This window comes from Rhineura floridana, chromosome 21 (genome assembly GCF_030035675.1).
Source record: "Rhineura floridana isolate rRhiFlo1 chromosome 21, rRhiFlo1.hap2, whole genome shotgun sequence".
NCBI classification, from domain to species: Eukaryota; Metazoa; Chordata; class Lepidosauria; order Squamata; family Rhineuridae; genus Rhineura; species Rhineura floridana.
Window position 1 is genome coordinate 19,732,319 of NC_084500.1, and position 206,169 is coordinate 19,938,487.

General features: G+C 50.5%; 8 protein-coding genes and 2 long non-coding RNA genes across 14 annotated transcripts; 7 read left to right on the forward strand and 3 right to left on the reverse strand.

The window, feature by feature from the left end:
- Positions 1-2,566: 2,566 nt before the first annotated feature.
- SPAG5 (sperm associated antigen 5) lies at positions 2,567-22,717 on the forward strand. Its single transcript, XM_061605152.1, has 24 exons — positions 2,567-2,956; positions 5,091-5,219; positions 5,767-6,962; positions 7,867-8,059; positions 8,956-9,075; positions 9,497-9,589; positions 9,814-9,906; positions 11,083-11,202; positions 12,870-12,962; positions 13,061-13,162; positions 13,794-13,887; positions 14,600-14,735; positions 15,154-15,235; positions 15,674-15,807; positions 15,934-16,099; positions 16,203-16,314; positions 17,074-17,151; positions 18,224-18,347; positions 18,906-19,017; positions 20,059-20,139; positions 20,587-20,727; positions 21,039-21,113; positions 21,300-21,380; positions 22,594-22,717. Exons 1-24 carry the CDS (start codon positions 2,948-2,950, stop codon positions 22,663-22,665), a joined length of 3,636 nt encoding a protein of 1,211 aa, XP_061461136.1. The 5' UTR covers positions 2,567-2,947; the 3' UTR covers positions 22,666-22,717.
- Positions 22,718-27,485: 4,768 nt separating this feature from the next.
- Positions 27,486-38,388, forward strand: ALDOC (aldolase, fructose-bisphosphate C). Of its 3 annotated transcripts, none has more exons than XM_061605055.1 (9): positions 27,486-27,627; positions 30,295-30,421; positions 31,577-31,788; positions 33,354-33,408; positions 34,687-34,847; positions 35,048-35,131; positions 36,073-36,247; positions 36,573-36,772; positions 37,462-38,388. In XM_061605055.1, the coding sequence occupies exons 2-9, from the start codon at positions 30,310-30,312 to the stop codon at positions 37,555-37,557; spliced, it is 1,095 nt and encodes a 364-aa protein (XP_061461039.1). In that variant the 5' UTR covers positions 27,486-27,627; positions 30,295-30,309; the 3' UTR covers positions 37,558-38,388. The 3 variants fall into 3 exon arrangements, with proteins under 3 accessions (XP_061461039.1, XP_061461037.1, XP_061461038.1); XM_061605053.1 differs by having other exon boundaries at positions 27,490-27,597; XM_061605054.1 differs by having other exon boundaries at positions 27,490-27,597; positions 37,684-38,388.
- Positions 38,389-41,182: 2,794 nt separating this feature from the next.
- On the forward strand, positions 41,183-54,551 carry PIGS (phosphatidylinositol glycan anchor biosynthesis class S). The gene is made up of 12 exons (XM_061605131.1): positions 41,183-41,288; positions 42,981-43,120; positions 43,693-43,804; positions 44,785-44,874; positions 46,525-46,616; positions 47,942-48,152; positions 49,080-49,222; positions 49,415-49,529; positions 50,273-50,418; positions 51,517-51,617; positions 52,865-53,075; positions 53,659-54,551. The coding sequence occupies exons 1-12, from the start codon at positions 41,246-41,248 to the stop codon at positions 53,932-53,934; spliced, it is 1,680 nt and encodes a 559-aa protein (XP_061461115.1). The 5' UTR covers positions 41,183-41,245; the 3' UTR covers positions 53,935-54,551.
- Positions 54,552-57,073: 2,522 nt separating this feature from the next.
- UNC119 (unc-119 lipid binding chaperone) lies at positions 57,074-69,316 on the forward strand. Its single transcript, XM_061605013.1, has 5 exons — positions 57,074-57,369; positions 65,825-65,938; positions 66,297-66,399; positions 67,193-67,365; positions 68,740-69,316. The coding sequence occupies exons 1-5, from the start codon at positions 57,120-57,122 to the stop codon at positions 68,850-68,852; spliced, it is 753 nt and encodes a 250-aa protein (XP_061460997.1). The 5' UTR covers positions 57,074-57,119; the 3' UTR covers positions 68,853-69,316.
- A 6,572-nt stretch (positions 69,317-75,888) lies between these two features.
- On the reverse strand, positions 75,889-132,664 carry FOXN1 (forkhead box N1). 2 transcript variants are annotated; one of them, XM_061605488.1, is made up of 10 exons: positions 131,721-131,781; positions 105,222-105,253; positions 104,188-104,328; positions 102,381-102,887; positions 100,673-100,777; positions 93,870-93,997; positions 91,513-91,609; positions 86,820-87,027; positions 84,386-84,892; positions 75,889-82,766 (listed from the first exon to the last, which is right to left on the reverse strand). In XM_061605488.1, the coding sequence occupies exons 3-10, from the start codon at positions 104,224-104,226 to the stop codon at positions 82,534-82,536; spliced, it is 1,824 nt and encodes a 607-aa protein (XP_061461472.1). In that variant the 5' UTR covers positions 104,227-104,328; positions 105,222-105,253; positions 131,721-131,781; the 3' UTR covers positions 75,889-82,533. The 2 variants fall into 2 exon arrangements, with proteins under 2 accessions (XP_061461472.1, XP_061461471.1); XM_061605487.1 differs by lacking the exons at positions 105,222-105,253; positions 131,721-131,781 and adding an exon at positions 132,378-132,664.
- A 7,291-nt stretch (positions 132,665-139,955) lies between these two features.
- LOC133374470 (uncharacterized) lies at positions 139,956-149,980 on the forward strand. The gene is made up of 3 exons (XR_009759899.1): positions 139,956-140,354; positions 142,748-142,829; positions 148,006-149,980. It is a non-coding gene; the product is annotated as an uncharacterized LOC133374470 (long non-coding RNA).
- An 877-nt stretch (positions 149,981-150,857) lies between these two features.
- Positions 150,858-171,840, reverse strand: SLC13A2 (solute carrier family 13 member 2). Of its 2 annotated transcripts, none has more exons than XM_061605490.1 (12): positions 171,677-171,840; positions 162,523-162,651; positions 160,761-160,897; positions 160,011-160,168; positions 159,021-159,204; positions 157,856-157,978; positions 157,281-157,499; positions 156,589-156,674; positions 155,894-156,015; positions 154,037-154,198; positions 152,392-152,529; positions 150,858-151,613 (listed from the first exon to the last, which is right to left on the reverse strand). In XM_061605490.1, exons 1-12 carry the CDS (start codon positions 171,767-171,769, stop codon positions 151,482-151,484), a joined length of 1,683 nt encoding a protein of 560 aa, XP_061461474.1. In that variant the 5' UTR covers positions 171,770-171,840; the 3' UTR covers positions 150,858-151,481. The 2 variants fall into 2 exon arrangements, with proteins under 2 accessions (XP_061461474.1, XP_061461473.1); XM_061605489.1 differs by having other exon boundaries at positions 159,021-159,178; positions 160,054-160,219.
- An 8,053-nt stretch (positions 171,841-179,893) lies between these two features.
- On the forward strand, positions 179,894-185,638 carry SLC46A1 (solute carrier family 46 member 1). Its single transcript, XM_061605129.1, has 5 exons — positions 179,894-180,222; positions 181,307-182,159; positions 182,826-182,909; positions 183,710-183,866; positions 184,782-185,638. The coding sequence occupies exons 1-5, from the start codon at positions 179,965-179,967 to the stop codon at positions 184,861-184,863; spliced, it is 1,434 nt and encodes a 477-aa protein (XP_061461113.1). The 5' UTR covers positions 179,894-179,964; the 3' UTR covers positions 184,864-185,638.
- Positions 185,639-188,034: 2,396 nt separating this feature from the next.
- Positions 188,035-201,559, reverse strand: SARM1 (sterile alpha and TIR motif containing 1). Its single transcript, XM_061605164.1, has 9 exons — positions 201,123-201,559; positions 195,752-196,370; positions 193,713-193,925; positions 193,127-193,218; positions 192,518-192,753; positions 191,693-191,795; positions 190,600-190,789; positions 189,336-189,457; positions 188,035-188,550 (listed from the first exon to the last, which is right to left on the reverse strand). Exons 1-9 carry the CDS (start codon positions 201,557-201,559, stop codon positions 188,421-188,423), a joined length of 2,142 nt encoding a protein of 713 aa, XP_061461148.1. The 3' UTR covers positions 188,035-188,420.
- LOC133374369 (uncharacterized) lies at positions 199,607-203,921 on the forward strand. The gene is made up of 3 exons (XR_009759873.1): positions 199,607-199,920; positions 202,313-202,554; positions 203,850-203,921. It is a non-coding gene; the product is annotated as an uncharacterized LOC133374369 (long non-coding RNA).
- The last annotated feature ends 2,248 nt before the right edge of the window (positions 203,922-206,169 follow it).

Below are 206,169 nucleotides of genomic sequence, written 5' to 3' on the forward strand. Positions count from 1 at the left end.
ATCTGCCCTGGCCTGACAGAAAAGAATGATACTTTTTTAAAAAATTGCATCTTTCACTATGCAAGACACAGATGGGCTGGCGTCTCCTGTGAGGGGCTTGTCCATTCCTCTTCCAGTGACCCTCTCAGCTGGGCCAGCCCTCTTTCCCCTGTGAACAAAGTCTGGTCCAGTTTATCTTTCTGTGGTAAAAGAAGAGAAATCTCCCTCTCCTCCTCCTGTGTTCTGAACCTCCTTTTTCTCGTGCTTTATGTAAGCAAGCAATAAATCTGTCTTTTCTGGCCTCTGTGGCTGTACAGAGTGTTTGGCCTTTGCACAAGGCTGCATTGTAGTTCTTGAGGTGCAGGAAGGGTTGCAGCAGAGGGGAATAAATCTTGATTCTGGAACGGTCTTGCCCTTTTCTCCAGAGTGGCTGCCAACATCAAAAAGGGCAGGACTCCCTTGCCAGCTCTTCTAGGTGCAGGCCCCCTGCAAGGCTTCTTCTCGCCCTGGCCCTCTACCAATACATATTTTGGGGCTATACTGCATTTATCCATGGAAGGTCCATTTCAGCGCAGCACCTGCTTGACTGACTGAAGACAACTTTTTCAACCTTTTGATTTTGCTGATCCACATTGATTAAAAATGTTTGCTCTTCATTACTGAGATTTCCCCACCCCCTCAATTGTTGATTTTTATTTTTTAAATGGAGCATTGCTGCGTTTTTATGATCTGAACTGCTGGGTACTTCCTTTGGAAATGAAAAGCGGCATGGAAATCTCTTTGATAAATATTTCTCCACCAGTTCTCCCCCACCTCCCTTTCTCTTCTCTGAGGCATTTTAATTCCTGTTAATTCTAAATTATTATATTTTGATTTTAGACTGTACAGTTTTTTGTACAGTTTTGTATTGTGATATACTGTGTTGTGTTATTTTTATTTTTAATGCGCTCTACGTGGGGTTACCCTTGAAAACAGTCCGGAAATTACAACTGGTACAAAACACGGCGGCTCGTTTAATTACGAATAGCCGCCGTTATGATCATATTACCCCAGTGTTATACAATCTCCACTGGCTTCCAGTTATTTTCCGGGCTCAATTCAAGGTGTTGGTATTAACCTTTAAATCCCTATAACCAACAAGATTATAACATTTCTGAAAAGCAATGCCAGCTAAAAACAAAAAGCAGTCATCGTCTTGGTAAAGTCCCCAGAAAATGTCACTAAGAGCAGGGGGCAAAGCAGCAGCACATCTCAGTCTGCAGCTCCTCCTGATAAGGGCCAGGCAGAGGGGTGGGGCAAGGCAGGTGGGAAAGCTTGCCCCTTGATGGTCCCAGCACAGTCTCGCCCCGTTCAATTGGCGATTGAAGCTTGCATGCAAGGCAGATGCTGTACCACTGACCTATGGCCCTTCCCCAAAGGAATGACGTTTGCCACAGAGTGCTGAGTAGACGTGGGGATTGAGGGGAGCCCAGAGAAAAAGTCTGGGGGTAGAGATGACCAGGGCATGACCTGGAACTGGAATGCCATTTTAAAATAATCTAGCAGGACTCAAGAATGCAGTCAAAACCTCATCACTTCCAGACAAGCTGTTGTTTGAGCATTCACCATTATTTGTTTGCACAAAGTTTGTGGAGAGGTTATATAATTCTCGCTGTTTATTGAGCATGCATTGTGATTTGTTTGTATCACGTCTTCTCTTCTTCCAGGCATTTTAGGATGTATTTTTAATTTTTTTTTAAGTGTTTTTAAATGCGTATATTTGTTTTTAATGTTTTTAATTGTTGTAAACCGCCCAGAGAGCTTCGGCTATGGGGCGGTATACAAATGTAATAAATAATAATAATAGTATTTTTAATGTTCACCGCCCAGAGAGCTGTTGCTAGCCGGGCGCTATATAAGCTTAATAAAATAAAATAAAATAAATAAATTGAAACACAAAGCAGTGAAGGACACTTTTGCAGCATCCAGTGCTGGAAACAGGAAGCCCCCCCCCGCCATTGCATGGGGCATAAGAGCTGGCAGCCGAGGCTTCCTTCGCCATTGGCGAGGGGGCAGTGTCCTTGCCCCTGATGGAGAGCAGCAGGGCAGTTATGGGATGCATCCCCCACCCTCCTCGGCTGTCTTGGGTAGCTGTGGGTGGGGCATTCCCTTCTGGGCAACCAGACGCGGCCACATGCCAGTGGCGGGCGGGGCCAGAAGCAAAAGTGGGCAGAGCAATCGTTCTGCATTTTACCTCTGCCGAGCAGGCTAGTTTCTACACACGCTCCTCCAAGCAAGCGGAGGCCCCGTCAGACTTCAAGGGCACAGCTCAGCCAGGCAAAACCTTTGAGGCGTGGAGGGCATTCGGGGAGGGGGCGTGGCCGAGAGAGAGTCCCCAGTGCCAGGCAGAAGGGCTTGGAGGGCCACATTGGACCCTTGGGGCTGGGGTCTCCCTTGCCTAACGGGGGCTGGCCCTGGCCAGTGAACCCTCCTTATGAACAAGAAAAGGGGGCAAAGCAACAGCTTCTTGGAGATGACCCCGAGCAAAGTTGAGGAAGGCTGCAATCCAACGCATGCTTACCGGGGAGTAAGCCCCATTGAGCCCAAGGCGGCTTACTTCTGAGTAGACCTGCATTGGATTGCAGCCTGAGGTGCCCTAGGAAGTTACACTTTTCCTGGATCGCTGCACGGCAGGGGCCTCATGATGCTGCTGGATAAAAACTATTCGCAAGACAGTTTGCGCTCATAATTAATCCACGATTTAAAAAAAGTCCGAGCTCAATAAACAATCAGCAGCGGAAGGGGAGGAGGCGGGGTGGGGCTTCGCACGGAAGTGTGCCCTCCCCTTCTCGCTCGCCCCGCCTCCGGCGCGCTGACGTCACGCGCGCAGCGGCGGTTTCATTCAAACGCGAAGGACCGAGCGCTTTTGTCCCCCTTGCGCTGCGCCCCTCTTCGTGGCCTCGTGGCGGATTCTGGGGGTCAGACCGAGATGGAGCCGGTGAGGGCGCAAGCACAGCTGGATGTGCCTCTGCTTGCACTGTCCAGCTGCCCTGGTTTTTTGGGGGGAGGGAGAACGATTGTGAGGAGTGGAAATTATAAAGAGCCTGGGGGGGGTCGGGAAAAGTGTTTTGTTTACTAATATCCGGCCCCTTCCTGCAAAGAAGCCCCCCCAAGTATGTATGGGGGTGTGATGGGGCTGCCCCTCACCTCGTGCAGAGGAAGGGTCTGCGGAGGAGGCCGGCAAGATTGCTTAGCCCTGTCGGGGGGGGGGCTTGCTGGAAATACGCGTGGAGCTTGGAATGGGTCTGTCCCCTCACTCCCTCGTGTGTGCCATGGGGAATTGCCCTTTTGGGGGGGAGGAGTGGTGGTCGGAGAGGAAGGACCGAGTGGTCTGAAAGCCTCAGGTTGGGGGGGCTATTGGAAATCTCCATGGGGCTTGCAATGGGTCTCCCCCTCCCCATGCTATGAGGGATTCACTAGCTCTCTTTGGGGAGGGGTGTTTCGGGGGATGGCAAACATGGGGGGGATTGGGGGCTGGTTGTTGGGAATATGCATGGGGAAGTGTAGTGGGGCTCCCCCCCCCTTTGGGAAGACGTATGGCGAGTGCAGTGGTGGGTGCATGGAGGTTTGCGCTGCCTTTCTGCGTGTTTCTGTGGGAAGCAAGTGAGGATGAGTCTTGGTGTGGCTTTGGGGCCTGGACAGAAGAAGGTTAACAGGGCCTCCCCCCCCCCACGCCCTTGATGGCCCTGCAATGGTCTCCTTTGTTAAGGAAATGCCCCACAGCTGGAGAGGAGGAACTATTGGGAGGCTGTTCGGGGAGGGGCCAGGGAGTCTTTTGGGACAAGGGCCGTGGTCCAGTTCCCCCCCCCCCCCCCGGCACTCCTGATGGGGATGATGCCATCTAGATCAGAAGTTCCCACACCGTGGTCTGGGAGCTTCATTCAGGAGGCCCACGGCATGGCCACCGTAAATATTCAAATTAAGTTTTGATTGCATTTTTATTGGTGCTTTTATTTCTTATATTGTGTTGTACAATTTGAATTCTCTGGAATTGCAATCTCTCCGGCGCCTGGCAGGGCGCATCACAGTTGCTGCATCAGGCAGAAAAAGTCCTGGAAGGGGTCCGCCAAGGCCCTTGGCCATTTTCAAGTGGTCCGTGCAGGGAAAAGGTTTGGGAGCCGCTGATCTAGTTGGCTTGCCATACACAAAGGGGTGTGTGTGATTGCAATTTGGAGAAAGCGACAGAGAGCCAAATCTGGGACATGTAAAGAAGCACCTTAGGGTGCTGGATGTCTCCCTAGAGATCTGGCATGGGAGCAGGTTGCAGAAATCGAGGTCGGTGATTTGTTTCACCCCACTCCTAGGATCCTCTTGGCTTCTTCTAAAGCAGCCTTTTCTTAACCTGAAGCCCCCACCCCAAATGCTTAGGACGACAACTCCCATCAGCCCCGCCAGCACAGCCATAATAAGTAATATTATGACTACTAATAATTTTCTGTCTGTGAAAAGCCTTCTTTGCCAAGGCAGTTAACAGAGCCAGTCAAAGACTGAAACGGAATCAAAGATGCAATCCAAGATTTGTTTAGGCAACAACATAAATGGTGGAATAATGAAATTGGCCCAAGGAGGGTCACATTTCCTCATTTTCTTCTGGGACAGCATTCTGCCCCTGTGGTGCTGCAACTGGAAAGGCCCCGTATGGTTTATTTTTGTTGCATTTCTGGACTCTCCGTCTCCCCCCAAAAAGCCAGCTTCACAAGAACCCTATGAGGTAGGCTAGGCTGGGAGATGGCAACTGGCCCAGTTTCACTCAGTGTCTGTTTCACCCACTGGCTGGGGGGGATTTGAATCCAGGGCATGTCACTCTAACCGCTATCTCATATTGACTTGTAGCCTGGGAGAGGGCGTTTTCTGTGGCAGCCCCTACGTTGTAGAACTCCCTCCCCACAGAGGTGCGCCTACACAATGTTTACCCTGGCCTTTGTCGCTTGTTTTCAGGACCCCTACCATATTCCTGTGGTTGCGATTTGTTTTAATTGCTTTTCATACTGAATTTTAAACTGCTCTAACCCACCCTGGGTCCTGCTGGTAAAGGCCATGGTGATGATGATATTGCTTTCTTGCTTGCACAGTCTAGAGAGAAACGCTTGCCTCGCAACCTCCGTGAAGACGACTGCCCCAAGGAGGTGGCTGACGTTTGCCTCATGCCAGAAACTCCCAAATGGCCGCTGGACCCCTTCACCCCTCCCCCCCTGCTCCAGGTAAGGCGGGATGCCATACGCATGAGGCATGGTGGGGCTGGAGAAGGAGCTCTTCTGGGTACAGGACTTTAAATATTCCTCCCTCCCACGGCAGGTGCAACCTCTGGGCAAGTGAGGTGGGACTTGCTTGTAAATGGGGACCAAAGAGAAGTTTTCAATCGATGCCTAAAGTGGGCAGGCAGGGCTAGTGTAGCCTCCTGAGGGCTAGCAACTTTGTGGATTTCTTTGCAGGCCTGTTCTGGTGTCCTTCAGGGCTGTCCTTTGTGTGTGGGTGGGTGTACTTACTCAGAAGTAAATCCCTGTTGAGTTAAGCGGTGCTTGCTCCCAAGTAAGCCTGCGTAGGACTGCCCTGTAACTGAAGTCACTTCAGGCTAGCCAGATCAAGTCATGTGCAGTTGTGCAGAGGGGAACTCGGGGCTGACTGTCGCTGGTCTTTACCCCACCAAAATACAACGGCGCTTGTGTCTGGGGAGCAGTTTGTTTGTCTGTTTGTTATGCTGTTCTGATAAAGTTTTTTTAAAACACCCTTTAAAATGTTATGCCACAGAACACAGGTCCTGCTTCCTCCTCCAAGGCTGACGTCAGTGCGGCGTTGGCCCTTGGCTCCATCACCTGGGTGGCCCCGCTGGCTTGGCTGGAAAAGACGCTCATAGATTCTCCTGTTCTGGAGGCTCTCCGGCAAAGTCTCCCAGTCCCTGCACTAAAAAAGGATAAAGGCACCAGCGTCACCCTGGTCTCCATGATGTCTGCAGCGACCTGGATGTCCCCTCCGAGCGTCCCAGAGGCCAGACCAAATGCAGAGGACAAGGATTCTGTTCTGCACCAGGAACTGGATAAGGACGACAGTGCCATGCCGGTCTTTGCAGCGACCTGGATGTCCCCCTTGACCCTCACAGAGGCCGTAGCAAGTACAACCCCAAAGGGCCTGACTTCTTTCTTGGAACAGGAATGGGCTATGGACAATAGCACCACACCAGTCTCTGTGGCATCTGCGGCAGGCTGGATGTCCCCTCCGAGTATCCTGGAGACTGGACCAAATGCATCCCCAAAGGACCTGACTTCTGTCTTGGAACGGGCTACGGACAATAGGACCACACCAGTCTCTGTGGCATCTGCAGCAGGCTGGATGTCCCCCTCGAGCCTCCTGGAGACCAGAGCAGATGCATCCCCAGAGGAAAAGGCTTCCGTTCTGCAACAGGAACTGTGTAAGGACAATAGCGTCACTCCGGTCTCTGTGGCATCTGCAGCAGCCTGGATGTCTCCTATGAGTATCCTGGAGACCGGACCAAATGCATCCCCGGAGATTAAGGCTTCGGTCCTTCAGCAGGAATGGGATAAGGGCAGCAAGACCACTCCAGTCTCCGTGGTGTCTGAAGTGACCCGGATGTCCCCTTTGAATTCCCTGGAGTCTGGACCAAATGCATCCCTGGAGGGCAAGGCTTCTTTTCTACCACAGGGACGGGACATGGATAAGAGCACCACTCCGGTTTCCATGGCACCTGCAGCAATCTGGACGTCATCTCCAGATATCCAGGAGACTGGACCAAACGCATCCCTAGAGGATAAGGCTTCTGCCCTGCGACAGGATCAGGGTAACCATAACACCAGTGCTCCTGTCTCTATGGCGTGTGCAGCAACCTGGATGTCCCCTCTGAACCTTCTGGAGACGGGGGTTAACACCTCCCTGGAGGAGAGGGCTTCGACCAAAGATAGCACAGCGGAGACCGACTCCCTGCTCTGGCAGTAAGTTATACTCCTAAGCTGAGTGCAGCTCCAGGTATTCACTGTGCCCCGTTCAGCTGCTACGTCCTAGTCTAGTAAGGCTTTCTTAATGGGGGGGGGTGATGATGGCTTTGCAGATGGGGCTGAAATAGCAGCTGTGAAGGGGCTCCAGCATCTTTTCTTTACACAAAGAGGCTTAACCCAGATGTAGGATTGGGGACTTGAAGGACAGCTACAGGAGGTGGTGCTTGAAGGACAGCCATTTGAGATGTAAACAGTTCACAATGCCATGCATTGTGTGGCTGGGGGGGGGGTGCAGGGAGGTAAGGATGCTCATTTTTCTTCTCTCAAAACAGTCATGAAGCAAGATGGGGAAGAACACAGATGTTTGGAGGGTTTTTTTTAAGTAATGTTCCTAGTTAAACTTGTGGAACTCACTGCCACAAGATGGTGTGGTGCAACTAGTTAGTACTTTTTTTTTTTTAAGGACAAATTTGGGGCACACAGATCTATTGTAGGCTAATAGCCATGACAGCTAAATATGTATAGCCGGTTTTGAGTATTGAGGTCCCCAATTCCAGGAATGGTGGGGAGTCTGCTGTCTTTGTGCTGTGCTCTGAAAGGCCAGCGGTGGCTAGGCATAATCGGAAATGGGGTGTTCAACCAGGTGGGCCCCAGTTGGCCATACATTGGCAGCTGCCCTGAATACTGGGCCAGACTATCTGTTCATCTAAGCCAATGCGGCCGCCTCTGACTGGCAGCTGCTTTCCAGAGTCTCAAAGAAGGCTCTTCTCCCTATCGCCCTCTACCTGATCCCTTTTTAACTGGAGATCCCTTTTTAACTGAACCTGCATCCTTGTGCATGCCAAGCTGTGGCTCTGCCCTCTGAGCTGTGGTCTCTTTTTTTGTGTCTGTCTGTCCTTAGCTGCTCTCGTGATCAGCTGAGTGGCCTGTCTCGGGCAGAGCTGGAGGGGAGGCTGGAGAGCACCCTTATCATCATGGAGGCCCTCTGTCTGCAGATACGGGCATGCCAGGAACTCCAGCGGCCACCCGCCCACCTAGGACCAGCGGATCAAAGAGACGTGGCCACTCAGACCATCCTCTCTGAGGCCAAAGAGGTAGTCTGGGGAGACATGGGTGGGAATGAGGCAACCTGCCTCAGGGCAGAGGATGCCCTTTAAAAAAGTTCTGTGCAGTCTGGGTTTCTAGTCCTCTGTGACCTGCTTAGATGATGCAAACTCCACAGTTGTGGTAAGGAGTTCTGGACGGCCATCAGATGCCACATCCAGCCATTGAGGGGGCCAGGGGCTCTTTCATCCACCTCACCAGCTCCAGAGATCTCTGCACGTGTGGCCTGCGTGCTTTTTGAGGTTGCTCCATTTTGGAACCTGGAACCTTAGCAGGAGATTTGAAGAGACCCAAAAGCACCCCGGGGCCTCCTCCTCTCTTTCCTTGGGCAGACCTAGTGGGCGCTCAGGAGAGATCCCTTCCTTGCTTGCAAGGGGCGCCGGCATTGTCCAGATCTGACCTTTGGGAAACCGTCTCTCGTGCCCACGAGGTGGGTCCAAGCAGGCAGGCTGTGGCCGGCCCATCCTAGCAACTGGATTCCTTTTGCGGTCAGGCGCGCTCTCTCTGTGCTGGGGTTGCTACAGCCCGTCTTGCGTGGCTGTACGTGACCTGCAGGGGCTGAGCCTGGCTGGCTGCATCTGAGCAACCGTCCCCCTTTGGCCTGTCAGGTGTCCAGATGGTGCTGCATCCGCCTGCAAAACAGAGGGCGGAGAGAGGGGCGGGTGGCAACAGGCCTAGCGTACAACGGTAAATTGCCGCCCCTTTTGCCTCTGGCCCCACCCACCATTGGCCCTCCAAAGGTTGCCAGAAGGGAATGTGGCCCTCAGGCTGAAAATGTTTTATATACGACTTATCTGTACCTGTCAGTCCAAGTGAAGGAGCCCTGCTGAACCTATTCTGGGGGTTTCCTTCCTCTGGAAAGTGCTTTTTGTGTTGATATTTGTAGGAGATGCAGCTGCACCGCGACTTGTGCATGGAGCTCCAAAAGCGCTATCAGTCCCTGCAGAAGACACGCCAAAGCCAGCAGGTGCTGGTGCAGATGCTGGCCACCGCCATTGATGAGATGGTGGGTACGACCTCAGGTTGTGGCTGACCCTGGGATGGCGGTGGGTAGGTTGCTGGCCATGCAGATAGGTCTGAGCTGAGGGTAGGCTCCAGCTTCTACCGTGTCTGGTCATGCTGCCTCCTGGGGCTGATGGGAAATGGGGCTTGTCCAGCAACATCTGGAGGCCACTGATGCTGCCACACACACCCGCCGGCCATTCTTCACTAAACTGTTTCCCTGGATTTAAGTTTCAAGAGGAGAGGGGTTTGAGCGGCGATGACAGCAAAACTTTTCTCCTGGCAGCTGAATCTCTGGGGCTGCTCTGCTGGGGACTCCTCGTTTGAGGAAGTGGGTTTGGCTGCCGATTTTTAGGGGAAAACAACACAGCTGGGGTAGCCTTGGCTGGGTGTTCCCTGACTGGGCTCTTGTTGTACCCCTGCAGAAAGTGTGGTCCTCCGATTCGGTGCTCCGCCAGGAGATGGCAGAAGCCTCCTTCCAGCGCCTTCACGAAGACCGGAGGTCCCTCAACCAGCAGGTGGGAACGGTTGGAGCCCAGAAACCCTCGCGATGGGCTCGTGCTGGAGGTTGCTGCGTGTGGGGTGGTGGAACATTCCAAACGAATCACAATCCCTGAATGAGTTGGGGGTTAGCTCAGATGTACTCTGTGGAAATGATTCTCTTCCTGCTTCTTCTGTCCAAGGGGGAAAAAGCACTTGAGTCTGTTTCTGGTGGGGGTCACTGACCTGGTCTCTTTTGCAGCAAAAGCAAGTGGGGGACTTGATCTCTCGTTGCCTTGGAAGGTGGTGCCAGAAAGAGGAAGCAATGAAGAAGGCCCTAAAAGCCAAGGAGGCGGTGAGTAGGAGGCCAGGGCTCTGCCCCACGGATTATGTCTTCTGTCCCTCCCACCCCGACTCTGAGGTCTAGAGGCCGGCAACTGTGTGTGCAATTACACCCTATAAAAGGATAGGGAACCTGGTGCCCGCTGAGTCAAACCGTTGGTCCATGTACTTCAGTGTTGCCTGCACTGACTGGCAGCAGCTCTTTCGGGCGGGCCAGCCCTACCTGGGGATGCCATTGGGGACTGAACCTTCTGCAGGCAAAGCAGGGCCTCTGCCGCCGAGCAATGCTTAAAGTAAGGTCCCAGTCCTCATGGTTCTCAATAAGCGGCTGATTTAAACAGGAGCGTGGGTCTGCCTAGGTCAGGGTCGCTGCACTTTGACTCTCCAGGGTTTCAGGCCCTCCCTGGGGATGCCGTTGGGAGCTGAGCCTGGGCTCTTCAGTATGCCAAGCAGGTGCCCTTCCCGTAAGCGTGGCGAACTCTTTGTGCTCCTGCTAGAGCGTGTCCTTGGCCTGCGAGACGCCTCTTGCTTGCCCAGGTGGAGAGCGGCGTGTGTGGGAGAGACTTTTGCATGGCTGGAGCGTCATCAGCTGGACAAAGCCGTGGGTAGGCGACCTGTTGCCCTGCCCAGCTGTTGCTGAACTCCCAACCTGCATCAGCCCCAGCTGCCACCATGACCAGTAGCCAGGGATGATGGGAGCTGTAGTGTGACAACATCCGCAGGGCAACCCGGTTGGCTGCTCCTGGTGGAAAGTCAACGGTTGCATCTGTGGCCCCTCCTCCTTCTGGGACTAGCCCCACCCACCGCCTCCCTTTCGCCCAAGAGGGCTAAAGCGAAGCCCCCCACCCCGTAGACAGACCCTCCTCTAAATAAGCCCCATTAAATAGGGTGAGGTTGTGCAGTTAGTCTATCCATGAAAGAAATCAATCTCCCAGCCAGGGATTTTGACATTCCCAGTTGAAGAGTTTTAGTGGACTGGTTCTGTGCGTCTTTTAAAGCTGCTTTTAAAAAAAAAAAGAATCCGCTGTACCTCCTGTGTGTTCGGCTTTGTTGCACTGTTGATTTTTATGAATTATTTTGTAGGGGTTTTCTAAGTGCTGTAAGCCACTCCTAAGATTGCATTCACAGCGTGAGGTATGAATCCTCTGAATGAAAACCTCCTGTGTGGTTTTCTTCTCCCTCCGTGCAGGCGGACCGGGTTCTGGAGCTGTTCCGGAGCCACGCCGGGGACCGGATCCGGCAGCTGGAAAGGGGCTTCAGGGCCCAGCAGCGTCTCCACGGCCTGCTGGAGGAGGCGAGTGAGCTGCAGGTGAGGGGGGAGTAGAGGGGCCTCGGGTTTGGCCAGGCATCGAGGGTCTTTGGCAGAATATAATAAAAGTAGATATGCCGGGGATTGAACCAGTGACCTCCTGCACATAAAGTAGGTGCTCTTTTGTTGAGCACCATCCCTCCTCATTTCTGCATCAGTGGATAGACTTGGGGTAATTGTGCATATTTGGCCACAGGGTCTTTTTGTTTTAAAAAATACATAGGAAGGTGCCTATTGGTCTATCCGGCTCAGTACTGTCTACACTGACTGGCAGCAGCTCTCCAGGGTGTTAGGTGGGGGGCATTCGCAGCCCTTCCTAGAGATGTCCTTGGGGATTGAACCTGGGACTTTCTTCCTGAAAGGCAGGGGCTCTATCACTGAGCTATTGCTGTTTCCCGACAAACATAAAATGTGTGGAAGCCTGTTTGCAAGGCTTACCGAAACCTTACAGGGCAGAACGGGGGATGAGTGAGACTGATCAATGGACCTAAGGCAGGAGTTGCTATCCAAAATATTTGGAGGGCACCAGGTTGGCAAAGGCTGGCATAGACTTTTCAAAGCCTGGTTTGCAAAAAAAAAAGGGGGGGAGGGGTGTCTCCTCAAGTCCCCAAACGAAGTTTCTAAAGTGGATACTTTTGGAGACAAGGAAACGCTGCGGATGATTTCTGTGGTCAGTGGTGCAGATTTGTTCAGTGGACTAATCCTAGTCATTCAAAGCTCCACCTACTCCGGGAATTCTTTGGAGAGATCCACTGGGATGAGGATCAACAGAAAAATGCTATATAATAAAAAATATTTGTTATGCGATGAAAAGTATTGTGATGATCGTGGATACTGTACAGTAGTACCTCAGGAAAGTAGATATGTTCCTGGACGTCACTTCTTTAACAGAAACGTTGGGACCAGAGGTAGGAATCGCATCGGAAGAATAGGGAAAGGTTCCTACACCACGAAAACAAAGAGGATTTCAAAATATTTCAGGAAACTTCTTATTCAAAACTAACAATACGCATGTCTGAAATGAAACAACCAGGTCAGGTCAGCCTTGCATACAGACCCCTTGAAAGCTTCTTCCAGGGATGCCTGCCTTGCCTGTTTTCTTTTATCCTGGAGCATCTTGTTATAGCAATCTAAAGCTCTGAGCACAGTTCTCCTCTCCATACACTCGAGCAGGCCGGCAAGGGGCAGCCGCTACCGACCCCTGTGCTTGGTCTCTCTGCCACCCTCCCCTGCACTCGAGCAGATGCGTCTGCAGTAAACAGTGCCTCCAGGGCACCTGAAGCACTGTTTACTATGGAGGTGTCTGTGCCACCTGGCAAGGAGTGCCATTCCAGCCATGTGTGAGAGAGCTGCCTGCAGCAACCACAATCAAGCAGACAAGGAGCCACATCAGAATGTGCAGCCCCCACACACACACCCAAAAGAGACTTTGTTACAAGGAACTTCTTTATCCTGGAGGATTTGTTAACTGAGGTATTACGGCAGCTAATTTACAATATATACATGTATATTACAAAATACGTACGTCGTTTCTTGTAGTTGCTGTTATTTTTTAAGGAACAGAATATAAATCTTTTGTAAAAACCTGGATGCTTCTGACAATGTGAAACACTCTTTTTCTTCCACCAGCTGACTCTTGTCCCCCTCCCCCATTTTTGTTTTTGCAGGCTGACCTCTCTGTTGGGTACGGCAAGCACTTGGAGCAAGAGAGCTGCCTCGCCACGGCCCTGCAGAGCAACTGGGCCCAGATGTCCCGTGATGTGAGTGCTGCCCCATAGCCTTTGGGCTTCCTGGCTCCCTTTTTCTCCCCCCCCCCACCTTTGCCTAACAGGGTCTTGTGGTCTTTCTCTCTCGACAGTACGAGGCCTGGAGGAACATGACAGGCAGATTCCGGGCCACGATGAGGCGGATGCAGGAGGAGGTGGGGGCTGCCCGGCGCCAGTTCACCCAGCACAGTGAGGCAAGTCCGCTTCCTCTGTAGAACTGGAGCAGGAGGATCACAGAGGGGCACCTGCCTGAATTGCTCTATCCCCAGGCGGGCAAGGGTTGGGGGTAGGTAGGGGTTGCCCTTGTCCCTGGAGAGTGGAGGAGAGAAGTGGAGTTCTGCCATTCCTGCTGATTATAAAAATGGTACTGGGGACTGCAAAGTGCTCCTGTTCAGGGAGCCAGCCAGCCACGCCCTTTTCTAGGATGCCCAACCAGCTGCACCCTCTTCCACGGTGCTCCATTCTGTTCCCCTCCCCACCCTGCCCCCAGTGGGCAACCAAGATTCAATGCCCACTGAGCATGCCTGCAGTTTTCCCACCGCCCACCCCTTTTTAGAGTTTGCATAAATAAATAAATTTCAAAGCACTATTGCAAACCTCAGTGCTCTCCTAAGGTGGCTGATTTCTCCTCCTTGCATCAGGATGGTATTGTTTCCCCACAGTGGCCAACCAGACGCCTCTGGGATAGCGCAAAGACATTTGCCCTCTCTCACTGTCCCCCAGTAACTGGTGCTTGGAGGTAGACTACCCCTGAACCTGGAGGTTCATTGCCATAGTGTCCAGTTGCCATAGGTAGCCTTACCCATTTTCCTTTGTGGTGTGCAGGTCTGTCAGAAGCTAGAAGAATGCACGCTGGAGCTAGTCTTAGCCCTGGGCCGGGTGAATGAGCTGCTCACGGCAAAAACTCACCTGCAGACAGGTAAGAGTGGACCTGTGGCTTTGCTCCAATGGAAAGGCCAATCTGAAAGTTTGTGACCGATGTTAGACGCAGGGTTTTAAGTCAAGGACTTCTGGCGATGTGCTAAACTTTATACAAAGGGTTCTTTTCCCCCAAACCTGTCAGACCTTTCCTTTAGGCCAGTGGCAAGGTAAATAAAAGGGTAAAAAAATATGTCTAGTTAAATTTTAAATGCTGTAAAAACCTTTTTCCCCCCTTCTAGTAGCCAAAAGTAGTAAAACTGTAATATGTGGCCTTGGGGAAGGGAAATTCAGTAAAGTGCAATTAATAGTGTCATTCCAATCTGTCTGAATCCCTGGAGAGCCACTGCCAGTCAGTGTAGACAGCAGTAAGCTAGATGGACCCACTGCTCTGACTCTGTATAAGGCAGCTTCCTCTGTTCCAGGTTCCTTGGAGAGAGCGACAGTCTGAAGTTTGTGTGCTGAGCTAGTGGCTCCCATGTCAGCGGGGCAGTGGAATCCGCTCCGGGTTTTCGTCTGAGCTGGCCAAGGTGCTGAGAACATTGGACAGCTCCTTGGAAGTTCAGATGAAAACCCGGAGCGGATTACACTGCCTCACTGGCATCAGAGCTGCAACTGGTGCCCACTGAACCTTTTTAGATGGTGCAGTTTGGGTCTCCGTGTGTGTTTGGAGAGTGTTGCCAAGTATTGTTGACCCTGCACTCTGTCCGCAGAGCTGGAGGACACACAGGAGAAGGTGACTGTTGCGGAGCGGAAGCAGGAGCAGCTGCGAGAGGAGAAGGAGATCCTGTCCCAGCAGCTCTTAGAAAAGCAGGGGGTCATCCAGAAACTCGAAGTGGAGGCAAAGCGGTGAGCCTTGATGCATGTCCCCCCCTCCGCCAGCTGCTATTCTCCTCTCCCCAGATATGATTTGTGTGTGCTTGCGCTTGCCCCCTTGGTTTTGCTCTCTCACCAGGGGGTGGTACTCTCTGATATGGGGGTGGCGGGCGAAATGCACTCTGCACATCCTCTGGGAGTCACTTCATGGTGCGCCAGCCCTGCATCATGTGCAGCTGCAGCCTATTCATTTATAATTTAAAAGCATTTGCAAACTGCATTAGACTTTTAAAGTCTCTAAGCTACGTGGGCCAGCAGTGTGACTTGCTGTAAGACCCCTTTTCTCACACTGTGGAACTTGAGGGAGGTGTGGGTGCTTGTGTGCACGCTTTCCCCCTTCCCTGAGGGAGTGCAGAAATCCACCTCCCCTAATTAATGCCACATTTTTCAGGCTGTCTCAGGAGAAGGCGAGGGTGGAGCAGGAGCGCGACAGTGTGCAGCGAGACGCTCGCGAAGTATCAGACTGCCGGGAGGTATGAAGACAGGCAGGCATGCGTGGACGGTGGCGAGGGAGCTGGTGCAATGAAGGACACCTGTCACGGGGCTGACCAGGGGGCTTCCTATCAGAACTTTCTGGGTCGCTGCGGGATGGGGTACATGTGAGGCTTGTAGCTCAGTGGTGGACCCCGGCTTTGCATGCAGAAGGTCCCAGGTTCGATCCGTGATGGCTTCTCCAAGTAGGGCTGGAAATATCCCCTAGCTGAAACCCTGGAGAGTCTCTGCCGGTCAGTGTAGAGTGTATTGAACTAGCTGGAGCAATGGTCTGACTCGGTTTTGCTTGTGTGAGGGTGAAAGGGGTGGCGAAAGAGGCAGGAGAGTTTGAGGAGGTGAGATGAGGAGGGAGAGATGAGGAGTTTGGTCATGTCGATGCTGCTTGCTGGGTGACGGACCTCCTCAGCCCCCTCCTTCAGTTTATAGAGCAAGAAAACCAGATTGCCCGCCGTCAGCTCACGGAGACGGAGGAGGAGTTGAAGGCCAGTCTCTCCACTCTGCGGGAGCGCAGCGCCCAGCTTGAGGATCTCAAGGATACCCATGAGAAACTTCAGTAAGCCCCTCTTCTGACCCGGGATTCTGTGGCTCTCTTTCCCAAAGAGAGAGCATGGGTTGGGTCTCCCTGCTCTCCATGGCGCAAGCCAAAACCAACTCTCCTCTCTCTCTGTGTCTCCCCCAGGCAGGAACAGGAGGCTGTTGGCAAGGAGTTGGCCGGCTCCAAAGCTGAGATTCAGAGCACCAGGGCCAGCATGGCAGCATTCTCCAAATCCTTGCTGGAGGTTGAGGAGGCTCAAACACAGTTCCTGGAAATAGCCGGTTTTCTCAGGGCAGCGCTGCGAGGCGAGGTAAAGCCACCTGCGACAACAGCATCCTGCCTTCTCCAGGTCTGCTGGCCCAGGGCCGCCCGGGCCTTCATGGCAGCTCCCCTGATGCGCCGTTGTTTTGCAGGTGGTTGACATGGCCCCGAGGAGCAGAGCTTGCACGCCAGGGCGGTACACCCCACACCGTGGCTTGGGGGCTTCCTTCGTGGACAGCGTTCTGCAGGCTGCAGCAGAGAAAGGTGTGAGGGCCTGTCAGCTCCAGGTCGTTTGTCATTAACGTTACATACCAAAAAAAGTGTATCCTGATTGCTATTGACTATAATTTATATCCTGCCAACATGCTAAACTGGTTTCTTCTATGATGATGATGATGATGTTGCTTAGAGTGACTTTAGTTAAAACTCAGTAAAAAGAAACACTGTCAATACAGCCCTAAAATGCGTCTGTACATTAAAAACCATTTGGAAACGAGCGCAATTGATTCATAAAAACACGTCAAACACAAGTAGAGATGCAGAGGGAGAGGAACTGCTCCTGCCCTGGCAACTGAGTTACTCACTAGTATCAAAACAGTTATAAAATATTCACACATAATTATTTCAACATGCTTAATATACACTCTCTGGACCAATCCTACATTTGCATCCCTCTTTATCAAAACAAGTTAATTCACTCCAACGCGTTAGACCTTCTCTTTGGGGGGCACTTCAGAAGGCACCTCGCTGCCCTCACAGGGCCGGACATGGCAGCTGTTGCGCTCCTCCAGGCTTTGCTGAACTCCAGCTCCCATCATCCACCCGGACGGTTGGCCTTGCTGGGCCTGCTGGGAGCTGGAGTCCAGTGACGCCTGGAGGTCCTGCTGTGAGACCTGGAAAGGATTTGCTTTTAGGGGGCACCCCATTGCAATGCCACCTCCCTCCTCGGGACTTAATTCTGGGCCTGGTGGTTGCAATTCCACTCCCGCTCCTGACTTGTTCCTGCCTTCTGCTCCCTTTCAGATGTGGAGACTCCTGGCATCTGGAGCGATACCACCGCGTTTACCAAAGCCGCCCCAGTGGCTCTGCCAACACCAGCAGGTAACACCAGCTGAGGATTAGAATCCCCTTTGACTCTGGTGCTGCCAGGATTTTGGGGAGGGGAGGGGCAGCTCTCGGTCCCCTCCCTCCCCAGTCCTGGTAAGATATTCTTGCACGCTGGCAGTGTGGCCAGATCACAGGTCACTCAATGACCTGTTTTTATAGCGCAAGAACATATCGATCTGTTGTCGTTACATTTCTACTGGATACTCCCTCCAAGGATCCTCAAGGTGGTAGTGTTCACAGTAGGGGCTCCTCTCTCCCCCTTTATCCTCGCAACAACCCTGCAAGGTAGGTTAGGCCAAGGACAGGGAACCCTTTCCAGCATGACCATAGGTCAAGGATACATTTCTGCTAGGCAAAAACACTCAAGGAGTGTGCAAAGCAGGGCCAGCGGGGCATGCTCTGGAGAGGGTTTCGAGGGCCAGACAGGGAGGCCTTGAGGACCACGTTTGCAGTTCCCCACCCTAGCTTAGGCCAAGAGAGAGTGACTGGCCCAAGGTCACCCAGGGAGTTTTTTCCACCCACAAGGAAGGGTTCAAATCCAGACTGCCTTCCTCCCAAATCAAACACCTGAGCCCCTAGAGCACGCTTTGTGTGTGTGTGTGTGTGTGTGTGTGTGTGTGTCTTACATTGACCAATTTTGTGTTATTTTTCAAATTGGGTTGTAGTTTCCCCCACTTCCCCCTGCCTGCGTATTGCATTAAAATTCTGCTCTTCAATCAAGGGCAGTAACTCGTAACTGCACGCAGCCCCAAGAAAAAGACTCTGGCCTGAAACTCTGCAGAGCTGCTGCCAGTCTGTGCAGTCAGTACTGAGCTAGGTGGACCCATGGGTCTGACCCAGTATGAGGCCGCTTCCTCTGTTCCCATTGTTTTGTTGCAGCGTGATTTGAATTGCTAGACAATGTTGTTTCTGTCCTTGTGTCGCTTGGGGGATATTTATTTCATTCGTTTTGCTGTTAACCTACTTCCTTTTGGAAGGAAAAGGTGTGTGCGTGCGTGCGTGCGTGCGTGCGTGGGTGCACGCGTGCGCGCATCCAAGTGAAGTGGCTTTGGGGTTGTGTCCGCAGAGCTTGAAGCGAGGCTTGCTGCTTGCGCCCAGGACCTGCAAGAAGCCGCGGAGCAGCTCCGCCTCCTGACGTCCCGGCACCAGAGAGCCGCCCAGGAGGAGGGCCAAGGTCTCCGTGCGGAAAAGTGAGTGAGTTTGGGGGGCTGATTTAGCGCTGGAGCCCCGGGAATGTTAGGCGGACTTTGCCACTCCAGACCATCTTTCTCTGCTGGGAGAACAGAGAGAAGCACCAATTTATTCTTCTTCTCTGTCCTGCCCTTCCTCCTGAAGGCAGCAAGTACATCAATAACACAAAACATTTTAGAAAGCATCAGAAGAGCCCTGTGACTGCCGGGTCAGGCCACACACCCCACTGACCCTGCTTCGCACCCGAAGGGTTTGTGGCCTGGCTGGGAATGTGCCTTTGAACCTGTGGCAATGCCTCTTGCTTACCTGGATGGGGGATGGAGAGGGGGAGTGCGGAGAAACTAGCCCGTTGGAGAAAGATAAAGTTGGCAGGAGTTGCTCCACCACTGGCATGCGGCCCCCGGAAGGCTCCCTGGAAGAGTCTGTGGCTCTTGGGTTGCAAAAAGGCTTCCCCGCCCTGTGCTGCCTGATTGCTGGAGACTGAACACGGGGCCCTGCCCTCCGTGCGCCAAGCAGGGGCTCCCTCCCACTCTCCGCTTCCTTTGTCCTTCCTGCAGTGCGCAGTTCAGGGGCCAGTTGGAGAGCCTTGAAAAGCAGCTGGAGGCCGAGACGGATTCCCGGGACGCCAGCATTGCCAAGCTGAGCAAGACTCTGCACACGCAGAGGCAGGTGAGCAGGCGAGGGGGCAGGTTCCGGGTCAGGCTGGGGCCGCAGGGCTTGGAGGATCTGGGGCACGGATCAGCTGGGGACCCACTGCTAGAGCATCGCGGCAATGAGGGAGCTGGCCTCTCTCTCAGTATTGCTGGCCCCATAAACGTGCCTCTCTCTGTAGTTACTTGGAGGTCGTTCTGCAGCCCCAAAGCAGGGTGGAACAGCTGAAGCTGCCTTAATGCTGTAATCAGGCCGTTGGTCCATCTAGCTGAGGATTGCCTGCACTGACTGGCAGCAGCGCTCCAGGGCTCCTTTCCAGCCCTCCTTGAGGATTGAACCCAGGACATTTTGCATGCAAAGCGGGCGCTCTGCCACTGAGCTGTGGCCCTTCCCTGACTCGTGAGGAGCGTAGGAAACTGCCGTATACAGAGTCAGACCCTTGGTCCATCTAGTTCAGTACTGTCTGCACTGACTGGCAAGGGCTCTCCAGGATTTCAGGCAGGGGCTGGGGACTGAAGCTTGGGGCCTTCTGTAGGAAAAGTAGGTGCTGTGCCAAAGAGCTATGGTCCCGCCTTTTAAAAACAAACTGAGATGCTAGTCCTCATGGACCTGAATCAAGAGTTGGAATTGTATTAGGCAGCTTCCTATGTCCCTGAGTCGACTCAGTAGTGCCTGCACTGACCGGCAGGGGCTCTCCATGGTTTCAGGCAGAGGGCCTCTCCAGCCCTACCTGGCACTGAAACTAGGGCCCTCTGCATGAGGGCAGGGACTCTGCCTTTGAGCTGGGGTGGCAGATGCTGGCTGGGTGGGTGTGCCTGTCTTGCCTTGTGGGGTGAGCTTCCTTGCAAGGGGCTGCTTAAACCCCCGGCCTGGACAGCGGCTGCACCAGGGCTGACCACCTTTCACGGAGCTGTCCAGGGTGCTGAAAGTCCAGACTGAAACGCGGAGCGGCTTCCACTGGCTCTCTGACATGGAGCCGCCGCTGCTTGGGAGTGTGCGTGTGTCTTGCGGTGGCGAAGCCACTGTGAGCTCTTCCCTTTCTCTGCTTCTCGCACACAGACCGAAAAGGAGCTTCAGGAAGTTCTCTGGGACCAGGACAGGAGGCTGCAGCTGCTGACTGACCAGAGCGGAGAAGTCATGGTACGGACTGTGGTTTCCTCTTGCTTAGTGTTATCTGCTCTGACTGGCAGCAGCTCTCTGGGGGCTCTGGCAGAGAAGTACCTTTCCTCGCCCTCCCTGGAGATGCCATCGGGGATTGCACCTAGGCCACTCCGGATGGCAGGGAGCTGCTCCAGCACAGAACTCTGGCCCTTCCTTTGGAAAAACCAATAAATAAAGATTCTAGTCCTCATGGTCTGGAATAACAAGGGACATTTAAATAGGAGCCTTCTTCCAAGGCAGGCCCCTGGTGTCCATCTGGCTCAGTAGGGCCTACCCTGACTGGCCTATGCTGCCCCTACAGCAATTTCCTGCCCTTCTCTGGAATAGCCCCCCCCTTTCTCTACAAAAAGGGCCGGATTGCCAATCTGAGGCAGCTGCTGACCCCGTCGTTCCCCCACCCCGGCTCTCTGTCTCTTCTTTCCCCAGAGGCTGCAAGAGGAGGTGGCACAGCTGCAGCTCGCTCTTCAGAAATCCGAAACGACGACCTCGGCGCTGTGGGAACAGCTGAGGGGCCAGAACCCTTCTGGAGCAGATTCGGTCCAGGAGAAAATCTGGCTGCGGCAGGAGGTGCTGGCCCCAAGGGGGGGAGGGGAGGGGTTGGGGGGTTGGGAGACTTAAAAAAAAATCCTGCTGCATTCTTGCTCGTTTTTTATTTATTTAAAACAAAACGAGATAAAGTCTGTTTTTCTTCATGTTTAGGGAGTGGAGAATCAGCAGTGGGGAGGCTAGACCCTTCCCCTACTCCCCTCCCTTTTCCTGCTGTGATGCTCCCCACCCCTCCCGCCTGTTTCTCCGTCTCTGTCCCCTGCTTCAAATCCAGCTGTTTGAAAGGGGTGTGGACTTTTTTTTGTTAAGATGGAGTCTTCTTGTTTCTCCAGGTGGGGAAACTGAGGCAGCTCCTTCTCCAGAAGGACGACGAGAACATCGGCCTGGTGACGAGGAACCAGAGCCAGGTGAGGACCTTGACCAAGGGTGGGGGAACACGTGTGTGCCGGAAAGGACCCTTCTGTGGGGGGGGGGGCGGGAAAGTGGTCGCCCTTGCATGGACGCGGGTGCTTCCGCCAGGGGAAGAGAAACACCTCCCCCCCCCCATTTTGACTGTGGTCTCTTAACTGCCCCCCCCCCGTTTTGACTTCCAGGTGAGGTACCTGGAGGAGCAGGTGTTTCATGCCCAGCAGGGACTGAGGAGGCTCAGGAAGACGGAGGTGGAGATAAAGGAGGTGAGCACCATTTGGGGGGTCTGGGACATCCCAGATTCTCTCTGCCCCCGACTCGGACTTGTTTCCCCTCCCTTTTTTTAACAAAAGCCTTGGGGCTCATTACATTGGGCGGGGGAGCTGTGTGGTTATCAGGACTGCGTTACCCCCCCCCCGCCCATTTAGCTGGGAGAGGGGTGGGGGAAGGAGACCTTGCATCTCCCCCCCCCCGAGGGTTAATTCTGCAGGGTGCTGCGATGCCTCCCCCCTCCCCATCAATGCCTCAGCGGAGCTATCAATGGGGGCAGGCATCGCCGCACCCTGCTGAATGCCCCCCCATCGAACAGCTGATCATCAGAGGGGGGTGAGCATGGGGGGGGATACGCTGCAACCTGCTTTCATAAGGAAAAGTGCCTGGCAACCCCCCCCCCACCCCGATCGCTCCCTGGACTGAACAGCTGATCATCTGATAGCAAGCCTGCGCGGGGCAGGTCTGCAAGGGCCCTCCTGCACGATGGTGCCTTGCAAGCCAGCATAGTGCAGGCAGGCAGGAGAGCTGCGGCTGCCTCTTCCGCCTGCCTGACGCCCCGCAGGTCGCTCTGGGTCACCAAATCCGACCCGCAGCGATCCGTGGCTGTCAGAACCCGACCTGTCCAAGGCCCAAATGGGCACGAATGCGGAGCATAGCCCTGGTGGTCCTGGTCCAGGTGCTGCTGGACTCCAGCAGGACAATCCAGGAGGATTATGGGAGTTGTAGTCCAGCATCATCTGGAGGGGCCACAGGTTCCCTTCCCCCTCCCCCCAGCTTATTATATTTTACTTCATTAAAGTGATAACCTCCCTCCACACCTTCAACGCAAAGCAAAGCAAAACAGAAACAAAACCACTCCCCGTAGCTTGTAAAATCATCCAGAGTCCTTCTCATGTGCTGCCACTATGGCCAAAAACATAAATTAAAGGGGAACAGAAGATGGGAATATCCTGATGATCTCGTGGGAGCTGGGTGGTTATGGCAAATGGGTGGTCCTTCCCAGGACGGGAGGGAGTAGATGCAGCAAGCAGCGTCCTCAGGCTTAAGGGGCTAGTCCTCTTGATCCTGTGGGTCAGGCTGGCAGAGACCACAAGCCGTAGGACAGCCGCTGCCAGCCAGTGGTGGGAGCCCTGGGCTAGATGGTCTGATGCTCTGACTGGCAGCTCCCTCTCTTCCTAACGCCACCCCGCTTCCTCCCTGTTCCAGGCGCTGTCCTCCTTGCCCGCTGACGTTGCCAGCCTCGTTCCGGTGCGCTCCCTTCTCAATCTCCTGGCATGAAGCCGGCCGAGGGTGTGTTGGGGCCTTTCAATAAATGTTGTGTGTTTTTCAAGGATTGTTCTGTCTTCATGCATCGAAAGGCCACGCAGGAGGGGTCTTGCTGAAGACCAATAGCTGTTGCTCCATGCGGTTTGGTCAGACCTCTGGAAAGGTCCTCTTGGGCACACCTGGAGCTGCCGGATGCCCTCTTTCCCCATCTAGACCTCTGCTGCTTCCTCTGACTCCGCCCTTGCCCGCCTGGTGCCCTCCAGATGTTGTGGCCTACAGCTCCCCCCAGCCCAGCCCAGCTGGCTGCCTCCAACCGGAAACCATTCTCAGACAGGGGAAAGGTTTTCCTCCCACCCACCGCCTTTAGGGAAGGGCAGCAGCTCAGTGGTACAGAGCCCCTGCTTGGCATGTAGAAGGTCCTGGTTCAGTCCCCGGCAGCATCTCCACTTAAGTCTGGGAAAGCCTTAAAAAAAAAAAAAAAGTCTGAAAGCTGGGGGAGCTGCTGCCAATCAGTGTAAGCAATACTGAGCTCCATGGAGCCAGGGTCTGACATGGGCATTAGGCAGCTTTGCCTGTGCCCAAGATCCTTTTAACTGGCGAGGCCATTGGGGATTGAACTGGGACCCTTCTGCATGCAAAGCACACACGCATCCGGAGGCCTTCGCTTATGAAGAAAGCCTTCCAGACGATGCCCCGGGCATCTGAGCGGCACAGGCGCGGCTCTTCATGGGCCTCCTGGGACAGCCTGGCTGGATCAGGGCCGGCTTCTCCAAGGGCATTGATGGAAACTTCCCCCTTGTATGGCCACAAGAGCCGGAATTCCCCTTGCGGGGCTTTCTCCCCCCCCTTTCAAGACTGGAGTCAAGGGAGAGTAGAGCTCCACAGTGACAGCTTCTGCCCAGGCCAGCTTGTCCCCCCTCCTCCTCCTCTTCTTTTGTTTCTCAGTTGATTTGTTGTTTTTCCAGGACTTTCCCGCCTTTGCACCTCCCAGTTCTGAGCCACTTCTGTCCTGGTCCTCAGCCTGGTTTATCCCCCTCAAGAAAGAAGGTGCTGGATCCTTCCCATCCCCCTGCCCTGCAGTGCCCTCCGTTATGGATGACCTAGCTTGGATGGGGAAGGGATTACTGGGTCCGACAGCGGCCTAGATCCCTTCAGCTCCACAGCCCAGTTCAGGAGCATTTCTGGGGCTGGAGCCTGAGTTGCAACCTGCTTTCCCTCCACGCACACCCCATTTAATAAAAAAGAGGGTATGCACACATGCCTGGCCCTCCCCACTTGGCCTGGACAGAGGGGTCTGGCTGGTGCAAACTCCAGGTAAAAGCTGGATACTGAAACAGGCCTTTGGGGTCCTGTGGGCTAAAATGCTTAAAGTTCTTAAAGCATTTTAAAAAAAATAATTCTGCATCCTGTAAGCGTGATGCAAATTCGCACCTTTTTAAATTAATTTCTTACATTTATATCTTGATGTTCCTCTGAGGTGGTGTATGTGGTTCTCCTTGCCCCCCACTGCTGTCCCATCCTCACAATGACCCTGTGAGGTAGGCTAGGCTGAGAGGTAATGACTGGTCACTCAGTGTGCTTTGCAGGTAAGTTGGCTGTTTTGAGCCCTGGTCTCCCAGGTCCTGGTCCGGCACTCAAAACCTCTACCCCACACTGCATTTTGCATAACCCTTTTCTGTTGTTGCTGGTTGGGTCACAGTGCTTGAATTGAGGGTGGTGGTAGTGGGCATGGAGGCCTTTAAGGAGGTCCCCTGGCATGCCCTCCCCCATTTTAGCCAAATAATGGTAGTCCTGGCCTAAAAGCTAGCTAAGGGAACCAGTCGCGAAAGAAAGGGGGCAGAGTATAGTTCAATCATTGGTGGCCTAAGGCGCACGCTCCCCTCTTCCCAGGCGACTAAAAATCTTATTCTGTTGCTTCTCGCAAAGGAGACGTGCAACCTTTCAAAATATAACTTTGGAGCTGTAAACTGAAGAAGCTTTTGAAAATTGGGGGGGGGACACTCAGCTTCTCAGGAAAATGGGTTGTGTACCCTTGCTTTGGATTTCAGGGCTTGCAGCCAGCCCTGCCCAGCAAGGCACCTTCTTTTCTTGGCCCTGCTGCTGCTGATCACGGATTAGCCAGGAGGGGCAACAATCTCTGAATAATCCCTCTTGGTTTTCTAATCTGTTCCTGCCTGTGATGGGCAAGGGTGTTCTAGTTGTTTTACATCCAAAGACAATGATCTCTGACACACAGCCAATCAGTAACAGTTTCTCCAGTTGTTTTAACAGCCACAAGGAATGCCCCCCCCTGACCCTCCCCCACTGGTCTTTTCTTAGTTTGGCTGCTGAAATGAAGAAAACTGGCAAGGAAAAACAAGGACTAGATTTTTAAATAAAAGGGCTGGTGTGAGCTCAGTTCCGGAGCTGGAAAGCTGTTGCTGATCTATGCATAATGATAATGTTAATCATAATAATGGTCTAATCCTAAGATTCCAGAGGCAATCTGCTGGGGCCTTGCAGGCTGGAGGAAAAGTGTGGTCTGCTTTATGCCACTGCCAGCCTGGGCCCCCCCGCACAGTTTGGACTCCCAGATCCCATGAATTCCAGCCAGTGTGACCATATGATGCCAGAGCTGATGGGAGTTGTTGTCCAAAACATGTGGAGGGCCCCAGGTTGGCGAAGGCTGCTGTGTTCCCTTCTGCAGGGCTTCCACTAGCCAAGATGGTCTGGCTGTCGCTGAGTAAAAGCCGCCTTGAGTTCCAGTTTGGAAAAAGGGTGGGGTATAAATAAAAATAATAATATGCTGCAGCCGATGCATTTTGTCTTCTGTGGATTTGTGGTTAAATCCAGCCCTGTAAGGCAAAAGCTTGCCGCCTACCATCACTGCATGACCACCTCGCGCCTCTGCTCACGTTGATGTCGCTCTCACATATATTATCATATCGTGTCTGATGCTGAGTCAGTGCCTGGGCTCCATAATGGACTGGAGCAGCCCTCACGGCCCGATGCTCGATCCAGCAAAGACACCGCATATTTCCCAAGGGACAACAGCCATGTTGCTCTTTTGCAGCAAAACGACAGCAGACTCTTATGGCAGCTAAAAGGCTAACTAATGTAGTACAACTTTTTTTAAGTAACTTGTTTGTAATGTTTGTCTTTATTGGTCTTTTAAATCAACATTTTAGGCTATCTGTTGTAAGAGGCTTAGAAGAGGGGTTCCCAAACTGCGGTCCAGGGACCACCCGTGGTCCCTGACTTCATTCAGGTGGGCCATGGCCTGTTTGTGGATTTGTGGTGGAAGACAGGAGACGGCACCTCTCTCGTTTTCAACATTCACCTTGATTTTTAATTGTCACGTTGTTGCTGCTTCGGAGACTCATATTGTACTTGACTGCTTTGCAATTAGAATGGAATGGAAATTGTAATACAATCCAATACAACTGAAGAAACCAAAGAGGCAATATAAAGACAATTGAAAGTCGTACAATGCCTAGGACTGCTACACCAGGCAGAAAAATCATGCAGGGGTCCGCCAAGACCCTTCAGCAATTTTCAGGTGCTCTGCCCAAGAGAAAAAAGTTTGGAACCTGCTGCGTTGAAGGACTGTTGTTGCTACTGCGCCCTATATAAGTTGTGCAAAAGGGTTAGCACTGTGGTGACCTCCAGCGGTTCCTTGGCATCAGTTCTTCCTATCACCCCCGTTGGCCATGCCGAGGGAAGCGGTAGTCCAAAGCATCTGGAGGGTCCCACCTCAGTCCCCTTCTTGGTACCAAAGCGTAGTCTTGGGCCTTCAGAAGGCACTCTCCACACGCTCAGACAGCCACGGCACAGGTACCAAGGAAAGGCAGACACAGGGCTGGGGAATTTACAGCCCTCCAGATATTGTGGGGCTCCAACTCCTGTCAGGCCAGCTGGGGATGATGGGAGTTGGGAGTCCAGCAACATCTGAGGGACTGTTAGCTTTGCCCGTTTCTCTTTCTGTTGCCTCTTGTGGCTTTTAAGTGTGTGCCGCCCTCCGTGCCCTTCAGCTAAAGAGTGGCGTTTAATTGCAGCAAGTCAATAAACAGGTAGAGTGCTGCATGCGCCGGCTTCTTGGCACCGGGGGAGGGGGGTGCTTTACCCATCCAAGAGCAAAGGGCCAGTCAGGCCTCTTCAGAGTCACATAAAGGCTGCAGCAAGAATGATTGGGGCTAAGCAAGGGGGTTTGCCAGAACCATGCCAGGCCCAACCCAGTCGTCTCTCCTACTGCGAGCAGGTGCCCTCCCTTTTGGGGGAGGGGAAGAGTGTCCTTGCAGGTTCCACGGGCCGCCTTTGCGGGAAGCGGGTGCAACTTCTGGAGGGCTCAGCCCACCCCCAAACCATCTTGTTTACAGTGACAAGTCGGGCCCGTGCTGTGGTCCCTCTAAGCATGTGCAGAGTGCTTTTTAAAGCCCCAAGACTTCAAGCTGTGGTACCAAGGAAAGGATGTGCTGTGAGAGGATAGAGAGAGAAAAGCCTATCCTCTCAACTCGGACTGGGCCGCCCATCACCGAGGTGTCGGGCCTGGCTGGCAAAAGAGCCATTTGCTTTCCCCCAGCTGGGTGGGTTTGAAGGGGGGCAGGGAACACAGAGAGAGGTACGTTCAGACCTGGGGTGGGGTGGGCTTGGATGCCCGTGGCCCAGCCGCGGTGGCGAGGGAAAGGGCACTCTGCACGCGTTCAGAGACGCTCCCGTGCTTAGCTCAACCCTTCCGCGCAGCGGAGCCAGGGAGGGTGAAGCTGCCTCCTTGTGTGGCTGCTGGGCGCCGCTCTGGACCCGGCAGGCTGAGTGCGGGATTCCGCCCCCTTCGGCTGGCTCCTCCTCCCGCCTCAGTCACGTAGCTCTGCGGCACCGGCAGCCTCTTTTGCAGCCGAAGCCGCGACGTCCGCACAACCAGTCGCGCCAGCCACGACGCCAGTCGCGCCGGAGGACGGAGGCAGGCCGGTAAGCCAGCCCGGACCGGGGCCTGGGGAGGTGAGGGCGCCCGCGTCTCCTCCCTCCTGGCACTGCCCCCACCCCCAAAGGCGAGCTGCCCCTTTGCTCCACGGGAGGGATGCGCAGTGCCCCCCCGCCAAAGCTCCGCTCCTCGACGGCTCCAGGTTTGAGGGAGCGGACGCGGCGGGGACCCCCCGAATGGCTCACCCCTCTTTCCTCCCCGCGATTCTCTCCCGCCGGCCGGCCTCGGTCGCTGCGGATTCTTCCACGGCGGGAGCGGAATGGCGTGGGGAGACGGTGGGGGCTCCTCGGCCGGAACCCCTCGATGCTGCGTGGCGTCATATGGGAGGCAAGGAAGGTCTTGGGGCGCAAGATTGATCCCCTAAACCGAACATGTTGGAATGGTGGGAGGGAGGAGTGCACTCTGCACGCGCTCAGAGGCACCTAGGCTAGGCGGTAGGGAAAAATATTTTTGAACTAATGTGTGTGATGAGAGTGCCCGACTCTCTCTCTCTGGGTTGTAGCTAAGTAAGCCCTACTCAGAGTAGACCCATTGAAATGAATGGACCTCCGCTAGCTATGTCCATGAAGTTAAATGGGTCTGCTCAGAGGCGCCGGCGGAATTTGGGGCTCCTCTTCTGCCCCGCCGCCCTTTGTAGGCAAAACCTGCTCTGCGCGGGCGTGTTTCGTGCCCCTGGGGTGCCTCCCGGCGTATTTCTCCTGCGGCCCCGAGTCTGGAAAAGCGCCGCTGATGGTTCCTGCCTCTTTCCCAGCCGTTTCTTGGCAGCAGCGGAAGCCTTTCTCGGACGCTGCCAGCATGGCAACCTCGCCTGTTGTTCCTGCCCTGGCTCGAAAGGGCGTCCCTTTGTGCGCCTTGCAGACGGATTGGGGTCAGCTCAATCTCCCCCCCCCCCGGACAGGTGGCGAATGACAGCCTTCCCCCCCTCCCCGCAGCTCTAAAGCCTTTCCTTGCGGCTCAGGTTGCTGGCTTCCTTGAACCCATTAGAAAGCTGGAAGCATCAGGTTTGCCTTGGGGGGGATCAGGCCCCAAAGGGCCCATCCAGCCTAGCACTCTGTTTTCCAGAGTGGCTGTTCTAGGGCTCTGTCTTGGTCCTGAAAATGAGGTCCCAGCAAAGCTCGCCTGAAGCCCCATGCGAGGGCTCCTATCCCTGCCTGGTTTGGGGTCAAAAGGGGGTCATAGTTGCCATGATGGTGTGCCTTAACTCCGACAAATCTTGGTGTCAGGCTCGGGAGGATACTGGGGGGGAGGGCATGAATCCTACTGAGTCACTGGACAGTGGAGCTTGGGGGGGGGGGAGCTAGTGATGCTCCAGAGAACAGAAATACCTTTCCTGGAATGTATCTTGCAGGCTTTGCTTGAGATAGGGAAGGGAAGGGCGAGGGTTAATCCTCATCTGCTGCTGACAATAAGCCCCAAGGGTGGCTATGATGGGGGGGGGAGGGAGTGGCCACCGCACAGGCTGGGGGTGCCAGGAGGCCAGACATGTGTCCGTGGTGTCGCGATGGCTTCCACCGAGACTTTGGCCGCCCAGCTCTGCATTATGCTCTGTCAAATGCTGCCTGGGTTGGCAGGGGTGTGTGTGTGAGGCGCTGTGGTGTCACCCCCACAGAGTGGGTTGAGGTCTGGGATTGATTTGGGCCTCTGGAATTCAGTCCCAGGTGACTGGGAAGGGTGCCCTCAGGCATGTGCAGAGTGTATTCCTCTCACTAATGTGACGCTCCTCAATCTCCTCCTCTTTCCCACATGTATAATTTCTATAGTGAGAGACACCTCTCTCTCTCTCTCTCTCTGTGTGTGTGTGGGGGGGGGGGGGAAGAGACAGGTAAGAGGACAGTTCTTAGGAAGCGTGGGGGAGTGTGGGGGAGTTAGGGGCACTCCTGGTCTCCTCTGCTTCCTTCTGGTGCCTGTTCCCCACAGGACTTAGAAATCTCAAATAGCAATGTTGGGGCTCAGCCCTGGAACGTCTATATTTTTTTAAAAGAGTGCCTCTGGGCTTGGGCAGAGTACCCCCCTCCCTACTATGCAGGTGCATCCATCTGGGACCAGAGGGCAGACTTTTCTCCGTGCATATTATGGGGAAGAGCAGTAGCCCCTGTTTGGCATGCAGAAGGTCCCTGCTTCAGTCCTCGACGGCATCTCCGGGTAGGGCTGGGAATGTGCCCTGCCTGCAGCCCTGAATAGCGGCTGCCAGTCAGTGTAGACAGCACTGAGCTAGATGGGCCAACTGCCTGACTCTGTGCAAGACAGCTTCCTATGAAGGACTAAGATGCACCCTAGCCAGGCAGAGGTAGAAGGTCTACGCACAGGCGCTCGTGCCAGATTTGATGGCGGCCCACATGACGTTGAGATCATGGCAGCAGTGGGTCCCCAGCACCTCTTCAGGTGCCCTGGAAAGTGGGATGACCGTCAGAGAGGGAAGATGCTGCAGCAGGGGAGCACCTTTGCTTCTCCACTGCAGAGAGCACGCAGGCCCAGCACCCTTTCTCCGCTCGCCCCGGGTGTTGATCCTCAGATCACTCAAGGAGTTGGAAGCCTTTCTGGGGGCCCCGGTGCGGTTTGGGCGGCCCACTTGTGGGGGGGGCAGGGCAGGGGGGCTGAGAGCGGCTGCCTCGCGGGTGCAAAGTCAGTCAAGGAGGGAGGGTTCTGTTGACGCATTCCTTGTGCCTGCCTCGGCACCCCTGCAGGAAAAAGCAGCCGAGATGACGCGCCAGTATCCGGCCCTCACCCCGCTGCAGAAGAAGGAGCTCGCAGACATTGCCCAGCAGATCGTGGCCCCGGGCAAGGGCATCCTGGCAGCCGATGAATCCGTGGGTAGGTCTGGCAGGTTTGTCTTTTTGTGAGGGTATCCACAAGAAGGGAGTCGTTTGCCAACCCTGGCGGCAGTTCCCTCTCGAGGGCTTGCTGGCAGAGGAGCAGACTCTTCTCCCAGCAGACACCTGATTTGCATGCAGAAGGTCCCAGGTTCGATCCTCTGCATCTCCAGGTAGGGCTGGGAAAGAGCCGCTGTCAGTCAGCATTGGCAGCACTGCTCCAGATGGACTAGCGGTCTGTATAAGGCAGTCTCCCTGGTTCCTGTTTAAACCAGCCTATTATTCAACATCATGAGGACTAGAATCTTGCTTTATTTTTGTTGGAAGTGGGGCAAGAGCAACTCCTGTTTTGTTCTTTTGTTTATGTTCCAGAAGGGAGACAGAGTTAGGGTCCTCCAGCTGGCTAGGGCTTGACTACCTTTACCTGTGATGCTCTGACTGCCTTCCTTCCCGTTGTTAGACTGATACGTCTTTAGGGAAGCTTATCTGTTCCTCCTCCTTCTGCCCTTTCCCTTCTCTTCTTCAACTGTCAGAGAGAGAGGAGACACCTTTGTCTCTGCTCTCTCTCTCCTGAGCCAGGAGGGCGACTCCCAAGCCTGGGCATTGCGCCTCCAACTTAGTTAGTTAGAACTAGGTATGCCTGTCCTATCTACTGCTACTTATTTCTATAAATAGAGTAGCTTTTCTTATTTTACTAAGTCTTACGTCGCAGTGATCTCAATGCAGGGTAAAAGCCCGCCACTTAGGTAAACGTACACACTGGCACACACACAGCTCAGACCGTTGACAATCTGCTAATACCTACACAAATTTACACAACAATTTTGGGGAAAAGGTCCATAGTGGTAGGACATCTGCTTTGCATGCATTCCCAGCCCTTCCTGGAGATGCCGTTTTGGATTGACTCTGGGACCTTCTGCATGCAAAGCAATGCTCTGCCAGCAAGCTACTACGGCCCTTTCCCCAGATAGCTTTGTGAATCTGTAGCGTTTTCCTAGCCACCGTGCCCCCCCCCGACACACACACTTTGGCAAGTGACGATTGTTCCCATTTTACAGGTGGGAACGGAGGCCAGATGCTGAGCTGTTGTGTCGCTGAACGTTTGCGTGGAAGTCCATTTTGAGCCCTTTCCCTCTCTCCCTTTCTCTTCCGACAGGCAGCATGGCCAAGCGGCTCAACCAGATCGGGGTCGAGAACGCAGAAGAGAACCGGCGCCTCTACCGGCAGATCCTCTTCAGCGCTGACAGCCGGGTGGAGAAGTGCATTGGGGGCGTCATCTTCTTCCACGAGACCATGTACCAGAAGGCGGACGACGGGACGCCCTTCGTCGAGATGGTCAAGGAGAAGGGCATCGTTGTGGGCATCAAGGTGCTCCGGACCGAAGTGGGGCTGTGTGTGTGTGTGGGGAGCCATCAGGGGAAAGAGGAAAGCTCCTTTCCCACCCCCTGCGTCCTGGCAAGATGTTTTCTGGGCAGCTGAGCCTCCCATCCATCATCCTGAGGGCTGCGAAGTGCCTGTGCAGGGCTTTCTCCCAGCCAGAGAAATGTGCTGTTTGAAAAAACCAGCGCCATCCCATGCCTCTAAGACGTGGTGCCCTCCCATTGGCCCCAGCATGGCCACATGATCCTGGGACTGCTGGGCACTGTAGTCCAGCAACATCCAGGGGGCACCAGGTTCCTCGTCCTTCTCCAAAGAAAATTGCCTGATGCAGGCTGGAAGGGAGAGTCGCCTTTCACTGCCTTGGCCTTCCACACCCAGAATCTGCCTATTTTAGGACAAGGTTCCCCACCCTTGGTCTGCGGACCACCAGTGGTGGCGTGAGCTTCATTCACGTCGTCCATGGCGTACTTGTGGGTTTGTGGTCGAAGGCGGAGATGGCACTTCTGCCGCATGAAATATTCTTCTTAATTTTTAATTGGAATGCAATATGAAGAATGGAAAAAGCCATAAATATGCAATTAAAGATCATCCAGCATCTAGTGTAGTGCATTACAATTTGTACAACAGGCAGAATAATTGTTAAGTGGTCCACCAAGACCCTCTGCAATCTTCAAGTGGCCCATGCGGCGTGGGAGAGTTTGGGACCCACTGCTTTAGGACTCACCCTAAAATCTGGCCTGTAATTTGGCTTAACTGCTTTTAATATTATATATTTTAAATTGCTGTAACGCGTCCCAGGACCTTGTGGGGAAGGGCGGGGTAAGAAATCCAATAAATAAATATTAGTAATAAAGAAGAGTAATTGTTATTACAATGACAACAAGCTGGTGTCCTCCCCATCATCCCTTGTAGCCATCAGGGATGATGGGAGATGGAGCCCAGCAACATCCAGAGGGCACCAGGTTGAAGAAGACCGGTCTGTCTCTTGCACCATTCAGTAATATTCACAATCTGTGTCTTTTGTCCCTCTGTTTTCAGGGCAGTTTTGATCCCGTTTGAATTCAGTTTTTCATTGACTGATTGGATCACAACAAGCTGTCCAGAAACACACCTTAAGCACCGTGAAGGCTGGGCCAGTGGGGCACATCCCTGCCAGCCTCAGCCTGCCCCCACTTGCCTTCCTTCCTACGGAACACCTAGTCTAGGGGGTAGCCTTGCCTGCCACCTTCCTCCTCCGCCACCTCAGGGTTGCCCCTTGCAGGACTCAGCAGGGAGAGGATGAGGACCAAACTGGAATGCGTTGTCTCCTCCCATCATTGGCTCTAGCTGCACCCGCTGTTGGGCTCCCTGCCTTCTGTCCCACCAGTCCCAATGGACACCAGCTGCTACTGCTCACGAGTCCTTCCAGGGTGTCCCTGGCCCCCAGCTTCTTGCCCCCGGGGCTGTCTGTGGACTTGTTCTGCAGAGAGCCGTGGTGCTTACAGAGGGGCCGAGGCGCAGAGGGTTGGCCAGGGAGGAAATTGTCAGCAGTGGATACCTTGCTTCTTTCCCAGGTGGACAAGGGTGTTGTGCCGCTGGCCGGGACAGATGGAGAGACCACCACCCAAGGTAGGATCCTCAGGGGACACAAGTCAGTTAAGGAAAGGTTAACTGATCAATCCTTTTCATTTATTTTCATCCTATTAACTTGGGGGTTCCCAAACTGTGGTCTGTGGACCGTCGCCTGTCTGTGGATGTGTGGCTGAAGATGGGAGATGGCACGCCCATTGCGTTCAATGTTCACATTGATTTTTAATTGGATTTTAATTGTTTCTCCTAGTATCTGTTTGTTTGATTTATGAATCGCTTCCCAAAAGGCACCCCAAAGCTGTTTACAATCGAATAACATCGATAAAACAGCTACGTATATAAAAAAACAACTGCATATGTTAAAAGAAACAATTGCAAATATACAAACTTTAGAGCGACGACAGCACATAGAGAAAATAAATTCAAGGCAGATTCAAGGCAATTCAAGGCAATTTAACGCAAGGCAGATACCAGCTGAGATAAAAATGTCCATTTAGAAGGCTTGCTGAAAGAGAAATGTCTTTGGCAGGTGCGGAAAAGACAACAGAGGAGCAGCGGTATAGTGGTAAATTCAGAAGTGCAGGGTCCCTTCATGATAGTTACAGCCACACCTCCTCCTATCCTCCCCCCTTTTTTTGCTGCTGGATTGAGAATTGGATCCTAATTCTTTTCCGACAACAACAGACATCCCTAGGAGCCAAACAGCATGAAAGGGAAGAGTCTTGGCTACTAAGAAGAGTCTTCTCAATGGCTAGCTCACTTCCTTTCACTGATTGGCTCCAATCACCAGGAAAGGACAAGGACACATGTTAGAAGACTCTTCTCAGTGGCTAACACACACCCCTTTCATGACTATTGGCTTGTAGGATGCTGGAGACCTGGGGACTCTGCTGGGACCCTGCTCCCCAAAAAGTAAGGGGTATAAGACCCCCCGCCGAGTCCCTGGACGACTTCACCCTTGCAGAGGAGGCTATTTTATTGTATGACAATTTGAATTCTGTGGAAGGCAATCAAATATAATACATCAGAAGTAAAAGGAGCCATACAAATCCAATTAAAAATCATCTAGCACAGCACTAGAGGGGGAGCGTTCCCAGCCCTTCCTGGAGACTCCGCCATTGGAGACTGAACGTGGGACCTTTTGCATGCCAAGCAGGGGCGCCACCACGGAGTACTGACAGCCCTGTCAAGTACGCCAGCTGAACAGCAGCAAAGGCTTGAGGAAAGAAACCTCTCTGCAGTTTGTGGGCAAGGTGTGGGGTTTGCGCCACCTGCCCCTTTTTGGTGAGGGCTGTGCTTCCTTCCTCCTCCTGCCAGGCCTCGACGGGCTGTCAGAGCGCTGTGCCCAGTACAAGAAGGACGGGGCGGATTTTGCCAAGTGGCGCTGTGTGCTGAAGATCAGTGAGGACACCCCCTCCTCCCTGGCCATCCTGGAGAATGCCAACGTCCTGGCGCGCTACGCCAGCATCTGCCAGCAGGTGAGACACATGTTAGAAGACACATGTTAACCGGCGTCGGCCGGCCTCTGCGGCTTGACTGCCTCGGCCTCATGCCTTGCAGCACGCTCTGAGCGGCAATGGGGCGGATACTCGCCTTACGCAGCCAGCGCGCTGTTGGATTGGGACACCCCAAAGAGGCCTCTCGTGCCTTCACTGCTTGCTTTCGCTCTTTGCTCTAGAATGGCATCGTGCCCATTGTGGAACCAGAGATCTTGCCTGACGGGGACCACGATTTGAAGCGCTGCCAGTATGTGACTGAGAAGGTGAGCGTTGCTGGGATTCAAGTAAGATCAGAGTAGACCCACTGGAATTAACAGGCCTGAGTTACTTGTGTCTGTTCATCTCTCTAGGTCTTCTCTGAGCATGACTAGCATGGGATACAACCCCTGATTTGCGATGGGCGGGCATGTGGGGGTTTATTGGCTGTTGAGCTGCTTCAGGAACTGGAAAGTCTGCTGATGGAGGGTGGGAGGCCTAGAGTGCACACAGGGTGGGAGTGGGGCCACCATCTTGCGTGTCTTTAGTCTCTGGAAAAGGTTTCTATCCTGTGTCCGTTGCAGTTTAGAAACAGACATGGCTTAATCCACACCATGAAGGCCTATTTTGGGATGTGATTTTTTTTAAAAATTCTTAAAGTTTATGGTCTCGTCCAACAAGTTTGGTAAAATGTCAGCAAGGCTGAACTCTGTTGTCATGTAGCAGATAAAACAGTATTAGAAGGACTGGAGTGAAACAAAATGGTTTTGTTAACATTATATGTCTGTGTTCTTTTTTACTGGATATGTTGTAAATAAACAACTTGATCTGCAACGTTAAAGAAACACTTTACAATCGAGTGCTTATGAGTAAGATTAATAAGTGAACATATTTGAACCACAATGGAAAATTGAAAGACACTATTTAAATGTCAAACATTGTAACCATATCATTAAAAAAAAATTACAGAGTCCAAAGCCTGTCCCAGCTGCTCGTAGCCCCTCTACCACATGCCTAGGGCGAGTGCCTGCTTAGAGAATGCAGGGCTTATGTATTGCACTCCAAGGTTATTCTGATTTGGGGAGGAACAATAGTGTTGCTTTAGAGCTGGCTGCATTTTGGGGCTGTGAGTTGGAAGGGGAACTTTTGGACCCTGCCTGGTGCTAACCAAGGAACGGGCAGGATAATGTCTGTGGAAATCTCTGCAGCTGCACCTGTTGGTTTCCAGGTCCTGGCTGCTGTGTACAAGGCACTGAGCGACCACCACATCTATCTGGAAGGGACTCTGCTGAAGCCCAACATGGTGACCCCTGGCCATGCTTGCCCGACCAAGTACAGCCCTGAAGAGATTGCCATGGCCACCGTGACTGCTCTGCGCCGCACGGTGCCACCTGCTGTTCCAGGTACTGCAAGCATGCCCATGCCCACAGCTACTCCGAGAAGCCAGACCTGCTTGCTACAACACAAGATGCCTCTGCCCTAGCTCCCAAGCTCAGTGTGGGAACTCAGGTGGGGATGCCACCAGGTTGTCTTGAAAAACAAAACAGCATGCACGATATTGATGGGTCAGTATATGCTACCTCTGAGTACCAGTTGCAGGGAATCACAAGGGAGAGTTTCTCAGAGTCGGTGTGTGGGGTGTTGCAAGGGGGGTTGAAAACTAGAATCCTGTCCGGCAGTCCTCAGCGCTGATTGCCCAGCCATCACTTTTCCGTCACTTTCTGTCAGGCGTCACTTTCCTGTCTGGCGGGCAGAGCGAGGAGGAGGCCTCCATCAACCTCAACGCCATCAACAACTGCCCGTTGCCCCAGCCGTGGGCTCTGACCTTCTCCTATGGCCGGGCCCTGCAGGCCTCGGCCCTCAACGCCTGGCGGGGCTGGCGGGAGAACGAGGATGCGGCCACGGAGGAGTTTGTGCAGCGTGCCGAGGTAAAAGAGTGTGGGAGGGGGTCTTCCCTCCCCCCACTTCCCCCCAGAGGGTGCTGGGTCGGATGTCCTTTAGAGCAGAGATGGAGAAGCAGATTTCATTGGACTGCCGCTCCCATAACCCCTGACCATTGGCCATGCTAGCTGCTGGGGCTGCTGGGAGTTAAAGTCAAGCAACATCTGGAGGGCCACAGGTTAGCCACCGATGAGCTAAACCTCAGCCCTGATCAGCATGGACAGTGCTTGGGGCTGATGGGAATTGTAGTCCAAAGCATCTGGAGGGCATCAGGTTGGGGAAGGCTGGTATGAACAGTCCTGAGCCATATGGATTGACTTGTTAGAGTTTTTGGTAGACATATATCACTGTGGAGTGCAGAAACATCTGGTCTGTTGAGACTGGAAGTTGAAAGACTAAAGAAACGTCAGGTTTATTACGACAAAGAGGTAAAGTCATAACATGAAGCAGCCATGCGGCCTCCACTCAGGGAGCCATGACTAACTAACTGATAACAAAGACAGGAAGGGGAGGAGCAAAGCCTGCAAAAACAACAAACACTTTAGAGGAGTCAGCAGAGGGAAGAATAGATTGCCTTTTTGACTATTCCCTACCCCTGTTCAGGCCACTTGTAACGTGTTGGGGCTTTACTCCCAACATGGCTCAGGATAAGGCATCCTCCCTCTCTGCTTTCCAGGTCAATGGCCTGGCAGCCCTCGGCAAGTACAAAGGTTCCGGCAACAGTTCTGGTGCAGCTGGGCGGTCTCTGTATGTCGCCAACCATGCCTACTGAGCCCTCCCTGGGCTTGGACCACCCCCACCTGGGCCGGCTTTTAGCCCCCCTGCACTGACAGAAACCTCCCACTCTGCCACCTTCCATACCAGCCATGCCAACTGTACCCAGCTTTTCCTACCGTAGCTGTGACAGGAGCTAAGTAGCCGTGATGGAGTGCCCGGCCCCAGAGGCGACGCATGAGGAGGAAAAAGAGGAGATCGTTCTTGCACAATCCTGCATCTGCGAGGAGTCATCATAACACAGGCCCACCTTGCAGGGTTGTTCTGAGGAATCCTAAGCACATTCAAAAAAACAAGGAAGATTCCAAATAGGATACTTCAGTCTGGGGGGGGGAAGAGAGGGTGTGCGTGGGGGGCAGCCACAGAATGCAGAAGAGGGCTGTGGGGTGAATCCATTGCGTGGGACGGAGAAGGGGAGGGGTCTCCTGTAGGATGTAAAGTTTTGAGGCTGGCAGGAAGTTCCTTGCGAGGGAGAGAACCTTTTGTCATCTCGCCAGCATGCCGCTGCCTGCCCCTGTCTGTCTGCCTGCCCGCCCACCTTTTGCATATTTGGGGTCCCCTTGCCTCTCACCGCACCCCCTCCAATCCACGTGCGGCTCCTGCACTTTGAGGTGATGTCTTGCTTTCCAATGCTGCTCTTGTGGTTGTCCTGCCCCATAGAGTAGCCACCGCAGTGTCGGCATGGGAGGGCCAATTTGCCGATGGGCAGGGAGGCCGTTACCGCACTGTGTGTGTCTGTGCTTGTGCACATGCGTGTGTGTGTTTGAGCGTGTGCCACATGCACCCAAGCAGTCCTTGCAACTAATAAACTGATAGAGGAGTAAAGTGATCTGAGGTGTATTCTGTTTTTCCTCCTTTTGTTGCTTCATCATCTGCAATGCAATTTAAAAAACGTTAACTTCGTGTCATTTTACGTCCCACTTCCACGAAAACCCACTAGGCGTAACAATGACCTCTCTTATTTATTTATTTATTTATTAAATTTATATACCGCCCGACTAGCAATAGCTCTCTGGGCGGTGAACATAAAATACAATAAGATAAAAATACAATAAATAACACAATATAATACAGCATAATACAATCCAAATCAGTGCAGTAACATCTTTATATTTTGATCAATTTAGATTAAAATGCTTCAGAGAATAAGAAGGTTTTAACCTGGCGCCGAAAGGAAAGCAGAGTCGGCGCCAAGTGTACTTCCTCGGGGAGACTATTCCATAGTTCGGGGGCCACCACCTCTCTGGGCCTTCATGCCCTTTTAGTTTTTTTCTTTTTCTTAAGGAAAAAAACCAGCAAACGTGAGAGATGGCATCCCCCAAAGCTTTACGGCCAGGGGGGCGGTGGGGGACCCTTGTCAGCTGAAGGGCCGTATCACCTCCTGGGACATCTCCTGGGGGGCCACATGCAAATGGGGGCAGGGCCAGTCCAAAGTGGGTGGGGCCAGAAGGGAAAAGTGGGTGGAGTGACAGAGGTGCCTCTTGTGTTTGTATATTCCAGCCTGGCAAGACTGAGGAGGGTTGTAGCCAGATGGCGAGCCTTGGAGGGCTGCATTTGGGGCCCAGGCTTGAGGCTCCACACCCTGCTTTATAGGACTGAAAGCTGCGCCCCAAATGTATCCCGAGATTTTTGCCTGGAAAATCCTTCTCCCACAGCCAGAATTCCTACTGATTTGACTAATTGATTATTTATTTTATGTTATTAAATAGGCTAAGGGACAGTGACTGACCCCAGGTCACTCAATAAGCTTCATGGCCCTGCAGGGATTTGAATCCTGGTCTCCCAGGTCTGTCTGACACTAACCACTCCACCGCACAGTGTACACACAATACCATGCATTGTAAGCACCAGTCACTGCACCCTATGACATCCCCTGCCGGAGTCTAAATGCACTACACAGCCAGCCAGCCAGAAAGCGCCTGGCACTGTGGGAAAAATCCAGGGGAGTCCCCTGGAAAGGGTTTGGGTGCCACTGTGGGAGCAGTGACTGCACACTGGTAACGCCTGCACCACTCCCTTAAGTGCTGTCTTTTTTAGGAGGAGGGCAGTGTGATGGGAAACGGGTACCCCGGGTTCGAGTCCCATGCAGTGGAGGTGCACACAAAATATCCACAAGACAAAGCCTGCCTTTGAGGGGATTCTGATGGCAACAATTTTAGGGTGGTGGTGAAACATGAGAAGAGCCCTGCCAGGCCAGGCCAAAGGGGGCCCATCTAGTTCAGCCTGCTGTCCTCACAGTGGCCAACCAGAGGCCCGTTATGGGAAGCTGGCAAGCAGGACCTGAGGGCAGCAGCAACTCTCCCCACCTGTGATGCGCAATGACTGGTACACTGAGGTGCACTGCCTCTGACTGGACAGAGAACAAAGCCACCGTGGCTAGTAGCCATTGATAGCCTACTCCATGAATTTGTCTAGTCCTCTTTTCAAGCCCACCCAAGCTGGTGGCCGTCATTGTCTCTCCTTGGATGTCCCCTCCTTGGGTTCTAGGATTGCTCCCGTTTCTCAATGCACCACGCATGATTTTGAACTGCAAATGTGACCCCTCATCCTGGCATTCAGGAAGAGCTGTTGGATCACTGCTGCCAATTTAATATTTCATTCATTCGTTCTGTTAACGGGGCCGCGTGTCTGTTTGGAAATAAGCCCCATTGAGTCCAGTAGGGTTTACTCTCAAATAGGATTGCATCCCTTAATACTATATATTATTTGACTTTCTGTGTGAGAAACAACGGTTCTTAAGAGACCCACCACGAGATCATTAGTGAAGCAGTAATATACGTTTATTCTACGTTCTTGCAAGAGCGGGGGTCCACAAGGTAGGCACACTCAAGCAACATCGGTACAGTTCGTTTATTCTACCGCCCGTCGCTTCGTTCCCTCCCCTGTTTCCTCATTGGTCGAGTACTCCAGGGTTTACAACCTATCCGTGCCGCCTATTAGTATCCCCGGAAGTCCCGCCTCTGTTTACATCTCCCGCTACTCATATTTTAGCTCCCCCATACTCATATTTATTATTGCCCATATTTTGTATATTTCTCTCTCTTCTTGCCATCTCCCCTCCTATGTCAACAGACAGAGCAGAACTTAACCGCAAACTGTCGGTGTCGCACCTGTTTCCTGTTTTGCATCTATTCTATGTTACCTTCCTTGCCCTACTTAGCTACATCTCTTACTCCCCTTCTAGCAGTTAACTATAATCTACACAAAGTCATATAAAACATTCTGTAAAAGCAACACATTTTGTACATATCACATCTGGACAACATTAATAAATGCATTTTATTTTATTTTATTTTGCCCTGTTAAATCCAAAGGACTCCAAGGCACCTTCGTTCTAGGAAAGGAGAGGGTTAAACAAACCTCATTTCTCCTATCTTGTCCCTTCTCCTTTGCCGTACAGAAGGCGGGTCTCTCAAGCTTTTTCTCCATTGGCTATCTTAGCTGTCGCTCCAGTTGACGGCGGAGTAGGAGAGGCTGATCCGCATTCGGCTCATTGGATAGACGTTCCCTTGCCCTGCGTAGGGACGGTCAGCGGCCTTCAGTCGAGGAGCACCCTAACAGATCGCTGATTGGACATTGTCGCTGTCGCTCAGCTGATCCGCGCGTTCGATTGGGCCAATCGGTGTTGGACGACATCAGCTCCGCCCTACAGCAGTGCTGGCCAGGGGCGGCTTCCGGGAGCGAGGATGGCGGCCGATGCCAGCGCCGTTGCAGCGATTGATGCGGCAGGTGCGGGACTGGGGTGGAGGGAAGGGGACCCAGGAGTCCGAGCCCCTCGGTGCCAGGGGTGGAGGGACCCATCTGTCCAGACAGCATCCGAATTCTGCAGCATAGACCCCAGTCTTCATCCACAGGCCAATCCTGTGCGTGTTTACTCGGGAGTAAGTCCCATTGTGCTCAATGGGATTTACTCTCCTATAAGTAGAGTGAAGAAGGAACTATCTTTTCTGCCTTTCTCATAATTCTTTTTGTGGGGGTGGGGAGGGGTCACCGTATTGAAATTGACTGGGAGTAGATCAATGGAGGGAGGCAAAGGAGAGGCCTCCTCCTCCTCCTCTCTCTCTCTCTCTCACTCACTCACAGAGCAATTAATTTATTATTATTATGAAATGAAATTAATCTGCATTGTTCAGAGCATTGGTGCCCATGCGCTATTTGACAAATCTGAATATCCCGAAATCCAGAAGATTCAGTGTTCTGCCATCTGCCCTCTTGGATGGAAAGTATAGAAAGGAACCCCCATCATGAACAGGTTTGTGAAAATTCGACATTGCTTGGGCTATCCGTACCAACCAAGCTCTTCTCTGGCAGTAGAAAGTGCGATGTTCACAAAACTGCAAGCAGCCTTCAGCCCGAAATGACACACATGCAGCATGAAATTGGCCTCCTCTTCAATTCATCATGGCTGCACCCTGGCTGCTCTGTTCTGTGCATCCACTTCTAACCTGACTGCCATATGTCAGTGTATGGTGTCCAGCAATGACCAGATGAACAGTTTGCCCGTGTGGAATGTGAGAAGGGGAAACTGAGGGTCGCATTTTATTTTATAAACTGTTTATAAACTGTTCTGTTGATAGGGATTTTCATTACTCTTTTATTACTCCCAATTTTACAGCGCATTTCAGATAAACATTGATTTTTACTTGGCACATTTGTTGGCAGACATGAACCCACAGGTTACGGCAAAAATGGCTAGTTTCTGTGCTGCTGTCATTGTATGCCAGAAATCAATGACAAATGATATCATGTAGGAATCCATTAAGGTGTAATCTTGGGGTTTGGTTGGTTAAACGCATAGATTTGTAGCTCTGCATACTGATGGCATTCTTTTATTCAGTGCTGATTTCACATATTTTATATGGTTCTGATTTTTATTCATGCTGTGTATACATTGGTCTGTGACCCAAACAGAATGTTACTTAGTTACTTACTGATTATAAAACTTAAAATGCTTGAGAAAGATAGAAGAACATTAATTGACTCAAAGTGTGGAATGTTGTAATTTGTGGGCCTGGTGAAGGCTGCCTAGCTTAGATGGTTGTAAAAGGTGAGTGAAATGAATGAAAGAGGAGGGATCTGTCAATGACTTTTGGCCCCGATAGCTGAAATAAAGACATCCTGACTTTAATATTGTGCCCCCTTTCTTCTCTCTCCCCCCACCTTCTGGATGGAAGGTCCTACCCTACTGTGGATTTTGGGTTTTTATGCTCCCGTCGCATCCTTTGCCAACCTGATGCCCTCCATATGTTTTGGACTACAGCTCCCATCAGCCCCAGCCAACACAGCTGTTTCACACCAGGGCTTCCCCAGCCTTGCCTGAAGATGCTGGGGGTTGAACCTGGGACCCCTCTGCATGCCAAGTATGTGCTATACCAGCTAACTATGGAGACTCACTTTCCTCCTCCTTCTGTGTCTGTCCAGAGAAAGCGCGAGGGAAATACGCCGCGCTCTCCTTCGCCACCATCGCCATCGTGGTGGGGCTGCCTCTCTGGTGGAAGACGACGGAGACCTACCGAGCTTCGCTGCCTTACTCTGAGATCGCCGAGTTGGACACGCTTCGGGTTAGAATGCAGCCTGCCCCTTCTCTCTGTGCTGCCTCCCCCAGGACCCCTGGCGAGGAAAAAACCACCTCACAGCCAACACTAGCAAGATGATGGCCAGCCTTCGCCACCCTGGCACTCTCCAGTTGTTTTGGACTAGAATGGCCAAGTGGGGGAGAGTGCTCTTGCACTCAAGTCCTGTTTTTGGGCTTCCCACTGGGGCATCTTGGTTGGCCACCGTGGGAACAGGATGCTGGACTAGACGGGCCTTTGCTCTGATCTAGCAGGCCTCTTCTGAGATTCTTAATTTAACGCTAAGGAAATGAGCCTGGGGCTAGTGTACTCCTTCCTCCAGAAAGCAGAAACATCTGTGTTTAAACTAACCAAGGTTTCCCCAGATTTGGATGTAACAGGAAACTAATAACTGAATGCATCCTATCTCCTCTGCCTGCAGGGGGAGCCTGAGGCTCATTTGCATTATGCTGAGCTATAGTTTAGCGTTGCATCTAAACCGAGTTGAAGTTTGTCTGGGCGAGTTGGAAGAGGGCCTGAGGGTACCCTGCTACTGCTAACGCTATGCTTTTCGGATTCAGTTCCAGCTGACAGTGCCCATCTCGGTCGTGTTTGCCAAAGGGTCCCTGCTGGGAGACCAGGAGCGGAAACTCCCATTTAGAAAGACACAGGAGGTGGAGATCCCCTTGCACTGTAAGTTGGTTTAATACTGTTCCAGGGCCTGCCTCTACGTGTGAACATGCATCGCTGTGTGTGAACACTCTCTCTCTCTCTCTCTCTCTCTGTGTGTGTGTGTGTGTGTGTGTGTGTGATAAACCATTGTGGCTGAGGCCAGTCTTCCTTGGGCGCGGTCAGGTTTTCATCTTTTGATGCTGAGCAGCGAAATTGTCTCTGTCGTTACACTTTGATGCGAACTGCCGGGGTCCACCTGTGCGCGCCTGGGCTCCATCTGTAGTTTAGTTTTTGACCAAGAAAAGTTTTCAGGGCAGTTTATGTAGAAAAACAGGGCAACAATTAAATCATTCCCACACCAGCCGTGACAAATATGTTTGGGGGTTGGGGGGGGGAGGAGAAAGAGAGAGAGAGAATCACCCGAGATGTGTGAGAACATTCAAGGGGCCCTGCAGCAGGTGGGTCAGACCAAAGACCCGGCTAGTGACCTGTTCTTGCAGTGGCCAACTAGTCACCCCAATGAACAGCCCACAAGCAGGATGTGAGGAAGCCACTGTGGATTCCCAGCGACTGCTATTCAGAGACACACAATCCTGAGAGCTGCTGCCAGTCAGAGTAGAGCAAAATATTTTTCCTCCCAAGGACCACTTGAAAATTGCTGTTCTCTTGGCAGACGATTTAACTATTTTTCCGCTTGTAGCAACCGTAATGTCCTGTATGATTCTAATTGTGGTCTTACTGATTCTTTTAATTTCTTATATAGCATTTGATTGTATTGCAGTTTGCATTGCGTAGAATTCAAATTTAATTACAATAAAATGCAATCAAAGAAGCAATACACATACAATTAAAACCAATATGAATATTTAATGTGGACATGTCGCAGACCCCCTGAATGAAGCCAGTGGTCTGCCGTTTGGGAACCCCTGGCGTGGATGATGGCCTGACATGGTATAAGGCAGCTTCCTATGACTGTCTCACCCACTGTCTCGTCCCTTCAGCCAAGACCAGCGTGACGTCCCGCTACGAGGTGTCTTACCGCCGTGCCACTTCTCAGGAGGAGAAGGCCTTGTCGCAGGCTTCAGCCCAAGGTAATGATTTTGATAAGTCAGATGAGAGTAGCTGGGTAGAATTCAAGGTGTAGCTGGACATTGTGTATCACTCATTGGGATGGAAAGATCTGCCTGTTTCGGTTCTCTCAGTCTCTCTCCAATGTTAAATTCAGGTCTCTACATTTCTACAGTGATCTGCAATTAAAAGAAAAATCCTCATGAAAATTGTCCACCAGTTTAGTGCAAATTTCTCCAAATAAACACATTCTTGCAAGCCATTTCTCATCATTTCATGCCTTCTTGCATGTTATTGTCACTCATGTGTTCCTTTTTATGCACACTTTCCCCTGATACATGCATTTTTGTAAATGTTGTTTAGTTGGCGAACTGCACCCCAAAATCCTAATAAATGTGAATTCGAAGAATGGCCGTGTTTCGGTTCCCATATTGTTTCGGAAAGCGCAAATTTGAGAAATTCTGCTTGAAATGCTTGATCAAGCTTAGCCGACGCCAAGATCACATTACCTCAGTGTTAGTAGATCTACACTGGCTACCAGTGGTTTACCGGGCCCAATTCAAGGTGTTGGTACTGACCTTTAAAACCCTATACGGTTTCAGCCCAGTTTATCTGAAGGACCGCCTCCAGTATCACCAATCAGGCCGCCTCACAAGATCAGCCACACAGGACCTCCTCTCGGTCCCACCAGTCAAAACAGCTAGGCTGGTGCGGACCCGGGAGAGGGCGTTCTCAGTTGTGGTCCCCACCCTCTGGAACTCTCTCCCTTATGATCTTCGACATGCTTCCTCCCTGATGAGCTTTCGCCGAGCCTTAAAGACCTGGCTATTCAGGCAGGCCTACAAGAACCTTGGGGTGGATTCGCTTTTTGTTGTGTTTAGATGTTTTGATATTGGATGAATTGTATATTGTATTTTAATTCTGGTTGTCAGTCGCCTAGAGTGTCCGTTAAGTCGGACAGATAGGCGACTAACAAATAAAATTTTATTATTATTATTATTATTATAAACTGAATCGAAATTCTCACCCATCCCTAATCACTCAGGCATGGGTAACAAAAGGAAGACTGTGCCGTTTACTTCAGATAGGCTCAAGGTGCGATCCTGTCTAAGAGACATATTGGCTGAGGATTTTTGAATGAGTGCTGTGGGCCTTACCCCCTCGAGTCATTTCTCTCCTTCCATCCTCCTGGACCAGAATCCTCCACAAGAGACAGAAAGAGAAAGCCAGGAATCAGTGGCCTTTGCAAGACCTCTTCAGCCGCCCTGAAATAATCATAATCATAATAATCAGAATTTTCATCTGTGAATCATTTCCTCTCAGGCTACCCCAAACTATTTAACTATAATAATGTAGATAAAACAGTTAAAACAATCACATATATATAACAATTAAAAACAGTTAATATAATTAAAAACAGTCAATCCAGTGTCAAACCACAAGAGCACATAAATAAAATCAATCCAAACCCAAGGCAGAAGGCTTGTTGAAAGCGGAAGGCCTTTAGAAGGCCAGTGCCAGAAAGACGATAGAGAAAGTGTCTGCCTGATGGGAGGCGGTTTCAAAATAGAAATGGGGGGTGGTATTTGTTGGAAGGCGGGCCTGTTGGGGTGGGACATTGCCTGTGGATAGTGGGGGGCTCCTTAGAGCGTCACCCCTTCTTCTTGTTCCAGAGGCGGATGACCAGCTGCTTCCGATGCAAGGGGCCACAGCCGGCTCGCTCACAATATACGTGATCCTAAGGGATTCTTTTCTCCTACCACAGGTAGGCTGCTCCTCTCCCCGTCCTGGGAAAACAAATCCCTCTCTGGAAATGTGGGTGCTTAAATTATGGGATGAAATGTATAGGGTTGGTTGTCTGGCATCACTTTGGGGGGGTGTTAGTAGGTTTTTGAGAGGCTTTGTTTATTCATTTAGCAAGATTTATAGGCTGCGTAAACAAAAATCATCTTGAAGTGGTTTACATAAAATGATGATTAAAAAAATAATTAGAAACAGCACTAAAAAACTGTAGTTTCATACATACACGCCCCCCCTGATCTCTCATGTCATGTCATGGGGATTATGTGCATTATGTAAAGTCACTAGATTGTTTGATCTCTAATCACTGTATTCCACAGACTGGTTTTGATGTGCTCTTTTCATTGGTGGTGTTTTGCATATGTTTAAAATCAATAACATATTGATTCTAAATAAATAAATAAACTTAAAAATGGCAGCTCTTTGGTGCTCAAGGATAAAAGCCAAGCAGAAGAACCATTCTTTCTGAATTATTCACATACACAACAACTGTTTACCCAATGTTGTTTCTGCGGTTCAATAATCCCTTGCCATTGTTCTTAAAGCTAAATCAGTTATTTGTCAGTCACTTAGCAAGATTTCAGTCCTACTTAATCAAAGATTACCTTTAAGTGGTTTGTGTGAAACGATAATTAAAAACAATTCACAATTGCAGTTAACAGACATGAGTGGGTTTTTATGGAAAAGGGCCTAAGAATCAAAGCTGCTTAGGTTTTAAATTACATTCTTTGTCCTGTCAAGCTATGTCTATAAAAAATACCCTGACTCTTTTTTGACAGCAATGATGGGGAACCTGTGTGGCTGTCCAGATGTTGTCGGACTACAACTCCCATCATCCCATTGTCCAGACTGCCTGATGGGACTTGAAGTCCAGCAACTTCCAGAGGGCCACGGGATCCCCACCCTTATTATACAATATTTGACCAGTCATTTGACTAGATCAGGGGTTGCCAAACTGAGGTCCATGGACCCCTGGTGGTCTGTGAGCTTCATTCAGATGGTCTGCGGTGTGTCTGCAAAATTACAATTAAACATCCTACAGCATCGAGTGCATTAAAATTGCTAAACAACAGGCAGAAAAATCATTAAGAGGTCCGCCAAGGCCCTCAACAATTTTCAGGTGGCCCATGAGGGGAAGTGTTTGGGGATCACTGGGCTAGATCCTTCCCTCCCTTTTTTTTGAACTGGCCAAAAGGTTCACATTTTATGCTCATGTCTGTGTGACTCATGTGATTTGGGCCGACTTGGAAGGATTCTGGAGCTCCCGTTGCTCACTGCCTCTCTCTGCAGGAGGTTGCCGTTTACATTGGCAAGCACCGCAGCGCCGTGATGAGGGCCCCTCGGGGCACAGAAGACATGCTGGCGGCTGTGGCCACCCAAGTCCAAGAGGTGGCCCATGCCATGTCCTTCACTCCGGAGTCCATCGCAGAGGCCCTCTCTGACCGCATCCCCATAGGCCAGCCGGGCACCGAATGGAAGCGCCCTTTCAAGTCCAGTTTGGGTAAAGATTGGGGTAGATTGGGGGTGGGAGGAATCTTTTTTCAGCCAGTTTTGGGGGCGGGGCCATAGGCAAAATGTGGGTGGAGCAATGGAGTATGTGTCTTGTAAACATGTATCCAGCTAAGTTTTACTCATTGAAATTAATAGACAGGAGGGGGGGTTAGGTTTTTTTAATTACTTTTGCAATTTCATTAAGAAGATTTTAAAAAAGGAAGAAAAGACAGGCAGAAAAGACCCTGTCAGCTCACATTAACAAAACATTTGAACATCTATGCATCCATTTTTTATTTTTATTATTTATTTATTACATTTATATACCGCCCCATAGCTGAAGCTCTCTGGGCGGTTTACATCGATTAAAAACAATTGTTTAATTGTATAACTTATATACCACTTAATATAACAAAATCTCTTAAGCGGTTCGCACAAATGACAATAACAAGATCACAAGCAAAAAGTAAATACAATATCAAAATGCAGTAAATATCCCATAAAAGAGATGAGGAGCAAATTAAGGGCCATAGAAGGCCTGATGAAGCAGGTAAGCTTTTCGGACAGCCAAGCCCACCATTTTAGTTTTCACGTATGGTTCAATATATGGCATCCAAATGTGTGTCCAGACAAAACTGGTGTTTATAGAAAGTATGCTCAAATGTAGGCAGCGCTTTTAGGTGGTGTCGTGGTTAGAGTGCTGGACTGGGACCTTGAGAGACCCGGGTTCAAATCCCCATTCAGCCATGAAGCTCACTGGGTGACCTTGGGCCAGTCTCTCAGCCTAACCTACTTCACAGGGTTGTTATGAAGATGAAATCAGGAGGGGGAGAACCATGTTTGGATTCCACCTTGAGCTCCTTGGAGGAAATATGGGATATAAATGTCATAAATGTATAAATGTCATCGGTTCCAACCTCCCACCCCGCCACTGCAGGGTACGAGATCACCTTCAGCTTGCTGAACCCTGACCCAAGCGCGCACAGGGTCTCCTGGGACATCGAGGGAGCCATCGAGCGCTACGTGAAGCCCCTGTTGGGGAAACTGAGCATGGTGGCAGAATTCTCTGTGGACTCTCAGGTGAGCATTGGCCGCAAGCGACAGGGATTATTGTTTATTTATTTATTTAGTATCCTGCCCTTCCTCTTAGCAGGAGCCCAGGGCAGCAAACACGGCACTCAAGAGATGGCCACTGGATGGTAGCAGGGAACGCCCTATCCTGCAAGGCGGGCTCACTTCCACTTCTTTTCCTCCCTTCCTCCCCACCCACAGATTCTGTACTATGCCGCGCTGGGGGTCACGCCCCGCTTCGACGCAGGCTCCTCCGGCTACATCCTGAGTGCATACAGCCTCCCACACGTCATTAATCCCGTGGAAGCCAGGCTGGGTGAGTCCCCGTGCGCACCCTCTCTCAGCCCAGGGGTGTATAGTTACTGGTTCTTTCTGGGGGGAGCCACTGGTCGGGATCCCCGAAGCCCTTGCTGCCCTCCCTACAAGCCAGGCCAAGTGCGCCAACAGGGTAACATGCACACACAGGCTGGGGTGCAACTTTGGCCCCTTGGACATTCCCACTGTGTGGAGGAGAGCCTGACGGGTTGCTGCGTCTGGGTCCAGGACGTCCCTCTGCAGCCTTCCCCCAGCGGATCACTTGTTGATTGTGAGGTTCACTCCTCTACCCTTACTTATGCGACTCTTATTATTGCCACTGCATTTATATCCCGCCTTTCCTCCAAGGAGCTCAAGGTGGTGTACAGACATGGTTCTCCCACTCCCTGATTTACCCTCGAACAACCCTGTGAGGTAGGTTAGGCTGGGAGAGTGGCTGGCCTCAAGGTCGCCCAGCGACCTTCCTGGCTGAGTGAGGATTTCAACCCCGGTCTCTAAGGCCCTAGTCCAACCCTGGGGCTTAGTTCGCTGACTCGAGCCATTTGGGCAAGGGCTTTCTTCAGCCATGGCAGGTAGACAAATCCCTCGCCCATAGGCCTAAAACAGCCTTGTCCAACCGGGGGCTCTCCAACGGTTTTGGACTACAACTCCCATCAGCCCCAGCCAGCATGGCTCCTGATGTCTCTCTCTCTCTCTCTCTCTCCCCCCCCCTCTGTCTCTCTCTCTCTCATTGCTTCCTTATAGGATCCAGCGCTGCCTCACTCTACCCCGTACTTAATTTCCTGTTGTACGTGCCGGAGCGCTTGCACTCCCCCCTCTACATCCAGGACAAGGACGGGGCTCCCGTGCCAACCAATGCTTTCCACAGCCCCCGCTGGGGCGGGATCATGGTGAGGAGGGGGCAGGTGGCCACAGGCTCCTCCCACATGTGCGTCCCAGGTCCATAAAAAAAGAAAATGCATCTTGGTGTCTCTTTTTGGAGGGGGAAGGGTGATGCTTTTTTGGGGGGGGGGAGCCCTCAGGCTGACTGGGAAGAGGGCAGACATTAGATTCTTTGCTTTAATGTCGTACACGGCTTAGAGATTTTAAAAATATTAAGTGGTGTATCAGTGCCTTTAACTGAAGAATACAGAGATGGACATACTGTTCCCATTCATGGTATTTTTGCTTGCGTTAACTCGTAAGTCTGTTCCACCTTATTCTTGTATTAATCTGCAATTTAAAAAAAGTTCTGTGCAAAAATAATAAAAATTTCCACTTTTAGGCTGCTGACTATCTAGAGATCTCAAAGGGGTTTACACCCACACACACATTAAGTACAAAAACAATGTGGAACTATTTACGTTAGAAAACAAACCAAAATACATAAACAGCGTCCATATGCACAATTTTAAATACACAATTTAAAAAACTTTTCCCTAAACACATATTGATACTTTTTATTTATAAAGGTTATTATTAACAACTGCCAACTCATTAAAAAAAATCATGGCAGTCTACGATAAATAGAACGATTAAAACATTAAATCGTAAAACACAGAACAAATGCTTTTTATTTTATTTTATTGAGGTGGTGAAATCCAAGAGGATGTTACGTTCTGATCCACGCATCTGGTGGGTCGGGTCAGTTCCTATTGAAATCCCTCAATTGCTGGCTGCAGGCCTGAAGGGAGAGTCCCAGCGGGATGGCTGTCAGGGAGGATGATCACTTTGGGAACACAGGAGGCTGCTTTATCCTGAATGAGACCATTGGTCCTTCTAGCTAGCACTGTCTACCCTGACGGGCAGCATCTCTCCAGGGTCTCAGGCAGTGAATCGTTCTTTCTGGAGATGCTCTCAGGGACTCAACCTGAGACCTTGTGCATACCAGGCAGGTGCACTCCCGCTGCGCTACAGCCCATTCCCACTTGATCTTAGCCAGTGCCTGTGGGGGTTGGTCCCCTTGTGGGTCCTGCAAGGACTCTTGAGATGTGATCTCTTGTTGCCAGGTGTACAACGTCGACCCCGAAGCAGCCAACGAGACCTTGCTCCCAAGGAGGGTGGATGTCGACATGGTGCGGGTGATGGAGGTGTTCCTGGCTCAGCTGCGGTGAGTGCGCCTATAACCCTGGGATGGTTTAGGAACACACAGAAAGAAATGGGATTGTTTTGTTGTGCATGTGAATTATGGATGTTTATGGGAGAAGGGCTGTAACTCAGTGGCAGAATGCCTGTTTGGCTTGTGGAAGGTCCCAGGTTCAGTCCCTGACAGCCTAGGGTCTTCTGCTAAAAAATAGGAATGGCCTGCCTTCGAGTCGATCCCGAATTATGGCGACCCTATGAAGAGGGTGTTCATGGGAAGCGGTATTCAGAGGGGGTTTCCCATGGCCTCCCTCTGAGGCTAGTCCCCAGCTGGCCAGGGCCTGCTCAGCTTGCCACAGCTGCACAAGCCAGCCCCTTCCTTGTCTGCCACTGCCAGCTGGGGGGCAACTGGGCTCCTTGGGACTATGCAGCTTGCCCACGGCTGCACATGTGGCAGGGCACGTCACCCCTGAGCCACTCACTGAGGGGTGATCTTTAGCTGGCCCTTGACACCCAGGAGACACGAGCAGGGATTTGAACTTGCAGCCTCAGGACTCCCAGCCAGGCTGTCCTCCCCACTGTGCCATACCAGCTGTTTCTTCTGCTAACAACACTGAACTAAATGAAAGCTAAAGTCAGCTTTCTGTGTTCCTTTTTAATTCAGCCATTTATTTGGAACTCGGAGGACTAGAACATTGGTTTTAAAAGCAAGGGAAGGACCATAGCTCAGTGGCAGAGCATCTTTGCATGCAGAAGGTCTTGCTTCCATCCCCAGCGGCATTTCCTGGGGATTCCCTCCTGTCTGGAACCCTGGAGAGCTGCTGCCGGTCAGTGCAGCAGATAACGCGCAGTGGGGATGACTTGGTATGGGCAGCTCCTGATGTTCCAAGTCATTGCAGAGTTTGGTGACGTGCTTTTGTTTTTAGCCTTTGTATTTTGCCTAGTTGTACACCACTTTGATGGGCTCAGGCTGTAAAGCAGTTTATAAATTTGTAAAACAACAACAATAAATCCAGCTATTACTGTTGCTGTTAATTTCTTACCCACTTTCACCATAAGGTCCCAGGGCAGGTTACAACAATGTAAAAATGCAATATTAAAATGAGTTAAAGCAATTTACAGCCAGAATAGGGTGGGTGCTAAAAATATACATTTCAGGTGTCAAAGGCCAGGGTAAAGATATTAAGTAATAATAGTGAAAATAGCCTCGGTGCGGCAAATCCTCAAACTCTCGGTATTTTACCCCCCGCTTCCTGGGCCTCCTCCTCTCCTCAGGTTGCTGTTTGGGATCTTGCCTGGGCCGCTGCCAGGTGGGGCCATCCTGGCAAATCCTGGGAACGAGGGTCTCTCCGACTGGGAGCTGGACCGCCTGCTGTGGGCTCGCACGGTGGAAAACGTGGCCACGGTGTCCACCACCCTCACTTCCCTGGCTGAGCTGCTGGACAAGATCAGCAACATTGTCATCAAGGACGACGTGGCTTCTCAGGTATGGGGCTGGCTCCGGAGCGGAGGGGAGGGGGCTGGCAAACCCCCTCTTTCTCCCGGCCGACTTGAGCTTGTGTTAGTTCCTCTGCTGCTCTTCTCCTGCTGCTGACCTGTGGTCCTTTTCCTAAAAAGGAATGCAACATTCTAGACCTCAAGATTCTAATTAAAGGAGTCGTTTAAATGGGAAGCTGCTTTATGTTGAGTCAGACCATTCGTCCATCTAGCTCAGTATTTGCTGCACTGACTGGCAGCAGCTCTCTAGGCTTTTAGACTGGGTTTTTTTTCCCCAGTCCTACCTGGCAGTGCCACTGGGGAGTGACCCTGGGACCTTCAGCATGCGAAGCAGGGGCTCCATCACCGAGTCAGACCCTGGTCCCTTTAGCTCAGTGTTGTCCACACTGATTGGCAGCAGCTCTCCAGGGTTCCAGGCAGGGAGTCTTTCTTTGGCGCTACCTGGAGATGCCTTTGGGGAGGAAATCTTCTGCATGCCAGGCAGATGCTCTGCCACCACCGAGCTGCAGCCCAGCCCACCGAAACAGACGGATGCCTTTGGGTCCCGACAGCTGTGCCCTTTTCACACCTAGGTGTACCATGCCGTGGAGTTTGCCCAGGAGGCCATAGCGGAGCTCAGCCGGGGCCACTTGGACTCTGCCTTCCAGGCCAGCAAGGCTGCCATCACGTCCTCTGAACGGGCCTTTTTCGACCCTTCCCTCCTCCACCTCCTCTACTTCCCCGATGACCAGAAATTTGCCATCTACATTCCCCTCTTCCTCCCCATGGCCGTCCCCATCCTCCTGTCTCTGGTGAAGATCGTCCGGGAGATGAAGCAGAGCAAGAAAGGAACGATAAAAGTGGACTGAGACCCTCCTCTTCCTCCTCGTCCCGGCCGCCGTGGACATCTAGCACAGGCGGTGACGGAGGAGTCCGGAGCGCATGGAGCATGGGTGCATCTCTCTCTTCTGGGGAGGGTTGCTGCAGCCTCATCTTGACCGGTGTGTGTGTGTGTGGGGGGATAGTCTGCAGCTTCTGATCTTCACCAGCCTCTTTACAGGGTCTGCAACAGGATTCAAGGGACGGTAGAGAAGAGTCTGTGATAGGTTGGCGATCGTCTCCCATTTAAAGAAGAATATTAACAGTGTTTTGGGATTTATTTCCCTGCCAGTTTGTGTGTGCGTGCATGTTTTAAAAAACAACCTCAGAATTTCCCTTTTGCAGGAAGAAGCTTAGTGATGGTGCCTTGGGGTGTAACATGCCTTTCCTGTCGTTTCCGCCCCCTCTCCCCTAGCCATTCCAGGGGTGGTGCTTTCCCCCCTCGTGATCTTCGCTGGCAAGGGAGGCACCGGCTGGGCTTTTCATGTGCCATGCAAAGCTTGAGCCCAAAGGCAGTCCTGCCCTTCTCATCGGCCAGGGGTCCCCCACTCTACCTGTGTAAAAAGGACGCATTTGGATGTTCAGTAAAAGTCGGGTTGGATTGAAAGGTGCCTCCTCCTTTGGGTGAGCAGGGCAGGGGCTGTTTGTGGGAGGTTACGGGGGACTGAGTCAGGGTGGAGACCTGGTGGGTGGTCCTGCAGATGTCAAGAACATCCAAAGAGCCTGGCTACTGGATTGGGCCAAAGGGGGCCTCACAGTGGCCGACCAGGTGCCCCTGTGGGAAGCAGGACCCGAGCGCAACAGCAACTCTCCCCACAGGCGATTCCTCCGAGCAGTCGGTGTTCAGAGGCACACTGTCTCCAACAGTGGAGGGAGAGCCATTGTGGCTAGTAGCCATGGATAGCATTAAAGGAAGCTGCCTTCTACCAAGTGAGATCCTTGGTCCGTCTAGCTCAGTATTGTCTACACTGACTGGCAGCAGCTCTCTAGTTGCAGAGCAGAGTCTCTCTCAGCCCTGCCTGGAGATGCCATTGGGATTGAAGTATGCAAGCAGTGGCTGTGCCACCAACGTAGGGCCCGTCCCCCGTTACTTTCCATGAATTTGCTAACCCCCCTTTTAAAGCTATCCAGGCTGGCGTCCGTCGCAACATCCGGTGGCAGCAAGTTCCGCAGTTTAACTCTGTGCTGCGTGAAGAGCCCCTTTTGCCTCTCCCCCAGCCAGCATGGCCAGTGGCCAGCGCTGACCGGAGCTGGGAGTCCCAACAGCACCCAGAGAGCCACAGATGTTCCAGTCCAGGGGTTTGATAGATTGCCATTAGCCTCTTTAAAAAAAAAAAAAAGTTCAAAAGCAGCTGTTTGCTCTAGCGCAGTGCATGATAAAATCATGCACAGTAAACAAAATGGAGCAGAAGGCCTGGTCCTCCCTATTTTAATAAGTATTTTAAATGTTTAATAATATTTTAATAAGAAACACAGAGGGAGAAACTGCAGGTAGCATGCCAAGATTGGAGCTGGACAGGTAGATCACACCTGCCCACGTTTATTCTAAAGGAACCTGCCATTGGAAGCCACGGGGGGGGGCATGGAAGCGTCTTTAATCATATTGTCCTTAACCTGAAAGGAAAACCCAGTTTTGGCCCTTCGTGCTGCAATGTCAGGGAAGGTGCTCGTTGGGAGGATTTTTAATTTTAACACTGTATTGCTACTTTTATATCAAACCTTTCCTCCGAAAGGCTCAAGGTGATGTACATACTCCTTCCCCTCTGCTCGCCATTTTATCATCACAGCAGCCTTGCGAGGTAGGTTATTGGGCCAAGGGATGGTGACTGGCGGCACAAGGGTTGGAGAATAAGCTCTAATGTGGGCAGGGGCAGAGGCTCTGTGCCCCCCCCTGCTGTTCACATGCGTACATGAGCAGAGCCTGGCTGTGAGATCAGGCCGAAGGGGTCACAATCTAGTCTAGGGCCAGCTCTAGGAGAAAGAGTGCCCTGGGCAAGGAGTGTCTTTGTGTGTCAGCTTTGCAGGGCCACCCAGAGGGTTTATGGGGCCTGGTGCAGGTGTGATGTTAGGGCCCCTACAGGGACCCCCAAGCTGGGGCCCACATGCAAGAATTATTGCATGCACGACTACATGTGAGAATTATTGCATGCAGCTCCCCATGCTGAACCAAGCAGAATGGTGCACGTGCTTTGGTTTTTCTTCCTCGGGTAAGGCCTGGCGGCACACACACTTTCCCTGTGGTAACCACCACAATTATTGTCAGGTGGTAACTTGCCAGGAAATATTAGGAAGTGTTCACTCCCTCCCTCCCCTGATTTTTATCATGTACAAATGACATTAAAGTGGAAACTGAGAAAGGAACATACTTCAAAGCTAATTGAAGGAAGGTCAGCTTTGTAGTTAGTACCCAAACAACCTGTAGAACCTTGGAAAAAAGGTTACAGGCACTTGCTTTTTGCCACATTAGCTCACTGCAGCCAATACGTTAAAAGACCACAGCCACTGAGTTCAGCTCGGTGGCCCACCTGTTAAGGCCGGCCCAGACCCAGTCCAGCGCTCTGTGCTGACAGGGCCAGCCAGATGCCCTGACGGGAAGCCCACAAGCAGGCCACGAGTGCTGCAACATCCTCCCCACTGGTGTCCTCCCAGCACACTGCCTCCGTCGCTGCAGGTAGTGCATCGCCATTGCAACTGGTGGCCATGGATAACTTTATCTTCCCAGCAGCCAGTATAACCAGTGGTCAGGGATGATGGGAGTCCATCCACATCTGGAAGGCCACCCCCTGCCCTAGCCCCTCACCCATATAACTGTGCGGGGGAGGGAGGACCACCTCCCTCCTTCACAATCAGTCCCCCTCTCCTTTCCTCCAAGGCCACTCTCCGGGATTTCGGGTAGGGGTACCAGGAGATGCTTCTGGAGACTGAACCTGGGACCTGCAAAAATCTTACTCTTCTCTGCAGTTTACAAAAATAAACATTCACAAGAGCCCTGCGAGGTAGAGTGGTCCTCAGAACTCTAGAGGCCTCCCCTACCCCCCCCCCGCGCTCTGCACGCTCTCGGAGGCGCCCTTTCCGCTCCTCCCCGCTCTCTGGGGCGGAGCTGAGGCCAACAGAGGGGGAGGATTTGCGGTCGCAAAGGCGCTTAGGGCGCGCGGCCGGGCCTGGCCGGGCGGGGATGAGCGAGGCGGCCCCTGCCGCCGCTGCAGGAGCAGCCCCCGCGCGTGCCGCAAACACTCGCTCGGCCGGCGGCCGCGACGGCAGCAGCGCCATGAAGGTGAAGAAGGGCAGCGGCGGCGGAGGCGCGCCTGGGGCTGCCGGCGGCGGCGGCGGAGCCACCGCGGCCGCCCCCTGCACCGAGGAGGAGGTTCTGCGCAAAGCCGTCATCAGCCCGGAGGACGTGCTGGGGCTCCCCAAGATCACCTCTGGTAAGCCAGCCGGCGAGGACAAGGCCGGCCGCCCCCTCCCCGACCTCTCCAAGCGCCGCGCGCCCTGGGCGCACCGCGAAAGCGCCCTCCCCGCGCCACGACGAGGCCCCTTCCAGGCAGACCGGGCTTGCAGCGGCGAGCCTGCCTCCCATGATGGGGGGGGGGGGTCTCTTGTATCTTATACACACACACGCACCACTGTGGGTGGGGCTAGATCGCTGTGGGGTTTTTTCTCTGAGTCTAGTGTGTGTCCGCATGCTCTGGTCTCCCGCGCTGCTTTTCTCCCTGGTGAATTTTCCATGTTGGGAGGGGGGAGCATATGCCCCATCCGCCCCATCCGATGCTCAGTGGGGCTAGGACCGCAGGGTATGTAACGGTGGTTGGGGGCCAGCTCTGGACCACGCTTACGCACATCGCACGTGGGAAGTGGGTACGACACGCGTGTCGGGGCTCCGCCACTGACTTACCACCCTGTCCTTCCAGCTTATGCCATGCAGCAAATTAGGCTGGGAACAGCTGGCTATAGTGCTGATGGGCCCAGATGATGAGAGGCTCCTGTCCCCCCTCTGCCCTCCACCAGCCTGTTGGGACCCCCTCCCCCTACTGCACACCATTTGCCAGGACACACCATTTATGTGCCAGGAAGTTCCCCCACTGAGTTTTCAAAGTTAGCACATGATTAGTTTCGGAGGTGCAGCTGATGACTCCTCAGAGCACTCCTGTTGAAGCAGGTGTTAATATTTTTTCCTAGAAACTGTGGAGCTGTAACTTTTAAGAACTTGGTGCGCGCTTGCTTTCCCCTTCTCCCTTCCCTTCCCTTCCCTTTTTCCTCTTATGTCGTGTCTTTTTTGATTGTGAGCCTGAAGTCAGGGAACTCTCTTGGCACGGATTTGTTCTTTTGGTAAGCCACTCTTAAGAACCTTTTGGGCTGGGGGTAAATGTAAGTCAGTAAGTAAATAAATGTTTACATGCCTCCAACTATGGGATGTAAACTGTCCACTTTCTGGCGTGCAAAAAGGAAATGTGCTCTGTGAAGGCCAGTGTGTTTCTTCCAGCCTTGCTTGGACGTGGGCAGGTGCGCTTTTGAACACATCACAGAGACCATCCTTGTGGCTTTTTTTCACTGGCAAAGCTCTGGTGGGGAGTTGAATAATTGCCCTTTTGGACCCTTTCTGGAGCAGGGCTCTAGAGAGGCCCGGGCATCCAGCCTTTGCAGAAGCTGATTTTGGACCCTGTGCAATCATTGGCAACAGGCAGGCAGATCTAGTGCCACGTTCTGTGTCTGCTGTGTGTGACACAGATGCAGGCCTCCCTGTAGATGTGGTTGTGACCCAAAGACCTCTGACTCTTAATATCCTACACACCAACATCCTGATAAGTCCCACGACGGCCCTTCTGCCTTTTTCGCTCTCTGCAGATCCTGATGTTCTTGATTTAATTCCTGCCTATCTATTGGCAAGGACTACAGTTTAATTTTTCTACATACCTCTTGACCAAACGGCTGTGTGTGTGAATGTGGCCTTTAAAGTTCTCTGCTCCTGTTGAACATCCAGTGGTGTAGTGGCAAATTCAGAAGTGTAGGGTCCCTTTCATGATAGTCACAGACACATACACCCTTTTTCGATGCTGAGCTGAGAATGAGATCCTTGTTAATGCCTTCTCCCACAATAACAGATGTCTCTAGGAGCCAATCAGCATGAAAGGGGGGAGTGTTACCTACTGAGAAGAGTCTTCTCAGTGGCTGACTCATCCTCCTTTCATTCAGATCGGCTCTAATCAGCAGGAAAGGACAAGGAAGGATGTTAGAAGACTCTTCTCAGTGGCTAACACACTCCCCTTTCATGGTGATTGGCTTGTAGGATGCTGGAAACATGCTGGGACCTTGCTTCCAAACAAGTAAGGGGTCTAAGACCCCCTGAGTCCCTGGACAACTACACCACTGTGAGCGTCCCGCAAGCATGCAAGCCTTGCAGATGTAAGAGCACAGAAAGTAGCCCTATCCCAGGTCAGTCTGGGTGTCCATTTGCTTGTGCCTCCTCTGACAGATGGGGCTGTTGTGGCTTAGAGGTGGACAGGACATCCCCCTTACTTCTGGCCAGTGTTGGCCCGTGGCACGGAACAGAGACAGCTGCCTTATGCTAAGCTAAACAGCTGCTCCATCTGGCTCAGTATTGGCTACACTGGCTGGCAGCAGCTCTCCAAGGTTTCAGACAGGGAAGCTTTCCCAGCCCTACCTGGAGGTAGGGCTCCAGGACCCTGGGACCTTCTGCATGCAAAGTGGATGCTCAGCCACTGAGCTACAGCCCCTACCCTAAAAACAAAGCAAGGTTCCAGTCCTCATGGTTCCATGTTTAAGGTTGCTGCCTTGTCCCGAGTCAAACCATTGGCCCCTCTAGCTCAGTACTATCTGCTCTGGCTGGCAGTGGCTCTCCAGGGTTTCAGGCAGGGTGATGCTCCCGGCCCTGACTGGAGATCCCAACTGTGATTGAACTGGGGGCCTTCTGCATGCAGGGCAGGTGCTCTGCCCTAGAGCTATGGCCTCTCTCCTACCAGGACTCTGGGGGCGCGACGGATGGAGGCTGTCCCTTGGCACATGCAGACGGTTTCCCAAATGTTGCTGATGGGCTCTGAGGCTTTCCACGTCGGCTGGCTGACTGCCTGGCTAGGCCGACGAGGGACTTTGCCTTGGCTGTTTTGTTCATTGGTTTATTTGTTTCTTCCGTTCCAATTTGTTTATGCATCACGTCCCACTCAGCATGCCCTGGCGTCATCTGGGTATTTAACAGACAAGGCTACCTTTCCGGACTGCCCTTGATGGGTTTGTGTCTTTTTTGAAGGGGTCTTCTGCAACATGTCACCCAGACCATAATAGTGCATTAGGGGGGTGGATTTATACCATCCGCACAGGGCTCTGCTCTCTCAGTTGTTCCACGATGCTGCCTTGATGTTACTGTCTGATTGCCACCAGGAAGGCCCCCCCGGAGGGGCCCCCCTGTGCTGCAGCGCATGGAAAGCAGAATAAAAAAACCCGACGACCCAGAACATTTGTGGTATCAAAAGTTGTAGGAGGTGAGTTGGCCGCTGAGAAGACTCTTCTCAGTAGCTAACACTCCTCTTTTGCGCTTATTGGCTCCTAGGGACATCTGTCGTTGTGGGAGGAGGCATGAACAAGGATCTCATGCTCAACCCAGTAGCAAAAAAAGAGGGAGGGGCGTGACTGTGACTATCACGAAGGGAGCCTGCACTTCTGAATCTGCCACTGCACTACTGCATGAGCCTAGAAGGATTTGGGGGGGGGGATTCCTGGCTCTGCCCTGGGTTGTGCTTTAGAATTAGTGCATCAGACCCTCCTCTTCGCCCCACCTGCCCATTGTTCCTGTGCAGATCATCTTCTTATTTATAGCTCTCTGTTCCTCCTGTGTGCTTGAGCGGTGGCAACCGCTAAGGAACTTATCTTCACCAAATCCCTCTGAGGTCAGGAATTATCTCCTTGTTGCACAGATGCGGGTGTGTATGTGGGGATTCGCCAGGCTCCCATGCGTCATTCGAGTGAGACTCTTTGGGACTAGCAACTTGCAAAGCGTCCGTCCTTGGTTGTTGCAAGGGGGCCGTGGCAGCGGCTGGCCCTGGCCGAGAGAGCTCAGGGAAGGGATGACGAAATCCTGCGGAGGGGTTGGGGGCGGACAGACATGCAGTTGTCACAGGAGGAACAGGTCTTGGGGGACTGATAGTGCAGGTGAGAAAAGTTCGGCCAGACTGAGAGAGAGAACGGTCTGCAGCAGGCATGGAGGAACCCGTGTGGGCCTGCAAGGGTTGCGGGCTCCTCTCCCATCGTCCGCCCTGACCATTGGCCATGCTGGCTGCTGGGAGGGCCACAGATGGTCCCCAGCTCTGGTCTAAAGCCTGTGTCAGGAGGGGGATGAGGAAGCGCAAGAAGTGATGGGATTCCTCCCAGTGTTTTGTGGACCCTGCAGGGTCTTGCTGAAGACATCAGATGGCCCCTGAGCGGATGGCTCTTGGCTCAAAGGAGGGAACTGTGGCTCAGTGGCAAGAGGCCCTGCATTTCCACACATCTCCAGATACAAAAGCAGCAGGTAGCCAGTGCTGGAGAAAGAGCCATGACCCTGGAGAGCTGCTGCCAGTCAGAGTGGGCTGGAGCACCAGGCTGGATGGAAAAAACATTCTGACCTGCTATAAGGCGGCTTCTTATACTTCTGCAGGAATTCAGCAAAGTGCATTATGGGAGACCTCTGTGTGTGTCTGTAGTTGCATTTTGGAAATCCTACACATAGGATTTGGACCCAAACGATGCATTGGTTTTGCAAATAAAAAAAAAGTATGTGTGTGTGTTTGTTTTTTGGAAGGCCTGCCTGGCCCTCTTTCTGGCTGCTTTTCTAGACTTTTGGGAGGGCAGCGTAGGACCTGGGAGACCTGGGTTCAAATCCCCATCCAGCCAGGAGACTTACTGGATGACCTTAGGCTGAGACACCATGACTGATCCCAACCTACCTCACAGGGTTGTTGTGAGGATAAAGTGGGGAGGAAGAATCGTGCATGCCACATGAAGCTCTTTGGGGAAAAGGTGGGATGTAATAATACTACTACTACTAATAACAATAATAGCCCCTTTTGAAACATCTCTTTTAGGGGAAGGGCTGCAGCTCTGTGGCAGAGCATCTGCCTTGAATGCAGAAGGTTCCAAGTTCAATCCCCAATGGCCTCTCCAGGTAGGGCAGGGAGAGGCTCCCTGCCTGAAACCCTGTAGAGCTGCTGCCAGTCAGTGTGTACAATACTGAGCTAGATGGAGCAGTCGTCTGACTCGGCATGTTTGCTTCCTATGTTTCCATGTTGTATCCATGAGCACTAGAAATGCTTGTTTTAAAATGCAAGTGAAGGTGCTTGGGTGCTGATCCCAAGGGCTGTAACTCGCCTCAGGTGCACGGAGCTTGCGGGCTGGATGCAGCTGGGCAGCTGGGCCTCTCTCCAGGGTGCGGTTTCCTCTTCCTGTCCCAGGCCGTGCTGGCTGCTCAGAGCTAATGCAAGCCTGCCTTCCGGTCCTCCGGCTTGGTGTTGTTCACTTCCTCTGCTGCGCTTCTCTTCTGATAATGCTCTAACCGCCGGCTCCTCAGGTGCCCTGGTCTTGCACTTGGCTTGCATCAAGGCCGCTGGTTTTAAAATAGTCCCTGAGCTTATTTGTTGCCCAATGAAAGCTTGTTAGGCAACAGGCCTGTGGGGCGGGAGGGTGGCTCGCTCGCTCGCTCGCTCTCATCTTCCCCTCCCCCCCACACACTGATTTTTCCCGGGTTACCCGATGGCGCTTTGCCTTGGCGGCCAAATTGGGCAAACGGCACTTAGCGCTAACTAACCAGCTTTTTGCAAACCGGGGTTGTGAAGGCAAGTCCTGCTGTTGACGCTAATGGTCGTTTGCCGGATTTGGATGTTGGGAAAGGGAGGAGAGAATCTGGGCATAAGAGGAAAGGCGAAGCGTTGTAGGCCTGCAGCACCTGCTTGATACTCCAAAGGAGGACTGTCCCCTTATTAAAACATTTTTTCCGGTTTACATGCAATGTTCCTTTATCATGTTGTCTGTTGTTCTGTCTCAGTGATCTTACGCAGGAGTGAAGCCCTAGACTTGAACACCATCTATACAGCCCAGTCCCTTTTCTACCTTATCTCCCTAGCTGGCCGCATTTCCCCCTCACCCTTCATCCCAAGGCCCTTTTAAGTGGACATGCCGGGGTTTGAACCTGGAACCTTCTCCATGCATGGAAGAGGCAGAAGGTCCACCTGGAAATGCTGCTGCTCCTGCCTGGAAAGGTTTCTGGTCGCCTTCTTGGCTTCCTCCCCAGCCCAACCTTTTTGGCTCGTCTGCAGGCTTTGCTTTCGCACACATTGTGCAGAGCTGCATGCCCAGGTGCCCCTTGGAAGCCGCAGCCGGTTCCCAGCTCTGGAAGGCATCAGATGTTGGGTGCATTCTCACATGGTGTTTTCCAGACCCCCGCCTTCTTTTCGTGGCCCTCGGATGTTCCTTGTGGCAACTGTGCAGGGTGCGGTTGTCCTTGTCGTGGGGTGCATATAGGAAGCTGCCTTATCCGAGTCAGGCCAATGTCCCATCTAGCCTAGTCTTGCCTACACTGACTGGCAGCCGCCGCAGCTCTCCAGGATTTCAGACCGGAGCCTCTCCCAGCCCTCCCTGGAGGTGCTGCCGGGGGTTGGACCCTCTGGGACCTTCTGCATGCAAAGGAAGGTCTCTCTGCCACTGAGCCGCCCCCTTCCCCTTGTGGATGAGGCGTGAGTGCAGCCAGGGCTTCGCAGGAAGGGGCAGCGCAGTGGAGCGGGAGGGAGCTCCTCTTGCTTTTGGCCTCAGCCACACAGCAGACTCTCCTCCTGGACAAGCCGCTGACACGGTCTCCATAGCAACCCTGGCTGCCCAAGGAAGGGGAGGGGCCTGTTGCCATGGCCCTGGAAGGGAAGGAATGGCGCCAGAGGAGACCCACGGCTTGCCCAAGGAGGCACCCCCACCGTTGCCCAGGGCGGCCTTCCCCAGCCTGGCGCCCTCCAGGCTTTTCAAAGGAGCAGAGGAGGCTGCTTTAAGCTGGGTCGGGCCATTGTTCCATCTAGCTCAGTATTGTCTGCACTGACTGGCAGCAGCTCCGCAGGGTTTCAGGCAAGGAGTCTCTCCCAGCCCTGCCGGAGGTGCTGTCGAGGGCTGGACCTTGGGCCTTCTGCATGCAAAGCAGGGGTACCATGGAGCTGTGGTATCTTCCCCCTAAAAGTAAAGTACGGTTCTAGTCCACATGATTCTGAGTAAAGCATTGAAATGGGAACATAGGAAACTCCTTTATACAGAGTCCGGCTGTAAGTCCATCTAGCTCAGTATTGTCTGCACTGACTGGCAGCAGCTCTGCAGGGTTTCAGGCAAGGGGCCATTCCCAGCCAGTGCCCCCACAATGAGGGAAGCCGCATGTCATTTTCGGACAGCTCCTCTGAATTGTCACTGCTGGTGCCTGCAAATTCCCCCAAGGAACGTGAGGGATGGTTGAGGAGGATTCCTCAACCCAGCAAATGTTTGTGCCAGACCCCTAATAACAAAGACCTTAAACTGAAACATACTGAACCTGGTAAATCAGGTAGGATTATTGATGCCGAATGGCTCCTTTGTCTTCATCCCATATGTCGGTGTTTGCTTTTATTTAAAAAATGTTTACTCTGCTCCCCAGCCAGAAATGTTTCAATCAAACCAAGACACTCCCTGCTCTTAGGGCACCAGTCTAAAAGACACGACATGAAAGGAAAACAGATTGAGAGGGAAAAGGAAATAAGCAAGCCCCAGGACTGGTTTGCTGGCACCAGTTTTTCTAGTAAGCAGCTGGGATGGAAACAGTTGATGGAGGGAGAAGCCTGACTTCTCCGCAAAGCTGAAGATAGCCTACACCTGGCTAAGCCCCTGTGGCAAGGTTGAGGAAAGGGATGTTGGGTCCACCGCTTCAGGCTCCCCAGGTGCCCCAGGAAAGTGCCACTGTGTCCAGAGAGGAGACACAGAGTCAGTCTTCTCTTTTTAGGTGTAGTTGGCTTAGTGGCCTCAAAGGAGCTTATCGTTTTCGTTCTGTCTGAGAGCAAAGCCTCTTAGAGCTGGAAAGGCCATAATGGCTGGGGGGTGGGGATGGAAGCTGGCAGGCTGGTTCTTTTGTGGGGGGGATTCAGAAGGTGGCTCCTTTTGAAGAGGGAGGCGCTGGCTTGTCCATACATGCATGAGGATAACTAGCAGGGCTGCGTGCATCGTTTGAAACAAAAATCCTGCATTAAAAGAAATTTAGATTTTACGATGGTGTTTACTACTTCAGGGCATTTTTAAAAAAAGTTTAAAATCTGCATAAAATAAATTAGCCAAATTCTGTAACCTACATAGATTAGGTAAATAAGCCCACTTTTACTCTGGGTTTATTTGCATAATTTACTCTGCTTGCACTACTGATGGGAGGGAGGCCCCCCCAGAGCTAAGCAGCCTCTGAAATGCTAGAAACCATATGCAGCGGGCCTCTTTGGTTACAATTGCCAAGTATTCGCTGTACGTTTCCAAGCCTATCTTTGCAGCCATAAGGTCTAGAAACTAGCTTTAAAATAAATATGTCCTGTGCTTCACACCACACATTTTCATGAAGTTGTGGCATAAGTAAAGCCCCAATACAACGGCTGTTTCCACCAACTGATGCAGATTTAGACAGAGTGCAATCACAGGCACGCTACCTCTGTGGGCTCCACTACAGAGCAAGAAGAGAGAGAGGAATCTCTCCATTCTGAACAGCACTGAATTTCTCCCCCACCCCTAAGAGGAGCTGGAGCACCGGGCCCCTCCTTCTCCGTGGCGCTACTGCAAGCAGTAGTACCTTGAAAGGACAGCCTGAAATCCTGAAATGCCTGCCTTTCTAAATGCAGTGAACTTTCTCTCCTGCAGACTACCTTTGCACCCCAGAGGAGAACGTATATAAGATAGATTTCACCCGGTTCAAAATCCGAGACATGGAGTCGGGCACGGTGCTGTTTGAAATCACCAAGCCACCAGCTTCAGGTAAGAATTCTAGTCCTGACGATTCCACGTAAAGGACCGGATGAAGCAGGGACGTAGGGATCTGCCTGAGACTGAGTCAGACCCACTGCTCCATGTAGCCCAGTACTGCCTACGCTGATGGCCAGCGGCTTGCCCAGGTTGCCGGCCAGGGAGTCTTTGGCCCTTCCGGGGAGTCCCAGCACTTTCTCTGTGCGTCTGCCCTCTTCTGGTGCTTACTAGCCGTGCAGGTCAGGGTGTGAGGCGGTCACATCCACAAATAGCCTCTCTGCTGAGAATTGCTGGGCAAACATGCGCTTGAGTGGATGGACATTTGGGACACTCGTTTTGTGTCACTCTTTTTTTCCTTTTTAACTTCCAGAGCGGGAGCACAGCGATAAGAAGGACATCGACCCCAACGCCGGCCGGTTTGTACGCTACCAGTTCACGCCGGCCTTTCTTCGGCTGCATCAGGTCGGAGCCACGTAAGTCACCGGGTGATGGTGCGAGGATTTTGGCTTGCCGAAGAGACTGCCCTGCCTTGTGGTCCTTGTTCCAGAGGAGTTTCAGTAAATGCATCTTACCTGCTGCTGCTGGGGAACCTCAGCCCACGGGGCTAAATGTGGCCCTCCAGACCCTTCTATCTGGCTCTTGGGACTCTCCCCAGCCCCCCCCCCATTTCATTGGCCTTGCATCATGCCTTCCTGAACTGCTTTGGCCTGGTTGGAGAGTGTCCTGACCATCAGGCTTCTTGGCCAGGGCTAACGGGAGTTGTAGTCCAAAACATCTGGAGGATACCAGGTTGGGGGAGGCTGCTGCACACTGGCTGGCCGCAGCTCTCCAAGGTCTCAGGCAGTGAGTCTTTTTGCAGCCCTGCCTGGTAGGTTCAGTCCCTACTGAGGATTGACCCTGGGCCCTTCTGCATGCAAAGCTGTGCCGCTGAGCCACGGCCCTTCCCTTGAAAGAAAACCAAGATTCCAGTCCTCATGGTTCTGACTAAAGGACTGATTTAAATAGGAACATTGGTCCCAGTAACTCAGCATTGCCTGCACTGACTGGCAGTGGCTCTCCAAGGCTTCAGGCAGGAGCCTCTCCCAGCCCTGCCTGGGAAACCCGTCACTGGGGATTGAGCATGTGGCCTTCTGCATGCAAAGCAGGGGCTCTTCCACTGAGTGTCCCCTCCTTGAGAAGAACAACAGAAAGTGGCTCCCAGCTGAGGAATTAACCCCCCACTTTCCCTCTCTTCCTGTTCGGCCCCCACCCCTCTCTCCGCCGCAGGGTAGAGTTCACGGTGGGCGACAAGCCCATCGATAACTTCCGTATGATCGAGAGACATTACTTCCGGAACCAGCTGCTGAAGAGCTTCGATTTTGAATTTGGCTTCTGCATTCCCAGCAGCAAGAACACGTGCGAGCACATCTACGAGTTCCCACAGCTCTCGGAGGACCTCAGTGAGTGGCTGCCGGCCGAGGGGGGGGGCGAGATCCGTGGAGGCGGGGGCTTCCCAGCAGGGCGGCGTCTGCTGTGTGTGCTCAGTGCTCAGGGACGATGACGGGGGTTGGAGGCCAACAACGTCTGGAGGGCACCAGGTTGGGGAAAGGCAGGGGCCCTTTGGAGGAGGAGGAAGACTTGAGGGCTGTGATCCTGATGGAGACATGGGCAGGATCGCTGCCTGGTGTGGCCTTCGGGGAGGGGGGCGGTGGGTAGGAATGTAGGAAGTGGCCTTTTTCAGATTCAGGCCGCTGGTCCATCTAGCTCAGTATTGTCTGCCCTGACTGGCAGCACCTCTCTAGGGCTTCAGGCAGGGACAGTTCCAGGCCTACTTGGAGATGCCTTCGGGCATTGAGACCTGAGACCTTCTACACTGCAAAGCAGGTGTCCTGCCGCCATTAAGCGACAGTCCTTTCCCCATGGAGCCATCACCCCTGACCCCTCCCCACTCTGGCTGCTGGGACTGATAGGTGTTGGAGTCCAGCAACATCTGGTGGGCCACAGATGTCCCCCGAATCCCTGCTATAGTTGCTCCTGGGGTAGTCCTCGTGACCAGCCCGTGATTAAGGGTCTTGGACTGGGACCTGGGAGGCCACGGTTCAAACTCCCACTCAGCCGTGAAGCTCACTGGGTGGTCTTGGGCCAGTCGAGGTCTGTCAGCCTTGTCTACCTCACAGGGTTGTAGTGAGGGAAGAGGAGAGCCACATGTGCCACTTGGAACTCCTTGGAGAAATGTGGTCATAAAATAAATAATAAACTGCCCTGGAAGGAACAGTTGGTAAAAAGTTTGAGAGATAGCTGAGGTGAAATTGTTTTTACTGATTCTGTCAGAAGAGGAGGAGGAGATTTGTTTTTTGTTTTCATGTTGAATAAATGGATTTTTCTTCTTTTTAATGTGGTGGAGCATACATTGCAATTTAATCTCTGGCTAGAATGGTTTCTTTCTCCATATTTCAAATATTATTGCTAGGAGCCTCACACTCGGTGTTGCCTGGGAATTCTAAGAAACCAAAGGTTCAGTCCATACGTTGTAAGCCGCCTTGATGTACTTTTATGAAACGTGCAGCTTATAAATTTAAACTATGATTTAAACAAATAAATAAAAATGGGGTCCGATTATTTCCAAAGAGAGATGAAAACGTGTCCCTCTATCTCAGGAGCCACTGTGCAGAATTTGGTTGCGATATCTGAAGAGGTGCCCACATGCATGGCAAAGAAACAGCTTTCCGAAATAGATTAAAGAGGATAACAATTTGGGAAAGTGCAACTTGGCAAGGGCGGTGCCGGCGAATCGTCTCATTTGCATTTCCCCCTTTTTCTCTCTCTCTTTCCAGTTCAGGAGATGATCCTTCACCCCTACGAGACCCAGTCAGACAGTTTCTACTTTGTGAACAACAAGCTGGTGATGCACAACAAGGCAGATTATTCCTACAGTGGGGGACCGTGAGGCGGTGCTGGGACGCCCTTGACTGATTCCCATGGAAATGGGCCTGGGATTCCACTGGCCGGCATTGGCACGGAGAGCCGGGAACTGAGGACTCTGCAAGGAACTGGAGTTTTTTGACTAAATTAGCGGAAGTCTTTAACTGTTCCTTGCTCTTTCGAGGCAGCCCCCTCCCCATCACCAACAACCCCCCTAACCTTCCAGGGGAGTCTCTTCACACCACTGAGTCACTGTTTAGCTGTCAGTCACTTGAAATAGCTCTGTGTAGTCAACTTTAGCCCAGCCGAGGTCTGCTTTTCACCTCGTCTTAGGTCTGCGGGTTTGTTTGTTGCGGAGAAAACTCCTTTTGCGCTTACCACCAAGAACGTGGTGCTGTCGGTAATACTCTCTTCCTCAGAATCAGCGGAAGACTAACGTGAACTCTGAGAGGGATATTCCCCTCTGTCGGATTACAGCTGTGAATGATCTTTGGGGCAGAGTCTTAGCTTTCCCTTGTCCTTTAGTGGTAGCGTCTGATGTTCATTCTGGGAAGCGACAGCAGAGCTGGGTGAAGACGTTAAGACAAGGGGTCATCTTGAGGGTCTTGCTGGGTGGCTCAGGCAGTTGGCAAGGGCACTGATTGCGCCTGAGGCTGGATGGGAGCCCAAATGCCAAAACACCCCATTCAGTACAATACTGGGCTCTCCTGGAGGCTCCACCCCTTGTTGTATCTCTCAAAGAGTGGGGAACCTTTAAGGCTTGCCACAGGGGCCTGTGGAGTAGGCTCTGGTTCCCCCCACAGGGATGGGGACTGGAGGAGTGCCTGTTTTTCCCATTGTCATTCAGTCTGCTTTCAACCCCACCACCACCCCAAGCTGAGGACACCTGTAGGAGCTGCCCAGTGCAATCCGATGTCCTGTGGCAAGGTAGCAGTAGATATAGCGTGCCCCTGAATGCCCCGGAAGAGGCTAGTCTTTGACCTCCGCCCTCTTCGCTTTGAACAGCAGCAATGCTGGAGAGAAGAGTCTTCAGCTCTTGCACGTCTTTCCTCTCTCCTTTGGGCTGAAGTCAGCCTGCAAAGGCCCTCCCGTGGACTGTTCATGCCTTGAGCTCTCAGCATAGCCCACGCTTAACTTGGAATCCAGTGGCGGCTGGTGACTGCATGTCAGTGGGGCAGTGGAATCCGCTCCGGGTCTTAGTCTGAATTTTCAAGGAGCTGTCCAAAGGAGCCACCGGCCATCACTGCCAGAATCCTCCTAGACCTTCCAGCAGGGGGTGATTTGGAGGAGAGTAGCTTGCCATGTTGACAGGGGTTAGGGAAAGGTGATGTTTCCAGTTCCTTTGCCTGTTTCTCCTTTTAAGCATTTTGTGTGTGTGTGACTTATTTATTTATTAATTTTGGCTTGCTCTCTGTGAACCACCTGGACACGTTTGTTCTTCAGAGACCCCCAAGTTCAAAGCCCTGGGATAGGAAGTGCTGTCGCTGTACGGCCTGTGACCTAGAAGCCGTGGATCCCCAGGGGTTGCTCCTAGGAAGAGCTATTTGAAGCAGTGCTCTCAATGGGCACATCACTCTCTGAAGGCCACAGACATGGGGAAGGGTCTAGGAAGCCTCCTTAGTGGAAGGAAGCCTTTGATTTTGGAAGTTGAGAGCTCAGGAGCTGAAAAATCCAACCTGGGCAAAATAAGGTTGGGTGTTGAGGGTGACACTTCCTCTTCATTTCCAGTGTCTCGTGAACCATCCAGGCCACCGGCGTTGGAAGGGAGCAGCTGTCGTTTTGTAGATAGTTCTTCCAGTACTTAGTGGGAGTTCAATGGAACACCCGTATATCAGCCTTGGGTAAGTGGAATTGTGCCCGATAACAGTTCAGTGTCACTTTTTGTCATGGTTGACGTAGCTCTCTGAAGGCAGCCTCACTAAAGCAAACAGCCCAACTTTGAAAAAGTGGCCAGTTCTGTCACCTTGTAGAGTGGTCTCCCAAAAGCGTCCCAGATATTTCTTGGACAAGGTGGCTTCGGCCGAGTGGGATTTGCCGGTCCAGAGCAGGCGGGGTGATGGTGGGGAAAGCGGGTCTGCATTGGCTCCTGGTTGAGTTGTTTTCCTTCATTTTGACCAGACCAATGAGTTTCCTTTTTCTTGTGTGTTGAGCGGTGCTCAATTTTATTTCCATTTTAAGAGCATAAGAAGGGCCCTTCAGCAGCTGGGTCAGGCCAGCATCCTGTGCTCACCCTGGCCATCCAGTGGCCTGTTTCATTGGCCTAAGCCCTAACAGAAATGTCGACAGTGTGCAAAATGATTGATCCCAGGGCCCACATCTTGCAAGGTTGTTTCAGTGCAGTCATAGAGGAGGTGTCAGCCCAAAGAACTTGCCATTCACAACTATCGTGGTAGCAAATCCCTTCTCCAGATGGACCAGTGGGAAGTGCAGATGACGCGCAAGGCTCTTAAGCTGTGGGCTCGAGTGATCCTTCCTGGCATCTGTCAGTTCCGAAAAATCTCTTTACTGAACGTCTGAGCCAATTGCCTTGTAGCGCAGTAGAGGCAGGCGAAACGGCTGGAATGCAAGCCTCCTTGCTTTGCAAGGGTGGAAGTAGGAGGTGGGGACCTTTGGGGGACTCCTTTGCTTAACCGTAGACGGTGGCTGCGATGGCAGCTCTAATTGACTGCATCAATGGCTGCACGCTATTGCCATGGCTTACAGCGTTACAGTTATGGGTCAGCCAAGTTGCAGATAGCACAATTCACTGCAGGAAAAAAGGCAGTTTACACTGGACACATTTCTGGTTCCTTCCTTTAGGGAAGGGCCACAGCTCAGTGGTAGCTGGCAGGACACCCGCTTTGCATGCAGAAGGCCCCAAGTTCAGTCCCTGGCAGCATCTCCAGCTAGGACTGAGGAAGACCACCTCTCTGAAACCCTGCAGAGCTGCTGCCAGTCAGTGTTGACAATGCTGAGCTAGATGGAACAATAGTCTGATAAGGCAGCTTCCTGCGTTCCTATTTCAGTCTTTTATTCAGAACCGTGAGGACTAGGATCTTACTTTGTTTTTAAGGGACTGCAGAAAGCCTGATTTGCATGTAAAAGGCTCCCGGTTCAATCCCTGGTTAGGGGTAGGATAAGACTCCCTGCCTGAGACCATGGAGAGTTGCTGCCGATCAGTGTGGACTGAACTAGATGGACCAATGGCCTGACTCCATATAAGGCAGCTTTCTGTGTTCCTCCCACTGGGCTGATAAGAGGCTGATGAGGAAGGTAAAAATAGGCTTTCAGCCTGGTTTCCATGATGTCCTGCGAAGGCAAAAGAATCTTTCTTTCAGAAATGGAAGCATTCTCGATTTGCTCCTCACGGTGGCCTTGATGGTTCCTTTCACCCTTCTTGTTTTATCCATTCAGAAATAACAACAACCTCTAGACTGAAGTGAAGAGGTGTTTTGAAGTCATGAGAGGAGAAACTGGGAGAGGAGATAGCAAATCTGAAACGTCTTCCCCTGCCCTTGGAAAGTCGGGCGGGGATCCCAACCTGCCAAAGGAATGAATCAAGAAGGCTTGCCAAGGCAGGGAGAGGCCACTCTTGCCTTTGCTGGCAACTGAAGGCGGAGGAAGATGGGATGGGAGAAATCTTTATAGAGTCAGGGAGCTGCTAGTTTGGGGCAGTCTTGGTAGCCAGCCCAATTTGTGCCCGAGCTTGCTCTGGAGAAGAAAGGGTAGGGGTGTTGCTCATGATCAGACTGTACTTGGGAGACCCAGTGGGACCAGGAAGGGAGAGCGAGGCCTGGGCCGAATCTCAGAGACTCTCGGAAACCCTTGCAAAGTCCAAGGCTTGGTGTGGCGTGAAGGAGAGCTGTGCCACGTTCCCTGCAGTTTCCTATCCCCATGTCAGTTTATTTCTTTAAAAGTTTCATCTGCTTAATATAATAAGCATCCTAAAGTGGTTTACATAAAAACAGTAGAAACACAAGATTCAGTCATTCTCCCCTTAAAATGCAACAGTATATTACAAAGTGGTTCACAAGCAGAACTGTTAAAAAATGCGCTCCCTGCTGGCGAGCCGGCAGGTGGATTCATGGATTCCTGTCCAGGCTATATATGGAGAGAAATTTTCAGGGCCTTTAGACTGGCAGGCCATGGGAGCAGCTGTTTACAGGAGGCTGTGGATTTCTGACCCCAAGTTAGTTATTAAGTTAGCAGTTTGGCTGAAGCCTTTCTCCTGTTGAGGGAGATCTTGGAGCAGAGAGATGGATGTTGAGCACCCACCAGCAGTCCAGTCTCTTGATTCTGAAGGGTTGATGTTTGTCAGGCACAGACGTCCTAGCTGGGCTTTTGAATTGCTCCCAAACATTGCCCATCAGAGAAATGGTGAGTGCAGGGCACCTCACACCTTGGTGCAACTTTACATCCTCTCCGTTTACGTGCATCTCCTGCATCGATGGCTGGTGGACCCAATCCCGGCCACCGGTATTTCCAAATGCCCACTTTGTGCCAACAGACAGGGGAGGCAGTAGACCTGATGTGGTCTGTATAACGGCCTTCCCCAACCTGGTGCTTTCCAGGTGTTTTCGACTGCATCTCTCGTCAGCCCAGCCAGCAGGGGACAAAAAGATGGGGAGATGATAATTTCATACACTTCTATCGTGTCACCTCATGACTCGCCTTTTCTCTGAACTAAACAGCCCCAAATGCTGCAACCTTTGCCTGTCACAGCGTCAAACTACTCTGCTGGCCTAGTTCCCCGCGGAGTTCTGGTCTACCACCTATTGACTGTAGCAGGGTTGTTGGGAGTTGTAGTCTGGAGCAGCCGGAGGGCCCCAGATTGGGGAAAGCTGCCGTACGCCTTGACCAACACAGTGGAAATCCTGTTTCTTGGCATCCTTCAGAAAATTGTCTCCTCCATATCGGAAGCGAACCTGATTAAGACCACTGAAGAACACAGACTGTGCAGGGCTCGTGTGCATTAGTAACAACTCAGTTCAGGACTGCAGGCCCCTGCCCCCCACCCCCTAATCTTGTACTAAGTTGCTAACATGGAGTTAGTTAATGTTAGGCTGTAAACTGGATGATCTTACAGAGGCTGCAGCTCTTCACATCGGGGTGGGAAGCCCCAAGGGCTGCACTTCCTTCTGGGCAGCCTTGTAGAGGCCACATGCCAGGAGAAAGTTTGGACTGAAACCCGGAGTGGATTCCCTGCCCCACTGATGTGGAGCCACCATCTGCCACTGACTTTTCCTGGCCTTGGGCTGAAAAGGGGCAAAGGTGATTGTTTCAAAAGCCATGTTGCATTCCCCCTTCAGCTTACAGATGGCGGGGTGTGGTTTTAACATGCTCATTTTTTCATTGGGGGCGCGCGCAAAAGGGTATTTTTTAAAAAGTAAACTTTTCATGAACAAGTGTTTGTTCTCCGGTGAAGTTGAAGACTGTAAAAAATAATGACAATAACCTATTAATGGCACAAGCTTCCTCTCTAGACACTTGAAAGTAAACAAATGATCCAAAATAAATGAGCTGGTTTTTCTTCTGCTGTATTCAAGAGAATCTCATATCTGAGTTGGGTGTGCCATTTCACCTGCAACTAGTCCTCATGAGATCTCTGCCTTTAACCACAGTTAATCAACAGTCACATCCACACCATACATAAAACACGTCGCGTCCCCCAAACAATCCAGAGAACTGTAGTTTAACCCTCACAGGGCTGCAATTTCCAGCACCCTTAGCAAACTACAGTCCCCAGGATTCTTTGGGGAGAAGCCATGTCCTTTAAATATGTGGTTTGGATGTGACCAACAACCTACTTGTTTTGAGCTGTTGTTCCCCAAGCTGGTGCCCATCCAGAGGTTTTGGACTACAGTTCCCATCAGCCCCAGCATCATACAGTTGTGCTGGCTGGGACAGATGGGAGTTGTAGTCCAAAACCTCTGCAAGGGCACTAGTTTGGGGAATGCTGGTCTTGAGCATCTGACCTGGGTGGGGGAGAAGAGAGACCTCTTGCTTTTTCTGACTGTGCGGGCAGTGTGTGCTCATGTTTTTGGAAAATGCCAATGGCTTTATTTCCCAAAATAGTTTATTTGCGCTGCGAATGGCTTTTGCTGTTCTCTTGCTCGTTAATAGCTAGGCTTCTCTATAAATAGCTGATGTGAGATCCCCAAAGACAGCGCATGAGTTGCAATCTCCCAGCAGTTCCTTCTCGGGTACCTAATGGAGGCATCCAGCCAAGTCATGGAAAATCTGTTCCCTCTACAGCAGGCACGGGGGACCTTTTGCAGTTTGAAGGCCACACTCGGGGGGGGGCACCTGTCAGTGGGGGTGAGGCCTGAGGCAATGGGGAGCAGAAGGAAGGAGGGGCGGCCTTTGCACAGCAGGTGACATTCCAGCCCTTAGAAAGTCAAAAGCGATTTCTACTTGCGTGCATCACACCCATAAGACATGGCGGCAGCTGGTAGCTCCATGTCCATGCATGTGCACCTTGTGCAGCTCCCTGGAAGCTTAGATTAATGTTCCAGCTGTCCATCCAGGCACCATCAGAGTTCCAGGGCACATTACAGCCAGGCAAAAACCCTCAAGGAAGGTGCAAAGCAGGGCCAGGTAGAGAGCTCTGGAGGGCCACAGTTGGCCCCTGGCTTGGGCCTCCCAGCCCTGCCGTCTGCTTTTAGGGGCACAAAAGTGGAGGGGAATCCCCACCCGCCTTGGGTTTCTTTGGCGTCCGAGGGACTTGTAGCACAGCATGGCCAGATGAGTCGCAGAGGTGGGAAGGGTGTGTCTTAAAAGCGGGAGGGAAATGCATTGTGCAACGGGAGGCCTCCAAAAAGAAGCACTTGCCTTTGTATGAGTCAAGCTGTTGGGCAACCGTTTTCCCAGGAGAAGAGCCGGAAGAAAGATGTCACAGCTTTATTTACATGTACGGATCAGGAATTGTTTGCAAATCAGGGCTGAAGGAAATAACAATTCACAAAAGGTTGATACTGTGTTTGCAACATTTTTTGGTGACACACAGTATCTTGGCATATCCATGTTTTTGTTTTGTTAGCACCACTGTTTCTAATAATGAACTCAAGTGGTGAGTGCCGACAGAAATACTATTTATTATCATCATCATCAACAACAACAATATTTATATCCCACCTTTTCTCCAAGGAGCTCGAGATGGCCTACAAACATGGTTCTCCCGATTTTATCCTCACAACAACCCTGTGAGGTAGGTTAGGCTGAGAGACAGTGACTGGCCCCAAGGTCCCCAGCGAGCTTTGTGGCAGAGTGGGGATTTGAGCCCTGGTCTCCTCCCAGGTCCCACTCTGACACTCTGTAACCACAGGACACCACACTGGCGCCCACCCCTTCCTCAGTGGCCCTGCTTTGTAATCCTGGGTGCTGCAGGGCTTTCCATTGCTATCAGGCACGGTAGCTAGGGTTACCAGCCGTACTCTTGTAGGAGTACATGTACTCTTTTTGAGATCGTGCAACAGCGTAGTGCAACTTTTCACTTATCGAAGCCAAATGTACTCTTTTTGAAATGAACCTCCATGACCAGACCAGACTCCCTCTAACAGAGAATACACATACCAGGACTCTGTGCTGCCAGAGGTGAAGGTGGAGCCACCCCCCAAGTCCTCAAGAGCACTGGAGCTGAAAGGGCCAGGCCGCATCGTGTGCAGAGTCATTGTGCAACTCGAGAGTAGAGGTCTCCTCAAGAGCAAGTCATCCCTGAAACCCCTTCACCACTAGCAGCTGTGATTCGGGTGCGGTCCAAGAGGCCAGAGCATCTGAGGCCTCCCTTGGGCAGACTTAGGCCTGCTGGAAGCTGCCCAGGTCTCTGGTCTTCCTTGCTTGCTGGACAGTGCCTGGGTGCCCCTTGGCCATGGCCTGCTCTAGCTACGGTTTCAATCTGGAGTGCTCCTCTGAGCTTGTCTTGTGGCCACTGCTGCACCCTTCTCCCGGGTCTCTTTGGTGAGTGTTTTGGGGAGGAGGTGTAGACCTCTCCAGCCTGGGAAGCTAGTCCCAGAGGGCATCCACTGCAGATGCCTCAACATCTTCGACCAGACCACAGAATGGCTGGGCAGCGCTGTTCCCCAAATCTGCCACTCGATGGAGCTGCCTCACTCTGCCAATGGGACCTTTGTCCCTGTCTGGAGGAGACCAGGTTGGGAACGGGAGGCTGCTGTAGAGAGTCTGCCTTGAGTTAGGACCGTGGAAAGCTGCCTTACGCAGAGTCAGGCCTATCTAGCTCAGTATTGTCTGCACTGACCGGCAGTGTCTCTCAAGGGTTTCAGGCAGGGGACGTTCCATGCCGCTTATTGACCCAGGGGCCTTCTGCAGGCAAACCAACAGCTCTACCACTGAGCTAGGGCCGCTCCCTCTAAATTTCTGTACCAGTTCCCCTTTGAGCAGGAGTGCTAGTTAGCCGGTGCAGCATATTGAGCTGGGGGTGTGTGAAGGTGGAATGAGGCCTCCACAAATTGGGTGTTTCTCTGCATCATTTTGCATGTGCTTTTCATGACTTCAGAGTTGCAGTCTGTGAAAACACCGAGGCAGGCGGAGAGAATCTTTTGACAAAGGAACCCCCACCCCCGGGGTCAGCTTTTGTCAAAGCCTCTATCTCTGAAATGAAATGCAGTGACAAAAATTTGACCTTGAAGCTGGTCACAGCCAAACAGGGGGAGCAGAAGGTCAATTGGGGATACCCAATTTTGCTCGCTGTTGCTCTCTATGAGCGGAGAGTTCATTCCTGCTTCACCAGTGCCTTCCCAATGGGGTGTGAAGCACAGGCTGCAGGGCTGAACCCCACCCTTCAGTGACATCAGCTGACCAACAGGTGGGTGTGGTTTGGGGGGACATGACTGCGCAGGCCGAACTGGTGGGTCAGAGGTCCCTCCCCCTTGCTCTGTACAGAATGAGGGGGAACCAGCTGAATCTGTTGCAAATCTTGCAGGCAGAGTTTGAAGGACGCTGGATCCATCCTTTGGTTTGCTTACAGCCTGTGTGTCATGCAAGCAAAATGGAGGCAACCGCCAAGGTGCGTGACTCTGGCCAAGGTATGTTTGCTATGTATGTCTTTATTTGCCTTTTCTTTGCCTTATGTGCCCTTCAGCAAGTCCTCAGGACAGTCTCCAAAAACGGAGGCGAAAGGAGCCATTGACACACGTGTAAGGTTTGCAGAGTAAGTGGGAATGTTTTAATGTTCAGAGGCTGATTGATGTGGGCAGAGGATGGTGCCCCCTCCTTGCTGGTAGCTTCTTCCACATCTTCAGTTGCAGGAGGGCCTTGCAGATGCTGTTATTGGCCTACAACTCCCATCATCCTGTCAGTCAGTCAGTGGAATCCGCCCTGGGTTTTATTTATTTATTTATTGCATTAGTATACAGCCCCATAGCCGAAGCTTTCTGCACCTTGGACAGCTCCTTGAAAGTTTGGACTAAAACCCAGGAGCGGATCCCACTGCACCACTGACATGGAGCTATCAGCCACCACTGCAGATTGGTTTACAATTAAAAAAAAAAAAAACGTGCTCAGGAAAATTTATCAGCCTTTCAACACACATTTATCCTGATAGGCATGTTTTAGGCATGCAGTTTTGCCCAACATACACATTTTTGCAAGCTGTTTCCTCTTCCCTTCATATAATCCATTTGGCAGAAAGAGGCTGCTGCAGATTTTGGGTTTCGTGAAAGGGCAACAAACGTTTGCTGTTCAGTTGTATTATTGTATTTTTACTGCTGGGATGGCAAGAGATGCTTATGGGCTTTTTAGGGGCCAAACTCACTTGGCTGGCCTCAGTACTCTACCCCTGGATTTGGTGACAGTGGTGGAACATCATTTTCTGCTCAGCAAAACGTATTGAGCCTGTTCTGGGCCAAATGGGTCAAGATCAAGCTGTGGTTTCTGATCCTGTCTTGTTTGGACCAGTTGTAGATTAAACTAACCACACTTCCTGGCTCAGACAAAACTATAAACTGTGGTTAGTTTAAAACAAGGAGGCAGAAGCTTCAGATTTGTGCCTCACAGCTGTGCTGGATGAAGGGGGGATCAGGCTTGTGCAGGTAAAGATGAATGGAGCCACCAGGCGCTTAGTGTTGTGCTTGAACCCGGGCTGCAGTGACAGGATTGTAGTTTCTAGCAGACAAAATACATTGTTTTCCATGCAGCCTCATCACTCCTTATTCTGGGGCTCGCCAGGTGGCAGTCTCACGATGTCTTCAGAGCAGGGTGGGATTGGTAAGCAACCATCTGGTCAATGGAGAAAAAGTCTTTGGGTTGTATGTCCAACGTTAATTAAATTCAAAGTAGATCCTTTGAAATGAATGGATGTGACTCGCTTGGTTCTCTTCCTTTTAGTGGGTCTACTCTTGAGCAGGACACAGCTGGATGTAGTCCTCTAGGGCCCCTTAAGTGCCACAATTCAGAAAATGGGCCGGCGGCTTTTCTGAAGCATGTGGCTTGGCTTCTGCTGAAGGCAACTATCTCGCCTTAGCCAGAGAGGGCGCTATTGCTTTACTCATGCCACTTTCATGACGAAATAAATTGTGCTTGATACTTCAAATTGGGCAGGGAAGGTGTGGGAGAGACTGGCTGCTTATTAATGAATTCATCTTATTATTGGAAGAAGTAGGTGCATGCTCTTGAGCTGACTGTGAGCTGCGCTAGAGCGATTGGTGTTGCCACATCAACCATGTTGTGCAACCCTTCTCGGCATTGCAACAGACTTTAATGCAACAATTTCCCCCCTCTCCTTTTGGCAGTTGATAAAGAAATGCCCTGCCTTTGTATGTTTTTAGAATGGTGAAGGAGAGGAGCATCCTTGTCACCGACAAGCCTTTAAACAGAATTCCTCCCCCTAGCCAGCTTTGAAGTGCATGTTTCAGATAGCTATTTTGCGGGGTGGGGTGAGGTTTCAACAAGATCTGTTTGAGGGATCTTTGGTCTATATCTATGGGTAACCTTAAAGGTTAAATTTGGAAGGGGATGACCAGTTCACTGCAAGCAAGCCCTATCGAAGCCACTAGGGGGAAGCACTTGCAGGGCAAAGAATACAACTTGCTGGCTTGAAAGGAGTTACGCATATGTAGACACAAACTGTTGCTTTCAACACACACACATATATAAGGTTGTGTTTAGGGATGGGTGAATCTGTCCATTTCTGTTTCCAATCTTAAATTTAGTTTTCCACATCAGTTTGCAGTTTTTTTTAAAGTCCTCATGAAAATTCGTGTTTTAACACAAATTTCTCCTAATATATACACATTGTGGCACTGCCATTTCCCCTAAAAGTCTGCATTTTTGCATGCGATTTTCACTAATAATATGCATTTTAATGCACACTTCACCCTAGCAGATGAGTCTTTGTATGCATTACTTGACTAAAGAACAGCACTGCAAAATTTGGAGCAGTGTGAATTTCGAGGGAAATTGTGTTTCGGTTTGTGAAATGTTTCAGAAAGTGCAAATTTGATTGATTCAGCTTTAAATGTGAATTAAATTTCTCCCCCAGCACCAAGCTGTATCTAATGTTTGTTATACTCAGAGTAAACCCATTGAAATGAATGGATGTGACTAACATAGGTCCACTAATTCCAATGAGTCTACTTTGAGAAATAGTTACTTGAATAGAATCATCTCTGTGTGTGTGTGTTAGATTAGTTTGAAAGAAACTGAACTGATATCCTCCGTACTCTACAAGGAAAAGTGCTTTAAAATGCACTGTAACAACAGGTTGATCATTTTATTAAAATGAAAAGGCAGCTGTTGTAGGAGATTTATTGTGCAATCCTGCATGAGTCTATTCAGAAATAAGTCACATTGAGTTCAATGGGACCTAAATTTGAGTAAGTGTATATAAGGCTGCAGACTAGATTATTGCTACAACCCAACAACACCTCCTCCCTCAAGGGACAATATTTAGTTTTGTGGCATTTTACTCCATTAATAGAGCCACTACCAGTCCGTGTTAACAGTACTGAGCTAGATAGACCAATGGTCTGACTCGACAGAAGGCAGCTTCCGGGGTTATTTAAATCAACCCTTTATTCAAAGCCATGAGGACTAGAATCTTAACTTCTTCTTTTAAGGGAAAGGCCATATAGCTCAGTGGCAGAGCATCTGCTTTGCATGCAAAAGGTCCCAGGTTTGATCCTCAGCACCTCCAGGTAGGACTGAGAATGTCTCCTGTCTGAAATCTAGGAGAGCTGCTGCCGGTCAGTGCCAACAGTGCTAAGCTAGATGGAACAAAGGTCTGACTCTGTATAAGGCAGCTTCCTAGGACCCTTGATATGTCTCTTCAGGGTTGGTAACAGTGGTTGCCACATTGGTGACCCCCCTGGCTCAGTGGGATGAAATTGTGAGACGTGTGACTGAATTTGCAAACCATTCCATATTCCCCCATCAGTATGCCCTTTTCTGATTTTAAAAACATTATTTATTTTACCATGTTTACACTTGCTTTTTGACCATAATGTCTTCTCCAGGTGGTTCACAGTAATCAAATGTATAGGCAGCCGAGGCCCTCACTTCTTGAAGCCCTCTGCAGGGGCATTGTTAAAGCCCCAGGACTTTGCAGTGAGGCTCAGATCACCGGCATCTTCCCCCTGTTTTTTTAAAAGTGGAAGAACTCCAATGAAAACGTGTTTTTGAATTAAAAAGAACACCTTTACTCACAGGGCAGTTGGACTCACTGCAAAGTACAGGGCTGGTGAGATGGACCCCCTCCCTCCACGCTACCCAGTCACAATCTTAGTTTGCTCAGAAGTCTAATTTGTATTTATGGTGGCATCCCAAGTTCTGCTCAGAGCAGTCCGGTCGAAAGCAATGAACTTAAGTTAGGCATGTCTATTAACTTCAGTGGGTCTCCTCTGAGTAGGGCTAGCATTGGCTGCATCAGCACATACATTAGCACATACAAATTTTAAACAAAATGTGCGTGATGGGTCTGTGTCGTGCTCCCGTTAAGTCCTCAGCAAGGCCCATGCCTGTTTGCTCTTGAAATACCAAGTGTGCTGTTGATGGTATCAAACTTTGTTGTCTAATTTGCGAACCTCTGGGAGACATGTCACTAACCTCTTTTGAGTCTTTTCTTTTTAAAGAGAGTCTTCATCCATATTTTCCAATCCTGTCACGGTTTCTGTCCATACCTCCTTCACAGCCCTGAGCCCCCAAACCTACTTTTTGAAAGTGTATTGCCAGTGGCACCTCCACATCAGTGGGGCAGTGGAACCTGCTTCAGGTTTTGGTCTGAACTTTCAAGGAGCTGTCCAAGGTGCACCTTGAAAGTTTGGACGGAAACCCGGAGGGGATTCCACTGACTTGGAGTTGCCAGCTGATGTCAGACTGAGGGATATTTGAAAAGTACATTTTTTTGAAGATAAAAATAAAAATTGGCTTTTGCTTCCGTCTGACCCCTTTGCCAGAAAGCCTCTTATTGGCTTTGCTGTGGAAGGGCAGCTTGATTGACTCTGTGGTTTAATGGCTCTGTGGTGAACAGCAGTTTGCCTTTTCAGCAGCCTACAGCAATTTGGGTTTTTAGAATATATGTGTGTGTCATTTCCGTCTGGCACTTGGGTACGCTTCGATCTTCTGCACGCCAGATCTGGAAGAAAGGAGTTTTTGTTTTTTAAGGATAAAGTCCTGGACTGGTCTCTGCGTTTGGCATTCAGCATACATAATAAGCTTGGCTTGGAGGTCAACCCCCGACATTGGCACAGACAGAACTCTCAGTTTGGCTTCGGGTCCTAGACCAGAGCCACAGGTTTGGACCCCGAATTATTCAGGTAGGAAGTCGGTTTTGTATCCAGCTCCATGAAAGCAGAGTAAAGGGTGGTCAGCTGTAGGTCAGGCAAGCTGCTGCTGTTGCCATCCATCTGATGCTGAGCAGAGGAACAGTGGCCAGGGGCCAGGGAGGAGGAGATGAGGACCAGGGGGTCGATTGCCAAGCTGTCGACTTTCAGTTCCTCCCAAAGATTGCCTGCAACAACAAAAACAAGCCCTGCAATGACATCCGCGCCTGTCTTGGAGCCTCCGGGCCTCCAGACAGGACAGCCCAGCTGCAGCTAGATCAGGCCCCATAGGGTTCATCTCGCCCTTTCGCACAGTGGCCAAGTCTCTTCTGGGAAGCTTGCAAGCAACGGCAGCTTTTCCCAGCCTTGCGTCTCCATCCCAGCTGTCGGTATTCAGGGGCAGGTGCTGCCTCCGACAGTGGAAGGCACCGACTCAGCTGTGGGAAGTGTTCCTGCCATTTTGCAGTCCTCGGCCACTTTCCATCGAGTTACCGAGGGCAGACCCTTCTGTTCCCCCAGGCCTTTTCACTATAACAGACATTGCTCAGTGACAGAGCACCTGTTTGGCATGCAGAAGGTCCCTGGTTCAATCTCCAGGTAGAGCTGGGAGAGCCTCCTGTCTGAAATCCCGGAGAGCTGCTGCCAGTCAGTGCAGGCAATACTGAGCTGCATGGACGAATGGTCTGACTCAGTATAAGGCACCTTCCTATGTTGCTGTGACATGCGTATTTAATGCCTTTTACAATTTTGCACCAGTTTCTTTTCCCTGGTCCTGGTTTGATGATGGCTTTAATTTGCTTTTATGCTGTTGTGTCGATGTTGGCTTGTGTGGCTTATAACTGGCTTCATTCTTTAGCCCCGTTTCATCTGCTCTGACTGGCAGCAGCTCTCTTGGGTCTCAGGCAGAGAAGGAAGGGTCTTTCCCCTGAACTGCTGCCTGATTCTTTGAATTGCAGTTGCTGAGGACTGAACCCAGGGCCTTCTGGGGACAAAACAAGGGATGCCTGCTGAATTGCAGGCCGTTCATCCATGCTGGCTGCAAGGCACGATTATGATGATTGTTATTAAAACGTATATCCCCCCCCCTTCCTCAAGAAGGAACCCAGGGTGGCAAACATAACAATTTAACAGTAACAAAAAGAGAAGCATTCGAAAAATCATTAAAAGCATTCTAAAACCCAGTGTACAGCTTAAAACCATCCTTCCACCCAGTGATCTCTGGGGGGTGGTGGTATTCCACAGACAAGGAGTCACCACCAAGAAGGCCCTGTCAGAGTTCAAGGCCAACTGGGCAGCTGCCAGCAGTGGCACCACCGCCAAGGCCTCGTCTGCGATCGTAGAGTCTGAGATGGCTGGGGAAGGCGCTGCTTTGGAGACTTGGGTCCCAAACCCTTTACATTTTTATATGCAACCACTAAGACCTTGATGGGCATTGGAGTCCAACACCATCTGCAGGGCATCAGGCTTGGAAAGGAATAGGCCGGGGTGAGGACGTTCCAGCTGGGAGTTGAATGTCACTCTCAAGCCTGCTCTGCCTTGCTCTTGCAACTGTCCCCAGGCCACCCCTCCCTGGTCTTGCTTCACACCCTTGAACTCTGATCATGCTTTTTGCAGGATGGAGGACAGAGAGCCGTGTGCCAGTGTCGCTTGCTGAAGAAAGGTAGAATCTGCATTAATAGTTCCACCTCCTTTGTCCCTGGCCCTGCCCACCACTGGCATGTGGCCCCCCGAAGGTTGCCCAGATGGACATGTGGCCATCAAGCTGATTCCCTGACCCACAATGGATTGTTGAATGGGAATTTAGTACCTTGGAGATTGAAATCGGTGAGGGAAGGGCTCAGTGCATCCACATCGTTGCTGAGGTCGCCCTCTGGCGCGAGCACATCCTGCAGGGGACGGGCTGCTGCCAGCATCTTCATTTGGCGTCCCAGAGGGAGCTGGGTGGCCACCGGAGAGTCTTGCCCTCTGTGCCCATTCTGGGCATCTGCCGAAGGGAGGAGGGTTTGGGGCCCGTCCGGCTGCCCCTGGTGCATGAAGGCAGGCGAGATTTGAGGGAAGCCTGGAGGGGGAGCACCGTAACAGGAGGTCTGTTGGCCCCCCAGCACGCTGGGTGGCGGGTGGGTGGGCGGCAGAGCGCCTTGTGCATGCGCTGCGTGAGGGGTGCTGGAGGGGATGGGCGGCTCACACAGGGGGTGGTGCTGGAGGGGCATCTGTCGGGAGGGCGTGGGCGGACTCGCCATGCCAGTCGGGTTGCAGGCCAGCGCGGAGGATCTCGGCTTGTCCGTCTGGTGTCCTATCAGTGTGTCAAGTTCTTCTACACACAAGCAAGCAAATGAGCCAGTGAAAATGAGAGAGAGACAAGTGGCATCTTTGACTTTATTTAGGACCAGGCTGTCACTGGGGCTACGAGCCACGATGACGGTGTTCTACCTCGACAATGTTTATCAGATGCATATCCTGCCCCTTCCTCCAGAGAAGCCCAGAATGCCCCTGAAGAGGTCAGCTGCTGGGAACTGCAAGCGGGGAGAATGTGGTTGCACATGGGCCCTGCTTGTGGGGGCCCCTTTGGGGCATCTGTGGAAACAGGGGGCTGGACCCAATGGGCCCCATTTGGCCTGATCCAGCTGCCGCCCCTTCCCCCATTTCTTATGTATTTGGAGCTGAAGGTAGTGATGGCTGAATCAGTCAGTCCCAGTCTGGGTAACCTTTGCGCCTGGTCACTCATAGCAGGCTGCAATTCTAACCGCATCTGCTCAGAAATAGGGATGGGATCTGTGGGCAGTGCAAGTTCATTCTGTCAACTGGCAGGCCGGTATCTGCTTTTATCAGCCCCCTTTTTTTCCCCTGGCAAAAAGGAGAATGATATTAATACTGATATTTTGAAAGGAAATATAAAATTATCATTCTTAATACTGATGTTTTAGAGGTGGGGTTTTTTTAAAATCCATTTTTGGAAATAGCCACAGAAAATATCTCTATAAAAAACCCTTTCCACAATCAGTGGAAAATTTGGTACCAACTTTGATCCCTACTCAGCAGTAAGTCCAACTGACTTTAATGGGGCTTACCCCTATGGAAGTGGGGTTAGGATTGCTGTTGTAGTCTGATTCTCTTTTTTAAAATTGGCCTGCAAGTTTGCATTTAAATACACAATTCAGTATTTATATTCTCCCAAAATACTAATGTCAAATTTATATTCTTTCAAAATGCTTTTTTGGGTGGAGGACTTCTATCAGAGGACTCACATCAGAATCCGCAAAGATCCAATCCTGTCATCATTCCTATTTGTAATTTACCTGTCAGTAGCGCAGCTTAGATGACACTAACAACAAGCCAAAAAAGCCTGTTCTACTTGAAGATTTAGCCAAGGATTGGTTAACCTCTGGCCCTCCAGATGTCACTAGACTCCCATCTCCCCACTGGCAGGTATGACCAATGGTCAGGGAAGATTAGTCCAGCAAGATCTTGAAGGCCACACCATGGTGTACCTCAGACAGCTCCTTGAACATTTGGACTAAAACCCTGAGCGGATTCCACTGCCCCATGGAGCCGCCAGCCATCACTGCAGATTGGTAATCGGACAGTCATGGCCCCCACATCTACCAAAGGGCAGCCCTTTCCACTGGTGGGAAGCAAATACCTTCCTGCTGGGCTGCCTCCAGAATTGCTCCCTCTGTTGATAGGATTTCCCAGCCTGTGTACTCGGGGAAACTACTCCCTTTGGGCAAGGGGGGAGCTTCCCCACCAACTTTTATCTGCCCCAGCCTGCCCCCTCCTGCCTTCCTTCTTACTTAGAAGCAATCCACTGCCTCCTTCATAGTCCATGTGTTACCCTGTGGAAGGCTCAGCAGGGAGGAGGGGGAGGAGGGAGACCAGGCGCAAGGCAGGTCCATGCCATACATTTAAAGCACTTCCAGTGCACATTCAAAGCACATGATTTTCCCCAATGAACTCTGGGAGCTGTGGTTTTCCCCTCACAGACCACCCTTGGCAAACGACCATTCCCACGGTACTTTAAAGTCACGTGCTTTAAATGTATGGTGTGGGCCTGCCCTGCAATTGATTGCACTGCTTCTCATTGGATCCACCTGTCGTCGGTTCTGGTTTTGCCTGCCGTTGGGTGCCCTGCCTTCTGACCTGCCAGTCCCAACGGCCTCCAGTCACCCCCGAGGGCACTGCTTGCAAAACAACCTTCTGTGGACTCTGAGTGTGGCAAGATGCTAGCGCAACATCTGGCCCACCTGGCTTTGCCATACTTTTCCGGACAGCGATTGGGTCTTTTCTCTTCCACTTCTGAAGCTCCTCTTGCATCTTATCGATTTTGGCTGGGTTCAGTGCCCACAAGCACCCTTTCCTGGAGGAGCTGCCAGATTTGTTTTCCACTTTCTCGAAGCATTTGTTCAGGGATAAGTTGTGGCGTACAGAATTCTTCCAACCGTCCGGAGCTGTCTAGAAAACACACACATCCAAATGGAAGTGAATCAGATTAATCCTTTCTAGGTGACCAGCTCTACTGTTCGTCCTTCTCTGGTGGCCAAAGCCTCATTCTGAAGTATGTAACGGCAAGTGCTTTAAGAGTTCTTCCCAAAAGATCATCTTACCCTTGATATATCCAGTCGGTCAGTGCACTCTGCAGGCGAGGGCCTCCTGCAGATACCAGTCTCCCCGAGGAAGTGCGCCTCGCGCCGACTCTGCTCTCCTTCCGGCGCCAGGTCAAAATCTTCCTATTCTCTGAAGCGTTTTAAGTTAAATTGATTTACTTTTTAAAATGTTATTGTACTGGATTTTTGATTGTATTATTTAGTATTATTTTGTTATTTATTGTATTTTTTATGCTATTTTATGTTCACCGCCCAGAGAGCTATTGCTAGTCGGGCGGTATATAAATCTAAGAAATAAATAAATATTATGGAATGATCTCCTTGACAAGGTGCGCCTGGTGCCAACATTGTTACCTTTTCGGCACCAGGTCAAGACTTTCCTCTTCTCCCAGGCATGTGTTTTTAAATTGTTTTAAATTTTTAAATTGTGTTTTAAATTGTTTTTAGAAGATGTGTTTTAAATGTGTATATTTGTTGTTAATGTTTTTAGTTACTGTAAACCGCCCAGAGAGCTTCAGCTATGGGGCGGTATATAAATACAATGAATAAATAAATAGCCTTTGGTAAAGTGCTTTGGAAAAACTTTTTCCGAAAATGACTAATGCTTGGGATGTTTTATCCTGATTCATGTGGTGATTACTGAACAGCATTTGAGAAGGGCTGCAGCTCAGCGGCAGGACACCTGCTTCATATACAGCAGTTCCCAGGTTTGGTCTCCTGTGGCATCCCCAGATAGGGCTGGGCTGTCTGGAGTCCTGGAGATCTACTGCCAGTCAGTGCAGGTAACACTGACCTGCATGGGCCAATGGTCTGACTCGGTATAAGGCAACTTCTTATGTTCCTAAGTGTGGAATAGGAGGAGGATGTTGGATGGGTTTTTACAAACGGCAATGCACCGAGCATAATTGTGGTGCATGGAAATCTTGGATGGAAAGTCATCCAATCAAAATGTATTAGGTCAACAGTATTTTCTAGAAAAGCAACACCCCTTTACAACCTAGTGCTGGTGAGGGGTGTAGTCCAAAAGATCTGGAAGGCACCAGGTTGGCGGAGGCTGTGCTAAATCCTCGCCTGGCGTCCTGGTGCTCACAGGAGGCAGTTCACCATTTTTATTCAGAAGCTTAATTATGCCATGTGGCTTCCTTGCGCAGTTTGACAACTGAATCCCCATTTCTCACATTCAGGTTAAAAGCCAAGGTCAAAACCAGATGGTTATTTTTGCTGGAACAATACATTTTAATTACTTAAAAGAACCTCCTCCTTTTTTAATTTGTGTTCTCTCCGGTTAATGAGATAAACAAACTGCTCTCCTCTCCCTAAAGGCAAGTTCACTATATAATTAATCACACACCTCAGTTAGAACGGGGAAGAAAATCTCCCAAAATAAAACCAAGCAAGGATTGTCAACACTTCACAGGTTTAGGAGCCCAAGTTGTCCATCTGCGTTGGGGCCTTTGGGAAGGGGACATTCAACCCTCGCACTGTGTTCTACTGCAAACCATCCCCCCCAAAAAAAGCTATGACTGTTTATTTAGATATTTAATTATTTTTCAGTGACCGCAATGGAAATGTAAGACAAAGCCCAACCTTCTTCAACAAAGTTTCAGGTGACAAAACCTTTTTGAAATAAGATTAAATTGCTAGCCGGGCTATTGAAACGTGAGATCTGGTTCCCAGGCAAGAGGAATTAAGTTAGTGGCCAGGCATGTGAAGTCTCTTGATTAGGACTGGAGATCATATAAATCTGACTTCCAGAAAGTGTGATTATGCCTGCATTTATGTTCCTGCTACAGCACTGTTTCTTGCTGAACAGCTAATTGCATTTCTAATTAAATTTTGCTCTCCATTCTCTGATTTTTCCTTGGAAGTTTTCTGGTTGTGCAACATACTTCCTTTGTCACCCTAAGTCTGTGTGAGCTGCCATGATGGCACAATGTCAGAAGCGCTGGTGGCCAAAGGGGGCCCATCCTAGCCCATCCTCCTGTCCTCTCAGTGGCTGCCCTGATGCCGCCCCCCCGGGAAGCCCAAAAGCAGGACCTGAGCGCAACAGCAACTCTCCGCACTTGCGATTCCCACCAACTAGTATTCAGGGGCCTACCTTCTCTGAGAGGGGAGGGGGAACAGAGCCATCGTGGCTAGTAGCCACGGACAGCCTTAAACCCCCTGAATTTCTCTAACCCCCTTTTAAAGGCTGTCTAAGTGGGTAGCTGCTTGTCATCACTACATTTTGTGGCAGCGCATTCCATAGTTTAAGTATACATAGCATGAAGAAGTGCTTCCTTTAATATGCCCTGAAAATCCAGACCTTTGGCCTCCTTAGATGGCTCTGGGTTCCAGGATTATTGGGGGAGCACCTTCTTTTTCCACACCAGGAGTTGAGTCCAGCAATGGCCGGAAGGCACCAGATTGCCTTGGAAGTGTGCGTAGGATTGCAGATTTTGAACAAGAGAGTGTCCTGGGAGTTGTATGTAAAACCTGTTCCCATTTGTATTAGAGATGCAAGTGAGTCTCCAGCAGGCAGGCACCAACATATCTTATATCAGGTTTGGAAAGAGAGCAGGAGTTTGGCCTCCACAGCCCCCTCCGCCTGCCTCTGATCCAGCTAAACTTTCAGGTCGGAATGGGCAAGTCTTCCGTTTTGGTTTCTCAGTTCCCCATTTTCCCAATCTTAATTTCAGTTCAGAATTAGACAAATGCATGGAGGGTGATTAGGCTTTCTTTCCGTGGCTATGCTCAGCGTCCACTGTCAGGCAGTGAGCCCCTGAATGCCAGTGGTTGGGGATCCCAAGTGGGAGACAGTTGCTCTTGCGCTCGGGTCCTGCTTGTGGGACTCCCTTTGGGGCTTCTGGCTGGCCACTGTGAGAACAAGATGCTGGACTAGGATGGGCCCCCTCTGGCCTGATCCAGCAGACCTCTTCTGACGTTCTCCACATTTCCATATTGTTTGTGGGTTTTCTCCTAATATGCACATGCTTGCATGTCATTTTGCCTAAAATACACATTTGTGCTCATCAGTTTTTCCTAACTTTTTTCTACTTTGCTTGCAGAAGGTCCCGACTTCAATCCCCGGCCTCTGCAGGTAGAGCTGGGAATGTACCCCTGCCTGTAGAAAGTATATTGGGACTTACTGGGTGATTTGCAATAGATCAGCCAGGTTTCCTGATTCCCAGTTGTTTTGCAATGACAACAGCAACACAATCTTTCCCCACCCTGGTTAGGCTGCTGAAATGAAGGAAGCTAGCCAGGTGTGGACATGATGGGAAAGTTCCATTTTGTTTTGGCCCTGAGAAGGAATTCCTAGGCCCAGAGGAACTTGGCCTTGAATTCTAACCTTGAAAAATGGAAATGGACTGCCTTCGAGTCGATCCTGACTTATGGCGACCCTACGAAGAGGGTTTTCATGGTAAACGGTATTCAGAGGGGGTTTGCCATTGCCTCCCTCTGAGGCTGAGAGGCAGTGACTGGCCCAGGGTCACCTAGTGAGCTTTGTGGCTGTGTGGGGATTCGAACCCTGGTCTCCCAGGTCACAGTCCAGCGTCTTAACCACTACGCCACACTGGCTCTCAATTCTAACCTTACTGTACATCTGTTGCACCGGGCTCTGGCTTGTGGGGTTCAAGTAAAATACAAAGTTGATCTAAGAAGCCTGCGACCTATGCTAGGATGCTCTTAATGCAAAACCCATGAAAGCCCTTTAATTTATTTTAGAGTGAACCAAACCTGGAGAATTGTTTCCAGATAAAAACACTTTTGCCTCCTTTTTTTGGTTGCAGAGCGCTTTTCTGGAGCAACTGTGTCAAATAAATCTAACTAATAATGTTTTTATAGTGTGCCTTATTTCTTTGTTTTCACACATAGTTGCTGGGGGACCTTCAGGTGTCAAGCGAGTGATAAATCTAACAAATCATCATAACAAATAATAGGAACATTGTAAGGATCACGTTTTTTCAGCATGGGCTTAGAATTTCGATTTGGCATCTAGTTTCTAGCCCTCATCATTGCTGTGAGTCTGCGTTATGGGGTCAAGAGCCAGAGGAGAGCCAAACAAGATATAGTTCTTTTAAATTATGGTTTTCGACTCCTTCCTTCCTTCACGCACCATCCGTGATTATCAAGCAAGAAATGCAAGGTAAGCTGATGTTACCCAAAGGGCTCATGGTAGCTCAAGGGTTTGTTGGCCTTTTCACCTACTGTGGTGGGCTAGGATGTACGGCCATCCCCAGATGATTCAAAACTGTGCGCGTGCCACATTGGTGCACCCAGTGGCACCAGGTTGCTCCAGTGGAGCCCCCTGTAAATTTACGAAGAGCTGTTGCTAGCTGTAAGAGCTCACCTTGAAATAAGGGAAGTGTTCAGTCATGAAATTGTAAATCTCGCTGACGGGAAGGCTCCCAGTTTTGCTGCTCCTCAGTGCCATAAATATGAGGATGCTGAGGGAAGAAGAAAAGGCAAGAGACTTGTTACAGTAGGCTCGCTTTAGTCCTCTTGTTTATGGGGTGCGTTCTAAACAGTCCAAGAGAAGACCAGCCCCACCCCAGAAATCTGGGTGAAGAACGGTAACTCAGTGGCAGCACACCTGCTTAGCATGTCGAAGTTCCTGGGTTTAATCCCTGGCTAATCTGTTTAAGAAATGTGGGGCACTTCCGGACCGCCACTCTCTTCAGGTGGGATTCCGTCCTGTACCAGGAAACTCCAGTCACACAGCTATAGTTGACTTGGGAGGTCTTGTGCAACAAACCCCCTTCCTCAAAAGATCGGACTTCTTCAAGTAAAGAAAGCAAGGGGGAAATGCACTGGCAAAGTGTGGGGCGACTCTTGCTCTGACGCAGCATCCTCTAACCTCCCCGCAAGCAAATCTGAACCAATGATCGTTAAATAGCTGACGTCGACTAATCTCCCTGCAAACAAGTCGGGATGAATGCTCGATAAAATAGGTCCCTTGGAAGCGCCCTTAGCTGGGATACACCTCTCTCTGCTGGAGACCTCAGAGAGCTGCTGCCAGTCAGAGCTGATGGGCTAGTTGGATCAGTGAAAAACAGTCTAGCTTAGTGGCAGTGCTCCTGCTTTGCAAGCTGAAGGTCCCAGGCTCAGTCCAGCATCTCCAGTAGCAAGTGATGGGGAAAGACCTTTCTCTACCTGCGACCCTGGAGAGCTGCTGCCAGTCAGAGCAGACAAAACTAGGCTAGATGGACACACAGCTTGACATGGTAGAAGGCAGGTTCCTCTGGTCTTTACACAGGAGTTGTGTGTGTGTGTGTGTGTGCATGCGTGCGTGCGCATCCTCATAGCAGGTTTCCCCACAGCTAGAGCTCTCAGGTTTTCTAATAATAATAATTTAATTTATCTGTCGCCTATCTGGCCAATGGCCACTCTAGGCGACGTACATCTCTGTTACAATAAAATACATCATAATAATACAATACAATGATAAAACTATAAAACTATAAACAATGAGAGTTCAGAGTAATAGGCAATTTGTCATAGATATTAACCCTCCCTGGAAGTCCCGAAGGCCTGTCTGAAAAGCCAGGTCTTCAAGGCCTGGCGGAATACGTTCAGGGAAGGGGCATGCCGAAGATCATACGGGAGAGAGTTCCAGAGAGTGGGGGCCGCCACTGAGAATGCCCTCTCTCTCGTCCCCACCAACCTAGCTGTTTTAGTTGGCGGGACTAGATGGATGGATGTTTGTTGTGGGTAGGTCATTCTAGATGGATGGATGTTTGTTGTGGGTAGGTGTGCTCATGCATGCACATTTTTCACAGTGTCCACATGAAACATTGTCATAAAAATGCCAGGCTGTATCTCCCCCTCCCCGCCCCATTTAATCGGATTTACTCTTTCTGGGGGAAATTCAGTAAGTTCTTTTTTTTAAAAAAAACCCACCGTGCGGCCAAGTACCCATCTGCAACATCTGAACAGCCCAGTACTGAGCCTCCGCATGGAGGCTTTTCTGACCTAGCACAATATATTTGTGACAATGGCGTGTGCAAGATTGTTGACGGCTGGAAGCAAGAATGTGGTGGTGAACTGGTGGCCGTTAGGGAACGGCAGATCTGCCTGTTTTGGTTTCTTTGTTCAAATCTCAAACTATCTCACAGTGATCATTATCCCTGCATCCTTCCCACACCTTTAAAGCACCTGGCTTCCCCCAAAGAATCCAGGGAACTCTAGCTTGTAAAGGGTAGAGATGAAAGGATCAGTCAATTTTGGTTTCTCTCAGTTCCCCATTTTTCTTATCTTAAGTTCACTTCTCTACATTTTCCACATCAGTGTGTGATTTTTTTAAAAAGTTCTCATGGAAATTCATCAGCATTTTAGTCCATATTTATCCTACCGTATGAATTTTTGTATGCTTTGCTTAACGTACATGTTTTTTGCAAAAACAATTTCCCCTAATGCAATGCACTGTTGTATGTTATTTTTTGCTAATATGTCCATTTATGTGAAAACTTTACTCTAGTATATGCATATGTTTGTAATTATTATGGCTGGAGAACTACAATTCAGAATTTGGGGAAGTGTGGATTTTGAAGGACAGCTGTGTTTTGGCTCTCTTTTCCTGACCCCCCCCCGAAAGTGCAAATTGAAATGCGAACTGAATTGAATTTCTAGCAGTTGGTGGGAAATAATAATACCCTGTTTTATTCATTTGGTGTTTTCTGAGTAAAAGTAAAACCGTAGAGGAATTACCTGTAGGAGTAGATTGGTTTAGGGAACAGCTGCTGGTGGTGTTCCTGGGGGCTCTGAGGAGCAATACTTTGGTACGGATAGTGCGAGGTGGAGATGTAGGTGACGGGGTAGGTGTTCACTGCAGGATACTAGCAACACAAGAAACGAGACGCATTGCAATTTTAGGCAAGAGGCACAAAAGCATGGACAAAGTGTGAACAAAGTGCTGTGGCCTTTTAGCAACAAATGTTCTTATCTGAATGTGCCTGTGTGTGCCTGCACCCCAGCACCATTGATGGTGGGGAAGCTAAGTCACCCAGAACAAGGAATTTCAGGATATTCGCTTTTTTTTACATTTCTCTACTCTGGGGGTGAGGAAGTGTGGCCCTGGAGCCAAGTGTGGCCCTTGGGACTCTTCCAGACCTCTCAATGGCCCTCCTTAACACCCTCCTCAATCACTTTTGCCTCTCTGAAATGTGTCTTTGAACTCTGATGCCTCTTACTTGCCAAGATGGAGGATGTAGAGATGGAGGCAGGATAACACAACCTCTGGCTTGTGGGGAGCAGGGATGTAGCCCTACTGTACAGAAACAAGAGCTGCATCCATTGTCCTGCCCTTTTTTGCCTCCGGCCCCCCTCATCCCAGGCATGCAGCCCCCCCAGAAGGTTCCCCATGGGCTGAAAATGTTCTACATCTCTGTTCTGTTCCAACCAGTTGGGGTAAAATCCAACCTTCCCTTTTCATTGCAGAATTTACACCCAAAGCAGATCTACTACAACACAGTGAGTCCAATGTTAGTCCTACCCAGAGTAGAGCCATTGAAATTAATGGACTTGACTAACATAGGTCCTTTGATTTTAATGGGTTGACCCTCGGAGGGACACTTATAGGTATAATCCCATGTCCTTCTAGGATCTTGTCACTTCCATGGCAGTAAGCGATGCCTCCCAATTTCAGCCACTTATAATTGAGACAAGTCCCTTTCCCTGTTGAACTTCAGGAGCCTGACAAAGATGTTTCTATTTCAGCAGGCACTTTAAGGATGTCTTCTATATTTATTCTTCATTTTAAGTGATCTTATCCATTGCATGCTTTTCAAATTTGTATGTATGTTGCTTAGAAACTGCAATAATTAAGCAATATATAAGTAGCTTAAATAAATACATTTACCACCCCCATACAGTTTTCCCTCTCAAAATGCTTGGGACAAAAAAATCTCCCCCAAATTCCAGCTGAATTCTTGTTCTTGTTTCTTACCCCAGCCGATGCAGTAAAAAAAATAAAACTGATCCAGGGGAGCAGATTCAAGTTCCTCCTTCAGACACAAGACACGGATGACTTGTTGTGGTTAAGAACATAAGAACATCAGAAGAGCCTGCTGGATCAGGCCAGTGGCCCATCTAGTCCAGCATCCTGTTCTCACAGTGGCCAACCAGGTGCCTGGGGGAAGCCCGCAAGCAGGACCCGAGTGCAAGAACACTCTCCCTTCCTGAGGCTTCTGGCAACTGGTTTTCAGAAGCATGCTGCCTCTGACTAGGGTGGCAGAGCACAGCCATCATGGCTAGTAGCCATTGATAGCCCTGTCCTCCATGAATTTGTCTAATCTTCTTTTAAAGCCATCCAAGCTGGTGGCCATTACTGCATCTTGTGGGAGCAAATTCCATAGTTTAACTATGCGCTGAGTAAAGAAGTACTTCCTTTCATTTTACCACGCTAATGTATGTTGGAATTTGGCTTCAGGTAGTGAAATGCCCTCCCCACCCCCCACCCCAAAACTGTATATGTAAGAGGTTGAAGAAGGTTAAAAAAAATTGAGTGATGTCCATGTTTATAAAGAAACCCACTCTAACATTCATAAAACAAGAATTCACTGAAAAACAGACCCAGAGACAACACTAAAAATATAATAGTAATAATAACCAACCAGCAGGACATTTTTACAGTTATAAACTCAGACTGTGACCAACATTTTTAGGCCTTCTTAATGACAATTTTTAAAAAATCCAGGGTGGCAAATCTCTCACTGTGCGTGTCACAAATTCTTGGTGGGGTCTGAGTGGTGACTGAGAAAAGCCTGTTCTGCATTTGCATTGTGCCTGTCTCTAGTCCTCACCATGTCTCGTCTGCAAGTAAGCCTAAGGTGGTGCTTTACCCCCCCACCCGCCGGCCTCCTTCCCTCTCCCAAATGTTTCCCTGTTGGCAAACTTTACATTGCGAGCTCCCCCGGGCAGAGGCCTATCCCCTTGTACTCTGTGAAGTACATTATTAAGAACATAAGAACATCAGAAGAGCCTGCTGGATCAGGCCAGTGGCCCATCTAGTCCAGCATCCTGTTCTCACAGTGGCCAACCAGGTGCCACCAACCATTGGTGCTGTCATTATTAATATTATTCATAATGCGGGAACATCCATGTTCCTGATAAGCAGATCTAAGAGAACAAGTCGAGGCTTCTGCAGGCAGAGAGAGCCCAGGCTGTTTAAGCTTCAAGGGAAGGCAGACGGCCCATTGAACTGGCCTAGAAGCTCTTTGGTAGCCAGCGTAGATGCTATCTTGTGTCATCAGTGATATTTTACTCTCTGCAGCCCACTCCATGGGGCTTTTTCACGTCGACTGGGGAAGCGGCAGAGCACTAGAGAAATTTTGATTGCAAAGGCACAGTGCCTCCCAGATGCTGCTGCACTTTGGCTTCCTACAGCCCCAGGAGTGGTCAAAATGGTCACCTCACTTCAAAAAGGCTATTGCAGAGTTGGAAAAAATTCAGAAGAGGGCAGCCGAACCAGTCAAGGTCTTGGAGCAACTCCTCTTTAAGGAAAGGCTACAACATTCAGGGCTTTTTAGTTTAAAAGGCGAGTAGGGTGTGTGTGATGGAAGTGTATAAAATTATGCATGGTGCCCATTGCTGAAAGCCACAAGAGGGGAGGGTACCCTTGCGCTCAGGGCCTGCTCGTGGGCATCCCTTTGGGGCATCTGGTTGGCCACTGTGACAACAGGAGGCTGGACTTGATGGGACCCTTTTCACCTGAGCCAGCAGAGGTCTCCTTATATTCTTATGATGGGGGCTGAAGTCCGGTAACGTCTGGAATGCCACAGGTTCGCCGTAGGTTTATTATGCATTCTGTACCTGGGGACACTTCCAAATAGTTGTGTGCGTGCATCTTAACAACAGCCTGGGATGTTACAAAGGCATGGGCAACAGTTGCAAGGTCCCAGTCAGAGGGGCCAGGGTGTCAGTTGTTGTTATGTGCCTTCAAGTCGACTACGACTTATGGCAACCCTATGAATCAGCGACCTCCAAGAGCATCTGTCATGAACCACCCTGTTCAGATCTTGTCAGTTCAGGTCTGTGGCTTCCTTTATGGAATCCATCCATCTCTTGTTTGGCCTTCCTCTTTTTCTACTCCCTTCTGTTTTTCCCAGCATTATTGTCTTTTCTTTTCTTTATTAATTTTTTAATTAAATTTTTATGGGAATATATATAGATAAAGTATAGTTTAAATATTAATATAGTTCATAGACCATATATACAAAGATTGATACATTATATATGTATTTCTTTTCAGTCTATCGCTATCTACTTACAATACAAATACAATACATAATACTTAACATTGGTTATTTAATGACGATTAATTTACAAGTTGACAAATCTCGAATCAAAACATTATTTTTATTACAACCATAAGCTGTTAAAGGCAGTTGGAACCTGTGTTGGTGCTGATGGTTTGTTTGTATATGTAATAAAACACGACCATTCTGTAACAAAACTATCTTTTTTTCTTTTGTCCTCTTGCTACTCTCAGACGTTGAGTGAGATTATTATCTTTTCTAATGAATCATGTCTTCTCATTATGTGTGTAAAGTATGATAACCTCAGTTTCACCATTTTCGTTTCTAGGGTGTCAGAATGGGTACAAAAGCACTCCTTGTCCCTGCTGCTTGCTTGGGGTTACAGAGTCAAATATGGCACATCTAACACCACAATCCTAAAGCATATTGACTTGGTAATAAACCCTGCAGTGTCCAGCAGGGCTTAGTGTACTTAGGATGACCTCCTCAGAGCATTCAGAGCTGTTCAGAGACCTTGTCTCAAATCATCCTTAGCAACAGACCTGTGAGGCAGGGGTCGCCAACCTTTTGTAGCCCATGGGCACACTTCTTTATTTTTATTTAAGAAAGCTGCACCCTGCTTTTTGCCTCATGGGACTTTGAGCAAGTGCTGTGGGTGCCATCCCTTCAAATCATTTTGCTCCCCTGCCGAGAAAGAGAGAAAGCGCACGCACTGATTTTCCAAGGGATCTGGGTAAAAGTCAGATCTAATAGAATTTCTGAACTTTGAAAAGTGCATAGAGCTGAAAAAGAAAATGGGATAGAGTGTCACTCTTCCCAACTTCCTCCTTCAGCTCTATGTACTTTTCAAGGGAGAAAAAGTATTGGGTGGGTGGGTGGCTGCTCGTAGACTTTTCGGGCCCCGAAGGGCACCATTGCACCCTTGTGCACCATGCTGATGACTCCTGCTGTAAGGTGGTATTTTGTTCCACATAGCTGGCTGGGGCCACCTTCATTCTGCTAGGCGCCTGTGCAGTCTATCTGTGATGTCATTATAAGAGCTCCCATCAAGGGCACCCATATTGTGGACCAGCTGGGAATTGGGGCAAGAGAAATTTGCTGTGGGGCCAAATTCTGTGTCAGGTTTTGATGGCGTATCAACCATGGGGCAACAAGACACCCTGGAGGGAAGTTGCTGGGGCTGACTGCCCCGCATCTGCTCAGCTGTGCTTGACAGGCAAGGAGACATTGGCGTTTTTATTTTGGTTTTAATTTTGATTTTTATTGGTTTCAGTGTCTCCCTTAGACATAGGGGAGGGAGCTAGCTGAGGTGGCCTCATTAAGGGGCAAACACAGGGTGTTTTAATGACTAGTCCTGTTTTATGGGTTTCGGTGCCGTCGGGCTTTTTTTGAAAGGTAAACAAGGATGGGGAATGGTCTGATTAGTACGACAGGCTTTTGCAAGTTTTACAATGGCAAGACTGGCATGAAGGGCGCCGTTGTGTTCGTAAGGCTGACTTGGGTCAGCAATAATGAGATCGTTTCCTACTGAGTCATCCTCTCCCTGACCCAGGAAAGCACAAAGGTGGATCCGTTTCCCCCCTCCCCTCTGATGGCTAAAATGAAGGGGGACTCTGACCTCTCTCGATGGCAACGGTGTCGGTAAGACTCCTAGAGTGGGATATTCTGTAGAAGGAAACTGATGACAAACTGAGGCCCCAAATAGGAAGCCAGCATGTAGGGCCGGAGAGCAACAGCAACTCTCCCTATTTATGACAGCCTGGAACTGGCTGTCAGAGGAATCCTGAAGGTAGCACATCTCCCCTGACAACCTCCTTTTCCATACATTTGTCTAACCCTCTTTTAAAGCCTTCCGAGTTAGTGGCCATCGCTGCCTCTTGTGGAAGCGAGTTGAAGAAATACTTCCCTTTGTCTGTCCTGAATCTCCCAACATTCAGCGTCATTGGACAGCTCCACCGGGCTCTAGAATTACGAGAGGGTGAGGAACAGGGAGATGATTTTATCTTCTCCGTGCTACTTGGCAAGAAGTATGGAAGGGATGGTCAAGGGCCACTTAAGCTGCCAAGGGAGATGGTGTGATCTTCCCTATAAAGGCATGGGAATGTAATACAACCTGTGTGCTGCTGAAGAGCTGTTCCATGCATCTATGTTGGCAACTGCAGAGCTAGACAGACCTTACATGCACCATTTGGGCCATTCTTAAGGGCAAATTCAGACTGGGAACAAGTTACTCCATTTAAGAAGATGAACTTCAGAAGAGCCCGGCTGCAGCTGGATCAGGCCAAAGGGGGCCCATCTAGTCCAGCATCCTGCTCTCCCAGTGGCCAACCAGAGGCCCCCAATAGGAGGCCCGCAAGCAGGACCTGAGCTCAGACACTCTCTCCCCACTTGTGATTCCCCATAGCTGCTATTCAGAGGCTTACTGCCTAAGCTGAATATGAGCCAAAAGTATGATGTGGCTGCAAAAAAGGCAAATGCTATTTTAGGCTGCATTAGCAGTAGTATATATTCCAAATTGCTTGAAGTATTAGTTTCTTTCTATTTGGCACTGATTAAGCCTTATATTGAGTACTACATCCAGTTCTGGACACCACACTTTCAGACTAACTGGAACAGGTTCAGAGGAGGTCAACAAGGGTAATCAGAAGACTGGAAACAAAGCCCTATGAGGAGAGACTGAAAGAACTGGGCATGTTTAGCCAGGAGAAGAGAAGACTGAAGGGAGATATGATGGCACTCTTCAAGTACTTGAAAGGTTGCCACACAGAAGAGGGCCAATATCTCTTCTCGATCGTCCCAGTGTGCAGGACACGGAGTAATGGGCTCAAGATGCAGGAAGCCAGATTTCGACTGAACATCTTCCTAACTGTTAGAGCGGTATGACAATGGAGCCAATGACCTCGGGAGGTGGTGGGCTCTCCAACTCTGGAGGCATCCAAAAGGCAGCTGGACAGACACCTGTCGGGGATGCTTAAGCTGGATTCCTGCATTGAGCAGGGGGTTGGACTTTATGGCCTTAAAGGCCCCTTCCAACTCCACTATTCTGTGATTCTATGACAGCAGAAGGAGAATGCAGCCATCGTGGCTAGTAGCCATTGGTAACCTTATCTTCCATGCATTTGCCTCATCACCTTTTGAAGCATCCAAGTGAGCGGTCACCGCTGCTTCCAGTGGTTTCGAGATGCTCTGTGCTCTGCCAGTCTGAGGTTTGTGGACTAAGGCAGAGAGATTCAGGCTGTGTGCAGTTGCCCTTACCTGGTGGAAGGGGTGTGTGGAGCAATACATCTCAGGCACTTGAGGTTGGTAGCAGTAAAGGCTCGGCAGTTCCTCCAGCGTCGTCTTCAGCTCCACATCTGTATCCTGTTGGGATTGAGATGATGGGGGGATGTTAAAGCTGTGTGTGCCAAAAAATAACTATTCCGTTTCCCAGGCCAAGCTATTTTACCAGCCAAAGTGAAGGGCAAGATGATGGGCCTCACTTTCGCAGTCACCATCTGTCCAGACTAGCAGCTGAACTAGCAAGCAGGCTACCTTAGGAGGTGCTAAGGAGGCTAGCTCAGGGGACTCGGAGGGGGGTTAGTGGTAGGGGGCCTTCTCCTATCTGCTCCCTGAGGCAGCTGCCTCGCCCTGGAGCGTAGGAAGGTTCTAGTCTTCATGAGTCTAAACAAAGGGCTGCTTTAAATAGGACCAGAGGAATCTGCCTTACACTGAGTCAGCTGGAAGAAATATTCCAAGCGCTTTGTCTTCGGTCAGCGTTGCATTCATATTTGTTTATTTTAATTTGTGGGAGAATTTACAGAGTGGTTGCCTGTTCAAGCAACTGAGTGTGAGTGATGGTGGCAGCCAGATCCAAGTGTGCCAACTGACTGTCTTCCAAATCTTAAACTGAAGTCACAAAACGGGCTACAAGCCAATAGGGGAAAAAAGATGAACCAAGATGCGTCACGGAAGGAACGTTTCCTGTTTCCGTCTCTGTTTTGCATTGCAGCCACCTGTGACCCCCTGAAAAGCCCCCCTGGAGGGTTGGGGGCCCTTCCTCAGCAATGAGCGATGAGGCATGGGGGGGGGTCCGCTCCTGGGTGGTGGAGGCGATGGGAAACTTTCCTTCTGTGAACCTCCTTCAGTCGACTTATCTTAGGGCTAAGCCAAGCTCCTGCAAAGCAAATGGAAGGAAGGGGGCAGCTTTCATTCTCTGCCTGACCGTGGCTCTGGAGTTGGACCCGGGTTAACTTCCCCTTGGAATGGACTTGTGTTTGCCCTCCAGATACCTGATCAAGACGCTTCTGCTGCAACCAACGAGTTTAAAATACCACAAGCCTGGTTCCCATGTTGGCCCAGTAAAAAGATATTATGTCAGTTCTTTAAGAGCCTACGACAAGGGTGGGGAAGCTCCGGTCCGGAGGCCAATATGGCCCTCCTGCCTTCTCTATTCGGCCCAGGGCCCACCCTTCACGGCCAAGCTGAGTGCTTTGGCCTGGAATAGGTCCTCGAGCTCTGATCATGCCTTGCCTGGATCAGGACAGAGGGGTGTGTAGCAATTGGGCTCCTCTACAAAAGTAATATTTACATTCATTGCTTTGCCACTTTTGCCTCTGGCAAGCGGCACCCGAGAGGCTGGCCAGAAAGGAATGCGGCCCTCAGGCTGACAAAGAGTTCTCTGCTGCTGCTCTACAGACAGGACCGGCCCAAGATATTTTGGTGTCTGAGGCAGAGGCCAAGAAAGTGCCCCTCATTCAAAGTCAACTGGGCCTGCAATGGGACACCATCATCCCCCAGGCATGAGGGCAGCAGGCCAGTTTGGGACTGTAGGGCAGATTTTGCAGCAAATGCAGCTCTGGCCTCCAACACGGTCTTGTCGCTTCCCACTCCCCCCCCCCACCACATCTGTCAACTGAGGCAGCTGCCGCACTCTACCCAACAGTCGGGCCGGGCCGGCCTGCAAAAATAGCACAACCCAACTCACCATGTGTTGAGGATGATGTTCCTGGCCGGGGTTATTGTACTGGAGACCGTTGCACCAAGCTGGTTCAGAGGAGAGACTGGGGATGTGTGTGATGTACATTTCTGCCTCCCCGGTCACCGCTGCCCTGCTCATCTCCTCAAAGCCGTCCAGGCTTGCTGTTTTGAACAGGTGCCCATCCACTGTCAGGGTCTGGTGAGCCTCCGGGAAGGCTTCTTCCGAGAACTGCCTCTTGTAAGGGTGGAAAGGGTTGTTTCGGAGGCTGCTCTTGAGGAACCTGCCGCAGGTCCCCACAGAGCTGTCCTCGTAACTGTACTGGCTGAATTTCTCAGTGGCGGACGGGACCTTGAAGGTGTCCTCCTCGGCGTGGGCGCCCTGGCTGGCAGGAAGCCTCCCGTAGATCTGATCGGGAAGTGGGGACGAGGGGCTGGAGCTCTGAGGAGACTCGGAATGTGACCTTTCAGACCTGTTCTCTCCATCGTACGGCTGGCAGCAGAAGCCCGGGGTCTCCTGAAAGCCAACATACACGTTTGGGAAGGGCTGGAGGTCTGTAGAGCACCTGCTTTTCATGCGGACAGCCCTAGGTTCAATCTCCGGCATCCCCAGATAGGGAACCCCAGCCTACCCAGGCAATCCGGCATCCCCAGATAGGGAACCCCAGCCTACCCAGGCAACAATCCCATACCATAATGTCCTCCCCCCAAAGCCCCCAAACTCAGACAGACAACTTACCCACTTACTCCTGGGGGGGGAGTCAAATTCCAACGGCGACACATCCCCATAAATCCCCAGATGCTGCTGAACTACAACTCCCAGCCGCGGCGGCAACCAACACGGACAATGGCCATGGATAGTGGTGGGAGTTATAGTTCAGAGAGAACTGAAGGGCCAAAGGTTCCCACACCTGGCCTCTCCAGTCCAGCCTCTTGCTCTCACAAGGGCCACCCATCGTCTTGTTTATTTTGACCACACCTTTTGTGGCAAGCCCTAAAATGAAGGGAAGGAGATAAGATTCCTTCCTTCCCCGCCCTTCCGTCTCTCCTATCTAAAAGCAAGACTCTGGGTTATATCTGTGATGACAGTGATAGGCGGTAGATTTAGGACAACCCAAAGGCAGGTCTTTACGCAATACTAAAGTAGGCAACATGGGATTTAGTTCCACGACACCCAGTGATGGATCCAGGCAAATTCATGGATAGTTCTCTGTCAACAGCCATTCATCATAACAACATTGGATCAGCAGCATAGTGGCAATCAGAAGGAAAGGACAAGGGAGCCTGTTAGAAGACTCTTCTCAGTGGCTAACACACTTCCCTTTTACGTTGATTGGTGTGTTAGGATGCTGGAGATGTAGGGACCCTGCTGGGACAAATGTAAGGGGTCTAAGACCCCCCAAGGCCCCAGACAACTACACCCCTGCATTGGATCCTCTGGCACTCTGTATGAATCAGTTACTGAAGGCCACTGGTGTGTTGCATGAACTTGTCCTTCAACCTGGTGGCCCTCCAGATGGTGCTAGACTCTAACTCCAAGGTCTAATGGTCAGGAATGATGGGAGTTGAGTCTGTCAACATCTGGAGGGCCACCAGCCTGTGGAAGGTTGTTCTAGACCAGATGTGAAGGACCTTTGGCCCTCCAGATGTTGCTGAACTACAACTCCCAGCAGGCCTTGCAGCAAGCACAGCCAACGACAAGGGATGATGGTGGGACTTGTAGTTCAGCAACATCTGGAGGGCCAAAGGTCCCCTCCCCCAACACCTGTTCTAGACTGACGCTGGCGGGGGAGGGAATGATAAATGGCAACTCTTACTTGTTGGATGGGGGATCCCGAATCGTCATGGGTCTGCATTCGGTCACCGCGTGGATTGCTGTCCAGAGAATCCGAAGATGTAAGCGTAATATTAGACTAGACTTGAAGCAGTGACAACATCACCAACGCCAGCCAGGAATCCTGTTGCAACAGATAACCGTGGAAGGAGAAAAATGGCATCAGCCAAACTGGAGAATTTCTGGGTGTCACAATGCGCCACAGTAGAATGTGCTTCAGCACTTCTGATCCCCAAAAGTATCAACTGTACTTAAACTGCATTGCAATCAAGGGACTATCAGTAACCTGCCCCATTGATTTTGTTACGCACCATGGACAGCTCCTTGAAAGTTCAGGTTAAAACCCAGAGCTGATTCCACTGCCCCGCTGACATTGAACCATCAGCCACCACTGCTTCAAGCAGGCATCTGTTGGGGATGCTCTAGCTCTAGATTCAGGATGGGGGTGGACTGGATGACCTCCCAGACTCCTCCTCCAAAGCTAGGATTCTATGAAGTAAATGTAGGCAGTGCTTTCTCCCCTTGATGGTAGTGGATTACCAGCACCTTTATATTTTTTTACAGCACAGGTGGGAGCCTTTTTTGGTCCTGTGGATCATCATCTCCCCTGACCCCATGGGCCAATTTTGGCAGGTGGACAGGACCACCCACCTGCCAGTCACCTGATGTCATAATGAAGTCAGGTCATGTGACAGGTGGGTGGTCCTGCCCACCTGTCAGCCCTGGAGGTGAGGGAGATAGCATGCAGGCTTGACCTCCCTGTGCATCAGCCGACGGGCTCCCTCACACACCTACACTGAGCCAGATTGAACTCCCCGGCCCATCAGTTCAATCCTGCTTTCTACAGGCTTTGGGGTACAGAAAGCAGGCTTCAGGGACCAGCGGCTCTTCCTTTTTTCACTGAGTGTAGAGGAGCACAAATCTTCACCCACATACAATCAATTCAGGAACTTAAAATCCCCAAAGCTAAATAATGTCTTAATTTTTTTAAAAAAAATAGTTCCTCTCTCTGGTTACCTGGCCATTGTGCTGCTGCTGCTTACATTCCTCTGCAAAGGTACAATGACAGCACTAAATAATAATTATAATAAATAATAATTATAACAGGAAGAAGGTGGACGAGCCTTACAAATTTGGGTGCCCCTACAACAGTTCCAGGCTGAGCGAATTTTCTGGGTAAAGATACCTCTAGCATTCATGGGATTTTTCTTCTTCTTCTTTTGCAATGTTAAGCCAGTGCCATCTTCTCTTATCACATTGTAATGGTTTATACCCACTCTTTACAAAGTGACCCTCATTGTGTACAGCAGGATGGCAGGTGAAATAAAATTAATTCCCTGTGGAAAACCCCACAACATCACATCTAGGCAAATGAAAAAGAAGGGGAACCTCTGAAAGACTAACTTGCTCTTTGGACCTGGGAGGCAGTGGGGGGGGGGAGGTGTTCAGAGGCCAGCGCTTTGCTCAAGGGTGCTTGACAGGCAAAGCTCTGTGCGTTTGCTAGTGGAGTGTGTGTGAAATTTGTTCTCTTTATAATTTGAATGCAGACTTCCCTAATTTGTCCTTCTGAAACCAACACGCATACCTGAATACAGCTGAAATTCTGACTCTGTTCTCCAAACTGGGGGTGTGAGGGGAACGCTAGGTGAAAGTGTGCATTAAAAGTATACATTAGGGAAAATAATATTAAAGACGCATTAAATGATGGGAAATTGCTTGCAAAAATCCCATGTTAGGCAAAATCACATCCAAATATGCACAAATGCTGACAAATTTCCATAAGGTTTTTTTTAAAAGGTGGCATACTAATGTAAAAATGTGTTGAACCAAACCATTCTGTGTGTGTGTTAATCGAGCGTGGAAATGATGCCAGAGAGGTCTGGGCACATTCCTTGTGTGCCAGAGTTTTGCCTTGTAAATTCACCACCCCTCCCACCCACTCCCCAACCTTCTTCAAGTTTGTGCCCAAAGGGTTAATCTCTGGAAGTTCCAACCTAATTTATCAGCTTTCAATTAAACAAAGATACATGATTGTAAAAAGCGCCAAAAGTCTTTTTTGTAGTTCAAAGGGGGGAAAATTGATGTTTTATGATGAGTAAGTTCTGCTGAAATGTTTGCAGCCCACGGGGATTAGCACGACAGAGGGGAACGGAAACCGAGTGTGAAAGCCCCAGGAAATTCAGAGATTGCAAGGGAGCATTCCAGGGGAAAAACAAAAAAAGTCTGCAGGTGCCTCCTGTGATTTTCGGAGGGTGCTGGCTCAATTCTGCTCCTCTACAAGAATGCTAAAGTGATCACCTTTGTATTATGTACGTGCTCGATTTTATTGTAAGCCGCCCTGAGTGCCTTATTGTAGGGTAGAAGGGCAGGATAGAAATATTTTAAATAAATAAATAAAATAAATATATAAATCCTAGTTTCATCTGCATTTGCAATGTGGAGATCAAAGACCCAGCAGAAACCACTTTTTAAAATAAAGGAGTGGGGATTTAGTAATAATCCATCTGGCCAGTGTTGTCGGCTCTTTTTACGTCCTTGAATGAAGCTCTGAAAGAAAGTGGGCATGGAAATGTTTTTCACCCTCTTTCATAAAGATGGAACTCTGGGTCATCCTGTGAAAGGGACTGACAGGAGACTGGGGGCAGGCTTTGTTTTTTAAAGTCCTTTTTCACACAGTGTATAATTAAACTCCGGGATCTGCTCCCACAAGAAGTAGCGATGGCTACCAATTTAGATGGTGTTACAAGGGGGTTAGACCAATTCATGGAGGATTTGGCTATCTGTGCATCCTAGTAGGGATATTGGAGAAAGTCTCCAAATTTGCATTTGTGCACAAATTTGGGGTGTTCCAGCACCCTATAAGTCTGCCTTGGTATTAGCCACCTGGACTAACTGTTCTGTCAGTTTTTATGGCAAATTACTGAGTTTTTTATTTGTAATGCAACAGTGTATTGTGCATTATGCTGACATTCATTCAATGACATCTCTGACCGTTTGCTACTATGGCAACAAATCACCTGTACTTGGCAAACTCTTTAGTTATGCAAAGGCCTGTTCTCCCAGCAAAAGGGAATGAGCCAGGCTATCTAATTAACAAAAGAACCTGATCTGACTTTGGTTTTTTGGGTGGAAGAATCCGCTTATTAAGAGGTATTAATTAAAACACACCTTAAGAACATAAACATAAGAACATAAGAACATAAGAAGAGCCTGCTGGATCAGGCCAGTGGCCCATCTAGTCCAGCATCCTGTTCTCACAGTGGCCAACCAGGTGCCTGGGGGAAGCCTGCAAGCAGGACCCGAGTGCAAGAACACTCTCCCCTCCTGAGGCTTCCGGCAACTGGTTTTCAGAAGCATGCTGCCTCTGACTAGGGTGGCAGAGCACAGCCATCATGGCTAGTAGCCATTGATAGCCCTGTCCTCCATGAATTTGTCTAATCTTCTTTTAAAGCCATCCAAGCTGGTGGCCATTACTGCATCTTGTGGGAGCAAATTCCATAGTTTAACTATGCGCTGAGTAAAGAAGTACTTCATTGTTGGGGAGAAATTTGATCCAGGTCACATTTAAAGGCAAAACTACCTAATTTGCACTTTTTGAAGCAATATGTGAACCAAAACACAGCTATCCTTTGAAATTTGCACTTCTCTCAATTTTGCAGTGCAGTTCTTCAGCCACATAAAGTGTACAAAAATGTGTATGCTAGGGTTGAGCATGTATAAAAATGCATATATTGGTGAAAATAGCGTGCAAACTGGCATTGTATTGGAGAACATTGCTTTGCATTTTCCCAAGGACTTTTTTTAAAAAACAACAACATTGTGAACTGATATGGAAATGTGGAGAATTAAAAAACTTAAGACTGGAAAAATGTGAAAAGGAGAGAAGCAGAAATGGGCAGATTTGCCCATCCCTCGTCTCAGGCAAAACTGCTCTCTAACCCTGCTGCCTGAGACCATTTTTATGGGAGATGTTGAGGACGGGACCTAATAATATGCCTGTCACAGAAGGGCTATGCTAGACGTTTGCCAGCAATAGGTGGGACAGGCAACGCTGTTTGCTTTAAAGCCACAGGGATACACTCTCAGGTTGGGGACCAGGAGTCTTTTACGGTCATGGCTGTTGAGGTTTGAAGGTGTAACCTCACCCGAGAGAGAAGAGGCACACCTCGTTGAGTTTAGAGCGAGGACAAGAGGGATGGATTGCCAACAAGGTTGAGAGATGGCTCTCAAACAACGACCCTTTGAGAGGAGAACCGATATCTCTCTCCAAGGTGGGGCCAAAATGGTTCCTCCACGGCTCTGTGTCTCTGTCGCTCTCTGCCAGCGATGCGTGGCAATCCCCACTTCCCCTCGGAGAGTAGTCTGTTTTTGTTTTTAAGGAAGGCGAGGGAACTCTGAATGATTTGGAGTAGCCATGGCAGCCCAGCTCTCAGCTTTGCGTGACTGACAGGCCCCGGCAAGGAGCCAGGGCTGAAACAGACATCTGTTTTGTTCTCTCTCTCTCTCTCCTGGATTTTGGAAGGGCGCTTTGATGGCGACACCTTCTTGCCAGGGCTGGCGCTGGGCCGCAAGAGCACTTTTGCTCCATACCGGATGCCAGGTGCTGCTACTGTAAATGCCTCCTGCGTCCCTGGAGGCTGAGATCAGCTTTCTCTGGAAGGCGGCATATTTGGATGCTCACCAATTCGTAATTTATTCTCAGCGCTACATGCCTTGAAGGTGCTGTGTGATCCCAGTTTGACACTGGCTTGTGTGATCTTCTCCCTTTCTCCCCCACCTCTTCCCCAAAGCATTAAATCACCTTCTCTCCACCCCCTCGCCCTGTTCCTCCTTTGGTTCACTCCAATGCCTCTTGGTTCAAGAAGGAGCCAGAGTGTTGAAACAGGAAAGGGAGTTATGAGTTCTAAATCCCCTCCAACAGACCAGGGTCACATCATCTTCAGGTTGTAACCAGCCCCACATTTTTCCAATCTTAAATTCAATTCTCCGCAGTTCTGCAGCAATTTGCAATTTTTGTTCTTAAAAAATTCTCTAGCATTTTACTGCAAATTTCTCCTAATAAACACAGTTTTTTTCCTAGGCAGTTTTGTCTAATGTACACATTTTTGCAAGCAAATTCTCTTAAAATAATGCATTTTTGTATGTTATTCTCATATATTAATGGTTATGCACACTTTTTCCTAACATACACATTTTTGTGAATACTGGTTGGCAAACTGCATTGATTCAAATAAGTGTGAATTTCAAAGGATGTGTTTCGGAAAGTGCAAGTTTGATCAGTTCGGCTTCAAATGTATCGAATTGAATTTCTTGCCCATCCCTAGTTGGAAACAACCCATTATTATAGCTAGCAGCCTCATACAAGGCGTTGCTTGGGAATTCTAAGAAACCACAAAAGTGCAGTCTTGAGATCAGTAGTTAAAATCAGCACAGTTTTGAAAGTTTCTTGGTTCAAAATGGGATCCAGATGTATTGAAACGTAGGCAAAAAACCCTGCTCCTTTATCTCAGGGACCATCGTGCAAAATTTGGTGATATGTTAAGAGACGTCCAAATGCATAGTGAACAAACAATCAGCTTTCCATAGAAGATTTTATTATTAAACTTTAAGTATATAACTGGGTTTATCTATAGACATGCACACTCAAAGTGGTGCATAAGAAATTCAGGACTCCTCCAGACATCCTTTTAATTGTGTATTTGTAATTCTTTGTGGTAATGATACTATCATTACTGTTTGTGCATGCGCAAGTTATGATCAGGGGACTGGAAACAAAGACCCTTGAGGAGAGACTGAAAGAACTGGGCATGTTTAGCCTGGAGAAGAGAAGACTGAGGAGAGATAGGATAGCGCTCTTCAAGTACATGAAAGGTTGCCACACAGAGGAGGGCCAATATCTCTTCTCGGTCATCCCAGAGTGCAGGACACGGAATAATGGGCTCAAGTTGCAGGAAGCCAGATTTCGGCTGAACATCAGGAAAAACTTCCTGTTAGAGTGGTACAACAATGGAACCAATGACCTAAGGTAGGCTCCAACCCTGGAGGCCTTCAAGAGGCAGCTGGACAGCCATCTGTTGGGAATGCTTTGATTTGGATTCCTGCATTGAACATGGGGTTAGACTTGATGGCCTTATAGGCTCCTTCCAACTCAACTATTCTATGATTCTGTGATTCTATGAAGTTCTGGGACACACATACTACTTCATGTCCACTTGGAGCATATCCTGTAACTTCCTGCTGAAATCCCATAACTTTTCATACCATAAATGTTCCAATTTATTTATTTTTTGTTGCGTTTTTATTGCACTGTAAGCTAGGCACGGGAGAGAAATTCGAGTCAGTTCGCATTTGAAGCTGAATCTATCAAATCTGCACTTTCCGAAACAATTTCAGAACCAAAACACAGCCCTCCATCAAAATTCACACTTACTCAAATTTTTCAATAGTTCATCAACCGATGATTATAAAACTGCATGTTAGAGGAAAGCATGCAGAAAAAATGAATATATGAGAGAAAATAACGTACACAATCATATGATGACAACTTACTTTCAAAACTGCCTACAAAAATGTGTTTATTAAGAGAAATTCACAGTAAAATGCTGGAGAATTTTCATGCTTTTTTTTATCTCAAATTACTGTAGAACTGTGGAGAACTGAATTTAAGATTGGAAAAATGAGAGACCAACAGAATTGAAACTGACAGATCGTTCCATCCCTAGCTGTAGCACCACTGTCCCTCCGGACAGGAATGATGCAGTGACATTAAGGGAGTGATGCGGAACAACTATTAAAGCAGAACGACGCGTGGAGTGTCCCGTATAATTGATAGTCCAGCAATTAATACCGTTGAATCTGAACCTTGGCTTGCTGTCAATTTATCCTGAGACTACGGACAAAATTGTTTACGACGACTTGATAGCCTTACTGTTGGCTGCTGCTCAGCTGGAAATGGCCAAGCACGGGCGACACAAAACTCCCTTCTCATTGCAAGGATGGTGGACCAAGATTTGGGAAACTGCGCTGGCTGAAAAGCTTATGGACTCCTTCTGGCATGACTTTTCCCCATGCTATTTTGGGTATTTCCAACTGACACTGGACATGATGTTAATGGCGAATGGACACCCTCTTATAAGAACATAAGAAAAGCCTGCTGGGTCAGGCCAAAGGAAGCCCATCTAGTCCAGCCTCCTGTTCTCAGAATGACCAGCCAGATGCTCTCTGGGAAGCCCACAAGCAGGACCCAAGTGCAAAAGCAGCTCTCCTCACCTGGGGTTTCTAGCAACTGGTTTTAAGAGGCACGCTGCCTCCGACCAGGGAGGCAGAGCACAGCCATCATGAGTCTTTGATAGTCCATTTGATAGTCTTTTCCTCCATAAATTTGGCCCATTCTCTTTTAAAGCCATCCACGTTGGTGGCCAGTGCTGCCTCCTATGGGAGTGAATTCCATAGTGCATTACAATGGCAAAAATGGGCAGAAAAGAAATCATTAAGTGGTTTGCCAAGACCCTCAGCAATTTTCAAGTGGTCAGTGGAGAAATGTTTTAATGGGGACCACGGATGCAGCCAGCAGGGCAGGTCCTAATTTCCACCCACCCAGAGCTTGGAAAATTTACTTTTTTGAACTACAACTCCCATCAGCCCCAGCCCACATGGCCACAGGATTGGGCTGATGGGAGTTGTAGTTCAAAAAAGTAACTTTTCCAAGCTCTGCACCCACCTGCCAATCACAGTGAGGTCAGGTGATCCATTTTTGCACATCTCCGTGGACCGGGCTTTGCAAGCCACGATGATCAGCTGATTGTCAGCACTTGCAAAGGGAGCCTGTAAAACCCCCCTTGTGTCTTTATATGCCCTATATATGACACCAGGCGTAGGACAGGTGGGCAAGATAAGCCATTGCGAGCCATTTCCCCTAATATAAGGCAGGAGGGGAGAGTGCTGTTGCGCTCAGGTCCTTCTTGGAGGCTTCCCACTGAGACACCTGGTTGCCACTGTGAGAACAGGAGGCTGGACTAGATGGGTCACTGGCCTGATCCAGCAGGCTCTTCTTATGTTCTTAATCATGTCCATTAACCTCAATGGGTCTACTCTGACAAGGACTAGCATTTGATTCAGCCCTATAATTATATATACATTTATTATGTGCCTTCAGGTTGATTACGACTTATGGGGATCCTATGAATCAGCGACCTCCAATAGCATCTGTCGTGAACCACCCTGCTCAGATCTTGAAAGTTCAGGTCTGTGGCTTCCTTTATAGAATCAATCCATCTCTTGTTTGGCCTTCCTCTTTTTCAACTCCCTTCTGTTTTCCCCAGCATTATTATATTTTCTAGTGAATCATGTCTTCTCATGATGTGTCCAAAGTATGATAACCTCAGTTTAGCTTCTAGTGATAGTTCTGGTTTAATTTGTTCTAACACCCAATTATTTGTCTTTTTCACAGTCCATAGTGTGCGCAAAGCTCTCCTCATTGCAAATGTATATCTTTCACATATATGTCAGCAACAGCCTCCCTTGCCACTTGTTTCTTGCCCTGAGCTGACAGGTGGCTTTGAAGAACAACCACCAGAGACTTGCCCTCTCTGTCTCCCTGGGGCTGTCCAACCAGACAGATTTCCCCTCCATGGCTCCACTGGAAGAGTGGGATTCCTTGAGTGGTTGGCAATGAGGGCAGGCAACCTTGTGAGATCAGTGTGGAAGGCTCCGTGGCTGAAGCGATAAGAGTCTTTGGCAGCCGCATGAGAGGCCGTGGCGGTTCCTGCTCTAGCAGGATTCTCCTTGTGCATCAGCACCCTGGGTTTGCATGACCTCAGAGGAGGAGGCCCTGTACAGCACCTTTGAGCCCTCTCGGGTGGGGCTCTGGGACTTGAGTCAGCGGCTGGGTGGGGACAGGCCTGGGAGGGCGCAGTCAGTGGGCGAGGCAAGAGAAGGCGCAGCTTTGGGTTTCTTGAGTCAACGTGCTTTAGCACTGATCTTCATCAGGTCCGGATAGCAGCAGTTTTGGCTCAGGAAGTGTCTTCCTGGTTGGTGTGACAGGCTCCACGTTTGGCATTTCATGGCCAACTCTTCTGCCTCTCCCAAGTTTTTCACACATGCCCATAACATCCCTGGTGATTTGTGGATGTGTGTGTGTGTGTCTATATGTATATATTTGTGCAGGAGTACACAGCTTCCACCTATGAGTGCAAAGAAACCGTGGTGGAGGTGCGATGCGGTGGAGCCCAGCTCCAAGACTGTTTTTTCCCCAGACAAGGAGAAATGGCATCAACTCCCAAAGTGCCAGGCTAACTGATTTACCCTTTTTGTGCTCTGGCAAGTGAACAAGGTGATAACAAGGCTTTCAAGTTTGTGACAGGTTAGCAATGGTGGAAGTCAGAGAATGAGGACCAATCGTCAAGTAGAGGCTGGATACTTCTTTCCCTTCCTTTGATGGGGTTCCTGCTTCATGCTAACAGTTTCAATGGAAATGCCTCTTCTTTGCAAGATTGTTTGCATTTGTAATTAAAAGCTTACAGTCGCATTTCATCTGGCTGGAGTTAGAATCCATAGATTTTAGTTTCGTTGGGTATCTCCTTTTCCTTGTCTTACAGTAAGTTCAGTTATCCAGATCAGTTTGTCTTTTTTTTAATCCGCATGAAAATTCTTCAGTGTGTACTTCTGTTGTGCACATTTTTGCAAGCAATTTTCCTTAATGTAATGCATTTTTGTATGTTATTCTCACTAAGGTATGGTGTGGGTTTTTTTGGCAACTTTACCCTAGTATATGTATATTTGTATACAGTATTTGGCTGGAGAATAGTGGTCACAGCATTCAATGGCGTGCCTTCCCGGGAAAGCTATGCATAGGATTGCCGTCATGCAGATCCTAATAAACTTCGGTATTAATGCAGTGTGTGTATGTGTAAGTGTGTAATAATGGATCAACACAGCTGCCTGTATTTCCAGGCTCTCCTTGCAGGCGTGGCAATGGGCGCTGTTCAGAATGCCCCTCTACAACACTGGGAAACAGGTCATACATAGCAGGAGGGCCAGTCAGCCTAGCTCTTCTCTAAAGTACAATTAACAGGTGGAACATCTTAACCTGCAGCGAGGAGTGAGTGGGCAGTTAAAGAGATGTCCCTGGGAGGCCAACAGCCTATCATTTGAGCTGTTATCCTGAAACAAGCAGGCAGGAGATAAGGCATGCCTTGGATGTATCTCAGGGAAACATCTGCATACCTTAAGGAGAGGTTCCTCTGCTCTGTTTTCTTCTGTTTGCTTTAGGTGATCAAATGGGGCTGGTGATGGCCGGGGCCCATTGGGACTGGTAGGGCAGAAGACAGGGGGCCCCAACAGCAGGAGGAAGTAGGGATGGAAGAATCGGTCTATCTCGGCTCTCATGTTTCCAATCTGAAATTCAGTTCTCCGCATTTCTACAGCAGTCCGCAAAATCTTCTTTTTTAAAATCCTCATGGAAGATTCTCCAGCTTTTGAGTGCAAATCTCTCTGAATAAACACATATTTTGCATGCAGTCTTGACGAAGGGACACATTTTTGGCAAGCTGTTTCTCCCCATACAACGCATTTTCGTATGATTTTCATTAACGTATTGCTTTTAATGCACACTTTCCCCTAGTCTATGCATTTTTGTAAACTTTGTTTGGAGAACTGGATTGCAAAATTCGGATCAGTGTGAATGTTGAAGGATGGCTGTGTCTTCAGTTCTCATGTTGTTTCAGAAAGTGCAAATGTGATAGATTTGGTTTTAAATAAGGACTGGATGGAATTTCTCCTCCATTCCCAGGCAGAACCAGAGCCAACAACAGGCACCGCAAGCCCCTTCTAGTTCTGCCCCCATCCTCCTCCCTATGGAGTTATTCAAGGGGCAACAGTGAGATGGAGGAGGAGGAGGAGGAGGAGGAGGAAGATGGCAGGCATCACCCCCTGGGATTGTTGTAAGTAAGGAGGCAAGCAGAAGGGGGGACTGGCTGGGGACAGACTGAGGATCATAGAATCACAGAATCATAGAGTTGGAAGGGGCCCATAAGGCCATCAAGTCCAACCCCCTGCTCAGTGCAGGAATCCAAATTAAAGCATCCCCGACAGGTGGCTGTCCAGCTGCCTCTTGAATGCCTTCAGGGTTGGAAAGCCCACCATCTCCTGAGGTAATTGGCTGCATTGTCGTATGGCTCTAACAGTTAGGAAGTTTTTCCTGATGTCCAGTCGAAATCTGGCTTCCTGCAACTTGAGCCCATTATTCCGTGTCCTGCACTCTGGGATGACCGAGAAGAGATCCCAGCCCTCCTCTGTGTGGCAACCTTTCAAGTACTTGAAGTGCGCTATCTTATCTCCCCTCAGTCTTCTCTTCTCCAGGCTAAACATGCCCAGTTCTTTCAGTCTCTCCTCACAGGGCATTATTTCCAGTCCCCTGATCATCTTCGTTGCCCTCCTCTGAACCCGTTCCAGTTTGTCTGCATCCTTCATAAAGTGCAGTGTCCAGAACTGGACGCAGTACTCAAGATGAGGCCTAACCAGTGCTGAATAGAGGGTTGTTTGTATCCAACTAAGTTTTAGAGTAGACCCATTGAAATTAACGCAGCCATATTAGCACTGGGTTCTGTTGAAAAGGAAGAGAGGATTGTCCCGTAACACAGAGAACTGTGATGATTGTTGCAGTGAGGATGATCCCGGCTGTTAGCCTTTATTTATTTAATTATTGCATTTATATCCCACCTTTTTTCCTCCAAGGAGCTCAAGGTGGCATACATAAGTTCTCCTCCATTTTATCCTCCCAACAACCCTAGGAAGTAGGTTAGGCTGGGAGGCAGTAACTGGACCAAGGTCACCCAGTGAGCTTCATGGGCAAGTGGGGATTTGAACTCTGGTTGCCCAGTTCCGCGTCTGACACTCTAACCGCTGCTTATCACAATGCTTTAGAGGAAGTGTGGCTAACCTTTGGCTCTCCAGCTACAACTGGACTACAGCTCCCATTATCCCCGGCTAGTGGTCCTGGCGGCTGGGACTGATGGGAGTTGGAATACAGCAACATCTAGAGAGCAAAAGGTCAGCTGCCTCTGCTCTAAAGGATGCTGGCAGCCTCATACCCACCCTAGGCTCCTGCCGGGAGGAAGGGCGGGATATAAATCAGACAATACATAAATAAATAAATGCCCAGCGTTGTTCGGGAATTCTAAGAAACCAAACATAAAAATCAGTTTTGAGAGCTTCCCTCCACCCTCTTGATTCTTAACGGTGTCCAGCTGTATACAAAACAGAGACAAAAGTTACTCCTTGCTCTTGGGAACCAAAATGCAAAATTTGGTTATGATGTCTTAAGGGGTGTCCAATCGCACGAAGAACAAGCAACTTTCCAAAATGCATAGCAGAAGCTAGCGACGGAAGTGTCTGTCAATTCTGGTTCTCTTTCTCTTTTTCCAACCTTAAATTCACTTCTCAATATTTCTGCAGCAATTCACAATGTTTTTTTTTTAAATCTTCATGAAAATTCTCCAGCATTTAAGTGTGAATTTCTGCTAATGAACACATTTTTGTATGCACTTTTGACTAATGTACACATCTTTGCAAGCATTTCTCCAACTATAATGCATCTCTGTACGTTATCTTCACTCATGTGTTCATTTTTATGCCCACGTTAATAGACGGTTTTTGTAAACATTGGTGTAAGAACATCATCACGAAATTCGGATAACTGCGAATTTCAAAGATGGCTGTGATTCGGTTTCCCCTTTTTTTTCCAGAAAGTGCAAATTTGATAGATTCAGCTTGAAATGCGAACTGAATCAAATTCCCCCCTCCCATCCCTAGTAGAAGCCAAAGAAAAGGGGGAAGAGAAGAAGTCCCTGCCCCGAGGAGCATACAGTCTCTGAACTGGCCTTCTGATTCCTTCTAGATGCTTTGGACTACCATTCCCAGCAGCCCCGATTCCCAGCACTGAGCCAGAGGAGCCAAGGGTCTGAGGGGGGCTCCCTCTTGCTCCTCAGTCAGCCGGCCGGCACTTTTTGTGAGCTCATGCTGGGATCATGCCACCTTCCTCCTTTTACAGGGAAGGTGTGTGCAGTGACCCGCCCTAATGGTGTCTGTTCCTGGCTGTGGCATGTTTTCTGCTGGGTGTGGTGCCCTGCTGTGCCTTTAATGCATTCCCCTCACAGCCCCACCTGTGGCCGCTCCTACCCTCCCACTGGGAATCGCCCACATTAAGCGCTCTAATTACCTTTATTTGATCTGCAGGATGGATTTGGGAATTTTAGGCATATGGGCTGCAGGAGCTGAGTCAGGAGAAAACCTGACAGGCTGATTCAGGAAGCAGGGAGGGGTGTGTTGTTGTTATTGTAGGGGGGGGCAATGGATAGGAGCAGCAGCAGTTGCATCCGCTGGAGGATGGACTGGGCAACGCTTTAGGGTGAGCCTTGGAACCTGATTTCTAGAACTTAGCCATGGAATGAGTGAAGTACATAAAGGACAGGATGCCATGAGGCATGTGCAGAGTGCCTCTCCCCCCCTCCCCACCACTGCCACGAGGGATGGACGGTTCTGTCCATGTCCATTCTAATTTTTCCAATCTTAAATACATTTCTGCAATTTAAAAGAAATCCTCATGAAAATTCTTCAGATTTTTGTGCGAATTTCTCCAAAGAAACACATTTTTGTAGGTGATATTGAGTAATGTACACATTTTGGCATTTTACATCATGTATTTTGGTATGCTGTCTTCAGTAATATATGCGTTTTAATGCACACTTGCCTCTAATATATGCATTTTTGTAAACATTCGTTGGCTGGAGATCGGCGTTGCAAAATTCAGCTACGTGAGAATTTCGAAAGATGGCTGTGTGTAGCTTCTCATATTGATTTGGCTTTAACTGTGAACTAAATCAAATTTCTCCTCTCCCTACTCACCACTAAGTGAGGTAAAGCCAGATCCAGCGGATCTGGGACTCTGAGAAGAGCTTTCTAGAGCAGAGTCTATGGTTCCAGCCAAATAATTTATTTCATTCACTGTTGCCCAAGGACCAAAGTTGTCTGGGCCGTTTGCAATAACGGCTAAAGCCCATAAAACAGGACAATATCTTAAATCTAAACCAGAATAAAACCATCCGAGAGTGGTTTAAAAGCCACCCTCCTCTCTTGCAAGCCCCCTCGGACTCTCATTTCAGCCATTAAGCAGAGGGACCAACTTAGGGGGAATCACAGGCTCTTGAGAGGACAGAAGGAGTGGTTTCCAAAATGGACACCTAGGACAGCTTTGTTTTGCTTTTAAAGTAAAGCTAGCCTTGTTGGCCCATTAAAACAAAACAAAAAACACCCTCTGCAATCCATATCAGGGCAATATGCCTTTATTTTTGTTGTTGTGCCTTCCAGTCGATTATGACTTGTGGCAACCCTATGAGTCAGCGACCTCAAGGACCAGGTGAAAACACGCAGTGAGGTTCCAAAGCAGGGCCAGGAAGGGGTGTGGCTTGGTGAGAGGGGGTGTGGTCTAGGTAAGGGGAGGGGCCTAGGAAGAGTCCTGAAGGCCAGACAGGCTCCAAGGGCAACAGTGGCACCCTGGCCCCGAGGGTTCCCCATTGCTACCCTAGAGACAGGACGGGGAAACGACAGGAAGGAGCACAGCTCAGTGGTTAGAGAGCCCCCTGCTTTGCATGCAGAAGGTCCCAGTTCAACCCCTGGCCTCTCTCTTTAAGAGGGTCTGGTGGCAGACGATGGGAGAGGCCCCCTCTCTCTGCCTGAGACCCCTGCCAGTCAGAGCAGGCAATCCGGGGTCAGCCCAACCAGTGATGTCCACTTTCCACATTGCGGCCCATTTGATCTCTGTGGTCCTGCCCCCCCAAGGATGCCCCCACAGCCAACCTGTGACCCACCAAACCTGGAGCGCGCAGTTTGTGCCTCAAAGGGGTCACGGCCTCCTCCTTGGAGTCCCCCAAGGGTGCCGGCTGACTTGCTAACATGCCGATTCCACTGCATGTTGAATCAGGGCTTTCCCCTCTAGTTAAGAGCTGTACAAGCCCCCCAGTTCAGTTTGGGTTCTGGATTCAGGTCAGGTCGGCCCCAGGTTGGATTGGAGCCACTCCAGAGCTCTGGATCAGGCCCAAAATCACATCAGGGGTCACAGACAGCCCCAGTTATTAGATGACAGAATTAGGTGCCAGTGCTGGGACTGAGAGGAAGCTGCCTTTTACCAAATCAGACCCTTGGCCCATTTAGCTCAGTGTTGTCTGCTCTGACTGGCAGCAGCTCTGTAGGATTTCTGTAGGATTTCTGGCAGGGGCCTTTTCCCAGCCCTGTCTGGAGATGCTGGGAATGTGGAGCCTTCTGCATGCAAAGCAGATGCTGCACCCACAAAGCTACAGCCTCTTCCCTTAAAAATTAAGATTCCGGTCCTCATGGTCTGGAATAAAGACTGATTTAAATAGGAACCTAGGAAGTTGTTGTATCCCAAGTCAGACTATTGGCCCATCTAGCTCAGTATTTGTCCGCTCTGACTGGCAGCAGCTTTCTAGGATTTCAGATAGGAAACCTTTCCCAGCCCCAACTGGAGGCCCCGGGGATTGACCCTGTGGCCTTCTCCCTGCACAATAGATGCTCTGTCACGGGGCCACAGCTCTCCAGGACATGTGAAGATTAGAGAGTGCCTCTAGGAACCTAAAGTGGGCCTTTCCTTCTCCAGTGCAGAATCCCTGCTGGCCCTCATTCACCCCATCCCAAAAAGGCACCTACAAACGTTACACATTCGGCTGATCTTGTCTTCCTGGCTCTGCAGATACGAGAGGAAGACGACGTCACAAGCGCAGGCAGCACACAATTAACAGGGAAAGTTACCTCATGACGAGGCTTGTGGACACCAACAGGCTTTCCAAGAAGGGATTAGCAACTCATTGAGGATTAAAGCACAGCCAGGATGAGCGTGCCAGGGACTGCTCTTGTGAACGGTTGCTGGGTTTCCTTTGCATACATTTAAGCTTTAATTGACCTGTCACCAAAGCGCCGTTCTGCGATTTCAGTGTGCGCTGTTAACATTCCCCTCCCTCTATATCCACGTATGTCCACATGTCTGCCAACTGCAGATAATCTGTCATCTGATGAAGTGGGCTCTAGCCCACAAAAGGTGATGCCATGAGAAATCTGTTAGTCTTTAGAACAGGAGTCACCAGTATGGTGCCTATAGACACAGTGGTGCCCTTGAGGTCTTTCCCTGTTGCACACAAAACGTCTCTTCTGCCACCGCCCCTTTGCACGTGAATTGATGAGAGTGGTGACCTTTCTTCTCCCTTGAAAGTACATAGAGCTGAAGGAGGAAGTTGGAAGTGTGACACTCTGTCCCACTTCCTCTTTCAGCTCTGTGAGCTTTTCAAGACTTAGTTTAATTCTACCAGGTCTGACTTTTACCCACATTCTTTGGAAAAGCAAGTGTGTATGTGTATGCATGCTTTCGCTTCCAAAGACTGGTTGCTGGAAACCGCAAGAGGGGAGAGTGCTCTTGGGCTCAGATCCTGCTGCCGGGTTGCCCATTGGCAACTGGTTGGCCACTGTGAGGAAAGGGTACTGAACTAGATGGGCCACTGGTCTGATCCAGCAGGCTCTTCTCATGTTCTCTCTTTCTGTCTTGAGGGGAGGGGGGATGATCTGTGGGAGTGGGGAGAGAACTGACTAGAAGGGGTCATGCCCACGGCACTCTCAGAAATCCAAATGGGCCCATTGGTTTAAAAAGGCTGGTGATCCCTCCTTTAAGGTGCCGCAAGACTCTGTTCAGGGTTTACAGACTCACACAGTGACCCTTCTAGAAATTGTGGTCATGGAGGGTAAGTGGCCCGTGCTTACTCAATAGAACCTCCATGGTCAGAGGCAGGATACCTCTTAATAGCAATTTCAAGCTTGCCATCAACAGTATTTTCCCGCCAAAATGGCTGAAAGATACTTTTAAGTGGCAACCTTGAAATTATGAAGTGTGAGGGATGTGATATTTTTATATCCATGTAGATGGTTTTAAAAAAACTTTTAAATATGTTTTTATTTTATTTTAATTATATTGTTTTACTACTTTAATGTTTGCTGCTCTGGACTTCTTTGGAAAGAAGGGTGGGAGAAGGAAGTTAAATAAATAAGTAAATAAAAATGTGCACTTCCCAAACAGAAACAGCTGTCCTTCAACATTCACACTCTTCCAAAGTTTGCAAAATAGTCCTTCGGTTATTTTTTTTTTTAATGTGTACAGAAGAACATAATTTTTGGGGAAATAATGTGCAAAACTGCAGTCTGTTACAGGGAAATGCTTGCATAAAATGCATATGTTGGGCAGACCTGCATACAGAATTGCAACTATTAGGAAGAGATGCGTAGGACAATGTGCATGGATTTTCATGTGGGCTTTTTAAAAAAAGATGACTAATGAGGCAATGAGGTGAACCAGACCTTCAGGGTGGTCAAGCAAGAATGTGAGCGGAACCAGAATAGACAGATTTGTCTGCTCGTCCCTGAGGATCGTGTCCACTACTGGGCCTCACTTGGTGCTGCAGAGCCCTGCATGACCCACCCTGGCGCACTCTCCCCTTATCTCTGGATTTTGCCTCTCCTGGGAAAAAGACCCCACTGGGAAGCAGCCTCAGCTGGTGAGGAAACAAAAGGAGCCTCTCTCAAGAGACTTGCTCCAAGCTGAGGTAGGGAACGCGGTGCCTTTAAGAGCAGGGCCTTGCTCTCGCCATCCCCATTTCTTTGCTTTTTTGATGACTGCAACAACTCCCCCCTACTGCGTTGTACTGAACCCTTAATCTGCACACAGAGTGCGTGAGCGAGTGCCATCATCTGGTCTGCATGTCCTGCCCTCGGAGAGGACAGGGAGAGAGCCCACTTTGTTCCACGTCTGTCAGCGGGGCCTACGGTGGAGGGCGTGGAGGGAAGGACTCTTTTGCCCCACTCTTTTACCCCAGTGCAGCAAACCACTCCCGAAGGAGCGGTGAGCATCAGAAGCAGTCTGTGATACGGACCATGAGTCCTCTGTCCCAATAACAAAACAGTAATAAAGGAACCAACTGGGTGTACCTAAAGGAGGTTTTTGGATCTCACTGGAGAGCATCTGAGGCCCTACGTTCAATCCCCGGCAGCCTCTCCAGGTGGGGCTGGGAGGGACTCCTGGCCTGAAATCCTGGAGAGCCATTGCTGCCAGTCAGTGTGGACAATAGTAAACTAGGTGGACCAATGGTTTGACCCAGCAAAAGACAGCTTCCCATTTATAGTGGTCCTATATTCAGGACAGAGCAGCTGCTTTGCTCCCAAGCTGAAGGTGCCAGGTTCAATCTGCATAGGTCTGACAGAGATGCCCAACCCCCTGGAGAGATGCTGCCTGTCAGTGTTGGCGATACTGAGACAGTGTAAGGCAGGTCCCGTTGGCTTGCCTGGGAAGCAGCGTGTTGACGTTCCCGGACACCTTGCTATCCCAACCAGGGGATACAGCAAGCAGTTTCCTTCCATGAATGACACGCTGTGTTCCTGGGAGAGCAGGTTCCTCCCTTGTTTTCTGGCTCTCTATCACTTTCTCCTACAGGGACCTGCCTCAGCAGGCCTTGGTGAACTAGCAGCCACGGGCACCGGCAGGGCAAACATAGCTGGCCCACTGCAGGAGGAAGGCGAGAGACAGAGGCAGGTGGGAGTGGGAAGCCGGTCTCCGCTGGGCTGACCATGGGATACAGATTTGGTTGGCTGGCTGGTTGGAACTGGGAGACGGTCTGAGGCCACACTTGCCCCTGAGCCTTTTCTCTGGCCACGGCTTATCCATCTTTGGGTAGCCTCTTCTGGGAGGGTAGCCACCCCCGACGTGGCTGGAGGGGGATCTCACGGGATCTCCATGGCGACTGCATCCAGAGCAGCCCGCACTGGTGCTGGGCACCACCTCGAGAAAAGGGTGCTAGAGGTGGCTGGAAGCTTTTGGGAGCTGCCACAGGAGCGTCCAGATGACTTGTGTGCCACCCCCACCATTGCCCCCATCACTATCCTATATTGACCGATGCCTTGGGATCTCTTCCAAGCAAGAAGAGGCCAATGGCCCTTAGGCATCAGCAGAAGAGGGTGAGTGGGAGGCCAGGCCCAAGGGGACCCCTCTTCTCCTGCACCCTCTTTGCACAGTGGCTACCCAGGCGCCTCTTCGGGGAAGCCTGCAAGCAGGGCGCGAGTGCAATAGGGCTCTTCCCCACCTGTGATTCCCAGCAATGGGCATTCAGAGGCGGTCTGCCTCCCGCAGTGGAGGGGGGACATAGCCATCGTGGCTAGTAGCCACTGGTAGCTTCCTCCTCCTCCATTAATTTGCCTAGCCCTCTTTTAAAGCCCCTCCAAGGTGGTGGCCGTCCCTGCAAATTCCAGAGTTGAACTATGCACCGTGTGAAAGAAAGTCCTTCCTTTTGAATCTTCCAACATCCGGCTTCGTTGGAGGTCCCTGAGTTCTAGCCTTACGAGAGAGGGAGAAAAACTTTTCTCTAGCCACTTTCTCTGGGCCATGTGTCGTTTTATACCCCTAGCTCAGTGGTGGATCATCTGCCTTGCAAGGTCCCAGGTTCTCAATCCCCAAAGGCATCTCCAAGTGGGTCTGGGAAAGAAAGAGTCCCTGCCTGAAACCCTGGAGAGCTGCTGCCAGTCAGTGTAGACAACATTAAGCGGGATGGAGCAGTGGTATGGCTCAGGATGGGGCAGCTTCCTCGGTTCCTGAGTGGATTCCCCTTTGCCCAAGGCTTGAATCTCTCTGGGATTCGGCAGGCAGGGGTTGTGTTCCTTGCACAGCTCTCCACGTCTTCACTACTTTCCTCCTCTCTGATTCCAGTGAGTTGGGAATTGTATCAGCACTCAGCAGTAAGTGTTTGAAGGCGCTTGAGAGAAGCGCCAACAGCTCTTCCTTCCTAGAATGGATGAAACAGGCAAATCGCTTTATGAGCAACTCGTACCCAGTGTTTGTTTAATTTACAAGCAATTAATTGACTAGTAATTTAAAAGGCCATGGCTGACATGGTCAAACTCTCTCTTGACTAGACTGCTTAAGACTATGGGGGTGGGATAGCCCACATGACTGCATGTTCCCCCCATACCCTGCAGGTAGAAAGCTAGTTGTTGTTGGAAGGGCTCAGGCCTACTTTTCTCTCGTATGGAGGAACAGTCAGTCGTGTGAAATGCTCGCTCTCCCATGAAACAGCCCGGCATGGGTTTATTCTCTCAGGGAGAAGTAAGTGGAAAGACAAGGAAAGTGGGTGGGGGAAGGAGAATTGCCCCCTGCGTGGGGTCAGGATGGAGGTACCAAGTGTGGTGTGGTGTAATGGTTACAGTGTTGGACTAGGACCTGGGAGACCCGGGTTCAGCTCTCCACTTGGCCATGAAGCTTGCTGGGTGACCTTGGGTCTCTCAGCCTAACCTACCTCACAGGGTCATTGTGAGGATAAAATGGAGAGGGTGGAGAACCCTGTACTCCAAATGAATGAATGAATGTCTGGGGAGGGAGAGGCTGTCTCAAAGAGTGCAGAGCCAGGTACTCTGAGCATGGTGAAAGAGAGGGGGCTCCCAGGACAAGTACAGCACAAATAGACAAGGGGATAAAACTCTGTTAGGGGAAGGAAGAAAGAGCCTCTCAAGCTGGGGGGAGGCAGGCAGAAGAATTTAGGGGACCAGGTCAAATTTAGGGGGAAGGGCCATCGCTCAGTGGAAGTGTATCTATTTCAAATGCCAAAGGTCCCAGCTTCAAATCCCAGCAGCATCTCCAGATGGGAATGGGAACATCCCCTGTCCGAAATCCTGGAGAGCAGCTGCTGGTCAGTGTAGGCAATGCTGAGCTAAATGAACCAGTGGTCTGACCCTGTGTAAGGAAGTTCCTCATAGCCCCATAGGGATGTCTTACAATGAGAAAACTCAGTCTCAGTGAACACTCTTATAGGACACACTCTTCTTTTTCCTTGTGCAATTTAACCTCCAGCTGTGTTCGCCCCCCCCCACACCTGGATATTGCTGGACCCCAACGCCCACAACTCCTACCTGTTGGCCGTGCTGGGTGGGGCTGATGGGGGTTGAAGGCCAGCAACAGCTGGAGGGACACAGATGTTCTTAAAACGTGCCCCCCGACTGACATCCCACATTTACTGTGCAACGCCTTTCTCAGGCACCCTTCCAACAGCCCTGTCAAGGAGGCCAGGGGCTGATTATCTGCATTTTGCAGACGGTAGAGCCAAGGCCTTATACAAGTCTTGAGTAAGGGCTATCTAATAAGTTGCTGAGTCACACTCCAAGCCGTGAGGCCTGATAAAATCTCAGTCTATTTAAAAACCTCTGGGTGTTTTTGTTTTGTGCTTCCCATCCCAGGAGAGCTTGCAGCCTTGGTGAGGGGCCAGGCCTTCGATTGTCACCCTCCTGGTCTCTGGATCCCTTCTGGTGCTTGTGCAATGTCTTCACCCCCACTCTATCCCAAATTTCAGAGGAGCTGGACGAAGGGCCACCCCCTCACCCACCCATCAGTGGTGGTGCTAATAAGCCTGTGAAAATGAGAAAGGCTCTCTTCACACACACACACACACGTTGCTCCCTCAGTTAACTCGGAGGAGACTCAGGGCTGAGAAAAGCTGTGGCCTTCCTTGCACCCAAGAGAAAGGTGTATCAAAGCCTCCTTGTTTCTGCTGCTGCTAATTTCACCTGCACAATCTCCAGGATTAATCTCTCTCTTTCTTCTCTTTCTCCTTCTCACTTAATTCTTTTCTTCAAGGTGGAAGGAGAATCCTGGCGGGGACCGGCGCACCCAAGCTGGGAGGCCTGGAGATGCTATCCTGCCTGCTGGCCGTGTGAAGTGTGAATGTCTGCCGTGGGCTCTTCCTTCAGAAGAGAAAGGTGAGGAATAGAGGAGGCGGCATTTGTCATGCAAATGGGTCTTTTGACCAACGGAAGCAGGGCGTTCACATGTGCCTTGCAAGGAATACTCTGCTGCATTTCAGACCTAAATCAGGGTCAAGATTTAAGGAGAAATAATGGAGGCTTCGTGTTCACAGCTCCAGAACAATCGGAGACGTAGGGAACTGCCTTCTACCGAGTCAGACCCTGGCCCATTTGGCTCAGTATTGTCTGCACTGACTGGCAGCCACTCTCCATGGGTTCATATGAGGGTCGTTCCAACACTACCTGGAGAGGCTGTTGGGAACTGAACCGGGAACCTTCTGCATGTAAAGGAGACCTCCAGTCCTTCCCAAATAGGAACTAGGAAGTTGCATTATGCCAAGTCAGACCATTGGTCCATCTAGCTCAGTACTTTCTACACTGACCGGCAGAGGCTCTCCAGGGTTTCAGGTAGGGGATATTCCCAGATCTACCTGGCGAAGCTGCCAGGGATTGAACTGGGGCCTTCTGCATGGAAAGCACTGAGCTGTGGCCCTATCCCTAAAAAAAAAAGTAAAATTCTAGTCCTCATGATTCTGAATAAAGTGCTGGTTTAAATAGGACTATCCCTGCACTCTGGCCCTCCTCTGTGTGGCAACCTTTCAAGTACTTGAAGAGCGCTATCCTATCTCCCCTCAGTCTTCTCTTCTCCGGGCTAAACAGGCCCAGTTCTTTCAGTCTCTCCTCACAGGGCTTTGTTTCCAGTCCCCTGGTCATCCTTATACAGAGTCAGATCATTGATTCATTTAGCTCAGTATTCTCTGCACTGACTGGCCGTGGCTTTTCCGGGTTTGAGGCAGGGTCAGGGGCATTACTAACCCTGCCCAGACATGCTGGGGATTGAATCTGGGCCCAAGCCTGCAATGAGCAAACCTCTAGGTCAGCAGGATGGGAAAAAGAGATGAGGGTGCAATACCACTGCTAGGTATGTAAAGATTTTGGACAGGGCCCCATAGGTGCAGATTTGCCTAAAATTTGCAACTGCTCATTTATATGTATAGAAGCAAAGTTAGACTTTGCATGTCACAAAAAGCAAGCCAACTCATTTCCTCTCCAAATTGCTGCAAATAATTTAGTCATTCAGTTAATTTTCATCCCACTCAGATCGCCCCAGACAATGTCATCTTCCATTCATTTACCCACAATTAATTTCCCAGCTGATCTCCCCCCACAATGAGCTCTAGCGCACCCCCTTCAGTGCCCCACAGACTTAAATTGATATCCTACACAGGAACTGAGTTCACCCCCCAATTCAATTATACAGAAACACTTAGAGGCATTCACAGAAAGATTTGGTGCCCATTCCCCATAGGCACACCCCAAACATTGTCCCTGTCGGGGAGGCACCCCACAGCATCTTCCACCCAGAGACAATGCCACACTCTGTCTAAGGGCAGGGTCAGCTTGCCATTTACAGCAGAGTTCGCTACCCAGGAGGGATTTTTAATCCAGAGCGTGAGCATGTGGAGGGAAGTCGCCTCCTTTCTCTTCCTTACAATGGATAATCCACCAAATGTTGGGGACTGATAGCTTTAGGAAAATAATTAATAATAATAATAACAATAACAACAACAATAATAATATTATACTTTTTCACACAGTGCAGATACTCCAGCAAGCCTTTTTCTGTTACTTTGTCTCTGGGAACTGAGGAAGCTGCTTTAATACTGAGTCAGACCATTGGTCCATCTAGCTCAGTGTTGCCAACACTGACTGGCAGCAGCTCTCCAGGATTTCAGACAGGAGGTCTTCTCCTAGCCCTGCCTGGAGGTTCCAGGGACTGAACGTGGGACGCTCTACATACAAAGCAGATGCTCTGCCGCTTTGCTCTGGTCTTGCTCCTAACAAGAAAGTAAAATTCTAGTCTTCCTAGTTCTGAATAAAGGGCTGAATTAAATGGGAACACTGGGAGGTACCTGAGGCTGAGTCAGACTTTTGGTCCACCTAGCTCTGTATTGTCAACACTGATTGGCAGCAGATGTTCTGCCGGGGACTTTCTGCCAGCCCTCCCTGGAGATGCCATTGGGGACTGCACCTGAGCCTTCTGCATGCAAAGCGAAGGCTCTGCTATTGAGCCACGGCCTTTTCCCATAATCGATTCTATCCTGCTGTGCCCTGCTTGTGGGCTTCCAGAAAGTGTCGGACAGGAGGCTTCTTTTTGGTTTGATCCAGCAAGCAAGCGCCCTTCCTTATGCGTTCCTTCCCGGTGGGTCTCCAGAAGGAGAGAGACAGATACCCTTCCTAGACCAAACTGGGGGAAAGGGCCGTACCTCAGGAGTAGGCAGCTCCCGCTGCAAGCCAAAAGCCCCCAGTTCAGCCCCCAACGGCGTCTCCAGTGGGGGAAGGTTCTCCCTCTCCCTCTGAAACCCTGGGGAGCCACTGACTCCCTGTCAGACAGCTTCACAAGTCTTTTGACCTGACAAAACAGGAACGTCACCAGCCTCAAAGCGCAGGCAATGTACAGGTGATTGGGCAAACTAATATCGCCAGCAAGGCATGATGGCTCTCTGTTGTAACTGCCTTGGGAGATACCGTCATAAACGGCAAAGGCTTTGCATCCCTGGGTGCCTTCGCTCTGCAAACAGCGGCCCCTCTTGGCTCCCAGTCCTGCAGAGCCCCCCTCTCCTTCCGCTGACCCCAAAAGGTTGAGGGTTCTGTCCAACTAAGCGCTTCTCTGAGCAGACTCATTGCAATTAATGGGCCTGCGTTTTTCATGTCTGTTAATGTTATGACACGCTTCGTGCTTTTAAATTCTGTAAGTCGCTTGGAGATGTCAAACGACGAATAAATTGAAGAAATATTAATACTACGGATAGTACAGCTGGGTCTACTTGGAGTGTGATCAACACTGGATACACTTCTGCACCAATTAGTTGCATGCTGCAGTTACCATAACAAGATAGGAAGAGCCCGGCTGCAGCGGGATCAGGCCAACGGAGGAGCATCTAGTCCCTCCCCCTGTTCTCACAGTGGCCAACCAGGTGCCCCCAAAAGGAGCCACAAGCAGGACCCAAGAGCAGTAGCAATTCTCCCTGCTTGTGACCCCCCACAAATGGCATTTCAGAGGCCTCCGACTAGCATTTATTTGTTTATTTCCTCACTTATCAAATTTCTATCCCGCCCTTCCTCCCAGCAGGAGCCCAGGGCAGCGAACAAAAACACGAAAAACATCATAAAAACAGGCTTTAAAATATATCAAGCCAAAACATATTTAAAAACATATTAAAACATCTTTTTAAAAAAGCTTTAAAAACATCTAAAAAAGCAATTCCAGCAAAGACACATAGTGGGATAAGGTCTCTACTTAAATGGCTTCAGCAGGCGCTGAAAAGATAACAGAGACGGCGCCTGCCTAATATTCAGAGGGAGGGAATTCCACAGGTAGATGCCACCACACTAAAGGTCCTCTGTTGTGCAGAACGGACCTCCTGATCAGATGGTGTCTGCAGGAGGCCCTCACCTGCAGAGCGCAGTGATTGACTGGGCATATAAGGGATAAGACTGTCTTTCAGGTATCCTGGTCCCAAGCAGTATAGGGCTTTGTACACCAAAACTAGCACCTTGAACTTGGCATGGCAGCCAATGGGCAGCCAGTGCCATGGATGGTCTCTTCCTCTGTGAATTTGTCTAGTCTTCTTTTAAAGCCATCCAGACTGACAGGAGCAAATTCCATACTCCATGCGAAGATGTACTTTGTGTGTGAAGAAAGTACTATCTTTTGCCTGCCCTAAATCTTCCAGTATTCAGCTTCAGTGGATGACCCTGTTGGGAATCAGTAGGATGAGAGAGGCCTACCCGCTTTCCCTACACTATGCGTATCATGTCCCTGCTTACTCGCCTTTTCTCGAAACGAAAAAGCCCCAAATGCTGCCGCCTTCCCTCCGAGGGGAGTTGCTCCATCCCCTTGATCATTCGGGTTGCCCTTTCCTGACAAAGCACGTTTCATGGGAGGACTAAGGACTTGGTTCCAACTTACAGAGCAAATTCTTAAACACACAGCCCTGGCTCTGGGTGCCCTGTTGCCCTCCTTCTGTTCCTCCACACCGATGCTCCACTTTGAGCCTGTGTCTGGTACCTGCCCGGGCCTGCCTCCGCCGCAGCCGCCTCCTCCTTCCCTCTGGATGAAGAGCAAAGGGAGATGAGGTGTGGTGCACCTTCCCTGGTATTCTGTGCACCTGTCAAAGCAGCCAGGCTGCTGACTGACAGCAAGGTGCATCAGAGTTGGTGGTGACCACCTGTTTCTGGACCCTCCCCACGGTCTAAGGCCAGGGCAAGCAGTTGTACCCTCCTCCGAGTAGTCCCAAGCAAGCAGAGCTGAGGGGCTTCCTGCAGCTGGTGCAACTGCAAGGAGCGACCCCTGGGCGCCAGAGGAAGACATGGGACCATCGCCAAGCCCACGGGTAGGCGGCTGGCTCAAGGCTGCGCTTGTTGCTCCAAGGCTGTCAGAGTTAAGGAGGTGGGTGGACCTGGTGGCCAGAGCCCAGACAGAAGACCTTAAAAGGACCTCTGTGTCGCACAGGGGCTTTGTGTGGAGACAGTCCCAGGTTCCGTCTGTGTACCTCTGAGGCCCTGGAGGCTGAGCCAAAGCTGCCCAGCATGGACAGCCCTGAGCTAGATGGCCTGACTTGGGGGAAGGCACTTTTCCTGCGCTGCTGATTATTTATTTATTTATTTATTATTTCAATTTATATACCGCCCTTAGCAGAATAGCTCTCAGGGCGGTGAACAAACAAGATAAAATACAATATATCATAGTAAAAAATCACAAAAACATGTACAAACAAACAACAGAAAGCACAACAAAAATGAAATACAACACAAATTAAGAAGGATACATGTTAAAAGTAGAAAGATTAAGAAAATTAAAAGATTAAAATGCCTGGGAGCATAAAAAGGTCTTTACCTGGCGTGTAGAAGTGTAGGTGCCAGGCGTACCTCTTCGGGGAGGCTGTTCCACAACTCAGCTGATTAAATCAGCTCTTTGTTCTAGAGCAGCCTTTCCCAACCAGCGTGCCTCCAGATGTTGTTGGATCACAACTCCCATCTTTCCTGACCATTGGCAATGCTGGCTGAGGCTGATGGGAGTTGTGGTCCAACAACATCTGGAGGCACACTGGTTGGGAAAGGCTGCTCTAGACCATGAGGACTGGAGTCTTGCCTTATATTTAAGGGAAGGGTGGTCACTCGATGGGCAAAGCACGTGCTTTGCATGCCGAAGGTCCCAGGCTCAATCCCCAGGGAAATCTCCAGGCAGGGCTGGGAAAGACTCCCTGCCTGAAAGCCTGGAGAGCTGCTGCTGCCAGTCAGTGTAGACAGCACAGAGCTAGATGGCCCAAGACAGCTTCCTAAGTTCACCAGAAGAGGAAACCAAAAGTGAGTCAATGTTTCACTTGCCTTTTTCCAGCCTTTCTGTTTGCACCAACCTTTCCAAAGAGTGAAGGTCTCCTCCTGCAGTTCACTCTCTCTGCTCAGCTAAGGCCTCTAAGGCGGCCTTTGCCAACCTGGTGCCCTCCACAACTTCCATCCACCTCAGCCAGCACAGCCCTGTAGATGTGTTGTAGCCCCCAAAGCAGCCGGAGGGCACCAGGTGCTGCTGGCGCATGGCTATCCTCCACTCCCCCCCCGTACCTGGTATGATGAAGGAACTATAGAAGAAGTTATATTTCAAAAGCAAGTGCTCCAGCCCAGCAGGGCCTGAGGACTAGAACTCTGAAATGAGATCCCTTGCCCTTCTTCCTTCCCCAAAATGCTGCAAAGCATCCCTCAGCTCCTGCCGGATCGTCCCGTGGTAGCTGAACGCCACGTTCCCAGCCATGCAAGATCAGTGCAGCCTGCAAAAATGTCAGCAGCGAAAAATAACAACCGGCATCCGTCACACAGGCTCCTTTCCCAAGCGACAGGCACAGCGACGCTTTGGGATTATGAAAGGGTTTGGGGATCCTTCCGAAAAGAGAGCGTCAGTTTCTCCTGCCTCGTCAGTTTCTCCTGCCTTGCAGACCATAGCTAGCAGCAACACCTCGCACACAGACATGCAGAGTGCCAGGAATACGCTCACCCGGCGTCTCTGTCCTCTCCCTATAGTCAGGCTGCTGGGAAGCCAGAGAGGCCTTAGGTCCTGTCTCCTTCACTTGCAGTTACACTCCCGAAGGGGAGCAGCAGCTGAGGTTAAGCAGAGTCACTAGCCAGCCTGCCAGCCACTGGGCTCCCCCTGCTTCTCCTGGTTGCCCCAGCCACATTGGGAGAGAATCAGCCAAGCCGTCGAGTTGTCAAGAGGCTTCCTCTTACCTTTCCGCTGAAGCACGGGTGGCTGCGGCTCCTCCAAGACGCGGCCAGGTCATGCAGAGAGAGGAGACCTGTGGCAGCTCCTCCGCGCACTGCTCAGGCTCCCAAACGCTGGGAAGCCAGGAGCTGCTCTGAACATCAGGTGAGGCAGGAAGGCATTTGGCTAGGCAGGCAAGCCAACAATTATGATATCACCAACTCTTAGCCTTGGGCAAGCCTGCCTTTAATAAGACCAATTTTTTTTTAAAAAAAATGTCTAAGCTGTAGGCGCTCCCCCCCCTTTCCCTCCTCTTCCCAACTTTTCTGGCTGCTGCTCGAGAGAAGTTGCTGAACAGTCAGCAGGCAGCTGTTCTACCCTCCAGAGGTTGATAAGTGGAGGATGAATGCATGGATCGGGGCCAGTGCATGCACTCCAGCCCCGCCCCCCCAGTGAATGAGATGCATAACATTAGCCTATAACTAAACTTAAGTATGTGTAACTGAAGCAATCACGTCTCCTGCCTGTTCCTGTGTGTTCCTCCTTTGTTGAATTGCATCCTCCTTGGGGCAGGGACCTGCCATCTTTTACACAGGTCTATCAATAGACAAAAGCAACAACAATGCAAGGGGTTTTCAGAGAAGGGTCTTTCCCGGTCCTGCTTGGAGATGCCAGGAAGTGAACTGCATGCAGAGCAGGAACTCTGCCCCTGAGCTACGGCCGCTCCATATGTGAATATGGAGTCAAACTGTTGGTCCATCTAGCTGCCAGTATTGTCGACACTGATTGCCAGTGGCTCCCCAAAGGAAGAACTGTCATAGAATCATAGAAGAGTAGAGTTGGAAGGGGCCTATAAGGCCATCAAGTCCAACCCCCTGCTCAATGCTGGCCATGTCCGAATGCAACAGAGCCATCTAACGAATCAATTGATTAAATTTATATTTCAGCCTCCCACCCAGAAGGAGGCCAGGGCAGCAAACAAATGAAAGACCACTAAAAACATCTTAAAAACAAAACAGCTTTAAAATGTCTTACAGGCAAAACAGCTTAAACACATATTGTAAAAGAGATCTTTCAAAACATCTTTTAAAAACATCTTAGAAACAATTCCAGGGCAGGCGCAGGCCGGGATAAAGCCTTGTTGGAAGAGGAAGGTCTTTAGCAGACGCCGAAAAGGCCGTGTCCAATATGTTCTATGCGTTCAGCTGCTTAAGAATAAGAGATGTTCTAGCACACACAAACCACAACTCCGCCACATTTATGAAGGACATCGGAGGGATTTCCAAGCCAGTGTTGGTGCTTTGGGCAAGAGGACAGCAGTAAGGGAGGATTGGAAGAGCCTCAGAAGAGCCCTTTGGCAGCTGGATCGGGCCAACAGGGAGCCCATCTGGTCCAGTGCTCTGTTCTCACAGTGGCCGACCAGCTGCCCATTACGGGAAGCCCACAAGCAGAACCTGAGCGCAACAGCAGTGCGCCCCCCCGCCCCACGGGTGACTCCTTCTAGCAACAGGCATTCAGAGGCTTACTGCTTCCATTGCGGCCAGTAGTCACTGATAGCCTTCTCCTTCTCCATCAGTTTGTTTAATCCTTTACAAGCCCATAAGGGATGCCCTGCTGGGCCAGGCCGAAGGGCCTAGTTGAGAGCCAGGAAGGAGAAGGATCCTCCAGTCTGAGATGAGCAGCTCGGCTTTTCGAAGTGGGGAAATCCCCCCTCCCTGTGCAAAGTGGTTGTGAGCCATGCTGCTCAGAGCTTGCTGGGACTCCGGGACAGATGCAGTCAGGGAGGGGTGGGGAACCTTTCCTCAGCCTTGTGGGCAAACTTCCAGGGGCTGTATGTATGCCCCATGGGGGGGGGCAGAGCAGTGCATGCGACTCTTGAAGGTGACATTCCAGCCATGCAAAATTCAGAGTAGGCCCAATGACATGAATGAACCTACGCTAGTCAGGTCTATTAACTTCAGTGGGTCTACTCTGAGTCAGACTGAATAGACCATAGATCAGAAGTGCAGGGTCCCTTCATGATAGTTACAGCCACGCCTCTTCCCATCCCTTTTATTGCTGCTGGATTGAGAATGAGATCCTTGTTCGTTCTTTTCCCACAACAACAGACATCCCTAGGAGCCAGTCAGCATGAAAGGGAAGAGTCTAAGCTACTAAGAAGAGTCTTCTCAGTGGCTGACTCACTTCCTTTCACTCTGATTGGCTTCAGTCAGCAGGGAAAGGACAAGGAAGTATGTTAGAAGATATTTCTCAGTGGCTAACGCACACCCCTTTCATGATTATTGGCCTGTAGGATGCTGGAGACATTGGGACACTGCTCCCAAAAAAGTAAGGGGCCTAAGATCCCCCCCCAAGACTCTGGACGACTGCACCCCTGACATAGACCCCTCTCCATCCTCCTTCCAGGTAAGCAAGACATATTCCAGTCAGGCAAGAGCACTCCAGAAGGGCATGGCCTGGGGAGAAGCCCAGAGGGCCTCATTTGGCCCCCAGGCCTCAGGTTCCCCACCATGCCATAAGGGCAAGGCAGTCACTGAGGGCATGAAATGAAGCCTACATGCTACAGATCCATTCAAATAAAGGCCAACAGATGGACTTTCACATGGGACAGATTTCCACTCCTGGTCAGAACTGCAGTGACTCCATAAGGGACTCCAGTGTGTGGCCTGGCTTGTTCACTCGAGCTACCTGAAACTATTCCAGTCTCTAGCGCAGAGCTTTGAGGAACCCAGAAAGCACTCCCCATTTTTAAAATTGCATAAGACAACCATGTATGGATCTTGATGGACCGTCTGTGGTGCATTTTGCTGTGCCCTGTTACCTTTAGAAGCCCTGGCCACACCTACTGCAAAAATACAGACTTTTTTCTATGGGTAAGGGGGTGAATTAACGTGCTTGTGAAGCACATTTAAGGTCACCAGCACCCCTGGATGGGTGCAGCCACAGACGCTGTGTCACTGAGGAGCCTCGTACCAATCTGAACGAACTCTTCCCCTTATCTCACTTCGTGGAGAGACCGCGAGCAAAATCCTGGCACTTAAATAAAAGAGTCTATTTCAGGGAGGCAATGCAGCATTTGATCTGGGGGCAGGCAGGGTGTCCGCTTTCTTCCGTCTCGGGATGTGAATTTGTCTGCAAAGAAACAGACAAAGAAGAGCCAAGTGAGGTTATTGATTACGCTGCTGAGTGAAGTTTAGTTTTTAGTTTAGCTTACACACTGATTTCCTGCTTTTCGGTGTCAAATACAAGACAGGCAGCTTTCGAGAAAACGAGGGCCGCAGCACCTCAGTAGAACACCTGATTTGCACGCAGAAGGTCCCTGATTCAGTCCCCGGTGGTATCTCCAGGTAGGGCTGGGACAGAATCCTGCCTGAATCCCTGGAGAGCCATTGCTGCCAGTCAGTGTGGACAATATTGAGCTGGGTGGACCAATTAGTCTGGCTCAGCAGAAGGTGGCTTTCTGTGTTCCTATTTGAAGCAGCCTTTTATTTAGAGTCATGAGGACTAGAACCTTTATTTTCAGGGACAGGGCCATAGGTCACTGGCAGAGTCCCCTGCCAATGGGCGAAGTAACGAGGGGGGAACCTCAGGGCTCGGTCCTGGGCCCAGTGCTCTTCAACATTTTTTTAATGACTTGGGTGAGGAGGTGCAGGGAATGCTTATTAGGTCTGCCAATGATACAGAATTGGGGGGGATAGCTAATACCTTGGAAGACAGAAACTAAATTCAAAGGGATCTTGGTAGGCTGGAGTACTGGGCTGAAAACAGCAGAATGAAATTTAGCAGGGATAAGAGCAATGTTCTACACCTAGGGAAAAGAAACCAAATGCACAGTTATAAGATGTGGGATACTTGGCTCAGCAATACAACATGCGAGAAGGATCTTGGGATTGTTGTTGATCACAAGTTGAACATGAGCCAAGAGTGTGCTGTGGCTGCAAAAAAGGCAAATGCTCTTTTAGGCTTCATTAATAGAATTATAGTTTCCAAATCACATGAAGTATTGGTTCCCCTCTATTTGGCACTGGTTAGGCATCATTTTTAATATTGTGTCCAGTTTTGGACACCGCACTTCAAGAAGGATGCAGACAAACTGGAACGGGTTCAGAGGAGGGCAACAAGGATGATCAGGGGACTGGAAACAAAGCCCTATGAGGAGAGACTGAAAGAACTGGGCATGTTTAGCCTGGAGAAGAGAAGACTGAGAGGAGATATGACACCACTCTTCAAGTCCTTGAAAGGTTGCCACATAGAGGAGGGCCAGGATCTCTTCTCGATTGTCTCAGAGTGCAGGACACAGAATAATGGGCTCAATTTACAGGAAGCCAGATTTCGGCTAAACAACAGGAAAAAACTTCCTGTTAGAGCGGCACGACAATGGAACCAATGACCTAGGGAGGTGGTGGGCTTTCCAACCCTGGAGGCATCCATGAGGCTGCTGGACAGCCACCTGTTGGGGATGCTTTAAGTTGGATTCCTGCATTGAGTAGGGGGTTGGACTGGATGGCCTTATGGGTCCCTTCCAACTTTCTGATTCTATGATTCCCGCTGTGCATGCAGAAGGTCCCTGGCATCTTCAGGTAGGCCTGGGAGTGATTCCTGCCTGAAACCAGTCAGTGCAAGCAATACTGGGCTAGATGTCCAGAGGTCTGACTCAGGATAAGGCGACAACACTCTCCCCACCTGTGATTCCCAGCAGCGAGTGTTCAGAGGTATACTGTCTCCGACCGTGGTGGGAGAACGTAGCCATCGTGGCGAGTATCATATCTTAACAATGAGGCAAGTGCGGTTATAAGACCGTCAAGAGCAGTAGAGCTTTCTGCCAGCCTTCAAATGGGGAAAAGCGGCCTGGGATCCCTCTCCTGAGATCCCCTCCGGGGTGACACGCCTGGGCGTAACTTACTTAACCGTCTGCTGCTCTGCCTTGAAAGAGCAGTTGGGGCTTGCCCTTTATCTCTCGCGCAATATCCCAAGGGGCAGGCACGCCTTGCATTGCTCCATGCACTGTGGCCCTTGTGGTGTCTTGGAAACGCACACCCAGGAGGGCGCTGGGACCAAAATGCTGATCAGGTGGAAAGGGCAGCTCTGAAGGTCATGGGGGGGGGGCGGTGGAGGCAGCAGCAGCCCCAAGAGAGATTGTGCGTCTGCTTCTTCCTGTATCCCATCAATAGTGTGTGGGGGATATCATTGCCCTTTGTGGCTTTCCACAGCTTGTGGGGAAGCGTAAGAGTGAGCAAGAGAGTGCCTGTGTGTGATGAGCTACGCTGTCGCTCCCTCTAACAGTGAACGCAGGTGGTGAGGGTCAACAGGAGTAGAGACAAAATTAGACCCCTGAGATACAAGAGGGAGAAAATGGATGCATCTCTGGGTCTGGATGGCATCCACCGGAGAGTTTTTAAAAGAACCGAAAGGTGAAATTGCTGGTCTTCTAACAAACCAGGCTGTGGAACTAAAGACTGGATGGGTGAATATTTCAGCTTCTCTCTGTTTGTCATTTTTTCAAATCTTAACTTTCAGTTTTCCACATGAGTCTGCAATATTTTTTTTAGAAAGTCCTTGCAAAAATTCTCTTAATATACACATTTGCATGCAATTTTGCCTAACACGCACATTTTTACAAAGCGGTTTCCCCTAACAGAATTCATTTTTCTGTGTTACTTCCCCTAATGTATGCATTTATACGCACTCTTGACGCTACTGGCATCTGCATTTTTGTACACATCGCTGGTCAGGAGAACTGCGCTGTGAAATTCAGAGAAGTGCAGATTTCAAAGGATGGCTGTGTGTCGGTTTGCATTTTGTTTCAGAAAGTGTGGGTGATGCAAGTTCGCCTTTGAATGTGAGCGGAATGCTGGAAGATTCAGGACAGACAAATCTTCACACCGTGCATAAACTACGGAACTCACTGCCACAAGAGGTAGTGATGACCACTGACCTGAATGGCTTTAGAAGTCAATTAGACAAATTCATGGAAGAGGAGAAGGCTATCCATGGCTACTGACCACGGTGGCTATGGGCTCTTCCACTGTCAGAGACAGTGTGCCCCTCAAAACCAGCTGCTGGGAATCACACGCGGGGAGAGTTGCTGTGCGCTCAGGTCCTGCTTGTGGGCTTCCCATTGGGGCATTTGGCTGGCCACTGTGGCCCTTTGGCCTGAGCCAGCCGCCGGCGGGTCTTATGTTCTGATGTTGAGTATACGAGCATCAATATGTGTTAACAGAAACATCAGAGGACCCACTTGTTCCTCTGTCCTAGAATCGTCTCTGCAAATTTCTTTTTTTTTAAGATTATGATTATTGTCATCATCATAATTGTTCCTACGATCTATCGTTGCATTTCCACCAAGTCTGATATAAATTTCTCCTTTGTGACTGTGCCAACAATGGGAACTATCACTTTTACTCAGGTGCTTAATCGCCACCTGGCTGTACCTGCTTTCCTGCAAGCTTTTTGAAACAGTTCGCTCTGGTGCTGAGTTGTCATATTTAAAGGGTGCAGCTGGAAGGGGTGACGATGAACCCAGGAGCGAGAAGGGAAATGATTGACGGCACGTGCCATCCTTAGGCCTGGCACAAGAAGACCATTTGCTGAGTCCTAGGAGGTGAACCGGGCACACACTTCCCCCGCAGGTCGAGGGCCTTGGGACCAGGCAGGGACTCTTGGAACCAGGGGTGTAGTTGTCCGGGGTCTCAGGAGGGTCGTAGACCCCTTATGTTTTTGGGAGGAGGGTCGCAGCGGAATCCCTATGTCTCCAGCATCTTATGAGCCAATCAACGTGAAAGGGGAGTGTGTTAGCCACTGAGAAGAGTCTTCTAATATGCTTCCTTTTCCTTTTTTTGCTGATTGGAGCCAATCAGAATGAAAGGAGGTGAGACAGACACAGAGAAAACTCTTTTCAGTACCTAACACTCCCCCCCTTTCATGCTTATTGGTTCCTAGAGATATCTTTTGTTGTGGGGGAAGGCATTAATAAGGACCTAATTCTCAACCCAGCAACAAAAAAGGGGGGAGGGGCTGTGACTATCATGAAGGGACCCTGCACTTTTGAATCTGCCACTACGCTACTGTCTGGAACTAGTGCTGAGGGTCCCTTTGACGGTCTCCCTGGGGAGACCCACTGGAGAACCCTTGGATGTGTCAGAGGAAGAGCCACTCCCAGACCTCAAGAACGCCAGAACCAAAAGATCTGGCCCGGGCCAGAGAATGATGACAGAACATGTGCCTGTGGTTGTTGTTGTTATAGTTTATTTATAATAATATAAAAGGCCCTCAAGGCGGCTTACAAGAAAAACACAAATATAGAAATACATCAATAAAACAATACAATTTACAAAAATTAAATAACAAATAACATTATTAAAAAACAGCAATTACAACTTCCAGTGAAAATACAGGGTGGTGCAGGTGCCTGGAGTGGCAGAAACATCTCAGGCTGCCCCCAACAAGGCTGTGAGTTGGTTCTCCCTCTTTCCTGCTGTGCTTGCAAGTCCGACACCTTCAGTTGATTGCAGTGTTGGTGCACTCCTCATGAGTCAGGGGTCTCATCCTGAATAAGCAGTTCCTGGATCTCCTTCACCGCCAGCAGCTGTGGTTAAGGTGTGGTCTAGGAGGCCAGAGTATATAAGGCCTCTCTCTTGAACCTTCTAGGTCTTTGGTTTTCCCTCCCCTTAATAGGCCTGGCCAGCTGAGCTGTGCCTTACTTGGACCTCCTTGTGGCACTGACCTCGCCTCTGGATGTGTGACCCTGGCTTGTTTGAACCATGCTGTGCTATCAACCCTGCTCCCCTCTGTGGATGTTTTGCTTATTCTTCCTGCGCTAGGCCCTTTGCCCCGAGGACATTTGCTGGAGTGTAATAGCAGGCTCCAAAAATAAGGCCTGTCTGGATGCTTGATCTGGCCACAGAACAGTCTTGCACCTGGGTGTGTGTCTTTTCAAGCCAAGAACTGGCTGCCTCCCTTTGAATCTGTCATGCGTTGCCAACCTGTGGCACCGACTGCCGAAGGTGGGTAGACCTCAGGTTTGTAGAATATCCTTTGGGTTGTTGTTTTTTTACTAGCATGCCAAGATCCACCAACTGGAGTCAGGTGCAAAACTGCAGCCCAGGTAAGTGGGTCTGTGTGCTAAGAATTACGAAGCAGGTGTTGCTGTGCTGGCGGGGGCTGATGGGGACTGGCAGGCTAAATATCTGGGAGGCACCAGAATGGCGAATGCCACATGAGAAGATAAGCCACAGCCAATAAGTGCAAATGACAAACCACCTCACTGAAAGAAATTAAAAATAAAGGGAACGACTGTGTGATAAAGCACCTCTATGACAGGGCTGTCTATCGACGGTTGTGAGATGATAATGCGATCAAGGGGTTGGAACCACTTGCCTATGAGGTGAGGTTACAACATTTGGGGCTTTTTAGTTTAGAGAAATGGTGGGTGAGCAGAGATGCAAGGGTGAGGGGCCAGAGAGTGAATCGAGACATTTTTCTCCCTCCCTCGTGGGGTTGATCGGTCAGTTTTGGTCCTCTTAATTTCTCACTTTCCCAGTCTTATAATTCAGTTCTCTGGGCTTCTGCAGCAACTTGCATTTTTAAAAAAATAATCGGCGGTTTAGTGCTGATTTCTCCTAATGAACGCACTTTTGACTGCAGTTTTGACTAATGTAGACATTTTTGCAAGCAATTTTCGTGTTATCTTCACTGATGGGTTCATTGCTATGCACACTTTCCCCTAATCTATGCATTTTTGTAAGCACTGTTTGGTTGGAGAAGCACAGCATAAAATTCAGACAAGTGCACATTTTGAAGGGTGGCTGTATTTCGCTTCCTATTCTGCTCCGGAAAGTGTGAATACTAGTTATGGGCGAAGGCTGCCCTGCTTATTATGGACTGCCCATTGGAACATCTAAGAAGCTCAGAAGAGCCCGGCTGTGGCTGGATCCGGCCCAAGGGGGCCTGTCTAGTCCAGCATCTTCTTCTCCCAAGGGCCAACCAGACACCCCAAAAGGAAGCCCACAGACAGGCCCTGAGTGCCCCTCTATTTCAACTGGGCAGCCCAGCACATAAACTCCAGCTGGACCCCAGATCCACAAGGTGGGGTTTTAGTACGTCTGACAGGAATAGGGGAATCCGTTGACCCAGAGAGCGTCTGGCAATCTGTGATATGGTACTTTTACTATTGTTGTTGTTGTTAAAACATTAAAACACCATAAAAAAACCCTTTAAAAAACATTAAAACAAAACATCTTCAAAAATGTTACTTAAAAAAAAAGCTTTCAAAACATCTAGGATTAAAAACATTTTAAAAAAGGTTTAAGAACATATCAATCTCATTGTGATCTCATTGGCCATCGCACCGACTGACAGCTGCCACTCAAAGCCAACGAGGGTTATTGGAAGCCCTTAAAAGAAGGACTGGAACACTAGTGCTTTGTCTCTGGCTTGCTTGCCCGCCCCAGAGTCCGTCCCTCATCCTGAAAGCCTACAGCCGGCAATGATGTCTGCAGCTTTACAGGTGAGGGGGCCAGAAGCCTATTTTGCAAGTAGGCAGCTTAGGATCCGACAGAGAGCAGAGCTAGAGAGCTCCTCCTTATTTCAAGATTCTGCCCTGTCCAATTTGTTCCTTTCCTTTCTCTGTTTTTTTTGGAAAGCATTGCATAATGTGGAAATCAGGTCTGTGTGCTTGGGGCCAACCTCTCGGGGCATTTGGGACCCTACGTGCCTAGAGGTTTGGGGATTTGGGGTGCTCAAGAGAAGCAGACTCCTTGGATCACTGGGAGTGACGGAGGGAGAGTGGGGCACAGGCTTTAGTTCTCTCACAGTGAATTCCAAACGGACCTGCAGTAAACTCAAGAGGATCCTGGGGATCTAGAACTAAACTGGACTCCCCAGAATCTTCCTGTCTGAGCAAAAAGGGGGTGTCTGGAGATGGCGGCCCGCCTTGCAAGGCGGTTGTGCAAAAGACGAGAGGCTATCTGGAGTGTCCCCCTTCTGTCACAAGTGCAACAACAGTGCTTTCTGCACTTGTGAATCCCAGGAACTGCTATTCAGAGGCACAGACTGCCTCCAATGGTGGATGGAGAGTGGGGCCATTCTGAGGCTAGTAGGCACTGGTAGCCACCTTCTCCATGAATTTGTCTAACCCTCTTTCGAAGCCATCCAAGAGGGTGGCCATTGCTGCCTCTTGTGGGTGCTGCTTAGCCCCTGTGGGGAACAGGATGCGGGCCTTGATGGGCCTTTGACCTGATCCAGCAGCTGGGCTCTCTTGATGCTCTGTAGGCAACGTTCCTGCAGAGGAGAATGAAGCCAGCCACCTGATGGAGGGAAGGGAGGGGATGTGACCGCCCTGCCCCCCCTTTCCCTGAGAAATGCTGCTAGTCTTAATGACTCAAAATTAATTCCTCAGATGTTTTGCCTGAGGAAGAGGAGCGATGAAGAGAAGGCCTCAAGAGGACCAGAAACCGAGACGAGCGCACACAACTCTTAAGGTGCGTCAGAATAGCAGTTAGTTTTGAAACGGCATATTTATTTAAATATGTCTGTGTCTTGAGATGTTTTTAAGCTGTTTCTAGTGTTTTGTCCTTTGTTTGCCGCCCTGGGCTCCTTCTGGGAGGACGGGTGGGATATAAATTTAATAAATATTGACAGTGTTTCTTCTGCTGTGTCCTGTTTTGTGTCTTGACTCTCCCTGCTTCCTCCCCCAAATGAACAGTATGACCAGTTATTTCGGCAGTGAGACATTTTGTGACACTCCAGATCTTCTGGTTCTCTTCTTCCCATTTCTCTAATCTTAAATTCAGTTTTCCATGTTTCTGCAGCAACTTGCGAGTTTTTTCTTTAAAAAATCCTCCTGAAAATTCTTCATTTTCGTGTGAATTTCTCCCAATGAATATACTTTTGTATGCAGTTTTGACTAATGTACACATTTTGACTAATATAATGCGTTTTTGTGCGATCTTCACCAATATATTCATATTGTGCACACATTCCCCTAACAGATGCATTTTTGTAAACGCTGTTCAATTGGCGGACTGCATTGCAAAATCTGAATAAGTGCAGATTTTGGAGGATGGCTGCATTCTGGTTCTTGTATTGGAAAGTGCAAATTTGATAAATTTGGCTTTAATTGTGGACTGAATTGAAATCCTCCTCCCTTCCTAAAGCCAGCTTGGATGGCTCTAGAAGAGGATTAGAGAACTTTGTGGAGGATAAGGCTATCAATGGCTACTAGCCACAATGGCTATTTCCTCCCTCCACTGGTGGAGGCAGTAAATGCCTCTGAATCCCAGTGGCCGGGAATCATGGGTGGAGAGAGTGCCGCTGTTTCACTTGGGTCCTCCTTGCAGTCTTCCCATCACCAAAACACAACACCCCTTTGACATGCGCCCTTCTCCTAATTTTGTGATGCGCTTCTCCGGCCAAAAATATGTGCACAAAAAGCATATCTGTGTTAAAATAATGTATGAAACAATATTATATTGGGGGAAATTGGTTGAAAAAGATGCATATATTAGGCAACATTATGTATTTTAAAAATGCAGGCAGGTGGAACCTGGACCAAAATGTGTATGAATTTTCCTGCAGACTTTTTATAAAGGCAAATTTGCACATTGATGATGATATTCTGCACCTTCCTCTGAAGGAGCCCAGGGTAGTAAACATGTCACTACTAAAACAGTACAATTAAAACTTCTAAAAAACAGTTAAAAGCTCCTAAAAATGGGAGTTTTTAAGCTGAGAGAACCCACTTTTTTCAATTGAGTTTCCAATGACAATAACAAAATTAGTACATAAATATAAACAAAAACCACTTTTTGCATCCTTATAAGGTCCAGGATTAAACCATTTGAAATGGGCAGCCTGAAGATGACAGATTTGGCCATCCCTAGTGCAGGGTCCAAGGGAGGCATGGATGGGGCTCATCTGAGGCTGCTGGTGGATTCCAGCTCCCATCAGCCCCGACCCTTGACCCTGCTGCCTCTGGGGTGCTAGGGGTTAGAGCCCAGCAGCACCTGGGAGGGCAGCCCCAGACGTCCCCCCCCCCAACCTAGACAGTTCCTGAACTGACAAGGCTGTGGCATCCTCCCCGTGAGCTGCCGGTGCTCTTTTGGGGGACGATTTCTGCACGGAAATGGGCTTGCTTCTGGTTCCCTGCTCTTGGGGAGCAACAGCAGCAGCAGTACTGTCTTTGGCCCGGGGCCTGTGTGGCGTTCAAAGGATCAGCAATTTGTTACTTTCTCAGTAAATGGTGAATTGCCTTTGTAATTATTAAGATTAAGCGCCTGCCAGGTGGTGCCTGGCTCTTCTCTGGCTGCTTTTTCTGGTGTGACGAGTGAAATTCTTGCCACAACAAAGTGTGGGTTATTTTCCGCTCACCCCACTGCACCCCACACTTCCTCCTGTATCCTGGTGTGCCCTTGCGCACTCACCCAGCAGCACCTGACGGCAGAGCAGCCGTGAGGACATCTGAAGCGGCTGTATCAACGCTGATTCACTATCACCTTGCTCACTTTGAGGTGCCACTTGCCAGAAACTGCAGGAAGGGAGAACTGATCTTGCGCTCGGGCCCTGCTGGTGGGCTTCCCATTGGGGCATCTAGTTGGCCACTTTGAGAACAGGAGGCTGGACTAGATGGGCCCCTGTGGGCCTGATCCAGCTGCAGCCAGGCTTTTCTTACGCTCTTATGGCCCGCCGAGGCCTCAAGTGTAGAACAAGGAAGCCAGGGAGCATTATTTCCCGTTCCACCCTGTATTCGTCTCATGCAGTGCTGTTTCCTTTCTGCTGCAGTTTGTCTTCTGCCAAAAACAGCATTGTTCATCTTGCCGTCAAAATCACATCATTTACATAGCTAATTATGTAAATTACGTAATGGCTACTTTGCCATTGGATTATTCTTCCTCGTTCATTTCAGCGCAAAAGAAACACAGTGCTAATGGGGGCAAAGGGAAGTCATTGATTTTGCAGCGTTTGGCAGATTGAAAGCAACAACAACAAATAATACTGATTGCATTTGCTGGATGGATTTCCATTCTGGGCTTGGGGTGAATAAGGGAACCTCGGCGACTTCTGCTGCCATTGCTGTATTTGTCAGAATTCTCTGACGTCCCTAGTGGAGAAGGGCACTTCCATCCCATGCTCTCTGATCCTTTTTTTCTTTAAAACTGGAGAAGGTGGGCATGGAACGGGGCATTCTGCTTGTCAAACAGATGCTCTGCCACTGAGTTGTGGTCTTTGCCCACATTACATCAAGCCAGGCTCTGTGTCCTGCTGGCTCTGTGATGTCTCTGGCAGGCAGGGGCCCTCCAGATCGACAAATCGGTCCACTTTGATGTTTCATTTCTCCAGCCTTAAGGTCAATTCTCTACACTTCTGCTTCAGTTTGTGAATTTTTCTTTTTAAAAGGCCTCATGAAAATTCATCAGTATATTAGTGTGAATTTTTCCAACAGGCAATTTTTGCAACGCAGTTTTCCCAAATGTAACACATTTATGCATATTTTCACTAATATATGCAATGGTAAACCACCTCTGAATATCTCTTACCACGAAAACCCTATGAAGCTAAAACGATGAAACTGAGGTTATCATACTTTGGACACATCATGAGAAGACATGATTCACTAGAAAAGACAGTAATGCTGGGAAAAACAGAAGGGAGTTGAAAAAGAGGAAGGCCAAACAAGAGATGGATTGATTCCATGAAGGAAGCCACAGACCTGAACTTACAAGATCTGAACTGGGTGGTTTATAATAGATGCTCTTGGAGGTCCCTAATTCATAGGGTCGCCATAAGTCGTAATTGTCTTGAAGGCACACAACAACAGTACACACTTTACCCTAGCACATGCATTGCTGCACACATTATTTGACTGGAGACTGCCTTGCAATATTCAGATAAACATGAATGTCAAAGGATGGCTTTGGCCTTCATCAGCACTGAATACAACAACATCTAGTTTGCACATTATAATGTTCATGTAATCAGACTGTGCTCCTGCGGGGAGGAAGGGCGGGATATAAATAAATAAATAAAAATTGAGTTATTTGCTGGATTGTTATGTTTTGAAAATATTTAGTATTTGATTGTTACTGATGTAGCGATTGGTTCTGTTGTTGAGCCACTTTCCACATATTATTTGGAAAAGAAGCACACAAATCTAAATCATCAGCCAGCCTCCTGTTAACTCCTAATAGGAGTTTACATGCTGATGTATTTTCATGAGTACATTAAAAAAAATATTGCAGACTGATGCAGAAATGTGGAGACCCAAATTTAAGACTGGAAAATTTCAAAACTGAAATTGACAGATTTCCCCATTCCTAGTGAACGCTTCAGTGGCACTCACAAGCTTGCCCTTAGCTCACATCAAGGGGAGTGGGAAGAATGGCCTGTTGGTTGTGTTCGATGGGAGGGTCAGGACCCTACAGAGGTGGCAGACTGTGCCTGAAGGCCAGAGTCCCCTCCTGGGCAAAGTTTTGGGTCTGCTCCTGATGCCCTTGAAGTCTTTGTTGAGCTTCGCCCAAGAGAACTGGAAAAGGCAAACAGCAGGTGTGCGTAAAGGAGCACTGGGGTGTGTGTGGAGGGGGGGTGACAGGAGGGGGCTGATCTGCTGCTGCTCCCCCCCCTCCACTGCCACCACAAGACAAATGATTTATGAGTGCATGCTTCACATGGCAGGAATGAAACAGCAGGGAAGGAAAGTCGAATTTGCTCTGGGGGACACGGCAACTTTGCAAAGAGGGAAAATCCTTTTGAATTCTTGGCAAGTCTCATCAGGACAGCCTTGAAGCTAAGGGGGTGTTGGTAGAGGCATTTGGGGGGGATCTTTAGCTGTCACTCTCTCTCTCTGCCCGGGCAGGATCCACTTTCAAGAGGGCCTCTGTGGTGCTGCCCCTTCTGAAGACAGTGTGATAGATGGTGGGGCCCTCAGTCAAGGGGCCTCCTTTAACTCTGGGGCTCCCCTCTTTGCCTTCAGAATTGATATCTCCAAAGAAGGTGCCTTCACTCTCTCCGACAGTCCTGTCCGTAGACCAGAGTCCCCAAGGTCTGGAGCAATGTTGGCGGGTGCACACAAGGGATGGGGGTGAGATTCAATTCAGCTTGCACTTAAAGGCGAGCCTACCAGCTTTGAACTTTCCAAAACAATACACGCACTGAAATGGTGCCATCCTTTGAAATGTTCATGTCTCTCAATTTTACAGTGCAGTTGTCCAACTAAGTAATGTGTACAAAAATGTATATACCAGGGTAAAGTGTCCATTAAAAATAATGAACCCTATATTAGCAAAAAAAGCAAATTCATTATGTTAAAGAAAGTTCTGTGCAAAATGTGCATATTGGGCAAAACTGCATACAAAAATGTGTACATTAGTAGAAACCATGCTAAATGCTGACATATTTTCATGAGGAATTTTTTTTTTACAAAAATATGTATAAGGAGAAATTAGCATTAAAATGCAGCCAGAGAACAGCATCACAATATTCAGAGAATTTAGGGGATCTTGAAAGAGAGCTGGGTCTCAGTTCACCTATGGGCTCAAATTTCAGAGTGCGTAACAAGTCAGAGGCAGCGGCGGCAGTTCAAACTGATTGCACAAATGTGTATTATTCTAGACAAAACTGAGTACCAGAATGCATATATTAACCCATTTGCTCTCTTTTCAGCTTGGAGATGTCTGGTCTGCTGGAATCTCTCCCTGGATATTCTGGGCTTCATCTGAGCTTTGCAGGTGGGAAAATAAGTCTCTGTCATGTGAAAAAAATAGCTAAATACCCACACTATAAGGCTGTGTTTTTAACAGAGGCCAGCAGCACTGACATGGTGATTAGCACCCATCAAAAGGTTTTTGGGGGGCACCTGATCAATGCACACCAGGCACCTTCCTGCCGGTTTGGGCACCTCAGCATTGGCTGACTCCCACTGTAAAGCTGCACGAATCAGGCTATACGTATATATCTTTTAAATCACTGGAACCGAGGAGCAGTTTGCAGGGCGCTACAGTGAGCACGCGTGCGTGTGAGAGGGAGAGAAGATTTCCTGTGGCACATCTAGTGGGATAGAAAAGTAACAACAGCTTGGTGAGTCTCTGAGGCCGTGGAGAGCAGCTGGGGGCACCTGGGCGGGCTTCCGCTCCTCTGGGCTTCTGCAGCCTTCGTGCCCCGGAGGCTGCTGCGGTGACCAGGCCGTCTTGCAGGCATTCCTCCAGCCCACAGCTCTAGTGGGTGAGGCATTCGGGATCCTAACGGGCAGGAGGCCCTGCAGCCACGCCCAGGGTGTTTTGGCGGAGGCACCTGTCCCGTCCCGCCTGGCACACTCTCCGCCTGCCAAATAGATACTTGTTCTACCAGCTGGGTTGTGCGATAAGGATCACGCCGGGAGCAGTGGGAGCGATAGGGCGTGTGTGCGGACAATTGCTCAGCTGCTCGGTGCAGCAGTTCCCGAACGGGGGAGCCATAAGCCAGCATCCAAGAAAGCCTAAACTCTGCCTCGAAACTGGCCACTCTAATTCCTCAGTCATGCTGGCCTCGGATATCTGGCCTTTGCAGAGCTCACACCAGAAGAGCCTTGCCAGATCAGGTTATCTATTCCTGCATCCTGCAGCTTCCCACAGTGGCCAGCCAGATGCCTTTGGGACAGGGCCGGCCCTATCATTAGGCAGAGAGAGGCAGCTCCCTCCGTGGCAACAGCAACAGCCCCGGCTCTTCTCCAGAGCTTCCCCATCTCGGTTTCCACACAGCCTGTTCTGGACCCTTTCATCAGACCCGTTGCCTCAGGTGTGGTAGAGCATGTCCTCCCATCGCCTGTGTTGAAGCAAGACGTGGTGGAGGGGAGGCTCATCTGGTGCTTTGCCCCAGGTAGCAAAATGTCTTGGAGTGGCCCTGCTCTGGGACGCTCACATGCAGGACCTGAGTGCAACAGCACCCTCACCCGTGTCATGCCCAGCAACTGGCATTCCCAGGCAAGCTGCCTCTGACCTGGAAGCACAGACACAGCCATTGTGGCTAGTAGCCACTGGCAACCTTCTCCTTCCTGAGGAGTTTCTGGAATCCCCTTCTAAAACTGTCCAGGTTGGTAACCATCACTACCTCTTGTGGCAGTGAGTTCCATCATTCAACTGCACAGTTTTTAACTGTGCAGTCACGCGCCGTGAACAATGTAGGGCCCCCTCCCGGCTGGTGTGTTACTGCAGATTTATTGCGCAAACATGGGACAATGAAACAGACCTGAACAAGTGTGGCATTTAAAGTTATGAGGTCGCAGCAAGAGGTTACAGGATGTGCGCTGACTGGAAAGGAAGCCGTGTCTGGAGGAGCCCCGGATGCGACTGGGAAGAACGTCCTGATGTCGAAGAGGCTGCCTTGGGGGGTGCCGAACTGTTTGTCTTCTTTTGCTTCAGCTGCAGAGCGGCTGTGAGAGGAGGGGGCCCCTGGCAAGGGCCTCTCCAGGCCTGGCACTCCAGGTGGCTGCCTGGGTCCCCTGCCCCAAAATGTGGCCTTTCCTCACACACACCCCCTGACATTAACGCTGGAAGGGTCGGTCAGTTTTGGCCCTCCCAATATCTCATTTTTCTTTTTCCTTTTTTAATAAGCAGTTTTATTGTTTATTCTCTAATCTTGAATTTGCTTCTCCAGATTCCTGCAGCAATTTGTGATTTTTTTTATTTAAAAAATCCTCATGAAAATTCTTCGTTCTTTTTTAAATTGTGTTTTTAAATTGTTTTTAAATTTGTATATTTGTTTTCAGTGTTTTTAATTGCTGTAAACCATACAGAGAGCTTCGGCTATGGGGCAGTATATAAATGTAATAAATAAATAAATAATAAATTCAGCATTTTAGCACAAATTTCTCCTGAATACATTTTTGGATGCAGTCTGGACTCATGCAAAAGTCAACTTTTGCAAGCAACTTATCCTTGTATAATGCATTTTTGTATTTCGCCAATATGTTCCTTTTGTGCATACTTTCCCCTCATATATGCATTTTTGTAAACATTGCAGACCTGGGCAACCAGGGTTTAAATCCCCACAGTGCCACTAAAAGCTCCAGAATGATCTTGGGCCAGTCGCAATCTCTCTCTCTGCCTAGCCTCTTTCATAAGTTGATGTGAAGGGAGGGTAAAAATCGTATGTGCCACCTTGAACTCCTTGGAGAAAAAGTGGAATATGAATGTACTGTAAAAAAAATGAAGAACTAGTGCCTGAGTTTGCTTTTTTTTTCCCTTCTCCCTCCCAATCGCTTTTCCTTCTGTGTCATGTCTTTTGGATCGTCTTTTGGTCATTGCTTGCAACCAGTGACCATCTTATCACTCATACTTGTGAGCCAGTCTGGAAGGTTGTTCTAAGCTTAAGAGTTGGATAAAACCCCTTTAAAAAAAACAGTGTGTGTGTCCATGTCTGTCATCTATGGCACCTCTACACCCAGTAGTAGCTGCATAATATTCAAAACACAGGTGTCAGCTTTGGTCCACAGTCACGTTTATTGTTCTACAGAACCACTGTTTTGCTGTTCTCAGGAGAAAGCGCAGGGCCTTCAGCGGCCCTGAAGCCTGGCCTCTTTGGAAGCAGGCAGGCGCCAGCGTGGCACGATACACAAAGCGCCCAGCGGCAGGCGGGATTGCCAGGGGCTTGGGTCTGCCCATTCGCTGTTGCGGTTCACGCACGTAAGGAGTCACACATAAATACAACACAGCAGCCTTTAAAAATTAGCAGCACGCATACACAGACAAAGACCTGCCTGCGCTCTGGATTTGCACAGGTTCCGGGCCTGTTGAAATGAAAAGGAGCTGGGATCGCCCAGCCAAGATGTCGCTGGATGAACGTTTGGATGATTTTCCCTCTCACCCAGACTCTCACACTACTGAGTGGTCCATTGATTTGGCAAGGTGCCCCACTGCTGAACCCCAAATTGTGCACCCAGAAGGAGCTTCCGTCAGGACCGTGAGCACAAGAAATCCCAGCGAGGGAGGACGGGCGCCATCTGTAGCTGTGGGGCAGGGTGGAGGCAATTTCGTGCCCACTCCTCTGTTGCAGCGCTGTCCCCAGACGTGAGCCAGTCCCTCGACAGAGCCACAGCAGGAGGAGCTGCCGTCCAAGGCATATTTTAGCAAGCGGCTCTTCATCAGGAGAGTCCTTCCTCGAAATCAGCACTGACTTGAGGTACTGTTTGCCCAGGATGGGAACTGGGCCAGGTCGAACAAGGGGAAACCCCAGGTGTTGATGGCAAGAGTGATGGTCAGCACTCCCAGGAGGTTCAAGACGCAGCCAGCTTTCACCTGGGGGCAGAAAGAAGGTGGGGACATAGGAAAATGCTGCATGCTGAGTCAGACCATTGGGCCATCTAGTACTGCCCACACTGACTGGCAGCAGCTCTGTGGGTTCCAGGCAGGGAGCCTTATCCCAGCCCTACCTGAAGATGCCATTGGAGACTGAACTTGGGATGCTTGACATGCGAACTAGGTGCCTCCCTGGAGTTATGGCCCTTCCCTTAAAAATAAATCAAGATTCCAGCCCTCATGGTTCTGAATTAAGGGCTGATTTAAACAGGAACCCATGAAGCTGCCTTATACTGAATCAGACCATTGGTCTATCTAGCTCAGTATTGTCAGCACAGATTGGCAGCAGCTTTTCCAGATTCCAGGCAGGAGTCTTCCTCCAAGTCCTACCTGGATATGCCACCGGGATTGAACTCGGGAGCTTTTGCAGGCAAGGCAGATGAGAGCTGGCAAGGGAGACTTCTCCATGAGGGTGAATACCCCACTGCCCTCAGCCTGCCCTCAGCGCAGTTCCCACCTGCCTGCCTTCTTACAGCCAGCCCAGGCAGGCAGCCTTTTCCACCTTAATCTCGGAGTTGCCAGTCCTCAGCAAGGAGGATTGGGACAGAACTAGGCTGCGGTGCCCCCACCTCTCACTGGCCATTGCCTCCCTGCCTTCAGCCCCGCCAGTCCCAATGGGCACCAGTCACAGGAGGACCTTGCATCTGGTCCACCGTGGCGCTTCTGCAGAGGTTGCCTGTTGTGCAGGGGCCAGCCAGCCAAGGCACGGTTCACTCACCATGTCGATGACTCGAAGCTGCCCGTAGGAGAAGACGATGGCGTTGGGAGGGGTGGCCACGGGCAGCATGAAGGCGAGCGAGGCCGAGAGGGTGCACGGCAGCATGACGTAGAGGGGGTTGAGGCAAATGGCCTGGGCCTGGGCGAGAAAAGGCAAGAAGAAGAGGAGGCCCCTCGTGTGTGTGCTTGTTCTGTGTTACTAACATTTCTATCCCATCTTTCCTCCAGGTGGCGTACATGCTCCTTTTCCTTCATTTTATCCTCACAACAGCCCTGAGAGGTAGGTTAGGCTGAGAGACTGTGACCGGCCAAAAGTCACGCAGCAAGCTTCATGGCAGATCTCCCAGGTTCAAGCCCATCACTCTAAGCACTGCTGGCTCTCACAGCAGCTGCAGGAGAATGAGGCGCTCCCTTAACCTGGGACAGACGTTTGGGGCAGGAAAGGAAGCCGGAGGAGGGGCTGAGGAAGAGGGGGAGAGCCACTGTGAAGGCAGGCCATGGGGGAGGGGTGTGCGTGGGTGTATCAGTCAGTCGATATATGCATGTTGGAGAAGGCCCAGGAACCCTGTTCAGCTGGAGGGCTACGTTCCCTTGGGGGGGAGGCTGATAGGGGGCATGGCCAAGGGCAAAACCAGGCGTGGCCAGGACTGAGAGTGGGTTGGGTGGAAGAATGGATGTGGGTCTTTTGTAGAGGAGGCAGACATTCCAGCAATGCACAATTTAGTCTTCTGTGCACATGCACACAAGTGTGTGTGTGTACTTATATATGTATTTTGGAAGCCATTTCTTGTCATATAATGCAGTTTTCCATGTTACTTTCACTCATATATCCATTTTTATGCACATTTTCCCCATACATATGCATTTTTATCATCATTGGTTGGCGAACTGCATTGCGAAATTATAAGTGCAAATTTCGAAGGATGGCTTGTTTCAGTTAAATTGTTTTGCAACGTGTGAATTTGATAGATTTGGCTTCAAATGCAAACTGAACCGAAATTCTCGCCCATGCCTGCATCCTCCACCTGGGCATGCAAGGACCACCCAAAGGCTGCCTGCAGCGGTGGAGGTAGCCTTCTTCCAAAGCAAGCCAGGCAGTCTCTGGCCCAGGGGAGGCGGAGGTGGCGGATGCATCTGCAGCCTGCCGGATGATGCTGGACGTCAGCTCCCATATTGGCTGAGCCAGTTGCTGGAGCTGGAGCCCAACAAATGTCTGGAGGAGCCTGTGGGTCCCCCCACCCTCCGGTCAAGCACTTCCGGAGAGAGACCTCCAGTCGCGGTGGGATGCCAAGAGAGGCTTCCCATAATGAGCATCTGGTTGGCCTCCAGTAGGCTCTTATGCTGTGGCTGTGGGTCTGTGCTGCTTGGGCGACCAAGGCTGTCCTCTGACCCCACAAAAACCAGGGAAGGGACTCTCCATCCCATTTTGCAGCACTTCTGGAAAGAAAGCTTGGAAAGGCCCCCAGCCCACTCCAAGTGACCCAAGAAGACTGCCATCTTGGTGGCCTTTGCAGGGGCGTCCAACACAACCCGCTCCCCTGCGCGCGAGAGAGAAACATAGGTCCTGGGCCAAGACCTCAACTGGCTGGGACGAGAAGGAGCTGGTCCCTTCTCCGTTCACTCTTCAGGGCTCGTTTCCCACTTACCATGGAGGCCAGGATGGGCAGGAAGAGGGTGGTGGTGGCCACGTTGCTGGTGCACTCGGTGAAGATGGCGACCAGGAGGCAGAGCAGGAAGGCGATGGCTGGGTGGGGGATGGTCTGCAGAGGGGTCAGTTTGCTCCCTAGCCATTCAGACAGGCCCGAAGCCTGGAAGACAAAAGGCAGGGCGGGGGTCTGTCTCGGGGGGGGGCATGGATCTCAGCCTCTCACGCAAACATGATTCCTCAGCCACATGGCAGCTGAGCATGTTCACATGTGCAAGGTTTTCGCAGCATCTGGACGGCGCTGTCCGTAACAAAATGCTGTCTCGGATTATTTCCCTCATTTAATCTGGATTTGCTGTTTTCTGCAGAAAACCCAGTAAGCTAAAAAAGCCAAAAATGTAGAAATGGCAACTCAGCAACATTTTAGTGTGAATTTCTCCTAATGTACACGCACGTTTTATATGTGGTTTTGTCCAATATATACATTTTGCAAAGCAAATTTCCCTAACATAATGCATAATTTTTAAAGTTATTTTCTCAAATACAGGTGTTTTGATGCACGCTTTACCCCAATTATATGCATTTTTTAATACATTACTTGATGCTGTTGGACTCAGTCAATGGGCAGTGAGATGGGAGTTGGAGTCCAGAGAAATCTGGAGGGCATCAGCTTGGAGGAGGCTAGACAAGATGATCTGGTTCCCTCCATCCCTCTGATCAAGGCAAAACCCACTGAAGCCAAGAGCTGCCCACTAGGGGTCTGATGCACAGAGGTGGTCATTGCTCAGATCCTTGAACTGGTCCACAAAGGGATACTTCAGTTACTCGTACAAGCCTTGAAAGGACGGCGGCGAGGGGCAGGGCAGAGGAAGTGGTCATGGAGAGACACAACTTCTGTGCGTGCCTGTGTGGAACACTGCAAGATGAGAAGGCTAAACACAGCACTGTTAGATCTCCTGTGTGGCTCCTCCGTTGCAGTTGCGCTTCCCGGCTGATGCCAGAACGGCCATGTGCTTCAGCAGTGCTAAAGAGGGCAGGTGAGGCAAGCAAAGCAACCTGCGCGCCCCCAGACTGCACCACTTCAACACTACTCAGCTGCCCCCTAGTGCTTGGGAAGGGTTATTGCTGATCTATCTGGAACTTAGTAAGATATTGGCCCATCTAGCTCATCATTGTCTGCACTGACTGACAGCAGCTCTCTAGAATTTTGTGGGGGGGTGTCTTTCCCAGCCCTACCTGAAAGTGCCGGGGATTGAACCTGAGACCTTCAGCATGCACAGAAGGGCTCTACCACTGAGCTACCTACAGCCTTTCCCCTAAAAAGACAGAAAGATTCTAGTCCTCATGATTCTAAATAAAGGGCTGGTTTCAACAGGAACACAGGGAGCTGACTTATACTGAGTCAGACCTTTAGTCCATCTAGTTCAGCACTGTCAGCACTGACTGGCAGCAGCTCTCCAGGCAGGGGACATTCCCAGCCCTATCTGGAGGTTATAGGAACTGAAGCTGGGACCTTCTGCATGCAAAGCAAGCACTTTGTGACACTGTTCTCAGCTATCCCCCCCCCGACCTGGTGAGGAGTGGAGGGGGGGGAAAGACCAGTAAAGCCCCAATTAGGAATGGGTGAACTGAGGAGGGAAAAGAGCTGCTTCTTCCTATCAGCCCTAATTCTGGTTATGCAAAAAGGAAAATGCCCCCCATACATATACACAGTGTAGGCTGGCGGCTCCATGTCAGTGGGGCAGTGGAATCCACTCCGGGTTTTAGAGTGAGCTTTCAAGGAGCTGTCCAAGGGGCTTCAGCAGATTCCTGGAGCTCCCAGCTGCCAGGGCATAGATATGCAGCCCAAGGGGATCACCTCACTGCCTTTGGCCAAGGCAAAGCCTCCTCCCAAGAGGATGACGATGTTCCAGGGCATCTTCCGATTGACCGTCTGCCAGTCCAGGAGGGCCGGGGTCACTTGGATCTGGTTTGTGCTGCCTGGAACACAAAGGTTGCCTGTCAGGCTCCTAATGTGTACAGCTTTGTAAGCAACAGGGACATATTTGCAAAGCAATTTTACTTAAAATATAATGCATTCTTGGTATGCTGTTTTCATGAATGCACGCGTTATGTGAACACGTTATCAAAGTATAATGCATTTTTGTATACATTTTTTGGCGGGAGAACTTCATTGCAAAATTTGGAGCAGACTGAATTTTGATGGATGGCCATGTTTCAGGTCAGGTATTGTTCCGGAAAGTGTGTATTAGGTAGGTTCACCTCTAAATGTGAACAGAAATTAATTTCTGCTCCATCCCTGCAGAGCACTTTAATCCACCTCAACTGCTGAACCCTAAAGTTCTGAGTATGTTCTTGAATCCCTCCCACTACATACTGATAGTCTGGAGGGAGCCTTTTTTAATGTAACACATTTGAAACATTTGTATAAATGGCTTGCAAGGGGCAACATGCCCTGAAATATTTATTGTTAATGAACAAATTATCCTCCCTGGTCCCTGTGATCAGGCACTTGGGGGGGCGGCCTTTGCTTACCCCCTCGCTGAATCCTGCTCCGGAGGCCACATCTGGGGATCTCAGAGGGAATCAGGAACAGCAGCAATGAGATGAAGATGACGACTGTTGCGTCGGTGATGTAACTGTGAGAAAATGATGTCATTGCCACAGAAGGTCAAAAGAAGAGCCTGGCTGCTGGATCAGACCAAAGACCCTCTACTCCAGCATCCTAAAGAGGCCAAGCGGATGCCCCAATGGGAAGCCGCAAGCCGGACCTGAATGCAACAGCAACTGTGATTCCCAGTAACTGGTCTACAAAGGCATATTGTGTGCAATTTCCCCTGATATGCCCAGTTTTGCAAAGCGTTCCCCTGCAATATAATGCATTTTGTAGGTTATTTTCATGAATATATGCATTTTAACAGACACTTTCCCATAGTATATGGAGTTTTGGCTGAAGAAGTGCCTTGCAATATGCAGAGAAGTGTGAATTTCGAAGAAGGGGTGCGTTTTGCTTTGTGTCATGTTTCAGGAAGTGCAAATTATGTAGTCTTGTCTTTAAATGAAATGTCTCCCCCCATCCCCAGTGCCGGCATCTTGTGTGTGTGTGTGTGTGTGTGTGTACGTGTGGGTCCCTGCCTCCCAATTTTGTGCTACATCACACAACCTTCCCCACAGTTCAGGGGCACAGACAGAGTGGAAGGGGCTGCATAGGTAACTGGGGAGCAGGGGAAGGAGCCCTCTCTCACCTCTTCCCCTCCCTGCTGAAGGCCATCGCCCACCCTGGCATGAACCCAGGTTCCCTCGTGAACCACAGCAGCACCAGGATGACAAAGAGGGAGAGGATGGCGATCTCAGAGAACTTCATGGGGCCCAGAGCCTGGTGCTCGCTCTTGATGATGCCATAGGCCATTCTCGAGCCCTCTCTCTCCGAGTCGTTGGCACCACAGCCAAAATTTTTCCGGAAGCTGGAGAGGGGGAGAGAAAAGAGGGGCACAGGTGTTCCCTAGAGGAGCAAGACACATTCACAAGGCACCGTTCCTGAAACTGGCATCAGAATTGCCGGTGGATGATAGGGGCACAGAGGGGAAGGCTTAGCTTGGCTATCAAAACCTTGTTATACACCCCATAATGCTTTGCAACCATGCTTTGAATCTGGGGCCTCTCAGGGTTGCCTGTTCTAGATGGCATCTGTCCTTGATGAGTCTCCTTTGATGCACCCACCAGACTCGGCCATGCTCTTTGGTTGTTGTTGTTAAAGGGCAGGAGTTGTTGCTGGGCAAGGCTGCCCCCCACAAGCACCCCTTGGGAGCCCCGGACTTACTCAGAGCCCAGGAACAGCAGCAGCAGCCACACCCAGGAGAAGGCCAGCAGGAGCACCATGGTTGGAAAAGCAAAGCTGAACCAGGAGGCGAAGTTCACCACATTACCATTGTTGGGGAAAAGGCTGGACAGAAGGAAGTGATGATGTCATTGACTGTGAATGATGTCATGGAAACAGAGTGAGAGGAGGGGCAAGCAGGCTTTTGCCCCACCCCCCAGTTGCCTGTACTTACAGCCTACACACCTGATGGCTTAACCCCCCCACCCCCCAGCCAAAGAGGGGTGGGGAAGAGGTTGCTCTTTCACCACTTGCCCACTCTGGGATGCTCAGAGACGACTTGCTGCTCGGGCTGCAAGCCACAGCACTTCCTGACACACTGGAAGCGTGGTTCTTCTCATTTGCCCAGTGTTAAACTCCACTCGCCACATTTTGACAGCAATTTGTTTTTAATCCTCATGAAAAGTCATCCGCATTTTAGTGCAAACCCTGATGCACGTATTTTTGCAAAGTTTATCAAATTCGCACTTTCCGAAATGACATGAGAGCCGAAATTCAGCCATCCTTTGGGATTCCCACTTATCCGAATTTCGCGATGCCGTTCTCCAACAGCAGAATGTTTACAAAACTGCATATATTAGGGTGTGCATAAAAATGAATAAACTTGTGGAAATAACATACAAAAATAAATTCCATTAGAAGAAATTGCTTGCAAAAATGCATACATTAATCAAAACTGTGTACAAAAATGCGTTGGTTAGGAGAAATTCACGGTAAAATGGTGAAGAATTTTCATGAGGGTTAAAAAAAGTTAGCAAATTGCTGTAGACATCTGGAGAACTGAATTTAAGATTGCTGATTGCTGATATATAGACAGATCCTTCCATCCCTACTAATATGTATTTTTTCAAATAATTTCCCCAACATATGCATTTTTTTTACATATTGTTTGGCATCGCAGAATTCGGAGGCACGCAAATTTTAAAGGACAGCTGCATTTTGGTTTGAGACGCGTGAATTAGGAAACCGCACTTCTCTTCTGTCTCTACTTGTGAGAATTCACCACGCCTCTTGGGGTGAAATTGCTGCCCCCTGCTGGCTGTGGCACAGGCCACCCCGAGGACTCCAGAGGTCTGCAGACGTGGAGCTGCCCTCACTTGGGACTCACTCGTCCATCTGCCCCTTCATCACCAGGTTGGGTGTGGTCCCCGTCAGGGTGGCGATCCCGCCGATGCTGGCCGCGTAACAGACGGCGAGGCTCATGCCTTTGCAAAAGGTCTGGTGCTTCTGCTCCAGCTGCTGATGCTCTCCTGGCACCTTCTCTTTCTCCACGGTCACCACGTGCCCGTTAGCTGTGGGGGGCAGAGGCAATGGGGGGGGGAGAAGCAGGAAGGGAGAGAGGTTGGCTTGAGCCAGGCTGGGCATGGGAGTCAGCAACAGTAGTGCAGTGGCAGATTCAGAAGTGCAGGCTCCCTTCATGATAGTCACAGTCACGCCCCTCCCTCTTCTTTTGCTACTGGTTTGAGCATGAGATCCTTGTTCATGCCTCCTCCCACAACAACAGATGTCCCTAGGAGCCAATAAGCACAAAAGAGGAGAGGGTTAGCTGCTGAAAAAAGTCTTCTCAGATTGGAGTCCGACTGCAATCATCAAGAAAGGACAAGGACGCATGTTAGAAGACTCTTCTCAGTGGCTAACACACTCCCTTTTCATGCTGATTGGTCATAAGATGCTGGCACCTTGCTCCCAAAAACATAAGGGGTCTAAGACACCCCTGCAAGGCCCCAGACAACTACACCCTGCACTGGATCCTCTGGCACTCTGTATGAATCAGGTACTGCAGGCCACAGGTGTGTTACATGAACTTGTCCTTCAACCTGGTAGCCCTCCAGATGGTGCTGGACCCTGCTCCCAAAAAAGTAAGGGGTCTAAGACCCTTTGAGACCCTGGACTACACCAATGGTCAGCAAAGAACTGGCATGGTGGTTTGGAAGGAAGGTGTTTTATCTGAAGCATCCTTGGCACGCTTACTTGGGAACGAGCCCCCATTAAGCCCAACAGGCCTTACCTCCAGATAGCCGTGGTGTGGCTGTGCCCTTGCTGGGCGCAAGGTGGCTCTACAGGAAGGAGCGCAGGCAGGTCCTTAAGCCGCACCTACCTTGCTGGTGGGCTGTTTCCTGCAACTCGAAGGCTCCATTGACGGTCCCGTTCTTGGCCACGGATTGCTTGGCAGAGAGCCTCTCCTGCTCCGACTTATGCAGCTGCTCCAGGACGGCATGGGCGATGGGGACCATCATGGCCGTGGTGGCTGTGTTGCTGATCCACATGGAGAGGAAGGCGGTGACTCCCATGAAGCCCATCAGGAGCCTGCCATGGACGAGACCACCACTGAGATTTGGGTGGGCAGGAGGAGCTGACCCTTTCCTGGGGGCCCAGCTGCTCCGCGCGCCTTGAGAGCAGGACGTGTGGCAAGATGCCTCTCCCAGCCCTGCTTGGAGATTCTGGAGTTTGGGTGTCGGACGGTTGGCAGGCAGGGCACAAGCAATACCACTGAGCTACAGCCCTTCACTTAAAAACAAAGCAAGATTCTAGTCCTCGTGGTTCTGGATTGGGGGCTGGTTGAGAGGGAACACAGGAACCCTCCATATACCTTTGGCCCATCTAGCTCAATATTGTCTGCACGGACTGGCAGCCATTCTCCAGGATTTCGGGCAGAAGGTCTTTCCCAGCTTTACATGGAGATGTTTTCAGGGATTGAGCCTGGGTCATTCTGCATGCAAAGCAGGTGCTCTGCCACGGAGCTACGGCCCTTCCCCATAGAACGGCTGGGGGGGGGTCCTGATTCTGGGCCTTCCCTGCATGCCTCCATCCGTCCCTCACCCACATCCCCTCCCCAGGCGGCACTCACAGAGCAGGCCTGACCCCGACAATCAGCAGGACGCGGAGGGCGATGCGTCTGTGCAAGTCCCAGTGCTCCACGGCGATGGCCACCAGCAGCCCCCCAATGAAGAGCATATTGGTGTCTTTCAGGTACTCCATGCACACCTGTGGGGAAGGAAGGAAGGACGGGGGGCATCAGCTCGGGAAGGCAGATGCTAACCAGGAGGGCAGTGGCAGATGCAGAAGTGCGGGGTCCCTTCATGACAGTCACAGCCCCTCCCTCTTTTTTTGCTGCTGGGTTGAGCATGAGATCCTTGTTCATGCCTCCTCCCACAACAACAGACGTCCCTGGGAGCCAATAAGTGGAAAAGAGGAGAGTGTTAGCTACTGAAGAGAGTCTTCTCAGCGGCTGACTCTGATTGGCTCCAGTCAGCAGGAAAGGAGAAGGAAGCATGCTAGAAGACTCTTCTCAGTGGCCAACACACTCCCCTTTCATGCTGATTGGTTCATAGGATGCTGCAGACACAGGGACCGTGCTGGGTCCCTGTTCCCAAAAAAGTAAGGGGTGTAAGACCTCCTGAGACCCTGGATGACTCCACCACTGTGGCTAACTCTGATTCACAAAGCTGAGCGACAGTTTCCCGGACACTCAACTCTGCTCTCCTTGGATATCTGCGAGGGGACGTGGGAGCTCTCTTCACATGCCAGAATGCAGGGAACTGCCTTATCCAGAGTCAGACCTATTGGTCCATCTAGCTCAGTATTGTCTACACTGACTGGCAGCAGCTCTCCTGGATTTCAGGCAGGGGGTGTTGCCCAGCCCTACCCAGAGATGCCTTTGGGCACTGAACCTTCTGCATGCAAGGCAGGCGCTCCGTCCCTGAGCTACTACAGCCTTTCCCTTAAAAATGAATCAAGATTCTAGTCCTCAGGGTTCTAAATAAAGAACTGGTTTAAAGAGGGATCTGCCTTACAACTGAGTCAAGCCACTGGTCCATCTTGCCCACTGCTGTCCATGCTGACAGGCTGCAGCTCTCCACAGTTCCAGACAGGTGATGTTCCTCGCTCTACTTGGAGATGCAGCTGGTGCTTGAACCTGGGACCTTCTGTGTGCAGAGCAGACGCTCTGCCGCTGAGCAACAGCCCGTAAAGGGCTATCGCTGCATAGGCCCGATTGTCTGCTGCCCCTGAGAGGAGGGATCGGATCCAACAGTCTCCACTTGCAGGAGGGGACATTCTGGTTGAACATCAGGAGGACCTGCTTGAGGGTCAAAGCTGTGAGTCAATGGAAGCAACGTCCGAGCAGGGCTGGCGGGCGCTCCTTTGGGCAGGAAGGCCTTCAAGCAGGGCCTGCTGGGGATCTGCTCCCTCTGGGCTTCCTGTACTGAGAAGGGGGGGGTGACCAAATTACCTCCAAGCCCCCCCCTCCACAACTCTTTGATCCTGTAGTTCCACCTCTGACCTAGACCTGGGAGAGATTCCAAGTGCATCACTCAGCCTGGAACCCTCCAGATGTTGATGGACCACAACTCCCATCAGCCCTAGTCCAGCAACATCTGGAGGGTGCCAGGTTGGGGCAGGCCACTACAGCTGGAAGAGCCACTTGCCCTGCCTGCAGAAGGCTCAGTCCCCAACGGCATGTCCAGGTGGGCCTGGGAGAGACCCCTGCCTGACACCCTGGCAAGCCACTGCTGCCAGTCAGTGTAGACAACACAGAGCTAGATGGACCAATGGTCTGACTGGGTGCAGCATGGCGTCCTGGGCTCCAGGGGGCTCTGCCCACTCCTTACCGAGGTCGAGTCCATGATGCCCATCATGGGGAAGAGGACGACGGGGAAGAGAGCTGTGACAGCCAGTGGCAGAGCCTCGGTGCACCAGAAGAGGGCCATCAGGATGATGGTGTAGCCGCATTGTGCTTCCTGGGAAGAAGAGGCAGAAGAACGGTGGAGGAGGAGGAGGAGGAAAAGGTTTGGTGCCTGGGTCAATGCCGAGGGCGGCAGCGGCAGGTGCTGTGCAAAGCAGTGCCTTGCATTGGCTGTACTCTACTCAGAGCAGACCTGTTGAAATGAATGGATTAGTCACATCTTTTCATTTCGATAGGTCTGCTCTGAGTATGATTGACATAATAGGCAACCAGGTGTGTTTTGAAGCAGCAGCGGCGGTGTAGTGGTTAGAGTGACAGACTTCGGCCTGGGAGACCAGTGTTCAGATCCTCACTAAGCCAGGAAGCGGCCTCGGGACAGTCACTTAAAAACAACAGAATATGGATTTGTAAACAAAACAAGGCAAAACTGACATCCCAATAGAGACCTTTTCATCCAGCTTTGCCGGATTTTTTGGCATTGATGTGTTCTGTGTAAAATGCATTTTTATTATTACGTGCTTTTACTTATGCTCACATCCACAGCATGCATCTACAGCATATTTAAAGTGCATGACTTCCCCTAAAGGATCCTGGGAACTGTGGTTTGTGAAGAGTGCTGGGAACTATAGCTCTGCAAGGGGGGGTAAATTACAGGTCCCATGATTCTTTGGGGGAAGAACGCAGGTGCTATAAAGGTACAGTGTGGTTGCTACCTATGTTCTTCACTACTGTATGTTGTAAGTTATCTAGAGACCTTTTTTGTTTAACAAGCAACAAGTATAATAATGATAATAATGATAATAAATATTCAGTCACCATCATCTGGCAACCGGTGATCAAGTGCTGATCTCTGAAAGCACCTTCTAAATGCATTGTTAAAGGTTCTACATATCCAGCGTTAGAGTAGAGCCATGGAAATCAGTGAATTTGAGTTACTTCTCCACTGATTTCAGTAGGTCTACTCTGAGTATGGCTTGCGGTAGATGACGTGCGGAGTGCTAAAGGGAGATTGACTGCAGCCAGTGGCGTGGGTGTTCCACGCGTTTTCCCAACTCGGTGCCCTTTCAGTTCTGTGGAGGGTGGCCGCAGAGGCACCTGCTGCCCGCTTGGAGCCTGGTCTGGCGCCTGCTCGGCTGGAGGGGCGCACGGGAGCGAGCGGGCGGACGCACCAGGCAGGGACCCGCAGAACTGAGGCAGGGGACATGACGGACCTGGTGGAAGCCCCCCATTGATTTAAATGCAGTGTGTTGCCGATTTGGCCCGTAGGTGGCGCTCTTGTTTCATCTAACTCTGCTTCGGTCAGAAATAAATGTCTGGAAGCTCCTGAAATGGCGCAGAAACGGGTGAACGGAGAGGAGGTGGTTTTTTTCCCCAGTCTGCCACTTTAACGTGCAGGGCAAGGCTGACTTAGGGTATTTCTTGTGGTCCGCATTCACAACGGCCCTGTGAGGTGGGGTAAGTCCCTTTATTAGCGTATGAGGAAACCTGAGACGGCGTGGCTTTCCTGAGCAACTGCCCCCCCCTTCCAAACGTACCAGCCAAGGTGGGACTCGAGCCAATATTTCGTGGAGGGGATGAACTGAGTCTTGTGGACTACTAAACACACAGGGAAAGAGAGAGACTGCAAGACCCACACACACACACCACCACACACCACATACAACCCCCCCCCCAAGAAAAAGCTTCACAGCATTCATTGTTTTCCAACTTTTGGACTAGAGAGTCTGCCAACAGAGCATGGGGGAAGAACTTCTTTCAACGCCAAGGGCCACTTTCACTTGTGGGCGACCTTCTGGGGGCTGCAGGCTGGGGAGGGGACGGGGACAAAAGTGGGTGGGCCAATTGATGGTGGTGCCCCTTGCCGTTGTTGGCAACAGCCAGACAGTTTTATAACTTGTACGTTAGACCCGCAGCCCATCGATCAGCTGGGATCTCCAGCCAAGCAAGAGGCTGTCTTGCCCTTCCGCACCCAAGGAGAACGCTGAGCCAGGGCGAGTCGCAAGGGCTGGATGGAGGAGTGTGCAGGGCCGCTGAGGTTTGCTGCCCCTGGTATATTGGGAAGGCAAGATCCCAGGCACGACAGGTGCTGTTGCCTACCCACGCCTGGTCCTGGTGGGGGTTGGAGGGGCTCCCACCTCTGCACCCCCCTCTTCAAGAACAAAATGGATCCAGTCCTTCCCTCCGGCTGTGGACAATTCATCCCTTTTTGTTTCCTACTATCCCTGCTTTGTCTTGGCTCAAGGTCCCGCCTCCTGTCTTGCGAAAGGAGGCAGGTGAATGACTGCGTCAGACGCACACCCAGTTATCAGCCTGATCAACACTGCAGAGCTGTCTTTTCCCCTTCCCAGCTGACTTCAGCACAATGCCTATTTTATTGGCAGTTGTGTGGTGCTGCCAAGGGCTCAAGGGTCAACCCCACAGGGTGGCATTTCCTCCTCCCCTGTTCTCTATTCTCTTGCCAGAGGGGGAGAAAACTTTCTGGCCTTAGCAGCCAGAGGGGCGGGCTATTCTTTCACGGCTAAGCAGCCTTGGAGAGAGCCGGCTCTGCTGTCAGGCAGAGGGAGGCCATTGGCCCAGGCAGCAGTGGCAGCCCCTTGGCTGCTCCTCCTTGTCGGAGAGTCACGATGCTGAGAAGCTGAGATTTCTGAAAGAGCCTATATGTGTGTTTGAATGCTTGCTAAAGATTCTACCTTCCCTGCAAATTAGTCAGACAGAGACTTTTAGCTTTAAAATAAGAAAGAACTACTTTATTCTGGAAGTACATGCTTGATAGGAAAGAGTCCTATATCTAGCTAACTAGCTAAGTTGGAGCTGCAAACACTGAGCCCAGTGCTTGCCCTCATGCTTGGAGGAGAGGAGAGAGACAAAGAAATATGTCTGCTCTCCCTCACGAGAGAAAGAAGAAGTAAGAAGGAGGGAAGGAACTGGGATCAACATCCTCTACATATCAGTCTAGCAGGAAGGAAGAGATGGCAGGAGATCAAAGGACAGGTATAGCCTGGCAACCAAGAAGGTCTCCTCTCTAGCTACCCTTTTTAACCCCATGCAGCCTACTACTATATGGTCTGTCCAGAGTCCCCTAAGCTAGCTGTCTGTCTCAGGTGTGGTGGAGGAAACCATCCCATTGCCAGTGTTTGAAAACAGGGTTGTGCTTGGTGGGGTGGGGTGGGGACCCTGCATTTGGTCCCATTTGGTCTCCTCCAGAGCTCCACCAGTAAATGGCAGCAGTACTGCAGAATGAGAAAGCACGTTAGTATAGAAATGATTTGCCCCGGGGGAAGTGCTGGCCTGGGAGTAGCCAATGTGGTGCACTTCAGAGGTTTTTGGACTCCACTCCCATCATCCTGACCATTCTTCATGCTGGCTGGGCTGGCCGGAGGTGGAGTCAACCTCTGCAGGGCACCAGGTTAGGCATTCCTGGTCTAAAAGGTTGCTCTGTGATGTTTCAGAGGACTGTTTTTATTTTTATTTTTGGGCCTCTTGGACAGGGTGCAAGGCCTTCTCTGGAATGACCCCCTGCTGTGGCATCTTTCCTGCAAGTCACCTGGCAACTTAACAACACTGATTTTCACACCTGTGCCACATCTAGAGCTGGGTCCATTTTGGTTTTTCCACTCTTAAGTTCAGTTTTCCATGTTTTCACACTAATTTCTATTTTTTTAAAAAAGCCCTCATGAAAATTTAGCGCTTTAGTGGAAATTCCTCTTGACATATCTTTGTCTGTAATTTTGCCTAACAGACACATTTCTGCAAAGTAATTTCCCCTATTTATAGTGCATTTTTTGTAGGCTCTTCTCGCTATTAATGCACATTTTACCCTAGCATATGCATGTTTGTATGCATTATTTGGCTGGAGACCTGCACTGCAGAATTCAGAGATGTGTGAATTTCGAAGGATGGTGGTGTTTGGGTCTGCATATTTTTTCGGAAAGCGTGGGTTAGGTAGGTTTGTCTACACATCCAAACCGAACAGAATCTCTTCCCCATATGAAAGCTACATAAACCGCTTTGAAAGGGATTCGGCAGTGCTGGTTTCTGCCACCACAGGATCCCAGGGATTATCCCAGGAGGATCCTGTTGCTTCTAGCTAAAATGAGAATTTCCTGTGTTTCTTGGCTGAGGATCCCATCAATGAAACAGGATTAAAAACCAGTATTAAGAGGCTGCCCTTTCTCTCTGTGGATGGTTTGTGAGTTAATTGGCTTAAGACAGAAGCAACTTTGCTGATCTACACAGCATCCTTTCTGGGCCATAACCATTTTATTGCTGCCTTATGATATTTGCAAATACAGCTGTTGTGGATTAGTAATGAGCTGTTGTTTTTGTTTTAAATTTAATCTGCATTGTGCAAGGAAGGATTTGCTTTTCTCTGCTCTCGGTCTACAGCCAGCCAGATTCAATCAGTGGCTCAAGTAATGTACGGGACTGGTTCTCTGTGAACAGCCCCCTTCCTCTTCTCCTTTCTGTTCAGAAACAGCCAGCTGAGAATCATGGGCCGTCCAAAGGACATTCAGTCCCCCTTCTCGGCCAAAGACAGGGTCTTCCTGGCACCAAATAAATGAACGTTTCAGACCACCATGTAGCACAGAGATGGGGAAGCATTTTTCATCCCGAGGGCCGTGTTCCCTTCTGGGCAGCCTCCCGAGGGCCAGTGGTGGGTATGGGCAAAGGCAAAAGTAGGCAGGCTACTTTTCATGGAGAAATGGCCATCCGTGGCTAGCAGCTATGATGGCTGTGCCCTGCCTCCACCATCAGAGACAGTATATTTCTGAATACCTGTTGCTGGAAATCACAAGTGGGGAGAGGAGAATGGTAACCAGAGCTTTCCTGCCTTCCAAATTGTTCTTAGCAGGGACGCCTCCCCAAAATCCCTTCAAGAACAGAGGAATCTGCCTCATACCAAGTCAGACTAGTAATGCCTGCACTGACTGGCAGAGGCTGTCCAGGATTTCAGGCAGGGGTCCTCCCCAGCCCTTCTTGGGATTGAGCCTGGGACCTTCTGCATGCGAAGCAGGGGTCCTGCCCCTGAGCTACAACTTCTCCTTGAACCAAGGCCAGTTTCCTGGGGCTTTCTCGCCACAAAGAAGGTTAAGAGGAAGCGTGGGAGAAGCATCTATCAATGTTTAAGCCGGGGGTCTGGAGGGCAGAAGTTAGGCTTTAAATGGGCAGAGTTCACCTATTTGCTTCGAGGAGAATAGCAGAGTCCATGACTAACCTGAGCTTCTGTTTTCACACCAACGGCATCAAGAACTGGCACGGGCCCTGCTCAGTACCTTTGTCCCCATCCGCAAATGGAGTTAGGAACACAGGAAGCAGGGCTGCTCCTGGATAAGGGAGTGTGAAACCTTTGCTAGGGATGGGCAAAGCTGTCAATTTTGGCTTCTCATTTTCCCAATCTAAAGTTCAGTTCTCTGCATTCCCCCATCAGTTTGCATTTTTTTAAAAAAAAGTCCTTGTGAAAATTCAGCAGCATTTTAGTACAAACATCCTAATATGTGCATTTGTTGTTTAATTTTGCCTAATATTTACATTTCACAAACCAATTTCCCCTAAAACAATTAATCATAGAATCATAGAGTTGGAAGGGGCCTACAAGGGCATTGAGTCCAATCCCCTGCTCAGTGCAGGAAGGAATCCAACTTAAAGCATACCAAACAGGTGGCTGTCCAGCTGCCTCTTGAAGGCCTCCAGTGCTGTGAAGCCCACCACCTCCCTAGGTCATCGGTTCCATTGTCATACCACTCTAACAACTGGGAAGCTTTTCCTGATGTTCAACCGAAATCTGGCTTCCTGTAACTTGAGCCCATTATTCCGTGTCCTGCACTCTGGGACGATCGAGAAGAGATCCCGGCCCTTCTCTGTGTGGTGACCTTTCATGTACTTGAATTCTTGTATGTCATTTTCATTAATGCATGCACTTGTTTCCTCCCTTTCCCGTCATATCTGTGCTTTTCTGCCCATGACTTGGCTGGAGACCTGCACTGTCAAATTCGGAGAGGTGAGGATTTTGAAGGATGGCTGTGTTACGATTTGCTCATTCTTTCAGGAAGTGCGGATTAAGTAGGTTTGCCTTTAAATGCGAACTGAATCACATCTCCCCCTCATCTTTGCCCCTTGGCCCAGGGTTCGCTGTGCCTTTCAAGGAGCACAACTTCCAGACGGCCTTTCTTATGGAGAGGAGCCGCATGAGCTGCCTTTGCGGGAGGCCGCTCAGCATTGTTTTTGCCAGAGATTCTTAACCAAAGCTCAGGCAGCATCTGAGAGGGCTGCCCACGGAGCAAGGCTTGGCCCAGCAGACCAAGGGAACCCTTCTGGCTCTCAGATGCTTTGGTCCATCTGCCCAGCCTCATTTTTTTTTCTTTTTAGCACCCTCCCTCCTGCCGGAATCTCTTTATGCCTCAAGGGAGCGAGCTGGATGCAACCCAAGCTGGAAGCTCAGCCTCCAGATCAGGAGTTGGCTGCTGTTTGGCTCCAGAGCCAAACGGTTTACCTAACTGGAATTTGGAAACGGCTACATTATACAAAACACCCAGCAATTTATTTATGGGTCTTTCCCCCCCACACACACACACAGTGTTTGAGGAAGCTTTAGATTAGGTTATTTTTTTAAAAACTTTCACAGTACAATGAAGGCAGACCACAGCAGAGTTCAACAGCAGCAGATAATATCGCTAAAAATGTCACCCTCTCCCTGAATTACACCTGAGTGCTTCAGCATCATGAGGGCTAGAATCTTGCTCTGAACTATAGTTCAGGGATGGGACCTGCAGCAAGGTGGGATAGACAAATCTGTCAGCTGCTGTTTCTCAGTTTTCCAATCTTAAGCTGAGTTCTCCAATTTCTGTATCAGTTTTTTTAAAAGTCCTCATGAAAATCCATCTGCGTTTTAGTGTGGTCCAGCCTCCATGTAGTCCAGCCTCCATGTAGTCCAGCCTCCTGTTCTCACAGTGCCCAACCAGATGCCCCAATGGGGAGCCCAAAAGCAGGACCTGAGCACAAGAGCGCCCTCCCCTCCGACGGTTTCCAGCAACTGGTATTGGAAGCGCAGCGCCTCCAATCATGGAGGCAGAGCGGAGCCATCAGGGTTGTACTGTTCCTGGCCTTTATGGAGCATTCATCCTGATCGCTTGCAGGGTGTTGATACACCTTCCCATTAATCATTTGTTCATTCTACTTATTTCGATGCATTTCCCTGTCACTTTCCTAAGCGCAAAAAGTCTGTTTCTTTTTTTTTAAGTGCATTTGTTGCACTGCGGAGACGAGCTCTTAAATCTGCGTTAATTAACAAACCTAAATTTACTGTGAGCACTTGAATACCTCCTGCAAAATGCGCCCCGTGTTACCCTGGGGTGGCAGCTTCCAGCCTAAAAGGATCACAGATGCAGCCTGTCGAGTCCTTAAGTGAGAACTTCCACACCTGGTCCTATTTGTGCTACATTCACACTGCACATTTATTCCACTTGAAACAGTCATGGCTTCCCCCCAAAGAATTCTGGGAAGTGTTGTTTGTGATGGGTGCTGAGAGTTAGGAGACTCTTACTGTCCTCAGAGAGCTACAATTCCCAGAGTTCTCTGCGAAGAAGGACTGATTGTTAAACCACTCTGAGAACTGTAGCTCTCTGAGGAGAAAAGGAGTCTCCTAACAACTCTTTAGGGGAAGCCACGGCTGTTGCAAGTGGAATAATAGTGGAATAAATGTACAGTGTGAATGTGGCCATAGTCAATGGCTGCATACACACAATACCTTAAAGCACAGGACCCCCCCCAAAAAAAATCCTGAGAAGTGTAGTTTACATCTCACAGAGCTGCATTTCTCAACACCCTTAACAATCTACACTTCCCAGCATTCTTTGGGGGGACTAAGCCATGCGCTTTAAATGTGCTTTAAATGTATGAGGTGTGCTACACAGTGCAGTCAATGTTCATCTCCAAACAGCTGGAAGCAGAAATTTCACTGCTATGCTGCACATCAAGCTACATTGTATGTTGCCCAGAGTGGCTGGATAACCAGCCAGATGGGCGACTAATAAATTTAATTAATAAATAATAACAATATTCTTTCCACAATCTGCTGCCTGCACTTCAAACGTGCTAAGTGGGCATCACAGTTTGGGGGGGGAACGCACCTGGCGCATCACAGGACTGCAGTGCCTCCGTCTGGTGGGTGCATCTGTCTTGCTGCCCACCTCCCTGCCCAATCCCAGACAGCAAAACTGAGCAGCAGTGCCAAGGCCTCTGTCTCCCTACTTGCCACCAAGCCTTGCTCCACAGCCATGACTCTTTGGCCTGCTTGTGTCAAGGATCCCCACTCTTTGTTGCTTCTCGGGTCCACCCCATTTTCTTACAGTGCGGCCATCAGGTTAGAGGATGCATTGAAAGCATCCCATTTTTATTTTATTTCTTAAAAACAGCAGCTATGTTGATGCTCTGTGTCCACAATCTAACGAGGGCGGCAGACACACAATACATTTAAAGCTCATGATTTCCCCCAGAGAATCCTGCAAACTGTAGTTTGTTAAGGGTGCTGGGAACTGTAGCTCTGTGAGGGGTAAACTATACTTCCCAGAATTCTTTGGGGGGGGGAATCGTCTGCTTTAAATATTGGGCGCCAAAGTTATGTGCATGCATGCGGTGAAGAACAATGCAACATAACCAGAGACTTCTGGGAAGCATCCCTTGCAGCTACTTGTTCCGCTGAAGAGACATTTCTTTTAAAAACCGGAATCGACTTGCCTCTTCAGCATGTGCTGGAAACCACAAAGGAATCATTGTTTCTTCAGCTCATGCCTCTATTTTTTGTTTGTTTTTATTCCCATCTTTGGGGACGTCCTGGAAGTAAGTGTGTGTATGGGAGTCTCCCCAGGTGCAAGGAATGTGGCTCTGCCATTTCTCCCGCTTTCCCTGCCTGCTGGAATAAAGACTTTGCAAAAGCTCAACAGCTGATAAATCAAGCTAAGTAGCTCCCATAAAAGAGCATTGTTGTTTAATGGTTTAATTGCCTGGAATCTGTGCTGCTTTGACAGCCCGGGGCAGTCCCCATCCGTTCCGGAGCATTGGGAAAGGGGGCAAGGAGAGCTTACCTTGTAAGGAAGGACCAGAGGCAGTGGTAGAAAGAGGAGAGGGGTCAGCAAAGTGATCAGGTAATTCCGGTGGGCCAAGATCTCCCTCCACATGATGGAGACGTGCCTCAGCCAAAGAGCCCTTGGTCTGTTCTGCAAGGCTATATAAAGGCTCTGGAACCCCAGGAGCTGACCTTGGCACCTGAGCGCCTGCTGCCAGGACTGTACGGAAGGGCAAGACTGGAGTTTCTCAAAATCTTCTCTGGGACTCGGCTGCTGAGTTAACTCTTTGGGATCCTCCCAGTTCAATGCTCCCTTGCGTAGACAAGTGACTCAGGTGCAAATATCTTGCTGCCCACATTGGGCAGGCGAAACCCGCCTCCTGTTCCCACATTTGGCAATCTTTAATAACCTTTGCAGGGCCTTTTCTGTTGTGGGCGTTTGCTGCAACTTTTCCTTTGGGGCTTGCCAGGTGTTTTGGACTACAACTCCCATCAGCCCCTGCTGGCTGGGACCTATGAAACTTGTAGTCCAAAACATCTGGAGGGCACCAGGTTAGGGAAGGTGGATTTAGATGATGGCAGTCTTGGCCTTTGTTCTTTTGTAAGTAGGATGTGTCTGTAAAGGTTCCATCTGGGCAACAGCAGCACTTTACAGTGGCTGTATTTTTACGGTGCGCCTTCATATCCATGCCATAGAGAAATCTTATTTATTATTTATTCATTTATTTATTAAATTTATATCATGCCCTTCCTCCCAGCAGGAGCCTAGGGCGGCAAACAAAAACACTAAAAACACTCTAAAACATCATAAAAACAGATTTAAAATATATATTAAAACAAAATATCTTTAAAAACATGTTTTAAAAAATCTTTAAAAGCATATAAAAAAGCAATATTTATCAAATTTTGAGCACTTTCAATGTCTGACCCTTAAGATCTATCCCATCCTGCATGAGATCAAGAGGGAGTGGGCTGGCACTTCAGAAAGGTACCCTGAGATTAACAAAGTGACCCTTCCAGTGATTTAAACGGGTGCCCTGTTCTTCCTCCAAAATGCCTTCCCTGCTTTACAACAACCCTGTGAGGTAGGAGGAGTTCAAATATAGGAATTCGCTCCAACAGTGAGATTATTTCAACACGATGCATTGAGATTGGTTCTATGGTAGCTTAACTTTTCCCCCACCCACCCCCTGAAACCTGGGAGTGGGATTGGGTCAAGGGAGGGGCTCTCAGCCTCCCCATCTCCCACAACACTACAATTCCTAGGATTCTCTTGGGAGAAGGAATGAGTTAAATGAGGATGTCTGTAGGATAGGTGTGAAGAGAGAGAGAGATTATTGTGAGGTGGGTGTTCCTCGTCCATTTATTTATCTAGTTTTGGCAGTATTCATACAATATTGTTGACTGTTCCAGCAAGATATGCCAGCTGTTGGAATGCTTGATGCCTGCCAGGCAGTGCTGATGACAAAACTTTGGCTCCTGAACCTCCTGCAAAAATCCACAAAAGAACAAACGTTGAATAAGTTTTAATTTATGGCAGCAGCATATTCTTTCCATGGCAAGGTAGTTATTTTTCATTGCGTTTGCATTTCGTTTATTCTTCTTTTTCTTTCTATTCTTTTGTTTTATTTTATTTTTGGTTACAGATATGTTTATTTATAAATTAAATAAAAAGAATTACAAACCATTTGCAGGACAATGCTGGCATCACAATGTTAGTCTGTATTCTCCCTCGCCACTCCCCGCATTTAGTCTAGATTTACTCTTTCTGTTTGTTCATTAAAAACCTACTTATAACCTGCTTCAGGACAAGCAGATACCCAAGTGGTGTACAAATAGCAAAGTGAGATAAAATACGAAATATTGCAAACTCAGGAAACCAAAGACCATAAAACCTTTTAAAAAAAGAAAACAAGAACAGCCGCTCTTTGTAATATCTGAGCGACCTTTTGCAATATTCAGGCCAAGGGTACATTTAAAACGGTCGCGTGTTGCAGGCTGGGTTTGAAGACGGCAGCCCGGCTGCAGCTTCTGGCTCTCTTCAGAGTGTTGCTGGGATGCCGAAGAAGGACCTTGTGTGCTCACGACAAGGAGACCAATCCAGAACCCCCTTTCCTCAGGAGACTTTTTGCTGGAGCGCAGGGGTGAGCCATGGGTTCATCCCCAAAGGGAGAGTGCCTGGGTCCATGTGGGCCCTGCTGCCTAATCCGAGCGAGGGGTGTGTGTGTGTGTGCCTGTGCACATGCAGAACAGGGCTGGTGTTGCAAGGTGTTGGGTGCAACTCCAAGGAGAAGAACAAGGAAATACAACAGCTGCCAAAACTTTGGCAGTAAGTGGTGAAACTGAAGCCCCAAATCAGAGTCCTCTTACTCTCTGCTTGTGGGAGCAATCCTACTGCCTTTCAGTGCCTCCACCTCTGATCTCCTGGTTTTTGATGGCCCTGTGGTTTGCACATTTTTTAATTGGCCCTGCTCCTCTGCCTTTAATATCAGCTTGGGCTGCAGCAGTGCGGCAGACGTGCGCCTCTTTCCCAGGGGAAGCTTGGTGTGCCCCATTCCTGAGTGCAGGGCCGGTGGGAGTGGAAGGAGGTGGCAGCCTTACGCGCTTCTGCGATCCAGGCCTGATCGAGAGACTCTGTAGAGCAGGGATGGGGAAACCTTTTTAGCCTGAGGGCCGCTTGTCTCACAGGGAGCCTTCCGGGGGCCGTATGACAGAGGTGCGTGGGGCCACAGGCAAACGTGGGCAGAGTCAGAGGCAAAAGTGAACAGAGCAACGGATGTGGCTCTCACCTTTGTAGAGTAGGCTACATCCCAGCCACGCAAAAGTCTGAGATTTCTGCACACTGGAACCCCCCGGCAAGCAAGAGGCATCATCCCAGACAGGCACAAGTGTTCATGGAGGGCTTAGAGCAGGGCAGTGAGGGTTCTGGCCAGGGGAAAGGGAGTGTGCATAGGGAGAGTTCCGAGGGCCGGATAGAAAGACCTGGAGGGCCGCATTTGGCACCAGAGCCTGAGCTTCCTCACCCCTGTCATTTATTTATTTAACAAAAGGTATACACTGCTTGACTGTTAAAAAAAAACCCTCTAAGTGGTTTACAAAAGACACAATTAAAAACAAGTAATTAAAAACATTTTTAAATCAATTAAAACAGCAACAGACTAAAAAAGATTAAAACACATCTACCCTGTTGCAGTGTGCTCTCTCCCACTCTCTCGGGACTGGGTTTGTTATCTGCGGTTTATTGCAATATTATGCAAACTTGCACATTACATAATATCATAAAGCCATTAAAAATCCCTGTAATAATTAATGCACAAAATAGGGGTCAATTCGCATCCCTTTGCTCTGTTTGGCTGAGATATTAAAAGAAGCGAAAGAAAGAAAAGTGTGGCATGGCAGGGAAGCAAATCCCAGAATCCTGAGGGTGAGCAGGAAGCAGGTTCCTGTCCAAGGTCATGGATTGTCTGCGGAGGGGTGTGTGGTTTTTGCTTTCTGTCTCTCTCCCACTCCCTCACTCTCCTACAGCCACACCATAGAAACCAAAGCAGCCTCTGCAGCAGGTTTACTGAGTGAAGAAAGAATCATGCTCTTCTTATGTTCTTATGTTCCAATCTCTGGCCTGACTGCTGTAGCTAAAATGCAGTCAGAATGCGCAAAATGGAGATATCAGCAGGCATGCAAGAGCCCCCAAGGGTTGCAGAAGTGCAAACAAAATCTCTAGGGAGGAAAGACTGTGGTTTCTTTGGGGGGGGACAAAAAGTAGGGTGGGGGGATGAAATGGAGTGTCCTGGGAGGGTGTGGCTGGCGGGAACTCTGGAAAGGAGTGCTCCACGCTGCACCATTTTGTTGCGGGTCCCACCTTTAACTCTTCATAATCACAGCTTCCTCCTGCTGCTGCTGCTGCTGCCGCTGCTATGGGAAAGTTGCTCTCTGTCGTTTTTTAAAATGAATTGCCTGTGTTTTTGTGTGAATGTGCCTGTCTTATAATGTATTAATATCAGTACTGTAATGATATTACTCGTGCTCATGTTTTTAATATGCAGTGAATTGCTTGGAGATCTTTTTTGTGTAATAAGCAACTAACAAGTAGTAGTAGTAGTAGTAGTAGTAGTAGTAGTAGTAACAGCAATAGTAACAGTAACAATAATAGCCTGCCTTTTAATGCTTGTAGATACCCTACTCTCTTCCTTGGGCATAAGTCATGTTGAACTTAAGGGGATTTTCTACCTTTGGGCTGCCGGCCTGCCCCCACCCCCCTTTATGGAAGGCTTAGATCAGGGGCAGAGAACCAAATGCGGCCCTCCAGACCTTTCTGTTTGGCCCTCAGGACTCTCTTTAGGCCACATCACCTCTCCCCAGGACATGATCCCCCCCTTGGTTGGTCTACCTCTGTACCTTCATCAAGAGCTTTCGGCTGGACGGAGCGTGCCCTTGATCTGTGATATGGATTGGGATCATGCCTCTTCCTTGAGTTGCAGTCCAAGCCACCTGGAGGGCACCAGGTTGGTGAAGACCGCCTTACACCATTCCTTCGGCAACCGGATTGGACTATGTGGCCAGAAACTCTGAGGGATTAGCTATTTCACATTCTGCTCCTTGATTTCTCTTCCAATCTTCCCTGCACTTGTGGGGCCACATGGGTGAACATTCCTCTGAAGAGGCGCAGCCCTTCAGATCAAAGGGCAGAAGCACAAAAGGGGATTCTGTGCAGGGATTCTTACCAAGAGCTTGGAAAACCTACAATTACAGCCAGATCAAAGGTGCAGTTCACAGATCGACCCACAAATGGTGGGGCTGGACTGGGGGAGGCTTGGCTGGGAGGGGGATGGTGGCCATTGCCCTCTCCAGGAAGGAGACAAGGCTTGTGTGTCTTTCACACATCTTTTGCACTTACAGTTCTTGTCCATAATTAACTGGGGACAATTCGCTGCCATGATGGTCATAAGTTTAATGGTCTCTAGTTTTCAACAACTGGAAAAAAGACAAGGCCTGTCAATGTCTGCTCTCTGGGGAAAAAAGCAAGCTTCCATGCTCAGGAGCAGTCTACCTCTGAGTGCCAGCCAGGGCTAGGTCTGTCCCTGCATGCTGTTCTTTTTATTTGGAGACGTTCTGTTGACCACAGTCAGCCTTGTTGCCTCACAAGCCTAGGCATGTTTGTTCGGAAGTAAATTGGGAGAAATTGTGGCCTTAAAGATATGTAGAAGGCTCTTCAAGGGAGTAAAGCTGTGAAGCCAGGAAGGGATTTGGTTTTTAAAAAATCAACACTGGCGATGCTGCCGGGGATTGGACCTTTGGTGCTGCCGCTGACCTGTTGTTCCCCATAGGGAGCATCTGCAAGACTCAGAATAATTGTGCAAATGAACCCAAAGCAAGAGCTTCGAGTTTGCTCCCAAAGCTCTTCAGGGTGCCATAAGTAAACCTCCAATTCCGGCCGTTCCTAACCAGTGCAGCGTTTGTTTCTTCAGAATGAACCTTGTGCACTTGCGTTTACAAGGAAGTCTTTTTGCTCCTATAGCAATTATCACAGCCCCTGTCTTCAAGAAGGTGGACATTGTGCTCCGAGGAAGAATGATGTGAGCTTGAGAGCTGTTTTCCCCCCTCCCTCCTTCGCCAGAAGCCTCCCCATAAATCATGGTCGTAAATTACTTCTGGGAAGAAGAAGAAGGGGGGGTGAATTAAGCCTTGCAAAAGAACCATTTGTCTTTTGTAACTGAGGGACAGAAGAATCGCCTTGCTGGGGACAAGTCCAAAGTCGTCACTAGCTGGTGAGGGTGAAAGAGGCCCACTTCCAGATGTCCTACCTCGGCAGCACGCACTCTGTCGCAAGGCTGGGGACCCCGTGGCCCTCCAGATGTTGTCAGACTTCATCTCCTGTCAGCTGCTGCCAGTACAGCCAGATCATGGGAGTTGTAGTTCAGCAATGTCTATTCGGAATGTTTTTGAACTGGAACTGCGCTTTAGAATGGTGCTTAAAATAGATAATGATGGCGCCAGGCATGCCTCCTTGGGGAGAGCACCCCACAAGCAGGGAGCTGTCACCGAGAAGGCCTGTTCTTGGGTCACCTCCCGTGCGTGGGGCCCACGGAGAGTGCGTGTGGGGAGAGGGGGTCCTTGAGGCACTGGGGTCTTTATTTGGTCCGGCCAGACAGAGATGGGCAGGGGGAAAGTCCACACACCCAACCGAAACATTAATTCATCATAGCACAAGCGTTTGTGGAATGGAATCCTCTTCATCAGAGGCGTGCACATGCCACCTGCATGCACACACACACAGCCTCAAGGATCCTCAAGCCACCTATTTCTCAATCTCTCTTGTTGTTCCTGCCTTTTCAATAGCGCTGAGAGGAGCAATTATAGTCATGCCTTGCAATCTGCAATTATGGTCATAAATGCCAGGCCGAGTTCGTTGGCCAAGGCAGGGGTGTGGCTGCCTCCACCTCAGCTCTGGGGCTGCAACCAGCCTTGGTTATGTTTACAGCCCCAAGGAACAAGAAGGACATGGCCATTGGCTGCCTCCCCGCCCCCCCAGGCACATCTGCTAATGTGCATCTGCGTTAGCTAATGTGCATCTAATTCTGCGCATCTTCTTCAAGGGCAGAGTCCACAGCCGCACTTTGCTTGCTTGTCACACCAGCTTTTCAAGCAGGACACACCGCTCCCGGGGAGGCGCGGCTGAATTGCCATGTCCCACGGATGAGTTGTGAATCTGAGATTCGGAGCTGCTTTTAAGTAGTTGGGGCGGGGGGGTGGATGGAGAGCTATCGCTCAGTGGCAGGGAACCTGCGCAGAAGACCCCCGGTTCAGTCCCCCTAACAGCATCTCCAGGTAGGGCTGGGAAAGAACCCCTGGAGAGCTGCTGCCAGTCCGTGTAGGCAATATGGAGCTAGATGGACCAGTGGCCTGACTCTGTATGATTACCATGGCTTGCCTTGTTATGGACGGATGTTCTTTGGGGTGGTATATTTACAGGGCATGTATTTTCTTTGCGAATTGTGTCAACATAAAACAATTTAAAAAGAAGCAGATTATAATGCTGCCCACATGAGAGGCGCTGAAACGAGAGGGGCAGCTACCCTGACAAGCACCCCTCACCCAAAGGCTAGCCCAAGTATAACACCCCCTTACCAAAGCAATGAGCCAAGCAGTCCTCTATTCCGGTGGGCCCTAAAGGTCCCCCCCCCAGGGACGACTTGAACATTGCTGAAGGTCTTGGCTGACCACTCGGCTATTTTTCCGCCGGTTGCAGCAACTGCAATGCACTGTGCTAGGCGCTGTGTGATTTTTAATTATATTTTCCTTGTGTCTTTTATTTCTTACACATTCCTTTTGTTGGATGGCAGTCTGAATTCCATAGAATTCAAATTGTAATGCAACAACAGGCAACGCGCCAGAACTCAAAGCAGCAGCAGAAAAGCAGAATTCGAAATCGATACATTCGGTGTGAAGGATGTGCCCTCCCCCTTCTTCAACCACAAATCCACAGACACACTAGGGACCACCAGCATGAAGCCCACCGGCCAGTGCTGGTCCGCAGGCCACAGTTTGGGAACTCCTGCTCTATGCCAGGAACGGGGAATGTGTGACCTCCCCCCCCCCCCCCGTGTCTGGACTGCAGTTCCCATCCTCCTCCCTGCCCACTGGACCTGCTGGCTATTAGCAGTTGGGTTCCCCTCCCGGCTAGGCACACAATTTTGCTATTGGAGGGGAGGGTGTGATACACCAGCACAGCCGCCGCCTACTCCTGTAACTGCGCAGCCCAAGGGAAGGGGGTCCTGGGGGGGGGCGCCCTGAGCGCCTTAAAGGGAAAAGAAGGGGATATCTATTTCTGTTATTATTTTTATTTCTTACATTTCGAATATCCCACTTTTCCTCTAAGGAGAGCAAGGTGGTATACATGGTCCTCCCCTCCCCATTTCATCCTCACAACAACCCTCTGAGGTAGGTTAAGCGGAGGATACAGCAATGTAGGGGCCGGGGAGGCCCCAACGGAGCAGCAGCCCTTCCCATCTGAGGGGTATTTATCTCTTCATCGTTTCTTCGCGGGGTCCATTTGTACTTAAAAGCCGCACCGGAATACGCCGCTGCACAGCCGGCGCGGAGTTTTGCCGTGACGTCAGGCCAGCTTCGCGAGCGCGGCGTCTCCTGCTGTGCCTGGGCGCTTTCCCCTCCGCGGGCTCCGGTTCCTCTGGCGCCCGGCGCCGTCCTTCGCCTCCTTGGCCCCGCCCGCTGCTCTCAGCCCTGGCCCGCCCATCGCCGTGGCGTCGGGGCGGGTGGAGCCGGACGCCGCCCCGCCCCGTGGCCGTGGTCATGGCCGAGGTGCCCGCCGCGGGGGCCTCGCCCGAGCCGCCCGCCGGAGACGACCCGGCGGCGCCCCCTCGCTGCGCCCGCCTGCGGGCCGTCGAGCCGGTGCTGCTGCTGGCCACGCTGGCGCTCGGCTTGCAGGGCCCGCTCTGCACCCAGTACCTCTGGGACCGCCTCGGCCCGCAGAACGGCACCGACAGGACCGGCGCCGGGGTCCGCCTGGAGGGCGGCGAGTGCGCCAACGGGACCGGCGCCGGGCAGCAGGTGCGTGCCCGCGAGGCTGCGGCTGGCCCCGGAGGGAAGCCCGCAAGCGGGGCGCCAGGAAGGGTCGCCGCGCCCCGCCCTCTGGGACTTGGAGGCAGACTTCCCAGGGCGGGAGATGGAGGGCAGAGGACGCTGCTTTGTCCAGAGTCACATCATTGGTCCATCTCACCCATTGTCGTCTACACTGACTGGCAGCAGCTGTCTAGGGTCTCTGATGGGGGTCTTTCTGGGCCCTACCCGGAGATGCTTTCAGGGGTTGAACCCGGGACCTTCTGCCGGCCAAGCAGGGGCTCTTCCACTGGGCTTACTGATTCCAGTCTTCATGGTTGTGAATTAAGGGCTGTTTAAATAGGAACACTGGTCCAGCTTGCTCAGTATTGTCTACACTGGCGGGCAGCAGCTCTCCAGGGTTCAGGTAGGGTCTCTCTGCCAGTCCTACCTGGAGGTGCTGCCCGGGGTTGAACCAAGTATGGCTCTTTCACCCATGCTTCCTTGATCTGCAAAACCTCTTTTCCTCTCTGTCCATGCCCAGAGGCCATCTCGCTTAGTGCTAGGAGGAAATGTATACTCCTTTCCCCCTCCCCTTTTTAAAATGATATTTCTATTTTTATTGGTAACATATTTTTTTCAAAGAAATTGTTCTAAGGGAAACCAGCTAGAAAATCACCAATCCAAAGACCGCAAAATGCAGCTCGCGTGCCATGGCCTCTGTTGTTCAAGGCAACGACTCTCCCTGCTTGTGTCTCCCAGCAGCTGGAATGCAGAGGCGTGGTAGAGTAGCCATCGGGGCTAGTAGCCAAATGCCCCCCTCTACTACCAGGAGGCCACCATTTGAAAAAGGATTCTGGACTGGGTTGGCCTTTGGCCAATCCAGTGGACTCCTCTATGTCTTTAAAATCCCAAATTCAGAGAAAGAATAAATAAATTCACATACCAGTGTGAACAGGCCTTTGTCAGAGATGTTTGGGGGGGAGGGGAGACTACCCCCCAGCGCTGCAGGAAGCCTTCTCTCACTCGCTCTCTCTCTCTCTCTCTCTCTCTCTCTCTCTCTCACGCCCACCCTGTCTTTCTGTCTCTTGCGTAGGAGGTGGAGACTCTGGTGGCCCACTGGAACCTCGTCCTCAACCTGGCTGGCTTCTGTGTGGGCCTCTTCTCCGTGACCCTCTTTGGGCCCTGGAGCGACAGTGTGGGCCGCCGGGCCGTCCTCCTCCTGCCGGCGCTGGGCATGGCGCTGCAGGCGGCCATCTACCTGGTGGTCATGTACCTCCAGCTCCCTGTGGCATACCTCCTGCTGGGGCGCATCCTGAGCGGCCTCTCCGGGGACTACAACCTGGTCCTGGCCGGCTGCTTCGCCTACGTGGCCGACGTCAGTGACCGGCGCAGGCGCACCTTCCGGGTGGCTGTCTTGGAGGCCTGCCTCGGCCTGGCGGGGATGGCGGCCAGCATCCTTGGCGGGCAGTGGCGCCGGGCACAAGGGTACATCGCTCCTTTCTGGCTGGTCTTCGCCGTGAGCCTCGGGGCCGCTATCTATGTGGCCTTTTTCCTCCAGGAATCAGTGGTGAGGCGACAGCCTGGGAGACTCCTCACCCTCTGCCATTATGCGACCGTGTATCGCCTTTTCGTGCCCGCCACCCGGGACTGGGCCTGGAAAAAACTCACCCTGTACTGCCTCACTTTCTTCCTGGTGCTCACCGTGCATTTTGGAGCCCGGGACATCTTGGTGCTGTACGAGCTCAGCTCCCCGCTCTGCTGGGACTCGGGGTTGATTGGCTACGGTTCGGCGGCCCACTATTTGACGTACCTCAGCAGCTTGGCAGGGCTGCGCCTGCTCCAGATGTGCGTGGAGGACAGCTGGGTGGCCGAAGTGGGCCTGCTTTCCAACATTTTGGGGCTGGTGACCATTGCGCTGGCTGCTACAACACCAGTAATGTTTACAGGTGATCCTAGCTTAGGGCTGTTGCCAGAGATATTGCACTCGGGTCCTGCTTGTGGGCTTCCTTTTGGGGTATCTGGTTGGCTGTTGTGAGAACAGGGTGCTGGACTAGATGGACTCCTTTTGGCCTGATCCTGATGGAGGAGGAGAAGGTTACAGTAATACCTCAGTTAACCAGTCCTCCAGGAAGGGAGCTCTTTTTAAGGAAGGCTTTTTTTAAAAGGTGAAACTGACAAGCCTTGCCTTTGCTTTAAGATGAAACTGAGTAACATGTGCCCTTTGCTTTACTAGCTTGAAACTGACAAGCCTGTGTTTGCTTTGCATTAAAGAGATCTCTTGCTTTCTCCCAGGTTTGCCTCACCCTGGGCTCTTTTGGGAGGAAAGGTGGGATATAAATATAACAATAAATAGTTGGTAGACAACTGAGTTCTATTCAGAGTAGACCCATTGAATGGAGCTACATTACTCATGTCTAGTGATTTCAATGGGCCTGAGTATGTCTCGTGTTGGCAATAGCCTACTCTTCTTTTTGAGAGAAGGCTGTGTGGGGCAAGGTTGATGGTCACTATGGTGCCCAAGCCCCTGCCCTATGTCAGGCTTGGGGGGAGGGGCTTCCTTAATCCTGCACTAACCAAATTTCTTTTCTTCCCCCCCCTCCTTTGCCTGATAGGTTATGGCCTCCTGTTCCTCTCCATGACGGCCACTCCTGTGATTCGCTCCAAGTTGTCCAGATTGGTTGATGAGACAGAGCAAGGTAAGAAAGGAGAGTGACCCACAAGAAGATCATTTGCTGTGTAACAACATATTGGGGGCAGGCTGAACGTTTGTCCCAATTACCATAGGCGAGTAGTCAACCATTTGCTGTGGTTGGAACTGTGGGATTCGGCTCCTGAGAATTTGTGTTTTTGTTTTAAAAAAAGGAAGTTTCTAGTCCTTACAGACTGCAGGGAGACACTTGGAAGTGTTCCTGTTGAGGTGGCTGAATAAGATTCAGAGCAGAAGGCCAGTGCCCTTCATCATTCTCCGACACTGAAGGCATTCAAGAGGCATCTGTCGGGAATGCTTTGATTTGGATTCCTGCATTGAGCAGGGGGTTGGACTTGATGGCCTTGTAGGCCCCTTCCAACTCTACTATTTTATGATTCTATGATTCTTTCCTCTCCCCGTCACAAGCGAGACACAGAAGTAATTGTGCACTCTGGAACAAATGGCCGAATAAACAATGCACATTTGCTTGAGAGGCATAACGCATATATGAGTTTTGGGGCCAGAACTGCGGGGGGGGGGTGTTGCACAAGTGGCCCTGTGACAATGGGTGTTGTTTTTCCAACAGGCCTGGGAGTGCCTCGTTGTGCCCTCTCTCTCTCTCACACACACACCCTTTAGGCTCAGTTCCCAACCAGCTCCTCCTCCTCTGTGCATCTCAGTGGCGACATGCAACTCCTGTTACTGAAAGAAGAGGAAGCCTTGCCTGTTCTGTAGTGCAGGGTGGGGAGGGGGCTTGTTTCCCCGGGGTGCCCCACGCGTGCCTTAGCCCTGTCCTCTTCTCCCTAGGTGCTCTCTTTGCTGCCGTGGCCTGCGTGGAAGGCCTGTGCTCGCTGGTGGCCACGGGGGTCTTCAGCTCCCTTTACCCTGCCTGCCTCTACTTCATGAAGGGCTTCCCCTTCCTCTTCGGAGCCAGCCTCCTCGTCCTCCCAGCCACCATCCTCGGGTAATTCCGCCTCTCTGCTGTGGCAGTCCTGGCTTTCTGCATCACACAGTCACTCTGAGCCCCTTCAGAGGAGCCTGGCTGCAGCCAGATCAGACTAAAGGGGCCCAACTAGTCCAGCCTGCAGTTCTCACAGTGGCCAACCAGGTGCAATAATGGGAAGCCCAAAAGCAGGACCTGAGTGAAAAAGCAACTCTCCCCAGCAGTTGGCATTCATGCTGCCCCTGACTACGGAGGCAGAGCACAGCCATTGTGGCTGGTAGCCACTGATAGCTTCCTCCCCCGCCATGAATTTGCCTAATCCTCTTTTGAAGCCATCCAACTTGGTGGCCAGAGCTGCCTCTTGTGGGAGCGAGTTCCATAGTTTAACTATGCGCTGCATGAAGGAGGACGTTCTTTTGTCTGTCCTGAATCTCCCAACGTTTGGCTTCTTTGGATGTCCACCAGTTCTAGTGTTATGAGAGAGGGAGAAAAACTTTTCTGTGTCCGCTTTCTCCATGCCATGCATAATTTTATTCACTTCTATCATGTTGCCTCTGACTCGCCTTCTCTCTAAACTAAAAAGGCCCAAATGCTGCAAGCTTCCCTCATAGGGGAGTCGCTCCATCCCCTTGATCATTTTGGCTGCCCTTTTCTGAACCTTTTCCAACTCTACATCATCCTTTTTGAGGTGAGGCAACCAGAACTGTACACGGCATTCCAAATGCGACCGCACCATAATTTATGCAACGGCATTATGATATCGGCAGTTTTATTTTCAAAACCTTTCCTAATGATCCCTAGCATGGAGTTTGCCTTTTTTGCAGTGGCTGCACATCTTGCACTGTAGCTGTTGCCACTGTGTCCGTTTCTTGGAGGTCCTTAATGCTGCCTGTTTCCTCCCTCCCTCCCTCCCTCCCTCCCTCCCTCCCTCCCCAGGTGGATAGAAATCCAGGATTCAAAACCCAACTATAGCCACTTCACCGACGCTCCTGATCCGCTGCCGGAGGCCGAACAGTGACAGGCTGAACCTGAGCTGCTGCCATTACAGAACCGGCAACTGATTTCTGTGTGTTCTTCTGTCATGAATTGAATGCCTTGGAAAGGTCATTTTTGCTGGGTCAGCTTTTCCTCTTGACTCTCCTTATGTGGCCTTTTAATGTAAGCTAGGAGCCAACTTTCCTCTGAGATGAGCATTGGGTTGCCGGATTGGGTGTGTAATGATTGGGTGTTCAAATCTGACCCCTAGGAAAGGGGAGGAAGCCTAGTGAGCCCTAGATTAAATTTTTTTGGGGGGGGGTTCCTGGGGCGTTCAATTTGGCATTTTGGGGAGACCACAGAGAAAGCCCCCCTTCTTATCCCACCAGCCCTGGCTCCAACTAAAGTGGGTGCAGTGCACAGCCCCACAGGAGGGATCCCAGCAGTGGGGTGTATTTTTTCCCCCAAAAGGGAAGCTGTAACTCTCTGTAGCCAGACTTTTTGCAAGGGAGGGCTGCCAGGAGACGGAGACAGTTAACTTGTCTGAAGATAATGACTGATGGCTTCAGGAGTGGGGGGGGTGCCCAGAGGGGGATGTCCTATCTCTGATGCCAATTACCTCTCCCCATGCCAGGGGAAGGGGCGCCTGCCCACGACTCAGCTTTGCTTGCCTCTTCTTGCTGGGAGTGGGCAGCCTGATTTTCCCCAGGTTCAGACTGCTGCCAAATGCTCCTAGACCTCTTCAATGTTTGTGTGTGCACACGTGGACACATGGATGTACGGGGACATGTGGCAATAAAACTAGGGGCTGCTGATAAGAGACTCTTCGTTCAGGGGCGTGCAAAGAGCTTGGTGTTCTCTTAACACTTTTACAGTGGTGGACGTGGCTGTCTGCTGCTCTCCGTGTGCCGTGGGGCCCCCTAAATAGCAGCCTTGGCAGTACATCTCTGCCTGGGGGTTGGTTTCTTTTCCACTCGCCCTCCCTTTTTCCCCTGCCCCAAGTACAGATAAGTAGCAAGCACTGGCAGTTCAGGAAAGATCCAAGTGCCTGAAGCCACACAGCTAGGGCTGGAATGGGATTGGAGAGGTGGGGTGCCCTTTCCCAAGGAAGGTGAGGCGGCGGCGGCAGCAGAGTAGCTTGCTCCACAGTTCACAGTTCTAGCCAGGGCTGCCAGGCACTCGGAAAATCCTCATTCTGAGCAAATGTATTACAACTTTAGGTAAGCTTAGTTTCCTATGGCCAGGGCTGTAGCTCATTGGTAGATCTGTTGCTTTGCAATGCAGAGCATCCCAGGCTCAATCCGCAGCATCTCCAGGTAGGGCTGGGAGAGACTCCTGCCTGACACCCTGGAGAGCTGCTGCCAGTCAGTGCAGACAATACTAAGCTAGGTGGGCCAGTGGCCTCACTTGGGAGAAGCCAGCCTCCTATCTACATTTGCAAACAGTTTCAATAAGGCAGAGCTGCTAGCTGGTCAAGGCAGGACGGAGATCTTGGGGCTGTGGCGCTGAGCTCAAGGGTGGGGCCAAAATAGCTTCTGACAGCAGCAAACACCAGATGCAAAAAAGAGGCATATTCCAACTAGGAAAGAGATTCACAAATAAAAATTGCCAGCGTTGCAATGCCTTGATGCCAAATCTGTGGTGCGGCCCAGTGTATGGTGCAGCCACCATAGATTGGAATACTCTGTACCAGACCAAAGCACATTGTACAGCTCATTGAAGGTTCAGACTAAAGCCTGGAGCAGATTCCACTGCCCCACTGACATTGGAGTCACCAGCCACCACTGCGCTGTACAGTCCTGGCTGCTGCACCTCAAGAAGGATATTGTACAGCTGGGAAAAGAGCAGCAAAATGGCGTCCAAAATGACTGGGGACGGGATGGGTTGGAGCAACTCCCTCCTGAGGAAAGGGCCCCTTTGGGTGCCTCCCCACCCCACTCGCTCTTCTCCCAGGGCTGCTTTCCCTCAGATGTCTGTGCTTGGCCCCTTGCCAGCTGTATTGATCACGTGCCTGCCAAAGGGTACCTGAATAATAGATGGGGCCTCGCCTGCTGCCAACCCATTTCCATTTCCCGGACCCGTCCATGGTCCACAAGCCTTTGGGTGGAAAGGGTTGAGCATGAGCACTTGAAAAGAGCGCAGCCCGCGGAGCAAAGTGACCATTCCTAAAAGCCTGGGCAGGGGGGAGGGGCTGTGTGTGGCCACGGCAAAGCCTGGCCACTGCTGTGCGCAGAGAAGCCCCCGTGACTTCTGAGTTTGCTCCAGATCCTGGCAGCGCCCAAGGCTGGTGCCCATTTGGAACTGGCAGGGCGGCATGCAGGGAGACCCACAGAGGGTGGAGCAAGAACCAGCAAGAGGCGGAGCCAACTCATCCTAGGTTTCTGCCCATCCTCTGCCCTGCTGGGTTCTGCAAGGGGCAACGGGAGAAAAGGGGGGGGGAGAACCTAGATTGGGTGTAAGTAGGAAGGTGGGGGAAGGTGGGGCAGTGCCCCCTTTGCCTGCACAGACCAGCCTCCGCTGTATTGCAGTTCCCCTTCAATTACCCCAAATCATCTCGAGATAAAGGAATCTTGAATTCAAGCTATTTGCTCAAGTTAATATACCCCCCAGTAGCCCCTTTGATTTGTGTCCCTGCCCCGAAGTCATTGCCCACCCAGAAATACTGGCTCTCGTGGGCCAGTCTCTGCACGGAAGCAACGGCCCACCCTCACCTCCTATCCATCCTCAACATCTGATCCTTAGAGGTTATGGGTTGCATCCAAGAAGGTTCTACTCAAGGTAGACCCACCGAAATGAAAGAACCCAAGTGAGTCATGTCCACTGACTTCAATGGGTCTACTCTGAGCAGGCCTAGGATTTAATGCAACTAATATTGCAATTGTTTTTTAATATGGAGAAGCCATGTAGTTGTCATGTGCCATTAACAGCCCTGGACATGCCCCTCTTGCCCTCTGTGAATCTGGTTAATCCGTGGCCACCACCACTTCCCACGGCAGGGAATCCCACGAGCTGGCTACTCTGTTTTGCTTGGCCTGAATCTCCTGCCTGTTCATTTGGCAACCCAGAGTTTTGGAGCTAGGAGCTGAAAGACCTGTTTTCCCCACTGTATGCCTTGCCACTTCCTAAACTGCCACTATTTGCTTATATTTTTTAAGTCCCCCAAATACTTTATAACCTTCTCTGGTAGGGAAACTGCAGGGAGCAAGAAACTGGTAATTACTTTAATACAAGATGAACTGTACGAGGCCTGCCCACCGCCGAGTCATAACCTATTTAATTGAGGAACCAAAATCCTATGCAGGCACAGAAAAGGTTAAGAGTCTCTAGTGAAGGCCACAAGCGAAAGGCTGGAGGGGAGAGGAGAAGGGGTGGAGAAAGTCAGTCTACGTGGCTGCTCTCCTAGCTACGTGAGGCCCATGTACTTCCGGATCTTTTGCACAATCCCCAAATTGGCATTTCCCAAAGGAAGCCAGCAGAGGGCAGGCATTTTGTGGCAGTTGAACATGCCAAAGCTGGGGGTGGGTGCAAGGTGTGTGTTGAAGATGCACCCCCATTCCTCCACTCAGCAGGGAGCAGCTGGGGGTGCTGACCCTTCCAGTCCTAGGATTGCCCCAGAGGGGTCCCACACTCCAGGCTGTTCTCTGAGCCAGCGGACGAATCCCTGGACGAGCGGCCCTGCAGGAACCGGATGATCTTTTCAATTGTGGCATCTTGATACTCGTGGGACCATCTGCATGGTGAGGGAGACAAAAGAGCTGAGCTGCGTTGGTGTAGAAGGGGCCATGGGAAATCCACGGCTACCGTGCCTCCCGGGGCCCCTTCTTCTGCACTGACTGGACCACCCGTTTTGACAAGGCACAGGGGAAAGCCGAAGGAGCACAGCTTCAAACCTTGCAGGGCTGGCTCCAGACATGCCGCTGCCTGAGGCAAAGTGCAAAATGCCCACCCACCCCCTGCCCATCCTGACTTGTTTGGCAGTTGCTTCAACATTCTGCTATCCTCGGCCAGGGCCACAGCTGGGCGGCAGAGCCCCTGCTTGCATGCAGAAGGTCCGAGGTTCGGCCCCCAACATCTCCAGGTAGAGCTGAAGGGAGACCCCAGTCTGAAATCTTGGAGCGCCACTGCTCCGTAAATGGCAGCTTGCTCTGCACCTGAAACCACTTGTGTTAAACTGGTTTCAAATCAGTTTCAATTAACCCTTCTCCCTGTCCTCGGCCTTCCCCAAATTTATTTATTTTATTTATTTATTACATGTATACCCCACCTTTCTTTCCATGACAGAAACCCAAGGCGGCTTCCATGTGGTTCCCAGGCGGTCTGCCATCCAGGCGTTGACCAGACCTGACCCTGCTTAGCTTCAGCAGGGAGCTGGCCTCGCGTGCCTTTGACATCCCTCCCTCTTGGCAAGCCGTCAACTGTGTCGTCCCATTGTCTGGGGCACCCACGGTCCAGCTGCCTGTCACCACCACACCTCTCCGCTCACCCCTTCCACAGGGGGCTCTGGTGCCAACTCACTTGATCCCGTTGAATTTCAGGATGGCTCTCATGTCCTCGGGAAGGGTTTCGGGATCAGGCCACTCAAAATGATCCGTGACTGGGACAATGTTTTTTCCACTATTCAAGGCTGTGGCAATTTCCTGTTAAGAATTTTTTTTTAAAGTCTTATAGGGCTTTCCCTCCTCTTACCCCCTCCCTCACTTTACACCTGTGCACTTGTGGTTTCTCTGCCGTGGTCTGAGTTGCGCAAAAGGCTAGCTGGGGGTTGACCCTGAACATGTTGCCAAATCTGCCAGTTTTGCCGCTTTTCTGTTCCTCATTTTCCCAGTTCAGTTTGTCCTTTTTTTTTTAAGTCCACATGAAAATTCACCTGCATTGTAGCGTAAATTTCCCCATGCATGCTCATTCTTTGCATGCAATTTTGCCTAATATATCCATGCAGTATGCCTTAATATAATGCATTTTTGTATTGTTATGGGTTTGGGGTTGAGACAGATGATTTCTACGAGTCCCCTTCAGCCTCTGATTTGGAACCCTGCACCTGGAGGTGAGAAATCTGCTCTGCTGGCCAGATCTCCCTTTGTTAGTCTATAATGGAGTGGCCAGGTGAGTTAATGGGCCTATCAAGTGCCCATTAGCTGGGGAATGAGTCAGGGAGATCCTATTGTTATTGAAACCCTTCAGGAGAGCCTCCCCTTCTTGAGGGCAAGGAGAGGTTTGTGTTTTTTTAGAGTGAGTCTGAGGGAAGGCTGGAACTGGAGGCAGGCAGGGAGGCTGGCTCTGCACCATGGCTTTGCAGCATCTCCTGTAACCCTGATGGAAAACTCAAGATCTGTTGCACTGCTGATGCTTTGAACCCCTCCATCCTAAGCTCAGTTTGGAATGTGTGTAAATAACCAAACCATATTTCATAAAGACACCACAGCCTCCGTTGACCTTCTTTCCAAGGAAACCAAACCCTGGGCAAGCGTAGGAACCCCTGGAAATCTCACCGCTTGGAGACTGGGATGGCATGCAACAGAATGTTACCTTCATGGATGTATGCATCTTGATGCACAGTTTAACTTAGTAGATGCATTTTGGTATATCTTATTTGGCTGCAGACCTACAGTGCAAAATCAAAGGACAGCTGTGTTTTGGTTCGCGAATTGTTTCGGGAAGTGCAAAGGGCACAGAGTCGTCTTTCATTGTGACCTGAACTGAATTTTTAATTCTTAATCGTGGCTCCCTTACAGAGCCCTTTTCCTGCCGGCTCCCTTTCCTGCTTTAGATGATCTCTCACCTTGTGCACCCAGTCCTTACATTCGACGTCTCCCATGCACTTGTCCAGAGCACTGCGGGAGAGGAGCATCACGAAGTTGCGGGCGCTCATTATGCTCTGGATCAGCTTGTCCTCAAACTTCCCAGCCTCCAGTTTCTCCACATCAATGAAGACACTGAAGCCATGCAGCTGGAGGTGGACTTTCAAGAGGCTGGCGAAGGGAACAGGAGGCGATAAGGAGGAAGCGTTTTCCCAAGGAGAGGAGGGGTGTGGAACAGGGGCAAAGGTGGAACGGGACAGGGTTAGAACCCTCTTTCTCTTCTGCTGGAGTCTCGATCCAAATCGCACCCTCCCATAGCTGCTGTTAGTCTACCTTGCAAGGTTGTTGTAAGAGAGATTTTGCACATGCATCATCCTCTACCCTTTTCCTTCCCTCCTCTTGTGTGTGTGTGTGTGTGTGTTTAGTTTGTAAGCTTGCCCCCCATTCCTACTCTTTCATTAATATGAGCCACTTCAGGAGATGATTGTCTGGGAAGCAGAATAATCAATAAATACGGGTTTGAACACCCAAAGTGTTATATCAAGGCTAATAATAATCATTTATTTCACAGTGTTATTTTAAAGTGTGGCATTTTATTCTTGTAAGTCCCTTAGAGTATGCAGGTCTCCTGTAGAAAAGCAACTCGTTAAAATCTACTACTGCTGCTAATAGTACCACAATGTGCAGTTTCAGTGAGTTCCACAGGTTAACTGTGCACTGTAGGAGGACAGAGTTGCATGGGTCTGGCCAATCAGGGCTGCAAGCCTTGCTCTGGGCCTAGCCTATCAGAGGTCTTGCCAACCACATTACCGTGGAGCAGACATTTTGAACAGCATTTTGCTGTAGACCAATTGTCCTAAACTGGTGCCTTCCAAGGTTGTTAGACTAGCAGCACTTCCGACCATTGGCCACGCTGGCTGCTGGGGCTACTGGAAGTAGGAGTCCAACAACCTCTGGAGAGCACCACGTTCAGGAAGGCTGCTGTAGGGGAACCCCTATTTTCTTGCATACATAGATGGAGAGGTTGGAACCCACAGAGAGCAGGCTTGTCTGTGCCCGACATTGCCTTCTTACCTGGCCAGCTGGGATCCGGTGGCCCTTCGGTAGCTAATGAAAACGTCTGTCCCCTCTGAGAGGGATTTCCCGCTGTTGCAGGGCAAAGGTGAGTGGAGCATCTCTGGGGAGGAGACAGAAAAGCAAAGGGAGGCGGCTGGCCAGGCAGGGCCGGATCTCCCTTACAGAGAGCTTTAAAGCAGGGGTCGCCAACATGGTGCTCTCCAGATGTTGCTAGACTCCATCTCACATCCTTCTCCTCAACCACTGGCGGCGTAGGCTGCTGGCAGCTTGAGGCCAGCAACGTCTGGAAGGCACCACGTTGGCTGGCCCTGTTTTAAATCATTGGGAAGGACCCTAGGGAGAAGACACAGAGCCAAGGCTTCTAAAGCAACCCGCCATTGATGCAGCTTGGGCCCTGCCTCCAGGCCTCGCCACCTGGCCCGCAGGAGTCTCCCCAGGACACACCTCCCCCTCCCTGGCCCTGTTTTGCACCTCCATGGAAGGTCTTTGCCTAGCTACAAATGTGTCTTGGAGCTCTGATGATGGTTGCCTGGATGGACGCAGAGAGGGGTGCGTGAGTGTGAGAAGAAACTATCTTCCTATTCAAAGGCAAAATTTGCATTTGTTGCTCCGCCCACTTTTGTCTCTGGCCCCGCCCACCACTGGCATGTGGCCCCCAGAAGGTTGCCCGGAAGCAAATACGGCCCTTGCACTGCAAAAGGTTCTCTCCTATGGCCTAGGTGGTCCATTGGGTGTCCCCCCCCCTTGCTGCCAACCATGATTGTTTCATTTCTCAGGATTGGGGATAGGGTTGGGGGGGCCTCGCATTCCCTCCCCAGTTACCTCGTGCGGCAGAGAGGATGCGGACGCGGTGGAAGCCTGTGTGGACCTGGCAGTCCTCCTCCAGCTGCTGCTCGGTGACGCGGTGGAGGAAGTTCCGGTCGATGCTGCTGGTCACCAGGTTGTAGGTGTACTGCCGGAACTTGGGGTCCACGCTGCCTAGCCAGTCGGCCAGGTTGCTGCGGTCGCAGGTGGAGTAGTTGGCATATGTCTTGAGCTCGGTCAACTCCCGGAAAAACCTGGGTGGTGGAGGGCAGGAGGGGAACTCAGAAAAGCATGGTGGGGTGAAATAGAGAAGAGGTCTGCTGCTTTGAATGTCCGGCATAGAGAGAGCAGTGCGGGAGGACCGGCCTCCTCCATGGGACTGGCCAACCTGAAGATGGGCCTCTTTGCAGGATCAGGGAATGCCTGAAGCGGGTAAAGTATTTTTCTTCAGTTTTGGGGTAAATGTGTTTTTTATTCTCTCTCTCACACACACACACGCTCATTGCCTTGATTTTCAATTCACAGAGCAGTGGACAATTTTGAGTTGGAGGGGTTCCTTGGAGGTCATCTAATCCAACCCCCTGCTCATCGCAGGAATGCCTTCTTCCTGACCGGGGAGCTCCTTACCGCTTGCGTGTGATGCTGGAGGCCATCCCGAGGTCCCCCTGCAAATCCTCCTCCGTCAGCCTCAGCAGCAGGTCGCCGTCCACCTGGTGCTCCTGTGGAGGTGAGAGCAAAAAGCTGCATCTCGTGTAGTAAGCAAGGGAAGGACATTTGGGAGGGGTAGCTCGATGCAGCTGGGGGCAGCCAGACACCTTCCCGCAGGAGAGTGCCCCAACGCAATCCAAACCATGGGGATCCTGACAGTGGCAGTTAGATCCTGGGCAGAGGAATTATAGCAGGCAGCAGCTGGGCAGAAATAATGGGTCTGTTCTGAGTGGCAGGTGAAGGAATCAAGAAATGTCAGGTTTAGCAGCACTCAGGGAGACAGGAAGGGAAGGGCAGCTCCTTGAAAGTTCAGACTACAACTTGGAGCGGATTCCACTGCCCCACTGATGTTGGAGCCTCCACCTGCCACTGCAAAGCTGCCTCTCTAAGATCTCTCACTGCTGGGACACTCGGAGGACTCGCCCCAAGGTCATCCCTGGCTTACTGGGTCTGGCCAGCCCTGATTCCCTCCCCAAACACCCACTGCCCCCTTGCAAGCCCCTACCAGGAACTTTGGGCAGTACTTGACGAAACCGATTTGCTGGAGCCACTTCTGCACCTCCAGGGGTTTCCAGTTGGGCACGGTTGGCAGCAGGCGGCGGGGCACCTCCTCGCCCATCGTGCAGAGCGCCCTCTTGGCCAGGGTGGAGGTTGTGCCGTTGGGGGAGTAGCAGACGATCCTCTTCAAGCTCTGGATGGCCCCGATCTCTGTGAAGATCTGAGCATCGCCAAGTACTTAGATCCAGACTCTGCTGAGTGAATTGTTCTGGGCCGCCGCCCCCCAAGTTCCCACTGGTTAGGGCAACGGTGGGGGGAAAGGGGGGGACAATTCCAGTAGTTCTGGAGTGGGCAGAGTGGAGCACCTTGATGGGGGTGCAAATTGCCCCTTCTCAGGTAATTATTTATTTATTTATTATTTAATTTGTATCCCGCCCTTCCTCCCAGCAGGAGCCCAGGGCAGCAAACAAAAGCACTAAAACACTTTAAAACATCATAAAAACAGACCTTAAAATACATTAAAACAAAACATCTTTAAAAACATTTTTTAAAAAGCTTTCATCTTTTGAAAAAAAGGTTAAAAACATTGTTTTTTTTTAAAAAAAAACGGTTTAAAAACATATTAAAAAGCAATTCCAACAAAGATGCAGACTGGGATAAGGTCCCCACTTAAAAGGCTTGTTGAAAGAGGAAGGTCTTCAGTAGGCACTGAAAATATAAAAGAGATGGCGCTTGTCTAATATTTAAGGGGAGGAAATTCCACAGGGTAGGTGCCACCACACTAAAGGTCCGTTTCCTATGTTGTACAGAATGGACCTCCTGATAAGATGGTATCTGCAGGAGGCCCTCACCTGCAGAGTACAGTGATCAACTGGGATAAGACGGTCTTTCAGGTATCCTGGTCCCAAGCTGTGTAGGGCTTTGTACACCAAGGCTAGAACCTTGAACTTGGCCTGGTAGCAAATGTGCAGCCTGATCATTTGATGAGCAGAGGGGGATGAATAGTCCCCCTCCTCAGATCAGCTATTGAGAGGGGCCAGGGGTGGCTCTGATGCCAGTGGGGCAGCCGAAACACCTTGGTAGTTCGGTGCCTTGAAAGTTTTGAATAAAACCCAGAGTGGATTCCACTGCCCCACTGGCATGGAGGCACCAGCCACCACTGGGAGGGGCTCTGTGTGTGTGTCTGTGTGATGAACATGCCCACTTTCAGCATGTGGCCCCCCAGAGGGTGATTGTGGCCCTTGCGCCAAAAAAGGCTAGCCACGCCTGAGTTAGATGATCTGCAATCCCCACCCGTAACGAAAAGCCATGTTGACCCCGTTTCCTCTACCTGTTGTGAGCCCAACAGCATGAAATCTAATCATAATCAACAATGATAAATCCACCTGTCTTCGGTTATGTTCCAGGGCAGCTATCCAATAATCCAAAACATAGGAGTCAGGCCATTGATCCATCCAGCTCAGTGTTGCCTACACTGACTGGCAGCAGCTCTCCAGGGTTTCAGGCAGGGGGACATTCCCAGCCCTACCAGGTGATGCTATATCGGGAATTGAACCTGGGGCCTTCTGCATGCAAATCAGGGGCTCTACCATAGAAATGTGGTCCTTCCTGCAAAATTAAGTGGGATTCTAGGCCTCACGGTTCCGGACAAAGGGCTGGTTTCAATAGAAGAGGAAGCTGACTTAGAGTCATAGAATTGTAGAGTTGGAAGGGGCCCATAAGGCCACTGAGTCCAACCCCCTGCTCAATGCTGGGATCCAACTTAAACTGTACGTACTGAGCCAGACTCTTGGCCCTTGTAGCTCAGTGTTGCCTGCACTGACTGGCAGCAGCTCTCCGGGGTTTCAGGCAGGAGTCTCTCTCAGCCCTACCTGGAGATGCCACCAGTGGGGATTGAACCTGGGACCTTCCGCTTGCAAATCGAGGGCTCTATCACTGAGCTGTGGCCCTTCTCAACCTCTAAGGACTCTGTGTTGGGGAGGGGTGGAGGAGCTGCTTTCCCACCAACCCTTCCCCATCTGCCAGCCCCACTCGCTGCCCCCATACCTTGGTCTTCTTCTGTCGGGCCTTGATGGCTGCCTCCACGCAGAGGTAAAAGGCGGCAATGCACTGGGCCTCCAGGCGGGAGCTGTCCAGGAGGGGAACCAGGCGCTGCAGGTCCTCGGCCGTCCTCCCCTGGCTGTTGTCGCTGCTGCCCAGGAGGGTGTGGGCAAACTGCCCTGGGTCGAGGGTGGCGATGAAGGGCTCCACCAGGGCCAGTGTCCCCGAGTGCTCCACCTCCTTCTCGATCTCCTTGTTGGTGGCCAAGACGGCCACAGCCAGGCAGGCCTGGAACCGGACGATGAAATCCTCCTTGGAGAAGGCCAAGGGGAAGAGCCACTCGGCGGCCTTCTTCTCCGCCATCAGCCGCTGGTTGGCGTGCCCGCCGTACATGGCGCAGTTGGCGAGGGCCGTGGCGCAGTGGCGGAGCACCACAGGGTCGCTCCAGCGGCACCAGTAGAGGATGGCGTCCAGGCCACCATCAGAGATCAGCTGGGCGCAGGTCTCCTCGGAGTGCTTGAACATGTGCTCCAGGATGCCCGAGGTGCTCTGGGCCAGGGCCAGGCTCTCCCGCTCCTTGGACAGGTTCAGGATCACCCCCAGCCCAATCCGAGCAACGCGGTCCCTGGGGGCAGAGAGACGGGGAGGGATGGTCAGAGCACCAGCCCTGCTATGACTCCCTTTGGGGCTTAGAGCAGGGGGTGCAGATCCAGGCTTATGGGTCACTTTTGGGAACAGAGTCAGTTCAGCTATTGGCCCATCGAGCTCAGCATTGTCTACACTGACTGGCAGCGGCTCTCTGGGGTTCCAGGCAGAAGGCTTTCTCAGCCCGACCTGGAGATGCCACCAGTGGGGATTGAAGCTGGGACCTTCTGCATGCATAGCAGACGCCTTCCTGATTGGGCTACAGCTTTTCATGAAATAAACAATCAGGCAGGCAGCAGGATTGAACCCTCCACTGGTGAGTGGAGTTCAATCCTGCTGGGTGCTCGCTCCCTGGCAAAACAGACCACTCCCCGCTGTGAGTCAACTTTGCCAGGTGGATGGACCTCCCTCCTTTCAGTCACTTGACTTCATGGTGATGTCAGATGATTGCCAAAGTTGGCCTATGGGGTGGGGAGATAAAGATCTCGGCCACCAGGCCAAAATGGTTCCCCCCGCCTGGTGTTTTCACTAGCACTCCAAGGTGAATCATGTTGGAATGCCCAGATGAAAAATGGTGGCTCAGGAGGGATTAGGCACACCCTCAGAATGAAGGAAACCAGGTTCCTCTGAGCACGTTCAACCCGGAGGTTTCCTTTCAGTCCCACAGTTCTGAGCTCACCCACAGGGAGATGAACTTGGCACATGCTCAGAGGTACTTCCTTTATTGTAACTTCAGGGCAAATTCCCTGGCTCCAGCGGACTCATGTGGGCAGCTCCTGAGTGAATGGAACGTGCATAAATTGGCCAGACTGGAAGGCAGATAACATGTTTGGACAATAGGCTGACACAGCCAGTCCTCTGGAACGTATTGTGCAAGACTGTGTGTGTGTGTGTGCGCGCGCCATGATGCAGCAGGCCTCACAGCAGAGCAGTGGCAGTGGAGGGCTCCTTGTCAGTGGGGCAGTGGAATCCACTCCGGGTTTTAATCCAAACCTTCAAAGAGTTGTCCAGAGTCCTGTAAACTCCTTGAAAGTTCTGACTAAAACCCGGAGAGGATTCCGCTGACATGGAGCCCTCCACTGCCACAGAGGTTGCAGAGGAAAGAGGCCCTTTGCACCAGCCCAGGCTTGAATCTACAGCCGGGGGAAGACAAGGAAGCCTTTTGCGTTGTCGTGCCATTCACCAGCACGAGTGACTCAGCCAGGCCCTCTTATTTTCCAGGAAGTGGGTGAAGCAACCCTTTTTGGGAAACCTTCTGTTTTCTCCCGGCTGATGTCGTCGCCCTTGGTCTAAATTTGGCAGCCGCTGTTGCAGATGACACCTCTGGCGATGGTCCCGTGCCATCCCTGCAGGAGGCTGCGTCCAGTGGTGCTCAGGGCCTGCCTGGCCTAGTCTGGTGGGATCCGTCACAGGGAAGGGCAAACCAAAAGCTCAAGGGGATGGAGCGACTCCCCTGCGAGGAAAGGTGGCGGCGTTTGGGTTTTCTTTCGTTTGGAAGAAAGGCGAGTCGGAGGGGACATTGCACAGGTGTATCCGATTATGCATAGTGCAGAGAAAGTGCCGAGGGGCATTTTGTTTCTCCCTCTCTCATAATACTAGAACATGGAGACCTCGGGTGAAGCTAAATAAGGCACTGAAGGGGTGGCGTGCATCTTCCCCTCCCCCTCGCCATGCGTTAAGCAGCCTCGCTTTTGACTTTCTGGCGTCTCTTGAAGACTTTTTATGCTGACAGCAGCTTGATCAGCTAGGAGGTTTAATGATTATTTTGTACTGTTTTTCACATTTTATTGTTTACATATTATTTTATGCTGCCCTAATTTATGCAAAGACAGTATACAAATGCTTTTATAAATAAATATTTCTGACTGCTGCCCAGTTGGTATGGATCCATGACAGGGCCTTCTTGGGGGTGGCTCCTCGTTTGTGGAATGCCTTCCCTGGTGCTGTGTGTATGTGTGTCTGTCTGTCTCCCTCATGATGAACTTTCGGGGGGAATTTTAAAACATTTCTGTTTTATGCAGGCATTTGATAGGTACTGAAACTGTTCCTGACATTATTAGCAGGGAGAGTATATGATTGTTTATGGTGTCTGTAATTGTTTTCAAAAGTTTTAATTTTTAAAAAATCTTATGTAAATTATTGTATTGTTTTATTACTGCTGTGTTTGCCACCCTGAGCTCCTTTGGATGGAAAGGCAGGATATAAATGTCATAAATAATTAAGAAATAACCCTAACAGTACCCCCCCCATTCCACCACTGCAGTGCCACCCGTCTAGCTCTTTCTCCTTTGTAGATAAGCTCCATAGCAGCCCTTCAACCCCCCCCCCCGTGATTCCTGGCTCCCTTCCCACATGCCTGTGCTCTGCCACTGGTCTCTCCCTGTGCTTATGTGTGAGCGCAGATGGTGCTCCCTGTGGAGCTAAGAGGGGCCTCAAGGCCTGGTTGTTGGCATGTCTGGGCGCCCGCTCTGATTTCCTGCCATATTCCCGCTGGGAAAATATTGACAAGGGTCCATTTGCTTCTAGAGGGATCTCATCTTGGCATACCCACAAGCTACTTTGTCCCAACGGGTGGCGACAAGCAATTGGCATGCAGCAGCACAGGCTGTTCTGTCTACATGGAACAGAACAAACTCCCACCCCACCCTGCAAGGAGGGAGGGAGAGGTGCGTGGGTGTTGTCCACAGAGAGACAAATGCCAGCAGCAATTTCCTTGTGCCAGGAAGCTCATCTGGGAGAGCCAAACTCTTTCCGGGCTGAGGTTCCCTGCCCAGGTTAATGGTGGCCTAATGCATTTTCCTAATTAGCCTCTCTGGCAGGCCCTTAAAAGCCCACCTGGCACAGGAGATGAGCTGTCTCGGCCCTTTCCATGAGGCTTCCGCCTGAGATAAAGCTGACACGCCTGCCCTACAATGCAGTGGCGGCTGGTGGCTCCGCAGTGAAATCCGCTCCATATTTTGGTCTGACATTTTAAAGGAAAAGAAAGAACTTCTTGAAAGTTTGGACTAAAACCCGGAGCCGATTCCACTGCCCCCTGACATGGAGCCATGAGGCTGGCCTGTACTCAGGCAAACTTTAATTTTGCCCCCAATCTTTTAACTTGCCCTATTCACAGGGAAGGGCTTCTGGTTCCCCCTTGAGGGGTCTCCACCCCAATTGATTACAACCAGCTGAAATGTCACAAAAATGGGAACAGGTTTTTGAGGTCTCTAGAGCTTCTGCCTAGTGGAAGAGTTCTTGGTGGAGTCAAAAGTTGGCTCCTGATTTTGTGACATATTTGTGGGTCCTAAGAGTAGTATGGCCTTACTGTGATCCCCCCCCTCCCCAATGGACCAACACAACTGCATGTGTTCTTGTGTTTTACGGAGATGTTTTAAAAAATGATGTTTCAGGATTGGTCCATCTAGTTTGGTATTATGGACCCTGACTGGCAGCACCTCTGCAATTGGAGATGCCGGTGATTGAACCTAAGACCTTCTGCATTCAAAGCAGATGCTCTCTGAGTTAATTGTCCTTCACCTAAAAATAAGGTAAGATTCCAGCCCTCATGGTGCTGAATTAAGGGCTGAATTAAATAGGAACAGACGGAGCTGTGAACATTGATCTGTCTTGCTCTCCAGAGTTTCAGACGGGGACATTCCCAGCCCTGCCTGGAGATGCTGTTGGGGTTAAACCTGGGACCTTCTGCACGCAAAGTAGGTGCTCTGTCACTGAGCTATGATGGCCCTTCCCTGTAGCTAGTTGGATGAACATTGCCAATAAATAGTTCGTAAAAATGCACTGATGAAATGTAAGCCTGAGAAGGCGAGGGCCCAGGGCAATTGTATCATCCCATAATGATACTGCAGAAGGAACTCCCAAACTGAGGGGGTCAGGAAAGCGTGGAGCCCTCAGGCTGGGACTTTGGGGCAGGTGACCAGGGCCCAACTCGAGAGCGTGAGCAGGAAGGCGTGAAATGCAAGAGGGCTGGCATAGCACATTTTGAAGTAAGGGCAGCCGTACACATTGCCGTCTAAATAGCAATGTGCTACTCTTTGGACGCAGGGACACCACAGAACTGGCCTCCCTTCGGAGGAGGCCATGCCCAGAACAGAGACTGGGGTGGTTTCCTTTTGTGTTCTTGCACACTCTAAAAGCAAACCTGTCTAAGGTGGTGGGAAAGTGCCTGTGACTTTACTTTGGAAAATAAAAGCATGGCAGAAATGGAGACTAGGAAGAGGGTTTGGGCACATGCAGCCTCCCTCCCTCCCTTCACAACAGGCAGCCCAGTTTCCCTGCTCTTTGGGCCAGGGATGGGGAACCATGGACCTAAGAGCCAAATGCGGCCCCCCAGGCCTCTCTGTCTGGCCCCTAGGAGTCTCGCCAGGCCACAGCCCTCACTGGCCCTGCTCCACCCCCTCCTGGAATGTTTCTGGCTGGCTGGCCATGTGTCCTTGGACAGTCCGGTCCTGCCTCTTGCTGCTTCACTGGATGGTGGAGAGAGAGGGGGAGGTGCACCTTGTGGGAACTGTAGTTTGTTAAGGGTGCTGGGAATGTGTAGCCGTATGAAGGGGCAGAGCTGCTGTTCCCAGCATTCTTTGGGGCAAGTCGTGTGCTTTAAATGTGTGCTGTGAAGTTCCATTATGTGCAAAGGTCAAAGTGGCATGCGTGGCTCCTCCCACCGCTGGCAGGTGGCCCAGGAGGGAATGTGGCCCTCAGCCGTCCCTCCCCACCCCCGCCCTGCCTTGCTCACCTGTTCTCTGCCACCAGGATCTGCTCCAGGAGTTTGCCCGCCTGGCACCTGGTTTCCAGATCGGCCGTCTGAAGCAAGGAGAGCAGCAAGTCGAGCCCCCCCTCCAGGCGGATCCCGTCGCACAGGCCCTTGGCGACCTCCCTGCCCACGGCGGGCATGAGCCAGGCCTCCTCCACCAGGGCCAGGATCTCAGCCATGCCTCCCTGGAGGTCTTCGGGGCCCGCAGCTTGCTTGGTGGTGGAGATGGCCTGATGCAGGTCGGGCAGGATCCTGTTCAGGGCCTCTTGGATGGCTGCGCTCACCCCAGGCGGGCTCTCCTGGGAGGACACCCGGAGACTCTCTGCCCACCAGCCCTCGGGTGTCACCACCAGCCTCTCCGAGTCAGACATGGCTAAGCGGCAGAGTTTGTAGGCAGAAACGAGGAGAGTGAGCACCATCGGGGGGGGGAGGCGGCAGTGTCCCCTAGAGCTGCATCCTGGGCCTGAGGGCCTGCCTGGGACACTGGGCTTGGGAGCCCGTGGGCAGGGGGGCACAAAACAAAAGGCTAGGGTGGCAAGCGAGGAGAGGCGCAGGTGAGGCGATGGGGGAGAAGGAGGGATGAAGGGATGATGGAGAACCAAGGACGGGAAAGGGATGCCAGGAAGGAGGAGGTGAGGGAGGCAGGCGGGTGTGTTGGGCACCAGTCTCAGTGCCGCTCCAGCGCCTGCCCAGCGCCTGACTGCTCCTCCTGAAGCGTTCGGGATGCAGAGAGCTCTCCGGGCAAAGAGGCTTCCCAAGCCATCCTTGCCTCTCCCCCCCCCCCCCCGGAGAGGTGATGTCACCCCTGCCAGGAACCTCCCAGAAAAGGAGGGCCTGTCGCCACGGCAACTGCATCCTCCTCTCCTGCTGGTGAGACAAAGAGCCAGCCTGCTTGGTCCTCTGCTCTCCTCCAGACTATTCCGAGGATTGAATTTAAGTTCAAAGATGGGGAGGTCACCCAGGACTCATCTTTTCAATGCTTAGATTTGCACTGGGTGGGGGGGGGGAGAAGAAGGGTTTTGGAGGGCGATTTAAAGGCTAACAAATTGATGATGGTGTAATGGATCTAGGACTGCAGCCGGATTTAACCAAATCCTATCACTTCCTAAGATAGCACCTCAAACTCTTTTTTGCTGTGGTTCACTCACTCACACCTTATTTTTATCCAGCAGAGAGCTTGCAGTGCTGTCCCTGCGAGAGCATTGGCCGCTCAGGAACTCCTCTTTGCCTGACTCCGTACACAGCTTTAGATTCCAGCCTGCACTTGGGGCCCTCGCAGAGACTCTAACACTTTTGCAGCCTGCGGAAAAACAGAGTCAAGAGGCACCAAGGAGGGACAGTGAGATACCTGGCAGGTGCCAGCCTGATGCCAGAGACACAGCCGGCCCCCAAAGCCACCCTTAGCTTGGAGCAGGTGAGTCTGGCCTCTGGCTGTTGGCTCTGGCAGGATGGTTGAGCTGCAGCTTTGCTGACAGGTGGATGAGGGCTGCCAACCAGGGTTTCCAAAGGAAGAGGCCCGGGGCTTAGGCCTGCTAGGATGCCCGCCCCTCGCAGCAGGAGAGCCCTTCCCTTTCATGGGGGGGGGATTTGGGGCTGCTGAACTGCTTCAGCTTTGGGAAGGGTCATAGCTCAGTAGGAGAGCCCTTGCTTTGGATGCACAAGGCCTCAGGTTCAGTCCCCGACATCTTCATGCAAGACTAGGAAAGACCCCTGCTTGAAACCTTGGAGAGCTGCTGCCAGTCAGGCAATACTGAGCTAGGTGGACAAAGGATCTGACTCAGTATAATAGTAATAATAATTAAATTAAATCTATATCTCCCCGCCCCCCAGTCCCAAAGGAGCCCACGGCATCAAACACATCAGCTAAACAATTTTTAAAAAGCATTCTAACAACAAGTAAAAACATTGTAAAAACAGTTCAGTTAAACATTGTAAAAACAGTTGCAGATGGAACCATTCTTCCATCCAGGGATCTCCGGCTTGCCAGGAACAGCTTTCAGACATCCAACGTCTCGCTAAACACGAATGTTTTCAAATTCCTCCAGAAGTCACTCATTATGGAGACACACGCACCTCACCGGGGAGGGCGTTGCACAAACAGGGAGCCACCACTGACAGGGCAGGTTTCTGAGGTTTTTTCCAAAATCCAAATCTTTTTTTTTGGGGGGGGGCTCTTTCACAGCCTGTCTGTAGCAATAAAGCAGCCAGTGGAAGGTCAGGGGTGGGGGTGGCTTTCCTCAGAAGAACAGGAGAGGAGTGTCGGGAGAGAGGATTTGTGGGCAGAAGAGCCTTTAAGTGGATTCCAGGCCTGAGATGGCGGGTAAGAGAAGCCAGCTTTGGCCCAGCTGATTCAAGAATCAGGATGGTGAGGCAGTACCTTTGCTGGGCTCCCTTGGGGATGCTGGCACCAGTTTGCTCTGGAGTTGCCTGGACAGTCCCCCGGGGAGGTGGGGGCAAGGGGACGGGTGCCTCAGGTGACAAGGCTGAAACAGCTGGGGATCCCTCCCTATGGAGCGTTGGGCTGCCCTCTGCCTTGAAATTTATTTTCAAAGCCCAGATTCTGTCCTGACACACAGAAAGCAAAAATGGAGAATTAACAAATTTGCAAAAATGCAAATTATCAAATTTGCAAAAATTGAGAATTAACAAATTTGCAAAGTAGCCTGTTGTAGCAGACCCTTTTAAAGATGAGTGCATTTATTTTGGCAGGAGAGGCTAATTGTCAGCTTACGTATTCGTTTATTTGAAGAGGGTTTTTTTACTCTGCTCTGTTGAAAAGGCTTGCAAAGATCAGCAACAAGACTTGCCCGCAGGCTTGCAATCTAGAAGACTGAACACACGAGGAGAAGCGGAGGGGTCCAGGAGTAATGGAATAAAGCAAACTCAGGCACTTGTTCTCAGTTGCAGAGTTCTTTATAACGTCCAGCTGGAATGGAAACCATGCAAAGCCGATGGAGTAGCCCTGCTACCCTTTTCTGCTGTAGCCGGATGGAGGAAAAGTCCAATAATGCTGTTCTTTGAGCAGAGTCGACAGAGTGGCCCCGCTTCCCTTCTCCCTCTATGTCCAACTCATGGAGCAGAGGAAGAAGTGAAGGTGTCTGAGCACATGGAGTGGGCCTTTCCATCACAACCCAGTAAGTGCTCTTGCTCTCAACCCACACACATGGGATTTTGGACACGGGGCTTGCAGATCAGAAAGTGTGACTTGTGTAGTGCGAGACAATCAGCCCTGCCTGTTTTGGAATACAAACCCTTTGGTTGGAGGTAGGGCCCCTCCAGACTCCTCATGGGGGGGAGGAGATTGGGGGCATATTCTGCAACACGTCTTTGATGCAATAATACTGCATTCGTGGTGGATTTATACTGGACCGTCTGCACAAAAATACGTGTTGTTAGTTGTCCTGTGATACTTCCCCGACGCTGCTGCATTCTTGCAATCTGGAGGGGCTGCTCAGTTGCTGTTGATCCGCAAGAGGGCCTTTTCAGTTCTCTGCTGGTGGAATGCCCTCTCCGGGGAGGTGCATCTGTCTCCATTATTGACTATCAGGAGGAATTTAAAAACATTCCTGTTTACCCAGGCCTTGGATAACTGGAAGGCTGTCCTTGGCCACCCAGAGATTGCTGGGGGATGCATGCTTGTCAATGTTTGTTATTATTGATGTGTTTGCTGCCTTGAGCTCCTCCGGGAGGAAAGGGGGGGGGCCACATCAATTTAATAAATAAATAATAAAGCAGGACCAAAAGGAAACTGGAACATCTGTGGTATAGGAAGTTACAGCAGGGACATGTACCGACTGGAAATGAAGCTGAATGCCCAGCCTAAAACTTTTGCAGGGGCAGTCAGTGTTGAAAGTGGGATTGCACGTGACCGCCGCGATGCCACCATGAGCACAAATCCTGATGAGAGCAGTTTTTGAAAAAGGGTGCCCGGAGGGGCTCTAGCCGTGACCCATTTTGGTGGTGGACAGCAAGGGGCATCCTTTACCCGGCTGGGGCCTAGCCACGGCCAGCTGTGAGGATCCACTCCAAGCCGAGGGCAGCGAGATCTCAGGCCCCTCCTCTTTTGCCCTTTGCCCCCCAAATGAGTATGGGTTGGGGGGAGGCTCAGAGGCAGCCACTGGAAGGGGCAAGTGGAGTTCATATTAATTAGTAACTGGTGGAATTGATCCTGGACGGGAATCAGGGAGCAAATTCCACGAAGCTTTGTTTGCAGAGTGTGTTGGGGGTTGGGGGGCAGTTTGCATGGAAAGTGAGTCCTCTGGCTCTGACCCTGCCATCCATTTGCTGATGGCTTTGGGGCCAGAAGCCCTCAGGCCGTGGGACTCCCTGCAGAGAAGGCACTTCCCTGGGTCCTCTCATTTTCAGCCACCCAAACGGCCCCTTGGGAGGGAGCACCAACTCAAGGGCTTGATTTGACTCCAGGCCTCAGTGCAACCTCATCTCATCTCAGCATTAGGGCTCCACTGCTTGACTGGCACATGTTGAATATTGGAGGTGCAGTCTCTGAGCACATGCAGAGTGCTGTCCCATTGTGTTTAATAAAGGCGGCCTTTCCGCATCCCGGGTCCAATTAGGGTGGCTTCCCAGAAGAAAGGCTGTTCGTGAGGTTGCTCTGCTCCTTGCGGGGGGGGGTTGTGACCCAGAATTGGGACCAAATTCAGGACTGGGCCAGAACCTGGTTATGGCTGTCATGGGGCTCTGCCCGGAACCTCCTGCTTTTTGCCAGGTGGGCGGGTGGGCGCAGCCAAGGCCTGCCCCGAAGGCCAGGAAGCCTGTTTCAAAGAGGGATGGACTGGCTGGCTGACAAACTTGAGTCAGGCATTTGGGGAGCTAAATCACAAAATAAAACAAAACTATCCAGAGCTCCTCATCACATGGGTTGTTCTCCAAAGCTGAAAGAAAGGAGGGGAGGTCTGGCCCTGGGGCCTGCCAGTCGCTAGCCATTAGAGTCGTTTGCCTAATATACACATTTTTGCAAACCCGTTTTCTCTGACATAATGCATGTTTGTTGATTTTCTGTAAACATTTT

Excerpts from the sequence above, each read along its gene's own strand:
- SPAG5 (XM_061605152.1), top strand. Across the intron at positions 9,590-9,813 it reads GGAGGTCCCTCAACCAGCAG|CAAAAGCAAGTGGGGGACTT; the intron begins GTGGGAACGGTT and ends TCTCTTTTGCAG. Across the intron at positions 14,736-15,153 it reads CTCGAAGTGGAGGCAAAGCG|GCTGTCTCAGGAGAAGGCGA; the intron begins GTGAGCCTTGAT and ends CACATTTTTCAG.
- ALDOC (XM_061605055.1), top strand. The coding sequence starts at position 30,310 with ATGACGCGCCAGTATCCGGCCCTCACCCCGCTGCAGAAGAAGGAGCTC. Across the intron at positions 31,789-33,353 it reads GCATCGTTGTGGGCATCAAG|GTGGACAAGGGTGTTGTGCC; the intron begins GTGCTCCGGACC and ends CTTCTTTCCCAG. Across the intron at positions 35,132-36,072 it reads GCCAGTATGTGACTGAGAAG|GTCCTGGCTGCTGTGTACAA; the intron begins GTGAGCGTTGCT and ends GTTGGTTTCCAG.
- PIGS (XM_061605131.1), top strand. The coding sequence starts at position 41,246 with ATGGCGGCCGATGCCAGCGCCGTTGCAGCGATTGATGCGGCAG. Across the intron at positions 44,875-46,524 it reads GTCGCAGGCTTCAGCCCAAG|AGGCGGATGACCAGCTGCTT; the intron begins GTAATGATTTTG and ends TTCTTGTTCCAG. Across the intron at positions 50,419-51,516 it reads CCCGCTGGGGCGGGATCATG|GTGTACAACGTCGACCCCGA; the intron begins GTGAGGAGGGGG and ends TCTTGTTGCCAG.
- UNC119 (XM_061605013.1), top strand. The coding sequence starts at position 57,120 with ATGAGCGAGGCGGCCCCTGCCGCCGCTGCAGGAGCAGCCCCCGCGCGT. Across the intron at positions 66,400-67,192 it reads CTGCATCAGGTCGGAGCCAC|GGTAGAGTTCACGGTGGGCG; the intron begins GTAAGTCACCGG and ends TCTCCGCCGCAG. Across the intron at positions 67,366-68,739 it reads ACAGCTCTCGGAGGACCTCA|TTCAGGAGATGATCCTTCAC; the intron begins GTGAGTGGCTGC and ends CTCTCTTTCCAG.
- FOXN1 (XM_061605487.1), bottom strand. The coding sequence starts at position 104,226 with ATGCAGACCCATGACGATTCGGGATCCCCCATCCAACAA. Across the intron at positions 102,888-104,187 it reads CGGGATCCCCCATCCAACAA|GAGACCCCGGGCTTCTGCTG; the intron begins GTAAGAGTTGCC and ends GTTGGCTTTCAG. Across the intron at positions 91,610-93,869 it reads AAACCAATCTACTCCTACAG|CATCCTCATATTTATGGCAC; the intron begins GTAATTCCTCTA and ends TTCTTCCCTCAG.
- SLC13A2 (XM_061605490.1), bottom strand. The coding sequence starts at position 171,769 with ATGTGGAGGGAGATCTTGGCCCACCGGAATTACCTGATCACTTTGCTG. Across the intron at positions 162,652-171,676 it reads CTCTGGTCCTTCCTTACAAG|GAAGCACAATGCGGCTACAC; the intron begins GTAAGCTCTCCT and ends TCTTCTTCCCAG. Across the intron at positions 160,169-160,760 it reads GTCGGGGTCAGGCCTGCTCT|CAACACAGCCACCACGGCCA; the intron begins GTGAGTGCCGCC and ends CATGTGGATCAG.
- SLC46A1 (XM_061605129.1), top strand. The coding sequence starts at position 179,965 with ATGGCCGAGGTGCCCGCCGCGGGGGCCTCGCCCGAGCCGCCCGCCGGA. Across the intron at positions 182,160-182,825 it reads AACACCAGTAATGTTTACAG|GTTATGGCCTCCTGTTCCTC; the intron begins GTGATCCTAGCT and ends TTTGCCTGATAG. Across the intron at positions 183,867-184,781 it reads CTCCCAGCCACCATCCTCGG|GTGGATAGAAATCCAGGATT; the intron begins GTAATTCCGCCT and ends CTCCCTCCCCAG.
- SARM1 (XM_061605164.1), bottom strand. The coding sequence starts at position 201,559 with ATGGTGCTCACTCTCCTCGTTTCTGCCTACAAACTCTGCCGCTTAGCC. Across the intron at positions 196,371-201,122 it reads ATCCTGGTGGCAGAGAACAG|GGACCGCGTTGCTCGGATTG; the intron begins GTGAGCAAGGCA and ends CTCTGCCCCCAG. Across the intron at positions 189,458-190,599 it reads GTAAGGACTGGGTGCACAAG|GAAATTGCCACAGCCTTGAA; the intron begins GTGAGAGATCAT and ends AATTCTTAACAG.